The 281,537-nt window shown below is 38.2% G+C and overlaps 10 protein-coding genes across 11 annotated transcripts; 5 read left to right on the forward strand and 5 right to left on the reverse strand.

Annotated features, from left to right (window-relative positions):
- Nucleotides 1–7,421: 7,421 nt before the first annotated feature.
- On the reverse strand, nt 7,422–18,752 carry ckap2l (cytoskeleton associated protein 2-like). Its single transcript, XM_062417923.1, has 9 exons — nt 18,689–18,752; nt 16,785–16,851; nt 16,354–16,411; nt 14,097–15,367; nt 12,764–12,959; nt 11,141–11,299; nt 9,701–9,761; nt 8,775–8,928; nt 7,422–7,954 (listed from the first exon to the last, which is right to left on the reverse strand). The coding sequence occupies exons 1-9, from the start codon at nt 18,726–18,728 to the stop codon at nt 7,609–7,611; spliced, it is 2,352 nt and encodes a 783-aa protein (XP_062273907.1). The 5' UTR covers nt 18,729–18,752; the 3' UTR covers nt 7,422–7,608.
- A 1,393-nt stretch (nt 18,753–20,145) lies between these two features.
- Nucleotides 20,146–21,563, reverse strand: LOC133978896 (interleukin-1 beta-like). Its single transcript, XM_062417247.1, has 4 exons — nt 21,344–21,563; nt 21,008–21,172; nt 20,514–20,647; nt 20,146–20,367 (listed from the first exon to the last, which is right to left on the reverse strand). The coding sequence occupies exons 1-4, from the start codon at nt 21,561–21,563 to the stop codon at nt 20,146–20,148; spliced, it is 741 nt and encodes a 246-aa protein (XP_062273231.1).
- A 3,717-nt stretch (nt 21,564–25,280) lies between these two features.
- On the forward strand, nt 25,281–26,704 carry LOC133978958 (interleukin-1 beta-like). Its single transcript, XM_062417323.1, has 4 exons — nt 25,281–25,500; nt 25,679–25,843; nt 26,204–26,337; nt 26,483–26,704. The coding sequence occupies exons 1-4, from the start codon at nt 25,281–25,283 to the stop codon at nt 26,702–26,704; spliced, it is 741 nt and encodes a 246-aa protein (XP_062273307.1).
- Nucleotides 26,705–31,012: 4,308 nt separating this feature from the next.
- LOC133978968 (interleukin-1 beta-like) lies at nt 31,013–32,439 on the reverse strand. The gene is made up of 4 exons (XM_062417343.1): nt 32,220–32,439; nt 31,878–32,042; nt 31,381–31,514; nt 31,013–31,234 (listed from the first exon to the last, which is right to left on the reverse strand). Exons 1-4 carry the CDS (start codon nt 32,437–32,439, stop codon nt 31,013–31,015), a joined length of 741 nt encoding a protein of 246 aa, XP_062273327.1.
- Nucleotides 32,440–46,839: 14,400 nt separating this feature from the next.
- On the reverse strand, nt 46,840–99,167 carry LOC133978563 (metal transporter CNNM4). Its single transcript, XM_062416824.1, has 7 exons — nt 97,751–99,167; nt 78,148–78,291; nt 77,751–77,885; nt 74,615–74,784; nt 58,563–58,659; nt 48,517–48,695; nt 46,840–47,130 (listed from the first exon to the last, which is right to left on the reverse strand). Exons 1-7 carry the CDS (start codon nt 99,162–99,164, stop codon nt 46,873–46,875), a joined length of 2,397 nt encoding a protein of 798 aa, XP_062272808.1. The 5' UTR covers nt 99,165–99,167; the 3' UTR covers nt 46,840–46,872.
- Nucleotides 99,168–100,810: 1,643 nt separating this feature from the next.
- LOC133978564 (UDP-glucuronosyltransferase 2B17-like) lies at nt 100,811–103,850 on the reverse strand. Its single transcript, XM_062416825.1, has 2 exons — nt 103,772–103,850; nt 100,811–102,858 (listed from the first exon to the last, which is right to left on the reverse strand). Exon 2 carries the CDS (start codon nt 102,843–102,845, stop codon nt 101,262–101,264), a length of 1,584 nt encoding a protein of 527 aa, XP_062272809.1. The 5' UTR covers nt 102,846–102,858; nt 103,772–103,850; the 3' UTR covers nt 100,811–101,261.
- Nucleotides 103,851–109,149: 5,299 nt separating this feature from the next.
- On the forward strand, nt 109,150–110,595 carry LOC133979414 (nuclear factor 7, ovary-like). Its single transcript, XM_062417924.1, has one exon. The coding sequence runs from the start codon at nt 109,150–109,152 to the stop codon at nt 110,593–110,595; it is 1,446 nt and encodes a 481-aa protein (XP_062273908.1).
- Nucleotides 110,596–117,020: 6,425 nt separating this feature from the next.
- On the forward strand, nt 117,021–166,952 carry LOC133979089 (phospholipid-transporting ATPase ID-like). Of its 2 annotated transcripts, none has more exons than XM_062417525.1 (28): nt 117,021–117,155; nt 134,277–134,364; nt 135,638–135,696; nt 141,289–141,402; nt 144,543–144,641; nt 149,150–149,211; nt 151,381–151,453; nt 152,536–152,606; nt 152,911–152,993; nt 153,091–153,249; nt 153,441–153,529; nt 154,395–154,588; nt 154,726–154,934; nt 155,538–155,581; nt 156,325–156,490; nt 156,658–156,846; nt 157,406–157,521; nt 159,060–159,224; nt 159,345–159,456; nt 159,877–159,982; nt 160,088–160,229; nt 160,624–160,807; nt 161,583–161,806; nt 162,485–162,568; nt 162,730–162,975; nt 163,095–163,233; nt 164,260–164,390; nt 164,599–166,952. In XM_062417525.1, exons 2-28 carry the CDS (start codon nt 134,322–134,324, stop codon nt 164,920–164,922), a joined length of 3,627 nt encoding a protein of 1,208 aa, XP_062273509.1. In that variant the 5' UTR covers nt 117,021–117,155; nt 134,277–134,321; the 3' UTR covers nt 164,923–166,952. The 2 variants fall into 2 exon arrangements, with proteins under 2 accessions (XP_062273509.1, XP_062273511.1); XM_062417527.1 differs by lacking the exon at nt 117,021–117,155 and adding an exon at nt 124,807–124,900.
- Nucleotides 166,953–173,998: 7,046 nt separating this feature from the next.
- On the forward strand, nt 173,999–263,785 carry dapk1 (death-associated protein kinase 1). The gene is made up of 25 exons (XM_062417529.1): nt 173,999–174,114; nt 207,358–207,579; nt 214,940–215,078; nt 219,305–219,434; nt 220,570–220,618; nt 220,794–220,820; nt 225,173–225,325; nt 228,366–228,411; nt 229,202–229,291; nt 230,623–230,715; nt 234,206–234,325; nt 236,010–236,108; nt 237,111–237,209; nt 239,540–239,638; nt 239,760–239,957; nt 240,792–240,989; nt 244,256–244,354; nt 250,682–250,759; nt 254,486–254,702; nt 259,063–259,248; nt 259,425–259,622; nt 260,252–260,390; nt 260,705–260,825; nt 261,538–261,726; nt 262,481–263,785. The coding sequence occupies exons 1-25, from the start codon at nt 174,053–174,055 to the stop codon at nt 263,774–263,776; spliced, it is 4,347 nt and encodes a 1,448-aa protein (XP_062273513.1). The 5' UTR covers nt 173,999–174,052; the 3' UTR covers nt 263,777–263,785.
- An 11,296-nt stretch (nt 263,786–275,081) lies between these two features.
- Nucleotides 275,082–280,458, forward strand: ctsla (cathepsin La). The gene is made up of 8 exons (XM_062417530.1): nt 275,082–275,169; nt 276,158–276,292; nt 276,408–276,530; nt 277,110–277,262; nt 278,533–278,757; nt 279,091–279,259; nt 279,385–279,502; nt 279,981–280,458. The coding sequence occupies exons 2-8, from the start codon at nt 276,170–276,172 to the stop codon at nt 280,078–280,080; spliced, it is 1,011 nt and encodes a 336-aa protein (XP_062273514.1). The 5' UTR covers nt 275,082–275,169; nt 276,158–276,169; the 3' UTR covers nt 280,081–280,458.
- Nucleotides 280,459–281,537: the final 1,079 nt, after the last annotated feature.

Genomic DNA, 281,537 nt, shown 5'->3' on the forward strand with positions numbered 1-281,537 from the left:
TGGCTAAGTGGGTGTGCCAGAGGTTGACATTGGGGGGAGTGATGATGCCTTCCATTCTGAAATAATAAGTTTGCGCCCCAGCATCAATGCTACCTGGACCCACTCTGCAACGTGCGATGGGAGGTCATCAAGCAGAGATGGGTCCCCCAGAATATACAGCCTCTTGGAAAAGGGCATATCACATCCTATAATCTTTGTAACATTACTGTGAATCTCAAACCAGAAGTCTCGTATTTTTTGGCAACTCCACAGCATGTGAGTCAAGGTGCCTTCCCCGTTCTGGCATCTCCAGCAGTCTGGGTTTTGAGTTAACTTACTACATTCCCTGTCTGTGAATGCAACCTCGAGGTCTCCTTCCCAAATCATTCTAAGGCAAGATGCACCCTTGCCTGAGCATTTTAAAACCATTGAGTAATACACTGAAGCTTCATGACCTCTACCAAAAAAGTTCATTATTTGTGTGAAGAAGCTTGCACTAGTGTTTTTAAAGACATCTGTTATAGTTAATGCATTTTTTATATTTTTTATAAGTTTCCAGAGAAGACAGTTTGTTAGACATCAGGGGAAACAGCTGTACTGAGGTACTGCTGATGATACGAGTGTTTGATGAATCCGACGTGGCACACTCGTAAATTCCACCTCACGAAAAAAGTACGACAGATTTAAGAAGAAAAATACGAACATATTCTTGCATCTGGCCCAATGTGCTGAGTCTCAGTACAGTTATTTAAAACTGTATAATAACTAAATTTAGAATTAGTATTACTCATATATACACAACCTGGTCTAATTCTGGCTGTATCTCCGGTTGTTTTATCTCTGTACTTTCCGTTTCCGTTTTTCGTCTATATCTCACTCTCACTTCTGCTTCAACTCCACACGTCTGCACGTTGCTCAAGTATTCACAGCTCGACAGAATTTGTCTGGTGGTTTACTTTAGCTTAGTTGTATGTTAAAAAAAAGGAAAAAGGTTTAATTTCCCTGGAAGTGTGCGTGCACAGCTTAGGAAATAAATGCCAATCTCACACACTCAGAACATGACTACTGCAGATTTTCAGGAAACAAAAAGTAGTGACGAACTATTGAATAACTCCATGTCCATGAGTGTCTCCATGTGTAAAAGTGATGATTGCGGGTGCAGATGTGCAATTCACGATGCTGTAACATTCTCATGAAATCCTCTGATGAAACTACCTGAATGATGATACTTGAAAAACGTCAACAAGGAGGTTAACATGGAAGTAGCTGAGATGGTTGACGCTTTCTACTACTGTTCTTCTTCTGCTGGGTTTTAAAAATGCTGCTTATTTTGGAGCTGTCTGTTGACGCCACATCCTGCTTTGAGTATACCCAATCAGCAAAGAGTAAACTTCAAGCCTCACCCAGGAGTTTTCTGGCTGCTCGGAGTACATACCCCAAGGCAGGGTATTAAAAAAAATGACCCTGAAGTTCCTGCAGTGGAAACGGGGCTTATGTCTAATCCTGAGCGATTTAGACAAAACAAAAAATAATCTCCACAAACAGAAAGGGGGCAAAGACAAATTGCAAACAAGTTTGTTCAGCGGTAATGACCTCAGTGTCACCATACGATCAGACAACGCCTTTAACACACCAATAGTGCATGACTAACTGTGATAGTGATCTCTGCGACACATCAGGTGTAAATGCATACCTTACTCATGCTTCCTGTTAAAATAAAAAAAAACATGAAAGTGCATTATTTGGTGTAGCCACCCACACTTCTCAAGATCATTAACAAGAAAAATGTGATCAAACGCTTACAGAGAACAATTGACATGTGGGTGGGAACTGTGACTACTTTGTATTTTTCTGGGAACCGTTGTTACTTTTTGTACATGATGTATTAGTTAACCCTTACATACTGTTCAGGGTCAAATTTGAATCATTTTAACACTTGAGAACAGTAAAATCACAATAAATACTATTTCTCCTAATGTGACCCTAATGTGAAATTGACATATTTCAACTTCTTATGAACATGTATATGCAGCCGATATACATTTTTGTTGAGAGTTTGACCCATATTTAATTAAAACATCCATAAATTACTGTTGCAATGTTCACATTGAACATAAATCATTGAACTCGTGATGTTCCCCTGTGCTATGTAACATAGGTATGATTGTTTGCTTATCCATAAACAAAATGCATAAAAACTGAAGAATAAATTATCTCTGCTCTCTGAAAGCTTCATTAAGGATTAATCACACATCTACCTGTGACTGATGAGGTGTTCATTACTCATTTAAGAGACTAATTATTAAGGGATAATGTGGATACATCTGAATCAGTCAAATGAACACTGACTTGTGTTTTACTTGCTGTAACTTTCTTGCTGCCCATTAGAGGATTCCTTCACAAGTTTATCTGAAGCTTCAATCGTCCAAATTAGTCAAATCAAGTAGATATCGTTCAACGTTATAGTATTTTTATTGCTGAAGTTGCTTGTTTTGTTTGTTTACTTCCACCACAGCTCTGAGAAAACACACTCCTGCATCACTGTGTGGTACGGCAGCACTGCAACTGGTGGTTAACCCTTAAAAAGGCAACGTGCACCAGGAGATACACGCTCTTTAATACCCTGTTAGGAACATGATTGAAGGTTTTCACCCATTCAAGTTATCATTTATCTAGTATGGTACTATTATCTAGGTCACATGCCTCAGGTCAGCTGTCATTGTTTAATCAGCCTGATCAGAAATGATTATGGCCGCTTGTGGTGCAGGGCATGACTACCACGTGGCAAGTAATTATAAATTAATCATAGTTCTTTTCAATAAAACGTCATTATAAATGTAACACTGATAATGATTAATGTCTTAACATACTGTTGAAGAAAAAGTGGTCTAAAGGTGAATCATGGTCAGAGGTGGGAAGTAACTAAATATTTGTCCTTCATTATTGTACTTAAGTAGATTTTCCAGGTATCTGTACTTTACTTGAGTATTTATTTTTCTGACGATTTCTTACTTTTACTCCCTACATTAGAACACAAATATCTGTACTTTCTACTCCTTACATTGTCAAAACAGGCTCGTTAACCCCTTAAACTCATCGTGATTAACGCGTTAACGCTGACAGCCATGATTATTTATATTATATATTATATGTTCTGTCTGAAATTCGGTTTGTAGCAAAAATAGAAAACTATCCCATTTTGTGTGCCGAAAACTTTTTTCATTTTGCCGAGTTATCAGGAAAGGTATAGTGTATCATTGACGGTAAAATTTAATTTTTACTTTTGTACTTCACTACATTTCAGAGCCTGTACTTTCTTACTTTTACTTGAGTAAAGGAGTTGAATCAGTCTTTTTTTTACACAAGTGTCTGTACTTCTACTTAAAGCGATGGTTCGGCGTAGTTTTGACCTAGCCTCATATGCACCATGACGTCTATCTAACCACCCGCTCCGCTTTTTTTCCTTCATTTTGTCGCAAACTGGTGGAGTTAGAGCCATCAGCCGAATGGCTTAGTACAGGCGCTAATGGACCCACCAGTGTATCTCGTAAATTACTCCACTAATAATGCCTGGGTTGTTACCAAACTTCTACAGTAGTACAAATAGGGTATTTACTCGTAAATCGATGCATTGGAAAGTTTATAAGTACACCAGGAGTTTATTAAAATAAACACTTACCTGATGGCTTTTAATCTGTTGCTACTGCTAAAGCTGTAAACATCGTCGAAATCTCGCTCGACCACTGAAATCCCGCGTGGTCGCGCACAAATCTCTAGATGTGCTGTGCGGGGATCTCTCGTGTGTTATTAGTGGGGTAATTTACGAGATACACTGGTGGGTCCGTTAGCACCTGTACTAAGCCATTCGGCTGATGACTCCACCAGTTTGTGACAAAATGGAAAAAAAAAAGTGGAGCGGGTGGTTAGATAGACGTCATGGTGCATATGACGCTAGGTCGAAATTACGCCGAACCATCGCTTTAACTACAGAATATGAGTACTTTTGCCAACTCTGATCATAGTGTTATTCAGCAACTTTCGAAATGTATGTATCCCACGAGTTACGTTGCCAGATTAAGGGTACAAGATTAGTCCATGTGTAGTCTTCAAAATGTAGGTTCAAACTAGATGATATGTTAATGTTCCTTGCTAAAACAGATATTATCATACACAGATATGAACATTACAGTAAGCTAATTGTTTATCATTTTGACCATTTTTTATTAATAGGGCAACATATCCTTGGAGATACAACTCATACCATCCTAAATATCCCAAATATTAATATCCCAAATGTTTTACTTGTGAAAATGAGATAAGTAGTAATAGCATAAAATTATTTTCCACTCCTGCTTGTTTAAGGGTTAAGTTGGCACAGGGAACCATCGGCTGTAGCCTTCCCACCATCGCAGACTTCTACGTGGACAGATGCAGATGCAAAATGTTTTCATTTTTTATTGAACACAGTGCAGGGTGGAAAAGTATGTGAACCCCTAGGCTAATGACTTCTCCAAGACCTAATTGGAACCAGGAGTCCAATCAATGTGATGATTGCAGGTGTTGGTTAAAGCTGCCCTGCCCTATAAAAACACACACCAGTTTTGAGTTAGGTGTTCTCAAGAAGCATGGCCTGATGTGAACCATGCCTCGCACAAAAGAGCGCTCAGAAGACCTACGAACAAGAATTGTTGACTTACATGAAGCTGGAAAGGATCACAAAAGTATCTCTAAAAGCCTTCATGTTCATGTGTCTACGGTAAGATAGATTGTCTACAAATGGAGAAAGTTCAGCACTGTTGCTACTCTCCCTAGGCGTGGTTGGCTGTAAAGATGACCGCAAGAGCACAGCGCAGAATGCCCAATGAGGTGAAAAAGAATCCTAGAGTGTCAGCTAAAGACTTACAAAAATCTCTGGCACATGCTGATATTTTTGTTGAAAAATCTACAATAAGTAAAACATTAAACAAGAATGGAGTTCATGGGAGGACACCACGGAAGAAGCCACTGCTGTCAAAGAAAAACATTGCTGCACGTTTGAAGTTTGCAAAAGAGCACTTGGATGTTTCACAGCACTACTGGCAAAAAAACAAAATTGAGTTGTTTGGAAGGAACACACAACGCTATGTGTGGAGAAAAAAAGGCACGGCACACCAACATCAAAACCTCATCCCAACTGTGAAATATGGTGGAGGGGGCATCATGGTTTGGGGCTGCTTTGCTGCCTCAGGGTCTGGACGGATTGCTGTTTTACCATTTTGCAGGAAAACTTAAGACCATGTGTCCGCCAACTGAAGTTCAACAGAGGATGGGTGATGCAACAGGACAACAACCCAAAGCATAAAAGTTTAATCAGCAACAGAATAAACGGAAGAAAATACGCCTTCTGGAGTGGCCCAGTCAGAGTCCTGACCTCAACCCGATTGAGATTCTGTGGCATGACCCCAAGAGAGCAATTTACACCAGACATCCCAAGAATATTGCTGAACTAAAACAGTTTTGTAGAGAGGAATGATCATAAATTCTTCCTGACCGTCTGATTTGCAGCTACAGGAAACGTTTGGTTGTGGTTACTGCTGCCAAAGGAGCATCAGCCAGTTATTAAATCCAAAGGTTCACATACTTTTTCCATTTTTTCAAAATGAAAACATATAATTTTTTGTGCAGTATTAGTTTAAGCAGACTGTGTTTGTCTATTGTTGTGACTTAGATGAAGATCAGAACACATTTTATGCCCAATTTATGCAGAAATCCAAGTAATCACAAAGGGTTCACATACTTTTTCTTGCAACTGTGTGTGTATATATAAAGTTCTGTGCATAAGTCTTAGGCCACTATTAGATTTGTTGCTTTAGCAATGTTATAATGATCATATGTCTCTTTATTAGAATACAACCAGAAAATACAGGAAATGTGCATGCGGTATTAAAAAACATGGGGGAAAAAGAGCTCAAGATGAGGTCACACTAAATACTCACTCTTGCCTGTAGAAACCATTTTGCTCTGAAAATAGTTTTTTTGTTTAATTTTATTAAGGGACTGAAAATGAAATATGGCTGGTCATTAAATCTTTGCTAAAACAACAAAGCTAGTAGTGGCCTAAGATGTTTGCACAGTACTGTATATAATTGATATATAAGGATATTAACGTGTATGTGTGTATATATTGATGTACATCTAATTCACCAGGACCTGACTACTGCATTTCGTTCTTTCATGTACCTACATGTCTGAATGATGAGGAAAATCCCTTAAATTATTCTTGTTAAAAATGTTTATCTGCGGTGATTTTTCATGCAGGTTTGTTTTCAAACCCGCACTCTACCTGCATTTGATTGACCTCAATTGTCGTCACCGCCCTAATTTGTCATTCACTGGTGCACAGCCGTGTCCCAAAACCTCACCCGAATTTCATGTCATGCTATGAGCACAGCTTCAGTTTCATGCGATATTTCAGTTCTTTATTTTTAATAAATTTGCTAAAATTTCTAAAAAACCTTTTTCGCTTTGCCATTATGGGGTATTGTGTGTAGTTTGATGAGAAAAAAAGGGATTTAATCCATTTTGGAATAAGGCAGTAACATAACAAAATGTGGGGAAAGTGAAGGGGTGTGAATACTTTCTGGATGCACTGTACATAAAGCTTGGCACTTTATGTAGCATGTTAGTGAAATGTCATTACAGAAAGAGAAGTAAAATGTTTATATCAATTTGAGTGAATTTAGAATTGGTTTGCGCAGCTAAATGTAACAGCTGATAAATTACCACCAACTCAGAGAGCTACAGGTGGTCAGGGTTGGGAAGGTTCATTTAGAAATGTAATAGGTTACAGATTACTAGTTACTCTATTTAAAATGTAAATAGTAATGTAACTATTTCAATACTTAATCAAAGTAATGTAACTTATTACATTTGATTACTTTTTCCCACTGATACTGACATGATTTATAAGGGAGATCATTTCTTATAAAGAACGATGTATCTCTCATTTGAAAATGTATTCATTAGTTCATGTAGATTTGGGAATAAAAAATAAAGATTTTATGAAAAAAGTCAATTGTCTAACATGGGCTTAATTAGTACTGTCACACCATTTTAGCTCACGTCATGATTTATTTGCAAAATATACAAAAACATTGATTTCATGTATTCAGTAACATGTTAAATATTGAAAAATGAGGAAAAAACCCTCCTGAGCAAAATCTTAAAGGTCTGACTTCAGATGTAACCACCAACATTTTCATCAGTAACTTATTTAATGACACATTTTTTTCTCAGTGACTGTAACAGATTTCAGTTACATTTATTTTGTAATTAAAAGATATAACGCTGTTACATGTATCTAGTTCCTCCCCAACACTGCAGGCAATTGACGGTTGTTGTTGTTGCGTAGAGCACTAAAGAGTCCAGACCCCGAGTAAGGTTTTCTTAAAAAAAGCGTTTTATTTTACATTTCTATATACAGGACATTATCCAAATTCATTTTTACAAAACAATCGAAAAACTTCTTTACAAGGAATAAACTTAAAACTCAACTTCCTTCCAGGGGGGTAAAATAACCAACGACACCAAAATATAAACAAATGTCTTCTCCCTGACATGTAAACAGTGAAAAATGTGTAACTTTTTTCCTCAATTACAAACTGGTGAAGATGAGTTAAGCACCTCTTCATCATCTTCCTCGTAGAAAAGCTTGACCAACACTTTGTCTTTAAGTGCTTCGTTCTGCCTGTAGACGTACATCGGTGTTTGGTTAGCAGACGGGCTGATCTCCCCGTCCTCCTGCTCTTCGCTTCCCTCTTTGGTCTCCTCGTCGATCAGGTCGTTGTAGGAGGCCACACAGACATCGTGGTCCTGGAGGGCCGCAGGGAGTCGGAGTGAGGCTCTCTCTATTCGCACCGAGCGTCTCACTGGGGTAAAGAAGCGCAACTCCTGGCCATTTATCCGTGCTGGTTCACTCTGCTTGTCTGCAGGGCCACTGCAGGAAGGAAAAAAATACAAAACAATTCATAACTCCAGTCGTGGAAGAAGTATTCAGATCTCTTAATGAAGTAAAAGTACCAATACAGCAATGCATGAAAAATGCCAATGAAGTGAAAATATTTAAGTATTAGCAGCTAAATGCATTTAAAGTATTAGCAGCAAAAGTACTGCAGTATTATGAGTGATGTAGTATGCAGTATTACAGTAAAAGTAGTGGTTTGGTCCCTCTGACTGATATATTATTATATATGACATCATTAGATTATTAATAGTGAAGCATCGGTGTTAGAGCAGCATGTTACTGTTGTAGCTGCTGGAGGTGGAGCTAGTTTACACTACTTTATATATAGTTAGGTATGTTTAGTCCAGTGGTTCCCAACATAGGGGTGGGGCCCCTCCAAAGGGTCAGCAGAAGAATGTGAGGGGTGGTGAGATGACTAATGGGAGAGGAAGAAGAAAGAACAAAGTTCTGATACACAAATCTGTTTTCAGTTTTTGTATTTTTTTTTCTAATCTTTGTTGAAATATTGGATCATTTGAAAACATTTTCTTAAATGAAGCCATGTGAGAAGTTTATTGTTGGGGCTGTTAACAACTCATAAAGTAACTAACGCTTTGTCAAATCAATATAGTGGAGTAGAAAGCACAATATGTCCCTCTGAAATGTGGTGGAGTGGAAGAATAGAGTAGCATCAGAGGGAAATACTCAAGCAAAAGTACAAATACCTCAAAATTCTACATAAAGTATATACTTAAATATGTACTTAGTCTTTTAAGTACTCCACTCAACAAAACACACACACACATACACACACCCAGGGGTCGCTGTGATCTTGAACTTGACGACAGAAGAATCTCCTTTCTCCCTACAGATCAGGGCTCTGACAGGTTTAGAGGGGGTCATCATATCAGGGGTGATTTCCACTGTTTCCAGGATTTCGTCCTCCTCTCTCTCCTTCTCTTCAGATGCTGGGAATTGGTGAGTAATTTAACATTTAAAAAAAAAAACCCACACATCATCACTGTAAGAATTTGGCAAATGATCTGTAAGATATCACAGTTGAATCGGGTGACTTATTTCCACATATGGCAGATATGGAGCAACATTAGTGTTTGTTTGGAGTCAAGTTCAAGAAAAACATCTAGTTTATAAGCTTCTAACACTTGACTACGTTCCCCAAACTAGTCGCCTAACTTTGTCTGTCTGCTGTTTGGCGCTGGGCAGGTAGTGAACGATGCAGATAAGAACAGCAATTTGAATAAGGACAGCTAATTTGAAAGCCAAATGAAGCCAAATATAATAAATATACTAATGCAGTCTAATACAAAAAACTTTTTTAGGGTTGATTTAAATATTATCAGTTTTGAAGAATTTGGTCTGAGGTGCTGAAGTGTTTTATGTCATATACAAGTGTTTCTAGTATCTAGTTCATTCAAATGCATAAAAACACTGGTTTACTGACCATGGGAAACCATCAGTGGCCATGCATATTAAAAAAAACATTTAATTCAAGACAACTGGTACGTAGAGGATGACGAAAAATAAGCTGCTTGCAACATACTCGCAAGAAGTATTGCATGAAAACCTCCAGTGACCCTCAAGCAGTAAGGAGGTAATGAGTTGAATGATTTCAAGATGTGAGTTTACGGTGTAATGTGACAGCTGTTTTACAATAAGTTCACGTAGAGTTTAATCTCAACAAGCATGTCTAAGGAAGCATCTGTTATACGGATCAAATACCTTGAATCTCGTCCTTTTTCTTCAGGATCTCAAACACCACGGTCCGCAGCTCGTCCACGGGCTTAAATGATGAAGATGTAGATAAACTTTAAAGCCATTTCAACAAAACAAAACAAAAAACGTGAAACAACGAGTGCGGTGGAGACTTTTGTGTAATATAATATGAAACCTGAATATTATCGTTTTTAGACCTTTTACTCTTTGTTGTACTAAAACAGGCACATGATGAGTCTTTATTAGTTAATCTGCTTGGTTACTTCCTTATTTGTCCACTAAATACCTGTTATGATACCTCTGGCTGGGATTGCATCACGAGGCATTATTGCACCATACTACTTCATCATCAGAGTTGGATCAGATGAGAAAATTCAGCGGACGTGAGTTTTACTTCTTCACCGCAAATTGTTCACAGACAATAAATACTGAAGTTTTGGACAGTGTGAGAAGCAAAATGTTGAAAATGAAATACAAAAGTGTGAATTTGCAGTTTATTATATTAATTATTTCATGTATACTACTAATTTCAATTCAACTGTGAAATATATATATATATATATATATATATATTCTTTCACTTTAATCTGTGCAATAACACTATCATCTCTGGTATATTACTACTCAATACCAATATTACTCTAATAATAATAATGTCTCAATTATTATTATTTTTTATTATATATTTCTACTATTATTGTTCTTATTGTTGTTGTACTTATCTACTGTTCCTTATTCTTTTCTTATTGATACTCTTCTATTTTACTGTCCACTTGCTGCTGTTATAATGCAAATTTCCCCATTTTGGGACTAATAAAGGAATATCTTACCTTATTTTAAAAAGTGCTGATATGATTTAATAATGGCCAAAAAACAACATTGTGAGAAAGAAGAAATATGATTACAGCGGCAACTATTAAATTAATTTTAATAATCACAATTTCCTATAACACAATAGATTTCCTGTTTTTTGAATAATCCAGTTAATTGAGTTTATGTTGATATGAAATGGAAAACCCCCTGAGCCAAATTAAGAATGGTTAAAAAAACAACCTTTACCTAAAATTATAATTGGGTTGTAATGGCACCTGTTTCTAAATGACCTCAAGCTTATAGTAGCTGGAATGTTATTTTAATACACCGCCTCAGTTTATTTTTAACAGTTCCTCAAACTGAGAAAGATATGAAATGGAAAAACCCCTGAGCCAAATTAAGAATGGTTAAAAAAAACAAACAACCTTTACCTAAAATTATAATTGGGTTTTATTGTTTTTTTATGCTTCCAATTCTTACTGTCAAATCATCTGATGTTTTATTTTTTATGTAAAGCACACTGAAACCCTGTGTATTAAATGCACTATATAAATAAAGCTGCCTTGCCTTACCTTGCCTAAAATATCTCTGATGTCTGAATATCTCTGATGTCTAATATCACTGGTGTCTCACCTCCAACACTACACGAACAGCTTCTTCAAACATGGGCAGGACCTCCAGGTCACCCTCTAGCTCCATCAGGCGGACCTGACATATCCAGTATTTGGCAAACTTATGGGACAGCGGTGGCAGGCGTGAGAGAACCCCCTTCACCTGGTCTGGGGGGCAGCCCTGTATATGCAAAAAAAGGCTCATATTAACTCATACAGTACGTTACAAGTAAGTGCGTCACTATACTCCAGATCACGGTGCTCAAACAGTCTTTGATGTTTGGAACATCTCTGAAGATGGGTTCAACCTAAGCCCTGTTTCAAAAAACACAGACCTCTCCATCATTTTGAATGTTGGAGACACAACAATGCAGTGTCTTTAACCAGGTTAACATTTTGTAGCAACAAAACGTCATCCGGCAAGGTGCTGCATTGGACAATCACAAAACATACATGTGAACTAGAGCTGACTATCTGTACTCGATACCTTTTAAGGTATTGACCGGAAAAAAATCGATAACAAATAGTATCGAACATCTCCCGTCAAACGATACCTGCAATCGATCCTTTTTGCACTCAGAGCTAGAAAATATGACTATTTGTACGGACTTGCTCACAGCCAATCAATGCAGGCGTTCTTTGATTGAATGCAACATGTGATTGGCCCACTGCCACAGCAGCTACAACCCGCCTGTGGTGTTGAAGTTGAGGTGGATTTGAGTTAGCGCGCTTAGCAGTTCAGCAGCCGAGATGCCACCTAAGAGGCACGCTGCAAAAATTTCATTTTTTGGTATCGACCTGTGTCTCCAAGTGAAAACCCTCCATCATATTTCATCATCTCATCGGTAGTGAAACAACACGCCCCCAAACAGCCTAAAACCTTGTGTAGAAGTTAACCGGGTACGCAAATTTAACCAGAGTTTTAACGTGCAAAAAGTGCAACGCTACGAAGGGCCTTCCAGGAGAGAGTCGAGACTGTCTAAAGTTGTCCCCAGAATTAAACCACAGCATACATGAAACTAGTAATCTGAAAAAAAAAAAAAAAAAAAAAAAAAAAGTTAATTTAGCCCCACCTACTGCTCCTACTGCAAATTGCCAGAATCCACCACAACCGGACAAAAAGAACCAATCAGAGCCAGGATGGTGTCTGATGGAGTGTCTGACAGCTGTCAATCACTGCTCACGCACACAGCCCCCTCCCCATTACTCCTCAGTTGGGTCAAGCTCATATCTCCGAGAGCGGCTTCAGGAGCGTAGAGTAAGTAATGGCGCAGCAACAACCATCAGCGAGGACAAAACTACCGATACCTCCGTTACCAACAACAGCATACACGGTCGCGTGCTGTCGCGCGCACGTCAGCCTCCTCTGGGGGAGGGACTTTGGAGGCAGGACAGGAGTGCAGCGGAGAGGGAGGGGGAGGGATCTGAAAGTTGTACTTCTTCAAATTTGATGCTAAGTCCTCTCTCTCCTCAAAGTTACCAACTGCAGCTTTAAAGGCTTTTTTGCACCACTGCTCAGTCTGGCCGCTAAAAAAAACATGAAATGTTGCCAATGCTTAGTCATGCTCTACAAAATATGTCCACCCAATATCTTCGAGTCATGTATTGCCTTGTGGGAGATTACATAGAATACAAAAACACTTACCTCTTCCAGCAATTTTAAGCAGTCGGCCAGAGATCTGTCCACAGTGTAAACAAGAGAGTGGGCCTCGTCCTCCTCTGTCATGGTGGCCCAGAAGGGCTGCGGCAAGGAGACAGTGCTATTGACCTGAGGTTTGACCGTCATCGGAGGACGCTTGTAAGAAATGCCCTTGGATTCCCGCCACACCTGTAGTTTACTCCTGGAATAATAGAGCAGAGGGTACCATTCAAAATGCAATGCTTTATATTTTAATTTACCACTTTTTATATCGATACTGAAACACAGGTATCATATTGGCACCTATATAGTAAAAATAAAACAAAATCCAGCTGTACATATAACAGATGTTTGGGTATTGATCCAGCAGCTTGGCCACGGTCCTTACCAAGAATCCGCTGACTGTGTTTTACTATTATGTGTCACATCAGACCAAAATCTTTATAACAGAAAGTTGTAGAACATAATATTATTTCCATGTGATTAAGCTAAACACTTATAAATAAAAAAATGTGTTGTCCAGCCCTAAAAGCGAACTTTCCTTATTATTTAAGTATTTCAGCTCTTCTACAGCAGATTAGTGCAAAACTCACAAACCAAACCTTAAACCACCATCAGTGGAAACTAAATGAATTAACGGTGCCATAAACAGGGTTGGGAAGGTTACTTTGGAAATGTAATAGGTTACAGATTACTAGTTACTCTATTTAAAATGTAATATAACTATTTCAATTATTTAATCAAGGTAATGTAACTTATTACGTTTCTAATTTTTTAACAAATGTTTTCAGCTGTTAGGGTAAGTGTACCCATTAAGCACCAAAATCAGGTTCAGGTGTTTTTCATGGATACTGACTTGATTTATAAGGGAGATCATTTCTTATAAAGAAAGATTTATCTCTCATTTGAAAAAGTATTCATTAATTCATGTAGATTTTGAAATATAAAATAAAGATAGTTTATGAAAAAAGTAAAAAGTCTGGCATGGAGCTTAATTGGTACTGTGACACCATTTAAGCCCATGTCATGATTTATTTACAAAATATAAAAAGAATATTGATTTCAAAGAATTAAAAACAGCAATATATCTATTCATAAACATGTTAAATATTAAATGAGGAAAACACCCTCCTGAGCAAAATCTTAAAGTTCAGTTTTAAATCAAGTACCTGCAATTTAATGACACATTTTTCTCAGTAACTGTAACGGATTACAGTAACATTTATTTTGTAATTAAAAGACATAATGCCATCACATGTAACTAGTTACTCTCCAACACTGGTCATGGTTTCATGCAACACATTTACCAGTAGCTTTACCTTCCTTCACTAGTACTTACATTCTCTCCTTCTGGGCGGCAGTCCGTTTCTTTACCTCCGTCTGAGGAACGACTGTGACTGGGACCTTTGGCCTCTTCAAGTCTGTGTCCTTTCCGCAGTAGCTGATGGTCCTGGCAGGCCGCGGCACCGTCTGTGACAGCACCGGAGCACTAATTCTTTTTGTACCCTTCGGTGGCGGAGGGGCTTTTATTGAACTGGATCCCTTCTTGCTTTCTGTCGTTTTACTTATCTTGGGTTTCCCTGCCGGCACGGCCGCAGCAGCCCGTGTAGCTTCACCAGTCACCCTGACACTGTGCCTGCTCGCTGGCACCGTGGGTATTCGGGGAGCAGCTTTGCATGTTTGGACATTTTTCTCCCCTCCTGCTGCCTGAGATCTTTGGTTTGTGGATCTAGCTGTGGGCTGACAAGCTGATTCTTTCATTTTTGCCACTCCTACCTTTACCTCTGGCTTAACAGATGCTGCTCTGCCCTTGGTGGAAGTGGACATTGATTTCACTCCACTTAATATTTGAGTCTTAGAAGATGGCTGAAACTGTTTACCCAAAACTGGCTTAGAATTTGACTTTTTCTGATCTTGAGTTTTAATTGCAGCTCTTGCTCTCTGAGAAATGGTGGTTTTCTCGTGAACGGGTTTGTTTAGAGCAGTACTAGAAAACGTTTTCCTCGGAGCCACAGAGGAACTCCTGGGAACAGAAAGCGAAGATAAGGTGTTGGATCGCACCTTTTTGGCAGTATTAGAAGTATTGGTGCTGACGGCGGTATTAGCTGCTGTGGTAGAAGTTAGGCGTGTTAGGTTTGGGTTAGTGTTTCTCGGCTGGATCACAGCAGGAACGAGTCCCGTTTTTGTTTTGACAATGGGACCGAGATTCATCCTAAAATTGACTGCGTTCACTGGACCTGACCTGGTGGCGTTTGAGCTCCCGCTGAATCTACTGTTGGGTTTTGTAAAAGCGGTACGTGCGGCATTAGAAGAGGTTTTAACTGAAGACTGTAATCCTGTTTTTGGCTGCTTCTTGAGATGGCTGACTGCATACAGATTAGATTTTGAAGTCACGTTATATGTATTTGTTAGCACTCGGTTTTGATTAAGTTTTAACTGAGCTGGGACACTGTTGGCCTTCTGCTGTGCGGTCAGGGTGTTTACATTAACTTTGTTTGTAACATTGAATGTTTTTCGGGCAGGTTGTTGTGTGGATCGAGGAGGCAAAATTTTTGTGGCTTCATATCTCAGACTGTCAACAGGAGCACTGTTCTCTTTCCCCGTGATGACCTGTGAAAACAGAAAATGACTATAATTCAGGGTGAAGGAATTTCAGTGAAACAAAATTGATTTTCAGTGTCAAAACAAGATAACTGGAAATATAAATGAAATGAAGAATCAAATCATCACAAATTATAACCTACTGCTGATTTAAAACAACAACACAAAAGTAAATTGCTCAAATCCTATATCACACAAATAGAACAACACACTTAAATAAAATGTGGTTCATTTGGTAGTGTAAAAGCTGTTAGTTCACAAACTAGAACGAGGGCGCCCACCGCAATGAGGTTAACTGATCCACATGGTGACATTGTAAAAAGAAGACGTGACATGCAAATGAGATGATATGAAACTAAATGACAGAAAACCTGCTAGGGCTGGATATCAGTACTCAACACATTTTAAGGTATCGACCAATTTAAATCAATACCAAGTAATATGGAAACGTCTCTCATCAAACGATACCTCCAATCGATCCTTTTTTGCACCCAGAGCTAGAAAATATGACTTTTTATGAACTTGCTCACAGTCAATCATCACAAGCCTTCTTTGATTTAATGCAACATGTGATTGGCCCACTGCCACAGCAGCTACAACCCGTCTGTGGTGGTGAAGTCGTGGTGAATTTGAATTAGCACGCTTAGCAGTTCAGCAGCCAAGATGCCACTTTAACGCTCTAATGTGTGTCTACACTACACGCCTGTTACACCAGATAAAAGACAAGAGCACTAAATGTAGAATGGGTATTGAATGAAGTACTCAGTTGGTATCAGTATCCCATTCACTACTATGTTGAAGCTGATAGCGTTGTAAATATATTATCCTACAGAACTGAACATATTGATGCCTTATAGAAACCCTCTGGAGTTCTTGACCACTTTTGGCATTAGAGAAGAAGAAACAATACCCAGTCCTAGCGGCTGCCCATGTCTCCCACATCTAAATCCATCACTGCATACACACTTTATATCCTTTATATCCTGCACACCCACCTTCAGTGCAGATGTCACAGGTTTCTTCACCTGGCTGTTGTCACCGTTGGTTACATTCCTTGAATAAAAGGAGTAAAATATAAGGATTTAGTGTAACATTGATTAACACATTTTTACATTTGAGAGCTGTAAAAACACCTTATAGACATTTCTTTTAAGATGGACTTTTCCTAATGTGATGGAAAGTGTGCAAAAATTAAAATAAAAAGCATCATTTTTATTTTTTTGTGCAGCTGATGGTCGTCCCATGACAATTGAACATTTGTAAAAACTTAAAGCATTTAAACATGTTTTTGTATTCATCATATTCTTTCAAATGTTCTCCTAGATCATAAAATAGTGACTGTGAGTGTCTCAGAATATGAACAGTATGTAAGTGTTAAATTAACAACATTCGGTCAAACATATTGTGAGCAGAGTTTATTTCTTACGTGGAGTTGGACAGTTTCAGCTTTCCCTTCGCTGTCAAGTACTCCATCAACTTCTGGCGACGCACATCTGTGAAAGGAAGTTACACAAGAGTTCAGCACCTGGATTCATACTTAATGTCTGAAGATCATCTGAGATTAATATTGTGATCCCTTCATCGTATTTATAATTTTATCTGAAGCTAATATGAAGCTTCAGTCGTCCAAATCAGTCAAATCAAGTAGATATGTTTCAACGTTAGTCTTTTTAGTGCCAAAGTCCCTCTTTTTGTTACTATACTTCCACCACAGCTCAACAGGGAAACACAAAGAGGGAATTTGATGCTAAAAAGACTGTAAATGTGTCAGATATCCACTTGATATGACTAACTCAGACTGCTGAAGCCTCATATAAACGTCACATCAACTTTTAAATGCATTTATTTGGATTGGACACATGGATTTTGGCCCACATATTAGCCATGTATGATCAGGAGGAATGACTACAACGAGGAAAAAACCTGCAGCTCATTTCCACTAATTAAAATCATAATAGAATAAATAAAACCCATTTCACAAGAGCAGTCTCAAGATTTAGTAACATTTTGGGGAAAATGCTGATGAAATAAAAGTTGTTCTGCTGAAAAACGATCAACTCATTACGCAGGAGTGACTGGCACAGCAATACTTAAATCACCTGAACTAACAATGGAGGCCACCAGTCAGTAAGTGTGTGAGGAACTGTGAAGTCGATTTAATAGAAATTTAGCGCCACCTGCCTGCAAGTTGATGATGTACACCTGTAAATAAATCTAAATTTGAAAAAAAAAGAGTGCATAGAGGAACTAAAACAATTAGTTAACTTATTTATTTAATGACTTTTTTATAAAAAAGTTAAGTTACGTAACATTGTAATATGTAACTGGTTACTCCCCAACACTGTTTATAATGTTTAATAATAAAGTGTAAGTAACGTTATCATTAACCCTTACATACTGTTTATATTCTAACTTATAATTACAGTAATTCACATGAATAGGTTCCCCCATCAGTCATCTGTAAATGGTTGACTAATCCTTCTGTAAATAGAAAAAAAAAATACATTTATGATCACTATTTTATGGGCCAGTAGAACATTTTGTAGAATCTGATGAATACAACATGTTTGAATGCTGATTCTTGAATCTTCTGTAATAAACACAGGTAACATTTTTACGTTTGCATTTATAAAAATGTGAATCAGCTGCATTTAAAAAGGATGCATTTTGTTTCCACGTTTTGTATATTTGGGGTCACATGAGGTAAAGTCACAGCTCTACTACGTAAAAACTGTATGTACGGGTTGAGTTTGATGAAAGCCCTGAAGACCAGCTCAAGTATGGCATTATTTATCCCTTTCTTAGTTATTTTGTCTTTGTAATATCAAGTTATATCAGCAGCATTAGAGGGTCCATTAATGGCAATGTTTATTTAGCTTCAACAACATGTGGGCGCAGGCTAAGGCATCTTAACGTGTGTCAGGTCTGGCACAAAGTACGCTACCAAATTAGTATTATGAAGTTAATTCTGACGGTTTCTTGTCTATAAAATTAAAACATTTTTAGTTAAATCGGATGTACAGATTTGTAGCCGTGTTTCGGTGTATCTGGTGACCGTGTTATCTGGTGACTTTCGCATTCATTACAAGATACGTAATGAGAGGTGAATGGCTACTGAACACAATTTTACTTACATGAATAGTTAGTGTAACTTATGGATATTAAAAACAGATGAGATAGTTTTTTGTAATGATTAAACAACAATTATAGGCTTTTAAGAGAAAACCTACATGAAAGTCACCAGTTACCACGGTCAACATTTAACCCGTAACACTGGTTGCTACGGAGCGTTAACTAAACGCTCGTTTTTAAGCAATTTAATACGCTAACCTTTTCTGGAAAGTATCGGTACGGTCTCTTCTTCTTCCATATCTATTAGTATTCCCTTTTTCCGTCTTTTTGTCTGGATATCTTATTATAAAGTATAACAATGTCTAGGTAATTTTTGAGCGGCTACGGCGGTTAAACAGTAAACGTTAAATTACAACATAACAACAGACAGAGCTGCTCGCGCATCCGGTTTGAATTTGCCGGGAGTTAACGCCTCCTTTTCGCTGATTGGACAATTTTAAATTTCGAAACGCAATACGCCAGTTCTGGATCTCTGCGCTGATTGGAGCAGAGTTTGTAAACAGAACGTAAGTACAGGCTACAGTGTTGCCAATTTGACGACTTTCTCGCTAAATCTGGCGACTTTCCAAAACCCTCTTAGCGACTTTCTTCCTCAAAAGCGACTAGCGACAAATCTAGCGACTTTTTCTGGTGTTATTGGAGACTTTTCTGGTGTTTTGGAGACTCTGGAGTGAAAGGACGTATCGCTCTGCAGTTACTGTCCTCAAGGACTAGCGGGTGTTGCCATGAGCCCACCCCCCGTCCCTAAGCACTCACAGGCAGTCAGGTTCACAGTAGCCAGCTGCATAATCTATAATGATAATACTAATAAAATGAGCTCTGTCACAACTCTGTTACCCCTTTATTTAGTTTTTTTATTTTTGCCTCCTCCCATGTGTTATTTAGTTTTTATGAAATGCAAAACATTGTGCAATCCTTTGTTGCAGTTATGTCATAATCAGAATCACTGTACTTTACTCTTTCTGTTCTTCAAACTTAGTTTTATGTTAATGCTTTTTTTTCTATCTCTCTTTTTTTTAAAAGTTGACTGTTTCCAATAAAGTTGAGGAGGTGTAGGTACTTTGAGGCAGGCTTGTTGCTCTGGATACGTGTCCTAAAGTATATCAGATATAATCTTATAATTTTTTTATCTCATTTTTCCACTTAACATTGCTCTGTTAAACATTTTGTAACTAAGCATAAAACACCTGGACACAAACATTAATGGAGGTTAATAGACTTTATTAAATATTCTTGGCACATCTTTTGAATAATTGTGAATAAGAAGACTTCTGAATAAATATGTTAAAATAGTTTGTAAACAGATACATAAATAGATATATGAATACGAAAACACTCAAAGTGTAATGTCATTCAGCCGAATAAATACACACATACACAGCAAAGAGTGCCACCTTGTGGACAAACCTGACTGTCAATACAAAACAACTTTCACTTATGGTACTTGGTACATACAGTAAATAGACAATCTGCAGAACATGCAGAAGTTTTTCCAGCAAATAACAAAACTGCTTTTTATAATCACTTATTTTTTTGATTATTGAATCAAAACAGTTGAATTATAGAACCTGTTCAATACCCAAATCCTCTTTTAAAGAGGGACTTGAAGGACCACATACAGATCCATACTTCACTTAGGGTATATTTGGCAGATTTTAACTTTGACGTTGGATGTTGAAGGTGCGGTAGCGGTTAGCGGTCTGCAAGCACATTTCCAAGGGCTTGTTGTCTTGCCCAGCTGTGCTGATGTACCAGTTGGGGAAACTGGCCGACATTAGAGTGCTGACATTCACCCCAGTGTCCTGTTTGTAGAAGAGAAACCGCTCCATGTCACTTCCCGAGCTGATGCTCTTCAGGCTTTTTTTGTCCTCCACCGTCTGAAGTAAGAAAAGATACATGTCAGAAAAGTTTGAATATCATACTGGATAAAAGTAGTGTCTCATACCAAATGTAAATTCATCTATAAATGTGTGAAATGCCCTTTTCTGATGAAGATTCAGATTAGATTTAATAAGACTTTTACCTCCAGATGCAGGGTTGGCTGGTCACCAACTTGACAACACGACAGGTAGAACTTTGTGTCCTTGATTCCCAGAGCCACAGGTCGGGCCTCAGCGCTCGGTGCAGGGTGCACGTAAGTTGACATGTTCAAGTGAACTGAGGATCGAACAGAGGATACAAGTTCAATAATAGCAGCAACAGATATCTTCCAAATCGGGACACTCGTCTCTTATGGCTGTGATGGAGTTTGCAGTCTGCAGACACAGTGATGAATTTCATCTGTCCAGGCTATGATTGAGATGTTATGTTTCATGGCGTTATAGCAATAGAAACACTGAATTTTCACTATTTTTGGAAAATTTTAGGTGAAATAAATGTTACACAAAATGTCATCTTTCAAAAGCTTCAGGTAAATAGATCAAGCTGACAGAAATCTGTCATCAACTTGTTCAAATGTCTACCATTAACCAGAAAATGAATTTCTATCCATCATATCTAACTGTAACATGCAATTACCTGTGCGGTTGTCACTTCCTCCTTGCAGCATCACAGCGTGGAGCTCCATGTTATCCTGAACCAGTACTAAGCTCCTCTTCTGGCTGTCAGTCACACTGCACCCGTGCTCGCCCGTCCTGCTGAACTTATCTGGTGCAGCTGACTCACACTCGAACACAATTTGCTCTGAGGGGAAAGAGGCACAGATGATGAGTTATGCTGTTGTTCTTTCACCAGTAAGAAACAAGAATAGCCTAGTATTCAGACAGTTCAGGTATGGTGTGGTAACAACCTAAACAGTTCAGTACATGATTTCAATGCAGTAGTGTTGAAATAAGGTGTCATCTGTGTGATTACCTTCTACAATGCTTTCAAACATGATGTCAAGCAGGTGTTCATCTCTGAACTCGGTGCTCAGCACTGACTCTGACACGTTGTCCTTAAGCCTGTCCATGGCGATAATGAGGTTGGCCACACGTTTCATTGTCAGTGGATGATGGGAGATCTCCAAGTCCAGTCCCTTGGGCATCTTGGTGCTCCACATCTCGCTCACGTTGCATCTCATTGCGGATTCCATTTTTTATGAATTTGGTAAGATCTGCATGAAGACAAAGAGATTTCTGGTGATTCACAAAATACTTAGCAAGACACAGCAGAATTTGTAGTTTTATATTGTTCTTTAACTTTTAAAATGCAGCATGGTATAGAACAGTGTTTTTCAATCCTGTGGCACCACCTGCCCTGCAGGTCAGATGGACCCCAGGACCTGTATTGAAAAACACTGGTGTAGAATATCTGATACAGAATAGATTTTTATCTGACAGCAACAGTGTTAACTCCCTATTAGCTTATAATGCCACTACAGTCATCAGAGTGTGTTAAAGAAACTGCGATTAAACTGCTCCATCTTAAAACTGTCAAATACAAAAATAGCTATTAAGAAAAAGTCAATTTACCTGTTAATGTCAGTAGAGAAGAAGTCCTGTTATTGTGCTTGGTTTAGATCCCAGCAGTTATTCTATCCGTGTTGCTCTGTGTCGCTCTTTCTCTGTAGCATCTTTATACTCACAGTCGAGGGACTTTTCCTTCTCGGATACAGGAAGTCGGTTTGTCCTTGCTGCTGTGACATGCAAGATGATGAAATACTGTATTTACACAGAGTCGTCAAAAAAGCTCAGATATAGTAATATGATATGAAACGCAGGTTTATATCAATGTTGTATATACTGTTTAGGAATGAGAGATCAGATTTGATATGAACTGTGTACGGGTCAATGGTGTGGCACTACTTTTTTCTGATTCCATGTGGTTTAGTTAAATTTAAAGGGGTTAAAGTTTGAAAATAAACACATTAATACCTTGCACACATTCTTTACTTGTGGACCGAGTATAACATTTCTGCTTTTAATCCATTTTGATACAATATATTAGAGGATTATGGCAAAAATGTCTCAGTGGTGTAACCATCAAAACTTGAACCAAAAGAAAACCACTTTAAATGCTCAAATTCTCAATAAAATAGCAGATCAACTAGTTTTGCATGATCTAACATTATCACTCTTTCATATTAAATAAAGGTTAATGGAATACAATTGTTCTAAATATATATAATTTGGGGAATCATGTCAAGTCAAGTGAACCATGTGAAGCGTCTCAAAGTGTAATCACCATTTAAAAGGCCATTTAGTTAAATTTGTGAGGAAGGCCATATAACAGGAAGTGTTTTTTACAGAGAAGGACCTCTGATGATCACAACTGCTGCATGACAAGAAGCTCTTAACAATTACTCATAAACTGACGTGTTTTAGACTGAGTCACGTTTACTCAGTTTATATGTTCTATGGTGTAACCCTAGAAAAAATGTATTCATAAGAATTCACTAAAATGAATATTTACCTTAAGAATTACATTTCAAATAGGGAGACCAAAGCCATGTACTTACACAGGTGTCAAATTTGATTTTAAAATGAAATGTCAACATTTTATAACTGCTGACATCATTTCAATCTTATTAAAAGCCTTTCTGTTAGAGGACAATTTTGTCAAATATCAGTAGTTTATGATGTTAATTTTGTTAGATGTCAGTAGTATATGACATTTGTCTAACTACGCATGGTTTTAAAGGTCCATTACGTCCAAATATTGATTTTGTCTAACTACGTATAGTTTTAAAGGTTCATTCCACCCAAATATTACTTTCATTCGTACAATTCAACTTGGCTGCTAAGATGTGCATGTTTGTGTAATTAGCATAATTAACTTATTATCAGGTAAAATAAAGGTGGTTAAATGGAAGATGAACGCTTTGCTCTTTGCAGTTACTAGATCTCAACCAGATATTTGAATGGAGAGAGGGAAGACACAAGATATATGTTTCTTTTGTATATTTTATTAATACAACATTTTCGCACCACAGTTTTTTTTTCACACACACACACACACACACACACACACACACACACACACACACACACACACACACACACACACACACACACACACACACACACACACACACACACGACCCAAACTCATTGTTGCCACAGGTCAAATCCAATTCTTTAGGAAAACTTAGGGTCCTAGCAATACAATCCTGAAGCTGCGGCGATCTTGTATGGAATCCAAGTTTAGTCATAATTCAATTATGAAATAAGATATTATGAAATAAATAATCATTTGAAATAATGAAACAGATTTCAGAGCAAAAGGCAGAAGTATCAACCAATCACCATGCAGGTCCAACCCGCTGTCTCTGATTGGCAGACAGTCATCCTGCTGAAAAAACACCATTATGAAATAAAAAGGCCCTTTTGGAAAAAAAACGCCATTGTGAAATAAGGCCATTTTGGAATAAACTATTATGAAGTAAACTCTGTTATTGTAAAAAAAAAAAAATGAGTAAGGTGAAATCATGATAAAATTCGATTTCATAACAATGGAAAGTATTTCATAGTAATGGAGAATATTTCAAAATAATTTTAAAAATATAAATATTCATTTTAATGAATTCTTATGAATTATCAATGTTTTCTAGGGTTACACCATAGAACATATAAACTGAATGAACCTGACTCAGTCCAAAACACGTCAGTTTATGAGTAATTGTTAAGAGCTTCTTGTCATGCAGCAGTTGTGGTCATCAGAGGTCCTTCTCAGTAAAAACCACTTCCTGTTATTTGGCCTTCCTCACAAATTTAACTAAATGGCCTTTTAAATGGTGATTACACTTTGAGACGCTTCACATGGTTCACTTGACTTGACATGATTCCCCAAATTATATATATTTAGAACAATTATATTCCATTAACCTTTATTCAATATGAAAGAGTGATAATGTTAGATCATGCAAAACTAGTTGATCTGCTATTTTATTGAGAATTTGAGCATTTAAAGTGGTTTTTTTTTGGTTCAAGTTTTGATGGTTACACCACTGAGACATTTTTGCCATAATCCTCTAATATATTGTCTCAAAATGGATTAAAAGCAGAAATGTTATACTCGGTCCACAAGTAAAGAATGTGTGTACAGTATTCATGTGTTTATTTTCAAATTTTAACCCCTTTAAATTTAACTAAACCACATGGAATCAACAAAAAAAGTAGTGCCACACCATTGACCCGTACACAGTTCATATCAAATCTGTTCTCTCATTCCTAAACAGTATATACAACATTGGTATTAACCTGCGTTTCATATCATATTACTATATCTGAGCTTTTTTATGACAACAGTGTGTAAGTACAGTATTTCATCATCTTGCATGTCACAGCAGCGAGGAAAAACCGACTTCCTGTATCCGAGAAGGAAAATTCCTTCGACTGAGTATAAAGATGCTACAGAGAAAGAGCGACACAGAGCAACACGGATAGAATAACTCCTGGGATCTAAACCAAGCACAATAACAGGACTTCTTCTCTACTGACATTAACAGGTAAATTGACTTTTTCTTCAGTTATCTTTTAATATGGAGCAGTTTTATCACAGTTTCTTTACCACACTCTGATGCCTGTAGTGGCATTATAAGCTGATAGGGAGTTCACACTGTTGCTGTCATATAAAAATCTATTCTGTATCAGATATTCTACACCAGTGTTTTTCAATACAGGTCCTGGGGTCCATCTGACCTGCAGTGCAGGTGGTGCCACAGGATTGAAAAACACTGCTCTATACCATGCTGCATTTTAAAAGTTATATTACAATATAAAACTAAACATTCTGCTGTGTCTTGCTAAGTATTTTGTGAATCACCAGAAATCTCTTTGTCTAAATGCAGATCTTACCAAATTCATAAAAAATGGAATCCGCAATGAGATGCAACGTGAGCGAGATGTGGAGCACCAAGATGCCCAAGGGACTGGACTTGGAGATCTCCCATCATCCACTGACAATGAAACGTGTGGCCAACCTCATCATCGCCATGGACAGGCTTAAGGACAACGTGTCAGAGTCAGTGCTGAGCACCGAGTTCAGAGATGAACACCTGCTTGACATCATGTTTGAAAGCATTGTAGAAGGTAATCACAAAGATGACACCTTATTTCAAAACTACTGCATTGAAATCACTTACTGAACTGTTTAGGTGGTAAACACAACATACCTGAACTGTCTGAATACTACTCTAAATGACTTCTTGTTGCTTACTGGTGAAAGAACAACAGCATAACTCATCATCTGTGCCTCTTTTCCCCTCAGAGCAAATTGTGTTCGAGTGTGAGTCAGCTGCACCAGATAAGTTTAGCAGGACGGGCGAGCACGAGTGCAGTGTGACCGACAGCCAGAAGAGGAGCTTAGTACTGGTTCAGGACAGCATGGAGCTCCACGCTGTGATGCTGCAAGGAGGAAGTGACAACCGCAAAGGTAATTGTATGTTACAGTTAGATCTGATGGATAGAAATTCATTTTCTGGTTAATGGTAGACATTTGAACAAGTAGATGACAGATTTCTGTCAGCTTGATCTATTTACCTGAAGCTTTTGAAAGATGATCTTTTGTGTGAAATTTATTTCACCTAAAATTTCCCAAAAATAGAGAAAATTCAGTGTTTCTATTGCTATAACGCCATGAAACATAACATCTCAATCATAGCCTGGACAGATGAAATTCATCACTGTGTCTGCAGACTGCAAATTTCATCACAGCCATAAGAGACGAGTGTCCCGATTTGGATGATATCTGTTGCTGCTATTATTGAACTTGTATCCTCTGTTCGATCCTCAGTTCACTTGAACATGTCAACTTACGTGCACCCTGCACCGAGCGCTGAGGCCCGACCTGTGGCTCTGGGAATCAAGGACACAAAGTTCTACCTGTCGTGTTGTCAAGTTGGTGACCAGCCAACCCTGCATCTGGAGGTAAAAGTCTTATTAAATCTAATCTGAATCTTCATCAGAAAATGGCATTTCACTCATTTATAGATGGATTTACATTTGGTATGAGACACTACTTTTATCCAGTATGATATTCAAACTTTCTGACATTTATCTTTTCTAACTTCAGCCGGTGGAGGACAAAAAAAGCCTGAAGAGCATCAGCTCGGGAAGCGACATGGAGCGGTTTCTCTTCTACAAACAGGACACTGGGTTGAATGTCAGCACTCTAATGTCGGCCAGTTTCCCCAACTGGTACATCAGCACAGCTGGGCAAGACAACAAGCCCTTGGAAATGTGCTTGCAGACCGCCAACCGCTACCGCACCTTCAACATCCAACGTCAAAGTTAAAATCTGCCAAATATACCCTAAGTGAAGTATGGATCTGTATGTGGTCCTTCAAGTCCCTCTTTAAAAGAGGATTTGGGTATTGAACAGATTCTATAATTCAACTGTTTTGAGTCAATCATTTTAAAAAGCAGTTTTGTTATTTGCTGGAAAAACTTCTGCATGTTCTGCAGATTGTCTATTTACTGTATGTACCAAGTACCATAAGTTAAAGTCGTTTGTATTGACACAGTCAGGTTTGACCACAAGGTGGCATTCTTTGCTGTATATGTTTTTATTTATTCGGCTGAACGACATTACACTTTTGAGTGTTTTCGTATTTATATATTTATTTATCTATTTATTTTAAATAACTAACATATTTATTCAGAAGTCTGCTTACTAACAATTATTCAAATGATGTGGCAAGAATATTTAATAAAGTCTATTAATCTCTATGAATTTTTGTGTGCATGTGTTTTAATATGCTCTAAGGATTTGATCACAACTCAAACAGAGATATCTGACTTCACAAGGCAAGGCAGTTTTATTTATGTAGCGCATTTCATACACAGTGGCAACTCAATGTGCTGTACATAAAACAAACATTTAACAGAAAGAATTGAAAAAAAACAACAACAAAAACATGGAATTTGAGAGATAAAAATAAAACCCAATTATAGTAAACACATACATACCCCCCCCCCCCCCCACACACACACACACACACAAACACACACACACACACACACACACACACACACACACACACACACACACACACACACACACACACACACACACACACACACACACACACTAATAATTTTTAAAAAAGTACAGAAACATAAAAAGAGAGAGTAATAAAATAAAATACTATAATAGAGCATTAAATATAAGGTTGCAGCATAAAATAATGATTTGCTTTAAAATCATTAAAAGGACATAGAGTGCAAATGAAAGATTAAAATTTAAAGTGCTTTGAAAGAGCTCAATCATAAGCACAGGAGAAGAGAAGTGTTTTTAACCTGGATTTAAAAATATTCACATTTGGGGCTGATTTCAGTTCTGTTGGTAGTTTGTTCCAGTTGTGTGCAGCATAACACCTAAAAGCTGCTTCACCATGTTTAGTCTGAACTCTGGGCTCCACTATCTGACCTGAGTCAGTAGATCTCAGAGCTCTACTGGGTTTATATTCTACTAACATGTCATTCATGTATTCTGGACCTAAACCATTCAGTGATTTGTAGACCAGTAGCAGAACTTTAAAATCTATTCTATAGCTGACTGGGAGCCAGTGTAAAGACTTTAGAACTGGAGTAATGTGCTCTGATCTCTTTGTTCTGGTCAAAACTCGAGCTGCAGCGTTCTGAATGAGCTGCAGTTGTTTAATGCTTTTTTGTGGGAGTCCAGTCAGAAGACCATTACAGTAGTCGAGTCTACTGGAGATGAAAGCATGAATCAACTTCTCCTGGTCTGTTTGAGGCATAAAACCCTTCACTCTGGATATGTTCTTAAGCTGATAGAAGGCTGTTTTGGTGATTGATTTGATATGACTGCTGAAGGTCAGATCTGAGTCTATCAGCACGCCAAGGTTTCGGACTTGGTTGCTAGTTTTTAGAGAGAGTGACTCGAGATGTTTACTGACAGCAATCCTCTTCTCTTTATTGCCAAAAACAATTACCTCAGTTTTGTCCTGATTTAATTGAAGGAAAATTTGGTTCATCCAATGTGTTACTTGCTCTAAACAGTGACACAATGACTGTATTGGACTGTAGTCATCCGGGGACAGTGCTAGGTATATCTGCGTGTCATCTGCATAACTGTGATAGTCTACATTAGAGTTCTGCAGAATTTGACCCAAAGGCAGCATATATAGACTGAACAGAAGGGGTCCAAGAACTGACCCCTGAGGAACTCCACATGTCATAGCCACTCGATCGGATTCATAACTTCCAATGGTCACAAAATAACTCCGCTCCTCCAAGTAGGACATGAACCATTCTAGGACTGTTCCGCTGAGTCCTGCCCAAGTTTCCAACCTGTTGAACAGTATACTGTGATCCACAGAGCTGTTTCTGTACTGTGGTGAGGTCGGAAGCCTGATTGAAATTTGTCAAAAAGGCCACTGGAGTTCAAGAAATTGCTGAGTTGATTAAAAACCACTTTCTCAATGATCTTGCCTATAAAAGGAAGATTTGAGATAGGTCTGTAGTTGGTTAACATGGAAGCATCCAGCGTTCTCTTTTTTAAGAGTGGCTTAACGGCAGCTACAGACATTAACTCTCGCCCAGTTCTTAAGACAGCATTCCTAAGATTATTTTTGAGTCTGCAGTAATCTTCTCCAACTCTTACTATTTCCAGTGGACAGATTGTAAATGGCAGCTTAGTTATGGTCTGACCAGTATTCCTAAATGTGAAACAAAAGCTTAAACAAGTCAAAAAGATTTACTTTTAATGCTCAATACTAAACCCCACATATCTTAACTACAGTTCATTCACACACAAGGCAAGCATCACACAAATCATCATAAGGGAGCCAAATTACTTTTACGACAGGATTTTGGAATAATTAAACCTCCTATTTACACAGTTCCCTGTGCACCTGCTTGATTACTACCTTACTTTACCTATTTATCTTCAGAGATGCACACGGTCATGCCATGGGCCACCCCAGAGACATCACTCCAGCACCAGCTGGCTTATTCAACTGGGCAAGTTCAACAAACCACCTCATGGGGCTACACACACATGACCCCACTAACTAACCTGGAACTAAATAACTAGGTCCCAGATGAACCCCACTATTATGATATGGTTCGCTTGAACATCAAACATATTACTGAACATAATACCAGGATAGAAGTTTACTGCAGTGTGCATTCATTGAATAAATGAATGAATAACTAAAAAACAGATACTTAGCCCCACATAGGTTCTGATGCAGCTGGGTGGAGAGAGAGGTTAACAAATAGGCCTGGCCATAAAGATTCAGCACATTAGACAGCACAGGTGCCTGCCAATCATATGATCAACCTCGAGGTAAAGCAAGATGTAAGGATATATCAAGTGACGGTGTGATTTGATCAGCACAGTATTTGGGAATATGTTCAATGACAGCACAATACAAACCAAAATAATAAAGGTCTTAATACTTTATTTTGGACCAGAGCCCGGCTGAAACACAGGAAATATTGTCCTTATTACTCCACTACTATTACTCAACATGTGTAGTTACTTAAAAATTCAATCAGCTACAACACTAAAATGTTGCATAAATGTTGATGCATTTAGTATAATAATATGTGGTATGTAATTGACAATAAATCAGCACTCTGAAAGTGGCCATGCATACTTTTTACTCATGATAATTGTTGTATGGAGGCAAGTATGGATGTTCACATACAATGAACAATCATTGTTTCTGAAATTTGAAACAGAATTTCCCCTGATTAAAAGCTGGTAGTCACAGTTAGAGATTTAGTCATTTACCAAAGCATCAGTGACTATACAATAACAATGTGTCACAGCAATAGTTACAAAATGCTAAACAGCAATGTTATGCGGAAAGATGAGATAATAAGATTATAAGATTATATCTAATATACTTTAGGACACGTATGCAGAGCAACAAGCCTACATCAAACTACCTACACCAACCACCTCCTCAACTTTATTGGAACTATAACTTAGTTATGGGTCAGACCATAACTAAGCTGCCATTTACAATGTGTCCACTGGAAATAATAAGAGTTGGAGAAGATTACTGCAGACTCAAAAATCATCTTAGGAATGCTGTCTTAAGAACTGGGCGAGAGATAATGTCTGTTGTGAAGTCAGATATCCCTGTTTGAGTTGTGATCAAATCCTTAGAGTATATTAAAACACATGCACACAAATATTCATAGAGATTAATAGACTTTATTAAATATTATTGCCACATCATTTGAATAATCGTTAGTAAGCAGACTTCTGAATAAATATGTTAGTTATTTAAAATAAATAGATAAATAAATATATAAATACGAAAAGTGTAATGTCATTCAGCAGAATAAATTAAAAACATACACATCAAAGAGTGCCACCTTGTGGTCAAACCTGACTGTGTCAATACAAAACGACTTTCACTTATGGTACTTGGTACATACAGTAAATAGACAATCTGCAGAACATGCAGAAGTTTTTCCAGCAAGTAACAAAACTGCTTTTTAAAATGATTGACTCAAAACAGTTGAATTATAGAATCTGTTCAATACCCAAATCCTCTTTTAAAGAGGGACTTGAAGGACCACATACAGATCCATACTTCACTTAGGGTATATTTGGCAGATTTTAACTTTGACGTTGGATGTTGAAGGTGCGGTAGCGGTTGGCGGTCTGCAAGCACATTTCCAAGGGCTTGTTGTCTTGCCCAGCTGTGCTGATGTACCAGTTGGGGAAACTGGCCGACATTAGAGTGCTGACATTCACCCCAGTGTCCTGTTTGTAGAAGAGAAACCGCTCCATGTCGCTTCCCGAGCTGATGCTCTTCAGGCTTTTTTTGTCCTCCACCGTCTGAAGTAAGAAAAGATACATGTCAGAAAAGTTTGAATATCATACTGGATAAAAGTAGTGTCTCATACCAAATGTAAATTCATCTATAAATATGTGAAATGCCATTTTCTGATGAAGATTCAGATTAGATTTAATAAGACTTTTACCTCCAGATGCAGGGTTGGCTGGTCACCAACTTGACAACACGACAGGTAGAACTTTGTGTCCTTGATTCCCAGAGCCACAGGTCGGGCCTCAGCGCTCGGTGCAGGGTGCACGTAAGTTGACATGTTCAAGTGAACTGAGGATCGAACAGAGGATACAAGTTCAATAATAGCAGCAACAGATATCATCCAATCACGAATGACAGTCTATTATGGCTGTGATGAAGTTTGCTAAAGTCTGCAGACACAGTGATTAATTTCATCTGTCCAGGCTATGATTGAGATGTTATGTTTCATGGCGTTATAGCAATAGAAACACTGAATTTTCACTATTTTTGGGACATTTTTGGTGAAATAAATGTTACACAAAATATCATCTTTCAAAAGCTTCAGGTAAATAGATCAAGCTGACAGAAATCTGTCATCAACTTGTTCAAATGTCTACCATTAACCAGAAAATGAATTTCTATCCATCAGATCTAACTGTTACATGCAATTACCTTTGCGGTTGTCACTTCCTCCTTGCAGCATCACAGCGTGGAGCTCCATGCTGTCCTGAACAAGTACTAAGCTCCTCTTCTGGCTGTCAGTCACACTGCACTCGTGCTCGCCCGTCCTGCTGAACTTATCTGGTGCAGCTGACTCACACTCGAACACAATTTGCTCTGAGGGGAAAGAGGCACAGATGATGAGTTATGCTGTTGTTCTTTCACCAGTAAGCAACAAGAAGTAATTTAGAGTAGTATTCAGACAGTTCAGGTATGGTGTGTTAACCACCTAAACAGTTCAGTAAATGATTTCAATGCAGTAGTGTTGAAATAAGGTGTCAACTGTGTGATTACCTTCTACAATGCTTTCAAACATGATGTCAAGCAGGTGTTCATCTCTGAACTCGGTGCTCAGCAGTGACTCTGACACGTTGTCCTTAAGCCTGTCCATGGCGATGATGAGGTTGGCCACACGTTTCATTGTCAGTGGATGATGGGAGATCTCCAAGTCCAGTCCCTTGGGCATCTTGGTGCTCCACATCTCGCTCACGTTGCATCTCATTGCGGATTCCATCTTTTTATGAATTTGGTAAGATCTGCATGAAGACAAAGAGATTTCTGGTGATTCACAAAATACTTAGCAAGACACAGCAGAATGTTTAGTTTTATATTGTAATATAACTTTTAAAATGCAGCATGGTTTAGAACAGTGTTTTTCAATCCTGTGGCACCACCTGTCCTGCAGGTCAGATGGACCCCAGGACCTGTATTGAAAAACACTGGTGTAGAATATCTGATACAGAATAGATTTTTATCTGACAGCAACAGTGTGAACTCTCTATCAGCTTATAATGCCACTACAGGCATCAGAGTGTGTTAAAGAAACTGTGATAAAGCTGCTCCTTATTAAAAAATAGCTATAAAGAAAAAGTCAATTTACCTGTTAATGTCAGTAGAGAAGAAGTCCTGTTATTATGCTTGGTTTAGATCCCAGTAGTTGTTCTGTCAGTGTTGTTCAGTGTTGCTCTGTCTGCCTGCCCTGACCTGTAGCGTTTTTATACACACACAGTCAAGGGAATTTTACAGGAAGTGGGTTTGTCCCGACGTGATGATGAAATCCTGTACTTACTCACTGCTGTCATAAAAAAGCTCAGAAATAGTATTATGATATGAAAAGCAGGTTAATATCAATGTTGTATATACTGTTTAGGAATGAGAGATCAGATTTGATATGAACTGTGTACGTCATTTCATTTCATGCATTGATGTTACATGTATTGTTATTGTATAATAATAATAATAATAATAATAATAATGATAATGGCACCACTACTACTACTACTAATAATAATAATAATAATAATAACAATGATAATAATAATAACAATAATAATAATAATAACAGCATTCCAAAGGACACACTTGTCAAAATGTCAGTCCTTTTATTGTAGTTGACCAAACTGTTTAGGCTAGTTTACTAATCAGGTTTCCATTTGACACCATGATGCACAAAGATGTGTGGCATGGAAACCTCCGCCTGATTAGTAAAATGGTAAAAATATAACTGTTATCAGTCATCATGGAGCCACAAATGTTTTTAAAAACTAATAAGGATAATAAATAATCAAGTATCAATAAAGAAAGTCATTTGATTTCTTATAAACAACTTAAAATATATATTCCAAGCACAGTTTTCTGTCTCTAAATGTTTTGAGGTATTTGAAAATGCCTAATAGTGTGATTTCAGAAACTTGCACATAATAAACAACATAATCCTGTTGCTGCTCCTGTTTGAGGCAGATAACCGCTGCACACCATCAGCAAATTTTACAATGTGCTGATTTTCATACATATTCTGGTATTCAGTCATTTGGGAGACCGGCTTATTCGCTTTGTAATGGAGAGCTGAGATTACTTTAATATGTTTTCTGCAGCCAGCAGCTGCTTAGTTTAGCTTTGCACAAAGACTCGAACCAAAGGCAACAAAATGCAGATACCAGCTCGTCTGAAACTCACTGTTTAAGATGTTATTTTGTGTAATCCACATAAAATTTTAAGCATAAAAATTAGATTTTGCTGGACTTGATTTCTTTGCCCAGTAAACAGTGGAGACTTTGGGCACCTTCTGGTCGTAGCTAAGAAAATAGTCTAGCACATAACCTCCTATTTTTTTTACACAGGTGTTTTGGTTCAGATTAAACAAACTTAATGTAACTGGAGTCCCCCTGTTTCCAGTCTTTGTGCTAAGCTAAGCTAACCAGCTGCTGTCTATAGCCTTATGATTAACCCTCCTGTTGTTTTTCCGTCTACCGACCAAATTTTGTCCTCCCAGGTCAAAAGTTTGGCTTGACTGTTTATAAAGCATGCAGTATAAATTATCATCCAATACTGTGTTAGACCTTTATGGAAATGTTTTGGAAATTATGGTCAATAGGCCTCATTTAAATGAAAGTATACCTCTTTTTTTTTGTGGTCTGTGGTCCTCTGGGGTGAAAATTGACCCGAGGACAACAGGAAGGTTAACAGTCGAGACACGATGAAAGTGGTGTCAATCTCTTTTCTAGCTAATATCTGCTAGAAAGTGAATAGGCACATTTTCAAAAATGTCAAACTTTTAATTTAGAGAAGAGGTGACTAACCGAAGCCTTACTGAGAACAAACCACATCCTGCATGTTAAAAAGTCCACTATCCACCCAGTCAGATTTCACTCAAAGATTATAAAAAATATTACAATGTTTTTCAGAAAAAGGACGTGGCTTGAAAGTTATACGCTAGTGGAAAATGTTGGCATTTTCAACTAATATTTAAAGATGTTTCTAAAGATGTTTAAACAGTATATTGGATTCATCCTACACCCCTCCACCAACCTTGTATTTTAACTGCAAAGGCTTTACTACTACTACTACTACTACTACTACTACTACTAATAATAATAATAATAATTATAATGATGACTATTGCATCTTGAAGAACTATTGAGGACACATGTCACAGATGATCAAAAACATTCCTGAAAAAAGAAAAAAATCCCCCATATGAAATGCCAAATATTCTTCTCTGTGATTTCGTAAGCCTCTCACGTCTTTTAAAACTCTTCAGGACTTGGCGGTGGCCCTTGATGTGGGAAGAAATTCCACCCACTGTAGTAGCATTGCTTGTTGTGTACAGTTGCACAACGGGGGCTATATCTGGTGTTTCATCACTTCCCTAGGGAGCTGTGATATAGGGCTGTCAACTGCGTCATCCGTACTTCTCAGACTGAGCATTCAGAATTTAAGGAGGGGGAGGGGCTGCAGGGGTACATGCTGTACTGTGATGAGAGATGACATCATTTAAGGTGTAAAACTTACTTTCATTCTTGTTCTTGATTTTTTTTTAAAAAGCAAAGATGCCAGGTCATATTAACAATAAAACAGTACAACACATGCCAACACTGTCATTTATGCACCATTTATGCACCAATACTGTGGAGCACCTCACCCCCATATATACCAAACAGCCAACATCTGTGGACGTTTAAAAAAAAAAAAAAAACTTTAAACATACCTTTACCGCAAGAATGTTGGTTAATCTGTGTTTTATACTTATTTTTATTTAGTTTTGTTTTAATGTTTTTATTTAACTTGCTGCAGTTGTTTGCTCTTGCTTTAATGCTTCAAAAGTTAAAGCTGTATTGAGCTGTATTTTATGTACGAAAGGTGCTATATAGATAAAGTTATTAAGTTGACTTTTAGTTTAAAACTAAATAAATAAATAAATATAAGCTTGTTACTCTGCTAATAAACTTTGCACTTCTGAGTCACCCATAAGATATAATTTAAGATAATTTTAATGATTTGTGGACCTAAAAAACTAAACTAAACTAAACTAAACTAAACCTGGTGTAAATTAGAGTTAACCATGTCCTGATGTCGTATTGCGTACATTAAAAGGGGTAAACATGAGCAGACACCCAAGTGCTTTAATGGTTTGGTACAAATTAAACCTCCATAATTCAATCTAAATTGCAAAAACAGGAACTACTCATATAAAGGGAGAGAGAAAGAGTTGAAACTAGTGAAACAGGAACAAACTGAATGAATTAAACGAGGCTGTTTGTTTGACAATCTGTCACAAAATTAGAAGATTAAGGAAACCTGTCAATGAATTTGGGGCTCTTTACTTGTATCTGTCACTGCACTGTAACCATAATGCACTTTTGAGTGAATTTCAGCTCATTTGTATTACTTTATAACTTATTTATATGTATTTTAGCAGTCTTTGTGTTTCTTTTTTGACTTGTTTTAATGGCTTTTTGTTTGCCTTGCATTTAGAGATTCGATAATGCATGTAGTCCAAATCTTCTTCTCATGGTGGAAAAGCCATAATATCAAAGCAATATATTTATATTCATTATCAAATTTGTCAAAAAGACGACGGAAATGAGGATCCAGTGCAGCACGATCAGTCGACCGAACAGTAGTGGAAAGATTTAATTTGTCTGGAGCTGAGGGTGGTGACTCCTTCAATTACAATGACATGTTATTACTCTTCCAACTGTGTGAATCACTCTGCTTTAATTGTTGCTGACTAAGCATAACTCTCCCGCCGGCATCAGGAATCAGTTTCAGTCACTCAGTCAGTGTTGGAGCAGCACTTTCACATCAATTTTTCACATCCTGTTTGACACAAGAAGAAATGACATTCTGAATTTACTGAAATGTTGTTGTTCCCAGTTTGCTGTGGCAAAATCTACCTCAACAAATATATATGATAAAAGAATCTTTAAAAGCAAAAAAAAAGTCAGCATTTGCATTCATTGGACAGAGACAATAGTGATGTGTGTATGATCATTTTACACAGTCCCTTTAATCTGGGCAGACTGGTGAACTCATGCTTGATAAAACTGTGAATTACACACCAAAAATTAGCCAAAATAAAACTATATAGAATATTTTTTTAAACACCAGATTGACAGAAAAAGACAACACTAAATATACTCCATTTATTGTCTTCATGTTCAGATGCTCATGGTTCTTTGTTGCTACTATTGAAGAAAATGCCAGGAAGATATGACAGAAAATTAGCTTCAACATTGAGGAAAAACCAGCACAAGTAAGAAATATGATCTAAAAATCAGAATGAATATGACATGAATTAAGAAAAGATCATCAAAAACAAAACAAATGTTCAACTAATGACACTCTCGTTGGTTGGACGTTCATCAGTCATGGATCCATTTACCTATAACCCTCACATACTGTTCAGAGTCAAATTTGACTCAATTGTTTTACATTTGAGAGTTGTAAAAACACCATATACACATTTCTTTTAGCACCATTTACACATTTCCTAATGCGATTCACAGTTTACAAAAATGGAAATAAAATGCATCATTTAAACAAATGTTTCTGTAGTTGATATGATTTTTATATATATGCAAATGTACAAATTTGACCTGTGTTTATTTAAAGAAATCAGCATCAAACATGTTGTATTCATCATATTCTATAAAATGTTCACCTGGGTCATAAAGTAGTGATTGTGAATGTCTTTTTTTCCATAAGATTAATCAAACATTTATTAATGACTGATGGGGAATTTATGAATTGATGTACAGACTTATGGTGAGTCAGTATATGAGCAGTATGTGACAGTTAAGCTGTTCTATTTCAAAGTTAGTTTGTGACCACGATACAACGAGATATTACATATTGATATTACTCATTGAAAAAATATGTTTCATTAAAAAACAAAAAAAAAAAAAGTTGAATGTCTCGTAGTTCCCTGATGAGTCCACTCTCAGTAAATGTGCAGATTTCCACATCTCATTTTTGTCAGTTCCTTAATGGACCTCGATTGGCTCCGTGTTGTTATGTAACAAATCGTACATGCCTTAAACTCAGAGAAGCTTTCCAACTTCAGCAGATGAATATGAAAAGAAACCCTGCACATGCATCATTCTACACAGTGAAGCTCAAACATTCAAGATAACACATTTTTGACAAGGAGAGGGACTTTATGTTCAGTTCATTGATATTTTTAACCCTTACGAGCTGTTTGTTAATGTTAATTTTAACATTTAACAAAAGCTGTAAAAACACCTTTTACACATTTCTTCTAAGTGGACTTTTCCTAATGAGACCCCAAATATACAAAAATGGAAGTAAAAAGCATCATTTTATTAAAAATCTTACACATTTCTGTACATGCAAATGTCCAAATTTGACCTGTATTCATAACAAAAATGTTTAAAAATAGCATTAAAACATGTTGTATTCTTCATATTCTATCAAATGTTAACCTGTATCATAAACAAGTGATTGTAAACGCCTTTTTTCTTCTTTAAATAAGAGAATTTATGAATGTGAATTAGTGTAGAGACTAATTATCAGTCAGAATATGAACAGTATGTAAAGGTTAAGGCACCTGGGGAACTTGCAGCAGCTCAAAATATATTACAGTACATAAATGAAAGCATATGGATCAGCTTTACAGGAGAGGTGGAAAACATATGAATGATATGAGAATCTCCCTGATGATAAAAACACAGCTGCAGCAAAACTGATGCAACAGACTTAATGGTTACCCTGGCAGCTGTGACCACATGAATGACTGAATCACAGTAAAACCTCGGGGATTCCGTAACCAGGTGAGTCCTCAGTCTGGTCGCTAAGCAGGTATTGGAGGATGGTGACGTGTTGAATGTAATGTAACCTTTACATACTGTGTTCAGGGTCTAATTTGACCTATTTTTACATTTGAGAGGAAAGAAATAACACCTTAAAAACTTTTCTTTTAGCCAGAAACGTGAATCCTCACGTGACTCAGAATATACAAAAAAAAGAAGGAAATATTTAAACTTTTTAAAAAAATGTTAGATACACATTTGTGTTGTCTGTGTGACTCATATTTATCCCAAAATTCAGAAACCACCATTCAACAAAAAAGCAAAAAGTAAAAATATGACGCTCTCTGCCCTCTGAAAGCTTCATTAAGGTTTAATCACCAATTTATGAATGACTGCTGCTGCTTCTGAAATTATACATAGAGACGAATTATGGGGGGATACTGTGAAATGCCCAAATATGAACAGTATGTGAGGGTTAATACAATAAAGCACAATGTGATGAGAGATGAACACTTCCAAAAAAAAAAACAACCTTTTGATTAAACTTCTCTCAGCCAGAGTCTTCCGGTGGCAGGTTTATGTGAGCACTTGATCCAGTTTAACAGAAGTAAATTTAATTTAATCCTTTGTAATCTGCTATTGTATCAAAGGTAAATCCATCCCGCAGAACCAGTCTGACAACCAAAATTCCCGGTGATGTAAAGACTTGAATATTTCCTTATAGTCATTTGTCAGCACTCATAAACACTGAAACCAAAATGTTCCACTTCATTTGACCCATCATATACATTAGGAGCAGTGGGCATCACCTTGGGGGGCGACTTCCAGTTCTTTTGCCAGTGCTTTGGTTACTGACACCAGTATTAACACGCATGTCTTTAACGGTTTAAGGGAACTGGGGCATCTGGCAGAAACCCAAACAAACCAGGAGAGCATAAAAAACTCAAAGAAAGGACTTGGGACAGCTGAGGTTTGAACCACAAAGACACATGTGGGATGGGTGTGTTGGCGGATGAGGAATTTCACTCCCTTGTCCGTCCACACCTACGCAAAACTGTCTGCAATAAACAATAAGTAGATGTTCCGTCATCATGTGTCATTCATCGGTACATGACATAAAATCAGATAATGATATCCGGTTCGCCCTCAGGTGAATAAATACTACTAAAGAATACTTGTAACAACAAGGAACAAGGAAGTGAAATGAGATACTTACCATATATAGCAAGGAAAGGTTTTTTTTTAAACAATGGTCATATCAAAATCAATTGTTTAATTATTACGGATGATTAATAACAACACAGAGCATTATGGAAGTCCAAAACTGATCATTTTGACCAAATCATTTTGACATAAACTCATCGGCCACTTTATTAGGTACACCTGCAACAATTCTGCCACGAATTAAACTTTTATGAAGTTAATTAATGATCAGTTTCTCTTGACATTGTCAGAAAAGTGATAATTCCACTTTATGTGTATTCTTGAGGTCAAAGTGGCTGGTTGTGTTGTACTTGACTGCATTATATATCATATCATATCATATCATATTATATTATATTATATTATATTATATTATATTATATTATATTATATTATATTATATTATATTATATTATATTATATATTTATACTCCATTAACAAACATGAGGGGGGGAACATACTAGAAACCTTGCATTAGATTGTACATGTCCACCCAATAAAGTGGCCACTGAGTGCATATACACATTGTCTTTGGTCAAATGTGTTTTAATTTTAGTTTCACTTCTATTTTCCAGCTCCTCAGTTTTCCCCTCTTTTGGTCTCAGCATTTAATTGAGAACTGAGAGCATCAATGACTCAATTTACCAGGAAATTAATCACCAGCTATATTTATTATTGACTGTTTTCAGTCATTTCTTAATTAAAACTAAGACATGTATTTTTAATTACAGCTTTTTAAATGTGACAGTCCTTTGGTCTTCTATGATTCACCTTTACAAAGTGTTCAAAACAAAAACACCATTAAAACTTTTCTTTTTAGAAATTCAATAACTTGTCCCAATGTGACCCAGTATATACATAAATTGACATATTTCAACATTTTAAAAATGTTTTTGTGCAGCTGATACACATTTTTGTTGTGTTTGGCTCATATTTATTAAGTAATTCAAAAAATGCCCTTCAAATATGCTGTTTATGCACATTTAACATCATTCATTGAAGCATTATATTCTCCAGTGTGATTGTGAATATTTTTTCTCCTTTAACAAAAAGCATAAAAACTAAGAAATACACTCACTCGGATCTCTGAAAGACTAAGAAGGACTAATCACCAATTAATGAATGACTGATGAGGTATTGATAAGAGAATAAATGAATATCTCTTCCTTGTGGACTGTTGGTTGAGATAAAACAAGATATCTGAGATGAAGCAGTGACCATTCTAGAGTCCAAACATCTACTTAATTAATCAAGAAAATAATGAAAAGATTGATTAATAATGAAAATAATTGTAATTATTATAATCAATTCCCCATTTTCCCTCATACTTCTTCACGAAAAAAATGTACACATTCACGAAGATTCATAGAGAAATATATCTCAGGTTTATTAATAACTTTCTTCATCTTCAAAACTCATTAAGACAGAAATTATAAAACAGTATTTACACCTTTGTTTCTCTGTTTTGTTTTGTTTTTGTTGTGTTTTTTTAAATTAAAGCATGCCGGAGAGAATGAAGGACAATCAGTTTTATTCCCCCCCTCCCCCCAAACACCAGTCGTTCTGTTCCCAAATTAAAGTCCATGACAATAAAAAAAGATTATTGTTTACCACGATTATTGACAGTGTTTTGAGGTACAAAAACATAACCAGACTTGATTCACACACACACACACACATACACACTGAACCCAAACCCAGAACAATTTAAAGCAGGTGGGAGGGATACTTTTAACTCATCACATACATACACACCCAACAAAAAAACATCAAAACAACAATTTCAGCCTCATCTGATTAAAAAAAAAAAAAAAAAAAATCTACAAAATGAACAAATAGTCCGTTGAAATGGGAGTGTGTGTCAGGAATGAACACAAAAACTAAATCCAGTATATAGTCACCGAAAAGAGAGTAAAGGCAACAGTCAGTGAGTTCATTAAGCCTTTTGTGTCTGTACAAAGACAGCAAAAAGAAAAGAAATGCAGCGTCATGTTAAGGAGGCTGTGATGCAGTTGTTATGAAATCTGGGTCAGTAACAGCTTTGCGACAGAGCTACTGAGCTAGCAACTTTGGCAAATGTATGATTTTTTTTTGGGAAAATACTGTTTTCCTCGCTAAAGTGCTTCCATTTAAAAAACAAAACAAAATTACATTAGAGTCTGGGCTGGATTGATAGAGAAAGTGGGGAACTTCTTGTTAAGAAGTCATTAACAGAAACAGAACTGCTGCTGCAGAAGTTACCACATTTAGGTGAAAAGAAATCATTTAGTCACTGAGGTTTTCTTTCATTTTCTTTTGGTTTTTCCTCAAAAGCTCAGGCAATGTTGCTGGTGGGTTTTTTTGTGTTTTTTCTACTACTGTACTAGATAGTAAAAACTGAACAGTCATTTCAACAAAGATAAAACATGTGAATTTGTGTATTTTTGTGATCTCAAAGATGAATACCATCCGCCCCGAAATAATTCACCAACCTTTAAATTCACTATTTCCAAAGACTGAGTGCCAGCCTTCTATGAGCTGAGCAGAGTTATTATATTCAGTGAAGAAGAAGATAAACAGTCTGTGGAAGATATTGGGTTTAAATGTTGCTTTCACCCTAAAAAACACACAACATATTATTGCAAAGTGCATTTGTGAGGTTACACAAGTGTTTAAATGCTAACAACAGTCATGTTTTATCCTAAAATGATATTGTTTTACCATCTAGTACAGTAGATATACTTTATGTTAAGCCTTTATTGGGACTTCCACAGTTGTAGGGCTCCCTGTGTAAAGTAGTTAGTTAAGGTGACGCTCCAAATTTAATCAGCTTTGGTAATAAATATTTATGTAGTTAAGCTAGGCCCTAACGTTCAAATATCACGGATCAGTATAGGTCTAAAATTCAGGCCGGCAAAAGCAAACTATAGTTAAGTATCTCTGGCTTTATTAAAACGTTACAAGTCACTGTTCAAAAATAACTCTTTATGGTTTGATAATGCTGTTATTAAAGGTATCCTATGCAGGATTTGTGTGTTTGTAAAAACAGCATTCAAAGTTGCCTGGATACGCAGGATTCATGTAAGGATTCCTATGAAGGTCTGATTAGGTTTAGTCAGAATACCGCATGGTTGGAGTTAGGGAAAGACCATGTTGGGGGTTAAAAGGATCGCGTGGTTTATACTTCCTTAAAGTTACGCAACCTTAAACACCATAATGCCACAGTTTTCAAAACAATTCTCCCGACTTGCAGTGTGAGAAGTAACACCCGCCCAAAAATGGGAAGTGAGAAGTGGTCCTTTGCAGAAGTCCACTACCCATCACTGACCTGCACCCTGCTAACGAGGAACACTCACCTCACCAAGTCCCCTTATACTGACGTCATTTGAACTGTGTCACTTCTCTCATTCATAATTATTATGAATGATAGATAGATAGATGGCCTGAATGTAACTTAGTCATTTTTGCCGGCTGATTTTTAGACCAATACTGCCATTTTTCTTGTGAAGAGAACTGGCTTAAAACCACCAGTACTTGACCATTTGTGGAGAATTGGATTTTTTTTTTATTTTTAACATTGGTTTTTGGTTTGGACCCATCATAAAACAACCAAGTGAATAAACCTGAAAATCATTATTAGGTCACAACAACTCAACTATCATCTGTACTACAAGCAGCAGTTCCTTAAAATAGTTTTTCTTAGTTTTTATTTATATTTAGACCAGATTTTCCTCACTTTTCACCAACTGATGTTCAACTCAACCAGTGAGATTACTAAAATTCCAGTCTTTTGTGATTTTAGTGTCGTGAATCACATTGAAACATGTTCAGTGTAGCTGGGAACATTTTCCAGTTTAAAAAAAAGAAAAGACAGTACCAAACAAAGGACTCAAAAGTAAGTGTTTTTAAGGCAGTGTGAGGCACACTGTGTTACACCATGAAACAAGCTCAGAAGCTCCCGCACATCCTCCAAAAGGTTTTGATTAGATAACCTGACCAATGACAAGCTGGCGTTAATATTCAAATCTGTATGTTAAATGACAAAAAAAACAAAAAACACCACGATCATTTCAAATGAACTAGTGGATAAATTATTGGCATAAAAAAACAAAACACCAGTACAGCTCAGACCCATGATGCATCAGCCCCATGAATCAAATTGAACAATTATCATTGTGATTATCACAACTTGTGTCTTTGGCAAAAAAAAAAAAAAAAATCTTCTCTTACTTAAACCCATGGCATAAAGGTACAATTAAATATTTCTACCTGTATTTGCAAAAATGAGTCAACTATCCATGACTACTTTGGGTCATTTGCTGCCTGCTTCAGAAGTTAATTATATGTTAATTTAATTGGTAAAATCTTCAGATCAAATTTATGAATTAAATGGATTTAGAAAGCAAAATATTGTCATGCACTTCAAGTTCATTTAAAACACTTGAGCTTCCCTAGGTGTAAAAACCACAAAATGTTTCATTACATGTGATTCTTCCAACCTAAAAATAACTAATTCACTTGAAAACAGTCCTGCTTTGTTTCTGTATCAACACTGAAGTCAGAAGAAGATAAATAATTCCTCTTTTAGGACAGGAAGCGTGCCGTTTCAGTTGAATTCTGAATAATAATTACTGCAGAAGAGGAAAAAAAAAGTAATGACCGGCTGACCAGATAAAACAGTAGTAGTTTCGTTTTAACTACTACTGTACTTTTCCAAAAAATGTTAAAGTCATCCTTGAGTGACTAATTGAGTGGTTTGAATACTCAGAAAAATGTCAGTTTGTGTGCCGTGACTTTCAGATTAAGTGTTATAATTAAAATTCCTGCAGCTCCCAAAATACCTTTTGACAACATTCACCTGCGAGAGTTAGACTGTATGTGTTAAACAAACGGAAAGCAAAAGGCAAGAGGGTGATGTGGCAGTCATGCAGCCTACTAAAATCACAACTTTTAGGATGGTTGTAGCACATTTTGATATATTGAAGCTGCTGTTAGTGTAGAAATCAATCTCTGCCATGGATATCCTGTTGAGTCAACACTAAACATTTGCACCTTAACCTGTTGTGCGTTTTATTGTCCATATTGTATATTACTAAAAAATTAAAATAAAAACTAACTATGAAACGCTGCTGTAGTTCTGCAAGAAATCAGACAAAGAAAAAACAACCGTCATAAGAAACAAAATTTGGCCCAGAACAAAAACAAAGCACCTCTGCTAGTAGCTGTGTTCATATCTGAGTTTCAGGGTGACGTTTTCTGTTAAAATCTCATCATAAGGTACAGTAAAATATAGCTGGAGTGTGTGTATGAATGTTTGAAGATCTTTGAAAAACATGAAATAAAATATACAACATTGTTTCCAAAAAAAAAAAAAGAGAAAAGAGTTGGCTGATGCCAGGGCTGAGCGGTGTGTGTTTGGCTACAGAAATGCAAAAAAACCCATCAACAATAAAATGTTTAAGTTTGCTGTTCAGTAAGAGTAACCTCGCCGCCCCCCTCCATCCAGAGATCTGATTAAAACAGAAAAACCTCAAATATAACCACTGAATGCAAAGGAACATTTTACATGTAAAAATCTTACAATGAGGCAAAATAAAAATCACATTTCTCACCCCTCCCCCCTGTCGACAAAAATGTACACACACACACACACACATCAAAACTGTAAGCAAAATAAATAAAAGTTTCAGATTTCTTGAAGTATTTTCTACTCAGGAGGTCATTAAGTTTCCCTCTTTTGGTTTATGTTCCCACCAAGTCTGGTGATGGCCATTTTGGTCACATACACACACTCAACACATACCCACAGACACACACACACAGACAACCTCTCTTACAAAGTAGGAAAGGACTCGCCATGTTTCTATGAGGATCCGTCTCGGCGCTCTCAAACACCTCCGCGGCTTTTTTGAAAACGGATTTCGTCGTGACTCGATAAAATAAAATAAAATAAAATCAAGTCGCGAAGAAAGAAAGAAAACAAAAAAGGCGTTTCTGAGCGAGGATGATGTCTGAGAGCAGGATGGCCACAGTTAACGTACCCTACACATTTTTCGTTTTTAATCGAACACATTCAGAATCATATTGATTGTCTTAATCACGATACAGACTGGCTGCCTATCGGTGCTGAATCTCTTTAACAACTCTGGGATAAAGGCCCTGGGCTACTTACTGCTTCTATCTAGGAAACAAGAAGAAGAAGGAAAAAAATAATATATATATATAGAAATCCACCCCAAAAATGTCCCCCCTCCCCACCTCCCACCACCACCATCATCAAAAAAAAAAAGAGTCTTTTTGGAGTCTCGTGTGTCCCTCTCACACACAGAATTCAATAAATATCAGTTTTTCTCTCTCTATAAATTTCTATGGAACATATATTACTTTGTTTTGAACTCTGCTGACATGCTCTTTGTCTTCTAGCTGTATGGATGAGGCGGGTGTAGGAAGGGGATGCAGGTTTGCTACACATGCGGCGGCGTCGGCGGAGGAAACGGTGACGGTGGGTTGGTGAGCAAAGTGCGGCTTTCCACCATGCTTAACGTTTATATATATGTATGTACGCTGAGAGAGAGAGAGAGAGAGAGAGAGGGGAGGGGAGGAGGGCGGATTCTCCCTGAGTCTTGTTTGGGTGGTTAGGGACAGTGAATTGGAAAGCAACACACACACACACACACATTTAAAAACACACACACACAGAGGAAGGACGTTGCACATCGGTGAGGCCTCTGGACGCTGATGACACATTGATGAGCGAGAAGAGAGGAGCACTCTGGTCCAGATGAGCAGGTTCTTCAGGTCTATGTAGTCAGTTAATACATTAGGCAGCAAGTAGACACACACACACACACATACACACACACATACATACAGACACTCCTTGATGTCAATGAACTACCAAAGATGTGTGTCTTGATTGTGGTGAGTCTCTTTAGAATGTTGAGTAGATGACACGAGTCCCCACAAATACACTTTGGCATGTCTGTGTGTGTGTGTGTTTAATTCTTGCATATGTACACAACATGGCCGTACAAGGCTCGTCTCTTTGGGCCTTGTCCGCTGTCTCTTTCACTCTCTCACACACACACATACACACACACGCGCACGCACACGCAGACTCCTCCCCTCCTCAGCGTAGTAGTGCATGCGTGCAAACGTAGGAGGAGGATAGGGAGGAGGGGGGTGGAGGAGGAGGTTTGTGTGTGTGTGGGGGTCAAATGCTGTTTTCCAGTTGGCTGTGGTGGTTGGGTGTGTGTGGCGAGTTCTGCTCGTTGAGGAGGAGAAGCGTCGTCTCGTCGGGCCCGTTCTCCGTCGGGGTGGAGTCCGCGGCCAGGTCTGTGATGGTGGTGTTGGCGGTGGGGGGGGGCGTGGTCTGATCCATGCGGATCGTGTTGTGGCCGCTCTCCGGTGATTGGGGCGTGCTGTCAAGACGAGACGCCATCAAGCCGTTCTGGTACTGGGACCGTGTGATCTGGAGGAGAGAGAGAGCGGGGGTGATGAAGGTGAGACGTTTGCGGAGTTTAGTTCATACACCCTGGGAACAGATGAGGTGAGGATGTGCACCTCTTCTACAACTTTTTAAACCAAACTTAAGTAAAGAGTATTGTCAATATTTCTTCTCATTATTATTTAAGTCTTATTTATTGTATTTATGTCCTTAGTTATTTATTTTCCTCTTTTTCCTCTGTTTGATGGGCTGTATGGCTGTCTGGGGTGGGGTCACTGTATGTTGTTCTGTTTGTTTGAACTCAATAAAAAAGTATAAAAACAAACAAACTTAAAGGATATGATTAATAATTAACATATATCCAAAGTCTGATATTTCTTTTTCCTCTGTGCCTCCGTTGTTGTTCAAAAAATGCAAATGTGACATGTTCCTTCCGAACTATTTCTATTAAAAAAGGGATGAAAAATGTTTGTCAGTACAATCTAAAAACAGACAGTAATCATTTATTTGGTGACTTTTAGGTCAATAAATGTTTAAATGTGTATGATTTGTATAACTGTTGTTTCACTAGTATTTAAATCCCTACATTTAAGTGTGAAGTCAATCCTATCTTCGTGTTGACATCAAAGCTACTGCACATATTTGCAAGTGACTTTTTTTCATTAATTTGGGTGCAGTCCTCTTTGATATAAGATGATAAAAGATGAAGAAGTTTCAGACAAATCTCAGCTTAACAGAGGCCTCGTTCCATCATTTTCTTAACATCTGTAGCCTTTCTTCAGGTTATTTCCATCAGTGGCAGTTCACTGGTAAAATGACTGTATTCAGCAGAAGTGACGTTGTTATGGCAACATAATAACTGTTTTTAAAAATAATTTCCCCTTATCATTATCATTACATACCGGACACACACACACACACACACACACACACACACACACACACACACACACACACACACACACACACACACACACACACACACACACACACACACACACACACACACACACACACACACACACACACACACACACACACACACACACACACACACACACACACACACACACAGTTTGGTCAAATTTAAAGGGGTTAAAATGTGAAAATAAACATATGAATAACTTGCACACATTCTTTTCTTGTGGATGCAGAATAAAATGTCTGCTTTTAATCCATTTTGAGAGAATATATTAAAGAATATGTAAAAAATGTCTTAGTGGTGTAACCATAAAATAAAACGCTTAAAAACACAAAATTCTCAATAAAACACCATATCAACTAGTTTGGCATGATCTTACATTATAACTTTTTATATTAAATGAAGTTAATGGAATACAGGAAAATGTTTGGTTCCCCCTCCGTGGCTGCTTCACACACTCACTGACTGTAAGAACACCGAGGACTCACCTTGACGAACTGCAGGTCGGTGAGGGCTCGGACGTAGAAGTCGGGCGTGTACTGCTGCGCCGGGATGCTGTTGTTGAGCTGGCTGTTGCTGCCACTGACAGACAGAGATTCGGTCCGGTCGGCTCCGCTCAGAGAGGCTGTGCGGTTCAAGCCACTGAGGTGCGACGGCGAACGAAACTCTGGAAATATGCAAAGACACACACACACAAACACACACACAAGGAAAAAGATTATTAACATCTCTTAGCCATCATGGGACAGAACTGTGTGTTGAAGATCTAACAGGCCGTCCTGAATACATAAATGAATAGGAGATGTTGATTATCACTACAGAAAGCTGCGGCGTAGCTTTTAAGCTTCTGCTTCAAAGCCATTCATGAATTTATGTCTTTATGATGCAAACAGAGATCAATGGAAGACGCTGTGAGCACAAGATGCAGTGTGAGTTCAAATGCAGGTGAATAGATAGGACTAATAAATGAAACACATAATAATAATACAGTCCAAATAATTGTTGAATAAAATCTGTGAGAGGAGAGAGACAGAGGGTGGCTTAAAAAAAGGCGGTTAATGTTGAGTTATTTCATCCGCTCAAACACGCAAACTCATGACCAACTCTTTGTTTCAGTATCACGGCAGCAAGTCGTGTCCCTCACACACTCAAAAAGCAATGACACACACATAAACATTTCCAGTAGCAATAACAAGCAGTGACTCAAGTTTGCTGTTATAAAGAAATTACACAAACCAGACTCGTAGTTTCACACGCACAGATTTAAAGTAAACAGGTGTTTTCGCAGAATGGCATGAAGTGCAGGATGCAAGATAACACACGGCTCATTATAACAGAGGTGGAAACAATTAAAACATGGTGATAACATAAGGCTGGGCGATATGGACTAAATAGGATATCAAAAATACTGCAATATTGATAGTAGGGCAATTTTGTAGGGATGAGTATTGGTGTTTTAACAAAATATTAACGTAATTACATTTTTGATAAATAATCATCAGTAATGTGGATTATAATGACTAAGTGGGTTAAGACAAATAACAGACCTAAAATAGTCTAATAAATTCAGAAAATTACATCACTTAACTGTAATGCAGCCTTTCAAACCAGGAAAAAACAACACTTATGCCAAATAATGATATATTACTCAAGATATCAGGTATAAGTATCAGGTCTCATAGCATCATATTGATATAATATCAATATGAGGCCCAGCCCAGATACTTTAATCCCTCAAAAGTTTCAAGATAATCCTTCAAGAGTTTATTTTGTTTGTGTATACGTGACGACATGCACAAAGAGGAGCATAAACTGCCTGACTTTAACCTTTTACACCCACTGTTTCAAACCAGGATTTCTAGTACTATGAAAACTTTAATATAAACATATAAAATGTGTATTTATAAATAACACTTTTGTCATTTGGTTGTTTTTTGTAGAAATAAAGCTCTGTTGTATTAGTAAAAATTGTACATGGCTCATCAGATTATACTAAGGATGTTCACCATACTAGAGTCCCAGAGCCCAAAGGAGTCTGCAAAAAGAAATGTTCAGCATTTTGTTTTAAAATTGTCTCAAATGATTCAACAGTAATTGTAATAATAATAATAATAATAGTTCCGGATTCGTTTTCTGTCCATAGATGGATGGATTACTAAAAGCACCTAATTTGAAAATAAAGCAACTGTCTTTTCATTTGTCCATTTACACCAGGCTTACTTTTTGAGGGTTTCAAAGTAGGACAACAAAATATAAATATAGAAAATAAAAATATGAAATGCTATATAGTCCAGGTTTAAAAATGAGATCAGATACACAAAACTAGGACTGATTCCAGCAAGTTTTGTCCTTTCCTGTTTTACTCTTAGTCATCGTTATAAACAGTTTCTTAAAAGGTAGACTATGCAGGATTTTCCTCAACATACAATGTACAGTCTCCTACAAAAATATTCCCCGTTAATCATCACTTATGACTCACTAAAAGTGCATGATTGTGCATTTATCTGCACAGACTTCAACCTCTGCACTTATTTTGCTATATGCTTCTGGCATCGAGCTTTCGGCCCCCAGATAATAAGGTGTGAGGTCAGGACTCGTAGTGTAGTGACCAGGTTACATAGCAGTTTCCGTCTCTCTTTTCTGCTCACAATTAGTGTTGAAGATGAATATCTCTGTATCTCTCTTTGTCTCTCGCTAGGGTGTCTTTAAGTCATGAAAGAGAAGCCAAATTTGAATGATTGAACCGACCAATCCTGCATAGTACGGCTTTAATGACACCTAATAATCGTACCTAAAAGACTTCCGTTTGCTATTTAATTTCCACCTCTGCTCAACCAAACCACTGAAACCACGATGAGTAACATTCCGGTGAATCATCCAGCCGACAGTTTAGTTTAACATTGTTACGTGCTGATTTCATCCAAACAAAACTGTAATGATGAATGTGTCACATACACACACACACACGCAAACGCACACGCTCCACACGCAAGCTCATAACCACAGGTGTATTATTACCAGTAGGTGTGAGTCTTCCAGCAGGGGGCCTCAGTGAGTCATAGGAAACTGTTTTACCTGGACACGTCAACTGCGTTAGCTTTTCATGGAATTAATCTAGCTAGTGAAATCCTGGATATCTACGACTACGTTCTAGTTAGTGGTTAGACTTAGTCATGAAAGAGTTTCTTCATTATGTCGATATTAAAGACAGGAACTCTTAAGATCCAGTAGGGAACCTTTCTTTATTTAGATCATTTTATCTTTCGCTTAAAGGATATGGCTAGCGATTTTCTTTATTTTTGTTATCAACAAATCTCAGGTGCAGAGCCAAACCAATGATGAACTAATCTACTTAAAAGTGGTGTGTGCATCCAAAGTCTAGTATATCATATTTATCTGTGCCATAGACCTCCTAATTGTCCAAAAACCACACCGATAGGCAGGGTATGGTAACTTTATTGATTAATAAAATTCACTGATGACAGTGGTTTTATGGGTCTTTGAAGTCGTTTCAAACCAAACTTGTGTGGCTGTAACCTTTTGTGGCCAATGAACTTGTCACCCACTGCAGCGGTGTGGATCTTTGATATTTTTTAATAGTTTTTGGACAACAGTAGAGATCTACTGAATGGAACAATTAGATATATCAGGTTTTTGATACACACACAATACTTGTAAATAGAATCAGTTCATTATTGGTTTGGCTCTGAACATGAGATTTTTTTGACAATGAGAAAAATATAGAAAATTGACAGCCACATCCTTTAAGAGCTATGCCTCTCCAAATCACTCAGGACTCCTTTAGCTTTTTCAACGATGATAGTCTCTTAAAGGCTTTGTGACAGAGTAACAGAGTCCTGTTTATGTCATGTAAACTTTTAATGACATAATGAGATGAGAACCATTGTCAAAACTTCTAAATACTTTTATTATGTATTCGCAGGGGAATTTCACTTCTCTGTTTTCTTTACCCTAAAAGCAGAAACTACATACTTGTTTGCAAAAAACTAACCTTGTGTTTCTCAATTTGACTTTTTCTCAGCTTCAGTCTCATTACACATCACAAACTTACAGTTAGCCAAAGCATTAACTAGACTGACTGATAGTCTGATACATGTTTCTGCAGCTTTACATCAAGGATTTTTCTTTAAAAACTTTTCTGCCTCGGCTGCAGTTCAATTACTGTACATAGAGAAAAGGTTGTCTACTGGATCTTCAAGAATAAATAATCAGTGTGGTTTTAAAAACAACCGACTTCTGGCTGTGATCTGGTGCGCGCAGAGTGATTAATGTTTTTAAAATTAAGATGAATGAGTGATGGACCCAATTCCAAAGAATAACCCTCACTCCTACCCGCATCCCACATCTAATGAAAAGACCCAGAGGCAAAAAGGAAAAATAATGCTCATCTTCTACGAGACAGTTTAACAAACAATCTTGAGTCATATTCTCAAGAAGCAGGGCTGAGTAGATACTGGGATTAAATTTAGAACTGGGCTTTTATGTTTAAGTTGAGGAGAAATTATTTTGTACTCTACCAAACTACAAACTATTTCAGCTGTTACTGTGATTTGATCATGAAAACTAGGATTGATACTACATCATGAAGATGAAGGAGAGGAAGAAAAAAAACATCTGAAATAAAAATCCCAGGCTGCATCTCAATAGTTCTGTATTCTCCTTCATTATTTCTTTTTATTTAAAATCAGAAACTTATAATGAATTTAAATTTAAACAGTGAAGTAAAACAAACAGGAAGAAACCATCTTAAGCTATTGGGATGCATCCAAAGTTGATGCTGCAGAGAGCGGACAGCTTAACCCCCCAGAGGGGCATCAAGTCCCATCTGGGTGTCTCATGATGTTATCCTATCCTTCTCCGTCTTAGAGGCGTCTTGAAGGCGATCATTTTCTATCCCCAAGCGCACTCGCAGTTCAAGATTTGTGCTGACATTTTGGCAGATATGCTCTTTGATCAACCTTCTCACTGTGCCTGTTTCACATCTGCATCTCCGCTGTGTTCCAGGTCTCCATCGCATTATGCTAATACTGTCATGAGCTGTAAGATTACTGTTGGCGTCCTCTCTAAATAGAGACAACCTGCACGACTCATCATCCTCTTCGTCCTGTATTTTCAAATCCAATTTCTCGGTTAATTCAGAACATAAGGGTGAAATCTTAACTTGTTTCACAGACTAAAATCTTCTCCACTAATTTCTCTTGTCATTGAATTACTCTGAAGTGCTCTCACACAAAAAATATAATTTCTATTTCTGTAATTTACCGTCTCCCCTGCATATCTCAGCCCTACCCCCCTTGCATGTAGTTTGCAGCTTTCTAAGACCTTTAAACTGTCCTGCATATATAACATTTTCTCACATCTAAATACTGTAAAATATGATAAATAAAATGATTTGTTTGGAGTATAGACTATAGGCTGGTAATACAATATGATCAGGTATCTAAATATATTATCTGGGTAAGGAAAAACACTGTGCACCTTGTGAGTAACAAACAGATCACAGAGGTTTCCAGATGTCTGGTGATTCATACAGTGTGTATATATTGTAAAAATCTGTCACTGTGGATAAAAACATCATAGTTGTTGGCAGGATCTTAATCACTGTGGATACAAATGATTTTACAGCAGATGATGCAGAAATGCTACCAAAAGTACGTCTTAATCACTGCACTGTCTCAGAGAGGGTTACTGACACCACTGCTGTAAATATCCATGTTGTAAAGTAACATACTGTACTCTGACCCGCACCTGAATATATTTGTTCAAAGCTTTAAACCTTCTCACTGCCTCCTACTCGTCAGCTCAGCAAAAATGAATGCAAATAGAACGATGACTCAATAAGGTGAGGTTAAGTGGGGTGAAAAAAGATCTTATTTGCCAAAACTGTCATTTGTAACTCTTTGCTTTCCTGATGGTGAATTACACTGCTTTCTTTGGAAATGTTGCACCTTTGGCCACAACACAATCAATGATGTCATAGCAGGTGATTCGACCATCATTGATGGGAGTGTGCTCACAAGTGCAACTCCTTTCTTTCAGCCCATAGAAAGCAGTGCTGGAGACATATTCTGCCCTCTGTGACTGGGTGTTAATAACCCTTTTCTAATTTCTAAGGCAACATGTGCAAAAGTTACTAAACCACACCTGGCGAATCAAGAGCCAGGCCTGTTAACTCAACTCTAACCCACCCACCCCTAAAACCTCCCCCATCCTTGGTGTTAAAAGGACCCAGACATGCCGAAGGTTACCTGGCAACCGAGTGAACAGAGAAAACCTCTTAAAGGAGAGGTGGCGTGGACGAGGTGCAGCCACTGAGAGGAGAGAAGGAGGAGGTTTTCGATGGGACAGAGGGAGGAGGGGGGGATGAAGGGGAGGGACGGAGAGTCAGTGAGACAATGGGAGACAGGGAGACAGGTCTGCTTCCAGACTGGGTGAGGACATGCAAAACCATGAAGAAACTCTGCTCTAGGAACATCTCGTAAGGTATTTTCCATGAGATGTTTCGCACAGTTTCTGAGAAGGACATTTCTCAGAAGCAAAGTGGAACACCTGAAAGTTTAATCTATTAATAGTTGAGTAAACTGGGTGAAGGAGCCTTGGAAATAAAAAAAATGTAAGTTTCATATACAACACAATCTGTATTTTAAGGTCCTGAAAGAGTGAAGAAAAGAGAAGGAAGAGCAAATAGGAGTGGAAGAGAGTAATGCTGGCATCAGATGACTCAACATTTATGCCTTTTATAAGGTGCACATCAGGGCAGAAGTTGAAGGCAGCCTTTAAGGGTCTGAACTCCAAGTTAAATCACCTGCTGAGATCAGCTGAAATGAAAATACGTAGACTGTTTGGCCTAAATGAAATACAACTGGTAATCGTTGCCCTAAACAACACTTTAAATGGCTTCCAATACTTATTTCCTTGTATTTGGCCACGCTGGTTTATCACTTAATATGTTGTGGGTAGGATGAGGAAAGGGTTAGGGTTAAAATATTATCCATGGAGGCCAGTTTGAGTAAAACATCCATGAATGTGTCTACACATTAAACACAGAAAGATTGCACAGCAGTAAATGAGGAAGGATTTCAGTTCTTACAATACTTGAAACTCTCTCAAAATGACGGCCAGGTAAGTAAAAATATAATTTTGTTGAAAAATAATTTACCAGGAATGTATGCATGCACATATTCGATTGGCTAGTGTAGTGTGCTGCTGGAGGACGCCGCAAATATTTAGCAAAGATCAACTTTTTTGCCAGGTGTCAGTCTGAGCACAGCCTTCGAGTAGAAGATGTAGGTTTAGAAGAAAAGAGAGAGAAAAGATAGACTGAAATCTAAATAGACATAAAAGGAGAGGTCAAACTGACACAAGCGGACAGCAGAGAGACAAGCTGACGGCTGAATGTCACCAACAGGAAGAAGACATCACAAAACTGGCAAATAGAAGAAAGACGGGAGTGATGTTTTGTATTTAAGGGAGTGAAACTGAGTGTGTGAGAGAGAGAGAGGGACAGCGAGAGAGAGAGAGAGAGAGAGAGAGAGAGAGAGAGAGAGAGAGAGAGAGAGAGAGAGAGAGAGAGAGAGAGAGAGAGAGAGAGAGGGAGGTAAGGAGGGGAGGAGTTCAAAGGTCATCAGCAGCAGAGATTTCAGTAACCAGTTAGGCATTTCACCCTGCTGCCCCAACCCCCATCCAACACATGAACGCTCCCCTTGCCCTCAGTGAACTCTCTCTCACACATCAGAGAAACCCTTCACTCCTCTAACATCAAAATGAGGCTTTTATTCTAACACAGTAAAACATTTCACTTTTTTTCTCTGCTGGGCCTTTTTAACTAATATGATTTGATTTATTAAACGCTCTCTCTGTGTATCATCTGTATCACTGCTGTTCACAAGCAAGTCATCGAGGTCACAGAAGAGGAGGTGAATGAGGGCACGTTGCACCTGAGGAGTCTGTATTCATTTAACTGGAATCTCTTGCATTTGTTAACGTACGGAGACCCGGCCTCACCTTTACCACTTAATTAAATTATATCACGTGCTGTAACATGTATCTAAAAAAGAAAAAGAAAACCAACACTAAGGCTTGTCTCACATTTTAATCTCTTGGCTTAAAATACGACGAGGTAAACGCCATCAAAGCATGTTTGAACAAATGTTGTAAATCTGAACCGCAGTGAGTGTGAACACTTAATTAAACGAGTACATTCAACAAAAATGTAAAATTGTGTAATGTGGAAGTTTAAACAAATTCTCAATAAGGTTTAATAACTATAATATAAGTGAAATCTGACATATTGTGACCAGCATTCACACCAGAAAAGGTTAATCATAAAAAATTATATGTTTTATTTTGGGTCCTTTCACTACTTTAAAAAAAAAATGATGTGTGTAATTATTAAATTTTCCACCAGATGGTGCTGTTTATCCTCATGAGATTAACCCTTACATACTGTTCAAGGTCAAATTTGACCCATTTTTACATTTGAGAGTTGTAAAAACAACATATACACATTTCTTATGGCTGCACTTTTCCTAATGTGACCCACAGTATACAAAAATGGAAATAAAATGCATTATTTTTTCGATTTTTGTGCAGTTGATACACATTTTTGTACACATAAATGTACAAATTTGACCTGTGTTTATTACAAAAATCATCATATTCAATCAAATGTTCTCCTGGACTGTAAAATAGTGATTGTAAATGTCTTTTTTTCTCCATAAGATTAATGAAACATTTATTAATGACTGATGAGGAATCTATAAATGTGGTGTAGAGAATAATTATGAGTCAGTTTATGAACAGTATGTGAGGGTTAATTGTAACTGGATGTAAATATTACACTGCAGTTGTTTACTGTCCCAGTATTGTTGCTAACTGCTGCACTTAATGAGAGCGTCACAGGTCAACTTTGGGTTCAATAAAGTGTTTTAAGTGCAGTAAAATGCATGAATCATAACATCTTAGCTACATTCTGTATAAACTATCTTAAACAATCTTAAGTTGCTGCCCAGAAAGAAGTGATGTCAGATTTTTAATGCCATGTAAATGATGCTGCCTCTCTCTCTTTTTTCTTGCACATCTCATCATCACTCAGCACAATTTACACATCTCTCTCCTCTAAGGGAAGCTCCCTCAAGGACTGAAGGTCACTTCTATGTAATAGTTTGTTTTTAGTCCTTATAATTATATTATTATTATGTGATTGCTGTAAGGCATACATGTTCAACTTAATTTGTATTCTCCTGATACAGTTTAAGTGCCCTATCTTTTTTCATTCTTCAGTCCTTTTCTTCATGTGAACATGCTGGTAATCGATGTATTTTCTTTTAAAAGCAAGAAGAAAGTCAGCACACTGCAGCTCGATATGCAATCAGATTTAATAGAATACTACAAGTGACATTTGAAGCTCAGTGCTCTTCTTCAGACCTGCTCTTCTGCTCCTTTCTTGCTTTTAGACATTTGTTATTTAGTCCAGCACCTGCTTTCTTACTCTGGATGTGTGCGTCTACCACAAACTTTTTTAATCAATGTATTTCATCAAATTTTTTTCTCTGTTTGGTAATGTTGTTTAACTCTTTGCTTTTCAGGCAAACATTTCAGTTCTCAGATCTTCAGGTGGATGCGCTGTAGGTTTCAATGTGTGTGCAGCAACGCAGCTCATCTGCCTGCTTTCCATGCAAAGCGTTTATAGTCTCAGCATTTCTACGCAGTTCATTTCAGCTTCAAGCTTCGACAGTGTTGCAGTTCAGCTCTCTACTTTAGATCAGCAAATCATTTCATTCTTAGCTTCTTCAGGCGGCGCACTTCAGCTTCCGACTCTATGGCTGCTCGCTGCTATGAGATGTTAAAGCTTACAGCGCAATAAATTTCACACTTTTTTTAAACAGAAAACTTATTTTGTAGTTTTAAAGAATCTTTTAAAATCTACTTTTTTCTATTTGACTACATGTGTTTTACCTTATTCTGTTTTATTTTTACTATTGACCAGCCCTCTGAAAATCATTGGTATCGTGCTGTGCTGACATTTGAAGCATCTGCTGTTTTATGATGATATTTACAAATAATCTTTTATTTTTATTTTTACATGAGATCCACTTAGTAAAATCAGTTTTGGCACTGATACCTATTGAGAGGTTCAAAATGATGTATCTCAATATATACTTGTACAGAATATTGGAATAATATCACTTATATTTATCTATTTAAATGAATGGATTACATAAGTTCCTTAATTATGTTTATTAAACTATGTTTTTCTCTCTATTAAACCTAATATTTTACTGGCTGCAGAGATGGCTGTTGTCCTCTAAAATTATACCACTAGATGGCAGTAGAGCCCTTTACACCTGACCCATTACACTGTAAATACTAAAGTAATCATAGTAGATCAATTAATTGTGCAGTAATATTGAACAAATACTACAAGCCTATCCGAGGATAAGAGAAGAGAAGAGAAGAGAGGGAGGAGAGGAGAGGAGGATGGTGGCAGGGAGAGATGGGGTTGTCGACTCACCCAGTGTGGGGGCATTGAGCGCCATGACGCCGTAGTAAGAGAAAGGTCCGGTCTCAAACTTCATGTTTTCATTGCCGGCTTCCACCTCGACTCGTCCCTGACAGAAACAACACAAACAAAAATGGACAATGTGAGAGAGAGTACAGCTTTCTGACAGATGAGACTCATTATTCCTGTATTAGCACAAACAGTCACATGATATTAGGCCAACAGCTGTAGTTCTCCTTATTAATTAGTTCTGTTAAATATCTGAACTAATGAGAAATATTAGAATTTATTTTACAACATGACTATATTGTCATGACTATACATGAATATATTTTTTATTATTTATCTATTTTAATAATTTGGGCATTAGTTCTACTACGGAGTACATTAAGAACATCTTTATATTCCTTTATACCAACTTGAAATCATGTGATGGATGACAAGCTTCAGTGTATCATCACAAACTTTAAGACATCTGTTCCCCCTTTGGATTATAGCTGAAGTACAATCTGAAGAAAATGTTCATGTGAACTGATTTATTCTATGTGAAAACAAAGAAAGGTGCAAAAGTTCAGTGTTTCTCCTTGAATGTTGCTTTCTACAAAGATGAATGGCCGGTGAAACATCATGTCACACTCTTTTTAAATTCATGTGAATTACATTTTTAGGCAGTTTGGACCATTAGGGTCCATAATGTGTCCCAAAAACAAATCACGTAACAATGACTTGACGATATCAAGTTTTTTTTTTTAAAGAAAGAGATAATACTGCCTTGTAACTCTGACATTGGGTTTTTTGGGGGGTTGCACTGTTTGGCCACCAGAGGGCAGTACAATCACATCTCAAACCATGGTGGCCAATTGGTATTTATTAGTGATTGACTTCTGGAAAGACTCTTAATCATTTGGGGAGGGAAACATGTAAACTATGCCCTAGTTTAAACACCAGTGAAGCACTCTATAAATCAGGATTCCTAAATCTGCTGAGTGGCATGAGCACAGATGGGTGATTTTGAAGCAAATGCAAAGAGAGAGAGAGAGGGAAAAAGGAGGGGGGGGGGGGTGGGGGGGGGGGGTTTGACTAGACTTAATAGAGGCTCTTTGTAAAACTTAATTCAAGGCTGCAGAACACATGAATGGATAAATTAGAGACAGGGATGGAGATAGAGCGATGCCAGGACAGAGGAGAGGACAGAAGGAGGCCTCTGTGTTGGTACAGAGAGTTGGCCCGAATCGGCCTGCTGGAATGTGTGAACTGCAGCAACAACACAGCACAGTTAATCCACACTGTCGTCCCTCCTTCCCTCCATCCCTCCATCCCTCCATCCCTCCATCCTCCCCACCCCCCTTCACATGGTCTGAGCTGATGAAAGCAGAGCAGGTGGTAAAATAGAAGAGAAACCAAAACAGGGAGGGCAAATAAGACATTGCATTGGCGAGGTCGCTATGTGTCTAATGGGTGTGCTGATGGTTAAAATTGGGACAATCACATTTTATAAAAGTTTTTAATTAGAGTTCCTGATAAGTCTCTTTTCATTTTACTCTGCAGAAGTTAGATTTAAAGAGATTAGGCTCTGCTGGACCTTTTGTACAGAGTAATTTTGTGCTGCAAAGTCATTCTTATATCTGTGCAACATTAATTTAAATTCTAGTCAGGATTGTAAAGCTTCCAAGCCTATCAAATATCTTACAATACGCAGATATGGGAAGGTTACTTTGGAGATATAATAGGTTACAGTCAGGGTACAGATCAGTTATGGCGAAACCATTTAATGAAGCGTCAACAGTGTGTTGGAACAAGCAGGAACAGAATATGTGTTATGCGTCCTAAAATACAAGCTTTTCTTCTGTAAATGTAAAAATGTGCGTGAAAATTTGTGTTAAAGTTTAGGGGGAAATGATTACGAGGTTAAACGCTGCAACCCTGAAATTTTACAGACATTACCTAAAGGAGCTGCATATGTGAATGCAAATGTCCAAATCAGTTGGATCAGACATTAAGCAGACTTTACCCTGGCTGGCAGCTCAATAGCACAAAGCCAGAGTAATGTCCGATGGAGTCTGTGTGTGAATACGGCCGTGGATTCTCCGGAAAATGTCTGAGCCTGATTTTCCAGACATTGCTCATAGTTCATATGTAAAAACGGTATATGACTCAACTGTATGTGACACCTGCTGATGGAAGTTTATAATTCCACATGCACAGATCATTAAGCTTATTTCACATTAACGAGTCAATCTAATCAGACGTTCATAATTTAGTTTAATGAAAGCTTATCTTTAAGACCTCCTGGTATGAGCTGTTATGACAGAGCAACCGTTTACAAACATAAACTCCTGCTATTTTAGGGTACGTGCCAGATTAGAAACCTGGCTTGGATATAACAGGAGAGGCAGGTGGGGAAATAAGGGGAGGGGTGTGTGTGTGTGTGTGTTAGCGTCTCTGTCACTAAACAACTCACAACATCTCCCCGCGGCTCCACAGCGAGAGCTTCGCAACTGATGTCAAAACTGATCAGAGCTTAACTCATTTATCCTGTTGCCACGGCTACTTCTCTGCCACAGCGTCTACATTTAAAGCACTAATCTGACTATTTAGCTGGTTTATTTTTCTCACAGCGATCCTTTTTTGACTATATTCAGTCTTGTTTTTATTTGATATCATCCCTCCAAATCCTGACGAGATAGTAAATTCTCAAAAAATAAACTGAAGCATCTTTTTTAGCACGCTCACGGATTGTTTTATGATCTTAAATGACACTTATCATAACATTTTAGTGCTTACTGGTCATAGTTCTTCCTTATTTATCATCTCTCGGGCTACAAAATTGATATTGCTGACTAATCTGTCAGTTGCATTTTTTAGTTAATCAATCAACTGTTTGGTTTATAAAATGTCCTAAAAAAGGAAAGGGGGGGGGGGGGGGCAATTAAAAGTTCTCAGACGTCTTCAAATTGCTTGCTTTTTCAGATGAACAGTCCAAGAAAAAGATAATTTATTTTCTATGATATAAGACAGAGAAACACAGCAATTTCTCACATTTTAAAGCTGGAACCAGCCAACTTTTGGGAATTTTTGCTTGATAAATGGCTCATATGATTAATCGATTATCAAAACACTTTGTGGATTACTTTTATTCTTTGATCAATCTTTTCTTTCTAACAGCAGAAACCTGTGGAGCAAAAATAATACGGGAATTTTATTATGACAACCCTAAAAAGGAAATACACTCATGTGTGTGACATGTTTTGAATACTTTAGATGTTTGGAGATTGGTGTGTGTGTGTGTGTGTGTGTGTGTGTGTGTGTGGTGTCCGAGTCAAAAATGTGCCATGTCATGTCTTTATGCTCGTGCTTAGTCCACATACTCACAGCCAAGAAGCTCATTAGCTTCCCTGCTAACATTAGCACGTAAGATAAACACAACTGTCATCATGGATTATTCTCTTTTAGTCTTCTGCTTTCCGTCTTTCCTCATCATGATTCAGCTTCAGTTTTTGTTTTTTAATGAGGACAATCTTCCCATCTGTCAACACTCAGCTCTCTAGGTGAGGTGATTCTCATGTTCCGTCTTCATTTAATAATTAAAAAAAAGGTTAAAAAAACACTCTGCACGTATGACTTAGCAGTGAAGCTCTGGTCCAAACTTATCCCGTCACAAATATTCACACCTGCTCAGGCGTCTACCTTCAGCCACTGAGTAATCACAGGTCAAATAATCTGCTCAAGGACGACTCGCCGCTAAAAGAGGGGTGAACATTCCCTCCGAAACTTCTCTGGCTTTACCGCTTTGAACCGAGAGGATTTCACAAGAAGCTTCTCATACCAGGGATTCAATCATCTGATATTTCATTCATAATCCGACATTTCTTCAATTTAAAGTTAGTATGCAAGGTTTAGGGCGGCGTGACTTCTTCACCTGACCTATATTATTACCAAGGTTAAACCTGCAGCTTTCTGCCTCTTAACGTATATCAGCAGATTTGGAAAGATGCTAATCTCTCGACATATGGCCAACACTGTTTGCATGTGTGCATCGGCCGGGGGTCGAATACTTAGCCTGTAACAAGTGTGCATGCAATAAACTCATACATGGCTCTCCCATGTCTCACGAGCATGCAGAGGGCTGACTCCACTGTGGTTGCTGTTGCTGGTGTTTTAATTTAAAAAGGGAGGCTCGGGGGAGGGAGAAGAGAAAGAATAGAAACAAGAGGGAGGTGGAGGATAGGAGAGAAAGAGAGGTGTAAAGCCTGCCGGTACTCTGGTTAGACCTGTTTTCCTAGATCTGTGCTGACAGTACAGCCTGCCAACAGTTTGCTTCAACCTGTATACTGCACCAATATCAGGCCTTCAGAGACCAGCGTGGGCCCCCACTGACACTTTATCTTTATCATTTCTTATGTGTGATATGAGATATAATCTGCAAGTGTGGAGGCGAATTTTATTCCTCAGCCTCTGCAGGGTCATACTATAAAATCTGCAACATAAACTGCTTAAAAGTTGAAAATTTAACCTTGATGTGGCAAAAAAACTTCAGTCTGTCGCCAATTTTGATGATTTTAGACAATCAGCAGGAGTTTGACGCCACGTGGTTGCAGAAAACAACTGTAACAACATTTATATTGTTCTGAAAACTGTAAACTACAAAAAACTTTCATGAGAAAAAACTGAATTTAGCATTGGCATACTCTTAAGCTAAATGACTCCTTATATCCTGCAGGAGTAAACTATAACACAAGTAAAACCTTTGATTAAACATGTATTATTTAAAACTTTAGTGATATCACAATGAAAATGTAGACATGAAACCATTTAATTCATCAGGTTACGATCATAGGTAGAGAAGGTAACAATCGATTTTGGGGCAGTGTGTTTAAAATGAAGGAAAACATCTAAAATATTTCCAGTTGATGGATTGGCTAACCCTAACCACACTTACAGAGCACTTGATAAGAAATACCTGTGCAATCTTATGTAATCCAATACAACAGCTGTGCCACTAAGTTTATATACATTGAGGTTTTGTTGAATTTGTTGAATTTACAGACATCTGTGGCTGAAAAATCTACTTTGTATTGACATAAACCCAACATAACTAGCTTTTGCTTGTAATGGAGACACAGGCAGGTGAGTTTTATATTAAAAAAAAGAAAAAGTATTGCAGTAAAGCTCTGAAGACAGGGTACTTTGACATCATTACAGCAGCACTTACATTTTTACTCTGTGCTGTGTTTCAGCTTAAAGTTCAACAGGAGTGTGTGTGTGTGTGTGTGTGTGTGTGTGTGTGTGTGTGTGTGTGTGTGTGTGTGTGTGTGTGTGTGTGTGTGTGTTTGCTAAGACATGTGCGGAGACCTGCACTGTAGGTGGGTCTTGGCCAAAGTTCAAGTCTGTGTTTTATGACTCATCGACAACGTGAGCGAGAACTGTGTGTCCCTGCCGAAGTCTCTATTCATGAAACTGACATATATCAAGGTGCTGATGTATGCGGGTGTCAACAGCTTTCTAACACAACAACCCCTCCCCCCCAACGTTTGTGACCTTGTAATCATTTATACTCGACTGTGACTGCTACAGATGAGTTTTTCTATTTCAGTGATCAAACAAATCAAGGTGGGTCAGGGCAGTAAAGGTAAACTCAAGAATGAGGTGGAGTCAGTGAAGTATACTCTATAGTGGAGCCTTCAGTGGAGTAAGAGATGACTGTTACAGTGATGGTGTGAGACCTCGAGGTCACACAAGTAGAAGTTTAAACTGGGCTTCATTGACAGCAGAGGTCCTGAGAATAAAAGATCATAGAAAAGTGTTGGGAAAGTTGCTTGAAAAATTAGTTTCATTACTTTACTTTTGTTACTCAGCTCAGCTCAGTCAAAGGTTCCTTTAAACAACTTTAACACCTCCACATGTTACATATTCTGTGTTAAACAAAGAAAGGGACATGTTATAGTTTAATAAGGAGACAGCTTACAGTTTGGAGTTATTGACTATCATCAGCAGTGTTGGGGAGTAACTAGTTACATGTAACGGCAGAATTACAAAATAAGTGAAATGTGTCATTAAATTACAGTTACTTATGAAAATGTTGATGATTACAAAAGGAGGTTACATCTGAAGTCAGACCTTTAAGATTTTGCTCAGGAGGGCTTTTTCCTCATTTTTAAATATTTAACATGTTTTTTTAGTTCTATGAAATCTTTTTATATTTTGTAAATAAATCATGACGTGGGCTTAAATTGTGTCAAAGTACCAATTAAGCTCCATGCCAGATTTTTGACTTTTTTCATAAAATATCTTTATTTTATGAACTACTGAATACATTTTCAATTGAGAGATGAATCTTTCTTTATAAGAAATAATCTCCCTCATAAATAATGCCAGTATCCATGAAAAAAAACTGATCAAAAAGTAATCAAATGTAATAAGTTACATTACTGTGATTGAGTAATTGAAATAGTTACATTACATATTACATATTAAATAGGGTAACTAGTAATCTGTAACTTATTACATTTCCACAGTAACCTTCCCAACCCTGGTCATCAGTGAGCTTAACGTTAGCCACAGTGACATGAAGTCACGTCCTCTCAGTGACTCTGAACTAAAACCAGCTGATTCTTGAACGTTAGCATGTCAGATAAGAACATGTAAATAAGACAAATTTGGAGTAATCAGGAGCCACATTTCCTCCCTTTTTGGTGGACCACACCAAGCTACCCGACCAGTCTTTTCCAATGAAGGCACAGATAGCAACCTGATATCAACCCTCCATCAAACTACCAGTAAGAGAAGTCATACCCAACGCTGATTAAGGATCATTCCAGTTCATCACAACTAGGGTCTTATTTCTGTAGCTCTGCTCACTTTATATTTTTGCTTTTATAGTCAAGCATACATTCGTAATATCTCGTTGACATCGTAGGTGTGCGTAACTTAATTATGTGTTATGTGCTTCTTACTGTTTGTTATTGTGCATAATGTTTTAATTGTGACCTGCTAAGGGGCTGCAGATGGAAATTAGTATAACTTTACATGCTTCCTTAACAATAAAGCAAGTAAATAAATACATTTTTCTTCATGTAATTTCAACCTTGTATTTGTTTTTTTATATATATTCCCATAAATTCTCACCTTGTTTTTAATAAACAGCTGCAGTTGAACTCTGAGAATAGTATTGAAGCTGCTTCACTTCGGTAGAGTTTGTAAAAAGCATTGAAACTGAATCTTCTGGTCTCTAAACAAAGAAGCATCGATCAGGAAAATGGGAAGATGCAGCCTTCCTGTGAGTGCCAGTAAAGGTCAATTAGTGTGTGTGTGTGTGTGTGTGTGTAGCTCTGATAATCCCCTGCAGAGGTCTGAGGAATCGCTGTCACAGGTTTGTTAATAACTTATAACAAAACCAGTAGGAGGCTCCACCTGAAACCCCACACACACACACACACACACACACACACACACACACACACACACACACACACACACACACACACACACACACACACACACACACACACACACACACACACACACACACACACACACACACTAACTTTTCCTCATATTGTGCATGTGATGTGCATGTGACGTGTGTGTTTGTGGGTTTGTGGTGTGAGTGAGTGTTCTAGTGTATATTACCAGCCTCAGTGTTTAGTGGTCTGTGACCATGTGTTGGTCATAAAATGAATTTCTGACTTCAGTTAATGGTTGATGTCAAACTGAACGTTTTCCTCTAACAGTTTTTGCAAAGTCACTGAGTCATGTACGCTGCGTCACACACAGACACACACGCACACACACACGCACGCGCCTTCTTTTAAGTCTAGGAACACTTCCTATCCTCACAGGGCTCCTTTTTTTCCAGTGCTCGTCCACAACAGGAAGAGTTGCTCACAAATATGTTCTTGCGTTATCATCCTGGAATGTAACTACAACAATAGCGTTTAAATATGACAAATTATTTCCATCAGCCAGTTACAGAGAATTAACGGTGACTATGTTTACAATTTATCAAGTGTTTGTCTGTAGCGTCTCAAATACAAGTGTTTGTTTGTGTCTCTCAGTTTCATTTTTATCATAAATATAGAAACTTTTTGGTGTTTTGTCTCTCTGAAGACATTTTAGCACTGCAACAAACAGTTATTTTCATTATAGAGTAATAAGACGATTACTTTCTTGATGAATCAGTCATTTAGTCAGTGAAATAATAGTATCGTCATAGAAGTAATAGTGACTCACAGTGTGACATTCATATTTTCTCAGAGGACACAGTAATGTCTTCATTTTTTGTGTTTTGTGTGAATAACAGAACAAAACCAAAAGATATTCAACTTAATGTCATCTATGATCAAGAAAAGCAGCAAATCTCCACAGATCAGAGGATTTGTGGCATATTTGCTTTAAAAATGACTGAATTGATTAACACGCTGAAGTTCAGCAGATATATGTTTACCATGTTCATCGTCTTAGTTCAGTGTGTTATCACGTAAATATTTATGAGTTAGGAGCGTTCAGTCATTAAAGTATTAAGAAAGTGGAATATTGGCCTGATAGTGGCGCTAGATGAAACGTTTAGGGATCATTAAAGGTGTTATAATAAGCACTACTCTGAAATAATCACGATAAACAATAATATTGTCATTTGAAAAACATTTTATATCACAGATATAATGATAATATAATAGCATAATAATGCAAAGGGGGAGGTGTGGCTAAAAACAACATTGATTAATCTGTGACTCAAACAGACTACTGATAGTTTAACTTATAATAAAAATGATCATTAGCTGCTGTCGTACACGTCATCAAAAATTACAGCAGCTGCACAGTGAAATGAAACTGACTATTACTGGAGCCGGCAAACAGAGTATTAGTCACTGGGTTACTGTATTTGGTGCTCGGTATTAACTGGGTAACACAGTATGACTGTCAACCAGGAAACCTTCAGCATCATATAAATAAAGATACCAAAAATAGTAAAACAAAGCAACGATGAAGACTTATAAGCCTCAGTAGTAAATACAAGACTCCGAGTATCCAGAAGTTTAAAATAACTATCGTTGAGCTAATTCACTAAATATGCTGAACATCATCCCCTCCTTTCATCAAGACGCTGATGCAATCACAACATTACATTTTTCCAGAGGATGAAGGAACCTCACGAACAGTACAGTGTTCTAACTCCGTCCTGTGAGAATCACCACAGAGCATCTTTATAGACACATGAATCATACTGGTCATAAACAAACAGCCTGTCTGCTGACAGCGAGGATCACTACCAGGAAAACACACACACAGACACACACACACACACACTCACACACACACTCACACACACAAATGCAAACATGCACACACACACACACACTATAAAAGGAGTGGAACAAGGATGTTGAATTATCTGTATCTGAGGTTTTGGGTTCTCATGAGTCAACCAGCCTCCCACAAATCGGACATACTTACACAAATTATGCCAAAAATACAGCCAAGTATGCAAATGTACACACACATAAACACAAACACACACACACACACACACACACACACACACACACACACACACACAGAGTCCAGAGCTACATTCATCATTCATTCACCTCTCTCGGTCTGCCAGGTCTGATTTTTCAGTACCACACAAGCAATCCTCTGAGTATTTACTTATTCTGTCTATAGTCATTCTGTTACTCGTACAGCACCTCCACAGCAGGAGCACTGTTACCGTTAATTTTCAAATTACCGTTAATACTAACTCAGCGCATCAGATGAAGCCAGCGGGTGGTTATTTACTCGGAAACCATCTTGAGAAGTGTTGACAGTGCCAGAAAGGTTATTAAAATCAACTAAAAGTTGACTAAGTACAGTTTTTTTGAAATAAGATTCATATATTTTTCAGGACTTTTGGTTGAGAACGCAAGAGAGAAATACAATTGATTAAATAATTGACAAGTAGGGTAAAGTTGGGAGGTTCAAGTAAGGATGAAACTAAAAGCAGCTGCTGTTTATATGATTTTTTTTTGGCCTTTGTGCCCTTTAACATTGTGACATGAATGGACTACCAATGAGTAGTTTTGGTTTATGAGTAATAAAGAAAGAATGGAGTCACGCAAAGGTTAAATAGTGCAGAAGACTATACTCGATATCCTTCTGGTTTCCATGTTTTTAGGTTCATAGAGCATGTAGTCTTTCTCTGACTGAGCCATTTAACAGCATGAACATTACTGATGTAACAGTGGGGCAGGCTGACTTCCTCTTGGCTCCCTGCACACATGAATAAGATTAAATAATGCGCCGACATGACTCACTACAAAAGAGTCATCTCAGGGTGTTTACAAAAGTCTTTTTGAGCCTGTAACATGATCCTGCAACAGTCAATGTGGCCAAACCCAAATCTGTAGCTAAAATCACCTCACAGGCCGGCAGCATCAGGACTGCTCAGCATTGTTTGTGAGGTTTACATCTGTACGTGACACCAGTCATTTTACAAGAGGAACTGCACATTAGATGTAACAGACAAGTCAGATGTGAGATTTGTTTTGGTCTGGCTGGATTTGTGTGGGGACCTTTATTATGAGTCATATCCAGTGTTGGGAAGTATCTAGTTATAATGTAACATAGCAGGTGTTTACAGGAGGTTCAGTTTATGTGCAGCAAGTCTCTTTTTATAATTTATCCAACATGCAATGCAGAGAGGATTTGACTACCTTCTCCACTCCTATGGTTACAAGGATATATAAAAATCATTAAGCTGTTATCACACGTCTAAAATAAACTAATTAAAATGTTTTCTGAGCATTTTTCCGTCCCTCTTCAGTATCCTCCCTCTCTCCCTCTCTCTCTCTCTTCTCTGTTTCCAAACAAGCAAACCTGGAATGTGAAAGTCTAATTTTATTTACAGTACAAACATAACTTGCACACAAACTTGCAATTTTCCACAAGTTGTCGACATGCAGGCTCAGTCCAAGAAAACTTGAGGGAGGAAATTCATAATTCATGGAGTAGTCAGCAGTGTGTGTGTGTGTTTGTGTGAGTGTGTGTGTGTGTGTGTAATTACTGAAATTAAATATTGATTGAGTACAGAATCTTATGTAAACATTTCCTGTGAGGTGAACATCTTTACACAAATCCAGGGTCCTTAAAAAAAAGAATAAAAAGAAAAACAAACAATGGAAAGTGGCTTAAACGCTCATTGTCAGAAAGGGAAGCAAAAAAAGAAAAGCCTTTAATGTCAAAAGTAGTTCATAGTGAGAGCGGCTGCTTCATCTGCTTCCTGCGACTCTCCTTTTAAAATATGACTAAAACTCTGAGGATTTTCCACACACACACACACACACACACACACACACACACACACACACACACACACACACACACACACACACACACACACACACACACACACACACACACACACACACACACACACACACACACACACACACACACACACACACACACACACACTTCTCAGCACTATTCACAACTCCTAGCTACATCAGTAACATTCAGCGGTGGAAAATTCCCTTCCTGGCATGCTGACACTAAAATGCCACCCCCCCCTCCTACTCAAAAAGGTCTCAGCGGATTATTCCACATGTGGGGTCTACACCACAACATCCTCGATATCCGGCCTCCCACCAGGAAGATCTCAGCGAGACCGAGAGCGACGGGGAGAAAGCTAAAATGATTCCCCCGGATCATTGGACCTGCGGCTAATAACTGTTTGGGGACAGTGACATAACCGGCGTGTGGGAAATAAATGTGTGTGAAAGAATGAGATTAAGACAATGAAATGTAGTTTTCCCACCCCGTGGGATTTGAGCACACGTGTACATGTACACAGAGCGGATACAGCGAAGGCGGTGTAGTGATTGTGTGTGTTTACAGTGTGCTAACATAAAGAGGGAGGTGGAGACTCTCAGGTTGTAGTAGAGGGTGTGTGTGTGTGTTGACATTAGTGTATTGACAGCTGACTGACAGCTGCCCCCCTCCCCTCTGCTACTACTTTATATAACGGGGATCAATTAGTGAAGAACGTGTCCTTCAGGACCAGCAACAGCCGCCCTCACCAACCTCTCCATCTCTCTGTCGGAGGTCACAGCTGTGTGAAACCTCATACACCCTTTCTCCTCTCTCCCTCTCCAGCTTCCTCTCACTTTTACTTATCTACCTTAGGACTGGAGATACAGGTGAAAGACTGAAGCTGTATTTATTTTCTTGTATACTGACATTAAAAGATAATTAAGATGGTCATATGAGAATTTGCAGCTTTTTTTTTTGAATAATGAATCTTCAGAGAGAAAATAAATGGTTGAAACTACCAGATCTGCAGTCTTCAATGGTGCAAAGAGACATTACTGTGTCTTCAAACTTTAATATTTCAATTAAAAGGCACAGATTTCTGTTTTTTCCAGTTTACTTTCTTCTTTCGGTAGGAAACCGACGCAAAATGATTATGATTAGTAAGTGTCTGAAATCTTGATTGACTGAGTGAACTATTTAATGTTTATTATATAGAGAGTAGTGAATGAGTGAATGAGTGAATAAGGGAGTGATTTCAGACACAACCATTAACAGCCATTTATGAATAAATGCCTTTGAGAAATAATAAATAAATTGATCTCTAATGTCCCGTCTGTTGTTTTAAATAAGTGCAGCTCTACACTAGTCAATGCGGCTGACTTTAACTTTTGTCAATAATGCATATGACATGATTGGACTGGACATGTGCAGGGTGTTGTGGTATGTGGGCTGTTTTAATTGAATGTGACCTGGATGTAAGATAGATCACTGAGGCTGTGAACTTATAGATGTAGATGTTATTAAACACGAACGGACATCTGCTGCCTGCTCTTCTTCTTCTCCTGATGCTGATAATGACACTGCTATGGTACAAATGCGTGAAACAAAAGGCTTCACTTCAGTGGGAAGTGGCGTCATTAATATTTCTGCTTTTACATTAAATGATTTGAATAAAATACCAGATCCTTCAGTTATTGCTTTGACTTCCCTTTTTTTAGTTTTAGCACCAATGAACTGATTTCAGGGTTTTTCCAAGTTTTCTGATGTCAACCACAAACTGAGCTACATCCCACACCCACCTTATGACCACGCCGTCTTGAGTGTGAGAAATGTTGCTATGTTTTCTTTAGAAATGTTATAAACTGATGATGTAGTGAAACAGACATCATGATCATTATCCCTGTAGTAGTGTAGAAACGTGGTGCATTGATCTTGATTTGCGTAACCCATTTGTTAAGGAATGCTGCAGCCAGAATCAGTTTATTATCTTCTATCATTTTAGTGACAGTCGCTCCATTATGAACAGAAGTACAAATCAGCACTGAAGTCTGGAGATGACGAGCATTTGGAAAGATTTTGGGTTTGACATAAGAGCCTGGCACTCTACCAAATCTCTCCCTTTATAAACACATAAAGTAGGCAGTTAATCTCCTTGTAGAGTTGATTGACTTTGGATCAGTTTTCACTTCGAGACTGTTGTTGTTGTTTGTTGATATAAAAACACAGACTCACACACACTTATTTACCTTTTCTTTCTCACCAGGTCTTAATTTCTGTCTATAGATTACATTTTAAAGAAGATTGCATCCCTGCAGTGTGCTTTCTTTTGTTATTGGTGTGATCAGTGTGTCATCATTTGACAAACTTTGTTGAATTGACAAAAGCTCACAAGATTCAGCAGCGATTCAACCATAAATGTACCATAAATCTACTGTATATTACACTATCTTATTTAACAGTAACAGTGGATTCAAGGATTCAAGGATTCTACTTACCATTCAGCCATGTAGCTACATGAAAGAAGGAAATACAGTACTCAGGTCACAGTGAATTAAACACAGCTCAGAGGAAAGTATAAGAAGAAGAATCTTGCCGTGTTTCCAAAACTTTGAACCTAAAATACTTTCTTAAACTTTTGTTGCAAGTTTTGATAAATCTCAAACAGAAAGCATTGTGTTGACTGAAAGACTTTTAAACAGCCATTATGGTCTTGAGAGACTGTCATGCCTTTAATTTATCATATCAACAATTTACAGCGTAACAAATTCCATTTAAAAAGGACCAATGTGTAAGATTTAAGGAGGGGGTTGTCAGCAGAAACATTGGCAGTGTTTTCATTAGTGTATAATCACCTGAAAATAAGAATTGTTGTGTATTTGTATATTTATATCTACATAAGGAGCGAGTTCTCTTCTACAGAGCCCACCATGTTGCATCACCATGTTTCTACAGTAGCAGGAAGTATGAAAACAATCAGAGTTTATTGTGACAGAAGAAGAAGCGTTCACCTGTCCACCTGAGTGACGAGGCGTTCAGGGACACCATGTGCCTCAGAGGAGCGATGTGAATCAGTCAGTTCAGTACAACTGGACATGAAAAACCTGCAGAGACCTGATGGATGTCTGTGTGGAGTCCTGGTCCTGGGTCTAAGAACTGGAGGTCGCAGATTGCTTCCAACAGAATACCCCTAACCCTTCCAAGAGTGTAGCAGAAGTTATGGTGGACAAGAAACCAAAGAATAACACAAAAGGCCCTCTTTAGAGCCAGTTTTTGGTTTGTCCATTCTGGGCTACTGTAGAAACATGGCAGTGCAACATGGTGGGCTCTGTTGAAGAGGACCCGCTCCACATGTAGCTATGAAGGGCTAAATGTAAGGTAACTAAAACATGATTCTTATTTTCAGGTTATTACATACTCTATAATTCATAATTCTACACACCAGTCCTTTAAAAATACATTTCAAGATAATTCAGTTTAATTTGCAACTTACTGCTCAGTGACTCAACTTATTTTTAAATGCCAGACTCAGATATAAACCGAGGCGAACACCAACACACACTTTTGCTTCATCGACAGTTTCTGGACCCCTGTCGTGTCGGCGCTGTGTGGAAACGCCTTCTACCATCTGCCACAGGCTGCAGCTTAGAGCCTCGTGTGAACCAAGCAGTTCACACATTGCTATGCTATGCTCCAGATACACTTGGTGAGGGCGGTGACTTGACAGGTGGAGAGGAGAGAGGAGGAGGTGAATATAAGGGTCACAGAAGAGAAAAAGAAGGAGGAGTGTGTGCAGAGGTCAGTCTTATAATCCACGCTGCACAGCTTTTTATCCAGGCTGAAGCAACCTTATGTGAATATGACATTTAGATGGACTGTAAGGGGGGGACAGCATTCATCCTGATGAGTCAGAAAGCTGTTTCAGTTTGTGTTTAAACAGTGTTCAAGAGTCAGGGACGCAAAACCACTAAAGAGTTTTATCTAAACATGATTTTAAAGATGATAGTTAACAAGATCACATCACTGTATGTCCACAACTGTCCTGAAAAACAGCTGTTGTGCATCTCTCATAACTGTAATGAACATACTGTGAGCATGCAATCACTTTTTCCTCTTTTCTTTACATGTTTTTAATAATCACCTTTATTATTTTTGAAGCTGGACGACGAGAGACTAAACCTATTGAACTAAAACTGTGAAGCCAATATGGACGAGAAGTGCTCAGCGATGACGTCCAGTATATTTGAATATCTACATTTAGATTATGACTGCGCAAAGATGATGTGATAGGATTGAAAGCTCCACAACCGGCACTAATGGATCAGATTGTTTTCTCAGCTTGTATTTCTAAAGTCAAGAATGAAACTCAAATGATGTGCATTCAGCCTCCGTGAAGGTTAATATTTGCCCAGTGGAGACAAAATAACAAGACAAACAAAACAGTAAAGAGACTGTGAGGGTTATGTGAGAGTTAAGTTGAGATAAAAACAAGATTTTCTCTTTGCACATGACTGTGTTGGAGGATACGTGCACTTGTGTTTGGATGTCAGTGCAGAGAAAAGATTATATAAGGATTCTCACCCCAATAAATGTCAGATCTCCTCCCTTTCCGTCTCCTTTTGACAGTAGCATGAGCAACTCCTGACTTTTGACCTGCCGTTTAACTCACCCACGCCCAACTGGATAACAAATTGTGCACCGAAAGCAACAAAAAGCCACAAACCAAAGTCATACTTCACACCACCCCCCACCCTATCCTCCCTGAATCACTGTTGTACCTGTAAGATGAGAACGAAGAAGTCGACAGGTTTGCCCCTCTGGTAGACGTAGTGATGTGTGGAGCGTTTGTCGCTGTCGTTGAACTTGATCTCATGGATGACATCGGGGTGGCGCAGGATTCGTAGCAGCACCTTGTCCGAGATCTGAGCCTGGCTGAACAAGCTCACCTCTGCAGGAAGAGCGATAGAGAGAGAGAAGAGGCTTTAATTTTTATTTTTCGAAAAGGGATTTAATTCAGATATTTTTACAGTCCTGAAATAAAAAATGGTTTATAAGATTGATAAAGTACGATTTAGATATCCAGATGCTCCAATGTCATCTTCAGGAAAGGCAAACACTTAATTACGGTGAGTCGATTAGCTGGTATCAATACTAATCTCAGCACTTAAAAAAACATTTAAATGAGTCACTTAGGTTGATGTCAGTAGTTCAACATGAAATTCAACAGTTACGTAAGCGGGTGTGCCAGTTACTACTTAACAATGTAGTACAACACACTCAAAGCCACAAGTACCAACACAGTCAAATAGATGATTAAAGAAGATTTAAAAATGACATTGAGAATTGTGATGGGTTCAATATCGACTCTTTGAATCTGAATCCTTTTCAATCCCTGATTGAATTTTATTAGGCTTACCTCACAATATTTGCAAGTAACTAAAGGCTAAAATAACTACAACTTAAAGATGTCTAATCACCTCTTGTTGGCTGAGAAAGCAGAAAAACAACTTGTTTTTATTAGCAGCGTAGTTATTGTTCACATCATTTACCTTCAACATGAAAATACAATGAGTAGGATCATATATTAAATCTTAATTAAATGTATCTGAGACATTTAATGAACAGCTGTAGCCTTAAGTACTACTTAATCTAAATTCAGAAGGCCCTGATTATTTATAATGTGATGTCATTTATTTATGGATTACACACACAACAAACAACAAGATCCAACATGTAGGAGTGAAAACACTTATTTCCAAAAAGGTGCTGATTGAGAACTATTAACTTGATGAGATTAATCAAAGTTTAACTGTGCCAATCTGAAATTGAAAAGATGTGATCAGCAGGGAGATGAGTCGCCCATATGTTGGTTATTGTTGAGTTTAACAAAGTTTTAATGGCCAGGGATCTCTAATCAATCATCTTAAACCAAGCTCCTCCTTTCTTAAATTAAATAAAAGGATAGAACATGAATATCTAAAAGTTGAAGATTGTGGGTGCAGCCTAATTAGGTAGTACTTACAGATACATTGTGACAATTGGTTATATAGTATATTTAGCCTATTTAACAATCACAATCAGCAGTTGTATATTAGTGGTTTAAACTGTCAAATTTCTATCATCTTCTTCAAAGAATTTTAACATCTTTCATACAGAGAGAAAGATCCTTATTTCACCAAAGTTCAGGAGTTTTACTGGAAAGGACACCAATGCTATGACTGCTGAAACACATAATTACCCTTATTCATCTCTAATACACACATGTGACTCAGCTATTTTCCTTTTTTCCTTTTTTATTCCTTGTGTGCATTGATCTCAAAGTGTTTTACAGTTCTCATTCGTACTTTCTCATCATGATGTATTATTTATTGTATTATTATTATTATTATATTACGGTATGTCTTGTCACCAGTAAAGCATTATGAAAGCACTAACCTGCATGAAAGTTGCTCTAAAAATAACATTTGATTGATTGATTTCTATAATACAAGCCATAATAGTTGAAGGGAAATGGAACAACCAAACAAAATGACTTATATGATATAATTAATTATTTATATGTTGTTGAACCTTTTGTATTTTCTTTGCCTTTTGTGGCCTTTGTTGTAATGTTATTTATTCCTTTTTTTGTCCCATTAAAAACAGTTACCAGTCATCATTTAAACAGTAAAACTGACAGGATCTCTGTTTTATCTTCATTCTTTTCTTCTGTAAAATAAAGGTTGAATGACACATTGACTAAAATGCGTTTCTCAACTGTCGTGGGCCAGACTGTTGCAATCAGAGCACAGCCGTAAGTGCCTTCGCCGTCCCCGCCCATACTGGGAACAAAGAAACAGTCCACCCTGCAAACAAAACCCTGTGCAGGAACACAGTGAGGGGTGAGGCATATATGACCGCTGTTGGAATCCATCATCTAAAAGTCAAACAAACGTCTTTCATTCTGGTTTACATATTAAGTGAATGAGTTCATCTAGTGTACTGAAAAGAAAACTGTGGGTATTAGATTAGATTTTAAATGAGTTTTAAATGTATTTTCAGTAAGTAATCACACTTCACTGGCTTTTAAATTTCACATATTTTTTCAGCTCACAAAAAAAGTCTACAGACTTGTTCCCACACAGTCGAACTTGCTGTTGCGAAACAGTATAGCTGACATCCTGGTTTGTGCAGTGACACATAACTGTACATGTAAGTGTGGTAAGACATTAATAAGACTCAAGGAGATTCCCTAACTTTCCCTAGCTGGAGTACATCTGTCATATTCCAGATACGTCATGACAGATGAGACAAAAATCTGGCAGCAGCTGGGATATAATCATCGATATCAACAGGAAAAAAAAAAGAAGGAAGAAAAGAAACAAAGCAACCTCCTGCACTGTAATGCATGACAAATTAAAAGAGAGCCTCTCGAGAAACGTTCAGTTCCTGTGTCATGAATCATGACTGAAAACTAACAACCTGAGAAATAAAACAGAAACTACGTCCGCAGACAGACGTTATGCCTGCAGAGGCAGACTCTGGCATGCTCTTACACCACAGTGTCTGTGAGGCAGGGAAGTGCTACGTCATGCTAGCAGCAGCTAATGCTAACTGCTTCTGGCAGAGCATATCGGCTAACGCTCGCTAACCAAGCTGATTGCAACACGTTCAAGTGATTTGGAGCAGTGGTGAGGCATCTCTTCCAGCTGGCCTAAGTCCAGTCTTCTCGTGATGGTAGACAGACTCAAGCATGCTGCTCAGATCTTAAATGCATTTTTATATGAACAAATTTAAACCTCTTTTACTGAATGTATGCATCTGTTTTGCTTGTCAGACGGCAGAATGGAGACATGTGTTCAAATGTGCAGTCGGCTCATGAGTTATAAATGAGATGCGAGTAATAGTGTATGCTTGTATTAGTCAATTTCCCACCTGTAGCCAGGAAGCGATGAGCGGCCAGCAGCAGCTGAGGGGAGATCTTAACTTTTGATTCATTCTCATGTTTGAAAGCAGAAAAGTCTCTCTTATTCTTATTAGGCGCCACCCTTTTCCTGGTGCGGTTATCAGCTGAAGAGATACACACAGAGCAGATAAAGTTATTCATTATAAATCGAACACTCAACACAAACCTGAACCTATGTTTATGTATATTTATGAATGTTGTGTTTACATGCACCAATGTAAAGTCAATCAAAGATAAAACAGCCATTTAGATATGAGTAATAAAGTAAATAACTAGACTAAGATTAAGAAGTAAACAGCCTTATCTGCACTTACAGCAAAAACAACCTTAAGGATAAGTGATAAGACAAATAAAAGCTGAACTCACTGTAACAATCGGATTCATCCAGAATCTCTGATTTAATGATCTCCTCGATCACGTCTTCAAGGGTGACCAACCCCACCACCTCGTAGAAAGGATCTCCCTCCCCCTCGTTGTTCACCTTCTGTACAATGGCAAGGTGAGACTTTCCTGTGTGGGACAAAAAGAAGGGTTAGAAACATTATCTGGATTAGGAAAATGTATTAATGATCAGAGAAGCAAAAAAAAAAAAGCCTTAACTTTAGGAATTTATATCAGCATTTGAACTATTTTGATTGCACATTGATGCAGATGTGATTAGAAACAGGAAGCATTCATATACAGCTGGACAACTGCTGCAAATGTTGGTGATGAAAAATAACAGAAAGCAGTAAGTAATGAAAGAGGAAACTAGATTACTGTTCTACTGTCTGCAGTCTGTCAAGATTTCGCCATAACATTTATACCATACTAGCAATCATCTTTATCTTTATAAGCCTCCAACAGACAATTATTTTCATAATCGATCAATGTGTCGACTATTTTCTCAATATGTTTGTCTATAAAATGTCAAAAAACAATGAAAAGAGCTCATAGTAATGTCTTGATGTCTTGTTTTATCCAATCAACAGTCCACAATCCAAACATATTCAGTTCACTATCATGTATGACATAATCAGCTCTCAAATTCCTGTATTTGAGATTACGCAACCAGCAAACGTTTGTCATTTTTGCTTAATAAAATGATTGTTGATTGACTTTTGCTCTGGTAAAATGAATTCATTTATCAGTGTGCAGCTTTTCTAGGTTTTTTTGTATGTCTACCTGCAATCCAGCACCTCTCTAGAACATGGAATGTGTTTTCTCCCTCTTTTTTTTTTTTTATTCTCTAAAAATACTTCAACACCCTGATCATGATCCAGTCACATAGTCTCATTTTCATTTTACATCTTCCCTGAAAGAATAGCAGCAATAAACAGGATGTTGCTCATGCTTTAAAAAGGCAGACGATGTGAGGCATAACTGTAGCTGTTAGAAAGCGAGAATATAACTTATCATCTTCAATTTACTATTAATTTCATGTTATGGTGCTAAATTTATACAATTTACTTTTAATACAGTTGAATTCTCATCATGTAACCCAACTCCTGCTCACAGCAACATGCCACGATGCTTATAAACGATGTGACACTGCAACACACGATCCTGGCCGAGCCCCATGACCGACATTTATATTGTTATGGATTACAATCTGATAACAGCTCTGTTCTAACATTAACCCATCTGCTCACTCCCTCTGCCCGCAACACAAATAGCCTGTTAATGTGTACGGGTCGTTACAGTCGGGGCTGGGTCTGGACTTTGGCCACGAGTGTTACTGTACAGCGTAAGAAACACACACACGAACACAAGGAACACACACACACAGACGCAGACGCCCTGCTGATCTCTTCATGACAGACTCCTGGATGGACGCTGGCCGGCTGCAGTGCCAAACAAGTGCCCAGTCGGCCCCAGTGATGCTCTGAATTATTAATGATGCTGCCACAGTGAAGCACTCAGGAGGATATCTGGGGGTGGTGGGGGGGTTAGTCAGTCCCCCGGTGGATAATTTCTTCCGCTCCTGACAAACACACAGGGCACATATGGGGATACACATGCCAGCAACTGGTCTAAACTCTATTTGTATCCACACTCTCTGTGTATTTGCTGCACATTCACGCACACAAACACAACCATTAACACTTACATACTGTTCATATTCTACACTTTTACAGTATGTTCTGGGTTAAATTTGACCCAGTCCAAAAACCCCTCATAAAAATTTTGAATCACAGATCAGTTAAGAAAGCATCAATAGCCGATCTGACTGATCAATAAATGGGTGTTTAAACCTTGATTGATGTTTCAGAGAACAGAGAGAGTGTATTTGTTAAGGTTTTACACCACTCATTTCACCTACTATCACACAATATCATATCCTATTTTACCTAAGACATGAAACTGAAACTGGGATGATTCAAACTAAGCTCGGACTTCAAACTTCAGAGGAAAATGAAACGTAGCATTGTATCACCGTTAGGTCATTAAGGCCCTCTGACAAGGGCTTACTGCTCTTCCTATAGACGTATGATCCGCAGTCTCTGTTGACTCATTTATTCAAACTGGCCTTTGTCTCGCATCGTGCCATCTACTGTTTATAATTTCATGTGTTATTAACATCTTTCTGTTGCTTATATTTTGCTTGCCTTCTTTCTTTACAGCTTTTAATGGTGTTATTTTTTAGTAATTTTACTCTTTTGAAGCACTCTGAGAAAGGTGCTACACACTGAATAAACTTTACCTACTCACTTTATAGGGAGCGAGAAATCACAGAGGCTCATCGAAAGTTCGACAGGCAGCCTTTGTTTCCAAAAAAGAGAGAAGCGGATCAATGGGATTTACAAAGAGCTCGTATGACCGCCAATTAAATGAAGACCAAAGGCTATAAGCGTTTCTTCTCTGTGTGTGTGTGTGTGTGTGTGTGTGTGTGTGTGTGTGTGTGTGTGTGTGTGTGTGTGTGTGTGTGTGTGTGTGTGTGTGTGTGTGTGTGTGTGTCCTTGATGTCTGCCTGCATGTCCTGGCAAAGTGGGCGCCGCCGCTGGCACCATGACACAAACACTCCGCACATTCTAGGCTTTGACCTTGCTTGGTTTTTACTACACGAATAGAGCGAGAAGAGAGAGAGCGAGAAGAAAGAGAGAGAGAGAGAGAGAGAGAGAGAGAGAGAGAGAGAGAGAGAGAGAGAGAGAGAGAGAGAGAGAGAGAGAGAGAGAGAGAGACTTTGAAGAATCCATTTCCCATCAGGCCGGCTTTACCGTGGGAGGCTGTGACGTCACAACATGAGAAGTGGACGATGAGCTGTATATTTAGTCTGGGACACTCGGGTCTCAGGAGGAACAACTGGCCGTGAAACAAGTTACCAACAACCCAAACAGTTCCTGTTGTGACATTAGAGTTCATTTAAAGACTGTGACTATCATTGATCATTTTGACTATTACTCAGTTTATCTTTTGGTTTACTAGATGTCATAAAATATTGAAAACATGGCTACAAATGTCCCAAAGTATTCACATTGCTTGTTTTATCCGACCAACAGTCCAAAACCCAATAACACTTTTTCACAATTTTTTTCTTTTATCTTTTGTTCTGTTTTTGTTCTTGTTCCGTCATCATTTGTATTTCTTCTCTTTACGCCGTCCTCGTTCTAAACTTGTTCTGTCTTATAATCAGCCTGTCAATCAACTGTGAAGCACTTTGAACTACATTAACCTGTGTGAAAGGTGCTGTATTAATACAGTCTGATTGATTGATTAATGTATGACAAAGAAAAGCAGCAAATATTAGTAATAAATTAGCTGGAAACAATAAATGTTTGACATTTTTGCCAGAAAAAATTAAATGATTTATTCATTATGTAAATAGTCGCTGTTTCATTTCATTTTGCTGAATGACACCTCACATGTGGAGAGGAGTTGTCTGGGATTAAATCACAAACTCTACATTTAATGGTCGACCAGCTCCTTGCTACAGCTGCCTCACACTGCTTTAAACTGGACTCGAGCAGCTTGAATTTGAATTTTTAAATTTTCCCGAGCTCACCCTCCTGTCACTGTGCATCCCACGGAGTAAAGTGGGGACTTTTAAATTGAGTCATTTCACGTTCTGAGTTGCAAACCACAAACATCAGAGCTGCAACAATGAATTCTATCATCAATTTATCTTCAGATTAATCTATAAAATGTCAGAAAACTGTGAAAAATGTCCATCTCATTCATCCAGAGTCCAAGTTAACACCTTTGAATGTGTAGCTTCGTCCTTTAAATGATACAAAACCCCCAAATATATTCAGTTTATCCTCACATAAAACAGAGGAAACCAGCAAATGTTCACATTTAAGAGGGTTGTTTGGCATTATTTATCTAAAATAACTAAAATGACTAATCAAAACTGTTGCTGAATAATCTTGTGTTGACTGCCAACTTGACTAATCGTAGCAACTGCAGCCAACATTGTTTTCACACAGCTGATGTCCAGCAACATTAAGAGCTCATTTTTAGACTTCAGCAACACATTCTCAAAGATATTTTGGCATCATATGACTAAAAAGGTAAAGGACTGTGACTGACTTTCTCTTTCTAGCAAAGAAAATCAACTTGTATGCTTAAAAATAGACGCTGCTCTATTTCCATTGAGCGAAGAGTCTCATATGCAGGTTCCTTAAAAACTGCATGAAATAAGTACCTAAACTTCCTGGAAAGCAGTTCATCCTTGGTAGTGACCTTAAATGCAACATCCAAAGGTCACATGCAGCATCTGTTACGTGACGTGTGTCAGGTGATGCATGAAGCACACGTCAGATGTGTGAACAGGAAGAATAGCCGAGGTATAGAAGAAAGGATGTGCCAATCCAGAGCTGACACATTCTGAAAAGCTGTATTTCGAAACTGAGAAAAGAAAAAACACTTGGCAGGTGATTGGATGAACCATCTGTCACACTTCTCGCTGTCGTCACACCTAAACCACACAAGTTGTTCTCGGATGCCATAAGCACATAACTACAAGATGACAAGATGGATCCTCACATGATCTAACTGCCTTGCAAAGTTAATCCATGACACTAATGTGGTAAAACTGCAGTTTTTCTCGAGCACTGATGTAGGTCAGGGCAATAAATCAATCGATATTGTGATATTTATAGATATTGTAATATTGGTATTGATCGTGATATGGGATAAGTGTTTCTCTTTTCCTGCTTTTAAAGGCTGCATTACAGTAAAAATGTGATTTTCTGAGCTTAACAGACTGTTCTATTATCTGCCTTTTATCCACTTTGTCATTATATCCATATTACTGATGATTATTAATCAAAAATGTTATTGCGTAAATATTTTGTGAAAACACCGACAACATTGTCAAAATATCGATATCGAGGTATTTGTTCAAAAACATTGTGATATTTGATTCTGCCCATATCGCCTAGCGCTCCACCTAATATATGTATATCGACACCAGGAAATCAGCACTTCCTGATGCAAACAATAGGTGCACCATTTCAACCAGTATCATATACAACTATTTATGTGTGTTGGCTTTTATGCAACACTGGTGGGTGTAACTAAACTTCCAACCACTTAAGTCCCTACAAATCTTCTTATTCTATCAAATCAAACTCCCTGAATAATCTCTCAATTTGTTGTCCCCAAAAAACGTTTTTCATCAGAAATGACATCACATTCGTGTAGCAATTTTATCCTTTGGTGGGACCTTGCAAGTGTTATTTTCACAGGATGGAGAACATCAGTCAACCGAGTCCCACAGTTAGAAATCCTCAGAGAACATTCATTAGCTGATCGTTGTTCATTCCACACTAGATCACTGTAGCAACCAAAATAGAGACATCATGTAATGGAAAAGGCTGTGTGTGTGTGTGTGTGTGTGTGTGTGTGTGTGTGTGTGTGTGTGTGTGTGTGTGTGCGTGCGTGCGTGCGTGCGTGTGTGTGTGTGTGTGTGTGTTTGTGTGACCTCTCCCTGTGGTGCTGAGTCAATATTTCAGAGGAAGTAGGGACCCCAGGGGACATGCTTACCCTGAGTTACTGGAGAGTCACTTGAGAGTCTATTGACTTCTTCAGAGCACGCACACACACTAACACACACACACAGAGTTCACAATGTGGTTCAGCCAAGTCCAGACTGCTTCATGCTTTCAGTGTCTGACCTGCATCAGCTGAGTTTACAATAGCTCCTGTGCGTCCGTAGCTGCTGATTTTCATGTGAGATGTGTGTTTGTCACAAAACATGAGATAAGGCGACCAAATCAGCTCAGCTCGCTCACCTAAGGCTCACACCGAAATGCAAGCAGCTGAGAATCTGACATAATTGTGGGGGGGGGGGTTAAATCATCCTTTTTAAAAGGCTGTGAGCTGAGTTGACAATGATTGCCTTCAGTGCTCCTTGACCTTAACCTTCCCTTTATTGTTATTAAACTCCTCTTGCGCATGTTTCGGGTGTTTATAGGTGACACAGATTGAAGTTGAGATGAAACTGAAAGCTAAAAACTATCAGGTAATTTCAGCTACTGAAACTACAGAATAAACAGAATAATGTAGTTAATGTGCAGTCAATTTTATTCTAATCTATGCAAAGCCAGTTCAGCACCTACTTTTGCAGACAGTACAGTGCATACTCAGCATATAGAGAATAGTCCTAGTCTTATAAAAAATGGGGGGGGGGGGGGGGTCCTTTCGCTGTGTTAAGCATATTTTTTGGACTTCAAGCACATAAATGTCTGGTTTTATGTGTGGATTTTATGGTCCTTAGTTAAATAAAAAGAAAATCATTCAACCTTTATTATACTCCCAGTCATTTGAAGATGGCCAATTTGGTCAAGTAAAGTGAACATTGTGCTCTATATAAGATTATTGTTATGTTTGTGATCACTGCAGGTATTTTATGCTTAACAAAAAAAAAAAAAGGAAACAACCATAGATTTCCTCCACAAAGAAGAGACAGAAAACTATGTAACAGCAAAGAAGAACAACCCAACAAAACAGGAACTGAGAAACATGTTGACATTTTTTTCCACAAACTGCAGGCTGCAGCTTCTCTTTCTGACAGAAACCACACAAGAGAACATTTACAACTGATTGACCAACAACCCACCATCGACACACAAAAACATGCCATATTTTGTGGTTTAGTTGTTTAGTGTTGTTCTAGGTTATCATAATCTCATTTAAGGATGAGTTCTGTGTCAAGTCTGTTTCATTCATCAATTACCTGCTCATCCTTTCATTTAAGACATCGTGTTCCCTTTTTTGCAGTTTCACATCATCATAAATCAACCTGAATCTATCTATTGGTGATTATTGCAAACATGCAGATATTGCCAGCGTGTCAGGGACCTCAAGCCTGTTTCTCTGCCCTCTGGCTCTTCTGTCACTAGCTTGCGAGCGGGACTGTTTGTTGACATGAAACATCAGCGACAAAAGGACAAGAGGGAGGGTGTGTGTGTGTGTGGGGGGGGAGCGATGAGGATGAGTCTGTATGGGAAAGGAATGCCACACGCATACCGCCCACGCACAAACACGACCGGCCGGCCGCATATCAGCAGCACTGAACGACTCCAAAACATGGCATGCTGTGAGGGGACGAAACAGAAAAAAATGCACGCCTGCAAATATGCTTGTGTGCACGCTTGTACACACACATACACACTTGCATGCATACACTTACACAAAAGCTTGTTGTGCAGGACAGGTCAAGCTCTTATAACCTGTTTTTCCAGCTAAAACTGAAGCCCGAAGCAGAAGGACATACTCCTGATCTTTAGGGACAGTAGTTAGGCTATAACTACTTCACTGCATCCCATGTCAACATGCAGCAGAGGGAGTGAAATACTTAGGAAGTGCTATGTGTTGCTCAAGAATATCAGCCTGACAAGACGAAATACAAATCAGTCCGGTTTGAAGGCTCTGAATGCCAAGACGGCTTATTCGCCACCGAGGAAGGATTTTACAACTCGGGTGTGACATTACAGCCGCAGTCATTCTCACTCTCCTGTCTTGACACTTGCAAAGCACAAAGCAGAATTAGCACAATGCTACGTGACAGAAGCAACAAGATGTTCTTCCCGGTATGTGCGCTCGCGTAGTTCACGGACAGATGACGCTGGACCGTGCTGGGTCCAAACAGGAGCCTGGTCCAACGTCTACTTAGCTTCTCTGAATCAGGAACCTGTTATACCAACACTGTGATCTTCTGGGACAAATTAAGAGACAACTAGACCTGAAACCTGTAAAATATGCAACCATTCTGACAGTCGAACAATCATTTAAGTCAATCTATTAAACAAAAGTGCCACCATTGTCTTGATATTTTCTCAAACAAACCATTACCAGTAAATATACTTATCTGATTAATGAGTAATTCAAGTAATCCTGCAGTAATCCCTGCAGGCTACATTTTTTCATCTAGCTAGTGTGCTACCCACTACAGCTGACAATCAAACCTCAACCCTAAATTAAATTGAACTGTGTCTATAGCAGGTGTATAAAGAAACATATTCCCTGACAGATTCTTACTTTTGTCACTCTCTCTGATCAGATATAGCTTAATTTTATTCATTTTGTTAATTCTGGATAAATTCTATTTAGTTGAAGCTGTTGTGTAGTTTGTTTGTTTTCAGGGCGTTTTCACACCTGCATTGTTTAATTTGATTGAATCGTACTTGGGTGCGGACCAAAGCAACCGGACCGAGACCTTGTTGAAGAGGTGGTCTCAGTTAGAAATTAACTCTGGCATGGTTCATTTGTAGGGCTGTGTATCTGTACATGATATCTTTAAGGTATCGACTAATTTAAATCGATACCAAGTAATATGGAAACGTCTCTCATCAAACGATACCTGCAATCGATCCTTTTCGCACCCAGTGCTAGAAAATGTGACTATTTGTATGGACTTGCTCACAGCCAATAAACGCATGGGTTCTTCGTTTTCATGCGACATGTGATTGGCCCACTGCCACAGCAGCTACAACCCGTCTGTGGTGGTGAAGTCGTGGTGAATTTGAATTAGCACGCTTAGCAGTTCAGCAGCCAAGATGCCACCTTAACGCTCTAAAGTGTGTCTACGCTACACGCCTGTTACACATGTTACTATGTGTGATGGGTATCGAATGAAGTACTCAGTTGGTGTCAGCATCACTTTAAGGGTACTTGGATTGGTACTGGTAACGTTTTTAAAACGATACCCAGCCCTATTCATTTAATATGAATGTGATCCGACCTCAATCTGACCAAACAGCAGGAAACATTGCACATTTTAGACTAAACCAGCTCCCGTAGCCAGCTGTGCTGTTTCTGCTGGTCCATTTTGGTAGAAAAACAAAAACTCTCCACTCACCAGATTTCTAACCAATGAACAATAAGTGTCAGCTCCCGCGCAGCTTTAGTTGATACATTTTGGTTTGCTTGATATTTTGTCTGTTTGTGAAACCAAACCGACCCAGAGGAGAAATGAAACAAAGCAGTGACTCATGCACTGATTCAGACCAAAATAAACAAACTAAAGGTGTGAAAATACCCTAAAACTAAAATTAAACACAGTTAAATTTAGCAGAAAGGTGAGGTATATTTTTTGTGGCGCTGGCACTGAAACCCTGACACTGCATTTGGAGAGTTGTCAAATTACTGTAGACAATAGTCCGCCCTGTCGCCAATAAACCAACATAATCTAAACTTAAATGCCTCCAGCCCAGCATTATGTAATATGATGTGTAGTAAACTCGCAGTTAAAGCAAACAGACGACGCAGCTGTGTGTGTGCGTTGGGACACCGAGTCATTTCTGCTGAGCTGCCTTTTTTTTTCATGCTGACTGATATCATTACGGCACACAGTCTGTGTGTCGATGTGACACACGCGCACACAGTTGGACTTGAGAGGGCTGCAGCCGCGCCATCAGCACTTCAAGCTGCAACGACAGGACAGGAAGAGAGAGAGAAAAAAGAAAGGAGCGAGCGGCTGATAAGAATGCACAGTTACAGAGTTGATGCTCCTGATTTCTAGCTGCTGATTGTAGCAGCCTTCACATGGAAGAGTAGACGCTTGTGTCGTAATCAAAGGGCACACGAGTATCTAGAGCTGCAAGTAAAGATTATTTTTTACTATCAACTGATTGAAGAAGACTCTCATGTGAAGTCAGTGAGGGAAAAAAGGCTTTATAGCCTAAAAATAGCATCAGAAAATGTGAGAGAATATTTTTATAGCTGCCACTGAAGCAGTTTTAGAGATAAAAGAAATATCTCTCTGTCCGACTTTCTTTAACATTAAATAACCAATAAAAGGGAAGTGTGTGGGTTTTTTTTTCTAAGCTGTTGTAAAAGTGGGAAAGAAAATGTTGATTGCACACCTAAATCAATCACATAGGTTTTAAAAAAAATCTTGCATAAATGAAATCAGACCGCAGCAGACAAGACGGGGAAGTCAGCTGACCAAAGTGTGAGTGAGTGAGTGAGTGAGTTAGTGAGTTAGTGAGTGAGTGAGCCTACTTTCGGTGACACATTTCAGTAAGGGTTTGGGTAAGTCTCCAGGAAATGAGTGAAAGTCTACGTAATGACTTAAGTCAAACGTGTGCCCTTTTCTGCCTGGTTGGTATTTAGGTGAGTAATGCATTCTGGGGGAAAAAATGACCAAGTGTCACCTTCAAAGGCAGCAGCTATTTCTATGAACACTTTTAACCTCATTGTTGCTAACATGTTGAACAGACTAACAGGAATCATCCATGACCCCGGCTTACAGGAAGACACTAAACCTATTTATATTTCATCTTTTTTGGCTTTCATGCTAATGATTGTTCATTTCTTTTCAAGGAAGTAACACCCATCTTATGCCCATGTGAGTTAAATGTGATGACTCTGTATCTAACAAACTGTAAAATGTTCAAACAGGCTCAGACAATACAACCAGATAATTCATTATGTCCATGTTAGTCGTTTCTTTTGTTAAGAGGGGAGCTATTTTGTCCTGTTTTAGCCTCACCAATCAGTAATGGGTGATATATTCATCCCGCCAACATTTACAGTCAAGCTTTGGTGGCGATTTCTTTTTTGACATCCCCTAAAAGAAATATATTGAATAATTTATCTGTTTGTTCGTCAATGCTTGTCCCCATTTTTCTGTCTCAGTGTTTATGAGTGTAGCTGGGTAGATACTGTAGTTTAGCTATGTGGGAATCCCTTCTACCTTCAGCTGTGGCTCAGGAGGTAGAGCAGGTCGTCCAATAATCGGAAGATTGGTCAATCGATTCCCAGCTCTTCCAGTCAGCATGTCAATGTGTCCGTGGGCAAGATACTTAACCCCGAATTGCTCCCGATGGCTGCGTCAACGGTGTGTGAAAGTGTGTGTGAATGGGTGAATGTAACTTGTATTGTAAAAGTGCTGTGAGTGGTTTAGAGTGGCTGTGAGACTAGAAGAGTGCTATGTAAGTGCAGTCCATTTACCATTTACCATTACTAATCCCTGACTGGTTGAGTCTTTATCTAAACTGGGAAATGGTCGTCACTTTACACAACACCAGACCATCACCTTGATCTTTGGGGAACAGTGAGGGACTTTTTTTCAAAATGTATTACATTTCACAAATCATATAACTAATCAGTTAATCAGGAAACCAACAGATCAATAAATGAACTACCTGAGGTTTGAGTGAATAAATGATTTCCTAATTTATTGGTAGACCCTCGTTTTGCCTGTCCTAACCAATGTTTTCACTTCACTGGCACACTTCCAGCTACAATGTGAACACAGGCGCTGTTACATAACGCGCCTTCTCCTAAATCCTGTTAGGTTTCTGTTACATCTATAAAGACTATTAGTATTTTATCACGTTCAGCTGCTGCCAAGATTAGATTAAACCGTTTTTTTTCTTCCCTTACGACAGTCAAAACAAAAGCTAAAAAAAAAACAAGGACAGATGGGCAGCGAGAGAAACAACAGAGAGAGAGAGATAATTAGGAGGGAGAGACAGAGAGAAACAGACACGCCCGTTATACAAAATAAGAGGTGGAGATTCAGGTCTGCCTTGTGACAACCTTATCAGCCTGGGATTGGGTAATCTTTTACTCAAAGTCATAAAACTAGGTGTTCTCTTTCTACTTTAAAAGAAAAACACATAGTAAATATTGCTGTCAGGTTCATGTTTAGGATTAAGGTTAAAGGTTGAGATTAGCTTTAGTTCAGATGAGGGGCTGAAAGACGACTGCAATCAATCAATGCTGTCCGATGTGTGTGTATAATGTGTGTTTGTGTGTGCAGGGAGTGTCAGTCTCGTTAAGAGCGGGAACAGAGGTGTGTTAAAGGTGCAGTTTGTAGTTTTAATAATTAGTGTAAAATCACCTGAAAATAAGAATTGATGTGTTTTCGTTAGCTTAGAATGAACCCTTTATATCGACATAGGGAGCAGGTCCTCCTTCATAGAGTCCGCCATGTTTCTACAGTAGCCCAGAAGGGACAAACCAAACACTGGCTCTAAAGAGGGCCTATCGCAATTTTTCTGTGAATTTCGCAACCACTGCAGGCTCTCCTATACGCTAGTCTGCTGGTTCCATCAACCTGTAAATCTTAGTTTGCATGGGATACAAAGGTCAGGGATGCTACAAATTGAGCAATTAAGATTAGATTCAACCATAAAAGTGGGGGAGGGCAGAGCAGAAAGAAAAGCAGGAAAGCACCGTCAGCTGCACAATCCTCTAAATTTGGTATATTAACAATATGAAAATTATAAGAAGCATGTTTATTTTCCAAGCAACAGCAGAAGTTGAGAAGTGTCTTTAGGGCTGGAATTAATGATTATGTTTATAATCTTCAACCTCATTGTGGTTTGGGTCAATTTGTTTATATTAATTTTCAATCTATGAAAATGCCATAAAAACTGTTTCCAGACCAGCAGTTTCCAGGACAACACAGTCAAAAACCTTATAGGTATTACATTACAATGGTATTAGAAAAGCAGGAACTAGGGCTGCAATTCTGTGGGTTTCTTTTTAAATTAATTAATAGTCAAAAATGTCAGAAAACGGTAAAAAAAAAGTCAAACACCATGAAAACTATGACTTTTTATTTTGTCCCAACCAGTAGGCCACAACCCAGAGATGTCGAAGACTAAAGAAAACAAAAAAGTACTCAGATTTATAAAGCTGCAACCAAAGAATTTAAGCAAACACAAGTCCTAAAAACAACTCAAAACAATTCACTGACAATCAAAATATCGATTAAAGATTAAAACTAAAGATTTGAGAAGCTGAACGTTTGAAATAACTCACAGAAAACAATGAGTGAATTATCACAAGTTGGTTGTAGTTAGTTGTAACTGCTGCTTTTTCTGTGATTAAGTTAATAAATGATTATTATCTTATACCGCTGTACTAAAATCTGAACCTGATCTCCTTTTAATAATCTACACTAAAAATCTAACCAACCACTTGTTGGGCTGTGAAATTTCCTGAAAATCTGTTTTTGAGATACACCGCTCGCTAACCGAACCAAACCGCCATTAAACCTTCAGACTGGGTGGAGTGGACAGATAAGTGGCCAGACGCTGATAAAGAGCAGACAATGTAGACGGTCCTGACAGCCACAAGCAAAACACAAGCTGCTCCGTCTCCTGAGAGGCACAAAGTGGTGAACGTTAAACTGAGAAGTCTTTAAGTCCTTAACCTGCCCACCTACTCACATTAAATCTAAGTAGTATTTAGATATTTTGATTTTCAAACACACTGCTACACATGATAACAAACACACTACAGCTGTTACTTTTTTTATCACCAAGACTGCCTAAGTTACACTTTATATTTTGTTTAAAAGGAAGAAAAACCTAAAATGTATTTAAAATATCTTTGTGAAATGCTAAAAATCAAACATGCTATATGTGCATAAATGATTCATCACTGACTTTCAAGGGAGAGCTTGTAGATATCCACTAGCTTTTACTTAAATTTAATGTTATTTTACAAATTTTCATTAAAAATAGTTTAAAATTGTTACATTAAACGACCAGTGTGTATAATTTAGTGGCATCTAGCAGGACAGACTTGGCGGTAATGGAATATAATATAAAGTATGTTTTAATTCGAGTAAAATCACCTAAAAAATGTTGGTTCAGTTTGTATATGTTGATATGGTGTGTGTGTATGTGATGTAAGCTCACTTATTTTGAAAAACCTTCAATAAATATAATGTTGGGGGGAAAAAATCACCTAAAAATGAGAATCACTGTGTTTTTCTTACCTTAGATTGAGCCCTTTATATCTAAATAGGAAGCGGGTCCTCTTCCAGTGAGGCTGCTATGTTGCATCGCCATGTTTCTACAGATAAACCAAACACTCATTCTAGAGAGGCACTTTGACGTTTTTTTGTGAGTTTTTGCAGCCACTATAGGTTCTCCTACATGCTTGAAAGAGGAGAGGGGAGTGGCATATAGTTGGTTGTAATCTCCAATCTCGCTTCTACATGCCACTAAATCCTACACACTGGTCATTTAAAGTATAAAATCATCAAGGAATAAAATCATAAAAGGATAAAGTCATGAAAAAAATGATGACTGCTGTCTTTTTAACTACTGTAGCAGTGTGTTTAGGTTTAGCCTTCCTTGTTTTCACTATCAACAATTTAAAAAAAGGGGTCAATACTGGTATAAAAAGATAGGATATAACTTTAAACTACTTAAAAGGATCACACATTTTCTCACATGAAAGAAAGTATCATGTAAGGGAGGCTGACCCCACCCTGCTGACCCCCCACTGCCTAGGGATAAGTGTAGGCTAATATAACCCACACACTACCCGAGGGTGCAACATGTGACTGTCTGTTGACAGAGTGCCATGTGCTTCCAGTGACTTCATGGTTCACTTGCTTTTGTGTGTTTTCAAAATTACGCCTGATGTGTGCGGTGTGCATGAATTTGAGCGTTGCTGCCTTCAATAACGCCACATAAAAGAGGTACAAAACTGCTGCTATCTTCACTCCATTTGTATTTAATTCAACTTAAAGAGGGTTTTTATTCATTTCTGAATGTTCTACAACTTAAACCGCCGTTATCCACGATCCAAATCCTCTTTGATTAATAAAAATAAAGTGCGCTTTCTTTCTTACATATTTTTCCCTTTTCTTTGATGACTCTTGTTACTATTTCCTGCAATGATGGTGCATCATTAAAAATTAATCACATCTTAATAAGGTCACTTTATGGTCCATCTAAAAAGGTCACACATCATGTTGAATGAGAAGGCTGATGAGTACACACACACAGACACACACACAAAGACACAAAGACACAGACACACATTGAAGACTAAATGTCAGCATATAAAGTATTGATGGCTGTCTTTATTACTCGCCACTCAGAACTTCTGCCCCTAACTTAACAGTTCAAGTCCTGGACTGAGTGAGAGGATCTGATAGTATAGACGTGTAAACACACACGTACACGCACACACACACACACACACAAACACACACACACACAGACACACAGACGACGCTGTAAGATGCCATCACCGTGGTAACTGAAGCCAAGCTGCAAGTGAGTGGAACTTGAGATGAAAGCAGGGAGTCGGGTCAGAAGAGAGGCAGGGAGCCAACGGGAAATCAAGCCTACTCGTTACCATGTCAACGCGGTCCACCGCTACGGGGCCACAGGCTGCTCAGTCACAGCGGGGAGGATGACGTGGTACAAAAAAAAATTTCTTAAGTAAACAAGTGATGTGTGTTTTTTTGTTTTTTTTGCACTACTTGCTAGAATCAGTGAAATGGTGTGAGTGACTTCATGTGGATGAAGATGACGTTTCTGTGGTCGACGCTCTCTTAAAAAGAGCTGAAAGGCACCACTCCCAATGTGTCAGAAGATTTCTCAAGTTAAAATCTCAGAAAAAGAGGAAGGGAGTCGTGAACTGCAAGAAGAAGTGAGAGAATTTACAATAGCGGCCTGACAATAAGACAATAATGTATTCAGGAAATTTAAAAAAGTCGTCTTATATTCCAGGACTAGACATTGGCGTCTTCACAAGCTTGGATGTCCTTTTTGAATGGAGAGAGTGTAAAACCGACTTCTACACAGATTGTTTCATTGTGAGTTGTTCGTAGCCTTAAAGTTGCTAGACTAGCGAGTGTCTTAACCCTTTACATACTTTACATTTGATAGATGTAAAAACACCATAAACCTCTCCTTATGTGACCCCAAATAGATATAATGCATCATTTTCATATATGCAAATGTACAAATTTGACCTGCATTTATTCAAAAAATCTTTATATTCTATAAAATGTTCTCCTGGACCATATAAGTGATTGTGAATGTATTTTTCCTCCCACAGATGACTAAAATACACTCTATTTGCTCTCTGCCAGCTTCATTAAGGATTAATGAAACATGTATTAATGACTGACGGTGAATTTATGAATGTGAATTGGTGTAGAGACTAATTAAGAGTCAGAATATGAACAGTATGTAAGGGTCAGGGTCTGTTTATAGTGAGTCTGATGGAGTTTGTCAGAATTAAAAATGTTTTGTCAGCCTGGTTTTAAAAAGTTTATGAAGTCTACTGTAATGTGTTTTTCTGCCACGAGTCCAAAACATCTTCTGACGTCTTTACGGCACAAACAGACCATGGATACCATGAAATACAGACTCTAAATAGCAGGAAGAACACAGACAAAGGCTTGGATCTGCAGCTGGTGAGGATTGCAACTTGTTTCAAGTTTGCTGGTCTTCGTCACGCCACATCTTATCAAGTTAAAAAACAAGTTTAACTCTGACACTCAATTAAAGTATAGGAGATGAATGGCAGGAAATAGATAAGATCTGCTCTCACACGCAACCAACTGAGGAAGACTTACAAACAACAAGACTCACCAACTCACCACCGCTGTGAATCATCACTGCAACATCTAAACACACCATGCCACCTTTACTCTATTTACGTCAAACCTAGAAATATGTATACCTGTTATTTTGACATCAGAAAAAGATCCTCTTCCTTATCTCACCTTATCATATTAGCTCTATTTCATACATTTTGTAAAATTGGATCAAAAATATCCAACCAAATATTTAGTTTAGAAATAAAACCTGCTGTTTTAAAAGTAAAATCGCAGGTTGTCTACAACAGGCACAACAGATTAAACCATACATAACATTTGCTCTTGAGCTACCAGACACCCTGTTTCCTGATTTGACCACAAGTTGAACCAGTGACTACATTCAGATTGTTAACCTGCAATGAGCAGAAACTGTCAGATGACTAAAGACGCCCTCCCAACACAAAATGTCACAACATGAGAACTTTCCCACAGAATTCAACCTCTAACTCCAATTGTATGTCATGCCTTTTGGCTTTTGTTATGGCTCTGTAGATGCAATATTAGCCAAAATGTTCAGTTTCTTGAACAGTTGTACATAAAACTGGACTCTTAAGACAGAAAATATTGGCACAATATGTCATCAAGGATTTGTTGTAAAAAGTCTTTCAGTCTTACTCCCATTAAAGTGTTGATTTGTCTAAAATGCATCAAGCCGGTAGCTCCCAGTCTTAAAAGTGAAGCTAAGTTTATTGTCTCAATCAGTAGTTTCAAGTCTATTTTAAGCATGATGTTTAGCATGATGTTCATTTTGTAAACTACAGTCCCATTTACAGTAAAATAGACGACAGAAGCAGGGTATGCTTTGGGTGTAGCTACCTCGTGATTGACAGGTCATAACCACAACAACAATGTTTATTATGCAACGTAACCATGGTGTAACCTCAGATTCACTGAGTATAGGCTTAGCTGCCACTATTTAACAGTGTGTTTTCAAGTTTATGAAAGCTAATTGTAATATTTTCATGGCATAAAAAGTCTTGTTCAACATTTGGTTGTACTAGCAGACCCTCTAAGGACTTGTTAGCATTATCACAGTTAACCATAAACTGTAAAAGTACTATCCTAACCAATCTAGCAGCTAGCATGGTCACCTCCACCCTCTTGTAAAAATATGGTCACTTCTGGCTCCAAATTTCAAAGATGGTGACGGTAAAATCGCTAAACTCAAGGCTTCAAAACAGCAAATGAAGCCACAGTGACTATATCCATATTTTTCACTGTCTATGACTTCCATAATGTCACTAAAAGGGGCGCACTAAAGCCAAGACAGCCCTACATTTAAAGGTTTACACACAGCAATTGAGTGTTTTCTCATAGCTACTTGAACTTTTTTACCAAGCCTTGAGCCAGTGTCCATTTTTTAAGCTATCTTTGTAGTCAGAGTGTGTGTGTGTGTGTGTGTGTGTGTGTGTGTGTGTGTGTGTGTGTGTAGGTACTGCAGCCTGCTTGCCAAAACCCTCCAACCTCACCAGCCAAGCCTTCAAAGATGAGCCGCAGAGCTGTCTCTTGGCCAAATGTCACACTGCGCCGTACACCACCACTAAAGCAACTAAAATGTCAATCTACACCAGCAGCTGATGGCAGATATGAAGCAAAGTAACCAGAGGAAGTTGTGAAATAAAGAGAGCGTTATTGTATTGGGTCACATTTAGTGAGATTAAATCACACTTTGGTATAAACATGGGAAATTTCACCTTCATTACGACGTAATGCAGTCAGATACGGATGCTACTAGACACAGAAACATAACAACTCATTCCTCACAGTGCTGGGATACAGACACAGCAAGTATGTGTGTGTGTGTCTACTGTCTGTGACCTTGAGACGAGATGCCTGAGAAAGGGAAAATATATCCCTGCGGGGGATGGCGTCAGTTTATGTACGTCCTCCTGAGAGAGGGAGTGTGCACATGTGTGAGTATTTGTGTAAGTGTGTGTGTGTGTGTGTGTGTGTGTGTGTGTGTTTGTCAAAAGAGGAAAAGCAGCAAGGCAAAAAAGAGAGAGAAGTGAAACAGGGAAGTGTTTTGATATCACCAGGCATCGCTCTGACTGACGTTAGATTTGATAATCACCAACACTGTGTTTTATAGAGCTGTCATGAATAAAACTACTTTCTCTTCCCCGTGTAATAGTTGTCCTATTAATTTAATCTTACTGTTTTCTTACTCTAATCCTGTAATTAAGGTAAGCACAAAGAGAAATGTGTTGGCTTCATGTTTTAATAAGGGCTACACACATAGAGCCATTACTTTTATTACTATTATAATAATTCAGTGTTCTTACCAAGACTCTCTTTGGGCTGAGTACAGTAAATGATTGACCAAAGAAAGTTTGACTCCAAAAGTAAAACTAATACGTGTTTAATTATTAATGCTGAAGACATGAGTGCATCTGGCAGGACGGACTCTCCTGATCTAAGCTTTGTTGCACGTAGTAGCTGCCATGTCAGGTTAGGTTCACCGAGCGAGACATCGAACGACAAACCAGGATGAGAACATCGCCAAAAAGTCAGAAACAGAGATTACATTCAAGTGTTCTTCCTCTACACTTATCTTAAAATTATGGCAAGTATCACTTCTCTGCTTAGTTACAGGCAGGATAAATCCTTACATCACTGATTCACCAATGCTTTACCAACTCCACAGAGAGGTCAAAGGTCAACCTCAGCTATAATCTTGTTTACACACAGCTTGACTGCTCATTAAACCAGACTGAGCACACGGTGACACTGACTATCTGCATAAGGTGCTTTTGTTGCATTTAATCAAGTCACACACACACCCCCCCCCCCCCAATCTCAGCATCTGTGCATCAGTCACAATCAGTGCAAAATAAGGGGGGAAAGTCTAAATGAAAAGTGTATGAAGAAAGAGGAAGAGAGGTTGCATCACAAACACCTACCACTACAAATTAAAGGCTTAAAAATGAGAATACGGTTTAGTCAGAAGCTTTGAGAGTCTAATTAAACACCACGAGCTTCATCCAAATTTACTAAACATCTGCTGTGTGGAGTTGTCGAGATGTAAAGTGTATTTTAAAAGAGGTTTGCACTCTCATTAAAGCTTCATACATGTTTTTTGGGCGTTTTTTGGGGGGGTGGAGGAGTTATGAAACCTGACTTCGGGGAGGCAAAAGTCTTCCTTGCAGACTTGCTCAAATAAAAACCACCACAAACCTTTTTTGAACTCCTCCAGCATGGAGTCCAGCTTGGTGTCGTGGAAGACAAAGTGGACCGGGTGGTTGTAGAACTTGGTGATGGTCTTCAGTGTGGTGCTGTCGTCTGGGTCCACGAAGGCCAGGTCCTTGACGAACAGGATGTCCACGATATTGGACCTCTCGTCCTCATACACAGGTATCCTAGTGTATCCGCTCTCCATGATCTCGGACATTGTGTTGAAGTCCAACAAGGCGTCGCTGTGGATCATGTAGCAGTTGTTGATCGGGGTCATAACATCCTCGACTGTTTTGGTCCTGAGCTCCAATGCACCTTGGATCATGTTGAGCTCCTCTTTCACCAGGTCGTTGTAGGGCTCGGTGACTTTCAGCATCTCCACCAGCTTCTCCCGGTTGTACACAGTGCCGATCTCCTGACCCAAGACGCAGTCTAAGAGCTTACTGATGGGCCACGACAGAGGGAAAGTCAACAGCATGAACAACTTGGTGACCATGATGGTGTTGGCTCCCACTGCCAGGCCGTGTCGAGAGCAGAGCGCCTGGGGGACGATCTCTCCAAAAATAACGATGCCAATGGTGGATGCGACCACAGCACCGAACCCAGAGTTGGTGAGGTCGTCCAGGAGGATGGTCAGGGTGGTGTTGACCAGGACGTTGCCCAGGAGCAAGGAACAAAGCAGGTAGTTACCCTTCCTACGGATTGGCTCTATCTTCCCTGCGTACTTCTTCTCCTTCTCGGTGCCACAGCTTTGCACGATGCGCAGCTCCATGGGGTCCAGCGCCATCAGACCCAAGTTGAGCCCGCTGAACATGCCGGACAGCACCAACAGGAAGGAGATGATGATCACCTGCAGCCAGATGGGCATCAGCGACTTCTTCTCCTCCACCACCCGCAGTCTGCCGTCCTTGTCGTCCAGCAGGGACCACTTCTCCTCCTCGTCCTGGGTGTCGCGGATGCACACGCCGAACACCTTCACCGCCTCGCTCTTGCGGAGCTGCTTGATCATGAGTCTCACCACCCCGGAGGTGTTTTGATTGCTGACATCCATGAGCCCCTTCACGACTATATCCTTAGTGTGTTCGGGACAAGTCCTGTTGGAGGAGAATATTATGGCTTCGGCGGCATCATCCTCTTCCTTACTGGAGTAAAGTTCCGTGAACCTGATGAGCGCTGAGCTGTTAGGGAACAAGTGGAGCCCGTAGAACCTGAAGAGGATGTCGCTGCCCTCGGTCACCTGGATAACTCCTCTCTCGGTGGTCCCTGCCGGCGTGTCGCTCCTCTCCAGCCTCATCCCGAGTATCCGAGTGGCGCCTCTCGTCTCCGGAGCCGCCGCCTCGGCCCACCTACCCGCAAAAACGCAAGAAAAGACGATTAAAGTTAGCGTAAACCTCCGTCCACTCGAGTCTGTCGCCATGTTTGTTTCGCTCTCTGCGAACGGGGGAACTGACGTCACCTACTCGTTGCCAGAACCCCCCCTCACCCCCTCATTAACATATCTGGGCGATTCAGCCAATCAGCTGCCGAGACGTAACTCGAAAACCTTGACCGAGCCCCCTCAGCTGTAGTTTTTAAGGTCGACTGATATTGTTTGCTTTTAAGGTCGACTATGAGAGTTTTTCAATCATCATTCATTTATACTTTTGTAAAAAAAAAATAATAATAATAATAATAATGCTGATGATGATAATAATAATAATAATAATAATAATAATAATAATAATAATAATAATAATAATAGTAACAATAATAATAATAATGATAATAACAGTAAACAAATAATAGTAAAAAATTATTGGAATAAAAAAAATAATAATAATGATAATAATAATTTTGAGGCTTTAACACCAGGATTTTGGCCATAATTTTATACAGATGAGGACAAAGTAGAAGTAGTGCTTGAGTTATATGTAATGCAAACTCACACAGGCAAGTAGGGAGAAGCAGTCTCCTATTATTGGTCGAGGTGTCCTCCCTCCTGTGTAACATGTGCACCTCTCACTCCCACTAAAAAAAGACTGATACTGTCCTTACTATGTAAATCCCAGGAACATTGCACACATGTATATACAATAACGTCAGGGACATCCTGTACAATTATATATTGAAGATTTCTGATATATTGCAGACATTGTTTAATTTATTGCACCTTTGCGCTGCTACTGTTGTGTCAATTTTGAATTTCTCCCTCGGGGGATCAAATTTTCATTAACCCAGACTGAACACTGAAAGCTAGAGGATGATACTTTGGACAACAGGTCAACTTAACAATATGAGTTCAAGCCTTATATTATCATCCATTCACTCTACAAAACGTTTACTGGACCCTGAATACCCACCCATTATGTTGCTAAATCTGACCTTTAGATGAAAGGTTATTAAAGGAAGGATGGTGTTGAGAGATTGCACTTTACTGAGAAGCACAGAATTCCTGTATTATTTTGAGAATAATAATTGAGTAGTTTCTATTTAAAAGATTTAAGGATGATGAATCACAGGGTCGATACTGCAGTGATTGTATTCTGAATTCACTGGTTTCCTCTTTCAGCTGTGTATGTAAACGTCTTTATTTAGGACATAGCTCCATCTAGTGGTCAAATCATAGACAGTGCAGACTGATGGGTTACAACTACATACAGCTACTGTATGAACGCAGCATTTTGATATTGTAGCTGGTCAATGTGGAGCTCATGTTATGCCTACCTACTTTATACACTGTTGGGTAGTTTGAGCTACACTGCCAAAATATGGACTTATATTATTTTACGTCTACATTACCAGTATTTAAAGTGAACATGTAAATTGTACCGAATAATTGTTAAATCCTAATCTTTTATTCACTGGAAAGCCTGAAAGTTCATTTAACTTGTATTTTCAACTGAATGTTTACTATATCTATTGCTAATCTTTTGCAAAGTAAAATACGTTTTTTTCCACACACTCATTGATACAACCTACTCATAGTGCATTGTGGCCTGTTACTTCTCCAGCAGTCCATTTAACAGAAAAAAACTGTCAATCATGAAACTTTTGAGATTTTTTGGAGAGAACTTTTATTAATTAGGATTTGATAACACTGCTGTTGGTTGCATATTTCATTTTCAACATGCTAGGCTTCCAACAGTGACCGTATTTTATGAATACATTTTAGTTACTTTAAATGAGAGTAAAGTAAAAGGAGTGATTATTTCAAATATGATGTTACTCTAAGATGGAGTAAGGAAAATATTGCGTATAAAACATGAATGTATGAGAAAGATACTCTTTTTTAACGTTTCCTGAGTTGCCATGTGTGTTCAGACACTAAAAACAAAAACTGTTCCATTTGTAAAAGAAAATCCTCATAGGAATGATATCTCTGCCAAAAGCCTTTTCAGCTCTGAAGAGGCTCACATTATGTGCTGCTGTACCATCACCATTAAAACTTGGTTGTCCAAGTTACAGATTAGTACTGAGTTTATTATATCTTCATCATCTTTCTCTCTGTGTTCTCTGTGAGAAGATATTATCTAGATTATTTTGGGTTGTATTTCTTCCCACCAAATACTTCATGCCACAAACATTTCACAATTAAAATACAAATCAGTGACATCAGCATGACTAATGCTAGCAACAGTGTGATTACATCTATGCAGTGGTACTGAATCCAGGACATTTTGTAGGAGTTGGTCTTTAAGTGAGCAGCACCCTTGTGTCTCATGACAAACTCGATCCAGAACATGGCTCGGTCCAGAGGCTTCATGGGCTGGTCTCTGTGCAGCCTGGAGAGCTCCTGAATGTTCTTCCTGTAGGACGGCTCGTAAAGCACCACCTTCAACACCTCCAGGAAGTTGTCTTTGTTCAATGTGCCGATGTCCAGCACTCTGGCAACACCCTTCGCTCTCATTCTGAACAGGTTATCGTGCTGATCAAACACCAGAGGAAGGCCGATGATGGGAACTCCATGGTAGATGGCCTCTTGAAGTCCGTTGGTGCCTCCGTGGGCCACAAACAATCTTGTCTTTGGGTGTCCTAAGAGGTCATTTTGTGGCAGCCAGTCCACCAGCAAGGTGTTGTTTCCCAGGGTGGATGGTCTCTTTCCAGTATGCCTCCAGATGACTTTCTGAGGTAACTGTGCAAAAGCAGCAGCCACATCTTCTGCTATATCCTCAGGGAGATTCCCCACCAAGGTCCCCAAACTCATAATAATGACACCGTGCTCCGCAGAGCTCTGGACAAAGTCCTCCAGATCTTGAGGAAGCGCTTTGGAGGGTTTACACTGAAACCCACCCATGTACACAATGTTAGGCATGGTTGGACGAGGGAACTCAAAGGTGAAGTCAGTTCTCATCAGCCAAATATCTGCTGCCTGAACGAGCTCATCATAGTGGACATCAGGACCAAAGTGACGGTGGACAAATGGTGTGTAGTGAGTCTCTTTTATCATATTGCGGTTATTAAGTATTATTAATGAGAAAAAAACATTTTTCATCCTTTGCCAAAAACTCATCTTATCAGTCAGTTCACTGCCTGCTATGGGAACATATGAGAGAGGTGAGGGGGCAACTGTGTAATGTCCATCTTCCATGATTGTCCATCGTACATTGAAGACCAGAGGCAGACCCAACCGATGAGCCAGAAGAACCCCTCCACCGAAGCAAGGGTCAGTCAGAAGAACATCATATTCGGCCTCTTGGAAGAACTGCATCAGTTTAGCATCCTCAAAAATCTTTTGCATGTTATCAACCACAGCTTTGTGAATATTATCTACCATCTTAAAAAACTCTGCTGCAGTTTTGATGTAAGCTGAAGGTGAAATTTGGAGCTCACGCCGGAGCTGCAGCGTTTTTGTTGTGAAATTATTCATTTCGTTCACATCAAATCCAGGAACAACATCGAGGGTGATTGACTGGTACTGATGGGACTCTGCTTTGATGTACCCACTGGTTTTGGGTTTGATCACTGTGATGTTGTGACCTCTGGAATGGAGCTCTTGGATGAGAACCTTCATGTTGACCCAGTGGCTTCCATCCGCAGGGAAAACAAGGACTTTCCCTCCATCAGCACTGAGAAGAGAGCAGAGCAGTGCAGCCATTGTCATCAGTCTGAATTGGATCATCTTTGAGGTGAAGCTGGAGTCATAAAAACAAAGAAGAGGTTCAACTTTAACAGGTTGACTTCACATGTAAAACTGTGATCAGGAAGGTATCAGTGTTCACTGTAGTAGTGTTGTAGTCAAGACCACCTAACCCGTTCAACAGCATTAACAAACTTCGCCACACACCTCCACCCAACCTTGCAGCTCCGCCTCAATCATCTGAATCTGAAAACGACGGTGTTATCTCGAAGTCTGTTCAAAAATTGAAAGAAAAAAAATGAAAGGTGTCTTTACTGGTCTTGAGAAAAAAATCCTGAGTCTAACTAGTTTAAGACCGAGTAAAAATGCGGTCGATTCCGAGACAAGACCAAGACCTTAAGACCCATCTCGAGTACTACAAGAACACTGCAGACTGTCTAATATTTGCTTTCTGATCCAACAGAATTTGGAGTTCATTGATATTTAAAAGACGTGGAACAGATCATTTGAGAAAACAGAGTTGTAGACAGTTGAAATTTTTGTCTCTTTAACATTTTGAAATCTTCCAGCAGCTTAACTGTTGTTGTTGTAATAATCAACATAATATATTCAGTCACGTCAGATGTAGTGGGCTAGCAGCAGGGTTCACAATTTCTTGTAACTTTTTACTTAGAATATGACATTTTATGGGACTGAACATCTGTCGTATCTGACATGCTTGCGCCACTACTCTGATATGAAATGAATCCACTCCTATGCACATGTTCTCCACAACTCTTCTATTTATTCTGCAGAGAGATAAACAAGTAAAACATCAGCATGTGTCTGTGTCTGTACATGTTGGGATATCTGCAGTCTGAAGGGCTGGTTTAAAACTCATCAACATGTTCAGTTTACACTTTGTTGTGAATATGTGATGCAGAGTGACAACATCTTCATTCAATGACAATAATTCATGTTTTACTCACAGTGGAGAGGTGTTGTACAGCACATTAACAGTCTGTTTGTCTCCGAGTCGGCAGCGGATCGATATTTTTCATAGTCATGTGACTGAAAAGCCTTGAATTCAATGTTGTGCAATATGATCGAAGTTCATTGTTCAGAGGTGATTTTCTCTTTGGACAGACTCATAAAAGAGATCACTGTAATATTTATATTTCGGAGCATTTAGCCTATTGAAACAAATGACCAAACAGAAACATGTTAGTGAGAGTTTGAAGAACAGTTCCTGCAGTTTGTAAGATACATGCTGCCATGTTGGAGGAGTTACAACAAAACCAGACAGCTCAAAGACTGTCATATTGACAAGTCTTGTTTCTATGTTATAGATATATCATAATCCTGAAGTGTGTGATTAGAAACTTTACAGATATTTTACTATTTAACAAATTCAGTCTGAACTACATTTTACTTACTCGTATGATGTATTTTTGTATTTATAGCCTACATGTTTCTGATGTTATTTTAAAATGTAAACTAAACATTCCTGACTCATTTTCATTCAAACTCCTCCTTGTTCTTTGAATAAAAAGTTGAATATTATAAGTTGCTGAATAGTAAACAACTATATAAAAACAACAACTGGTGGACAGAAATATGAAACGTTATTTAGATAATTTGTACAAGATTATAAATGTCAAATGGGGGTTTAATTAATATTTTGGAGCAGAAATCAAATGAAACTGAATGAAATAAACACACTTCCATGTAACCAGAACAATTACAGTTGGGTAAAATTAAAATGTTAAAAAAACTGGTTTAGTGTCAGTCTCTTGCCTGTACAAGCACGTTTTGCTTTAATGAATGAAGAAAAAATATTCACCTCTGAAAGATGTCCTGACAACACCACCTGGTGGTGGCAAAGCTACATAGCAGTGTTTCCTGCCTGTCAGTTGAACATAAAGGTGAGAAGTAAATTTAGACATAGTAGATCAGAGCTGAGACGCCATTACAGGGTGTGAGATCTCTGCTGGAAATAACACATTTGAAGAATTTGAAGTGATCAAGTGAAGTGACAGTAACTTGGTTAGTCTGACTCTTGAAAGATCATTTAGACAACAAAGCAAATGGCTGAGAAAGCTGCTCTTTTAGAAGGTTTCCTGAACTGCAATATGTGTACAGAGACTTTCAGAGATCTTGTGTTTCTGAGCTGCAGCCACAGCTTTTGTTCAAGATGTCTGCAGAAATTCTGGGAAAAAGCTAAAAACAAAAACTGTCCCATTTGTAAAATAAAACCTTCAAAAGAAGATCCTGGGGTGAAGTTCACACTGAAGGAACTAGCTGACTCATTTGCTGGGAGACAGAAAGCTGGATCATCTGAGACGGAAAAAGAAGAAAAGATGGTGGAGGTGGTGTGTATCAAACATCAGGTAGAGCCTATATTGTTCTGTGAGGATGAACAGAGAGCTGTGTGTCCTGTCTGTGAGGTTTCTCTCCACCACGGTCACAATGTTGTTCCTGTAGAACAAGCAGTCAGTGACCTGAAGGACCAGCTGAAATCTGACTTAAAGCCTCTACAGGAAAAGAGGGACAAATATGAACAAGTGGAGGATACATACATTGAAATGATTCAACACTCCAAGAAGCAGCTGTTGTCCACAGAGAAGCAGATCAGAGCAGAGTTCAACAAGCTCCACCAGTTCCTCCAAGAGGAAGAGGAGTCCAGACTGACAGCTCTGAGGGAGGAAGAGGAGCAGAAAAGGAAAACTATGAGCAGAGAGGTGAAGAAGATTCAGGAGCAGATCTCCTCTCTGTCAGACAGTATCTCTGCTGTTGAAGAAGACCTGCAGAAACACAACGTGTCATTCCTCAGCAGTTATAAACCCACTCAGACCAGAGCCAGAGCCCAGAGCTCACTGTCAGATCCACAGCTGGTCTCAGGAGCGCTGATAGATGAGGCCAAACACCTGGGCAACCTGTCCTTCAGAGTCTGGGAGAAGATGAAGGAGAAGGTCCACTTCAGTCCTGTCATTCTGGACCCAAACACTGCCAGCCGATGGCTCTTTATGTCTGATGGTCTGACCAGTGTGAGAGATGGAGAAATTAAGCAGCAGTTCCCTGCTAATCCAGAGAGACACATGAATTATTCCAATGTTCTGGGCTCTGAGGGCTTCAGCTCAGGGAAACACAGCTTCGAGGTGGAGGTGGGAGACCATCCTAGCTGGAATGTGGGTTTGGCTAAAGGGTCCGTTTCCAGGAGGGGAAAGAGATTGGCTACGCCTGCCTATGGAGTTTGGTGTTTCACATATCGCAGAGGAGAATACACTGATGTTGTTGGTGAGACTGTCAGAGTGAAGAAGAGTCTCCAGAGGATCAGAGTCCAGCTGGACTATGACAGGGGGGAGGTGTCCTTCTACGACCCTGAAGACGAGACTCGTGTCTACATTCACAGAGACACTTTCACTGAGAAACTCTTCCCTTATTTTAACGTTGGACCATCTGGTGATGCTAAAACCACTGATATTAAAATCTGTCAAACTGCGATTTCTCTGTGATGTTCAGGAAGGTTTGTGTTATCAACATTTTTGATTTTACTTTTTTATAATTATTTTTCTTTAGTTTAAAGCAGATTTCATTTGATTTTGAGGGTCACTAAATTTTTTCACATTATCAAGGTAAACAAAGATGACCAAGGAAAAAAAAGCATCACTGTATTAATTAGACTCTATTGCAGCATTTGAGGTGAACTTTTATAGGGGTACAAATCAAAGCATTCTTTTTTATTATGTCCCCCTCACCCCCCCTCCTATTTCTCTCTTCCTGTTTCTTCCTCTCTTTCATAGGGCCCTGAGAGGGTCTTCACTGCCAGAGTTCTACGGTGGACTTCCTATATGCGTGCCCACAACGGAGTAAGCAACCAGAGGAACCATGCTCATCCATTGTTTTTCTTAATAAATCCTTTAAGCGCATCTTATTGTTGGTGTGGTCCTTGCTAGTGAAAGAAAATTTCAACCTTTCATATTTGCTTTTCAGCTGTTAATCTAATGATGATGTTGTTGTAACCATTGTGTACTGGGACAGACTCAAGTCCTTCTGTGACCCTGAACAGGAAAATCTATGAAAGTATAACTGAATGAGAACATTTGGGGAAAAGAAAAAAACAGCAATAAATTCTCCAACATCAAAAAAATAATTAATATAATTACATAAACCGAGTCAGGCTGACACGCAGGTATGTTCCTGCTGAAATGCTGGGTGAATGTTATGACCATCGCTTTTAATTATTTCACTTTCGATTCTGAGAAATACGTTTTGTTTTTGCTGTTTCGGACAATACATTAGCCTACCCATGACCGTCAGTGACCGTTACTTGTTGTGAGGAATAAAAAGAGAAAACATTTTTTTTGTCTCAAATCTTCTGCTCGTAGTTGTCTACAGTCTCTGCGGCTGAGATACTGGGTTGCCCATAGAAAGAAATAGGGCAGAAGATATATACCTACCCATCACACAATGTTTGAGCCCAAATTGTGAGATGGCTACGTTTTGCACTGTGGACCAATGGAGCTGTGATACATTTTGATGTGAGACTGGTTTGAAGTTTTGGAAACACTGAGTGCAGCTAAACTCATTAATACATTTGAATGAGAAATTTAAAAAGTGAGATTAAGTGTATTTAGGGGAACGTTTATGTATTTAAAAATGGTACAAAATGTTTTGAACTGTCAGGACAAACATTCATTTGTGATAAATAATTACTGATTGATATTGAGGTCAACACTTCAGTGAATTTATATCTGTGTATTGTCTCTTTGTTTCTTGTTTGGCAGAAAACTGTGAAAACTGTACTTTTGTATTCAATTGAAAACATTTTTCACATTCATACTGTGTACTGTGCATGAAGTACTGAGAGGTAAATCAGTAAATACTATATTGTTTTCCTATTGAAATATAATTTATGCTTGATCATCTCTGAACAGAAATACTTGCATTGGCACACCTTGAGTGAGGACAGAAACAGTATTTAGTATTTTAGGGTTTTTGAAATGACAATGATTTGATTTCTATTAATTCTGTCAAACTATGCATTATTTTTTAGTTTTTTAAATGCTAGAAAAGCACATATCATAAAGAAGTACATGAGAACTACTCTGTGTATCACAATGCACTGATGCATCTTAGAGTCCAAGAGACAGGACCAGGCAAATAAAAAATGTCACAAAAGACGAGTCCAAAGATGAGTGAATGAGATATAATAACCAGAGAAAACACTGATAACGCTGACATTGTCTGCTCCACCCTAAAAATTAAATATGGTTTGTGAACAGAGACACTTACAAACATACCTCATTAATGTTTCCTCACATCATACAGTAAATAAATGTCACGTTTTTTGTAATTTGCAGCAGTTCCTCTGTCTTCACTGTGACCTAAAGTGTATTTAACTTTGTGATGCAGTACTCTGCTACATTAGTGGGATAAACATCTTAACCTTCCTGTCTGTGTTTTCTGACACTGTCCCGAATAAACTTTAATGTCTTAAGGACAAGGTGCACAGGTTTTAGGACACATCATCTTCTATCTGTTGGTAATAAAAGCAGAAATCAGCTTTTATTACTGTTAATGACTCACCAATAAAAGAGGTGGATGAAAATAATAAAACAACAACAAAAAACCCACAAACCATAAGGAAGTACATGATAATTGTGTATCACAATGCACCGATGCATCTTAGAGTCATAAGGGTAGGAGCAGGCTAATAAAACATATCACACAGAATCCAAAGACGAGTAAATGAGTGTAACCAGCTAAAAATCAATTTTAATCTATTTGAATATAGAAAAATAATATATCAACTAAGAAAATTATAACTGAACACAAATACAGAAAAAGTCACAAACACATCTCATTAATGTTTCCTCACATCATTTAGTAAATAAATATCATCTTGAGAGTCTATTATCAGTGTGTTTAAATCATTTGTTTTCTTCCAACAGTTTCTCTGTCTTCACTGTGACCTGAAGTGTATTTAACTTTGCAGTACACATCTGCTACATTAGTGGGATAAAAATCTTAACATTCCTGTCTCTATGTTTAGATTTTTGTCACTGCCCATAATAAACCATACACTTTTATGTCTTAAGGACAAGGTGCACAGGTTTTAGGACACACCTTCTTCTATCTCTTGGTAATAAAAGCAGAAAGTAGCTTTTATTACCATTAATGATTAACCAATAAAAGAGGTGGGGTGAAGCTGAATGCTGATTCTGACATTTTGAACAGAGCCACAACGCCATTACAGGGTTGGGATCTCTGACTGAACAAAGCTCATTTGGAGGACTGTAACAAACAACCTGGAAATTAAAAATCGGTGAGTCTTTCTTTGAAAATAATTTGGAAAACAGAGAAAATGGCTCAGAAAGATGCTCTTTTCGAAAGTAACCTGTGCTGCCATGTGTGTTCAGAGACTTTCAGAGATCCTGTGTCTCTGAGCTGCAGCCACAGCTTCTGTTCAAGCTGTCTGCAGAAATTTTGGAAACAAGCTAAAAACAAAAACTGTCCCATTTGTAAAAGAAAATCTTCAAAAGAAGATCCAGATGTGAGCTTTCCACTGAAGGAACTAGCTGACTCATTTGCTCAGACACAGAAAGCTGGATCATCTGAGACAGAAAAAAGAGAAAAGAAGATGGAGGTGGTGTGTAGCAAACATCAAGAAGAGCCTAAATTGTTCTGTAAAGATGAACAGAGAGTTATGTGTCCTGTCTGTGAGGTTTCTCTCCACCACGGTCACAGGGTGGTTCCTGTAGAACAAGCAGTCAGTGACCTGAAGGACCAGCTGAAATCTGACTTAAAGCCTCTACAGAACAAGAGGAACAAATACAAACAAGTGGAGGAAACATACAATGAAATGATCGAACACTCCAAGAAGCAGCTGTTGTCCACAGAGAAGCAGATCAAAGAAGAGTTCAACAAGCTCCACCAGTTCCTGAAAGAGGAAGAGGAGTCCAGACTGGCAGCTCTGAGGGAGGAAGAGGAGCAGAAGGGGAAGACTATGAGCAGAGAGATGAAGAGGATTCAGGAGCAGATCTCCTCTCTGTCAGACAGTATCTCTGCTGTTGAAGAAGACCTGCAGAAACACAACATGTCATTCCTCAGCAGTTATAAACCCACTCAGACCAGAGCCAGAGCCCAGAGCTCACTGTCAGATCCACAGCTGGTCTCAGGAGCGCTGATAGATGAGGCCAAACACCTGGGCAACCTGTCCTTCAGAGTCTGGGAGAAGATGAAGGAGAAGGTCCACTTCAGTCCTGTCATTCTGGACCCAAACACTGCCAGTGGATGGCTCTGTCTGTCTGATGATCTGTCCAGTGTGAGAAAAGGAGACACAAAACAGCAACTCCCTGATAATCCAGAGAGAAACACTAACTCTCCCATTGTTCTGGGCTCTGAGGGATTCAGCTCAGGGAAACACAGCTGGGAGGTGGAGGTGGGAGACCATCCTATCTGGCTTGTGGGTTTGGTTAAAGAGTCAGTTGACAGAAAGGGAAAGATATTTGTTTCACCAAAATATGGAATCTGGTGTTTATGGCACCACAATGGAAGATACTCTAATAGTCTAGGAGAGACTGTTATAGTGAAGAAGAGTCTCCAGAGAATCAGAGTCCAGCTGGACTATGACAGGGGGGAGGTGTCATTCTACGACCCCGAAGAAGAGACTCACATCTACACTCACAGACACACTTTCACTGAGAAACTCTTCCCTTTTTTCTGTATTGTATCAGCTGGTGATGCTAAAACTACTGATATCAAAATCTGTCAAACTGAGATTTCTCTGTTATTTAATATTTATCATTAAAAATCTCATTTAACAGCAGTATGTAATTTTTGCTGTGGTCTTGGTCTGAGAGAGGAGTCTCTGCCAGAAACGTCCCCACAGAGGAAGTCTGCAGCCAGACTCCCCTCCTCCCCAACATGACGCGCTACAGGAGCGTCTGTTATGGCAGACCTACTGCAGCTGCATTTCATCCACATCTTTAATCTTTTTTAGTCATGTTTTAGTAGGATGGAACAAATAAATACATAAATAATAAATACATTGTCCCATTGCACAGATTTATCTTAATGAATGTAAAGTGTATTAACAATTTAACATTTAAGTTTAATCACATGCTGCATATGGATAATTCTTATATGGTAATGCTGTATATAACATTCAATTAGTATTATTACAGATGAGTTAACAATTGTGAAATTGTGTCAGAAAATCCAGTCTGTTCTCTTGCAAAAATGAATCCTTAAATTTCAATCTTAATATTTATTGCAAAAGCAGAAGATTTATTTATTCATTTATCTGTTAAATTGTGTTGTTCAGTTTGGTGTTTATCTTTTGCACTACAAACTCTCATAATAATTTACTTTGTTTTATTTAATTCTTTTGTTATTAGTTAATCTGTAAGTGAGATAAACACAAATTGAGTAAATTTAACTTTGACAAATAACAGATATAAGAGCCTGTCCTGTCTTGTCATTCTGAACCCAAACACCGCAACCCTCTGTCTCTATCTGACCACTGATATCAAAATATGTCAAATTAAGATTTAACTGTGATTTTCAGGAAGGTTTGTGTTATCAACATTTTGATTTTTTTGTTTTTATTTGTATTATTTTATCTTTTGTCTGAAGCAGATTTGATTTCATATTGAGGGTCACTGAAATGTTGTTGCTCAATGAAACAAATGATCCAAACTGTTTTTTAAGTAAAAAACAGACAGATGTGAACCTCAATAATTGTTTTTAATAGTAGAGTCACTTTTAAAGCCTAACAAAACTATTCTGACTTCAATATCTATTTATATCACATTATCAAGATAAATAAAGGTTGATACAGAAAAAAACAGCATCACTGTATTACTGAGACTGTATTACATCATCTGTGGTTGAACATTTATAAAGATACAAATCAAAACTGTTTTTATTATAACTGTTAAACCTGGTTAGTAGCATTTTGTTTTTATTCAGACAACACATTTATGTAGATAAAATATACACTGTAATGACTGTACAAATTATACAGTTTGGACGGATTTTTAAAACTTTCATTGTAATTAAACTTCAATTATTTCAGATTTGATCATGTTTAAATTTAATTTCTTACACTTTAAACAGAGTCTCAGTTGTTCAGTGTCTAAAAATAATTCTGACTCTGATTGATTATTATTTGTTCTTTTGTTCTTCGACAGATCTGATTTGTTGTCACAGTTGCAAGCAGAGTTAAAATGTTCACAAAAGATCTAATGAGCAGGTTTATTCAGTCAGCTCTGAGCCATGTGTACAGAATATAGCATGGACATGTTGTTGTTCCTGTTACAGCCACAAGATGGAGACATTTTGTACATTGTATATTTTATTTCCACTCTGTCTCTTTTTTCCATACATATTATTATTTGATCAACAGTACAACACTGTATTCGAATTTTGAAGAAAAAAAAGCCAATTCTGTGGCACTTGATAATTTGTTTAATAAAGCATGAATATCTAAATCGTTGTAGAAAGAAAATCAATATACACATTAGATTATATCTTTGACAAAAGCCTTTTTGGCTCTGAAGAGGCTCACATCGTCTGTGCTGCTGTACCATCATCATTAAAACTCTGTTTTCCAAGTTACAGATTAGTTCTGAGTTTAATCTTCATCATTTTTCTCCCTGCGTTACAATACATCTCAGCTGACAGGATAGTATCTAGATAATTTTGAGTCGTATTTCTTCCCACAAACATTTCACTATTCAACTACAAATCAGTGACGTCAGTGTGACTGACACTAGCAACAGTGTGGGAGGATGATTTTAACAAGGGTCCTAAAAAATTAGTAGAAAATGTGGTATTGTTTTTATTGACCTATCATCATTCATCATTAATAGACATTAATAGAATATTTTATTTCCTGTATACTCATTAAACTGAGAGTTTATTTTTCTTGTTATTGGCAAAAAAATACGCATCCAAAGCCTCTGTATTTAAAAGAAATGGTTCAGTCCTGCCTTTGAAGCAGGTGAGGCCGTGAAATATGAGTGATCTAATGTCTCACAGAGTCATAAAATACAGTGAATGTATTGAACCCCAGCCAGACGATGGTTAAGCATACTGATGTTTCATGAAGCTTTTTATTTATGTTCAACCATAAACTTTAAGGACAAATATTACAAGACATAATACATAATTTATAATACAACATTGCATATAATACATTAATAAAATACAATAAAACTCACAATATCCTGTTCCCATGCCAGATAGGCGCTTGATTATCAAAGAAGTAACATATTCATACAAATAAACACCTGCACTCACACCAGCTTCAAAATAAAGGATCCAAAACTTTTTTTTAAAAAGCACTGTCAAAATATAAGCTTACAGAAAGTGGATGTCAAAGGGAAATAAAGTTTTGTCGGAAATTAGCATTAACAGACCGTTATAAGAATAATTTACAGTCACTGTAAACACCGTAAATGCGTTTTAACAACTCAGGGAAACACAGCTGGGAGGTGGAGGTGGGAGACAATCCTGACTGGACTGTAGGTTTTACTAAAGAGCCAGTTGACAGGAAGGGAAAGATAAATGCTTCACCAAAATCTAGATTCTGTTGTTTAAGGCATCGCAGCGGAAAATACATTAATGGTCTTGGTAAGACTGTCACAGAGAAGAAGAGTCTCCAGAGGATCAGAGTCCAGCTGGACTATGACAGGGGGAAGGTGTCCTTCTATGACCCTGAAGACGAGACTCACATCTACACTCACAAAGACACTTTCACTGAGAAACTCTTCCCTTTTTTCAGTGTTGGACAATCTGGTGATGCTAAAACCACTGATATCAAAATGTGTCTCAAAATAAAGATGAATCCACAAGAAAACATGACTACAAAATGCTGAAACTGTATCACATCATCAGGCCACAAACTTTACAAATCAAAGCTGTTAATTATCCTGGTTATCAGCATCTTGTTTTTAGTCAAACAACATTGTATAGTAGTATATATCCACTGTACTGAATGTTTTGATTGTTTCAGTTTTGTGACAGTTTCAGTCATCAGATTTAGATTTTTATATTCTTGAGTCTTTTGACGAGTTATTTCTGTTGTGAATGTGTTGTTTTATTCTTTGGAAACAAGTGTTTTAATGTAGTTTTATTTTAATTCAGTGTTTAATTCTGACAGAGCTTCTGCAGACTGTGTGTGTCATTTTGGTGGTGTATACATGGATTGATAAACTACAATGTTGAGATGATGATCAGCATAAAAGAAACACACACCAGAACAATTATGTTTAAAAACTGTTTTGTGAATCAACTCTATTTAATGAAATGTACATTTCGTGGTCTTTTGATGAGTTAATTATATTGTGAATATGTTGTTTAATTAAAATAAAAGAAACAAACACCAGTACAATGGAGTTTAATTTGTTTTCTTTAGTTTACAGTAAAGTATTTGACTCTGAGAGACATGTTGGCGCCATCTGCTGGTGACAAAGTTACAGAGCAGCATTCACTGTCATTACTGAATATTATCTAGTCAGGTTATCTATTAAACCAACAGTGGCTAATGTTAGTTCATTAATACAATTTCACATTCACAAAGCACATTTCTCTATATATATCAATAGGCATAAAGGTTTGAGTCTGTAAAGGTTGTAAATACAATCAAAAACAGTGTGATCAATAATCAATGATCAGCTTTTCATATGTAATACACCTGATCACTGTCTGTCTGTCTGCAAAGAGAAATTATGACTCAGACATGATGAATTAAAGGAGAACAGTGCATGTGATTGTTTCTGTGAGAGATGAAGAGAGGCTTCAAGCAATAGGGTTTATTAAATCAATGATCTATAAACTATATTTGTTAATGAATCAATCAATAAATCACTATGTTGACAGAGTTAATCAATATGTGCTAAGTTGTCAGAATGAATTTAATACATTCAATACTTAAATAATACTTCTATATTGATAGCCTATAATTACTGAATAAATAGGAATTGTTACATTAGCAGAGTCAATCACTTCAAATTATTAATATAAATACATTAAAATAATTCACAGGACACTAATGTCACTATGTTGGCAGAGTTATTTAATATTTATCGATAGAATCACATTTAACAGCAGCATGTATTTTTTGCTGTGGTCTTGTGGCAGAAACGTCCCCACAGAGGAGGTCTGCAGCCAGACTCCCCTCCTCTCCACCAGGAGGCGCTACAGGAGCGTCTGTTTTAGCAGACCTGCTGCAGCTGCATTTCATCTACATCTTAATCTTTTCAGGTCATGTTTTATTAGGATCAAATAAATAAAAACTGATACAGATTTAGATTAATGAATGTAAACTGTATCAACAATTTAACATTTAAGTTTAATCACAAGCTGCATATGAATAATTATCATATGGTCAATTAGTATTATTACAGATGAATTAACAATGTTTTATACATGTTGGTCTTAATATACACTGTAAAAATGTATGTTCATTTACATAAACAATAATTACAGGTTATTAGACATCTGTATTATGACCCGAAATGTGTCAGAAAATCCAGTTTGGTCTCTTGCATCAACAAAAGTGAATCCTTAACTTTAAATCTTAATATTTATTGCAAAAGCAGAAGATTTATTTATTTATTCATTTATTTGTTGAATTGTATCCTTCAGTTGGGTGTTTATCTTTTGTACTAAAAACTCTCATAAGAATTTACATTAAAGAAAACTTCTTTTGTTATTAATTAATCTGTGAGTGAGACAAACACACATTTGAGTCACTTTAACTTATATATTTATATATACAAATAATAGCTATGAATGAGGTGGACTCAACATTAAAAGCACAGACTACACGAAAACACAAACTACATTTTTTTCAAGTATTTATTCAACATTTCTCGAGCTGGGAAGTCTCTTCAGATGCAATATTTGTTTTATGAGAATTATCATTGTCAACACCGTCACTGACATAAAAACACAAAAATAAAGTACAACAATGACATGTGACAGTGATGCAGGACCTGTGAGGCATTAAGGGGGGCTGGCTTAATATGAAGACACTTTTTATTATTCATTTATAAGATTATCCAGACAGCAAAGTGACCATGAATGCCTTTAACGATCCAACCACTTAACACATATAAATTACAGTGACCATAATCAACACATTTTAAACCAGTTTCAACTAAATCTAAACATAAAGACCTTTGTAAAGGTAGGATTATTTGCAGGGTTGTCGTATTAGATGAGCTTTAACTGTGAGTGGAACTACAGGTGTGCCAATAACTGAGATTTCCTACTTTGGGTCTCCAGGAAATTGATTCCTCTTTTAGGGAGCAGAGAGAGATTCTGCAAAATCCTACAAGAAAATGAAAAAAAAAAAAAAAAGAAAAAAAGAAAGCTATAAGAGCATAATAGGAGCATAAAAAGGAACTTGAAAATACAAATTTGAGAAAGATGAATCAATTACGGTTAATGAAATTTGTTAAAGAATTTATATTTCAGAATAGGGATGTCAAACATGCGGCCTGATAATACTTCTGATAATACTACTCTTACTGAATAAAATAAGTAGAAAATAGATAAAATGATTAGATAAATAAGGAAAATAATAGAGAATACAAGAAAAGGTTTATTAAAAGTTAGAGTTTAAACTAGGTTAAAATCCATTTTAAACAGACAAAAGAAAAGTTAAATGAAAATAAAAGAGATTAAGTTGATAAAAGATGGACTAAAACTAGGTTAAAAGAGATTCAAACAGAAATCAAGACAAATAGTCTACATAGCCAGTAATAGTAGTAGAGTAATATATAACCCTGTGTTATTACTACTGTAACTTATCTGAATGGTACTTCTTCCATTGCTTCCTTTTATTTAGGCACTCAGTTTAACTTTGTGTGGTTGCTTCTTTCTTCCATAAGTTCATTAACTTTTGGGTCATAATCGACCCAAACTTCTTAATTACCACTGAACATCACGTGGTCTGTCTGCTATCAGAGCTGAAACCCTCTCTCCTACATCTGTTTCCGTGTTTTTGTTTTGTTTTTGTTCTTGCTAAGAGTTGAACATTTAACTGAACCGAGGTTTGTGGGGGGAAAAAACACAACGGAGCAAACACCGCGCCCCTGGAGGTTCAATGGAGAGAGAGAGAGAGAGAGAGAGAGAGAGAGAGAGAGAGAGAGAGAGAGAGAGAGAGAGAGAGAGAAAGAGAGAGAGAGAGCGAAGGAGGGAGGAGTGGAGGAAATAGAGGAGGGGAGATCATGAAGAAGGGGAGGGGAAGCGAGTAGTGGGAAGCCAGGAGGAAAACATTAGCTTTCGTTTGTTCCAATAGTTTGGAGATTTGGTCTGATTATTCCCAGGACGCAGCGCACCTCTCCAGGACGCACGGTAAGACGCTCATTGACTGCACACTGACCTCCTGGGGGGAGAGTGGAGGATGAAGGTGAAGGTGGGGGGAAATTAGGGTTGACAGGGTGAGGGGCGAGATCAAAACTTAGGCTATTTTTTGGGGGGAGAAAAGGGAAGAGATGGAAAAGAAAGAGAAGAGCAGACGAACAGGAAGTTGTAGTGATCAGTCGAGCTATACTTCTCTCTACACTTCTTGTCTTTTTCTCGTCTCCGCTGCTCTCCGGGGAGTCATTAACTAAGAAAGTAACGGAAAGAGTGAAAGAGTGAGTGAAAGGAGGAGAAAAGAGGAGAGTTGGAAAGGGAAATACTCAGCTGTACTTTCTTCTGTTCTCCTCTAAACGGAATTACATCGTATATTTGGCTTTTTTTGTGCTGGTTTAACTGAGTTGATGAGCGCGGAAACTCAAGTCCAAAACTTCCTCCAGGCATTGTGTTTCTAACCTGAACTCAAGGATAGTGGCTCTCTACATTTGGACCCCTAAACTTACACAAATTAGACCACAGACCCCCATTTGATAAGACAGGAGTTGCTTTTAGATGTTTTATTATAGAAAGTGTATGAAACCCATCACCAAAACAGTCACACAGCCTGTCATTGTTTCACTTATAGACGAAATTATAGTGAAAATGAATTATTCATCATTTTCTGCTAGGGGAACCCCTGAAGGGTGAAAGGAGAAAGTTGTATTATTATTATTCTGAATATTGCTTTTGTTGTTGTTCATTGCAGTTCAGTTCAGTTGTCAAAACGTGTTGTAACTTATTGTAGGGTGCATCATGGTAATGTGGGACACTTTTTGCAATTCTGACTTGTTATACCAACACCTAATATCTTTATGTAATCCCTGAGATGTTTTTCCTTGTTAAATCAGAAGACAATTTTTAGATATTGTACTCAAAAGGAAAATGGCACATATATTATTATGTTCCTCGTGTCAAATCATGTTTAATGTTAAACAATTTAATTTACACAGTTTGCATATGATTTCTATACTTTAAAATCATTTAATGAATAGAAAAATGCACTGGAGCCTAGTTGTCCCACATTACCCTAATCCACCCTATTCATACATACGTGCTTAAACCTGTATTGTCTTCAGTGTGTTTATATATAAAGATGATGGTAGATTTGGTGGGGGAAATGATAATGAGGATGATGTTTATGAAAACTATGATCGTGTAAATGTCAGTAAACCCTGTGGTTTAGTAGTGATGAGAAATTACGTCATCGCTGTACAGGAAAGTACTGAGGTACTCATTCATATCCTGCAGTAGTGGAGCTGATAAGTCCCTGTTCAGTAGGGGAGGACGGGGCTGGTTGTCACATTCACTAGATCTCCGTCCCTGAAGGGCTGCTGTACTTGGTACTGAACTTATCTGAATATGGGTGAAATGTTACTTCCAACGTCATTTCTTGAGTAAACCACTTGACATTGAGATGAGATGTTTAGTGTTTTTCATGTGAAAATGTAAATATTTTGCTCTTTAGTGTTTATCTTCTAGGCTTTTATCATTGCCTTTAAAAAGTATGGAGACTGATAGTTTAGATTGTTTTTCTCTTATCTATGTTACAACATGTGGTTGTTAGCTTTGCTGGTTGCAAAAAAAAAATTGCACTTGAGGATTTTTGTCATATTATCTTCAGGGTTGGTTGTCACATGTTGGGATATACACTCACTGGTCGCTTGATTAGATAAACCTGTGCAATCTTATTCTATCCACTACAACAGCTCTGCCATAAATTATATCTTAAAGAAGCTTATACATGTTCAGTTTTTGTTGACATTGTCAGGAAGGTGATAATTCTGCTTGATGTTTATTATTGAGGTCATAGTGGGTGGTGGTGGTGTACTGGAGTGCATTATATTGAATGGTGTTCCTAATATTTTGTCCACTCCATTAAAATACATGAGAGGGACAAAATATTAGGAACACCAGTCAATATAATACACCCCAGTACTCCACCACCACTTAATACGATCGCAGTAATAAACATAAAGTAGAATCATCACTTTTATTTAAAACAATGTTAACCCTTTATTTGCAAATCAAAGTCATTGAAGTTACCATATATGGTTCCTCGTCAGTTTAGGCTGAATCATTTTCCAAAAAGTCTCTATATAAAAAATCTACATGTTTGTGCACCCTCACAAAGAGACATGGGGAGGCTATTTTGGATGTTTAAGGAAAGTTACCAAATATAGTCATTCGCCCGATAAAGGATTAAAAACTGAAAATGTATAAACTGACTGTACATATATGGTGAGATCCTTTCTTTCTTTTTAGAGAGCAAAATGACCAGGGATTTTGTCAGGAAGACAAACAATGGTCAGACAGAGAGGTGAAACTGCACAAAATTGTTATATAAAGGATAAAAAATGCACTTATAGGAATGTTTATGTCCTGTTTATGTTCTCTTGATGAAGGAGATGGGTTAGGTTGTTGTATTTCAATGAAATTCATTTCTACGATTGCCTACAGTTTTGATTTTCCCCTGTTAAGATAACACAGGATCAACCAAACCCATAGTGTGTGACTACCAACATCACGATGGGGACGGTTGTCACACATGCACAAGACTTATTTGACGGTACATCTGAACAGAATCAGCTGAAGGAGAGTAAGACCACTCCATTTCTACCTGAAACTTTAGGCTTCCTCTACCCATAAAAGAAAATCTATTCAGGATACGGTTCATGAGGAATTCAAAGGAAAGTAAAAGAAGTAAAAAGTGTGACTACCAACCCTGTTCTCCCCTAAGTATGATGATACTCTAGATGATGCTGAAGGAGACGTTTACTCTAAATCACAGGGGAGTGGCAAAGAAGTGTGGAGCTCCTTTAAGAAAAGAAAAAAAATTAATGAAGTGTCTTTAGTTCTTAAAATCATCTCTATTTTTGTCTGCTAGTGGCTGCTTGAACATGATGGTGCAACTTTTGCGCTGATTCATTTTGTTGTTTGGTGTTTTATTCCTGAAGACAACTGGACAGATTTGTAGAACGTTGTCATTAGGGCTGCAACAATCTTTTTCCTTATTTTTTAGATCAGTCGATTAGCTGTTTGGAAAGAAAATGTATTAAAAATATCAAACACTGTTTCCCAGAGCTCAAGGTAGGCATCCTGAAATGTTTTGCCTTGTCCCAACCAACAGTCCGAATCCCAAAGAAATGTAACTCTCATAGAAGACTAAAGAAACCAGAACATATTTGAGAGGCTGGAACCAGAGAATTAACTCAAAATAACTCAAAACAATGAACTGATTATGAAAAGAGTTGGCTATTCATTTAATTGTTGGCAACTAATTGATTGAAAAGTTCACGGACTTGACAGAAATGTAATATAATGTTCATAAGTATGTTTTAATTAGTGTATAATCACCTGAAAATAAGAATCAATGTGTTTTTGTTACCTTAGAACGAGCTCTTTATATCCACGTAGGGAGCAGGTCCTCTTCCACAGAGACCGCCATGTTTCTACAGTAGCCCAGAACGGACAAACCAAACACTGGCTCTAGAGAGGCCGTTTTGCGTTTTCCAAGGCTGCATTAGTACCCCAAGGGGCCCCTGGGCACTGAAGCTCATGTCACCCAAACAACTTTTATTTTATTATGATCAGATTTTGGACATACTTGGACCATAATTATCAACGTCAAGAGAATGAGTCAAGCTTTGTGGATCCAAAAAAAGCTCAAAGCCCCCCTGGGCACTATTGGCCGATATTACCCATGTAGTAGATCCGAAGACATTGGCGTTTTGGCAGTGAGGTGAGGGGCATTTAGTTGGTTGCAATCTGCACCCTCACTACTAGATGCCACTTAATCTTACACACTTCTCCTTTAACTGACAGTACAGCTCTACATGTCATCATGCTGAGATGTTTCTTTAGTATCTGTGTTTGCTGTGTTAAAGACAATAATGCATAAAAAGATCTTCCAAAAAACCAACATAAAAACATTTAGGGGAACTTTGCTTGAAAAATTAAATTAAAGCTACACTAATTCAAAAATGTTCATGCTAACAAAAGAGAAAGTGGTCAAGTTCTACAAGCTTTTTAGTATCTTAACAGCTCATTATTTTGGTTTTACTGTAATGTTTCCACAGGCAGAAGGAAGCTATTCTCAGCGAGAAAAAACAGCAAACAGACAAAGGTAGAGATTAGCGGTTGAATGTAACAGAGCATTTAGCAGTTGTCGTGCCAGACTTTGCAAATGTGTTAAGTGAAACTTGCACTGAATTTAAAGAAGTGTGTCACTGATCTCGAAACTGTGATGACAGCTTCTTGTCTTGCTCAAAATGAAAATGCTTAAAAGCATGAATTAGACACTTTGTATGTGACTAAACCTCAGCCTCACCGACAGTGACAAGAGCTCTGAAAAGGTCACATCAGGTTATTCCATCTCACTCAATAACTTTGGCGAAATTAATTTGAAAGGTGGGTCCCAATTTTCAAAAGTGAATAGTTCCTGTCACAGCTTGAAGGTTGTTGTTGGATATCGATAACCGTTGGGTCTGCCAGACTCATTATGGTGCATGGAGGAGATTATTAAGCTTAGAAGGTCAATCAAAATGTCAGAGTTTTATCGGGTAAGATGAGAGGAGGAGTGGCTTTGTGGCCTGAGAGGTCAGGTGAATAATTCAGAGCTTGATTGTCCGGGCCTTTTCATGCAGCACTTGGGGTTCTTGCCCAAAGCATTGCTACTGTTTTGTGTCCTTGTGTCAAAACTGATCTCACATTCCCATTCTTGCTTTGATGATGTTGATGTCTGTCATCGGGAAGAGGTTTTAACAGGTCAACGCTAAATGTATCAGTGCGATAGGCCTGCATCTGCATCACTATTCAAACAGGCATCAGAGTCACAAATCAGTTCAGTTTCTAACTCTCTTCACTTTCATTTCTCTCAAAATGCAAAGTTTTTTCCACCAGTGGTGAGTTTGCAGTGGAGTTATGCAATGTTCATTAAATCAGGGGGGGTCAAACTCGTTTTAGTTCAAGGGCCACATACAGCCCAATTTGATTTCAAGTGCCCACGCCAGTAAAACCACTGCATAATAACCTACAAATAATATACAATATATATATTATAACTTTACTATAATAAATAATCTGTTTACTATGAAAATGAGTACAATTTAAACAATATTATGTCTGTTTTTTCAGATTATTTTGCACAGAAACTGCTGATTGACCACATTTTGCATAATGTTCATTATATGAATGGTTTAAATATGACCACAATATGTATTCATTGTTTTCTAGATGCTTGTTCTGGTTAGGGTGGGAAAAAACCATTTGAAGCAGCACAAAAATTGGAACTACTTTCCGCCATTTTCATACTTCATATTACAAGAGTTTGTGAGAAACAAGATGCCCTGTGAGAAAAAAGATGCCAAGTTCACCCATTAAACTTCCTCATTCACAGTATTATTTGCAAGTTAAATGGAAGTTGATTATACAGTCATATTGTCAGGAAATCTGATGCTGAGGGAAGTGAAGAAGCAGTAATCAAATGCACTACAGCTGCATGACTGATTTTGCTTCCTTTTAATGAAAAATGAAATTTGGCTTTTCAGGGGTTGAAATTTAGAGTTAATTTCTTGATTTTGCTACATATATTCCCATCCGAATCTGAATACAGACGAATTGCAGGAATGTGGCAGCCATGTACAATATAAAGTTTGGTGTAATTTATGTGTATCTCCTGTGGTCAAGGTTCTTAGCTGAGGCTGAGAAAAGCAGAAAAGCCACCATGCTGAACCAGATATAATGTCTGTGGTTCAGTGACACAGAAAAAAAAGTAGAACAGTAAGAGAACAGAAATACAGAAGCGTATTGCTGCCACACCAGAAAAAGAAAAAAGCATCAGTAACTCGTTATTACGTGAAACTTGTCACGTCATAATGTGAAATTTACCTCGTTATAATGTGAAACTCATATCTGAATGAGGAAACTGTGTTGCTCATTTCGATGATTTGATTAAGTTTGATTAAGTACTTGAGACATGATGAGAGTCTGCTGTTATTGACCACAGTGGACGATACTGTGATAAATATGCTTACACTGAGAAAGATGGGGCTGTATACAGAGGGTCTGACTCATTCATCCAGCTGTATACAGAAGGATGAATGACTCTGACCCTCTTTTGGTAGGGTCAATCATTCATTGATCTGACGTAGGAGGAGTCACCACAGTCCACAAGCACTAACACACACGTTCAGGAGTGCACAGTTTGTGGTCTTCTGACTCCTTTTAGGGTGCACACAGACAAATCTCCCTCCGTAGCTTTCATAGTGGGATGAAATGGCTGCAGCATGTTTTAACCACATATAGAGCCTCACTTCTAACAGCTGAAAGAAACTAATCACATCAAATAGAGGGCATGATGTGTGCCCCTCTCGGGGACCGTTTCGTGACGCTGTGGTGTACAGAGAAAGTGTAGGAGTTGTAAAACTATAAGTTTCATGTAATAGTAACGAGATAAGTTTCACGTTATAACGTGATACTGAAGTTTTTTTCTTTTTCTCACCCTCACCCCTCACCTCCCACCCCAGGAAACCAAAACCTAATGCTGCTTCGCCTCATAAACCCAAACGTACTTCAACTGCTTGCATAAAACAAATGATCATTAGTTGAAGTTAGTGAACTCTCAGTTGTTTCTAACACTTATTATTTAATTATCTAAGTCATTCATGGTTTGGAAAAATATAAACTTTGATTTAATTTGTTTGAGTTTCTTATTTATTCTCATCTATCCTGCATTAGCTTTGCAAATGACGACGTCCTATTTGTGATCAAATATGGTTAAATTAGAAGATGTGAGCTAACTATCTGAGTACAAACTGCTGTTTTTCTATGCTATCATTATGCATTATGGTCGTGTGTGTTTGTCCACAGCCAATCTCACATATCAAAGGGCCCATCAGTCTAATATTTTTTAATGCATATTTATGACTGTCATGACTGTCTGCTCAATGACCTCTTGTTGTTGCGGTGATTCACAATTTTTGAAAAACATATTTCTTCATAACACCAATGACCATCTGACTCCTCACTCCTAGTCTTTTGCAGGCCACATTTTCGGCCTTTTTTGTGGCTCAAAAATGTGTCATGCAAACTTTGATCTTACCTTGAACGAGAGCTTAAATCCAGCTTAAATCCATACCCAATATGTCATGATTCACTAAAATTAGGCACGATACAAGATTTAAAAAGTTTGTATCCTTCGCTGTAATCTTGCCTGTAAGAGAGACACACCTGGCAGAGATTTCTTATTGTCAATACGCTTCCTGTGTTTTCATATCAATACCAAGGTGAAACCTTTTTTCCAATACCTTACTTTTTAAAAACAAACATTTTCTCTCAAATTATTTCCATTAACAAAAGAAGCCAAACATCTCAAATATTACATGTGGCCTAAAGACAAGCAGCTGAACAACAAAACTGTCTAAAACTGATGATTTATTGACATTTGCTGGCACATTTCGGTACTCTACAGTTTTTAATACTGATTCGTTTATACACACAGTGTTGACACTCGTCCATTCAGTGACTCAAAGCACAACTTGACAGTTCTAGGTGCAACCTTGTGTCTCTTCACTGTGTGTTTTTTGTACTAGGAATACCAACTGTATGTAAGCATCATACACTGGTTCAACATTGAGTTTCTGAGCTGCAACTGTACAGACCTCCACCACAAACCCAAGACCCAGAGCTCAGACAATAAGAGTGTGAGTTTCAGCTGAGCTGCGGTTCAACTGTGGGCAGGTGAAACCCAGAGCCCTTGTTAAAGTGAATGTTTGACTCATTACTGTACTTAGTACTTACTGACCTAGATACAACTTTCTTTTATTAGTGTAATAATGAAAGCTGGTTTTTATGAATGTTTACCTTTCCAAAGGATTGTTTCTGGTCTGTTAATTCTCAGTTCATTGTGCACCGACGGTATGCAAATGAGTTTTAAAAGACAAAAAAACTTTGTTATTGAGTAACTAGTATTTATTAAGTGATTCCAGCAGATATGTTGGGAGTGTGTTTATGTTCCCACAGCCTTATGTTCCCTCAGTTTAATAATAAAATAAAGAATTTCACCTGTCTTTCAAGCATTTTCATAAATGAAAAAAGAATAGCTTAGAATAATTACATAGGGCTGTGGGAACATAGGGATGACCCCAATATATTGACCTATTAGCTGGTTAAAAGTATCATTTATTGGCCTTTAAAATTCATAAAAGCTGTAATTATTACAAAAATGATGATGATCATGGTTTTAGGTATTGTACACAAATGAAAAACTGCAGTGCATAAACACATAGCGACTGGTTTTGCTGCATAAGTGCACGTCATTTATGTGAAACCAATTTTTTATTTAGCATCAACCGCAAGATAATAATATTTGCAATGACTGTGTGACTATGTCTATGGCCATGTTCACACCTTTGTCTTGGGCACTAATACGTCATTTGAATGCATCTCCATTGACCACATGTGATCAGATCTCACATCTCTACATGCAGATTAACACATACATCATTTTGTGTTTGCAAAGATCAAATGTGATGCAGAGGAGAGCAAAACTGAGACTCAGCAGCCAGACATTTCTCTTGTTAGGAGCGACTGAGATTCACAGTATAGCTGGTCCACCTTCAATGTCAGTCCACATAACCTGGTCAGGTTAGATCAGGGATGTCTAAACTAATCCATGAAGGGCCGTTTGCCTGCTGGTTTTTGTTCCAACCAATCAAGAGCACACATGATTTCACCAATCAGCTGTCTGAAGACTGAGATCAGCTGATTAAATGAGTCTTGCCTAGTGTACTTCTGCTTTTTAGAATGAAAACCTGCAGCCACATTATAGACCTTTATGGACTAGTTTGGATACCTCTAGGTTAGGCTCACCCATTATCTACACACATACTGCACAGCCACGTTCACTGATATACTGCTAACTTCATACTCCCCCATGTTATTTTGCACTTTAATGTTGATGCATTTGGTGCATGATTGAGTACGTTCTTAGTATCATTTGGTTTATCTATTTGAACATGTTAGAATAACAAAATAAAACTTATAGGCAGCGAAACATAACAAACTTAAGCAAAGTTTAGATAAAAAACAAAATAATGTTCTTCCTTTTATGCAAAGAACATCGGTTGAGTAGGTGGTCCGTCAGCGTGGCTCAGGACACATTCATGTACACACTGCTAAAAAGTATGTCGGATCTCAATTCGTCCTCTGCGTCTTGGATGAATTCACATCTTTACTCATAGCTGTGCACTTCTGATTGGATCACCCAAGGCGCATTGTAATACCAGTTGTGAACATGGCCTGTGAAGTCTAGCTCTGGTTGTGGTTTATCTAAAGACCTCCTTCCTTTGACCGCATGTTTCCGGGAGGTTTGAGCACTGAAACCGAAACTAAACTCTTTTCTATACCCCACATTAAGGACAATAAACATGTTTTCCTACAAAACCCTTTTCATGATTGACTAAAAAGCCACATTTTTTTCTTAAATGCATCACTGTTAAATACTTTTTCATAACATAAAGCAGTTTTAAAAGAGATTTATTTAATGTAATGTAACTAATGATGTTTTAAATACTCTAAGTTTTGAATATCTGAGTAGAAACACTTACAGCTCACATGGACAGGACTTCACATCAGTTCTTTCTGCCTTTCCTTTGTGACTTTGTATCGGATTGCAACCATTGAATTTTGAATCTAAAAACATTAGTTAACTCACAGCCTTTCTTTTTAAAATGAGGCGTAAGTCCGGTTTTCCACAGAAGTTGTTGTTAAGAGCAATTAGTGAGAACTTGTTATCAATGGTCCTTTCCTGCCTTTGTTGAGTACAGATACCGTGAAAACATTACTGGATTGAAATCTGGAGGCGGATTTGTTCAAAAAACATAAACACACAATTAAGTATCCAACAATCAAGTATACCACTAAATTATCAACTTTACATAGTGAAAGCTTTGATCCAGCTTGATTATCAGGCATACTGTACAATGTTTTTTTTCCCTCTGCTTTCTATTATACAGTGGTATTAGCCGTGTTGACCAATGATCTGAAGTATTCGTTGACAATACAGGATGTGCTGTGTGATTCACATCCTCAGGGATTTTTCGAAGGAATTCACAAAAACACCAAAAAAAATAAACATGTCACACTTTGTGGGAAATGTTTTGAACATGGTGTGCCTCATTTTGTCTAAAATCTCAAGATGGTCAACTTAATATAAACTAAGACAAGGAAAAGTGGCCAATTCTGTCATTTGAGAAGCTGAAGTCATCACATGTTTTTTTGCCATTTTTTGCTTGAAAATAGTTTTAGATTTATTTAATTTTTCAATCAAGTCATCAGTTAATTATTATTACAAAGCTTTACTCTCTTATTCCTGTATTATCTTTTCTTGCTCAGAGTCTCTGAAGACTACAGTGCCTACATGGGAGCTATAATTAGCTTACACCCTGATAAGACAAGTACCTGTTGATAGAGATACAACAGAAAACTTTGGCTGGTGAGTTTTGAAATGCTGAGCAAAAGTTTTCATTTTAAGATCCAAAGAAACACTTAAAAGCTCCTCGTGGATTAACTGTAAAGGTTTCTGATTGTTAAAACTTCATAGAGTATGTGTCCACCATAATATTACATTTATTAATCCTGTATTTTGTAATAACCACCTCAAGATGTAGTAAGTTATAGAGGGAAATGTGTTCATATAGCAGGAGTACATTATGAAGTGAAAGTGCATTATTTTGAGTTATTAAATAATGTGGTGTTCTTACTAATAATAATGTTTCCTGTCATGGTCGTAGCCTGAGAAGCTCTTCAAATGTACGTAAAGCTCTTTCTGCTGTAACAACATATAGCAAATTATCCCCCTTCAATCCCTTTTTTTCCCTCATCTTGGAAACAGTAAATATCTCTTTCACCTCTGCTCACCTTTCTTTTCTGCTTGTTGAAAATAGGTTTCATTTATCTGTTTGCTGTTAGACAAAACACACACAGAGAGAGGGAGAGGAAAAAGCTGAGGGAAAACGAACAGCTGTCCTCTAATCTTTTACTATAGTGCGTCGGCTGATTGAAGGAAACTATTATGCAACTAGTTTTTTTTATCTTTTACTCCGTTGTTTCAAGTAGTTGTGGCTCTATTCATCTTATATATACAACACCCACACTGTGTACATTGTACACTGTGAGTATAGCGGAGCTCTCTTTTCCTCTCTGGTGGTGGGAGGTGTTACACGTCATTGCACTGGTGTATTTTTTTGATAAGAGGGGTAGTTTGGATGTGGATCAAGTTTCTCAGGGCTGTTGAACTTAAACTTGGGTATTTGGGCTTAAGGTGGGGCTGAACTGCTGCATGTTTCAAAGCAGATAGAGCAGAGCTGTTGATGGTGATTAAAAATGACAAATGTTGCCCCTTTTACACATACATAGTTTTAAAAGTATGACACTGTAGACCCCATTTTTTTATCGTTTTTTAGCCTACATTTTTTTTATTTTTGTGGATTGGCACCATAAAAATATGTCGAATTAGCTATTAGTGGTTCCTGTATTTATGTGTATTGTCAGCGATCACTGGATGACTGTGATACTGAGCAAATCTTTGTAAATGTGACGATCCTCAGGCAAGAGTTATAAGAAATGACTTTTTTAAAACTATGAATAGGAAGCAGATTTATAGACGTTCATTCATAATGGACATCAGAGATAGTAACATTCCTGGAAAGTCTGAGTCACACTAAATTTTCACTCTGAGAAAGAGGAATTACGGTAGGTTACGGTTTTAGTGTAAATTGCGGCAATCGGGCACTGATTTCAGAATTATCAAAATAGTTTCTCTTTCATTTTCTATTTACAGGCAAACTGATGAACTGATTAATAGTTGCACCTTTAACTCTCAGTATTTAACATGCTGTATCTTGTTTGTTTAACCTGAGCACAAACAGAGATGTAAGGATTATATTTGGTGGTTTCAGAGGGCGTCAAGTACTGCTTCTTCTTCTAAATGAACAAACACTCCAGTCTTTATAGCCAGGCACCTTATTAATGCTTAACATGAGATTAATCATCTCTCACAAAGAATTTTCCCAAAATGTTGAACTAGTCCTTTAAAGGTTCACAAGAAAATGATTTTTGATAATAGCAGTATTGAGTTTCACAGGCTGTATCATTAATGTGATGAATTACCTTAATGTGTCAGGTATTCATTGTATAAGACCAAAAACATGATGGTAGAATTATATCACAATATACTGAATTAGTTATATTGTAATGAAAGATTTCACCCACAGCTAGTCATTAAATTATAGTATCAGCTGTTGTTGCAATAGGAAAATCAGCCTTTTTGTTATCATACACACACTAAAGGGCTGTTCAGCTACTTTGATACAGAGGGATACAGTATGTCTACACACACACACACACACACACACACACACACACACACACACACGCACAAACACACACACGCACACACACACAGGCACTCAGACGAAAAGGTGCTTTCTTTCAACTGCAAACAAGTGCTCAGTTGTGATAATAGAGCAGTGTTCAGTTGAGAAACCAGAGATCACTAATCGGACAAGACACCCATTCATCAGTGTGACCTCTGACCTCTGGAGCCAGTCACAGGTGACTGTGACACTGGGATAGTGTTACCCACTTTTGTTTGCCTGGAAAAACATTAATTCCAGTGTTTGTTGCCTCCACTTTAAAAAGGTAAAATGACTCAGAGGAAACCTTTGTGAGCGCGTGTGCAGAGCTGCAGAAGTAGGACATCATCAAAGCATCTTTGGTAGTGGTGAAGGTGGTTTAATTTAAACCACACCATGTTTTGATTAAACTTTCCCCACATATCTTTTTCCACTGTGGGTTTAAACGGTCGTTGTTTTTTACTTTATAACCTATTTTACAACCAATTCTAACACCTCAAGTAGCACATGGATGGCGTTTTGTCCATTACAAATTTTAAGCAGTTTTTAGGTGTGCTTACATGGCAAAATAGCAAATTTAAAGGTTTTAATCTTTAAAGGAATTAATATTAGTCAGGTAACAAACTGAATACTGACACGTTTTTCTTGCTGTAATCATTCCTCCTGTTCATACCGACCATAATGTACTTACTGTGTAAAGTGATGGGGAAGAATCCACAGTTGTTTATACTAATATAAGGCTGTAGTCGTCCAAATGAGTCAAATGAAGTCAGTATCTTCCAAAGTTGCTGTCTTTTTAGTGCCAAATTCAATCTTTTTGTAATGGAAAACGCTTTCTGTCAAGACAAAGAACTCACAAAGAACACATTTATTTTAACCAGCTCAGGCGTCTAAAAGCCTCATATTATCTTCAGATAAACAAGGACTGTGGATTTTTTTGTCCCCCCGTCTTTAAGCGCATTTAAAAGGGGAACTTCTAACAGCAAGTATGAACAGGAGGAATGATTACAGAGAGCAAAACCTGATTCAATGTTTATATGGGACCTGAAAAACTGTGAACCTGTCATTTAACTACATACCACATTTCATCACAGCTAAACTATACTGCTGAATTTTAGATATTTTAATGTACTTTTTGTAGTTTTAGGCAGCTATTTTGTACAGCATGAATCCCCATTAACACCGAATAAATACATATTGTACAGAAAATAAGTTAATAGCTGCATGAAACTGTAGAAAAACTACATCCAAACATCTCAAACTCTGCAACCTGCATTCACAAATCTTCTGTTAAGTGTCCGAAATTAGTTGTAATTGGTAGTTTAATGAGCTGAAAGGAACAAACCACACATGTTACAGTTTTCATCATTTTGTTGTGGGCTCCATGATTTGTCTTTTAATTTAGTTTTTGGCATCAGTGTAGCTCTAAAGCATGATGTTATGCAGTATCAAGCTCTGTAAACAGACAACGCCTCATAAAAGGTTCAATTGTTGGGTTTTTTGTGTCTTAAAAGGATACAATCTTAATCAAAGTTTCCTGCGAAATGTCAAAAAGAGAATAGTTTGCTAATTCAGAAGATACAGAAAGAAAAGAAATGAAGACTACAACTACTTGAGAGCTGTTTTAGTCTCCCCGGCATTTCCATCACTCATTTTTCTGATCCAGGTTTGGTCTGTGTGGTGTGTCAGTATGTTGTTAAAGTCTGGAAAGTCAGAGTATCTTCTAAAAACCAACAGTGAACATCTCTAAAACACTTCCCTGACATTTCATCAGTGCACATTGCTTGACATTCAACAATGTTAAAGCCTCGCTAAATCCTCACGATGAGTTTAAATGTCACTTTTTTCCCTTTAACCAGCCTGGAGACGCCCCTCGGTAACGCGTCACATGACACGGTGTTTGGCTGTGGAATAAACTTGGTGGTTAATTTAGTGGAGCTGAGGAGTGAATGAATAGGTGGACTGTTTGCGTTAGGTGGATTCATAGTGGGACTTTACGAGTGTCTCTCTCTCTCTGTGTGTGTGTGTGTGTGTGTGTGTGTGTGTGTGTGTGTGTGTGTTTGTGTGTGTGTGTGTGTGTGTGTGTGTGTGTGTGCGTGCATCTGCTGTCTTTTTATAGTTGGGTTAATATTGTTTGCACATGTAAACCAACATGAGAATTCACTCCCACACACACATACACACACACACACACACACACACACATACACACACACACCGAAGGACACACAAAAACAATGAAGCAGACAAAACATTCACTCTGTCTACCCCACGTGTCATGGTATGTCGTGTGTGTGTGTTTTTCCACAGCTTTGGCATTCCTGTTAAAACACACACATTCTTCAACAAACGCATGTGGCTGATATTTATAGCTCAAGCGCCTACGTCACCTTGGCAACCAACGTCGAGGGTTGGGAGCTTATAAAAAACACACAGTTTCCTATATCCTTGACATGGGCTGGAGGACTGAGCTCAACACAGACCTTTTTTTGCTTCACTCATGACTACATTTGCACTTAATTAACTTCTATTCCCCTCTTAGTTTATAAACATTTAGTGGGGTTTTTGTTTTTTTGGGGGCGGCAGGGTGGCTTGCATTTTTTCCCCATTGTTGAGTTTTGGCATGACATGGTCTTGAGTCATTTTCTCAAACAAATCCCCAATTCTACTCAACAAAAAACACTCACAGAAGGACTTAACCATCTCTAGAAAGGAAATGAGGAGTGTCATCCAGGAGCAAGAGGGTTTATGGGAAATGTGGTTTTAATAATGAGAAACAGACAAACTAACATCGCCACTGCAAATATGATAATCATCAGGAGTCACTTTAATATTAATGCATCCATTAAACATACAAGACACTCTGGAGGACTTAGGTGGCAGCTTTTATATGACTATGACTAGCAGCAAAGTGCCAAGGTGCTCCCAGTCGGCATGTACCTGCAACAGAAAGGCCGTCACAAACTCTACCAGCTCCCTTACCCATAGTTATCTGAACAAGCTATTTGCAGCGTCTCACCCATAATTAGTCTCTACACCAATACACATTGATAAATTCCCCCATCAGTTTGATTAATCCTTCTTTTTGATTAATCATGTAGAAAAAAAGACATTCACAATCACTATTTTATGGTCCAGGATATCATTTTATAGAATATGATGAACATGTTTGAATGTTGATCTTTTGATAAACACAGGTCAAACTTCTACATTTGCACATATAAAAATGTGAATCAGCTGCACAAAAACAAAACAAAAATGCATTTTATTTCCATTTTCATTCACATTAGGTAAAGTCCAGCTGAACGAAATGTTTTTATGGTGTTTTTACAGCTCTGAAATGGGGTCAGATTTGACCCTGAGCAGAATGTAAGGGTTAAATGAGGCCTTTTGACCATAATGTCCAAAATATATGTGTAAAACCTGTGGTAATTAGTTGGAGTGAGGTTGGCTAAAAAGGTCAAACAAAGAATTGGGTGATAATTTATACCTCATGCAAACCAAACTGGGTCAGTTTTGACCTGGGAGGATAAAAGTAGCACAGTCGACAGAAAGACAACAGGAAGGTTAACTTCACTCTATCACTTCTTGTTGTTTTTGTTAACCCTCCCAGATCTCTGCAGCTTTTATCTAAACAAATCTGTTCTCTAAGCTCGACCTTATTTATAACTAAAACTTATTTAATTAGACTAAAAGCTCATCAGTGTTTGACAGCTGACTGAGATGATTTAGAGAAGCCACTAAAACAGCAGCGACGCACCACAAGCCAATTTTCGGTCTCGCCGTCACTCGGCTGAAACAGACCACAGAGGCCCAGACGTGGTTCATCATGGGTCTGAGCTCTTACTCTCTCTTGAGTTCCTTGGTGACCGCATGTGTAGATAACTTAACGAGTGGATGCCTGGCCTGAGTGCGGAGCCTCCCTCTGAGTCACTCTGCCCTACATGGGAAAAACATTAAGAGGCTGAAGGCTGATGCAAACCTGGAGTAAGAAGGAACGTTTAAAAAACCAAAGTGGACTCTCTCGCTCTCTCATTTTGAAGAGCAATCGTAAAGTAAATACAAACAGAGTAAAAACCATGACTGTGAAACAAGATAGAGGCTTTCCATTCCTCCTCTTTTCTTCATGTTTTTGTTTTTTAAGAAATGCTTGCCTTTATTACACAGTGAGGAGGACAGGAAACAGGGCGGAAACAAGGATTCGTGGCTGGAATTGAATCAGGGACACGCAATGACCATTCGGATACTGGGCACTCCTCCTTTTATTCCTCCTCCAACACCACACATGCATATATTGTTCCTTTTAAAATGAAATGTCCCGATCATACTGAGGTTGTTCTGCATTTGGTCTAAAACCTTTTTTCCCATCAGCTTTATTTTAAAAGCAACTATACCGGGAACTGAGAGACTGCTTTTTAAACCTTAGTTATAGGACTGGGGAATGATTACCTCATAGGGTACATTACGGAAAATGGTTTAATGGCAGCTGGCTGGCATGCAGTCTTCCTCCACTCAAACAGCGAAACTCTCAGTTTCCTGGAGAAAGGTGATGAACAGTCAGAGCTGTTGGCATTTAGTTCCTGGTATAGGAGATGTGGGGTGACTCAGATTGAACATTTATCCAGTTAGGAGGTAAAAGCTTTCTCTCTTTCTATCCTCACAGATTAGGATGATGGATAGATAGCAGAGGGAAGACGAGGAAGAGAAGATGTCGTTCTTTGGCCTGGACTGTGCCAGGAAGAAAGAGAGAGGTAAGCTTTGACCAGCAAGAAGATCAGTTTTCAAATACTGAAACTACTGCTGCAATTTTATGAAATGTGCAAAATGTGTGAAGGTTAAGAGCCTTTTTTAATGTCAGTCCTGCCAGTCAAAGCTATTTGGACTGGCAGGACTCAAAAGTTGTATTTCCTGCTGCAAGACAATAATGATCACTTAACCTGTCTCTTACTAATTCATTATATTATATTATATTATATATTATATTATATTCAATTGCAACAGAAAATACAGTTTGGAAGAAATGCTGCCACAATTACATTTTCTATTAAATATTATGAGTAAATGTTGATACTGAACACGAGTAAAATGTTCATTGACAGCTGGGGTATTTTTGTGGTAATGTTTTTCAATATCTGATCTTTCCGTTTAATATCCACTTATATTAAACATTATTTCACTTTTTTATACACGTCGCCCATGAAGTTGGAATAAAATATTTTTCACCTCTTTCCAAGAAATGATTGTGAAAATGTGATTTATTCTTGAAGTGTATATATTCTCAAAATTGTATTGATCAATCTCATTATACCTGGTCAAAGGTGATTACTGGTGTGTATAAATAGAAAATAAAAAGAGGAATGTGTCTGACAACAAAATTATTCCAACTTTATGGGTGACCGTGTAGTTATGTTAAGGCAGTGGCAGAGCTTGTTTAAGGTTAGGAAGAGTTTAAAAATGTAGCGCTTCATTCATTTGTGGACATAATCAAGGGATTTAATCACACAAAGTAAAAAACAATTAGAAGTATTTAAAGTACAAAAAAGGGTGATTTCACTGTTTAATTACTTGGTCTTGACAGCATTGAAGCTTTTTCTACAATATATAGCAAGTATATGCAAATAGTGAGAATTGGCCATTTATGATGTTGAATTAAGTTTCTTTTAACTTTCTTTTTGGAACTCCGAACTGGGGGCCAACTCAGTGTCATGATTTTTGATATTAAAAGTATACACTGATACGTTTAAGATAACTGATTTTAGTATGGAAACTATAAATAATGAGCCCAATAAAAACAGCATGTCAAAGAAATAAATGTTTATGTTTAGTGCTTAAAATGAGAGCTAAACATAAAGTAAATCTTTGTGTTCCTCTCATTGGGTAGCGCTACTGAGGTTAAGTGTTGTTCTTACTGTACATTGGTAATATGAAATGTGTTGGATACAACTTTTAATTAGAAGAAAGCTTAACATAAACAGACATTTCATGTAAATCAATAATAATCATGTCCTTGTCTTTTCTCATCAGAGTTGGAGAGGAGACTCCGTGCTAACGACCGAGAGTACAACCTTTCTTTTCGATACGCTGTAAGTATAAACATGCGCATGTTTTTGTCATTGCCTACTAAAATAGAGTCGGGGATGTGCAGCGGATGTAGAAGCAGCTGTATCTTAGACACAACAGTTTACTACCCAGACATCGAGTCAGTATAATGACATTAATGGAGAAAACACTCTGGATGGGCGTGTCTTGCTACATGAGTGTCTGGCTCTTATCAGCAGACTGGACATCAGCCAAAGTCAACTGAGTTTACACTGAGTCTCTCCAGTTTCTGCTCTTGTGTTCCTGCTGTCGAGGGTTAAACTCACAACAATTACATTTCAGAGAGAAGAATAGACAGAATCATGGCTAACTTATTTTAGTGCTGTAACGTTGCATTGTCGAGAGCAGCAGACATGAAATAGCAGTGTCCATGTCTGCTAAATCTGTATGGAGGATATTTTAAACCGAAAATGGAAAATTAAAGAAGATAACATGTTTAAAATGACAAGAAATTGAAAGGTGGCCATTATGGAAAAATGACAAATTAAAAACAATAATAATAAACCTTATTTGTATTTCACTTTAAAAAAAACTAAAAACCCAAAAAACGAATAAAAGACCAAATACAAGCCAAATTAATAAATATAGTGATAAAATAGTCAAAGCAAAGACAAAGAATATATGAAAAAGTATACACACATCCATAAATTCATAACTAGATACATAATACACATAAGCATAAATATACATAAAGGCAAATGTAGGAAGAAACATATGACTTAAATTATATAATTTCATAAGAATTTGAACATGAAAAATAAAACTGAAAGCTGAAATTGGAGATAGGAAATCTTATAATTGTGCTACAAAATAGAAAACATTCTTTTTTTCCCCTTTTGATTTGAATTTTTTAGATAAAATAATCTTCCTAATGGCTGCAAGGAGATACAACTATAGTGGAAAAATACTTACAAAGGGTATAAACACTCATTTCCCCTCCCCCGCCCCCGATTGTGTATTTAAATATTTACAGCCAGGACAAAATCTTAAATCTGTGGGCGGTGTTGTTAGTGAAGAGATCCAGTGATAAAGTGACATGGAAGGCACAGTCCAGCTGACCAGAGCTTTCAGCCTCCTGATAAGACCCACCTGGCACACAGCGAAAGCCTCCCACGAGCAGCAGCGGCGCCAGAGGAAAGTCACTGGCCGGGCTTTTGTTTTTTATAGCTGGGCCAACCTCTCGCCTCCTTCCCCGAACACCAACTCATCTATTGTCCCATCTATTCTGCACAAACACACTTCATTTGCATACAATAATGCATCAACATTCACTCATGACGGTGTTACAGTAACCAGCAGGCATAGTGCTGCTCGGTGAATGAACTTCACCTCCCGATACTTCAAAGTTGTCCTGATGACAGACATTAACAATCATGACTTTTAGCTTTATTGGTAGCACGCCTGTCTCCCGAGTCCGAGGTCATGAGTTTGAGTCCAGGACAGGACTATGTTTATGTTTGTCTAAACAACGCAGGTCACTAGTAGAGCACGACTGATACTGCATTTTTGAGGGCCGATGCCGATATTGATATTAGGGAGGAAAAGAATTCTGATATCGATTTATCAGCTGATAGTTTTAAATATACAGAATATATAAATACACACACTTTTTTCATGTGGTCACCAAACACACAAAAACATGTACTGGAGTCCTTGATATTTTACAATTTAAAATAAATAACATTTTCACCATCACACTGAAACCGTAACCTTCACTGGAAGTTTAATATGTATTATACTTAAATTAGGAAAAAGGGTTCAATATTCGTAAAATGTATCCTACTAACCTATCTTTTTTTTAAAAATTGTATTAGCACATATCGGACAGCATGAACACTGATACTGATATATCTGTGATGAGGTCAATATCGACCGATATATCCTGCTGTCTACTCACAAGCATAAGAAGAATATGCGTGAATCAGTCGATAACTGCAGGTATTAAAGTCCGTTCCTACCTTTAACCCTCCTGTTATCCTTGAGTCAATGAAGGAAGGGAGGAAGACGGAAGGGAGGGAGGAAGGAAGGAAGGAAAGGAAGGAAGGAAGGAAGGGAGGAAGAAGGAAGGAAAGGAAGGAAGGAAGGGAGGAAGAAGGAAGGAAGGAAAGGAGGGAGGAAGGGAGGAAAGGAAGGAGGGAGGGAGAAAGGACAGACGGAAGGAAGTAAGGGAGGAAAGAAGGAACAGTCAAGACACAAAGATTAAAACATCTTCCTCCTGGTTTTACATGTGTCCTTAATTAGAGCAGTAGAATCCAGGGCTCTAACATCATCACTTTCCAATGGCGTGTTAGGTCAAACATAATTCTGTTTTAATTGAACTTGTTTGGATAGTTAGGCATGCCCCAGCGTCATACACCGACAAACAGCCGCTGGATGGTTTCCACTTCAGAGTAAAGATACTAAACACAAGTTCAGATGTCCCACTTTGCTCTAAATTCAGACACCACAAAGTTTTTTTTCCCTTATAAGCCTCGTGGACCTTTTCGCATCATTAAGTCCCGTGCATTAAAACTGTATTGATGCTGATTTATCCTGGGAGGGCCAACTTCTGGATCTACTCACCAGATTAAACAGCTGCAGAGGACTTTGAAGGATTCTTCACATTGCGGCCACAAGGAAACCACTGAGAGACCAACTTAAAAAAGAGTTCCCATGAGGATTCACAAAGCCAGAACCCACATGATTAACTCTTTTTAAGGATATTTTTGCTCTGTGGTTCTGTTTGGGTCTTTAAAGAACCTCTCTTTAACCTCAACATTTTAGACTACGTAGATACATCCAGGGAGAGTTTTTGACCTCCTTTTTACCTCAAAGCGTTCTCAGGCAAACAATCCACTCTTTTTAGAATAACAATGTCATCCATACAAAAAATTACATTATTAGAAACCACAGAGTACAGCCTCCAAAAATGACCGTAAAGTTGAATCAACATTTCTTTAAAGTTAACATAAACTGAACATTATAACCTCCATGAAAGTAAGAATTACTGCAAGACAACTTATTTACAACATTAACAACATACAGAAAGTAATACATTTTTAGCAAGTATTAGTGTTGGTTGATCATGAATATTTTCAGGATGTGTTGTAATGTCTGTGTGTGTGTGTGTGTGTGTGTGTGTGTGTGTGTGTGTGTGTGTGTGTGTGTGTGTGTGTGTGTGTGTGTGTGTGTGTGTGTGTGTGTGTGTGTGTAAGAATGTATCAACTGAAAAACCGATATGCAATGTGTTTCGGGTTTCACACACTTACGTAACAGTTGTGGTTGGTAATACTCAGTAAAATGCATCAGAGGAGGAAGAGAAAATGGAAGAGAAAATAATGTTTCTCAAAAATAACTTTTTGTGTCTAGACAACAATGTTCAACAACAATGACAGCACATTACAGCCCAATACATCCCTTCCAAGACCTTCGAAATAAAAGTATTTTCCAATTCTCCTTAATACATGACAGTATGAATACTTTCACTAATTCTTTTTACAACCTGTGCAAAAATATTAATACTTAACAGATAATCCTGACTGTCCTGAGCAAAAAAAATTGTGAAAAGATTGAAAGTAAACTATATTTTCCCATTTTTATATGATTAGTTAAACTGCATATGAAAACAATTATATTTAATTGAAAGCACATGGTCATATCAATGTTTATGGGTCAATTACGTTTTTTGTGTCCATGGGTTTATCATTCTTTTGTGGTTACACCATTTGACATTTTCAGGAGCATTCAGTCTTACCTTTGGTAAAACATGTTGCAAATATCATTTGAAATGACATAAAACCAACAAAAATACAATATGTACATTTTAACAAACTTGATGCTGCTTTTAACACAATTTTTAAAGATATTTTGAATTGCTCATCTTGCCAACCCTTATTTGACACTGACCCATATGTATATATTACCATATGTGACATGTGGTTTTATAGTCATGGACTAACCTATAATGTAAACTGAAAAAAGAACAAACTACACAAACAGTAACTTCACATTTTTAAACAGAATAAAACAAAATGATTTGAAGGGATTTATGATTTCATCTTCTAGTGTATTTTAACCCTGTATGTTACAAACTAATGTGTTCACCGCCTTTTACCTTCCCATATATCTACCGTCTGATTGTCTGCAACCAAACACATAGAGTCAAATGAACATCATGACACGACATTTTGACCTTTGAATAACCAACAAAGCATAAACAAAGGTGTATATTTATTCAAGCCATGAATGTGATTACCCATTATGCATTTTTCTTATCATCACAGATACATAGCAACACATTTCCATAATACAGGCATGTAAAGGTTTTATGGATTAATTACGTAAATGCAGTTCAGATAGAGATGCAGGGTGCTTTAAACAAACTCTGATCTAACGTGCAGGAAGCCTAGTTTATTTTTCCACTGGTCTGTTTGCTTTAGTTTACTTCCAGCAGTCCAGTTGTTCTTTTATTTGTTGGTTTGCTTGTTGTGCCATCAGATAGCGTTTGGAGTATAAAACTTAACACAGCTGGAAAACAACCTTACTTGTTGTTTGATAGCAATTGCATTCAATACTTTTAAAGATAAACCTGAAGGTTAAAAAAAAATATGTGCACATCCAAGAGCCTCTCCAACAGCTGCTGGACCAAACATAATAAAGACATGTTATGTTTTACAGACGTCTATAGACCTCATTCAGACCTCATTTGTTCAAAACGTTTTAAAAAACATGTTAGAGACTCATTCTGTTCGTGTACAAGATGAGAAAATGAAGCTAAACTTCAAAAATGTCTCCAGCAGGATCTCTTATGTCTCTTATGTCAGCAGTGATTTGTGTTATCCTTCATTTATACAATAGCACAACCTGTATCTATAGCAACCATAAAACAATCTGATGGTGTTTTTGTGCATTACACACCTCATACAAGTGGTAAAGATAGCCCAAAAAGTTAAATGGGTTAAATAGATTTTGTTTTTGAACAGATATGATGACACAAAGTGAGTGAGGTTAAAGGTCATCACGATGACAAATGCTAATAAATGGCCTCTATGCTGTAAGAGTGACAACAAAAGTAAGGAAAGTAAAGTGAATTACTATGTTCTACTTTTGCTTCAGAACAATCAAATTTTATCACAAACTGATCTCTGAACGTTGAGTGTTTCCATTGTCACTGAAACGGAAACGATAATCACGCCTACATGTTCTTTAGTTTCCTGAACTTACGGTCCTCTGTTCCTCTGCTGCCTTCAATATGTATTAACTCGTCATTCATTAACTCATTCATCACTGAAACATTTAATATATTACAAGTGAACTTTTGTAATAATTTAAAAGCAGACACACGAGTATGAATCTCATCATTGAGAATAGTTGTTTCCTCATTTTGATGATTACATGACCTCAGTTCTTATGAAGATAAAACTGATTCAGCATGTTTTTAAAACCACATTATTACATATATTTAAACTCTGACATTAAATGAGATGATATCTTAAAAAGCTATTGCCCCGTCTGTGTATTTCATCGTCACTCCTGAATCAATTTTACCCTCTATCTTAGATTCATTTCACTTCTCCATCTCTTTACTCCTCCTCTAGACGAACGCCATCAAGACCTCCAAGTACAACGTCTTCACATTTCTACCCCTCAACTTGTTTGAACAGTTTCAGAGGATCGCAAATGCCTACTTCCTGTTCCTGCTGGTGCTACAGGTGAGGGAAACTTCTATCCAACTGTGAAGCAAATTTTTCATGCAACGATTTTGGAAACGTCTCATTAGATTCGTTCTTCTCATGCGAGTTGAAGACATCCTGGATGGTCGACACAGCTACAAGAAAAGATTCTGAAATTGTTATGCTGGATGATGACTTTGATTTTCATAGGATTTTAAGTCATAGTTCCTATAAAACCAGGAAACATTTGTGAGTTGTTTGGAGGGTTGTGACGAAGCTTGTAATGGTTACCTTCACAAGAATTTGACTGCGGTATTGGAAAATTTGATGGTGTTTCCAGTTAAAATGACCACATTAATTAACTGTTTATCCTGTAAGCAGCTCAGTTGTGTGCAGCTTAGGCCTGCTACTTTTAGTTAATTATTATCCTCATTAACTGATGTTGTATTCTGGTTGCAGTTAATGTTATGTGAGTTTCATGGTTAGTTAACAGCTGGTAGCATATGTAGCGCTGTTTGTAAGGTTGGCTTCGATCCTGTAATGTTGTGTAATGCCACCTGCCCAGTTGATAATGACAAACTTAAGCAAAGAACAGGAAGAAGTTACACAGGAAAGACATTGTTCAAAATGTTGAGAAATTTCAAAGTGTTTCCTTTTTGGCTGAGGTAGAGAAGATTTTTACCGCTGTCATATTTGTCTGTTAACTTAGGCTACACACAGTTAGCTTAGCTTAGCTTAGCTTAGCATAAAGACTGGAAACAGGCAGTCTGGCTCTGTCCAAATGTAAACACATCTACAAGCACTTCTGAAAGTCACTAATTAAATCATTATATCTAATTAGTTTAAGCCAAAAAAATATATATAAAAAGGTTGTGTAGTTTACGATGCACCTGATCGTACATACAAATAATATATACAATAATAATCAAGCTTTAGAAATGCTGCTTGCTGTAGCCTATTTTTGATCTTTGGACAGAGACAGGCTAGCATAAAACATTTTATAGAAATACTTGAGGTACCATATTTGAGTAAATGTATAGTTTTAAGGTCTTTAATATATTATTTTTGAGCTTATATGTTACATTTTCTTATATTAATGTGTTTAATCAAACTACATCAATAATACATCCTACTTTACTTCTATTATGCCATATTTCAGAGGGAATTACTGTACTGTACTTTTTCCTCCAGCATGTTGATCTAGCTCTTTTGCAGATTGAGATTGTATATAAATACAACTTATAAAATAATACCACATTATAATAATATAAAATACAACTAGCTGTTTCTCTTTGCTACTCCTTTAAACCTCTGCAGTTCCTACAGTATGATAATTTGATATACCTTGGACCCCAACTATAAAGTATGGACATGATATTTAGTTTGTTTTTCGCACACTTAACGTGCAAAATAAAATGTTCTTATATTAATGTGTTTAATCAAACTACATCAATAATACATGCTACTTTATGTTTCTATTAGGCCATATTTCAGAGGGAATTACTGTACTGTACTTTTTCCTCCAGCATGTTGATCTAGCTCTTTTGCAGAGATTTTACTTAAATACAACTTATAAAATAATACCACATTGTAATAATATAAAATACAACTAGATGTTTCTCTTAGCTACTCTGTCTTTATGCTATGCTAACTTCATATTTAACAAACAAAGTATATTGATTTAACTCTCAGCAAGAAAGCCAATATTAGTGAACTACTCCTTTAAACATCTGCAGTTCCCACAGTATGATGCTTTGATATATCTTGGCCCCCAACAATAAAGTATGGACATGATATTTAGTTTGTTGTTTGGACACTAAACGTGTACAAAATAACATTTTCTTTACAATGAAAACAACACACACTGCCTTTAGCCCAAAGTGAAATTCAGTTGTTCCTCATTTTTCGAGGAACCAAGCTGTGAAAACGCTGTGAAACTTCAACAGACACACAGCAATTTGAGAATCACTGTCTCAAAAGCTTGAAAGTGTGTAGTCCAATGTGATACGTCAACGTCATATAAATGTTCAGGCGCAGTGAAGCTGTCTGAACCAAACAGGATATGGACGAATCAAGTGCAATAAGATTAAGGAAGTGTAATATCCAGCACAGGAAATTGCCTCATTGGGTGCAACAACAGTCATGTTGCAGCACAGAGATCACCTGCAGTGGCTGCTCTGCTGACAGTCGAGGAACGTTAAAAGGTTCCTGGATCTACACCAAAACATCCTTGACCAATGGCTTGATGTTTAACCAAATTGTTCTGCTAATAAACAAAGACAGACAAATGGTCTTAAAACCAATCAGGTGACCAAATGAATATTGAAGCATGTTTTTCTTGCTGAAATCATTCCTCCTGTTCATACTGACCATTAGAAGATACTTTCATAATAAACTTACAATGTAAGTGATGTAGGACACAATCCACAGTTCTCCTTCTGTGCAAAAATGTATTTAAAAGTTTATCTGAAGCTAATATGAAGTTTCAGTCGTCCAAATGAGTCAAATCAAGTAGATATCTTTCAACGTTACAGTCTTTTTAGTGCCAAAGTCTTTTTGTTACTATACTTTCATCGCAGCTCAATAAGGAAACACAAAGAGGGAATTTGTTGCTAAAGACTGTAAATGTGGCAGATTTCCACTCAATATGACTAACTCAGACTGCTGAAGCCTCATTCAAGCTTCAAACAAACTTTTAAATGGATTTCGGCATAAATTGTTTGTGTAAACACACTTTGGACCCATCACTCACATTAAAAGCACATTTAAAGTTGATCTTTTAATAGTCAGTACAAACAGAAGGAATGATTACAGCGAGGAAAACCTCTTTCATTGCTCACAATGACTGACTGCTGCTTTAAGACAGACTTGAAAAATTGTGAACCTGCCCTTTAATTAACATAACACACACACATTGTTCTTTCCTTAACATACATGCACTCTTTTCTTTATGTTTTACTCCCTATATGTTTTGAAGATGAGCCCACATGTCATCTCTCCATCTACCACATGCAGTCTTTACCATAGTTGTGTGCACTCATTATCTCTTTTGGGTGAAGTCTCGCCTACACAGTTTGGGTTTCCTCTCTTGTTTCAGTTTCCTCATGCTGCTGTATGCACATTTAACTTAATCTAAAATGAACTTAAGACAGTTTTCTTTATGTGTTTTTGTTCTCTAGGCCATTCCTCAGATCTCATCTCTGTCCTGGTTCACCACTGTCGTGCCTCTTCTCCTCGTGCTGACGGTCACTGCTGCCAAAGATGCCACAGACGACATTGTAAGCACATTTATTAAAGTGTTTTTTTTAAGTGTTTTGTATTTTACATTCAGCAAATCATCACTATAACAATATTTGAGGTATTATTATATTGACAGTAAGAAAACTACAAATCACAGAGGATGTATTTAAATACTTAAGTAAAAGTATCAGTAGGCTACAACAATATAAACAATAGCTCATTAGTAAAAGTACTGCATGAAAAATCCCACTCAAGTAAAAGTGCATAAATATTAGCGGCAAAATAGTGGAATGACTTAATGACTGATATATTATTATAAATGACATCATTAGATTATTAATAATGAAGCATCAGTGTTAGAGCAGCATGTTACTGTTGTAGCTGCTGGAGGTGGAGCTAGTTTACACTACTTTATATACAGTTAGCTATTTTAGTCCAGTGGTTCCCAACCTAGGGGTGGGGCCCCTCCAAAGGGTCAGCAGATAAATGTGAGGGGTCATGAGATGATTAATGGGAGAGGAAGACAAAAGAACAAAGCTCTCTGATACACAAATCTGTTTTTGGACTTTGGACTTTTTGTTTTGCTTTGCAGTTCCCATCCAAGAGATCCTCAACCTGACCCAGTGGGCTTAGTTTACCTCAAATGAAGTTAATATTAACCACAAAAATGGCAGAAATGTACTTTTTTGTTCTGTTCACAGCATTTTGGAAGGCAATGGCAAACAACCCTTTGCTATTGAGGTGTGACAACTTATTCATTGGTCTGTTAGTGGAATATAAATAAAGTTAAAGGGGACATATTGTGCACTGGACTGGAATATCTCTTTATGATTAACAGTTTAAAAAGTTATCTTATATTGGCTCTTTATGCAGCCCCTCAGTTCAGCCTCTGTCTGAAACAGGCTGCTTTAGCTCCAGTCTCTTTTAGGCCTCTCGCCTGATGAGCACACTCTGTTCTGATTGGCCAGCTTCCAGATGTTGCTCCTCTACTTCGGCTGCTCCAGAGTTAGTCAGATTATACTTCTTTTTTCAAATTTTTTGCTCAAAATGAGAACTTCATTCCGAGTGGTTAAAGAGCGTGCCACTGATTCGAATCTGGCAGAGGACCTATTGCTGCAGGTCATTCCCTTCTCTCTCCCTGTTTCCTGTTGGCCTCTATGCAACTACTGTCCTTACAAAATAAAGTTAAATATTGGCCCAAAATAAATCTAATGAAAACTTCTCAAATATGTAGTACATGTTTGAGCCCGATCCAAAATATGAGAGTGAGGCCTGAGAACAATCTGATATCAGTAAGATTGTGAAATGGAGGTTATTTTGCAAATGAAGCATTCAAAGCAGACTGAAACTCTGGCTTCTGACTTTCAGGGAGCATTTTCAAAAGTATTCACTTCAGTTTTTGAACTTTTACTGACATTATAACTTTATATAAATGACAGAAAATCTTTTTTAAAAGCATGTTATGTCCCCTTTAACATATTTACCAGCTGGTCAAGGACAATCAGAAGTGATAATATGGTATGATATGATATATATCGGCCCTGCTGCTTGTCATCAAAACAGCAGACAACAGCAAACATTTGGCTCTATATCAGCTGTATATCAGCGGTATATACTGTGTATCCTGTGTATATCAGTCCATCTCTTGTACAAACAGACACAGTGTGCTATCTCCTGTTGCTCACAGTCACCATTTACTTTGTGACTGTGGGAAAAAAAACAGCTTTACTAACATGTACAAAACGCCTCCGACTCCCACTTCACCCATGCAATCTAATATTCAGTCACATTGTTTTGCGTAACAGTCACGCATGACGCCAATATTTGTCAGCAGGATCGCGTATCGGTCCGCTTAATTTCAAATGGGGGTTGCCACGGCGACGGTGTTTGATTAAGTTTTGATTCAAGCACATTTTCAGACCTCAGGCTGCAGCTTTGATTCCATTATTTGTTTTCAGACATTTGACAATAAGCAAGCACCCATGCATACACCATTCTTCCTTTTTGAGTTTAGGGATAGTTTGGTTAAATTGTTACTCAACATGAATGTTTCATCATAACTTGAGAAAAGGTTTTGAGGTACTTCTCCTTTACTGACAAAAGAGTATGTCATATAGGAGTGGATGCTGATTAAGAAATAACAAAAATTCCCTCCCTGATACTAAGACATGTCTCACAGTTGGATCTACGCAATAAGGCTGTCAGGAAATAGATTTTTTGGTTATTAATACACAAAATGTTTATTTTTCGATTCTCTGATTCATGAGACCTGGGCACAGAACGAAATGCACTTCATAAACAATGAAAGGAAAATGACTTTTTTCGTTTCAGCTGTCAAGGTCAACCAAACAAAAGTGTGTGTGTGTGTGTGTGTGTGTGTGTGTGTGTGTGTGTGTGTGTGTGTGTGTGTTTGTGTGTGTGTGTGTGTGTGTGTGTGTGTGTGTGTGTGTGTGTGTGTGTGTGAAAAAACCTAATGCCAAACCACCGAGAGGAAATTAGTTGATGTCATGAGTTAAACATTAGCTCGAGGAGGAGAACAAGAGTCTTTTTGTTTTTCAAACGGCGGTGATCTTGAACAATCCTCACCGCCGGTACACATCTGTTCTTATAGTAAGGACACCGGGTTTAAGGCTTGAGTCGCTCTTTGCATTGACTCCAAACTGACCGTGTGTGACGAGGTAGATGACCTTGCCACCTCCTTTCTTTGAAATTTTTTTACAAGCGGCCGCCTGCTGAACTGCAGCAATGTAGGAATGTAGCAGAGATGTCGTTTCAATGACTCAACCTATTCAGAAAGTATTGTGTAAAAGCTGTGTAATGTCAGATAATAGAAAATTATGAAAAAGGGCAAAGAATACTGATAATGACTCTTATTTTTTTAATTTTGTTGATGACATCATTTGATTTTATGTCCAAAGATAAAGGTTCAGCAGTTTAAATATTGAGATAAGATGATTTTTCGGGTGGATTTTTGAGCAATCCTATCATTTCACAGTTAAAACAATGATCATATAATTCAGTGGTATTCAAATTTGGGTTATTGACCCCCAAAAAAGAGTCCTTAAATACATTTCAAGGCTTGACACAAAATTATGCTTAGTTTTTTATGACTCTGCTCTAATCTTTGCACATGGAAACAAAAGTCTGAAATAGGTTGAAATAGATCATAACTGGTAAGACATACTGTTTGCAACTGATGACAAGGAGTTCATATAGATATTATTTTGGTTTTAAGCCAAAGAAGTTCAGAACCAATTATCTAACTGTTGTCATTCATTAGGACGGTAACCAAAATCAAATACATTGTTCTTTCACATGAGTCGGCCTTTCAGTCGACCAGACTTCATAGAAATCAGTTCATAGTTCAGTTTAGGTGCCCTGTCAAGTTAAATAAAGTAACAGCCTGAAAGTACAACATAAAACCCAAACAAACAAAACCCTGGTTTGACAGTATTGAAATTTCTTTTAATTTTTAACTTTCTTTTATTTGTAACATGACCCATGTCTGCTGCAGTTTCACTCTGCCAGTTCAGACCAGATTTACACCCTGTGGCTTCTGCATTTAGGGGGAAAAAAACAAGGAACAAGGAAGTCTGCTACGGACAAAGCAGGGCTTCCCCCAAAATGTGAGAAATAAATAAATAGATAAATCATAACAGAGGAAAATAGAAGGATGAAGTAGGAAACTCAACACACACACATACACAAGTGCCTCAAGGAAGAAACTACTGGGTAAGGGGAAAAAAGTAATAAAGCTATAAAAAGATGATTAACACCAGATTGTAACATGATGTCAGATAATTACAGCAGTAAAACCACCTGTCAGCACTGTTTGTCTCAGTGGCTGACGCTCCGTCTCACACACAGAAAAAGGTCAGAAACTTTAAGCTACAGTTTTGTAAGTTTTTTCCTATATTCGTTGTTATTATGGAGAAGGGATTTCAAAGACTTCTGTGTCCCAGGCAGAAGGTTTTTTAAGTGAGCCTCGCCCCTGGAACCAATCACAGAAGGTCAGAATCAGGGATGGGAGCTCATGGCTGTTGATTAATATGTTAAAACACTTGTGCAAGCTCCAGGGGCGTCGGCTGGACTGATTCTTCCCCATTAAAACACTTCTGAAAACTGTGTCTAAATCAACATTTCCATGCATTTTTTTCTTGCATGTGAGTGTGACACATTGCACTGAAATCAATACACTGGGTGCAGCTGGGCGGAGGAGGAGGAGCAGAGACTCATGCAGGCGTTAGCTTAAACTTGAACTTGCATATTGTAACTTTAGCCGCAGACAGAAGAGAGGGTAATAGGTTCATTTTTAGCAAACTATAGTTGATGGGAGTTCCCCTTTTAATTCGGTAACTCCAGCATCATGTGGTATCTGTTCCTACTAGCTTGCAGTAACTCAAGTTGTTTATCTGTGTGTGTGTGTGTGTGTGTGTGTGTGTGTGTGTGTGTGTGTGTGTGTGTGTGTGTGTGTGTGTGTGTGTGTGTGTGTGTGTGTGTGTGTGTTATCTGTGTGTGTGTGTGTGTGTGTGTGTGTGAATTGCAGAATCGCCACAGGAGTGACAATCAAGTCAACAACCGGAAAGTCAAAGTCCTCATTGATAGAAAGTAAGTATGTGTGCAAACCTACAGTAATAATCTTCTACCTCTGCTTGGGATTCCCCAGGAGCTCCGAAGTTGCAGCATTTGTACGTTTCATCTCTAAAAGAAAGTACAAATCGAACATTCCTAACATATTCGACATAGTAGATGTCTCAGGTCAACAGGATACAAAACAAGCAGCTCCCCATCATCCTGCAGCTGCTTCCTGCGACGCAAGTTTAGATTATTTAGCACAGAAGGAATACACGGATGGGTCAAAATACAGGAATATACAACAGATGTCAAAAATAGACAGGTCATAAAAAGGTGAAAGTGGGTTTGTAATTTTAGACATTAGAAGACAAAGCGGAGGAATGAAATTGTTGGCAGTATATTTTACTATATATTCCAAGACTCCTTTTTAGTCTGTTAACATTACAAAAAAAAAATCTACAATCAGAGCCAAAATATGGATATTTTAAGCACTGATGTCATAAATCCAAATCTAGCACAACCCCACCCAACCATTTTTCTTCCACTTTTCTTTTGTGTAAATGTTACATCTAAATGATCGTCTAAAGACTGTTTCAAAGCCCACTCAGACTTGACATAGATATATTTCTGGTGTATAAATACTAAACCCTTTAAAGTTTTCTAAGTTTGTTTTGTTTTTGTCTAAGACCAACGTTTGAAATATTAAATAGAGATATAAAAAGTTTTATGAAAGCCCAAAATATGCATTTTGTGCCTATGAAAGGGGCTCATATTCCCATGACCTCAGCATGCTTTAGGCTTGTTTATACTGATATTAGATGAAAGTGAAGTATTAATATTTGTTTGTATTGGTATTTTTAGGTATTTTTAGATGATACATGTCCAAATATTTGCTTCAGCACCACCCTACCAATATAACGCACCAAAGAAAATACCATTGTTTGTGTGGGTGCAGAAACACACCAACATACAGCAACAAAGTGAGCGGTTTGATTACCACTCAAAGCACCAACTGTATTTTGGGTTGTTTGGTGCCCCAGATTTAATGACCCTCCTCCCGGGTCGGCTCCTGTTGGCTGCTGGGCAGTAGCTCTCTGCCGTCTGTTTATGGCGCCACGGGAAGCAGCTGCGGGGCTCTAAGAGGACTTTTCTTCCTGTTGATCTGACTGCTTAAGTTGTGCCAGGAGCACTCGATTCGGCATCAACAAAAGTCAAGTTTTTACAATGAAAGGAATCATGTGAGAATTATTTTCAAAACGAGTGGCCTGAAATCAATCAAGCTTTATTCATATAGCGCCTTTCATACCGGTTATTGTAGTTCATAGTGATTCACAGCTGATGATAAGACAGGACAAGTGTGAACCAAGGATAACGTCAAGAGAGCGAACAAAAAAGAGGAAGGAACAAATACAAAAAAACAATTAGAGACCAAAGAGGGTGAAGTTTAATTTGAGATTTAAAAATATAGGGTGGTACTATTAGTGAGTTGATTATTTTTTCAATAACTCAATTAATCATCTATTCTCTAAGAGTTGAGAGAACAAAGGCACAACTAACAGAGAGCTGAGTGGTGACTATATATTTTATTTGGCTCAGTAACGGTGTAAAGCCTCAACAGGTTGTCAATATAACTGAGATGAAAACAGCACAAAAATATTTTAATCCTTCAAAGAAAAAAAAGTGTAGAATTGAAATTATGTGACCAAAACTCAACTGACACTAAAAAAGATGCCAAGTTAAAATTATTTATTGTAAAAAAAACGGTCAAATAATTTACTTAATAAAGTGCGCTAACAAAGTCTGACCTGTTGAGTCGAAGCAGTTTGATGATTTTTTTTAAAAAGTAGCAAACTAGAAACAGCCTGAAACAAACGATGGCTGCTGCTCAGAGTTGATCCACAGTGTTTAACTTTGAAATATTGCTCCTACTGCAAAACTCCTGGAAAACGTCAAATGTGTGTCTCAGCCAAGTATGAAAAACTCACTTTCATCGGCAGAACAGAGACAGAGACAGATAATACAGGAAACCGACAGGAGCATGCAGCCAAGGAAAGTGACTAATACCGGGATGACCCTGGTGTCCAGCGTTTTTTCATGGCCCCTCTGATAGTTTATTTCCTGACAAACCTCAAAAAAGTGCACAACACACACACACACAGTTCAAACATTCACTTCACTTACCAACCTGTATCCTCTTCTCAGGCTACGGAGTGAAAAATGGATGGAAGTCCAAGTGGGAGACATCATCAAGCTGGAAAACAACCAGTTTGTCACAGTGAGTGAACTGGAGAAAATGTGTCTTATTCCATTTCCTTGCTGCTTTGTTTACTTTTTGTAATATTTACATATATATTTGCTTTTTCTTTTGGCTTTTGTATTCATTTGTCACTTTAATTGATTTTATTTACTCATGCAAAGAAAGTCATTTCCAGTTAAATATAGATAGATAAAGGTTTTTAGCTGGTTTTGAGCTTCTGTTTCATGGCCAAAACAGCAGAAATTAATCTGCAGGGATTCTTTTTTTATAGAAAACTTAAGTAGATTACAGATCTTTTGTTATTGCCATTAAAAAACCACATCAATCAATTGGCGCTTTTCCACTACACAGTTCCAGCTCTACTCGGCTCGCCTCGATTCGACTCGGCACGGTTCCAGGACAGACCTTTTCCATTACAAAAAAGTACCTACTCAACGTGGGCGGGGTCGTCATAGCACGGCTCCGCGAAACTGCTGTGACTTCGTTTTATACGCGACACAAAACACATAAACAATGGAGGACATTGAGGCAGTGGTGTACTTGCTGCTGTATGTGGCTTTTTGTCACACATTAAGCAAGAAAAATTGAGCCGTATGGCTGTAACTATGGTTGCAACGCTGCTGCCGGTATTTAAAAATGCCAGGTTTGATTCTTGTGTGGGACGGCTCATGACTCGTCCAGCGACAACTCTTCTGACCAATCAGTGGCCGGCAGTCTGTTGACGTCACATTTAGTATCGGCTTGGCTCGCTTGGAACCTCACCAGAGCAGGTACTAAAAAAGTACCAGGTACCAGGTACTTTTCCCTAGTGGAAACGCAGTCGAGGCGAGTCGTGCTTGAACTGTGTAGTGGAAAAGCGCCAAATGTTACTGATCACAGTGATATGATTTCCATGCACACACGCAGCTCTTGCCTAAATATGTTTGACATTGTTCAGTATTTCCAGTATGCTGGATTTCAAGGCTGTTTTTCTTTCATTATCTGATGATGATGTGCGATACGAACCCATGTCAGGGTTGTTACTCTCTTATTTGATTTGCTTATTAAATTATGTGAATCTATCAGCAATAAATCGGTCTTCTGCTGCTGTGTCATTTCAGGCCGACCTCCTCTTGCTCTCCAGCAGTGAATCGATGAACCTGGTGTACATCGAGACAGCAGAGCTGGATGGGTGAGTCTAAGTTTGTGTGTGAGTGAATTCATGACGTGAGCTTATTTAAACATATTCAATCACATATGCACACTGTGATTTATATTGTCTCATTTAGCTAGTGTCTCATATCTGCTGACTACATACTGTTCCTATTCTTTCTGCTTCTTGTCATCGTCTGTTTCTTTTTATCTTTGGGCCAACATCTTCTCTTCCTGTTCGCCTTTCACCTCTCTCTCCTCCTCTTTCTTTCATAAACATCTGCTAATGCTCCCTTGCTAATCCTCCTTCTCTTCCTCCTCTTCTACTTTTTCTCATTCATCAGAGAGACTAACCTGAAGGTGAAACAGGCCCTGCCGGTGACAGGAGACCTGGGGGATAATATTGAAAAACTGGCAGGCTTTGACGGTAAGACTCACGCTGCTGGAGAACTTGAAATGGTGGATTTAGTTTTTTTCTGAGCTGCATCTGAAACCTAATGTGTCATCTTTCTCTCTCTTTTAAGGCGAGGTACACTGTGAAGCCCCCAACAACCGCCTCGACCGCTTCACAGGAACGCTAACTTTCGCCGGTCAGAAATATTCACTGGACAATGAGAAGATCCTGCTGCGAGGCTGCACCCTGAGGAACACAGAGTGGTGCTTTGGACTGGTGCTGTTTGGAGGTGAGGAGGATGTTTCACAGACATTGACGTTCAATTTTAAGAAACCAGTTATCTTAAAACCATGTGACTTTCGTAAGAGAGAAATATGAAAGCACAACGTCAGATATGAATCTTATCTCACGTCATGCTACACTAAGCATTCAGATGTGAGAGCAATTGAGGCCTTACTCGTTTCTGTTCCCTTTTTGCAGGTCCGGAGACCAAGCTGATGCAAAACTGTGGCAAGACAACATTCAAGAGGACCAGTGTAGACCGTCTGATGAATGTCCTCGTCCTCTGTGTGAGCCTTCTGCGTCTTTCAGTTTTATCTGATTCCAAAATCACCAATATTATTTTGTAATCGGTGTGTGTGAATAAGAGCTATAAGTAGTATGAGAATATTAAGTAGCTATTGAAGCTTTGAAATCAATGCTTAAAGCTGAATCAGGTCATTACATTAGAGGAACTTGCAAGAAGCCCGCTTTAAAATTTCAGTTCTCACTGCTCTGTCTGACGTGTTAAATGTCTCCAGCGGCAACAAAAGAAACAAAAGAAAGTACGCCACCTACAGAAACTACACTTTCATCCAGCAGAATATAAAAAGGAAAGCTCACAGTCCTACCTACACTGTTTGATAAACAGGTGGCAGGTGGAACATGTAAATTATGCAGTTCATAAACTTTCTGCAACCTTTGTAACCTCCTGCACAGTTAGATGTTATCAGTATTTATGTTTTATGTCCAAACTTCCCTTTTTGTTAACCACATTAAAGTTCAGTACAGTCAAATACATAACTGAAGAGTTCTGCTTTTTGGTTTTTTCTGCTGATCATAATTCATAATACACTCGTTGGAAACATGTTCATAAAGATTTCTGAATTAACAAACACCATTGGTAAACGTTAATTATTTAGATTAAATTGTGTTTTTGAGTAAATAAATGTCTTAAAAGAACTGTCAATGAATTTGAGAGTAATAAGAGACTGTTTGGGTGTGTTTTGTGGTGGGGCAAATCTTTTACGTAAATTTGGATTTAATCCTTTAATTTGGGCAAGAAATGTAAAGAAACACCTCTGAGCTCCAGATCTGCCTTTGACATTTAAATTCTTCCAATTCAAATTGACATTTATTTTTCTTAAATCTCACCTCTTTGTCTTCTCTGTGCAGATTTTTGGTTTCCTGGCCTTCATGTGCGCCATCCTGGCCGTAGGAAACTGCTTCTGGGAGCTTAACGAGGGCTCGGAGTTCACAGTCTTCCTGCCGAGGCAAGACAACAACGATGCTGGCTTCTCTGCCTTCCTCACTTTCTGGTCCTACGTCATTATCCTCAACACTGTGGTGCCCATCTCTCTCTATGTCAGGTTTGTGAAGTTGAAATTTATTTAATTAGATACAAAACTTGGCGTTAAATTACATCCAAAATAGTACAAAAATGTACAAAATGTATAAATAACAAGATCAACTCTTTCTCACTCCCTGTATCCACATCTCTCGGCAGTGTGGAGATCATTCGGCTGGGGAACAGTTACTACATCAACTGGGACAGGAAGATGTATTACCCTCGCAGCGACACTCCTGCCGAAGCTCGCACCACCACGCTGAACGAAGAGCTCGGCCAAATCAAATACGTCTTCAGTGACAAAACGGGGACACTCACCCAGAATATCATGATCTTCAACAGGTGCTCCATCAACGGCAAATCGTTCGGTGAGATTCAAAAGGTTTTTGTACACCTTTCCAACTGACTCGAATGTCTTCTGCAATTAAGTTCAGGTTTTAAGGCTCAGTATATCTTAGACCAGTAACTGTAGAGACTTGAGGGTTCTTTAAGATCTAAAAAAAAAAGAACATTTTAGCGTTTCTCACTCAAATAAATAGCAACAGAGACATTAATAGCTGTTAAAAGCTGTTTCTTAAGGACTCACTTCTTCAGGTTCTTTCATGTTGGCTGGTGTTTGTTATTCTTAAAGTTTTAAACTTGGCGTTCAACTGATGATTATTTTCATTGTTGATTATTTCCTCTATTAAAAAGTGCTTGTTCCAGAAAATTGTGGTAAAAAATGTTGATCACTGTTTCCCAAGGATAAGCTGATGACATCCTCATATATCTTGTCTTGTCCACAACACAAAGTTATTCAGTTTATTGTCATAAAGGACTAAAAAAAACCTGAAAATATTAGATTTTGAGAATCTGTAAAAGATGACTCAAATCGATTATCAAAACAGGTGATTCATTTAATAGTTGGTAACTAATCAGCTAATTTAGACTGTACATACAGCATTTCTGATTTATTTTCTTCTTCTTTTCAGGTGAGGTGTACGACTTCACAGGCCAAAGACTAGAAATTAATGAGGTAAGTTGGACTCAGGTGATGCAAATTCAAGTTTTCATACCTAACCCACAAATTAGGTTGTCTGTCGCACCCTGTGTAGACGACTATATGCTCGATTCGCTGATAATGCCCCATCAGTAAGACAAAATCACAGCATCAAATACTTTTTCTGAATATATACAACTGAAGCTATTTAGATAAGGTTTTGGAAAGATCACAGTGGAAAAAAACTCATGTTGACTCTTCTCTGGCAGTGAAGTCAGGATCCTTCTCATCCGCCCAGCTCGGCGTCTTACTCACTTACTGCTTAACATACACTCAGGTCATTTTTAAGATGTTTGAATAAACAGTCTCTGGGATTTTAAGTATGTTATTTATTTTGTTCCCTGGCTTTCCCATCAGATTACAACAGTGGTCCTTTATTTTCTTTGACTCAATGATTTACAAACACCACAGATATTTAAACTGAAAACAGGCGTCATGAAATCATCGAGGAGCCGTTACAGATTGTTCTAATGTATTCAGGGCTAGCTAACTCATGTGGTTTAGACTAGACTTTTATCTTTTAAAGCATATTTTGAACATATTGGTCTTCCTGTCTTCCAACATCGAGGTGATCATGGTGGGGTTTCGTCGTGTTTGGCGTGCGAGGCTTCGGATCAAACTAGTCAACTGAAAAATTCCTTAATCTCTCTTCCTCTGTCTTTTTTTTTTTTTTTGGCCTCTCCCTTGGTTTTTTCTCCTCTCCTCCTCCTTCTCACCAGTATACAGAGAAAGTGGATTTCTCCTTCAACCCACTGGCGGACCCTCGCTTCGCATTCCACGATCACGCCCTTGTGGAGGCGGTGAAGCTGGAGAACCCAGAGGTCCACTCCTTCTTTAGACTGCTGGCCCTCTGCCACACTGTCATGGCCGAGGAGAAGAAAGAAGGTGAGGGGAGGTGATGTGTGAAACACTGATCATGCATATGCAGAGATTTTATTATATTATCAATGAAGGTGATTTTATTTCTATAACAGAGAATCTACAAATGTGGATCACAAGTCAGTGTTTCAGAAAGTAGGAAGTGACAAAAAACTATCTAATTGTGTCTCCAGGTGAGCTTTTCTACCAGGCCCAATCTCCAGATGAGGGAGCGTTGGTAACAGCGGCCAGAAACTTTGGATTTGTCTTCCGCTCACGTACGCCGGACAGCGTTTCCATCGTGGAAATGGGAAAGCCATGCACCTACGAACTCCTGGCCATCCTGGATTTCAACAATGTTCGCAAGAGGATGTCGGTCATAGGTAAATATGTGATTGATGAAATGTGATTTCTCATAGAGGCTCTTGTGACCTGATTTCATACTACTACCCATATTTGTCCTTTGTGTGTGTGTGTGCATGGGTTTTCTGCTTTTAATCCACTTTGAGATAAAATATTAGAGGATTATGGCAAAAATGTCTAAGTGGTGTAACCATAAAAACTTTGTACCAAATAATTAAACTTGCTTAAAAACACAAAATTCTCAATAAAACACCATATCAACTAGTTTGGCATGAATTTAGATTATAACTTTTTATATTAAATAAAGGTAATGGAATACAATTGTTCTAAATATTAAATCTGCTTAAATACACTGTAGATAGATAACATATTTGATATTTATCATTCTTTTGTGGTTACACCATTTGACATTTTCAGGAGTCTTACTTTTGGTAAAAAATGGTGCAAATGTCATTTCAAATGACCTAAAACCAACAAAAACACGAAATGTACATTTTAGCAATCCTGATGCTACTTTTAGGACAATTTGTATATATATATTTGAATTCCTCATCTTGCCAACCCTTATTTGTCGTACAGTTCGGAGTCCAGAGGGAAAGCTTTTTCTCTACTGTAAAGGAGCAGACACGATCATCTATGAGAGGCTGCATCAGTCCTGCAAAAAGCTGATGGACGTCACCACTGAGCACCTTAACGTCAGTAATATTTCTGTGTACATGTGTGTTTTTTAATGACAGAAACAAAAAGAGAGAGAGCTATATTTGAGATGCTTCATTTGCTTTTTTTCCTTCTGCCTTCATGGTAGACGTTTGTGTCTCCGTGCCTGTCTTCTTCTGCTTTCTTTATGCGTCGAGTGTGTTTATGTTCTTTGACAGATGCATCCTAATGTGCATATATCCCATCCAGCTGTGGACGTAACATTGTATGGGGTCCACAGAGGAGTCATCCAAAAACCACCTACTGCCCTAGAGGCATAAATAATTGATACAAACTGCTTCCAGGAGGGCAGATAAGAACAAGAAAAAGAGGTTTGATCTTAAAAGAAGATCATAATTAACCAAGAGTTTAATAAAGACAGATGACAGAAAGATAATTTGCTTAAATACAACTTTTTAAAAAATGTGTTTTTACTGGAAGCAGAGATTTAAAGGAAGTCACTGAGATAGCAAGACATATTTCAACAGGGAGGCTCTTCCAAATTGCTCAGTTAGTTTAACCTCGTGTTGACTTCCATGCAACTTTTGTCCTCTTGGGTGAAATTGACCCAGTTTGGTTTGACTGTTCGTAAAGCTTAAGGTATAAATTATCACCAAATTCTGTATTAGTTGGACTTCATTCCAACTTATTACCACAGGTTTTACACATATATTTTGGAAATTATGAGCCTCATTTAAATGATATACCTCATTAATACCTTAATGTCTGATGTCCTTCTGAGTCAAAATCGATCTGAGGACAAAAGGAGGGCTGAAAAGTTAAGACTGTGAAACTTCTAAGAGTGTTCAATTTTCTGTACTGTTTATCCTCTTGAAGGTCACTTGGGGGCTGCGGCCCATCTCGGCTGACAGTGGGTGGGAGGCGGGGTACACCCTGGGCAGGTCTCCAGCCAATCACAGGGCTATTATAAAAAATCTTAAATTCAGCTCTTAAATCAATTGAAAGACCAAACCAAGAGGCTAAAATGGGGCTTATATTTGTGATCTCTCATCCCATAAATGGACCAAAACCAACAATGTGTTTATGGTCTCCTTTTCCATGTCTATAACACTCATCACCAAGACTATTGGTTCCTAATATAATGGTATTAAAATAGGTTACAAATGCATAGTTGTGCCATTAAAAAATGCTGCATTTGGTGGGGACTATTTTCAACTGTGGATTAATACACATTTGGTGCTCTAAAGAGTTTTTCGCCTCTACTTTCTGCAGTTCTCTCTTCTTCTCTTGTTTCCACTGGCTGTCTGTAACTATCTGTTTCTTTTCTCTCTTGTTCAGTTCTTTTTGCACAAAAGATAAACACTCCATTTATCATCTGTTCTTCGCCTCCACTGTGAGACGATTTATTAGATGAGTCAAATTTACACAGCTGAGCACATTAGTTTGAGTTCTGTTATATGTACAAATACCAAAAGCTTGTGAGTGAGTCCCTCCAGGAAGCTTTTGTTATATTTACACAATACTATGTGTGCAACGTTCGTCCATACTCATCATGTATGTGCTTGCTGCTCTGCAGGAGTTTGCAGGGGAAGGCCTGCGGACACTGGCCCTGGCCTATAAGGATCTGGATGAGGAGTATTTTCGCCAGTGGAAAAAGAGACACCATGAGGTCAGCACTGCACTGGACGACCGGGAGGAGAAACTGGAACAGCTGTATGAAGAGATTGAGAAAGATCTACTGGTAGGTAAAAATAAAAAAGGATAAAAAATAATCATGTTTCAATAAAATACAAACTACCCAAACTTTGACAGTCCCCTGCGACACAGCATGTTGATGATATATGTGAACATGTGTGTCCAGTTGCTGGGGGCAACAGCCATAGAGGACAAGTTACAAGACGGAGTACCTCAGACTATTGAGCTGCTGGCCAAAGCCGACATCAAAATCTGGGTTTTGACTGGTGACAAGCAAGGTACGTTATCTCAATTAAAACCAGACTCAGGAGGTATCATTACTCTGACAATCACTGACTGTAATGGAATACAATTGTTCTAAATATTACATTTAATCTGGGGAACCATGTACATCAAGAACCATTTACTTTTTTTTTAAATTAAGTAATTATTTGTAAGATATTTTTGAATTGCTGATTCACTGACCCAGAGACATTCTAGTAATTCAAGTTAATTAGTTAATTAGACTACAATTATGTGGTTATGGCCATCATTTCTATCTTATGACTACAATGTGGGAAGACAGTGACACCAATAAGTCAGAAAGCGAAAAAAACGTGAAACCTTCAAAATTGTATTTACTTATTGTTTTATTTAACCCTAACCCTAACCCTTATTCAGTCATGTAGTCTAACTGGTGTTGATCATTTTTGACACAGAAACTGCAGAAAACATTGCTTACTCATGCAACTTACTGCGGGAGGAGATGGATGAGATCTTCATCGTCGCCGCCAACTCACCTGATGACGTCAGACAGGAATTGAGGTCAGAGGACGTTTTCGGTTCAGTAATTGTCTTTTTTTCACAAGTTTATAATTAAACATTTAAAAAAACACATCTGCTGATTATTTATATTTCTTGTTGGAGCAGAAATGCACTAACCTCCATGAAACCAGGTGCACCAGATGATTCGGTGTTTGTGCGAGGGAGGACTCTGGGTAAAGGTGTGAAAGCAGTCAGAGACGAGGAGGTAAACGGAGAGTATGGCCTGGTTATCAACGGACACAGCCTGGTACGTAATGAGACGTTTTTTAATGACTGTTTAAGCTGTCACTTAAAATATCATTCATATCTGGAGGTTAATCAGAGTATCTAATTAACACATTATTAGCTTCTTTTTTATGACAGATGTAATGAATTTGGGTGAATTTTCTTTTGGGTGTGTTTGTTATATAATCAGTCATTCAAGTGTCCAAGGGTGCAAGAGTAACCACACTTTCATTAAATCATGAGGGAATGATTAATACCACCTTAAAATAAATGTCATCACCACCTGTTGCTTCCAAGCTCATATTGTGCCTGCTTATTACCCCCTAGTGATATTTAAAGAAAATGGAAATCTAAGCCTTTGCATAATTCCATCCTTGCCTAAATTTTTCATCAATCCCCCCCTTGTGGTCCCTCAGGCGTACGCCCTGGAGAGTAGCATGGAGCTGGAGTTCCTGAGGACGGCGTGTATGTGCAAGACAGTGATCTGCTGCAGAGTTACGCCCCTGCAGAAGGCGCAGGTGGTACAGCTGGTCAAGAAGTACAAGCAGGCAGTCACACTGGCCATAGGAGATGGAGCCAATGATGTCAGCATGATTAAAGGTACCAGCAGAGAGACAAACTCTTGGAGAACAAAAAAAGCAGGAAAAGATCCAGATATTTTTCTCAGGAGTTGTCAAGAGGCCAGAAACACAACTCCAAAAAAATGCTAATGTTGCTCTGTTCTGTGTCTGCTGGATTTGTGTAAGTAGGGCTGCCAATGCATCAGTTCAGAGGCATTAACTTAATCTGTCTTGTGGTTTTGTTTCATCCATCTTCTTATCTACACATAGTTTGGTCTTGCAATCAATATTTCGATAATCTAAACAGATTTCAAAATGTATGTGTGTGTAAAAATCATTTTCATTGGTTGCATTTTATACAGCTGAGTATAAGAGAGGATACTATTGGTATCGGTGTCACTTTAAGGATACTGGTATCGGTATTGTTGTTATTGTAATTCTTTAAATGAGACCCAGGCCTAGTATACAGTGACAAAGTTAACAAAAAGAGTGATTCAACAGGCTAAAATGAGAGTGGAGTTTGCAGTTTCTTGACCGATGATTCAAATCATTTAGGTGAAGAGGGCATCTCAACTTACAACTTCACAACACCTGCTTTTGTGGTTTATTTCTGCCCCCTAGTGGAATTATGCACCTTTAAATAGAATTAGTCCTATTCTAAAACCTGTAGAGATTTCAACATGGCAGTAACTTCTATGAACCATATTACGCTCAGGAACTCAGGAATACATGTTTACATCATTATATCAAATGTGTGTTTGGATGAAGAGAAATGCAAACTTCCTTCTCTTCTTCATCACTTTCTGTCCACCCAGTGGCCCACATAGGCGTGGGTATCTCAGGTCAGGAGGGCATGCAAGCCGTGCTGTCCAGCGACTACTCCTTCGCCCAGTTCCGCTTTCTGCAGCGCCTTCTTCTGGTGCACGGCCGCTGGTCTTACTTGCGTATGTGCAAGTTCCTGCGCTACTTCTTCTACAAGAACTTCACCTTCACCTTGGTCCACTTCTGGTATGCCTTCTTCTGCGGCTTCTCAGCCCAGGTGAGAGAGTAAAGGGATGGGGAGAGGGAGACGGGAGATGAGGGTAGATGAGGACAAGGAGAGTGGAAACAGAGGAGTTCATAAATATGGCATCATATAAGACTATAACAAATACAGTCCATTCTTTAACTTACTGTACAGTTAGTCTGTAGTCAGTCTACTGATAATTTCACTCTCCTTCCTCCTCAGCATACTTTGACTGCTGTAATGGTTTTGTTTTTAAGTACATACCTCCTCATTTACTGTTCACATGGCTATCTCACTTTGCAAAAATAAACCTATGTAAATGTAAAAAAGAAAGGGGTGGTGAGAGGAAGAGGGGAAATATGAAGAAATAAAGCAATACAAGAACTCAGGTAAAAATGCAGGAAAGATAATATACTATAATATAATATGATACAATAATGTTTCTTTTATTAATGTTTATGCAAATAGCATCGAAACAAAAATAGCACCTGCAACCAAATACAACAAAATGGATACAATTGCAGAAAATTAATTAATACAAGAAAATAATGATCATATATGAAAAAGAAAAGAAAAAAACACAGCAGAATGTTATAACCAGATAACAAGGATTAATAATTAGACATCAGTGACTGTGTATAGTTAGTTAAAACTGTATTGAATTTGAGAAGTTTAAAGAAGTTTTTCAAATGTTCTCTTTTGCTTTTTCAGACGGTGTACGATGAGTGGTTCATAACTCTCTACAATCTGGTGTACACAGCATTGCCGGTATTGGGAATGAGTCTGTTTGATCAGGTAACAGTTTCATCTGTGTTTGAATAGTATAGTATACAATTGTGGGGTTTTTTGGGGGGGGGTTTTATTGCTAGAGAGAGACAAATAATAAGAGTTGCAAGACAGAGTGAAATAAACAAAAACTCACATGTTGTCACTCTTTGTCTCCCCCTGCTGGTCAGGATGTGAGCGACGTGTGGAGTTTCCAGCACCCAAAGCTTTACAACCCGGGTCAAGTCAATGATTACTTCAGCAAGAAAACCTTCTTCAAGTGTGCCATTCACAGCTGCTACAGCTCCTTTATGCTCTTCTTCGTCCCTTATTTTGCCATGCACGACACAGTGAGGGACGACGGGAAGGATGCTGCCGACTACCAGTCCTTCGCCCTCATCACCCAGACCTGCCTGCTCTTCGCCGTCAGCATCCAGGTATTGAGAACTAATCTAACCTTTAGCACTGTCTTTTACATTTCCTGATATTTTTTCATCATGTTTAGAATAACTCGAATTATCAGTTTTCTAAACATGTTTCCTCTCTCTGTCTTTAGTTGGGGTTGGAGATGTCCTACTGGACGGCGGTTAACACCTTCTTTGTTTTGGGCAGCCTGGTCATGTACTTTGCTGTCACCTTCGCCATGTACAGTAACGGCATGTTTCTCATGGTGCCGTCAGCTTTCCCTTTCATAGGTGAGTAGTGAGATCTCGCCAGCTTTGGGCTGGTGGCTGCAGTTCACTGAATTTACTTTAAAGGACAAGTTGAGAGTTTTTCACATCTGTCTTAAAACAGCAGTCAGATGTCCTTATGAACACTGAGAGAGGTTTTCCCCACTGTAATCATCCTTCCTGTTCATACTGACTTTTAAAAGATTCTTGTTAAATGTGCTTTGAATATAAAAGATTTGGGCTGAGGTAGCATCAAATTCCCTCTTTGTGTTTCCCTGTTGAGTTGTGGTGGAAGTATAGTAACAAAAAGAGGGACTTAGAAGATAGAAGATATCTACTTGATTTGACTCATTTGGACGGCTGAAACTTCATATTAGCTTCAGATCAACTTTTAAATACATGTTTTGCACATAAATTGGACTGTGGATTTTGTCCTCCATCACTTATATTGTAAGTGTATTATAAAGGGGTCTTCTAATGGTCAGTATGAACAGGAGAAATGATTACAGCAAGAAAACATGTTTCAGTCTTTATTTGGGCTTCTGAAAGTTGTTTTAAGAAAGACTCGTGGATGTGAATTGTTTATGAGGCTATAAGGTAAAGGTCATGCTTATTTGCCTCCATAAACCTCTTCCATCTGCATCTCCAACTTTGCCTCCATCTGATATGGAGTGATACCACTGAATTTGAATTTAATGTTGTATTCAACAGCTGTTGCAAACACAGCAAATTCAAATTCATCTGAGTTGTAGGAACTGAAACATCCTAGAACGTCTCTCATGCTCTTCATCAGTCTGTCACAGTAGCAAGGATTAAGTAAGCTAGAGGAGGACATTATATTTACATTACTTATATTAAACTTTCTTATTGCATTTCATTTGTATTTTAATGTCTTATTTGCCACCTTTAAAGCATATTGAGTTGCTTGAATGTATGCATTAAGGGTTCAGGTTTGATAGTTAAGAGATTATACATGTTTGAAGTTAATAGATGATCATCACAAGTGTACAAATATACATTTTTTTTTACCGTATGCGTCTTTTTATGCAGGCACAGCGCGGAACTCTCTGAACCAGCCGAATGTTTGGCTCACAGTCCTCCTCACCTCCTTCCTGTGTGTCCTTCCTGTGATCACCTATCGCTTCTTAGCGATTCAGCTCTGCCCCACCATCAACGATATGGTACAGACACATCAGATCTATTCTGCTCTTATATATAAGAAGTTGTAAAAAAAGGCAGTATATTTAGAGTAAACACACCAAATGCAGCCTCTGTTGTTGCTTCTTGGAAACAGCCAGCAGCAAAATCAAATATTTCCTCAAAGTTTTTTGGACACATGTGCCTCTTTCCAACATTTTGACTTTGCCACTATTTTCCAACTTTTTCTAGGTGATGTTTAAGGTGAGACAGGCCAAAGCGAAACTTCCGCCTCCATCTCGGCGCACCCGCATCCGCCGCACCAGCACCCGCCGATCAGGCTACGCGTTCTCGCACGCGCAGGGCTACGGGGACCTGATAACGTCAGGCCGACTTCTACGGCGTCCTGCTGTGTCACGCTCTTCGGGTTTCACGGGTCGAACCACCACAGGCTTCAGCCCCATGGGACGATCAGCTGGATACAGCCCGACAGCTCGCCCCCAGAATGTCAAGACGCAGGATGTGGAGGCGACCTCGCTGCAGATGTACAGAACTATCGAAGAGCCTGCCCTATGAGGGATCGGACAAACAGAGCACAGGGTTAAAAACCATGTCAGAAAGACTAGCGGAGCAGATCTGGGAACAGGAATGACATGCCACTTGAAGAGCTGATTGCTTAAAGCTCTTTGCTCAGACTTTCCAGAGAGTTTCCTATCGATGGTCATTTTCTTCTTCACTTTTCCTTTAAACCTTTTTTTTATCAAAGGGAACTACTACAAAACGTGTAGCCACTTTCACGTATGAATCACTTCCATCCATTATCATATAAATAGATGGTAAATGAAAATGAACTCTTCCCGACTCCAGAAACAGTAACAGGGACAATCGTTTTTGGATGTAAAGGGAAACATGTTCATGTCAAGAGAAAGGATGAAGTGTCATCATGTTTACAGACTCCCCAGACTTTCTTCACCTTGGGAGTCCAGATTCAAAGCAGGGCTTTCTACAGAGGATATAACCAGCAAAGCCATGCTCGAAAAAAACATTTTAGTTTTGTACCTTTAGTGTCTTTTTAAAGCGTCGTATTTTACTATCTTGAAAGCTGTACAAGCAGTTAGCACTTTGACATTGTTGGCCCATCCAGCTTTTGTTGGACATTTGTTTGTACAGTATGTTTTGCTTTTGTGACGTTATCACTTTCTGTGTGCTAAAAAAAAAATCATGCCAGTTGAATGAATGAATTTGGGGAAATAAAACTAGTCGAAGAGGATGCCCTTCTGTGGGGCACATCCTATTTTTCCATAACACTTAAAAAAGACGGGCTATTTAAATCACAATCTTCAGTACCACTGTGTAAATGGACATGATTTATACTTCAATGGTTAATAAATGGTAGTAATTGCAGTGGGCTTTTTATGTATTAGATAAATAAAATCATCCTTTTTTTGGCTTTACAAACAAGAAATAAAATATATAGAATAATAAAATATAAGTAAGAAAACATTTCGGACTGCCAGGGTTTGAAAGCTTACTTTTTTAGATCTAATATATCCTCCTCTAGCTCTTCAGTGCATATTGACAAATTGGAACATGAGAAAAACTATAATCCTTTAATCATAACAGCGGATTTGTTTGCTTCTTAGAAAGACAGTCAGGGAAGTCATTTTTTATGTTTTTCACAACAAGTAATTAATAACTGGTGTCCTGCATTACAGTAATCCATCAAGTATGCAGTTTAATAATCTGCATTTCTACTAATAATATTCGAAGCTATTTATTATAGTACCTGCAAATGACCTGCATGCACAATGGGTTAGTTTTCCTGTATGATAAATTAAAGCACTAGGAGCAAATTATGCTGGAGGAGGATATTCATCGTCTATCCATACTCATTTAATAGATCCTAACCCATAAAGGTGCATTGGGTGGAAGTTAGGGTGCATCCTGAACAGGTTATTAGTCAATCACAGGGCTAACATCTATCTTATATACAGACAACTACTCATACCTATAGACAATTTATATAGTCACCAGTTAACCTGAGCTACATGTCTTTGAACTTGAATTTTTCACAACCTGGCAACCCAAAAGTTTAATCTTTTTATTGGTTTATTTCTGATCTGTCTTTTAATTAAGGATTAATGAATTAAAAACTACCAAATATTTTATAAAAGTAGTACCAAATCTTCTGTAGTGCAGCTTTAATACACCCAAGTAATGTTCAAAATGTGCTTCAGTGTTTCGGTCTATAGGGTTTACATTTTGAGTTATAATTATCACAACTGAGAGACCCTTTTTTTTTGCTCTACTGTATTAAAATGGGCGTGCATGTAATCACATTGTGTCCAGATCCAGTTCAGAGTTATTGTATATATTGACAACAGAATGTGTCTCAAACTCTTCTTGCCCACTTCAGACCAGATTTATAGCATTTGGCAGTTAGATTTTTTCTATGATTGCTTGATTTTTCAACTTGTCAAAGAGTGTAAAAGAGGTAAACTGCGCTGTGTAGTGACTAATCTTGAATCCAGGTTGTTGGGTATAGGAAAACCAACCATATCTACTTGTGTCTGGGAGGTTTATCGTACTTGTACACGTGCTACAGAACTGACAGTTTTTATTGTGTCTTGAACAATCTGATGACAGTTCATCCTCTTTAGTGCAGCTTTTGGTGCGTTCACACTTGGATTCAGAGCTGACCACATGTGCTATGTGTGTGAACAGGGCCCAAAAACACTGCTTAGACAATTCTTATTGATTCTTAATTGCCCCGAATAAATCCTAATGATTCATAACTCATTTTTTATGTCAGTTAATCAGATATTGCATAACTACAAGCTTAGCAATTATAAGAAAACCATGTATTTGCTTTCTCAACAGGCTTGTAAAATGTTATATATCTTAGCTGTCACCTGACTGTTGCCCTGTTTTCTTTTACATATCAGATGGTATGGATGAATATGCAATTACTAGTTTTATTCAATGGTCAGTTTTTAATCTTCAGCTGACTTTAAATCAGTAAGAAAGGATATGGATGTCTTGACGTTATTAAGTTTGGATCATCTGTTACTATAATGTGATTCAGAACTGTTGCCCAGAATTGAATGTATTGATTGTCGGTGTTGAACTAAAGATTTCTGATGACTTACTGTGTCGTAGTTTACTTTAAAGTAAAACTGTTGCTCTTGAAACAGAATCTAATGCTGGAGATATTTTTGTGGTGAAGCTGCTTTACAGCACCGACAACACAGGGACACATTTACAGTAATGTGTTCTTTATGGAGATGAAACACTCAAATATGCAGAAGGAACATTTATGGCATGTTTCTCTAATTGGCCCCATTTTAAAAACCAAGCAATCGAGAGGTTGCGGTTAAATTTTATCAATTTAATTAAACTGTCATCATATCACATTCTCCTTTGTCTGCATTAAATAAAGTCATTAAACGGGGCCACTGGATCATCCATCACTGTATTTAAAGTTTAATATTTCTGGGGAACTTTCCTGAATAATTTGCAGCTATAATGATAACTTTTAATATGTATCAATGTATTGTTATCATTTTATCTCCAGCCCTGAAGACAGTAAGGATCTGGCAAACTCCTGGAAGACTAATTCTTAAACAGGACTCAAACATCTAGGGATTTTTAGCACTGCTCATCCTGATAACCATTTTTATATAATTTTATATGTTAAAAAGTTTTTACTACAATAAAAATATCTTCAACATGACATGTTTTTTTAATACTGTTGTATTTCTTTCCATGAAGAACTAGCTGTGCAATTTCTAAAATAAAAATGTGATTATAGTTCATATGTCATGATTGGCTCCTCCAAGGTTTGACAAATCTGAGGGTTTTGTCATATAAGGAGGTCGTGGTGCATGTTTTATGTTTTTATATTGTTTCAAAGACACATCAGGTCTAACATTTACACTTTATTCCCCTGCAAAATCCTCAGCTGTTAAGATATCTGCTCATTCCCAGATCCTGCGTTTATATCTAACAGTTAAGCAACAAACTAGTATATATAGTTAGGATTAAATCTGACTTAAGGACAATTATTGATATAAAAAATATGCTGGTAGAATTAGAAGTTGATCATTTATTATGTACTTAGATTACAAAAATATTGAGCCATTAATGACTTCATAGCAGACTGTTTTAGATATGATATCTGTACAAATGACAGATGATTTAATAAGTAATGTTGCATGTGTTTTTACATATAATATAGTATATATATTCTCATGCATACAGTATGTGTAATAATGCTCATAAGCACAATCTTTGCCTAATAAAAGCAGGAAATCAGGTAGAAGGAAATTGACTCTGGCTGTTTTATGTGTGTGCAGCTGTTCACCAGCAGATGGAGGTGTAATCCTTTCACCACAGCTGGAGCATCGCTGCCAAACCACACTAACACCATCCTCATGTTTCCAATTAAGACGTAACACTGAAAGAATCTTATTGTACTGCAACACAACAACTGCAGAGGACAAAGATTTATTATGGCGACACACCCAAACAATAGAAACAGTACATGGCTTCATTTATTATTAACATTCATAAGCAGTAATATGTGAAGCTTGCAATATAAAATGATTTATGAGACTGCGCTGCACTGATCATTACGTTGACAGTCAGGTGCAAAGTGGGTATTTATGAGGTCGCAGCTGAGCATGAGCATCATATGTTACTAGAAAGCTCTGAGTAGAAAGAACATGTTTATCATCATGAAGAAAATGGAAATGAAAGGAAATTCAGTGCATAAAAAGTGTAGTTTCATGTTCTTGGTGTTTGACTGTGCTTTCTAGGATAAGGATAAAATATTATAACTCTGACAAATGAAAACAATAAGGCAGTTAAAAGCTACTTGAGTCCAACATTTAAAGGATAAAATACATGAGAAGGAAGCTACTCAGAGCACAATGGCGAAGTGTTTGATCTGTGTGTGAATTTAATTAAGGGTTGGTATTTATGCAGAGCTTTCATATGAATCATCTGTTCTTCTAATGTTTTGATTTTGAGTCCCTGCAGAGCTTCTTAGTCTGGCAAAAGCTCCCGAGCAACAGATTTTTTAATAACCTCATGTTGACCGATGTTTTGAGGCTGCTTCTTTCACAACAAAGTTATCCTGTTAATCATATAGTCGTTTTATGATTTTAGTGAGGTTAAGGTGGAGGGGCCAAACGAGTCCACTCAATAAACGCGTGATTGTGCATCTGGGCAGTTTTTTGGGGAAAAATGAAGATTCAATCTTTTTTATGTTTTAAAAAGTGTAAATTTACCCTTTATTCGATTTTTGGATCACACTGAATAGACTTTTATTAAAGTATGTGCATTTATATACAAGTTGTATATGACTAGACATTATCACCCAGTGTTGAAAAGTAACTACAGTAAATACATTTAGTCAAGTATAATTGTAATGTTTTACCTAAGTAATTCCATGTTATGCTAATTTATATTATCACTCTGTTATGTTTCAGAGGGAATTTCTATTTTATTTTTCTACATTAATTGAACAGCTTTAGTTGCAGTCAGCTTCTATCAGCTATCATCTCATGAAATACGATGAATTATTACAGATGAAAATGGCCAACAGTGTATAAAGGTTTCTGCATGTTGTTATTGTTGTTATTAGCCTTCAGTATTAAGATATACAGTATCTCTGTTTGGCATCTCTCTCTGACTATTGAAGGTGTTTATATCACCACAACACAAAGAATTATACACATTAATATCCCAAAAAATAGGGGACAAAGAACATCCAACAAATAAGTGATGGAGGCAGAAATAGGCAGTTAAAGAAAAGGTTCATATGTGCATTGAAAGCACTGGTCTCCATCTTCAGTATTTCCATACTTAGATATTCAGTCTTTGCACAATGACACGGACACATACCTTTAAAAGCACAAACAAGATGTACAAAGCTCAGCCTCTTTGTATGTTTCTCATTTACAGTACAATAAAAACCATCTGTCCCTCTGTTTGTAAGCAAAGTGTATAATGGCAGAAATCGTTTAAATTGCCTCCTCTTCAGCTGGCACATGTCAGTTTTTGTTGCTTTCTTCACTAAGTGCATAATTACGTGGCTCAGCTGCTCCAATAAAGAGGACTGACAAATTATTCCAACTTTAAAAGCACTGTGAATCTCAACATCAACAGCCCCTTCAGAGCCGAGTGCGTTCAGTCCCCCACACTGACAGTATAGCATCAGAGTTAAAACATGCAGTTATGTCATTTTCTCTGGTAATAATCTCACACTTTTTTCCCATTTGGGTTGTGTTGCAATAGTTCTTCTAACTTATTAAATGTCTTAAAAGAAGCAACAATGCTAAATTGTGTTTTCCAACTGTAAATATGAGAACTTGCAGCTTTCAGCTTTACATCATTGTGAATTGAGTATTTTGGCTTTTTTTGGACTGTTGTTTTTCATTAGTGGTGGAATTAATCACACTTACTCAAGTACCAAACCAAAATACAAAGTTGAAGCACTTGCACTTTTCTTTTTGTCAATTTTTCTGCAACTTTATACCTCCAATCCACTTCATTTGATAGGGAAATATTATACTTTATACTGGACTACATGACAGCTTCAAATACTTTACAGATAAAGATTTTACATTCAAAACATATTATGAGCTTGTACAATATGCCTCATTGTTATGAATTTAATTATCCAACAGTATATAAAATACTTCAAATTAGCTCCACCTTGATTACTTGAACAACATACATCATTTATTGTAGGAATCTGGCCTCTTGCCCTCTTTTGAGAGCTACAGGTTTCCAAAATACACATACAACAGGTTCAAGTTTTCATTTATCCAATGAGCAGTGAGTGCTTTTAATTCTAATACAGTATAAACTACCACACACAGCTTTGTACTTAATTTTCTTTGTCTTTATTTATGTACTTATTGTCTAAAGTGTGTATAGTACCAGCACATATATATTGCAACATTGACAGTGACCATTTTTCTGAAATTTTTCTGAAACATTTTCAGTACAGGACTTTCGCTTGTGATGAAATATTTTGATTGCTCCCTCACATCTGAATACTTCCCACACCACTGGATGTCACATTGGGCTCTGGGAACTTGTGATATGTCATTTTCATTATTTTCTGACATTTGTATATAATACAGAATCTCAAAAATAATTGACAGATGAAACAGAATCAAAATACTCTAACATATAATTGGGATTTAAAGATTTTTTTCTTCTTAATTGGTCTCATATTTTTAAAGTGTAAAGAGGACCAGATCAGACCGACACTTCATCTTGACTGAACATGTACAATACAAATCATAATGAGCACCAGAGAGTGAAAGGTCAACATGGGCCTCTCCTGCTCCAATTTGTAAAGTTGTTTTTTTCCCCAGTAACTCATCCAGGGTGTAACCTGCCTCTTTCCCAGTGCATGCTGGGAAAGGCCTCCGCCCCCCGCGGCTCTGAACTGGACAGGCAGTCAAGAAAATGTCCTGATGGAGGGATGGATGGATGATTTCTCAGAGCAATATCATGGGATCTTTGGGGATGATTAGGAGTTTTTTGAGTAGTAGAAAAATGAACTGGAATATTGGCAGTATTACTTTAATAATATTGGGTTTCTTAAACATTATATTTATTTATAACATTATAAATCTTTGGTGAGATCTCATTCTGGATTTGCAAATGTGGACTGGTGTCCCTATGAATTAAAATAAACAGAAACAACTGAGTTCAGAGAAGAGCTACTAAACTAATTTCAGATCTGAAAGAGATGTCATATGACGAGAGGTTAAAATAATTACAATTACCAACATGGAGTAGACAGGATTGAGGTCTATAAACTTGTTCACTTGTGGAATAATAGGTATGATTTAAGGGGGAACTCTTATAAATTATACCCAAAAAGTAGTTTATCTATAAAGAGAAAAAAAAAACCTTCCTTAATGCATCTTATTGTTATTGTAAATGAGCTTTTAGAAGATGTAGTTTAGGTTCCCTGAGTAAATTCTTTAGTCATGTCAAGTCAGTTTTATTAATATATTGCCAAATTAAAACAGAAGTTATTGTTAGGACAGTTTTTACATAGAGAAAGTCTAGACTGCACTTTTTTTTAAAGTAAAAATGGATAAATTCTGCTTACCAAAAGGATATTTTATATAATTATAAAGTTGATTTATGATTATTTGTGGAATTACTGCTATTTATAATAAGTATATTATATTGTTTTGCTGTATGGTTTGTTTGTTTTGAGAGTCTGGTTTAAAGGATTTGTACCTTTTACCAGCATATTTTCAATATATTCAAAATGGAAAACACACTTTTTTATTTATGTTTACATTTTAATGATTTAAATAGCCTGTCAAAAAATGTTATACCATCTGTTAAACTGTGATTAAAATAAAAAAGTGAAAGCTTTGCTGCCCTCCTCCGACCGAAGCTGCTCCTCCAATTGACACACACTGGCGCTACCTTCAAATCACGTAAAAACTCGGAAATTACAGTCTCCTCTTTAAAAGATACAGAATGATAGTGTAAACATTACTACTTGGCGATACATCGGAGTCTAGTTACGTTTCATAATGGCAGAAAACTAATCGTATGGTTTTTAAATGTATGGTTGCTAGATATCAGCGTTTTTTTGTCTTCGTTAACCTGACTCACTCTAACGTAAACCACAATTTCCCCACAGAGCCTGAACGCAGCGCCGGGACCAGACTGCCTTACATTGTTAAGGTTGATTTCTCTCTTTCAAGCCAGCATTTTGTCTTCCGTGAGCCAAACCTGGGTCACAGGCTCCCACAAAAAGCGCATGAAATCTCCTCTACGTGTATCTACGGGACACACACCGGTATACTGTAAGATACTTCACAGTGCATTTCGTACCATTTCACTCAATATTAGCGATTGGCAAAAAAAAACGCTACAATGTTACTATGTTAATGGGAATATTTCAGCCTGCAGAGGAATAAACCAAGAAGGGCGAGTCGTAGGTTATAATTGAAGGAAAAGCTTGAATGGTTTTTTGGCTTTTATGTAGCTTGTCTGTGGTTTGTGTGGTTTAAACTGGGTTAAAACACCTGTCCGCCTATCTCTCGGGTTATTATTTAAAAGAAGATATCGCTAGCGTTATGACTTTACTCAGCAGTCATTTTTCCTTGTAGGACTAAAAGGAGGAGGAGGAGTAGCTGCTGCTTCTGCTGCCAAAACCGTGTTTCCCATGGCTACACCAAGCTTTTATTTTTTTGGGGGGGGTTTATTTGCATTCCTAACCAGCTATTGGTGACATAGTTATACCCATATTGTCTTGAATCAGCTGTTATAAAGCCCCAAATAATTGAGAAGGGGATAACAAGAGAGAGAGAGGAGAGATCAGCCTCAGGAGTCGCGGCGTCGCCCCCTTTGGAGGTGCAGGTTCACCACTCAGTCAGTCAGTCAGTCAGTTTGGTCCTTTTGTTGACTCTGAACGCCCACCTTCTAGCAGTAAACTCACTCCAGGATCTTTAACCGATGTCTAATGCTTGTTTTTGTTGTGTCTCTTGAAGCCCTAACATGAGGAGGATCGCTGGCTGTAACCCTGCCCAGACTGGAGGCTGCTTGGAAGGGATGGTGCCACTGTGAAGAGCCTGGTGGTGCTGGTGGTGTGTGTGTGTGAGTGTGTGTGCCGTTTCGGAGGACAAGCCTGTGGAAGTGCCTGGATACACACAACATGACTATTTTCAACCAGGAAAATGTTGAGGAATTTTATGAAATCGGAAACGAGCTGGGAAGGTAAGTTGAGCAACTTGGAGTGTTTTTCATTCTTATTTCTAATGCGTATGAACTTCCCCTTTTTTTCATGGATGAGCTTTGAAAAGGGAGGGGTGGAAGAGACATATTATTTTACACCTTTAAATACACATAACAATTTAATTTACATGTGTTTCTGCTCATACAGATGGGTTTAATCCATTGCACACAATCACTCATGCAAGCATGCTTTCACACATGCATACAATGCGTGTAAATAGTCTCCAGGACATGCAATGCAACCCCCTCCCCTCTCCCCCTCTGCCCCTCTCTACTGTGTGCCTGATAGACTCTGATTAATGCAGTCCATAATGCATCGTTGTCAGTGATGAAGAGGTGAGCCTATGTTACTGAAACTGCCTGTTCCTGGAGATTTATTGCAGGATGATATCACAGTGCATCTTTTTACTGGGAGAGGATTTACATCTCAGCTTGGCATGTGTCCACTTTATCACATCTGGCTGACAATAGGGAGCGTAGAGAAGTTGTAGCCCATATACAGTAGATTAAATCATTTCTATGTATGGACTGCAGGTGTTTGTTTTTTTCTCCACTTCTTTTGCTTCTGCAGGATCTTTTTTGGTTAGAAAAGCTTCTGAAATGACAAAGCTGAGTGGTTATATAAAGGTTGAAGAGTGAGATTGGTGTCCTGTCCTGCTGAATATGAAACCATGGAGTTAAAACTGGTTTGTTTTCAGTTTTGTGTTTGTTGCAATGATCAAAATCTACATCATATTTAGAGCTGCAATGTATCAGCAAATGTTTTGTTAATCAAGTATGTGTTTTTAGTAATATCTTCAGAAAATTATCTGGTTCTAGCTTCTTAAATTTAGTATTTTCTGTCTTTTTTTTTAGTCCTCTATGACAGTATTTTTGAGTTGTGGACTGTTGGTCAAGCTTTGGGACACAATGTTTGACATTTTTCTGCATTTTCTCGCATTTTATTGACTAAAAAACGAATCGATTAATCAAGAAAATACTCATGTAAAAGTAGAAATAACACAAGCAAAGATGCATGCATCCTCATAGTAGGTTGCAGACGTCTGCTCAGGTCAGAAACAAGGAAATGGATCTCTGTGAGTTTCTGGTTATCAAAGAAGTGACACATGTACTTTGTGTTGCTAATAATCAACCAATTGTTTTCTGCTCTCTAAGGCCTATCTGGCAGGGCTTGCTTCACCTTTTTGTTTTTTTAAAGAGCTCACCTTCCTGCACAGTGGGGGGAGAAGCTGAAGTTGCCGTGGCTGCTTTACTATGCTACTTTGGTAATGGAGACGATTGGGGAGCTTTGTCTAATGGGATTGAATTTCTGGCTCAGAGGTAAAGACACGGCTGTGGAGAGTGTGATAGTCTCATTTGGTTGTCAGTCCAGCACCAGGATCCATTATTCAGTGTGGTTTTGATTAAGATAGTAGAGATTTTAAATGGGGGGGGGGTGTCTTCTGCTTTTGTAAGTGTGATAGTCATAAAGAATCGTCACTTTTCCTCATCTTGAAGTGTTGACAATATGGTGAACTTTTGCTTTTCTTATAAAAATCTATCTCAATCCTCTAATAAAGGCATCCAAACATGTTTTAGGGTATTTAGTTTCTTTATGACGCATTAAATATGGCTTGGAGGGAGCTCAAGGCTACATACATAACAGGGACAAATATCATTTCAGATATCACTAATTATGCTGGCTATTTTTTCAAGCAAAACCCTTCGAAATATATTCTCTGGTTGCAACTCGTCAAGTGAGGATTTGCAGTTTCATGTCATCAGAAATTGAATATTTTTATCTTTTTGACTAGTTGAATGACACAGACATCATCTTTGACTCTGGGAATTTCTCTTTACTGTTTTTTTAATAGACAAAAACAATTCATCTGCAGTATAATTGATACTTAAAATCATGGTTTCCCCCCAGTGTTTATTCAAGTGCATCACCTCGGATGAACTTTGGATAAACCGAGGTTAGTTTGTGTTGAAAGCTGATGACTTTCTCTATTCATTGGCTAAATTACAGCAGCATGACCTGCACTATAATGCCATGCGCTCTTAAAGACAGAGAGGCTTTTGATCCGACTGTACGCCAGGCCTGACTCTGGCCGGAACTAGATGGAGACTGGTTCGGTTTGGCAAAATGTGGAAAATGGGAAATCACCCAAGCACAGTGTCTTTATCCTTTCACTGACACTGATGCTGCCTGGTTTTTGGCATCTATGGTCAGAATGAGCACATGTAAGCAGTATAATGAGGAGGAGGGTGAAGAAGAAGATGTGAAGGGTGCAGGCTGATCCTCTAAAATCTTGTCTCGAGAGTGTGGAGTCACTTTTGAGACATGACTGCCCCACTTAAAGGCTCTCAAAAAGTTCTCCATTATCCAAAATGATTGATTCACCCGACCGTGATGTTACCGCCTTATGACTTGGATCTGGCTTTGTCAGGCTTGACAGCACAGTGTGTTTAAAATTGGGGGGAGGGGAGGGGTTTGCAGAAGAATTGCAGAAGTCAACTCGGAGAACTGGAAGTATTAGAGGTGTAAAACGAACTGCCATTCAAGAGAAATAAATGTGGTTGTAAAAGCAGGTTAGCCGTCAAGCCTCCAGGCAGGCAGGAGGCATCAAGTTGTTACTTTTGGAGCTGAATTGTAAAAAGAAAAAAGTGTGATAATCCCGAGCAAATGCATCAGTGGTCAAATGCTCCCTTTTGACCTGTGTCCAAAAAATGGTCAGTTAGTCAGTATCTCGGCTGTGTTTCAAAGCGCCCACTGCCGCCGCCGCCGCCGCCTTTCAAACCTCTTTCTCTAACAAGTCATGCACTGACCGCATCTGTACTCGGCTGATCGCTCTAATTGCCTCAAAGATCACCTGAAAAATTGTCACTTTCTGCCTGTGGTCAGCAGGGAATTACTGACGGTATTATAGCCACTGGTATCTAAAAGGATCTCCTGTTTGATGTCTCCTGTGGTGACGTGGTGTGTGACTATCATGACTGCAGTGATAAAAACACTATTAAAGCACACAGGGTTTCGGTAGCATTTTGGGAATAATAGCACACTGAAAGGTAGGCCTTTTTTACTCCAGGGGGGTTCCCAAACTTGTTATTTTTGTGTTGTTCAATAGCTGCAACTATTTCAAAAATCGTTACAGGTATTTTTTAAAGCAAAAATGACAAACATTAAGACTTTTGGATTTGAGGCTTGTCAGGCAAAAAATAGGCATTTGAAGATGTCACTTTGGACTTTTTTTTACAAACCAAATGATTAATATATGAATCAAAAAAATGCTAATCACTACTGAAAATATCGGATATCTGGGACACTGTCTTTACAATCAAGAGTTAAGTTCTTAAGAAGCAGTATACAATGGATACATTACACAAATTCAAACTAATAAGTCATTTTTAAAAAATGACTTTGAACACAACCAGTATACCGTAATGTGACGGAGAAACTCTGCTCTGATGGTCAGTAACGTCTTACTGACAATTTTCCCGTGTAGTGTGATACGGCTGCATTATGTGTATTGAGATCGCTGGTTTGATGTCTCTGCTGCGTCACTCGTTTGGTGAGCTAGCTGGTGAGTCGAGCTAGAGTTCAGTGTTCAGCTGCTTTTTACTAAGCTGGAAAACAGCCTTTCCAACTCAAAATACTTGCCCACACAGTGCTTCTGCTTATGAGTTTAAGTTTACTGAAAGGTCAAAGAGCGATAGGTCAAAATAATGAAGAATTTTAAGAATGACCTCAGATGGTAAACTACTTTAAAACAGGCTGTTGTGTTTATAGATGGTACGTTTTGAATTCAAATAGGTCAATTTGATTACATATATATATATATGTTAGGACTGTCGGCGTTAACACCTTAATCGTGATGTGATTAAGGGCCGAGCATAACGTGTTTGTTGTTTTTCTATCACTTTAACCTTGCTGCTCACTGACTCACTCAAAACCACTGTCACGCAATCGACCTCTGTAAACTTTGCGCAATGCACAGCATGTGTTCATGTGGTATCTTGCTGCTGCTGTCACTGTCTGCGCTGATTGTCTTGCAATGTCCCATCGCTCTGCAACTTCGGAAAAGTGCTGGCAACATGTTTCTACACACTGTCGAGCACTTGTGCACGTTACAATGTGTCAAGTTCCTCAGTTTTCAACTGAACTCAAAGATAATGGAGCTGTGGAGTAATTTTTGTTTGTTATGCACTTTATTATAACGTGCTGTTTGTTTCGTGCACTTCTGCATATTTCTCAATGTGAAACAGTTAAATACTTCCAAAAAAATATCATAGAATAAGCACTTAGAAGTCGTCTTCTACCTCAAAACCAAACTGTTGTTGTAACATTTTTGTGAAAGAAAATAAAAGGCTATTTCTCCACGGCTGCCAGCAGAAGAGGAATCCCCATCACGTTAGCAGTAGACGACACTGACTGGCTGATATCTGATCTTTCATAAGAGGTCAGTATCAGTCGAGGATATCAGCGCATCTTTACGTCAGCCGAACAGTTGCACGCAATCATTCAGGACGCCTCGGCTGCATTTTTATTTTGCAAAGCGTAGCTGGATCAGATTGTGCAAGAAAACTGGTGGAGCAGAATTTAATGTTGGCTCATGTGAGCTGATTCCAGGGTGTTGTTTTGTTTTTCTTCAGTTTCATTTCTTCAGAGACACACACTGACTCAGCCACTTTCCGGCTGACTTGGAAAAAGAGAGAGAGAGGAAGAGAGAGAGAAAGAAGAAGACATTCGGTGTGTACCTTTCATCTGGTCCACAGGGCAGTTTCAGACTTTGCATATTTCTGCAGTGCTCTCTGTCTATCATTAGTCTGCATTAATCTGACCGCTTTGTCGCTCTCCACCAACTGGCACTTCTTTTGTGTCTATGGTGTGTGTGCGTGTGTGTGTGTGTGTGTGTCTGGGTGTGTGATTGCCATTTGGGGATAAGGAGGAGGAGGAGGAGGGGAAAAAGGGATTCTGAAATGCAAATGAACACAAAATGCGTAAAACTGGGACTTTGCATTTGGGTTATTCCTCTGCAAAAAAAAAAAAAATCACCTCAAAGACAAAAAGTTCTATGAATACAAAATGGGATTATAAGACATCCACGTTGCTTCCTGTATTAAATGCTGAAATAATTTAGAATATCCCCCCCTTAGGAAACAGCTAATCTTTATATGCAGATTATTAAAGATACATCTACAGAATATTCACTACAGCAAACTGTGACATCCTTTTTCTTTCTTTCTTTCTTTTTTTAAACATACCGACACCAGCTAATGCCACACACACACACTTACACTCCAATGCAGACTGTACCCCGGCTACTGACCTAGATTTATCCCCCATACCCTCCGTTGCATTATTGGGTGGAGGGGCAGTCTGGGTAGCAGGAGTGGGCTTGATGAGGGCTGCCACTCAACCACACCAACCTCCCCAACCTCCACCCCTCCCTCCACACCCTTCCTCGACCCCTAGAAGCTGCAGCGCTCGTGGATAAATGCAACTACACCAGTTTTTTAACCTATCAGCAACACTGATTTCAAAGATTTTCTGGTGTAGTGTTCACGTTACATATTGATAGACAAGCAAAGACAAAAATGCAGATGTAAGGACTGAATTATTGAGCCCAAGCTGTCATTTATAAGCTTCTCACATTCTCCTAAGTCTCTGCTTGTTGTGGTAAAAGCTAATGCAGTTTGATAATACACAACAGTGATTCATAGTGACCCCTTTTTTCTACTTCATCATGTGTATTAGGTCACTCTCAGTTAAAATCCCATGGCTCACAGAAGGTGATAAGCTTTAAAGGTCACATATTTTTCTCCCTTTCAACAAGTTAATACAGGTCTGTGAGGTCCCCATAACATGACTTTTAAGGGTTTATTTTATTGCTGAAATACCACTGAGATTATTCTTTTTTTCCCTCATTTTAAGATTTTATTGAGTAGAGTTGAGAAAAGATATAAACAGAAGAGCAGATGAACATCAACACAATAAATAATACAATGAGATGCACAAAGAAGTTAAAAGTAGAGTAGTTTTCTGGAAATATTTTAATATTCATACAAATATATGTTAATTAGGCAATCATTTAGTCTGGGTCATGTCTCATATACATGTTAAATATTCTCTTTGAATCTCAGAGGGATCATCTAGTTTTTTATAATAGAAATTATGATTTCGAGCCGCTGTTCCTGTTTTTGAAGATTAACATTGAGCAAACATCTGCTAACGTCTTTCTTTATTGCTGCTAGTAAAACTTTAGTCAAGTAGAGATCTTCTCTTATCACAATGTCTTCAACGTTCCCAAGATACATCACATCACATCAGGGCAGGTAATTTGGGATTTCATACACCAAAATATTTATATAACACCTGCATTAACATTCCCAGAAAATATTTTTTTATTTTGAGTGTTACCAAAAAAGCGAGAACACATTTCCCTCCATACTAGTGATTTTGTAGATGTGCATTACGTCTAACAGATTTGATACCATTCTCCTTCTGTTATCTGTTAATCTTTAACTCTGCTTCCCATTTTGGTTTTATGGAGGCTAGAGCGTGGATTCCCCCCAAAGTTTGGTTGAAAGCAGAGATGACCTTAGGCCACTTCTGTTTGTATGCATCCAAGTTTCATGTGGTTCCAACCGTAGGCCTGTCTCATTTGTAAAATAATCTTTTTAATGCAAGTATCTAAAATATCTTTGGTTTCAATATCACAATTTGCCTTTAAATCTTGGAAGCACTAAAATTCTCAATTTTTTGAAACTGTGCACATTGCCGTTATACCTTTTATTGCCCATTCTTTGTTTATTGGGTCATACACACCTTGCTTAAACTCTGAGTCATATGCAAACCGTCTCTCTCGTTAATTAGTATTTCTCTACTATAACACTCCTACCATAAATGCTGCTGTTGAAGCCATAACATCCAACAAGCCTCTATCAAATATTGAGATTTTGCATTCTAGCATGTCTCTTTGTCCCTCAGTTTCAGTCCTGTGCTTGATGGGCTGTTTGTGTGTCTATGCAAATGAGCTGCTGCTCCCCACGCCCCTCTCTGAGACTTGTGGTGTCTTTCCAGCTGTGATACAAAGCGAGATTGTATGACCGCAACAGGAGAGACCCGACGGCTGTTGACAGTATTCATATTCATACGGGAACTGCAACGGAGCTGCTGCAGCATCATTAATACTGGTGTCACAGTAACGTTAAGTGTATCTGTGGATCAGAACGATCACATTAGCTTCAGCTTGACTTTACTCACACTGAGCCCAGTGGGAAACTACAGCTTTATAGTTTTAGCAAGTTAGCTGCCAGGTGCTAATCCAAGTTACACAACGTTGACAAGCAAAGGAATTCCCACATTTGACCATTTCTTTTTCACGCTTGTTTTGAGTCTATCAAGTACATTTAGTCAATATTACAGCAGCAACACACATATATACCAGCTTTCATGTAATAATAAAGCTATCTGAGTGAGTGCTGCAGTGTAAGCAACATTAAAATACAACACTTACGACCATCCAACCTACTAAAGTCGTTATTTAGTTGACTTCAAATGACAAAGCTTTATAGTTTCTCGTGACTGAACCTCAATATTACAACAGTAGTCCAACATCGTTAGCCATCTTAGCTCTGCAACATGTTAACACTAGGTTCAACAGACTAACCTGCTACATAAACATTAAAACAGCACAAAACGTGATAAAACTTAAAGCTTCCAAGCTTGAGATCGGGTCTCGGACAGTCGGTATCCGTTTTCAAGTCACGGATACAAGTGAGGTATTTCTATCAAAAATTAAGTGAATCAAACAGGTCTTTAGAACCCTTGTGTTTATTTAGTAGGTGAAGGGCTATGGTCAAAAATTCCCTTCATGACATCATGAAGGGAGACACATTTAAACACTGTTTTTACACACACAGAATAACTGGAAGATGGAAAAGGACAAAAAGAAAGAGCATGGTCTTCCCATAATTTGGAAGTCTCCAGATACACCTGGGACACATTTTAGGGTTGAAAAGATTCAAAAAAGAGATTTTTGTGTAATATATGACCTTTTGAATTTTTGCCTTAATGCATTTGAAATTATAAGCCATGATTGGTAATAGCCACTGTGGGTGGATGTACAGAGAAAGACCGGAGCTCAAACTTTACTTCATCATAGAGCCCAGGGAACAAAGACGTCTTTGAACACCCATAAAGTTTGATTGACACATGATCTCTGGAAGGTTCTGTGCAAAAACACCACGCATTGAGCATTAACCAGCAGAGATGTCAGCATTTTCCTGCCCATTTTCCTCTTTGCTTTGTAGAACCAAAAGCCTTATCTGAGCTGTCTGTGGTCTGTGCTGCAAGAGGACTTCATTTACTGTAAACTGCAGTGATCAGTCTTCCTCTGTCAATTGTATGAGGACATAAAAGTATTTAAAAAACAGTGAAAAAATGCTTCAACCTTCTGTAACTTTCCAAAAATCTGAATATTTTTCACAGAAAACTGTTTCAAAGTGAAATGACAGCTGGGGTCAAGAGGTTAAACTAAGAATTTTTCCACGTGGAACGGCGCCATTGATAGAGCCTCTGATGGATAACATCCCTCTCACTGTTTTTCCACTGTCCTGTGTGTATTTACATTTCAGTCATTTATCTGACACTCTTATCTATAGCAACTGACTGCAAATGCACACCGAGCTTCAGTCTGTTTGTTGCCAACACAATCCAGCAGTAGTAAGGAGTGAATGAGTCAGAGAGGCGTGATAATATTCCTGTGACCTCAGGATCGTCACGTACAGTAAGAGAGAAGTGCTTGAAAAATATGAATAAGTAAAGTAAGAGCTAAAGACTGTCAGGGGTTATTCTGCTTGACGGTCGTTGGAGAAGTAAATTATCCAGAATGGTGCAAGTTGCAAGTGTAATTCAGTCAGATTTTTGTCTTTCTTGTCTTGTTCTTCGTCTTTTTCCCGAAGGCCAGTCTCTCCAATCTTTGCCTGAGTGACTTGAAGCCTCGAGATCGTTCCACAGTCGGAATCCTCAAATTGCGGTCAGCTTTATCAGTCCAATTGAAATCTGAGCTCATTTGAAACGTCCTCGAGGAGCGTGATGATTTATTTTCAATTAATCTCTCTCCAGTCAATGGAGGGTAATTGGATCCCTGCCAACTGTGTTAGCGGGTAAATGGCAGGCGTGTCATGCTCTGTGTGTATACAGTATGTGTGTGTGTGTGTGTGTGTGTGTGTGTGTGTGTGTGCGCTGAGGGTGGAGGGGGAGCTACAACCCTTTGTGGTCAATTAGGAGACGACTGCAGCAAGTCGAGCGTGGAAACTGAAGGGCTGTAATCGTCAGGGGGGAAAGACAACTTTCCACTTTTCTGTCTTTCATCCGTCTCGTATTACTTTTGCACCGTGACTCTTATCCCCCACTGCTAACAATAACATTTTAACTAAACTGTGCCTACTGCATGTTTACAGAGCTTTTTTAGTATTATAGACCAGAATAGTAGAATCAGAAAAATTGTGTAGTCAGCATAAGCCTTTTACTATATATTTATTTGAAATATTTGTTGACATTTGCACATTGTATATTTATTTTAAATCATCTGTCAATGTTAGTAATCTTCTGTACTGCTTTGACAATGTAGATTTCTGATCCAGTAAAGCCAATAAAGCTTATTTAAATTTGAATAGGATAGTCACAGTAGCTGAGCAGACAAAGAGAAGAGAAATACAACATCTTGTTAAACTAATAGTGGCAACAGCTGTCTGCAGGATGTCACACGTTAACAGTACGGGTGCTGGCCTGTATACATGCTTCAGAAAACCTGTGTGGGTTTGTTGGGTTTTTTAATAGGATGTTGAAGGCAAAATATCAGCGCTGTGGTCGGTTGTCAGCAGTTTTAGACCCGACACTGAGAACACGCAGGCATTCGTGTAACAGGACACACACGCAGCTTCCACATTAAAAACCAATCTATGACACATGACATGTTCTGAGTGTTTTTAGTGTTTAAAATGATCAAAAATGATTGTGAACAATCTTTAAATGACTAAAAGTATGATTATTGTAAGTGAAGGTGTTACAGCCACCAAAACTTACAAATGGCTCAACTGATGACCGACATATAAGACACTGACCCGAACTCATGATTGCCAAATTGATTTATTTGAAAACAATACAAAAATTAACCAAAACTATGAGAGTCAAGAGGCCTGGCCAAAAAAAGCCCAGCAGCCGGGCATAGGACTTCCCCTCTAAACTAAAGGAATAATTCAGAAAAACCTAAAACTACAGAAACAAAGACACGAAAACTGAACTACCAGGCCCCCATCCTCAAAAAAGAACAAAAAGCAACAAAAGAAAACCACAAAAGAAAGATGATCAGGCAGCGTGGCAGGAGGCAGAGAGAGTGAGAGCTCCTGTTCTCCTGTAAAGGAACCGCAGGTCCACCCAGTAATCAGGTAATGGGGATCACCCCCAGGTAAGAAGGGAGAAGGAAGGAGGGAGGGGGAGCTCGTAACAGAAGGTATATTAGCTAAAACTTGAATATTTGCTAGTATCAAGAGCTGTTTCTTATCAGACTGAAGGAGTTACAGTTACAGGTATTTCTGAGATAAAAGACATAAAAAAGCAGTAAAAATTCAAGGATTCAAGGATTTTCACTGTCATTCCAGCCATGTAGGTACACGAAAGAGACGAAATACCACACTCAGATCCCTGTGATATAAATATGATAAAATGAAGAACACATATAATAAAATAAGAACCGTACTGTAATTTGTAGCTTTCATTTTACAGCCTAAACTAGTGAGGGGACTTTTTAAGCGACTACTAGTGCAAATCTCCTCCTGGACAACATCAAAAGCACTGCTCAAACTGAATCAGTCAGTCTTGCAGTAGCCTTTGGTGTAGAAGCTGACGATGAGCGGCGTCTTCAAGTATCTGATCTAAGCGAGGATTTGCTCGAAGAAGAGAGACAGTGAGAGAGAGGGAGACCACCCGTACCGATGTAAAGGCAGTTGGCCAGAGGTTAACTGAGGGAGCTCACCACCTGCTGAGTGAAGTTTATCAATTTAATTCAATTCAGTTCAATTCAATTTAATTCAGTTCAATTTAATTCAATGGGCTTTATTAGCAAGGACAGTGTAGCCAAAGAGTTAAAATACAATTTGTCCAAATATTTGGACAGTTACAAAATAACAATAATATGAACAAAATATCTTTAAGATTGTTTTAAAAGCAGCATCAGGTTTGTTAAAATGTACATTATGTATTGTTGTTGGTTTTATTTCATTTGAAATGACATTTGCACCATTTTTTTACCAAAAGTAAGACTGAATGCTCCTGAAAATGTCAAATGGTGTAACCACAAAAGAATGATAAGCCCAAACTTTTTGCATCGCTTGTTTCCAGGTGGATCGTTTGTTGTCACTCTGAGTTGCCTTGACTGTATTCATGCTCCCTGAGTCTGTTATGTTTGGTTTCCTAGAAGATCCTTTCCTTAAAGATCTCAACCTTTTGTGTGTTCTCTCGGGTGTTTTGCCGCTTTGAGATAATGAAAAGAAGCGGCAACAGCTTTGAAAACTCTGCTCGGTTTTAATTAATGTCAGCAAGGTCAGAACGGAGGTGAGGAAACGCAGTTCTGTTAATCTCTCGCTGTCATTACAACACATCGTAAAGTGCAGTTATTTAGCTGTTGGATGTCGTCTCCTGCCTGCTTTTCATTTTAGGAATTGGTTCCTGATAACAACAGGGTCACCTCAGCACAAACCTACAAAACCAGTCTGTGTGCTTCCTCACTTTCCCTGAGTCATGACAGACTTACCCACTTCGAAACCTGCTGAATGTCAGTTTCACCAGACATATAGGGGCCCCCGTTTTTTTTAAAGAGCAAGCACCAAAAAAATAACTAAAGCAGGAGATGATAGACGGACCAGCTGAAGCACCAGCAGTCCTCCCCTTTTTTCACCTCCTTTTCTGCCACCTCCCCCTCTGTTGTCAGAACAACAGTCTTGCGCTCCTCTCATTTTGTATGCAGAGCCTGACATCAAGTTGGCTTCTGTTGTTTGTGTCTGACTTTCTCCGTCCTGCTGTTAAACTAATGAGCACATTAGTACAGCTGACAGGTGCAGCAAAGCCTCTCCTTGTTCAGAAGTGTCACCGTGACATAATAACATCGATCATGTCCACGACCCCTCGCTCACAATCAGATGTACATTTAAACATTTGGCACTGACTCTGAGCTCTATGTCCTCACTGCTCTTTCATCTGATACGTGTTCATATTTATCAATGTAATGAATCTCAGGGGGACGTGTTTGGGAGCTGAGGGACCGTCTGTGTTAAACGTGCTCAGATTTGTTTTAAGGGCATCAACTTAGCAGAGTGACACTGCTAAACCAAAAGCATATTGTTGCTAAGGACAATAATTATTGATTTATCGTACAATAACGTCATAATCAACATCATATTGTCTATTGTTCGGACTCAAAATTGTCTAGGGGGGAGGGAAGTAACAATTGGTATTACCAATAACAGAAACAAGAGGACAACTGAAGTAGGAAAGATTTAGATTTTTCTTTTTTTCAAAGTGTCCTTTTACAGGTGCCTACCTTTTAGACGAACGTATTTTAAAAAAAATGTATTGATTTATTTATTCATATTACAATGTAGGACTATGATACCTAAATTCAGGGTGTCTGCTGATACTTCACAGACTGGTAAATAAGTCCAATACCTGATCTGGTGGTTTGGCTCGGTATATCTCTAATTTTGGGATTGGTCTCAAATATTAACACCAGTATTATACCCAGAAATGTTGGGATATTTTCCTGGACTTTGACACTTTGGACTTAAGTGTTGTCCACATATGAGTAAAGGTAACTATGATTTTACTCAGTGGCATCATTGTCTGTGAAATGTGCTGTAATGTGTGTCTCAATAATATAAATCGGAGACAATTACCAAATCCTGGTCATTAATGGAGGGGCTGTTTTTAAGTGGTATTGGTCAGATTCACTGGATATTTGCACATGTAACTATTGTCAGTCTCAAAATCACAACCACAGATAAGCACTGAGAGCTTCATACTTCAACAACTAATCCCATTGTTTCACATTGAATGTTTTCAGCAGGCTTTCCCAATTATCTCTGCATGATTAATTCATTATCTCAGTGAACTGTCAGAGGAGGCGGGACAGTTGTCCAGATCAGTCTTTCTACAACCAGCACAGAGATTCCTCGAGCGTACCAGGACAATTTATACACATATATCGGTCCAGAATTTCTTTTAATGACTATAATTACAGTTTGTTTTTGGTTGTAGGAGTCGAGACAGGTCCTCTTGACAATGAAAATGTTTGGGAACCATGGTGACTGTAGATCATAACAAGTCTGAAGATGGTAAAGGAAACCTTTCACCTCTCTTTACCTCCAAGCACAATGTACTCATTGTTGGCGCTGCCTTAAAACCCCAAAGCTGGGGGAGGTGAATGACATTCTTCTGACACGTTGAATGGCTTTTCACTGTGGCTACTAGACAAGGGCAAACATTGCATGCCTCTCATTTTGGTTTCTGTCAGTAATCTGTCTGTCAGTGCTGTTGCTTATAGATTTTAAACCTGCTACTGTGTCTATATATGTGACTCCTCCCTACAGCTGGACTGTAAATCAGCTCTGTGTGGGGAAAAAAAGTCCATGCACCTGCAGACAAGTGAAAGAAAGTTGCAGGCATGTTAAAGGGTCTTGTCAACAGGGCAAATTACATTATTTATGACTGAGATATTTGAATATTTGGTGTAAATATTATAAAAACCTGTTTCTGATTTAGCTTCAAACTATTAGATTATTTCATTTCTGTTAATCTGATCAGTTCTGTAGGTTTTTTGGCTACCTGTTTTCAGTGTCTGGTGAGAGAGTCTTCCCACCTTTGTGGGTCGTCATCCCCCTTTCTTTTGTCATCATTTCTTTAGCAAAAATGTCCCCAAAATATTATGTAAATGTAAATGTCCCCATTGTAGGACTAATGAAGGAATATCTTATCTTAAAATACATTGAGCTAAGGTGAAGCATTGTGGGAAAACAGTTTTCACAGTATTTTTTTCAATTTTCAGTTAAAATTTATAATAATGATTATACATTTAAAATCTTAAAGAAATGCATGAGAAAACAAATTAATTAAACTCTTTTGGGACTTCGTGCATCATGTGATCTTGCAATACTGAATGTGACCACTATGCCCAAATCACCCCAGCGCTGCTCCTGAAGGCTCCGTTTAGCCAAATTACCCAAATTACCTTTGTAATAACAATATAAAGTACCCTAAAAATGTTGATTTCATATATATGTTAAGCTTACTGCTATCCCAAATATTATTTGGGGTGTCATTACATAATAGTAGGATATTTTTAAACATCAAAGATTTTAGACTTTTTAAATTAGTTTTTTCATTGGGGGACAGAAGCTTGCACCAATTTGGTAGAATGGCTCCTACAACAGACCTCAGGCACTGATTTTGAGTTTTTCTTCTATACACAGTTCATAGTTTTCATCATAGTTTTCTCACGCTAGTCAGAAAGTAACACCTGTGGCCATGGCATTATTCATGTGTAGTAGCTTAGCCTGGGGAACTAAAAATGACTCAGTTGGGGACATCTTGACAAAATATCATCTGTACACACACTCACACTCACACTCACACTCACACCCACACACACACACACACACACTCTTTTTACACCAACATAGGATTATCTACCACACTCTTCCTTCCTCCGACCAGCTCTGGTTCCTCTGCTCAGTCTCTGAATCCTGTTGCCATGGTTACTCTTCCGCTGTACACAATGGCACGGCGGTTGCATAATGTTTTTTTTTTTTTCTGTTTTTTTCTGCCGGTGCAGTTTGTGGCCCACACTAGAGCTGGGTGGGCAGGGAGCACTCTTAGCCGAACCTCCCACACTTGGCTCCATGCTAATGAAAAGCTCGGCCTCACCGGGGAGTTTTCACGCTGTGAATCATATCGGATGGCAGAGAGGCAGCATCCTTTTGGCTTTGCTGGTCAGTGGTTGATCTGCCCCAAGGTAGCAGCGTTTAGGGTTTCGGTAATCCGGACCGAATGTGGTCGGAAACAACTGTAAAGAAAAGAGTAGAATAAACCTGATGTGAAAGGTGAGTGAAACAGGTGGACATCAGTCTTTTTTTCCATCAGCTGCATTGAGGTTGAAGTTTTCATTTAGAAAGATACTTCAGTAGGCGACTTTTTACAATGTATTTAAAACAACCTTAAAATCATCAAGTCATAATTTGTAATTATATATTATATCCATTACGTACTATTTAAACTAAACCAGACATGATGCAATAATAGTATCAGTGCAGGTTGAAATTGCTTTGAAAAGTAGCCCAAAACCTTTTGCAGTAATATTTAGTATCAGCAGAAGAATGACGGCTTAATGGTTTACCTGGATTTGAACATCATGTAGAGTGGAATACATCAGTCTGAACTTGGCCTGCAACGAAGAGTTATCTTCATTATTGTTTAATCTGGCAATTGTTTTCTGGATTATTCGTTTGCTGTATAAAACCAGTACAAAATATGCAGCATTTCCCCATTGATTATATATAGGTTTGGCGGCCTGCTATAGTCTAATTTGTACTGTTAATTGGTAGTTTAGTTATTTGAAGAAACACAACATGAGCTTGAATGTCAAAATCTAACAGTATTTTATATGTTCCTAAATAATAAACTAGTTGAACTTGGATAATCACTTCTGCTTTCTTAGTTTCAGAGCTGAAATATGGGCATTAGTCCTTTTTTGATGGTTTGTTTGGAACATTTATGAACTGGTAAAATGTCTTTCCCATGCTTTGTGGGTGTGTCATCATCATTCATACCTAAACAACCAGTAGTTCAGTTACTAAAGCAAAAAATTGTTTAGAGCACAACACATTTTAGTCTTAACCTGGTGTCATAAGTTCTCAAAGGCCTACTTTTCAGAGCACAGGATAGAGACGTCACAGGATCTCAGGAAAGTAATACTGTTCATGATTTGTCAGCAGTATGTAGCTTCTCTTCTGGTTTTTATCTTCTCTGTCATCTATACTTCTCATTTCCTCCGCTACATAAACACCCGACAAGTGTCAAATACAGAGGAAGCGCTCAGGGGTGTATCATCCCCAGTTTTTACTGCCAGAGAAACAGACTGATGTGGTGAATCTGGACACTGACAAAAGGAGGGTTCGCAGTGCGCCGAGACTTTATTCAGCCCACATGAGCCAAAGACAATTCAATTAACTAGAGAAGCAGGGCTGTAATTGCAGTGACCAGGCACGGTTAAAGTGGTACTTCACACAAAAAACAGATTCTTCCTTTCATGTGGGAGACGTGCGCGGAAAATAAGCATGACCCAGATTCTCACTGTTGGGGGAAAAATTGTCCTGTGGTTGTTAAATTAGGGTGGAAGGAATTCAGATTAAAAAACAAAGGAGGAACCAGATATCGGAACTAAAAGCCATAGCCAACATTTTTATGAGGAACCAGTAAGTCAAACAGGGGCAACTGGTAAAATATGACGCACGTATAAGCATATGAGCCATTTCCCACTTTCACTCACTGCTCTTTTTCTCTCACTCTCACTTTGTTTCTCTCTAGTTTTTTTGGCTCTCTTAAGTGCAAAGCAATTTTGAAGCAAAGCAGCAAGGATAATTTTTATCCCCATAAAATATTAATGTCTGATTTGAAAAGCAGGAGCTGTCATTGCACAACCAACGTTTATCAGAAAGCACTTAAAGTTTAGCGGTGTAACAGTACAGGAAATGTATGGTTTGGTATGTAACTCAGTTTTGGGGGTCATGGTTCGGTACGATTATAGGTGGTGACATTTTGGTGTTATATTTTGAAAACATTTATAAACATCCAACAGTGAATTATTGGCCGTTTTACTATTACTGAAACTGTTCAACCGTGCTGCTGCAGATGAAAAGGAAAACCTCTCTGTTGCTTGCAAGGAGTCAGGATATCTGCTGATGGTTGTTTTATGCTAATTTATGGTCTAACTGCATATAAAGTAGTGTAAACTAGCTCCACCTCCAGCAGCTATAACTCTGCTCTAACGCTGATGCTTCAGTATTAATAATCTAATGATGTCATACATTATAATATATCAGTCAGAGGGACCAAACCACTTATTTCACTGCAATATTTAGGTACTTTCACTTTAGTAGTATTTTTCATACAGGACGCTAAGTGCAGTGGAGAATTTTTATATTGCTGAATTGATGCTTTCAGCTTGTTATGGAAGTGCAAAGCTAAATTGCCAGTGTACTTTTTTAATTCTAGAGCGATGGGGTTGTGCCCACATCTTCATGGGGCGTATCTTCTTATTGCAAAGTCTCGGGCAAATGACAACACATCAGATTAGAAATTAAACTAAAAGTGGACACATCCAAAAGAGGTGTAACAGTTGAAGTTGGTAATTTATCGTGAATAAAAGCCTTTTTAAAAGTTATGTAGCGTCGGTCCGCTTTACTTACAGTGGCTCAACATGACTTTTGAAGAGCGAAACTTCATTCTTGTCTTAGGAAACAGTACTGTAGATTGACTTTAGAAACAGCAGTCTTTACTTAAAGTCCTTTTTGTAGCTTAATCCAAAGTTTTCAGTTTCAGTTTTCATCCAGGTGTATCTGGTTAATCACAACAACCGCAAAGGGTCCTTGAGCTTACAGTCATACAGTATACGCTGACATACACACTAATACAACATATGTGTAATGAGCTAATATTAGCCAATATATTGATTATATATATTGGCCTAAGCCAAGTTACAATACAGGACTTTTAAAATCTTTTCAAAATGTTGTCCAAGGAGAGCAGCTCACATCTCACGACTGTCTAATGACCGTCTTTTAAAACTCCTGTTGATAAGGTGCATACTAGTCGATTTATGATGGATGGATAATCATATAGGGTTTGCACATCACAGGATTTTTACAGGACTTCTTTACGTCCTCAAGCTGTAACGCCAAGTTGCCAAAACAACACAACAAGGCTCCACCAACTTTTCACCTGCTGGCTGCTCCATCGTAATTAACCAGACTTTGATGTTTATTATTGTAAACTCATTGATTGGCTGCTGCGTCACTGAAATGTCACACAGGCTCCTGACATAATCAAAACTGTTAGAAGTAATCCCGTTGTCGAGCGTCTGACACTACAGGACTGTTCAAGCTAACTGACTCTGGATTTTCTCAAGATCATAAAGTGACTGGAAGAAGAGTCTGGGTTTTTGTCTGTGACTTAAAATCAGGCCTAAAATCATATTTTGTACACTTTGCTTTAATCCCATAAGATCCTTTTTAGATGTTATGAAACAGCACCGCGGGATGTTGTAATGGATTTGGATCAGATTGTCTCTTCCAGTCACTTAACCAGAGGTGACTGTGTGATAGTTCGGTTTGTGTCGAGACATCAAGACCTGCCACTCTTTACCAGCAGGCTGACATGGTGATGACTGATCCCATCAGCCAATCATCAGGCTGCATAAAGCTGCTTTGTCACAAAGCTGCCGGGGATAGAGTCTCATGTCAGAGCACAGCACCTCGCTTTTATCAGACGGCTGTGATAGCCAACCTGAAATGTAGACCTGTATTTAATGACATCAAATCCCTTTCAGTGCACTATCTCCAGAAAGTATGTCAGTCCGTAGAGTAGATATAACAGGCAGATGTGAGGCAGCAGTGTAGATTAGGTATTTGCTGAGATTATAACAGGAATAACCACTCAGGATTCAAGAGATGACATTGGTAGGAGAAGACAATGAGCAGATGTTGAATATATATATACAAACATACATATAAATACATAATAATCTAATAGTAGCTTATTACTATTGGTGGTTGAACGAAGTGAGAAACATAATATAATCAGAATATCAGGTGATTTAACCCTTACATACTGTTCTGGTCAAATTTGACCCGTCTGGACATGTGACTGCTGTAAAAACACCTCAAATGTCTTTTACCGTGAAATTTGATAACTTTTCCTAAATTGGCCGAAAATGCACAAAAATGAGAATATTTTAAAATGTCATACTTATGTAAAGGTGCTACAAAATTTTGGCTTTTTATTAAATTACTACTTTATAGTTTGAATAAGATAGTAGTTATGAGTTCAGTTTCAATAAAATACATTTCAATCATTATTGCTATGTTATATTTTCATGTCTTAGGTAAAATAGGACATGATATTGTCTGATAGTAGCTGTTTTTTCTCTGAAAATGAGTGGCGTAAAACCTAAAAAATACACTCTCCCTGCTTAATTAAGGTTTAATCACCCATTTATTGATCAGTCAGATCGGCTATTGACGCTTTGTAAACAGATCTGTGGTTCAAAATTTGGTGTAGACACATGAGGGGAACATACTGCGAGGGTGTAGATATGAGCAGTAAGTAAGGGTTAAGGGGTTTACTTTACTAATGAACAAAATACCAATAAAAAAGGCAACAAAGCACGCTTCCTCTGCAGTTCACGCCAAAGGAAAAACCGAACTCGCACTCAATGTGTTGCTGCTGGTGCGTCATCCTCTGTTAGTCCATATGCATCAGTATTGGATCTGACAGAGAGAGACAGTGTGTGTGCGTGTGCGTGTGTGTGTGTGTGCCGTCTCAAAGCTCTGCTAGCTCTGCCTGCTATTGTACTTTACACGTTTGCGGCTTTTCAGCAGCCTCTCTTATTTCACAGGAGTAGTACTCAGAGCCAATCAATAGCTGGCTCACAGTGGTGGAAGGAGATGATACGCCGAGTAGTTCTGGCCAGTGCAGCACAGAGACAGTGTTTCAAATGAAGACCTTCAATATGCTGCTCAGTTTAGGACTCTCCTTCTGTCCTGCTGGTATTTTGATGATAGTTGAAGTCATTAAGGAAAAAGTGTTCTGCTGGTTTTGTTTAACATCTTTGTATCTTTAAGTGGACAAAATGAGCAAATTGGAGATGTCACATTGGGCTCGTGATGGGCATTTTTACCACAAATATATACCTCAGTCTGCATAGTTGTTGATTACAGGCTAATGATTAACCCTCCTGGTGTCCTCTGATCAATTTTGACCCAGGAGGACAACAGGTCAGGTGTGATTATCTGTTGCCATTTAAAAAAAACAAGTGAAATGGCTTCAAAACCATATCATGACTAAACTTATACTAATATACGAGTCTGTGATAATCCATCAACATATGTTTTTCTGATCTTAAATAAAGTTAAAATAATTCATAACTTCTGCTTTTTTAAACTAAAAAATGAAGTGTAATTTCATTTAAAAGAGGCCTATTGACCATGATTCCAAAAAATATGTGTAAAACCTGTGGTAATAAGATGAAATGTAGTAGGGTCTAACACAAACTCTCTCAAACTTTTGTTACTCCGAAATCAAACTTTAATCACTCCTTTGAACAAAAGAGTGTGTCTGAGTCTTTTCTGCACTTAAGCTGACTGCTTAGTTAATTGTTTATGCAAAACAAAGGAGATACAAAATCAGGAGATGAAATGATGAAGGTTTGGGAAGCTGGTGGACGGCTCATCAGCAGCCAGTTATACAATATTGTTCCTATAGCGTCCATCATTGGAGGCAGCAGTGAGTCAGCTGTAATTGATGAAATGACAGCTGCATGTTGATGTCGCCGCTAGCAGAGTTCCTTTATTGCTTTGACAAATCATTGATGTGATGGTTCTGGGTTGGCAGCCACTAACTAAAGGCAGACAGTTACTCAAAGCTCACATTGTGGGTCAGATACTGCTTTGGAAATCATTTGAAATATGTGTTTTAAACCCTTATCATAAACAATCAGTGTGTAGCACAGTCTTTATATCATGTTGCACTGTGAGGTCAGACTGTTTTTTGTTCTCTTATCCTTTTGCATTGTGAGTCATGTGTGTTTAAGGGGTGTAAGGATGTCATGATATACATGGCATTATACTCCCGTGAGTGTAGGCTCAGTTCAAAAGACTGTAATGTATAGATGGATTATGGCGGGATTGAGGCCAAAGATTAGAGGGGAGAATATTTCACTTTCCTTTTCAAGTCTGGTGTCCCTGCAGTAAATGATTTAAATCTTAATACCACCCAGACAAGCAAGAGCCGGTTCTTAAGCTGGGTGTTACTGTGCGGTTTTTGGCTTTTCCCAGACGAAAGACGACTAATGTGAATGAAACGTGACGATATGTTTGGTCGTGGCTCCCAAATAGTGGCCCTATGTCACAGTTAGGGCTCGGTATCATTTAAAAAGTATGATACCATACCAAGTACCCTTAAAATGATACCGATACCAATTGAGTACTTCATTCAATATCCTCATATGAATAGAAGCATTACATTGTAAAAAAAATGTCACCACTCCTCCACATCTAAATAATTTGATTTTTACACAAATATATTTTGTAAGTCTTCAAATTATTAATATTTAATGCTTGAGTTGATTGGCTGTGAGCCAGTCCATATAAATAGTCATATTTTCTAACTCTGGGTGCAAAAAGGATCGACGGGAGGCGTTCCGATACTACTTGGTAACGATTTATTTCGGTCGATACCTTAAAGGCCTAGTCATACTGTGAGAGAGGTTCAAAGAGGGCAGTTTTTCACATTACTTAGTATTTCACAATACCTCAAGCTCTCTTTGCAAATTTGGCATCCCTTAGCCAGGATCGGTCCACATTCTCCACCTCCTCCTCTTCTTCTTCTTTGGATTATTTTCTATGCACATAAATGCCACTATTTCAAGGGTTCGATTCTTGCTTAGTTTCATTGTTTACCACTATAGGGGTGAAGATAGATGACGCACGCTGGCTCCCAAATAGTGGTCCTACTTTCCTAGAGAGATTCAAAGAGGGCAGTTTTGCACATTACCTCACAATACCTCAAGTTCTCTTTGTAAAATTGGTATGCCAAGTTGGCGTCTTTTCCTGAGCCAGGACCAAGTCTACATCCTCTGCCTCCTCCTCTTCTTCTTTGGATTATTTTCCACACACATAAATGCTATTATTGCAACGGTTTGATTCTTGCTTAGTTTGCGGTTGGATGATGCACGCTGATGATGATTTCTTGCATATTCACGAGTTGTAGCCTACGATTCAGCAGGTGTGATCATCGTACAGTCCACACACATCAAACCCAAGTTTAATAGATTCATGTTGCTTAGCGTGGCTTGCAATAAACATAAAAGATTGCCAAAATCTGAGTCTGTAGGCGCCATTAGAGAGAAGGCTCGGTCATGCACTGTCTGCTTGGAAGGAAAAAATGCTTCTGTTGGTAAAACACCAGGATTATGATGAATAAAGATATCAAGGTGATTTCTCCCTGCCGTCGAGATCTTACAGCCACCAGGAGCATGTGCTGGAAATGTCTCTCCAGCAGGGAAAATACAGATTCTCCCGGCAGGTAGTGGTGTGTGTGTGTCTGTGTGTGTGTGTGTGTGTGAGTGTTTCTTAGGAAAGTAGCTGTACGTGTGTCATCTTCAGCTGCTGTCAGCCCAAGCTGTGCCAGACACCCTGCGTGGATGACTTCAGCTTCAGACTGAGCTTGTTATCACCTCATTCTCACTAGAGGAAGCTGCCTTTTCAGCACAGCCCCGTGTCTGCTTAAAAAACACAAAAACCAACATTTCTTTTCACCGACTCATGAATTACATCATCGTGCACCTGTAGAAAAATATGACACAGTTCATTTAAGCAACTTTTTAGTCTTGGTTTACATATTCTCTCATGGTTTACATATAGTTGTTATGGCTGAATTAACAAGCCATAACAACTAAACCCATGTATGACAGTTGTACCGACAGAGAGTCTGTCAGATTTTATGGGTCAGTCACTTCCCACTATCTAGTTTAAGTGTCATAATCAGCAGTGGCAGTTCTAGCTTGTACGGCGCCATGGGCGACTCCCCCACCCCCACCCCCACCATATACAGTACTGTGCAAAAGTCTCAGGCCACCATTAGATGTGTTGTTTTAGCAATGCGATAATGACCATATATAATTATTTATCAGTCTCTTTTATATACATTATACAACTATAAAATACAGGAAATGTTTATGCAGTATTAAAAACAGAAAAAAACGCTTCTATAGGCAAGTATTTAGTGTGACCTCCACTTACACTTAAGCAATAGCAGTAACCTGGATCTCTTAAACTTAGATGGAGTGGAACCTTAATTAAAAATAATGACCTAAGACTTTCGCACAACACTTTATATATACAGTATGTAGGGCAAGAGAGAGAGAGCAAGAGAGAGACCAAGAGAGATGGATATAAATAACAACCATAAATACCAAAAGTATATGAAAAAAAGAAACAAAAATAATATATAAATATAAATTAAATATAGAATCAAATTATCATGAATGATAACATATTGCTAATAAAAAAACACACTAATAAAGATAAATTGCACAAATCCTATATCACACAAATACACAAATAGAACAACACATATATACATTTTGGTTTATTTATTTCTAGTGTGACTGATTTTACTTTCTACATCAGTAGGCTACTGTACAAAAGTAGGTGCACTATATTCTCCTGCTCCTCCTACTTCGGGCTTTCAGTGTAGAGACCTGAGGTAAAGATGTGACGGTGAGTGCGCCCCGTGCCGCCCCTGTAAAGATACCGCTCATATCTAAATCCACTAATGATAATCAGTGTAGTGTACCCGGTGTAGTCAGCAAATACTTCCTCAATACTTGATAGTTAACGGAAATGATAAGCCACTGTAAAAGAAAAAGTGTGGTTATAAATAGTTTCTTTATGAACTCAAAGATAAAGTTCCTCTCTGCAACTTATTAACTTAACGATGCCGTATAATGTGCATGATTCACTGGTTTAGGTGTGAATCTTGGCTCTCGTGTTAGTTTAGTGAATGCTGTCCGATGCATCCTTTTCCTATTCTTTATCTTTAATCATGAAGTTGTACATCAGCGGTTATTACATACCATAAAAAAGCTTCTGCTTCTAGGTGCGTAAGGGTTTAAACTATAAAACAGTTTATGAGGTGACACAGGAAGATAAGTATAATGTAAGGAAATGTAGAAACCATCTACAGCTCCTCGCTCTGTTCAGACTGATTTATTCACTGTATATCATAAACCGGCCTCTACTTTGAGCTGTGTGCTTGTTTCCGTCGATTGTATCCCTAACCCCGATCGCTCCCACTTCACTGATTTCTGTTTACAAGTCCTGTCTGTTGCTCGTTACCGCTGAACATTGATCATTCCAGCGCCGCCTCATCTCCACGAGACCAGACTCCCGGTCAGAGCAGAGAGCTCTAACGAGGATCAACCAGTCATCCGGGCGAGACTGCACTGATTTGACAGCTTACTAACGTCCGCCGGTCAGTCTTCTTACAGAACGGAGAAGACTCACAGTGCAGCGCATCTCTTTGAGTTTAAAGCTGTCTTGTTTATAGCTTTCCATGAAAGTGCACCCTATATATAACACTTTACTACACCATGAAATACTCTCTTTATTCTTTAGTTATCTTAAATTCCTACTACATGAACAGGGCAAGTGATGGGGACAGTAGATCTTCTGATGGAAGCTCTTAAAAGACATCAAATATGAGTCAGAAAATGTGTTTTATAAGGAATTAAATATTACTCTTGCTGCTGAAAGAAGAGTTATATTCTTATTATTAGGGCTGCAATTTGCAGTTATTTTCATTACCAATGTCAATTATAATCTCGATGAATCAGTGAAACGTTTCATCAAAAAAATATCAGAAGATAGTGAAAAATGTGCGTCGCATTCTTAAACCCAAGTCACGAGAGTCCAAAATGTGATTATTCGTTTATTATATTTTATTTAAATCTTTTATTATCTTTTGTTTTATTTGGGTATTTTTAGATTTGATCCTACCTCTGATGTTTCCTCATTACAGATTAATGAGAGTTATGATACCTCAGTTCCTGGTTTTATGAGTCATTATTTATTTTTTGTTTGTTTTTTCCATTTAAAGCACTTTGAGAAACTGGAGCTAGGAAATCTTGACATTTGTGTTTTTGAAAAATGATTTAAACTATTATATTTTATTATCAGATGTCAATACCAATTCATTTTCTGTTGATTGACTAATTGATTTATTGACTTCCATTGGGGACACTAAGACAGAGTTTCCCCCATGGGGACATTAAAGTACCTTCTGAGTTCAGCTCTATATCACATTACATTCATTTAACAGATGCTTTGGTCTAAAACATGTTGCAGTAAGTATTTACAGTCGTATATAATTCAATATCTGCAGCGTGAGCAAGTCTCTGAAGGTGCTTTTAACACAGAGGTCTGTCTTCAGCTGCAGCTTTAAACCAACACTTTAGCGGATATAAAATCAAATTTGCTGTGTTTGCACAGGCTGAACAGATGCTCCGAGCCTGGCCTCTGCGTGGCTGTTTGCATGTAAATTGACTGAAAGTAGGTCTGTTGTTTTTTTTAAAGAAGCAGCTGGAGGAGCTTCAGTTACTTTGTACTTTGTATACTCAAACGTGTCTCCGTGTGTGTACGTTCAACAAGGCAGGTCAGCGTATCGCAAACAGGAGGTAATATTTTGATTAATGTGTAATACTTGAACTACTCCTCTCACCCAGGCACTACCAGGGGAAAGGAAGAAGAGAAGCACGCGGCAATAAATCTGTTAACTGCCGCAGTATCTTTGCAGAGATAAACACTGGAGGAGCCGGCGGTGTTAAGTAATGCGAGGCAGCCCTGATAGACACAAACAAGCCCCTCCTCTGCTTTCCCTACCTGCTCCTTTCCTGTCCTGTCTTCCTCTCCCCTCGAGTTGCTTTATGGAAACAAGTAGGCCAGAAAGTGGGAAGCCTTGTCTATGCTTTAAGCACAACAAAGGGAGCAGAGCAATTTGATCCAGCAGACTATCTGGGGTGTTTTTTTTGTTTCACTGCACAGAGTTGTGAGTGGAGCTGCTCTTGAAAAACAGCTTGTGTTTGTCAGTGATTCCCAAGAAGGTTTTTTTTTTTTTTTAACTTCACGGCCCGCTCATTATTTCTGCTCCGTCTTTACGCTTATTCAGCAGCGTTCGTGCAAGTCACTGCTCTCCCTGAACATCCCCCAGAGGGATGAGAGGGATTTCCCAGCTAGCCTCTGCCTAGTAAGTAAACATAAGGAGGAGGTCTATCCTACAAGGAGAATCCACCACATTAACGGTGACCCCGGTTAACTTAGCTCTTAGCCAGTTTTTTGAGGGGTGAGTCTGATCCTCCCAGAAAGAGAAACTCATCCAGGGGAAAGGGTTGTTTGTTTCTCTCCACCACCTCACTAAGGAAAGAGAAAGCTCATTTTGAACCGCTGCCATTTTCCCCTTGTTTGTATGTGTGTGCAGCTGGTGTTGTTAACTAAGGGTGGGCTCACTTTCCTCTCTATTTATGTGCGTACAGTGGGAAAGCTTTGGAAATAAAAGCAGAGGATGTGGAAAGCGGTGGTTTCCACATATTTCAAAACATGCAGTTATTGTTTTTTTTAATGCAACTTTTAGCTCTTATAATTATGTTTGCATAACATCCATTTTTAAATAGATTGGGTGACATGTTCCTCAGCCACAAAACATACTGACACTAGTTTCTCCCAGAGGCCAAACTCTTGGAGGTGAAAGAACATGTGACACAGTGATATGGTGTTGCTTATTGACATGTTTTTATTAGCCTTTGGACAACTCTCGTGGTCTGCGGCACAGAGGACACATTTTTTCAACCATGACATATGTTAACAAAAGCTTATTCACTACTATGTTGAAGCTGATAGCGTTGTAAATATCATCTTGCAGAATTGAACATACTGATGCCTTAAAGATACTGTGGAGTTCTTGACCACTTGTAGTACTATAGAGCATTTATTTAAAAGAGTATGTCATCTTTTTTTAGTCTCCTGCACTCTCAAACACACACACACACACACACACACACACACACACACACACACACACACACACACACACACACACACACACACACACACACACACACACAGACAGACAGACAGACAGACAGACAGACAGACAGACAGACAGACAGACAGACAGACAGACAGACAGACAGACAGACAGACAGACAGACAGACAGACAGACAGACAGACAGACAGACAGACAGACAGACAGACAGACAGACAGACAGACACACACACACAATACACAGTCCAGTCAATGGTCTCACACTCTTCAGGTTGTAGTAATCCACTAAGATACTCAGCAATGCACCAACAGAGGCATTAAAGAAGAAGATTACTTGCTCATAAACATGGATGTATACAATGCAAGTGTCAAACTTTGAAGACTAAATAAGATAAGAGAAGATCTTCCTTTATTAGTCCCACAGTGGGGAAATTATTGCAGCAGCAAGTGGATAGCAAAACACAATAAGAGCATCAATAGAAAGAAATAAAGAACACAATACATTATAAGTGCATAAGTGATAAAAAGACAATAGTAGATACAAAATAGTAACATAATGTACAAGAGTAATATTGGTGGTGAATGATAATATATCTGAGTTGGATGTTATATAAAATGGCTTTGCTAATGTTTTATAAGGAAGGAAATTCATTAATTGAATTTGTTAGACCTCAAGGACGTGCATAATGTGCTTTGGGTGACTAACGCTGAATGTAAAGAAAGCTTGTTTACAAGGGAAAAAAAGAAAGAGGGCATCTTTAATTTACAGTCCTCCATTATTCACTTTTCAAGGTTACTAATTATCCCTCATTTCCTTTTATAATGACTCAAGTTCCTCTTATCTGTATAACTCAGTAAATAAAAGACGGTGCATCATAAACATCACTGCGCTGTAAAAACCTAATCACACATTAATCATTTTATAATCAGTCACACCAATTTAAAAAATGCTCTATGTATCAAATATGGCTGACATGACCTTTGGAAACTCTTCAGTGATATGGAGAGTATGTTTGTATTGAACAGTGAACTTTTCAGTGTATTGTAGGAGTGCATTTTTAAGGGGTAGCGTGAATTGGGTTTGAATCTGCTCATTTAACTGTCAGGCAGCACAAGAGCTCTCACAAAATATCACACATAATATGTTCAAGTGTCTGAATCAGGTCTATTTATTTAATTTTTTTTAAAGATAAGGACTTTTTTGTGTGATCAACATTTGAGCTCAGCAGCTGCACATTTATAGTTTCACTCATGATTGCTTTTTGCTGATGCTTTCCCTCACTGGAGATGATGCAGAATGACTTTAGACGAAGTTAAATCCAAAGGAAACGCTGGTAAATGTGTTTTTATGTTTCAAGAACTGGACAACGTAAAGTTAAACAAACAGTAACATCAAGAGTGTCACAGGGCCTCCTCTAAAGTGCACAGATGGTGTTTAATCTGGAACAGGAAATCAGTCATGTTTTCATTTCTCATCCTCAACCAGTATTTTCACACAGTCAAGTTTTTTTTTTTTTTTTAACAGATTAAACTTTTCCTCTGTGTGAGCTCTCTGCAGTGGAAAGTTTGACAGCACATGAATAACTTGAAAAATGTTTTCATGGTTTGTTGTTGCTGCCGTTGGCGTTTCATTTTTTATCACAAGCCAAAATATTTAGTCGTTCCTTACTTTTCCAGATTCGGTGTGGTTGGAAATGTGATGTTACATAACTTTGGTTTGGTAGCAGCTGAACTTGCAATATATTTTCTTTTATCTAAAGGGCAAAAATATGAGCTATTGCACTTTTCTTCAGCCTTCATCTTCATCTTCATCTCTGGTATCAACTTTTACAGCTGCATATTTGTAGCTATAAGTGATTATGAAACCATCCAGTGTTCAGTCATCAGCTTATTGTGACTTCATCCAGCCAGGCATGTGTGTAACAGGTGTTCACTCATTTGAATACAGATTGTGTAGCTCTACGTGTGTGTGTGTGCGTGTTTGTCTGTGTGTGTGTCCATGTATTAAATTACACATGCACATTGAGAACAACAGGCCTAGCCATCAATTTCTCTGAGAAGAAAACAGATGAGCTCCTGATGTCTGTCCCTTCTATCTACACAGAGGTGGGATCCACAATAGGCTGAGACCAGACTGAATGGGGAGGGGTGGAAGTGTCATTAGCATGAGAAAGCCTTCATCCTCTGCTCTCTTCTCTTCCTCTTCACCATTGTCTGCTTCGTGTCCTCCGGCTCGGTCGCAGGACAAGTCACTTCCTTAAAGAGCTGTCGATCCATTTAACGAGTCTGTACAGTTGTTCCGTTTCTCAGAAAACACTTTTATAACCTTCACATTTTGATTTTGATCATTAAAAAAAAAATCATTATGTGGTTTATTAATATCTGTCTGGTATTACAGTGCATTGATGGCTGGCTTGATTGTCCATTGTTAACACTGATGCCAGTAAATGAAGAAGATCCATTTTTGGGAGGTTTATGAATATTTGATGAAGTTTTCTACACATTTGAGCAGCATTACCGATAACACTCTGTAGCCTCTTTGTGTCTTACGAGTCAGTGTCACAGTTTAATTGTCAGACAACTTCATAAATGTGTCGGATCAATACTCTCAAGTTCAGCTGTTTGCCTTCTTAGTACTTACTATCATCATCGATTTCAGTTTTACAGTTTAACAGAGTCTAGTACGACGGCGTATTGAGGCCATATATGTAAGAAAATAAATAACTACTGACCTGAAGGAGGAGGGTGATGTTATATTTCGAGAAAAACATTCTGAGATTACAGTCATAAATTTACGAGGTGTTTTATTCTGCCAAGCAGTCACATAGCCTCACTTTGTAACACTGGAGAGATGTTGCTTGTCATACATTATGCCTGCTGTGGAAGAACTGATCAAATTTCACTTTTCACTTTTCAGTCAGTATTTTATTTTATTTTTTTACATCTTCGGATTGCCTTTTATGTCCAAAGCCAGAGGGTGTTTAAATTTAAAAGCAGCAAGGCCTCACATGGGTCACAATGAATGTTTGATATTTCACTTAAATCAACTAATTAAATTTAGACTAATAGTTTCAGCTTTGATAGAAACATAAAAATAACTGATCATATACACTCAGAGCCACCTGATCAAGCTTTGCTCTGATAAGTCTGACTACTTAATTGTGAAAAAGGATCAAAGAATCAAAAGAAAACATTTAATATCCAGATTGTTCTATTATTATAGTGTCGATTTAATCGTGTTAATGTAGCCGTGGCCTCAGACTCCTCAGATCAGCCCAAGGGATGCACTACAGTTCCAGGTCAGGACGAGGTGACATTTTTGTTCCTGATACTTCCTGGAGGAGTTTGCTGTTGGCCTTATTTCTTTTCCTTTTTTTTTTTTTTTTTAAGCCTCTTTGCAGCTGCCAGTGTTGCAGTTTGGATCCTGCATTTACTCATCAAATACTGGAAGACACACTGACAGAGAGAGAGGATAAAAGTGGGAGACGTATAGCTAAATTACTAAAAACTGCTTCCTGACGACTGTGCACTCCAGACTTGGCAGGACTGTGGGAGTCAGATGACAACACACGGCCTTCTCTTAATTGCGGCCACCTTTTTTTTTTTAATGCCAAGACAGAGGGAGTCTTTTTTTTTTTTTTGCCAGATAGCTTCCTCTGTTCTGTAAATGCGCGTGAAAATCTGGCAATGGAAATCTAAAAAAAATCTCTTTCATTCTCTCACTCTTCTTTCTCTCACCCCCCTCTCCCTCCTCTCTTACTCCCTTGTTCTCGTCCTCCCTCTGTGGGTGTTTGGTACACTAAGTGCTTCGTGATTGCCAGGGCCGTGAGGAGGCACAATCGGCGGAGGCGTCAACGGCCCTCAGCCAAGTGTCCTTGCTTCCCCGAGTGGTTTTTCTGGCGGTGCTTCGGTCGAGTGACAGTGCAGTCAGCGTTATCCAGTTAGATCGCAGCGTGCGACAACAACGCTGCATGGCAACATGACGGTGGAATTTCCAAAACAGCTCCCGTGTTGTTCATACATAGACTTATTTGTCACACTAAAATGTCACGCAGGCTCACCCCCGTTTTGGATTGACTAAACAGTAAAAGTGCTTGTGTGTGCACTTCAGCAATCAGGGTTTTATTTGTTATTATTCCACTTAACGAGGTCACCTCTGCTGCAGCCTGTAAATACTGTAAAATATATCACATAACATCTGGACAGGTGTGAGAGCTGTCTTGAGTTTCTGGCTCTCTCAAAAAGTATAATATAATGTTTTTGTTTTTCTTGTGGGATCCAGTTCATAAAGCATCAAACCTCGGTGAAGTCCTTTTCTTTTAAGATCAAACTTTGGCCACAGCAAAGGATTCTTTCCATTATCAAGTAATCTGCCATTTAATTTTTGATTCTGTGTCTTTAAAAGTCTTTAAAAGAAAAAGTTAAAAATGTTGGCCAAAGTCTAAGCATATTCAGCTTTCTATATACTATTTCTACTATCTACTATCTACAGCAAGAAAACCAGGAAATATATACATCACGCATTTGAAAAGCTAGAAGCAGTGAAATGAAGGCATTTTTTCTCAAAAGATGAGTTAAAATGATTAATTAAATAGTTAATAATTGTAGCAGATTCATTGTCTATCAATTGACTAAATACTTAATTGACTAATTGATTCGGTTGTAGATTCAACCCGGAGTTCATAGGATTTGTGTCCAGAAAAGTATGAATAAAGTCTGCTGGAGTTTGATCCATTACAAATTATAGAATGTAATGGACATGTTTCATAGGAAACTTGCTAAAATGCTTTTAAATCGTATTTGTGGCTCTAGATTAACCTTTAGTTATAACTGCAGGTACTCTTCCAGCCAGTACACAGTTATATAATCCATTATATTGAAAAGCAACTATGATCCCTAAATTCTGCCAAAGATTTAAGCTTTTCCAGATGTGTGAGAGTTTGAACTGTGTAGACAAGCTCTGATGTCTTTCCTGAATGACAAAGGTTCAAAAACCTTCACTGTAATAAATGATTGATTCAATTTAACCCAGATTCGCTTTCTACTTAAAAAAAAAAATCTTCTAACATGAATTCATATAACTCGTATAGCGTGGTGAACGATGCAAACAGTAAAGCTGACCTTCAAAATGACTGTGTTTGTGTGTGTGTGTGTTTGTGTGTGTGTGTGTGTGTGTGTGTGTGTGTGTGTGTGTGTGTGTGTGTGTGTGTGTGTGTGTGTGTGTGTGTGTGTGTGTGTGTGTGTGTGTGTGTGTGTGTGTGTGTGTGTGTGTGTGTGTGTGTGTGTGTGTGTGTGTGTTTGTGTGTGTGTGTAGCATCAAACTGCTGCTTGGATGTTTTGTCAGCTGTGTTGATGTTGTGCTGATCTGCGAATCTTATCAGTGTGTTGCTGACAGCGAGCGCTGCACCGCCTGCTTATAATTTACACTCTGTTTCCAAACTGATTATGAGAGGTTTGCTGAGAGCGAAGACAGGTGTGTCTGTATTTCATCGGGATCCACACATGCTCTTTTTTTTTTTTTTTTTTTCCCCACTGCAGATTTTAGAGTTATGATTCGGCACAGTCATCCAGCTGTAATATCAGTGTCTGTGTTGCATTCGTAGCTATTTCTGCTTTCAGGAAGCGTCACCTATGATTTATCAGCGATATCAGCTGAGTTTTTGATCAACGGTTTTAAGTATTTTCATATTTTAAACGTTGGTGAATCCTTTGGGAAAGTGTCAGCAGCTTAGTGATTAAATAAGTCTATCTTCTATTTCTGTTACACATCTGTATTGTGCGCAGTAGAGCCGTGATTATCGGCTGATACTGACTTATCACAGATATATCCATATTGGTGTTTATGCTGTCCGATATTTTATTGTTTAAAGTTATGTAGGAAGCATTTTATATTTGATTCTTTTCCTTAATTCAAGTTTAATATATACATATATTTATTTAGTTTTTTACTGACGACATTATACAGTCACGTTTATTGTGTTTGATAACCACATTTGACGGATCCCTGCAAAAAAATGTGTGTTTATGTTTACATTCTGTACATATAAGATTATCGGCCATTATATCGATATCGGAATTTTTTCTCTCCCTAATATTAGTATCAGCATCGGCCCCTAAAATCCAGTACAATTCGGGCCCTAGAGTGTCTTTATAGTACTGAGACTATGGTGGATGCTGTTGGTGGTGATCTGATGTTCATGGTCGTGATTACAGTGAACACACAGTAGAGTTTTAACCTGAAAGTGTCACTCAGATTAATATCTAGATGCACCTTTGACACCGTTCTTTCCTTTCCTCCCCTCTTTCTCTGCAGCGGTCAGTTCGCGGTGGTCAGACGATGCCGGCACAGGAAAACAGGCGTGGAGTACGCCGCCAAGTTCATCAAGAAGCGGCGCAGCAAGTCGAGTCGACGGGGGGTGACGAGGGAAGACATCGAGCGTGAGGTGAGCATCCTGAAGGAGATCCAGCACCCCAACATCATCACGCTCAACGAAGTCTTCGAGAACAAGGCCGAGGTCATCCTGATCCTGGAGCTGTGAGTGTCTTCGTCTTCTTTCTCTTTGTGTTCTCACCACAACATTTTTATTAATAGTTCATCGTTTTAAGACTTATTCAGTGAGGTTATGAGCTAACAAAAAGTGATTCATTTCCATTTTTGTATACTGTGGGTCACATTAGGAAAAGTCCAGCTAAAAGAAATGTTTAAGAGGTGTTTTTACTAGAGAATTTACAGTTCATCATTGTAAGACTGACTCAGTGAGTTCATGAGCTAAACTAAACTAAAACAGTAGTTTAGTTTTCAGGTTAGGGTTAGGTTAGGGCAGACTTTATACAAAACATTTTGTAGGAATATTAACATTTTTTAGGTGGAGGCTTTAAAATAAGCTCATTCGGATTGTCTGCCTCTCCCTGCATTGTATATTATCTGTCATTTTTCAGATAATATACAACATACATACATTTTAACTTGTGCAAACTAAACTAAACTTCTACCTATATGTGGTGGAGACATAAACATTGAAATAGTGGAGAATAATCCAGCAATTGGTTATTACAGTCTTGGAAGTATGACATTTCAAAATAAACACAGTCATACAGTCTACAGGCATCTGTCATGAATACAGTGTTTTTAAAGTTCAGATCAACATTAAATTAATTACAATCATTTTAAAATTCTAGTGAAAATCTCGTGACCAGTATTCTGGGTTGATTAGATGATAAACTTAGCTGTAACTGTAGCTGTAACTCCTTAGAAGTGACATGTGGCACAGGTCCACTTCTCTCACCAGTTAAACCAGTCCGACCAGCTTACTAACTGGAACTAACACAAAAAGATTATTTATGTTTACACAAGTATGCAGCTGACACGCTTAGTCAGAAGCTTAAACAGGAAACTACACCTCAATTACTGGGTCACCTTAAAGCCGGCAGAAATGAGCGATCTGCAGCTGTCAGACAACATTCCTGACCGGTGATGTCATACCGTCGAGTCGTAAGGAAGAAATAAGGATCACAGAAAACAGCCGAGGCGCACAATGCACAGCGCGTGTGTGAATAATAAGTCTGTGGCTCATTTCCAGCTCCACTGGTAGAGCAGCTCACTACACTACACCACTGTATGATACATTTAAATGGTTTTAAAAAAGAGAGAATAATGAACACCTTTATCTTTGCATAGACAAGTGCAAAATGTGTTTTATTTAACTTTATTAAGACGTTTTTATGATGTTTTAGACTACAAGGATTTGAAATGTAGTGTGAAAATAATCCAGTTCAGGCTACATGGCTGAAGTAAGCACATCTACAGTATGAACTTTTATTATTATCATTTTATTTTCTTCCTCTCACACATTTGTAGATTTTATCTCGAGTGTTTCCTCATTCCCAAAACACAAGACAAGTGATCTTGTTCTAATAAACATCAACATGAACTCTTCCTACTCCTGACTTGGTTAATGCACCACTTAATGGACTCTTAAATTCATTTTCCTAAGGGAAGCTGTCCCATTACTCACCTTTTTCCCCTGAAATCTGTCTTCTGAATGAATATGTTGATAGAAAGAGGCTATTCAGGCAAATCTTTGTGGTCTGCTGGTTAAGACTCGTCTCCTGTTCGATTCCAGCAGCACACCTTTGTTACGTGTCATTCCCTGTCTCTATCTCCCCTTGTGTCCTGTCATATCTCAACTCTCCTTATCAATCAATCAATCAATCAATCTTTATTTGTATAGCGCCAAATCACAACAAAGTTATCTCAAGGCACTTTACACATAGAGCAGGTTCTAAACCGTACTCTTCAAGTTTTAATTTATAAAGAGACCCAACATTCCCACATGAGCAAGCATTTAGCGACAATGGCAAGAAAAAACTCCCTTTTAACAGGAAGAAACCTCAGGCAGAACCAGGCTCAAAGTGGGCGGCCATCTGCCTCGACCGGTTGGGGTAGAGGGGAGAGAGAGGAAGAATAGGAGAGAGAGAGAGTAGCACATTGAAAATAAACATTGAAACTAGAAGGTCCGGGACTGGAATCTGTCATCCGGACGTCTACAGGCCCAGATTGCCTGTGAGATGAGAAAGCACAGACAACTCCGGGGAAGAAGTGTAGGTTACTGAATGCATTAATAGTACATGAATGTTATTGGATATAGATGGATGGATAGAGAGAGAGAGGAGGAGAGAGGAGCTCAGTGCATCATGGAGGTAGGAGTCCCCCGGCAGTCTAAGCCTATAGCAGCATAAACTAGGAGCTTGCTAACTATAAGCTCTATCAAAAAGGAAAGTTTTAAGCCTACTCTTAAAAGTAGAGAGGGTGTCTGCCCTCCGGACCGAATCTGGGAGATGGTTCCACAGGAGAGGAGCCTGATAACTGAAGGCTCTGCCTCCCATTCTACTTTTAGAGATACTAGGTACCACAAGTAGGCCTGCGTTCTGGGAGCGCAGTGTTCTGGTAGGTACATAAGGTACTATGAGCTCTTTAAGGTATGATGGAGCCTGACCAGTAAGAGCTTTAAAAGTGAGGAGAAGGATTTTAAATTCTATCTATATCCAATAAAGGCATAAAAACACACCCCAAAAAAAGGAAAAGAAATGATTTAGTTGCACAGTCATGCTCAAGTATCTTCAGTGCCCAGTTTAAATAGTTTTACACTCCCACAGTTCACAGGTTGGTCAGTTTCCAGCTGAAGGCTCAAAATCTGTTGGACACTGAGCTCACAAGATTTGTCTGGATTCTGTTAAAATATTTAAAAAATGACCCAGTGTCTCAACAGCCTCCCTACTCTAAATGTAGTTTACAGTGCATTAGCTTTTCAATGATGCATACTTGATGCATACTTCAGTACGGTCGATAAATCTCCAAGGCAGCGATATCAAGAATAAGTCAAGTTTTAGTGGAGTCGTATGGCAAACCAAATATCTCAAGATTATTCATAAGAGCAGGTGAAACGGGTTGAACATTAACCTGCAGTATCCTTTACAAAATCCATGAATTTCCAGTTCATCAAGATATAATAACAGACACAGCTGATGTAAATGTTCTCGTAGCCTCGGGGATGTATGTAAATGAATGTGGTTCAACGCGGTTGCTGAAGAGCAAGAAATTGTCATTGTGGAGCCGTGGAGCCGCTGCTGAAACTCATTTGAATTATTTGGGAAGATCTGTTGATATTCTTGATATATTTGAGATAATCAAATCCATTTGTCTTCGTGCAGGCAGCGTTAGCCCAGAGCATGGAGAGGTGAGCTTGAGACTAGACGGTTATTCAATGTGTGAGAATATTACTGCTTCGAGCAAGTCATCAGCTGAGAAAAGTTTATATTATATTATAACCACTAGCTGCTGGAAAGAGAGTATGCTGAGCCACTTTCACAGAATAAAGGTGAACTGAGACATTACCTTCGTGTCATAAAGCCATGAAATTTTACATATTATTCTGCAAGTTATTTAATAATTTATGAACTTCTGTCTCTGTTTTTTCAAGTCAGGTTTGCGTGAAAAAAAAGTACAAGCTGATCTACTAACGCAGCGCATTGAGGCTTGCGTTTTTTCAAATGTGCAAGATAATACACGCTGTCCATTTAGTACGTTCGCCATAATGAATATGCAATATGGGGCGTTTTAACCCCAGAACCTGTAATTCCATGGGATCAAATTTTAATTTGTGCTTGCTGGCTTTCTGCTCGTCCAAACTCTCCATTAAGACACAAAACCCTCATTTAAATACTGCTGTCTGCACCTTGTTTTCATTTACGCAGTTATTCTTAGTAGATCACCAGCAAAACGCACTATAACCAAATGTGCAATCATTTAGACTGCACATGCAATTTAGTACCCTTTATTTATGATCTTAGTAAATCAGTCCCATAGTGCATACTGCATTTTTTCATACTTCTCAGTGTGAACGAACTTATGCAGTCAAAATATGAAAGTGTAAGAACAGAGTTAGGAGATTTGAGACGCAGCACAATATTGTAGAAGTGATTGGATGATCAGTGATGACAACAACAGCTGTTGTTTGGAGGTTTGCTTTGGTGGACTTAGGTTTGTAATGTTGTATTTCCAGAGAGGACGATGTTAGAGATGAAGTTAGGCTCACACAGCTCACCTGAGCTGCCTGAACCACTAAAGTTTATATACTCATCCATTATATCTCTCTCTCTCTCTCTCTCTCTCTCTCTCTCTCTCTCTCTCTCTCTCTCTCTCTCTCTCTCTCTCTCTCTCTCTCTCTCTCTCTCTCTCTGTCTGTCTCTCTCTCACTTCAGCTGGCATCCATCCTGCATGTTGTTCGACTCATTTAACAGCTTCACAGCACACACTGTATCTCACACTTGCACTGACGATATTGCTCACTTCCACACTGCATTGTTTAACCGTGTCGAGTTAAATTTAAATAACCGATTTTGTTTAATTAAACTCTCGCAAGTCAGACTCCCTCAGCTGGTTCTGTGACAGGAGGCGACAGGCGGAGAATGAGAATACATTAAAGTTCAGTGTCTGTATAACTTGTGTCTGGAGAAAGTCACGACTCAGTGCTGTGACATATACCTCAGAGGTGATGGTTCAAAGGAAGCTTCAGAATTTAAAAAGCTTTTAAATTAACTGTAATCTATTGATGTGGCTCCTGTTTCGCAGTTTAGTTTGTTTTCTTGACCAGTCTTGTGGTCATGGTTGTTTATTCCGAAAACTTTTTCATGTCAGATATTTTCAGAAAGATGCACTCAACCAACAAATTCCTCCCAAAATGAGTCATATGATGAGATGTTTGTCATTGTTACATTAGGTAGACTTTGTAGGCATGTTTCTTTGTGGTAGAGCATAAAAAACAAACCCAGGAAGTGTAGTTTAAAGATGTATTAAGTGCATAAAGACATGATGCAGCAGTTTATTCTTCTTAGATTGGATTGTTTTGATTATGCACATCTGTAAGTGTCTCCCCTGCCTCGGTGCTTGTGAGGTAAACAGGAAATGATGACTATGATACATGTGATACAAGTTATTTGATCTGGTACAGATGGTATCCGATGGTGCCCACATGTTTTTGATTGATGGAGCATTACACTGGAGCAAAATAACAGAGTCAGGACAGCTTTATACTCCTCACAGTGACAACCACACTGCAATAAAACACTGAAGTGAATATGGTAACTTGCATTTTTGCCATTGTGATTATAGTTGATCTGAAAAGGCCCTTGATTTCCACAGGTCCGGTCATAATAACTCAAAATATGAACTGATTCTAGATTAACAGAGTTAAGGAAGTACAGTAGATGCTGTTTGTTTAAGAAGTGGTCGTGTTTCTGTTCAGCCTGCAGGCAGACAATGACTCAGAGTTAACGCCAAGCTTGTATCATCAGTGCTGTGTGGCTGCTGACAGTCCACACAAAGGGAGACAATGAGGAGACACAGTCGTTAATTGTACTTATGATTCCTTTAATGGGAGAGACAGGGAGATGTGAGATGGTCTGACACTTTACAAAGCACCAAATACAGGAAGAACTTTATTTTCTCTTTGAAATCCACTTGCACTTTATGTTATGAGATAAAATATCAGAGCGCTGTACCTGGTTAGTATTCAAAGCAGCAGGCACGCTGTCATGATGCTGTTTGAATGTTTCCAGCCTGAGGCAGAGAAAACAAAACAAATAAAATTTGGATCTAAAAATATGACTGTTTGGCTTCAGGTTGTGCCCTTTGTCCTCCACATCCTCCTCCTGTGCTCTGTGTAAATACGCCAGTCACAGGTTCTGACCTTTGACCTGAAGCACTGAGTGACCCGTCAGAAAGGAGACAGAGGTTACATGAGCAGGCAGAAATCTCCTTTACTGTCTGTGAGTACGAGTTAAGACGCTGATAACCACTCAAGCAGACGATGAAATAAACATCCTACATATAGAGTGGGTGTTTGCTGGAAGGGAGGAGAGGGGGTGTGGAGGTCCCAGCTGTGCAGCTGGTGTTTCCTCCCTGAAGGGAGGAGTAGTGTTTGTTTTAAAGTGTGTGTGTGTGTGTGTGTGTGTGTGTGTATATTTGTGTGCTTCTGTTTCTGCTGAAAATATGCCACGCATTGATTGTTGGTAATTCATGTATAAGAATGTGAAAATAAACATATTTTAAGAAGTAAATATCAGAAGAAATAAAATGTTTTTTTTTGTCAATTGTGCCAAGTGTGCCTTAAATTGTTCCAGTTGTTTACATATGGCCTACTGTTACATCAAGCATTGCTGCTGTTTGCTATGTTCGCACCTTTTTATATTGCATATTGCACTTTATTGCTCTTATAGATTATCAATGTTTTATTTCTGTCTTCAATTGTATTTAATCATCTTAAATGTTTTTATGGCTCAGGGAGTGCTATCTACATTTCGTTATATTGTTATCTGACCCTCAATATAATAACAATAAAGCTACTACTGCAACATTTTAATCAGAGGACTTGGTGACTAAATTAGTTTATTTTCAAATAATCGTGACTACGGAGAAATTTTATCTCCTCACTTACATATATTACAAGACAACACATGTTAGTATGTGTGGATGGCTGATTGAATGCTCAAAGACTGGATGAGCACGGCTTTAATTACAGTTATCTGCACTCTTCCTCTCTCTTCTTCTTTCTCTGTCACACTTCCCCTCACTTTATCTCACTGTAACTGTGATAAATCCTCTACTCTCTCTCTCTCTCATTCCTCTGTCGCTCCCTTTCTTATCTCCCTCTTTTCTTTCATGTGCTACACGCCACACTACAGTTTTATTAAATGATTCAGTTCTGATGTGAAATGGACCCAAACAGACCTTTTTTGAAAGTTTGGATTGATTAAAAATGAAGGCTCATGTCTTTGCAGTGATTAGCGAGTGCTGATGCTGATATTAACCGGCTTAAATAGGAGATTTAATAAGTATAAACAGTATATTTAAATTCTAATATGACAAGATAGACGTGATCTGAGTTGATTTTCAACATTTTATATGGTTAAATATTGGATGTCATTTGCTACAAAACTACCTCAAACTGGATCAGAATGTTTTTTAGCCGACATTTTTGTCTCTTTATTCAATTCAAGATTAAATAAAGGTGTAATAACTCAAATATTCAAACACCAGGCATGTTTCCTTTCCCACATCTTCTCCTTTGTTGTTTTTTAATGGATGGTTTCCATTATTTAAACTCAACCTAAATCACTTTATTGAAACCAGGGCTGGTTAAAATGTTCTCGGGATGTGTAAATTGGTCAGACTCTAATGCACCAGGATGATTAGATTACATCAGCTCAGCTCCGTTAAGCAGGGATTTGTAGCTGGCTCTGATCTCAGAGATCTCGCATTTTAATTCTCTCTCTCTCTCTCTCCTTTTCTCCTCCTCTCTCTCTCTCTCTCTCTCTCTCTCTCTTTCCACGTCTAGTGTGGCCGGCGGTGAGCTCTTCGACTTTCTGGCAGAGAAGGAGTCGCTGAGCGAGGAGGAAGCCACTCAGTTCCTAAAGCAGATCTTGGAAGGAGTCTTCTACCTGCACTGCAAACAAATTGCTCACTTTGACCTAAAGGTACTGCCACAATAAAAGACTGTAGAGGTCCTTCCTGTCCGATGTCGGGGGGAGGGGGGGTTTCTCTCACTCATATATGCTAAACAGGAGTACAGCAAGGTTTTGGGCTTTCTTCCAGTTTGTCAGCTTGAATTTTATGCAGTGATTACATACTGTAAACATAAGCTGTGTCCTAAATCCATACTGCTGTGCACACTAATACTCAGCAAGTGTGGAGTATGTAGTGCATTTACGATGGAAACTCGATAAAACGTCAACGTCAAAGTCAACTAAGGGAAAATGAACTGGCAAATATTTGTATAATCAATGACTTGTTTCAATATTCTCTACATCCAGCTTCTTAAATGTGAAGATAAGCTACTATTTCCTTGTCTTATTATAGTGTGACAGTGTGTATATGACCGTGAATTGAACATCTTTTGGGGGTTTGAAATTATGCCAAAACAAGGAATTTGAAGATACCACTTTGGGCTCTGGAAAATCATGAAAGGACTGCAAAAAGCCACTTGCAGTTGCAGAGCATTAAATCTAATTGTTAAAGCAAAAGATCTTTGGAAACCTTTTCCCTCAAAGTCAATAAAAGTCATAAAACATTCAGTCAACTAAGAGAAAGAGAAAATGAACTGGCTACTATGTTGATAATCGATGACTTGTTTCAATATTTCTCATGCAATAGCTCCAAATATTCTCTACTTCCAGCTGTTTAAATGTGATTATATGCTGCTTTTCCTCGTCTTATGATGGTGTGATAGTGTGTATCCTTCCTTTTATCCTCAGGTCAAATTTAACCCAGGAGGCTTTAACTCAAAAATTATGTATAGTTTTATTTAAATGAGGCTTATTTACCATAATTGACCTGAGGAATGAAACTGGCTTAAAAGATCTAACACAGAATTGGGTAATATTTATATCTTATGCTTTATAAACAGTCAAATCAAACCGGAAGATGCCACTTTGGCTCCGGAAAATTATAACAGGACCTTTTTTCAGTATTTTCTGCTAGTTTGTTGCAGCCCTTTTAAGTATTCTCAGTCTGCTTGATTTCCAAGTCCACTTGATTTTTGAGTGTGCAGTTGGGGGGACTTCAATAAACAATAGAAATAAAAGAAAAGCCATTCGCAGCTGCAGGACATTAAATCTAATTGTTAAAGCAAGAGTTTAATGAGCAGTGGCACTTTGATTGACATCTGCTGACTTCATTTCAAGTACTAAAAAACTGGAAAAGTACGCTAACTGCAGTACATTGTGAAAATTGGCATATAGTATGTTCTGTGTACTATTAGTATGCAGCATGACATTGGGACACTATTAGTCATTAAGCATGCATGTGTCCTTTGTATATCCTTGGTTTCAGGATTTTTAACAGATGCAGGAAAAAGTACAATTTTAAGCCTTTTTTTTAGTGTTCAGTCTTAACAATGAAAACCAAAAACAGAAGTGAACAATTTCAGAAATCGAAAGATCCGCTTTTGTTGTGATTGTGAGGTTTTCTAAACAACACTTTGGACACAGAAGACGATGACAGCGACTTGCTGAAGGTCATGTTTCATAGACTTTAAACACAGTTGGATATTTTCTGCTGCTCGTACACAGAACAGCTGCGTCGCCTTTTGTTCGGCACCGTCGGAGTAGTTTGGAGTTCACGTCCATCTTCCTAAATGCCAGCTCATTGAAGAACTGGATTTATAGCGTGATGTGAATCAACTCGCCTCTTTTTTTGTACCTCTCCTTTTATATCAGTGTCTCTTTGTATCCATGTTTTTGGGGCTAATACATCTGAGGCTAATTACCATGATTAATCTGCTTTTGGCTTATTTGAATTCTCTTCTTTTTATCGTGGTGTGTGGGTAGTTTTGACTCCTCAGGCAGAAAGAGTAAAAGTCATCAGAAGAGCACGAAAAACACCAAACTTCATGATTCTGAACATTATGCACCACTTTTATGTTTGGTGTATTTTTTTTTTCTTTACTTGAATCTCAATCAATATCATCGGTCGGTTTTCCACTTACGGCTGCAGAGATGGCGTCTTTAGAATAAACAGTCTCCTCCACTTACAGAACACAAATCACAAATCATAAGCAGTTTATGACATTCTGCGTCCAGGCCTGCAGAAAATAATGAGCACTGAGCTCAGCCAGCCTCTTCAAATCAATGCCAGAGCTTTTACCAACCACTGCTGCCTCCGCTTTGGATATGCTACTGTTATTCACTGTCTCGCGGTGGCTCCGATTAAGATTTAATTAGTTGAGTACAAATGTGCTGTTGGATCCAAGAGTGGCTCCATCTGATATTTTCTCCCATATTTCAATAACATCTTGTGTGTCATACCGTTTTTTTTGGTTTTTTTTAAATGTCAATTTTAATTCAAGCCTAGTTGTATGGATTTTCTGTGCATATTGTGCAGCAGTAACTATACCATGATGAGAGAAATTCAATAACAGCAGCTCAAATGTTCTTTAAGAGACATTTGTAAATACTAATACATATTTTAAAGTGACTGAACTCACTGAACAAAGCTGCTTTGAGCAAATTATTATTATTATTATTGTTGTTATTTTGAGACTCAAATCAATTTTAAAGAGACAGTAGTATTGTTAATCAATGCACTCATTATGCTCAGCCTCCAGGCAGCACAGACTAATGATGTGACATCATTATCGGTTGCCTCATGTGCAATTTGTATCTGAACAAGAGGCAAAATGATTTAAAGGCAATTGTTTTTGAGACCTAAAAAGTGTTCTTGCACTTTAATTTCACTTTACTTTATCAATTATCTTTTCATTGTGTCTGGGAGGGATGTACGTTAGGGCTGGGCAATAAATCCATATTGTGATATTTTATAGATATCGTCTTAGATTTTGAATATCGTGACATCGTGATATAGAGTAACAGACTGTTCTATTATCTGCCTTTATCCACTTAGTCATTATATCCACATTACTGATGATTATTTATCAAAAATCTCATTTTGTGAAAGCACCGATAGTCATCCCTACAATATTATCAAAATATCGATATCAAGGTATTTGGTCAAAAATATCGTGTTATTTGATTCTGTTTTTTTATTCAAGCCCAACCGATATATATGGGTCAGCCGATTTTTCTTTTTCTTTTTTTGGCTCCCTAATATCAGTATCGTCATCGGCCCCTAAAATCCAGTATTGGTCAGGCCCTATTCTTTATTCTTTATTAGGAATGTATCCCCATTACCTGCCACAAAGTGGTCGCTAGTCTTCCTGGGGTCCACTCAAAAGAAACAACAACAACAAACTATAAAAAAAAAAATCACAGTGTCAGTAAAATAAAAAAGGTCAAACAAGCCAAAATATAAAGATAAAAAAATAAGTGAAAATAATTCTGAATATTTTTTAAAATTATAAATACCACAATCACATCTATTTGAGATTCAACATGTTTTTGATTATTAAGCCTGCAGTAAAAGATGTAAAGAAACATATGACTGCATTGAAATTCCCACTTCCCTCATGATTTAAGGTGTATAAATTATACAGTGTCGACATTTACCACGCTCCTTTCCTCCAACATAAACCTTTTTGTATTTTCTTAGTGTCTCCTGTTTCACTGCAGCCCACAGCCAATCTCCTCTTATCCTTCTTTTCTTGACTAAATCCTCAACTTAGTCTCATAGTCAGACTGAAAGGACGAGGGTTTGGAGGGAAGATGGCTTGGTCTAAAGGAAGCATTGTGTCCTCAGGAATGCCCGGCTTCTGTTCTTCTTCAAGCTTTGCTCAAAGCGCATCTTTGCCGTCCTTTCCTTTCTCCCACTTCCTCGAGAGGTTTTTACTCATGTTTTGCATGGGATTTCCATGGCTGATGAGTCTCCTTCCTGCCAGCCTGTTCCTGGTTTTGTGTGCACGACTCTGCTGCATGCTCTCTTGTTTACGCTTAGTTTGTGTCCCATGAAGCTAATTTGAAGTTTCTAGCAACACTAAGGGTGAAATTTCTCAACATGTTTCTTTAAATCTCTCTGTGAGCATTGCTACTGTTCTTCTTTAAAAGAAAGGTTCATTAAAAATGTCAGAAGTCTGTCTGTGTGTCATCCCTGTATTCCTACTTTTATCTCATCCTTTTAACTCTCTCTCTCTCTCTCTCTCTCTCTCTCTCTCTCTCTCTCTCTCTCTCTCTCTCTCTCTCTCTCTCTCTCTCTCTCTCTCTCTCTCTCTCTCTCTCTCTCTCTCTCTCTCTCTCTCTCTCTTTCTCTGTAGCCGGAGAACATCATGCTGCTGAACCGCTCAGTGCCTCACCCACGAATCAAGATCATTGACTTCGGCCTGGCCCACAAGATTGATTTTGGCAACGATTTTAAAAACATTTTTGGAACTCCAGAATTTGTAGGTCAGTATCCAGCATGAGTGTTCATGTGTTTGTTGGTTGAAGGAAAAAACAACAACTCTTTATCCTCCCTTATTGTCTTTATCGGGATCTTGTTTGATGTTTCATTGAGTAGATTCTGCTCTGATGAGTCTGCACAAATATACACTCTATCCTTACTGTACTATACACACACACATGCACACACGCACACACACACACACACACACACACACACACACACACACACACACACACACACACTTCAACACCCGATTTCCCTGGCTTTAACCCAGGGGTTACGTATTGGGAGATCAGGTGCCAACTGTGCCACAGGGACTGTGAGAGAGCCCTGCCCTGGTAATAGACTGGAGATTATCAGACCTGCTCCTTCTTGCCAACACAAACACACACACACACACACACATTCACACACATCAGTGGCTCCGTCCATCTCCCCTTACCTACCCCTCTGTCCGGAGCCAACCGCCAAACCCTCTTAGTCTCCCCGCTGTCCGATGCCAGTGCAGCACCGTCCAGGCCAAAAACAAGAGCCTGTTCCCAGTTCAGTAGGATGGCAGCTGTCAAATACTCTAAATAAAGATCAAGTGGCAGAAATCCCAAATAATGAGTTGGACAGTTGATGCTCGAGGGCATGACTAGCTGCTCTAAACTCATTAGGTACAAATAATTAAAATGATTAGAAAAATTACGTTGAAAAAAACAAATTATTTTGTAGATCTAGAGAGTTATCCACAATTGCCTGCAGTTTAATTTCCAAAGCAGCACCAAAAACAGTTTGCATTTGATTAGAAATGATTTCGCTTAACCCCTAATAATCAAATGATTCACACATTTGAAATCATGTAAGAAGTGAAAAGAAGAAACTATCACATTTTTAGCAAGCGTGACTAAATAAATAAAAAACAAAAGCTTAAAAACAGCGAAAGAACCAAAAATCTGTGAAAGCAACAGAATGTGAGAACAGGCTTAAACTAAATTAATTATTAAATGCACCAACAAAGAAAATCTGTGAATTAGTAAAGGAAAAAGAAATAATCTTGGAAAATGAACTCAAAGGTAAAAGTTAAGCGTGAGAATTGCGTGTTGACCTGAACAATAATAATCATCTGTATATGTGTGTGTGTTTGCCTTACAGCCCCTGAAGTAGTCAACTATGAACCTTTGGGCTTGGAGGCAGACATGTGGTGAGTAAATAAACACTCCATCTGCTCCGTGCAATGAGCGTACAGCACATACGCTCATACGCTTTCTGAAATGTTTCTTATTTCTCTGAAACATCAAGTAAATGTATGTTTTGCACGATGCTTTCATAATGCATTGATGCTAAACTCTCTTTTTTTCCTCTTTTCTTCTCTCCAGGAGTGTTGGTGTGATAACATACATCCTGTAAGTATCTGAAATGACACCGCAACAAAACAAATGACGGATAATTACATGGAATTTGAAACATGTACGAATCAGAAACAGCAGCAGCCGCGTTCACCTCTCTTTGTGTTCACATTTCTTTCTTCACCAACCCCGCGGCGTCGTCACTCGCTAAACGTGACGGTTCAGTCTGAGTGTTTGTCGAGACGTAAAGAGGTTAATAGCCTCTCTTTGACCTTTCTGTCGTCGAACTCGTTGAGCCACTCGAGACTCACAGCGCTGCCGTGTTCGCTGTTTATCGTGAATAATGTAACAACCTGCAGCAAGGACTGTGGAGTGTATTGAAGTGTGATATTCTCCCGGTAGTTGTTTAAACGTTGTACAATTAAGTTTTAATTACTTTTGATATATTTTTGTGTTCATTAACTTGTTTTCGTTTTTTTTGTAACTTATTAATTTAAAAGCAGTATTAGTCTGCCATTAAAGCCATAAAGAACTTTTATCACTCACTTCTCTATCAAGCTTTTCAGTCCTTCATTTAATAATTAATTTGAGTTATTCTCAAAATCACACAAAAACAACACTGTCAAACCTCGAGGACACACTGAAAACTGGCACTATTATGGGTCTTGGCTTCATCTGATTTGCCAGTTCCAGTACGATATAGTGGCTCACAAGCACAAGGCTCCATTTATATTAATTTCTACCAAAAAATGCCTGAATTTTTAGCAAAAAAATGGTTTGAACTGATACTCCCATATATCAAAATGTGTTGCATTTCTAACTGCAAAAAGATACTAAACATGCTTTTCTGTCCTTTTTGGATAGCAATAGCTCAAAAAATAAATAAAAAAGCCGACTAATTAAAAGCAAAGTGAAAAATTAGGAGAAAATGTCACACTTAATTAGAAAATCATGAAATGGCTAAATCACTGAGCGTTTAAGTTGCATTCCTGATCATGTCATTAATCAGGAGTGCAAGAGATTTGTGTAATATTTTAACCTGTTTTTAATATTAATAATAAACACAAACACATACTCAGATTTTTTTTGTTATTTTGTTATTAAAAGCTGAAATAATAAGCTTTAAAATTCAGAGTTGAGAGCGCTAAAGAGAGTTGCTTTATCTGACTCTGGATTTTGTCCAAGATCTGATGAGTCTCTGATTTTGTCAGCATATTTCTAGTTTTACTCTAAATCACAATAACTAATATTATAATGAATAATGTAATAGTAATGTAATGGTGAGTGGTGTTAAAAAGCTAAATGTGGCACCTGTGAGGATACTTAACTTATAATTCAGTTAACCCATTGATCTTCATAACAACAATCAACTTCATGGTCTACAGCTCGCAGCTTTTATTGAACTGGTGTTCTTGAAGCAGTTCTCTGCAGGCGTATCGGCGCTTTCTAATTCAACAGCTTGAGGAAAGTTCACGCCCTCGGCCGCCCAGAGATCAACTGCTGTTGGCTCGTGATGATGTTGTCCTCTCTTCAGACTCAGCTAAAAGGCTACCTCAGCTCCCACACACCTTTTTTTTCTTTCAGAGAGACACCTACACAAAGCCAAACAAAACAGGTGTACACAAAACTGCACACTAAGTGCATGTGCCCACACAAGCACATGGAGTGCTCTCACCAAAATACAGCTGGTAAAATAAAGAGAAATAAAAGGTAAAATGCCACAATGTTTGTTTTAGGAAGGTAATGTCATCCTAATACAGATTTTATCTCATTATAACATAATAACTGGCTTCAAACCAGCTTAATTTTCTGAAAAGAGTAATTTGTAGGTGCTATTAAGATGAGGCGTCGTTTCGTCTCTACATTACATGAACACATTTTTCTTCGAACATACTGTACATACACACACACACGATATTTGCTCATGCCGTCCACCCACACAACTGTCACAGCTCACGGCTCTGGCAGAGAGAAAATAGATTGTTCGCTGCCTATTATCACAGCTGAGAAACAGTAAGGTGCACTGACTGTTCATCTCCTATTGTGAAAGGAAAAAAAAAAACTGTGTGATGGGAAAAACATTGCTGCGAATGATTTAAAGCAGTTTTGGGGTGATTTTGTGGCACGTCTTTATATTCTTAAAGGAAGTGTTCTTCATGAGTGAGCAGGGTTGGGAAGGTAACTTTAGAAATGTAATAGGTTACAGATTACTAGTTACCTTGTTTAAAATTTAATAAGTAATGTAAATATTTCAATTACTTAATCAAAGTAATGTAACTTATTACATTTGATTACTTTTTCTAGTTTTCTAACGAATGTTTTCAGCTGTTAGAGTAAGTGTTCCCTTTAAGCACCAAAACCTAAGTTCAGGTGTTTTTCATGGATACTGACATCATTTATAAGGGAGATCATTTCTTATTTATCAAGATAAATGTCTCATTTGAAAATGTATTCATTAGTTCATGTAGATTTTGGAATATAAAATAAAGATATTTGATGAAAAAGGTCAGTGACACTATTTAAGCCCACATCATGATTTATTTACAATATATAGAAAAATATTGATTTCAAAGACTTAAAAACAGCAACATATGTATTCAGTAACATGTTAAATATTAAAAAATGAGGAAAAAACCCTCCTGAGCAAAACCTTAAAGGTCTGACTTCAGATGTAACCTCCTTTGTAATCATCAACATTTTCATAAGTAACATTTTTTCAGTAACTGTAACAGATTACAGTTGCATTTATTTTGTAATTAAATTATGTAATGCCGTTATATGTAACTAGTTACTCCCCAACACCGCCGAGCTGCATTAGGCTGTAACTTCAGGTAGTAGTGAGAGGCAACTGATTTCATGTTTTGACTGCTAAACCATTTGAGTAAATGTGGTGAATCAGCGAGTTAGGGTGAGATTTTCTGCTCTGCTGGGAGTCCTCATTTATTTTCTAGGCTATTAAGGGCGCATGAAATAATTGCACATTTTGCATCTTTAAGTCTCATTTGAGAAGCAATTTAGAAAAAAATACAACAGATAAAATATTGCCAAGGAAGCCTGACTTAACACCTTCCTGCTTATTTTTACCTCCCGGCCTTATGAAGAATCGCCTTAATTACTCGTTTGTTGTGAGCAGCTGCATCTTATACGTACAGTCCATAGATTCATACATTTCCACTCAACTTGAGCTTGACCCTGAACACCTCCATGTCTGTCCCAGCTGACATGTTAATTAGCGGCTGGTGCTGACGAGCTGGAGCGGGCTTCAGTAGAGAAGAGGAAGGCCGCAGTTTGTCACGGACCGGTGTTTGGCTTAACTGCCTGAGCTCCAGGAGACTGAGACCTCATCAACATGCATGACTGCTCAACCCTGTGTGTGTGTGTGTGTGTGTGTGTGCTGTACTGTGTGAATGTCGTAGTTTATATGAACAGGATTTTGTCTCAATGCTCTTGGGTGCATTATCTCTTCTGTACATCTGCTTATTATAATGTTTGTGCTCAGTTGAGAGGTGTGAAAGCGTGTTAAAATTCCTGTGTGTCAAGTCAATTTTCATTTTTATAGCCCATTATCACAAATCACAAATTTTCCTCTGGGGGGGGGGGGGGGGGGGGGGGGCTTTATTGCCTGTACAGCAATATAACATCATCTATCCCTCTAGACCCTCGATTCAAATCCGAAAATATCCCTCCAAAAAAACACCTTTTAACGGGAATAAAACCTCAGGAAGAGCAACAGAGGAGGGGGTCCTTCATCTGGAGCGGACGGACATGAAATAGATGCTTTGTTATTATATTTTACATATAATAAGATTACAGGTGCCACTCCATTTGTGCGTTATAGACATATTTTTTAAAAAGTACAAATGGAGTGTTACCTGTAATCTTATTATATGTAAAATATAATGACAATAAAGCTTTTTATTCTATTCCTTTGGTCAATTCTACACACATAACATGAATACAGCATGGACAACATTAAACATTGGATATGAGAGCAGTCCAGCTGGCTCTCCTGTGATAATATTTGACTAACACAGCAAATACTTAAGTTTGATAGCGAGGCTTGACTAATGAGTCACTACGCAGCTCTGTAATCACATTCCCACGTCGGCGAGTAGTAAGATCTTTGTTTTGGTTTTTGAGGGCTGAAGCTAATCAGCGGCGTCTGAATTAGTCTTTGGATTGAAATCCAATTTATTCCCTTTCTCGCTGATTACAAATCCTCAGGGACGAGTTTGATAACGAGAGTGCATCGCTGTTCTGAAGGCTCTACATTTACACTTTAAGTGGATTAAAGCGTGAATATAGAGCTGGACTTTCAATGCAAAAAGAAATGATGTGCTGTGTTGGTTAATTTTGCAAGAGCTGTATTTGTCTGAATGCTAAAGATCCTCTTATATCCTCTATGGCAGTCTGAGCGGTGCGTCTCCCTTCCTGGGCGACAACAAGCAGGAGACGCTGGCCAACGTGTCTGCCGTCGACTACACGTTTGACGAGGACTTCTTCAACAACACCAGCATCCTGGCCAAAGACTTCATAGCAAGGCTGCTTGTCAAAGACCCAAAGTATGTATGATCCCCATAACTGATACACTGATTGATTTAATTTCCATTTGACTGATTTCCAGTGACTTTGAAGCTACCAATGTCATGCTCCCTAACATCACAACAGTTTTAAAAAGAGTCACTTAGTTACATCTAATGTATTTGTATTTTATAATAATCTGCTTTATTAGCTGAAGTATGTTTACGCATACAAGGAATTTAACTGCAGTTTCTTGTGGCTCTCACAACAAAGTTCAGGAGCTACATTAAGACTTACAGCCACAATCAAGACAATAAAGCTGAACAGAGACATAGATATATATGACTATTATGTACAAACAAGGGGTGGAAACAGGCAACATTCACCCATTCACACACATCAGGAGGATGTAATGCTTTCACACACCAATGGTGCAGCCTTTGCAAGCAATTTTGGATTCAGTATCTTGCACAGTGCACATATAGAAACAACAAATGGACAACAACATACAACGGAATACAATCTCTATGTTAAATCCATCTCAGTTGCAGATTGTTTAGTTTATGAAATGTGTCAAAAAGCAAAAAAAAAAATGTTCATAAGAGACTAAATAATGAACAAAAACCCCAAAATATTAGATTTACAGCTCTATAAAACAGAAAAAAACATATATTTGCATATACGTATGTCTTATGATATGACAAAAGCAAAACTTAATCCTACATTTCTAACATGCTCCCAATAAGTAAGTAAAAGGACAATACAATCACACTACAATTCAGTCATGCAGAGCAGTAATCACTCAAACTGAAAAATATTATTAAAAATATCAGTAAGTAGAACATTAAACTTGGTCAGAGAAGTGAGCGTCTCTTCAGTTTGTTTAGACCTAAAATCACCATCAAAAGTCCTTTCTTAGTAAAGATTTAAGGCAGCATTACAAATGTGACAATTCTTTCTGTAACATTGTGCCTCTAAATATTTGCTCTTTTATTGCTTTCATTTAAAAGAAGAAAAAAAATCTCAAAAGCTGACAACAAAATGGAATATAGTGTCTTTGCAGCTGCTCCAAATAAAACTCCCTTGTCATCAGAGACAATATGCCTGTTTGGCGCTGGCTCTTAAATATGAGGGGCGTCTCTTTCTCTCATTACTGAGTTGCTGTAGCAACAACTGAATGGCTGCAGCTACACTTTAAGACGCTAACTACCATCAAAACTCTTTTTTTTCTCCCTCGCACGTAATTGCTCCTTCTTTTCTTTAGAACGAGCAAACGAGAGCGAGAGGGGGCTAACAGAGGTGAATAATTGTAGGTGTGGAGATTATTTCAATTAGATGTGAGCTAAAGTAAGACGTGAGGCGCAGCTTGTTTTAAAGAGGCAGTGGGTGAGACGAGAGGAGAGTAGAAATCACCGACTTTTTAATTGATCTACATGGAGAGCGGACGTGGATCCGCTCAGCTGGAAGGAAGATTAACGAAGATCCTCCCTTTGTTATATATTCACTATAAAACTACACCACTTATAGTTCCTTCTCCACTGTGTTATATTAATACATGTGCTACATTTCCTCATCTAAAATAGAGAATCATTGCACAACCTTTAAAGTTTACTGTTACCTCAGTCGGTGCAGTGAAGGTTTGTGGTTTTAACTGTGAATCAGGTTATATGTGAAACAAACTGACCCACTGTAGACAGGAGGAAATGGTGTGTGTACTCAACCACACCAGTTTCCCGCAGTGGTTATACTGGCTTACAGTACGTTGAACGTACCGTAACTATTTCAGAACAATGTGTTGTTGTTCTCATTGTTAGTTACAGCGTTGGTGATCTGGGATGTGGCATTTAGGGACTGAGGGAAGTGTTTGTACTTTCAACCACATCAGTTTCCTCTTTTATCATCTGTTAATTAATTATAGACTGTCATCGGTGCTTTCTTAGTAAAGATTTAACACAGCATTACAAATGTTCCTTTTTACACTATTTCTATAACAGGGTGCTTCTAAATATTTCCTCTTTTATTGCTTTCTTTTTTAATAATGTTAACTTTATATAATAATCTTTTTGTGAATGTCTTCTTCTCCAAATTGAGTCTCATATCCACTTGAATACAAAAAAAACATTAGTCACGTAGATTGTTCTCTTTTTACTTGGTGTTCCCAAGAGTTTGTATCGAAACCTTATTTGAGTTTTTGTTGAAGGGGAAGTATAAAAAGTTTTACAGAGGAAATAAGATATTTGACATCGACAAAGGTTAAATAGAAAGAAACATTAGGTCATTGCTTGTATCTTCAGCTGGGATGAATTACAGGACTGTTAATGCAAATAGGGTTTTCATTTGTAGGAATCTATTTCATTCATATGATCAGGCAGCGATATTATGACAGTTATACTATTTAGGCATATCATTTATTAAGTTTTCTGGTAATGCATTAATAATGTGAAATTTTAAACCCAAGTAGCTGCGTCGGTAGCTGTTTCAGATACCAGTGAGACAGTTAAATGTAACTGAGACAGTTCAGTTTGATGGATAAATCCATGAGTTTAACTTTTTTTGTGTTTTGGTTTTGTTATTTTTTGCTAGTGTTGTATCAAGGCAGTGGCATCATTATAAGGAAACTGTCAACTCAGTCTTGAGATTCACCACAGTTTGTTAAAATGAGGTTTGAGTCACAGTACTAGAAGAACAAATATGCAAGTGGTAGTGTGTCTCTTGCTTCTCTTAACATTCAGGAAGCGTTGTGATGTTTGTATATCAAGATTAAATAAATATTAGTGTGTCATGTGCGATTAGTGACACTTTCTTACATCCGTCTGCACACAAGCTCTGTTTGCTGTCAGTATAAAGTAACACCTGGTTCAACGTGTCCACGGCTGTCACGGGCTATTAACAACAACCAGCATCTCTGACTATAAACAGGATCCATCAATCACTTCTCATCTTATACTTTTTTGCAGATATAATTGACTTGAATTTTTCTAGTTTGGTTAAAGGTGAATTCTGTGTCTCTGTGGTCATCGACAGTCATTGTTTTGAGTATTAAAATGCATTTATCAAATGTTTCTCTGCTTCTGTTCACAGAAAGAGAATGACGATTCAGGACAGTCTTCAGCACCCCTGGATCAAGGTTAGACTCTGATGCCTCTATTTCATTTAACTGTGCACATTTAATTGAATATGGGTCAGTGAAAAATAAGGGTTGGCAAGATGAGCAATTCAAAAATATATTTAAAAAATAGTTTTAAAAGCAGCATCAGGTTTGTTAAAATGTACATTTTGTATTTTTGTTGGTTTTATGTCATTTGAAATGACATCTTCACCATTTTTTAACCAAAAGTAAGACTGAATGCTCCTGAAAATGTCAAATGGTGTAACCACAAAAGAATGATAAATATTAAATATGTTATCACCTACAGTGTATTTAAGTGTACTTATACAAATAATTACTGCATTTTGGTTCCTGATTGACATTAAATATTTAATTTAATATTTAGAACAATTGTGTTCCATTACATTTATTTAATATAAAAAGTTATAATGTAAGATCATGCCAAACTAGTTAATATGGTGTTTTATTGAGAATTTAGCATTTTTAAGTAAGTTTAATTATTTGGTTAGTTTTTATGGTTACACCACTTAGACATTTTTACCATAATCATCTAATATATTCTCTCAAAATGGATTAAAAGCAGAAATTTTATGCTGAGTCCACAAAAAAGAATATATGCAAAGTATTCATACATTTATTTTCATATTTTAACCCCTTTAAATTTGACTAAACCACATGAACATAAAAAATATATCACTGACCCATATACAATACACATTTTTGTAATACAGTGAAGCTTGTTTTTTGCTTTCCATAAATATTCTCATAAGCTTTTTCTGTCGATTTTGTTTGTGTGTTTTGAAACCAGCCAAAAGACACTCAACAAGCACTGAGCAGGAAGGAGTCCGCTGTCAACATGGAAAAGTTCAAGAAGTTTGCAGCTCGAAGAAAATGGAAAGTAAGTTGTTTGTCTTTAACACCATCAAAAAAGACTTTACACACTCAGGCCTCAGGATAGAAATATTACTGCACGAGACTTAAACTCATCATGTCTCTACAACAATACACTGTGGCAGCTTCTTGCCAAAACGTCCCCACCAGTTGCTGCAGGCTCACCACAGTCATCATGGTCGTCATCTTGTCTGTTTCTGTTCATCACGACTCACTGACTGACAGACTGACCCGGCATCGCTCGTAGCCTTCAAGAAATGCTGGATTGTTTACTGGTGCTGGTTTGGCAGAGCTATCGTGCCATGTCTCTTGTCTTCTGCTCGGATTGTCACTGTGAGCTTCGCCACAGTGGCAGCTTCTGGCTCCCTGCAGTAACCTCCATTTGACACTTGATTGTTGTTGATTTATTTCCACACATAAAACTAGCACCGAAACATGATACAGGAAAGAAATGAATACAGATTGTTAAGGTGATGTTGAATTGATGAAACGTGCCATCTTAAATAAAGACAGACGGCAAATAAAATACAGCTGTAGTCAAGCCAAAATTCTTTCAAGTTCAAATAGAGTCCAGTTCAATACCAATAAACCTGTGTGCCTGAGTCTTTTACAGGTGTGAAAATCATTATATAGAGGTTTCTTAACCCTGTAAAGTCTGAACCCTCAAATAATTTGCAGAAACTTCTAGTTCTTTGAAACAGGAGTTTACTGGACCCTCTGACAAATCATTTTAAAATGAATTAAATAACACTTTACGTATATGAGTTTTGTTTTGTATCATATTTGATAGATTTTTGCACTGTATTTTTCATAGCATGGTTTTTTGAAACATAAAAACATATTGAATACAACATTTTTACGGTCTTGCATAAAGCTCATATCACCACCTTCAAACTTTTTTATGCATGATAATAATACGTAATGCATGATTGACAGATTTACAGATAAATTACCTTCCACAGGAATTTACCATAAAATAAGATACAAAATATTTAGTCATTCAACATTGCATTGGTTTATCTGTGCACTACATGTATCTGATTGTAAACATCAGGTTTGATGATCACACTGATGATTTAGAGCTCTCTAAAACTCATGTATCAAATATTATTCACCTGACATTACAGGGTTACGGGTCAACAGAGATGTAGATGGCTCTGCAGAAGCTCTGTGAACATTTACAACATTTTACCAATGCATAGCAGGAAAAAGTCAAGTCAGTGAGTTTAAATAGAGCAGAAAATGACTTTATGCCTGCCTGTTGGTCGCCTCAATGTAACCTGACCTGAACTTCTTCTACATACTCATCCTTGAACTGCTATTCTTCTCTTTTTCCAGCAATCCGTCCGACTTATCTCCTTATGCAACCGCCTGTCCCGCTCCTTCCTGTCCAGAAGCAACATAAGTGTGGCGCGGAGTGACGACACATTGGTAAGAACTCTAGAGGTACAGCTTCGGCACAACATCTCATATGAAGAGCCCCAAAAAGGGCCTTAAAACACAGCAGAGGCAGGAGAGACTTTGTTACATTATTACAGCCAAAGATCTTGATCCAAATTCATTAAGTTGATTGGGTTCACAGCGTTTAACACCATCATAGATGTAAAATGCACTTGAGTAAAACATCTATGTAATTAACAGGTCTGGCAGCTTAATGAAATTCAGATTGCTTTTATTGAAGTGCATTTCCTCACTGAGACCCCGAGCTCTCAGTTACAGCTCTGGTATTCTTAGCTCCACAGGCTCTCTGAGAATCTTGAGCTATTACAACGTTGATCTGTACCCCCCCCCCCCCTCACACTTGAGTACAGGTCAGGTGTTTTTAGCATAGTAGGAATTTGAGTGTGTACAACCATAACACCAGGTTGAGCTTGTAGGAATTTCCCTCCAGTGAAGTAAACACTTGTATTTCTCGTAAATGTACGTGTCAGTTTGTATGATTGTGGACACAAAAGAAAGCTTTTATGTGACTTATGTGTGTAACGTCTCAGTCTGTGAGTTCATGCCGACGAGCCTGAGAGATGTAAACACAGCAGTGCTGCTGAGAGGCTTAATTATTTACAAAGCACTACCTGCAGGCCAAGGCCAGGCCTGTTTCCTCATCAAAGGATTACATACCAACTTTTTGTGTCGCAGGTGAGATGACAGGTAGATCGAAGCATGCTGAAACCGCTGCGCCCCCTGTAGTCCAAAAACCGAACAGCGGCAGGAGTCAATGTTTACAAGTACAAGCTCTCTAATACAGTGGGTCTGCGTCTTTATCGGCTGAACAGTTTCAGGGTTAAGTGCCTTACTTCAAGGGCTTAGACGGACGTGGGTTTTAGTTTATTGCAGCTGCCTCGCTCTGTAAATTTTCAACCAAGAAGTTGTTTGAGTTCTGCCTTCAAGGCTGTGTGTCAGAAGGCGGAAGTAAAGTGTACACATCTGTGACGGAGGGATTGATCAGACTGAGAAATAATTAATAGCAGGGCAGCAACTGAGGAGTATTTAAATTATTTTCATCTTTCATTGTTTAGTCTGTACAGCTGGGATTGGCTCCAGTGGCCCTGCAACCCTCTAGAGGATAAACAGTATAGAAAATGAATGAATGAATGTTTAGTCTATAAATGTGCCAAAATAAAGCTGTGAAGTGGAGGAAGCAGCTATTTACAGAAGTAGTTTTTAACCCTGTGCATTTTTATATCATTTCCTCCATTTCCTGTAATTTAGAAGCACAGATCTCCTGGATAAACCAGAATCGCAAAATAATGGGATTCAAACTTCTAAATGTTTTATCTTTAGTGTCTGCTTATATTCAAAAGTGCATCCAACTGAGGTTTAAGCTTCCTAATTAGATGTTTCTTATCAAATCCACCTTGGGAGTCGCAGTTGACTTTTTTTCATTATTTTTTATTCAGTTTTTATTTAATGTATGAAATAAACAGCTATGTTGTGAGACAGCAGCTTATGTGCTGACAATACAACCTGTAGAGCTTCATACCTACCGAGCCTTAGAGGTGCTCCAACTGGCAATCACTGCCTGCGGACTATTCAGGAGATTATGGGGATATTAACTTTTACAACCTTTACTACACACAATAACTTCTCCCTTGCAAGTCCATAATGAAATATGCCAATCACCGTTTCCCAGATCCCAAGGTGACCAAAACACTTTTAATTTACAGTGATATAAAACATAGTAAAGCAGCAAATTCTCACATTCGAGAAGCTGTTACTGATGAATTTTTGGCATTTTATACTCACTGGCCAAGCTTAGATGTTTTTGTCAATAGACTAATCATTTCATCACTAATAAATAATAAGTGAAACACACAGAACAGATGACATTGTTGGCAAGCATGTACGGTTTAGCCACCTATGCGAAACACCTCCAAAAATAACCTTTTGAATGAAGGAGAGCATTACTCATCCGCTCTGCATGTCCAAGTTTTCCCAGTCTGCTGATCTCTCTGTCATAAGGGCACATCTTAGTTTTCCAGATACCAAACTCTTTACTTGTGTTTATGAGTATTTTTGATATGTGATTCAGAGCCAGAGGTGTCACATAAATTAAGAGGAACAATCATTCATTCAGGGATATTTCATGCTTATGGATGTTTTTTCCTTTTGTTGGAGGCTTTCACTAGAAACCTACTCTGAAAATAGTAAATGGGTCAGTGACAAATAAGGGTTGGCAAGAGGTGCCATTCAAAAATATCTTAAAAAATAGTTTTAAAAAGCATCAGGTTTGTTAAAATGTACATTTAGTATTTGTGTTGGCTTTATGTCATTTGAAATGACATTTGCACAATTTTCTTTTAACCAAAGGTAAGACTGAATGCTCCTGAAAATGTCAAATGGTGTAACCACAAAAGAATGATTATTATTAAATGTTTTATCCACCTACAGTGTATTTAAGTGGATTTATACAAATAATTACTTTACTACTTAAATAGTTCCTGATTGACATGATTCCCCAGATTAAATGTAATATTTAGAACAATTGTATTCCATTACCTTTATTTAATATAAAAAAAGTTATAATGTAAGATCATGCCAAACTAGTTGATATGGTGTTTTATTGAGAATTTAGCGTTTTTAAGCCGTTTTTATGGTTACACCACTTAGACATGTTTGCCATAATCCTCTAATATATTCTCTCAAAATGGATAAAAAGCAGAAATTTGATGCTGGGTCCACAAAAAAAGAATGTGTGCAAGTTATTCATATGTTTACTTTCACATTTTAACCCCTTTAAATTTGACTAAAACACATGGACACAAAAAAATGTCATTGACCCATATAGGGCATAACAGTACCTCTCCATCCTGTGCCATGAATTACAATTTTTTAGAAAGCAGAAATCTCTAAAAATCCCAAACAGCTGCATTCTCAGCAGATCCCCAGCAGGCAGTTTGCTGCTCGTACATATTTGTGTTGTGTTTTGCAGCTCTGCGAGGTGGTTTTAGTCACGGCTCCCCCCCAGCAGGGAGGTTATGTCGAGGAATGTAGCGGGAGAGTCATGCATGGCCGAACAAATGCCACATCAGCCCCGCCTTCTTTCCCTCCTCTCCCTCTCTCCTTCCTCACCTCGCTGCCTTCCTCCTCCTCGTCTCTTTGTGCAGCAGAGCGTCGCAGCCGATTTCTGTGCCGTCAGACTGACTCTGGTTGAAGGTTATTGGGTCACATGTCGCAGAGAGAGAGAGAGAGAGAGAAAAAAGTCTTTATGTGATGAATCTGAACTGTGGTTGCAAAAGGAATCCCTGCTGATTCTTCCACTGATGTTCCTCTTGTTTGTTTCTGTGTGTATTCATGCTTGAGAAAAAAGATGAAAGAGAGACTTACGGGAGCATGTGATAGAAAGAATTCACAGGATTAATGTTCATAGGATTAGACTATCTTGTTAACAGTAGAAGAGTGACTGTCTTTCCCACCCATCCAGGATGAGGAAGACTCCTTTGTGATGAAGGCCATCATCCACGCCATAAACGATGACAACGTTCCCGGCCTGCAGCATCTGCTCGGCTCCCTGAACAGTTACGACGTAAACCAGCCCAACAAGGTGACCGACGAGATTCCTACTATCCTGTCTTCTAACATCCAACCTCAAAAAGAGTCACACGCACACACACACACACACACACATACACACAATTCAAACACAGTACATTTAACATAATTTACATCCTCGTGGTTTGAAGAAAAAAAAGCCTTTAATGTAATTTCTTTAAAATTCCATTCAGCTTCAGCTACACTCCGCTTCCCTCTAGCTCACTGCTGTACAGTATATGCAAATTTAGTAAATGACTATAAAACAGCTGATTGGTCAAGGATCTCACATCCATTTGTCAGGGGTGTCAACTTGTTTCAACCCTTCAGCAAGCATGGCTGCCTCTTTCAGGGGGCTGAATGGAAACGTTCTTGATCACGAGATCACACACAGAGTGAATTTTGAGTAGTCTGTGAAGTCAGCGCTTCATTTTAGATGAGTGTAGGAAAGATTGAACAGAGGGGAAACAGAAGGTTGGTCCTAATAGAGATTGGTTACTGTCTCTCTAGTGTGTGTGTGTGTGTGTGTGTGTGTGTGTGTGTGTGTGTGTGTGTGTGTGTGTGTGTGTGTGTGTGTGTGTGTGTGTGTGTGTGTGTGTGTGTGTGTGTGTGTGTGTGTGTGTGTGTGTGTGTGTGAGTGTGAGAGAGAGATGAAAGAGCATTGAAGAGGTGGGGATATGGTAGATTTGTGTGTGTTTTTGTCATTATTTTCTGTTTTATTTAGAGCTACAACTAGTGCCAGACATCTCCCACCCACCAGCCCAAACAAGACCAAAAAAAAGAAAAGAGAAGAATCCAGTCAGACATTTTAGATATTTAAATACATGCCTATGACTTGCAGGATGTACAAATGTGCATGTGAGGAAAGTATCATTCGCCTGAAAGCAGTTGAAAAGACAGTTTTTCAAGATCTTCAAGCTTTCTGTTCATTAAAAGGCAACAACAGAGAAAATCACCACAGCCCAAAAGAACCAGTTTAACATCCATGTGTATTTCTCTGTGTCATAAATAAAAGAAAAAACCAGCGGTGGAAATGAAAAACACAGATGGATGTTTGAAGTGGAGGTCAGAGCTGAAACAAGGCCTCTTTATGAAAAACAAATAGCCAAGTTCAAGTAAAAGTTATCCGTTCAAGTATGGAAGTTGTCAGATTTTCAAGTATGTGTTTATATGTGCTGTATAATAAAAGGTAGAAAGAAAGAAATAGAAAGAAATGACAATAATAACAATGTTCCCAAAATCCAGAATTAATAACTCCCACGTCTTGATCCTGCGCGCTGTTTTGATGGAGACGCTGTTTGTTGACGGCTGATGAGCAATGTGGGGGACGTGATGTTATTAAGCTCAGTGAGGTGTAGAAGAAAAGAGAAGTGGGAAGAGAAAGAGGAGAGGGAGAATTAGCTATATGGAGAGGAGGATGACTGCAACACTACAGATAGTGACAGAAAGCCTGAGAGAGGTTTCTGAAGAGTCAGTGCTGTTAATCGTCTTCTTCTTTTCTTTTTAAGTTGGCCAATATTTCCATTAGCAACCATAATACACGACACTCCAGGACACCTAAGAAATTGCTGCTGTATAAAACCTGAGATGCAACTCATCTGTTTAATTATATGTTGTCAGATTGAGGCGTACAGCTGCTGCCTTAAACACATCGCAGCCACTTAAAACTGAAATCAGTATGTTTGTGTACATTGTAGCACGGGACTCCCCCTCTCCTGATTGCCGCAGGCTGTGGAAACATTCAGATCATCGAGGTGCTGATGAGAAAAGGTGCAGAGATCCAGGCTCATGACAAGGTAAAGACTCGTCTGTTTGTTTTAATCAGCGTGGCTCTGACAGCCAGCTGTGGAGTTTAATAGACTGGCATTAAAGCCGTCAGAGCTGCAGTAATGAAGGCTGAAGACTAAAGAATGTGACACTGTCATTAGGATTATGATGGAGGGCTAGCTATACTATAAATAAATGCACCCATGAACTCATTGCTCTCTGTGTACTTTGTGCTGCAGAGAATAGCTATACTGATATGTTTTAAACAGTCTGAGATAAATATTTTACTTATCAATCCATATGTGCATGGAATAAGAGTTTCATAATCTGTAATAAAATGAACGTTTGAAGATCTTTTGAACACACTGGAAGTTTTATCTAACGTAATGTATAACATGTACACTTTTTTAAAGTAAAGTCTGAGCTTATTTTCTCATTTTTATCTTAAGATTGATTAATTCTTTCGTTGCATAGCTGGAATCAACCTTGACTTGAAGTTTTTGTGTAGACTACTGGCCGACATCACAAAGTGGAGCTTCTGTTGAGATGAGCATGCCTTTCTAAATAACTGAGATACTGTAGATTAAACAGAAAAAACAAAAAGTGAAATACAAACTTTTTACTAAAATGCAACAAGGCAGTGCATTGTCTAGAAAAAGCTTGACTCACCAGTCTTATATTGTTCTGGTATGAATCATCACAGTGTAGTCAGGATTAAAAAAAAAAAAAAAGTTATGTACAAATTACTGACAGCGTGTCACTACATTTCTAGCAGGTACAGTTTTAAATACTTTTAGCGGACATTCAGCATAAACAACATCTAAATTGGCTAATTCAGCTGCTCTAAACTGTTAATACAGGATGCCTGCACATCCTTAAATTAGTCTGAAGTTCTTTGACAGAAGTGTGTTGTTCCATATTTTAGAAAGTGTGTTCATATTATCTGGCTGCAGACACAATTGCAGAGTGCTTGGTTATATAGCAGGGATGATAGATAAATCCTGACATGTTCTTTTCTGTGAAACCTTCAGAGTGGAGCCAACGCTATCTACTACTCAGCAAGACATGGCCACGTCGAGACCCTGAAATTCCTCCATGAAAAGAAATGTCCTCTGGATGTCCAAGATAAGGTGAATCAAGTGCTTCTTTTCCACACAGACGCTCACACACACACACACTCACTCACTACTTCTCACCACACTTAGTTATCTATCAGCGATTACCACTCCTCCTACCCATCACAACCATGGACAAGCATTACTTTGATTTTCCAAAATGCTCAAAAAAACACACACAAACACACACAGATTCACATGTTCACTCTCACCATAGTACACACCTGGGGAGAAAACCAGTCACTCTGGCATTTTATCAGCTTATTTGCTGTTGCTATAGAAACAGGTCTTGCTGAGAAAGATGGGTTGTGCTTGTGCCTGTGTGTGTGTGTGTGTGTGCCCGCTTTTGATGCTGGTAAAGCCTCGATCACTGTGTGTGCCTGGGCAGACAAAATCCCAAAAGCATTTTCCAATATGTTCAATCACTGTACCTGCTGGTGGTATTCCTCTTCTGTCTGTGAACACTGAGGCACAGCAGAGTCCTCCTCCACCAGACCAGAGCTAATCTGCACCACAGGCACTTTCCTGATCATTATCCTGTTCCTCTGCAGGGATAATTAAAGTTGGTATATGTATGGATTTTAGTTTAACACATTGCCACTATATCAAAGACTAGGATGTATTATGTTAGCATGCTAACCAGCTAGCCCCGGCCCATCCTGTCTCCTAGTGCCACTTTGTACCTTCAGAGGCGATAGTGAGTCACTGCAGCATCCAGTCTGTTCTCCATCTAACAAATTGACTGTATAAAAGATGGATGTCATTATAGCTCCCCAAAAGTGAAGCCAAAACATCTGGATTTCCCCCTGGTGGCTGGCTGCAGTACATGTCATAAATCCTGCCCCCTCCATGTTAGCTAAACTAAAAAATCTGATAGAATCTGATTCTATCATTTAAGGCAGTTCTAATCACGCTGATGTCTGTCCAAGTGCTCACGTTTGTTTTCAATTAGTTATTTGACAATATAAAATGGGATCATGACGGTGGGACTCTGGCTCCAAATGACATCACACAAGCAAGATGGCAGCTCCCATAAAGGAGATATTTTGGCTTCACTTTTGCATAGCGGTATGAAGTGGAGACATGTCATCAATATTTAAAAAAAACAGTCAGTGGTCTAACATGAGAGGATGAAGAAGTAGTCATTCGGAGTGCCCTTGTAGCTGAGTGGTTACAGCACATGTCATGTACGCTCAATGTCCCTGATTCAAATCCGGCATGGGCCCTTTGTTGCCTGTCATACCCATGTCTCTTTTCCCTTGTTTCCTGTCAGCCTCTCTGCCACTAACTGTGCAATAAAGGCAAAAAAAGCTGATCTATGACGCTTTATTAATTTTTAATGTTATTTCAGGCAAGAAAGGAGGGGGTGAGGAGGGTTTCTTAAGATAGGGATGGACATCTCAACCTTTTGGTGATATGCTGCCCCCAGTTTTTTTGGAGTGTGGAGTATGAACTCGACAGGTGGCTAGTTCCTACATATAATATATTTAAAGTTAATTCATTACGCTATAACCCTGAATCATGCGTGTAACTAAATCTTATGGAAAAAGAAAAGTCACTAAACCTTCAAAACCTTTTAATACAGAGGCTCTTTCCTGTGTGTTGCTAATTAATTAGATCTGTAAAACTTTAAAAAAATGTTTTTAATCGGTTTATTCTCCCACCTACAAGCAAACAGGGCGTCTAGGGTGTCGTTTCAGATGAGCAGCTTCTCCTCTGACTAGCCGATGTAATGTTAGAGCCGATGGATCGATTTCCAACGAGTCTGATGTCTGAGTACACGGGACAGTGAAATGTGACTTCTTTAAGTGGAAGTTTGCTAACTGGGAAAATAGTATGACATACCTCTAAGCACTAACAGTAAATATCAGTGCTTCTTTGTTTGTTTGTTTACACATATAGAAACATTTAAAATGAAGAATAATAATAAGTACAGAGGAATACGAGGGAGAATTGCCGAAAAACCCTTGAGAGACTTGCAGAGTGGTATTCTCCAGGCAGCACAATTACAAACACATAGTTACATCTTTCAAAGAATTAATGCAATGATACACTGCACCATCATTTGCCAGACTGAGAACATAGTTTTTTAATAAAATAAAGTTAAACACAAACAAATTGCGGTCGTTTAGCTATTATATGAACATAAAAACATATTTATTGGAGTCAGATTAAGTAGGTAGTGCTGGTTAGTTAAAAGAAGTGATTGCAAAGCTTTTATAAGCTGCTGTGGGAACAAGTACAGAAAACACAAACTGCTTTAAAACATTTTCTGCATTAAAGCTATTATTTAGAACAAACTATTAATTGTTGATATTTTGTTAATTCTCTGTTGTCTCCTGCAGTCTGGGGAGACTGCTCTTCATGTGGCGGCTCGCTATGGCAACGTGGATGTGGTGAGCTACCTCTGCAGCATCCGGGCCAACCCAGACCTTTCTGACAGAGTAAGTTAATACACGCATGAACATACAGAGGCAACATAACGACATTGATGTTATTAGATACATTTTCCTTGGTCCAAAAGACTCCAAAAGGTTTTTCATCTCTTTCTGTTTCTTTCTCCAGGAGCAGGAGACCCCGCTCCACTGTGCTGCCTGGCACGGATACTCCACTGTGGCCCGAGCGCTCTGCCAGGCCGGCTGCAACGCGGACGCAAAGAACCGTGAGGGGGAGAGTCCGCTGCTTACTGCGTCTGCTCGGGGCTTCGTAGACATCGTGGAGTGTCTGGTGGAGCACGGGGCCAAACTGGAAGCCACTGACAAGGTGATCACCTCTGAAGTCTTCAGCACAGATGATTTAATGTGGCTGAGCAAACTTTTCAGTGCAACATGGAGTTAGTTTTGGGTTTTTTTTTGCATATTACACACATTTTCCTCAAGCTTGTTTCCCACATTCTTTTACCTTCTGTCTTTTCCATCTTCCCCTTACTGCACTGACAATCTGCACTCATCCATCATGTCTTTATCCAGTCTGTCTGCATTATGGCTTATTCTAAGAACCATACATGTTTTCTTGGTGAGACAGCATAATGGCTTGATCAAAGCTAAATGCACATTCAAGAGTCCATCAAACCCTTTCAGATCAGAAGTCTTTACTCTACTTCTGCTAGTTTTTCCATATCCTCAGCCTTGGTGTCTGCCTCAGTGTCTTGTCTCATTTGATTATTTCCAGTGCATCTTTAAGATAGATACATATATTCATATTTTAATAAATCCCCCACAGGGTAAACTAGTTTTGTCACAATAACACTGCGACACTAAAACACATCCTAACACATATTCCAAGAGGACACTATGACCTCAACATTATCCAAAAGCTAAAAGACAAAATTGATCCTGTCTGATAAAAGCCCAGTTACCAATGATGCAGCAAAAATGGCACCAATAAAAAAGAACAATAGATATGAAACAAAACCTGAGGGCATCGTTCACCTACAAAGGTCACAAAAAATAACCCTTCATTTCGGCAGCGTCTGCACTCAGCAAGCTTTAAACACAAATCAAAAGCCATGATGTTCAATTTAGTGGGACTGATGATTTATATTGTGGTGTGTGTGTGTGTCCGTGTATCCGTGTGTGTGTGTGTGTGTGTGTCCAGGACGGCCACACAGCCCTCCACCTGGCCGTACGAAGGTGTCAGGTTGATGTGGTTCGCTGCCTTCTCAGACACCACTGCCACCTGGACCAACAGGATCGCCATGGCAACACGCCGCTGCACATCGCCTGTAAGGACGGCAACCTGCCCATCGTCATGGCAATCTGCAGCGCTAAAGCAAACCTCGACCTCCCCAACAAGGTGAGGACAACAACTCACCACCACACCCATTCTGCTATTTCAGAATAACAGCAGCAACGTGGCTTCCAGATAGTTTCGCTTTATCGGATCATCATGTGTCACCCTAAAAATAATTTACTGTACCTTTAGTGATAATGAGCCAGATTTTGAGATCTTCACCTCTCATATTTCTGCCTCCACCCCAGTGCAATATCTGTGGATATTAACCTTTTCTCCCAGAAGGAAGCTCTGATGAAAGCATTGAATTATAAATGAAGAAAGTAAGATGCAGAGCTAGTACGTTTACTTTTGAGATGTTTTTGTTAGATGAATGGAGTATTTAAAGGCATAACATATCAGGAAATTGACAGAATAGTTCATTTAAAGTGTGTTTTTTTGGGGGCTTATCATCTACATGTTTATTTTTAAGAATTATACCATCAGTATCAAATCTGATTCCTTACATTTTAATGCTGTTAATATAAAAACACACCTGTTGTCCCTCTGCTACGAGCCAATTGACGGATCAGACTACATTATGTACATCACTGCTCATCGCTGTTTGGACTGGATGTTAATGTTAATGCTGCATCATGCAATATTTTAGGCAACAGTTTTGGGAAGATTCTTTCCTGTTCTGACATGACAGTGACCCTGGAAACAAAGCCAGGTCCATAAAGACATGTTTTTCCCAGTTCAGTGGTTCATGAAGCCAAAAATTGTTCTTCCTCTTCCGCATAGAGTATTGGGCCCATAGAGCAAACGCAGTAGGGACTACAGCTACCCGGGCCGGCTACTTCTGGCTAACTTGATGGATAAAACAATCTTATCGTGCGGCTCTTCAGGACTTTCAAAATGTGATCAAACCAAACGGATTAAATTCTGACGGTAAAACGAGTCACTTCTGCAGGGATTGTGCTTGTTAAATTTATCCACTGATTAACAGACGTCTCTTTCACAATGTGAGTCTATGGGAGAAGTCTTTTTGGGCCCAATAGCATCAAATGATGTTATAACACACAGTTTGGCCGCTATGTCAAATTGGCTTCAAAGGCCGAGCACCGTTCCAGGGGACTTGGAGGAGGAACTTGACTGGTCTGCACGGAGCCCTGACCCTCAACTGCGTCCAACATCTTTGGCACGAACTGGAATACAAACTGCGAGCCAAACCTCATCACCCAACATCAGTGTCTGACTTGTATAAAGCTCCTGTGGCTGAATGGGAGCTAATCACTGCAGCCAGGTCCTAAACTATGGTGGAAAGCCTGAAACCAGGAGAGAGGAGGCAGCAGTTACTGCAGCAGGTTAATGGATGCTTGGAGAGGAGATGGTCAGCAATCCCATATGGGCGTAAAGTTTGTGTGTTCACATGCAATCCAATCAGGCTAAACTGGGCCTAATCACAGGCCAAACAGGGATAAATAAACATAGAAAGCAAACATATTCTAGGGATTAAAGGGATTTCTGTAAGTCAGAATACGTGCAGTTTAGAGGTCCTTGGAGTATGAGCCAATCTAATCTATACTGGGCTCCTTTGAATGCAGCATATTGTTTGTAATAATGTTGATGCTGTTGAGTTGACCACTAAGAACAGTTTTGGTGTGTTTTCAACTGTTGTTAACATGGAAAAAGTAGGTTGTCTTTATTTGAGCTACTCCTTTTAACGGAGCGCTCCCATACCTGGTTTATATTTGACTTGAAGATCCCATCTCTCTCTTTGCCTCTCTGCCAGGCACGACTTCCCACACATGTTTCTGCCTTTGGTGATTTCACATTTCTATATTTTGACACCATCTATTTTAATGTATTCTGAGATGGGATTGCTCTTCTCAGACGCTGGTAGCCCTCTCAGCTTTTTTAGCAAACAGAAAAATTTCTTCTTTTTTTTTTCTCCTCAGTGTAGTTCTTCGAGGATGTGATGTGAATCAGGAGCAGACGGCACTGCCCGATATGTTTTGATTTATTCATTATTTTCAGTTTGTGCTTGTTTTTTAAAAATATATATATTTATATAAATACAGATATATAGCTTATCGAAAAAAGGAGCATATTTAACATTGCTGACTGTGTCTGGAGACGCTCAGCTGTAGACGCTGTAGAGGAAGATAAGAGGGATGGAATTGAAAATGTCTTCTACTTTGTTTCCAGCAGAGTAGAAAAGGATGAATGCCTCCACGTTTCCTCAAGTAGCGACAATAGGGAAATGATTGAAATGCTGCTTTGAACTTGTTTATTTTGTATTGGGTATTGACATTTTTTCTTTTATCTTATAGCAGAGAAACGATGTATTATGTGTGAATATATATAAGCACAAGTAGAAGAGGATATACTTGTAACAGGGGTGTCCTGGATTTACTGCAGGATGACAACACAAACTTATTTTTATTACCATTATTACTGTAACACAGAACTCAGCTCTGTCTTTTACATTGATATCACTTGAAGTGGTTCACTTTTTGCAGCCAATATTAATCAATCAATCAATCAATCATTATTTATATAGCACCTTTCATACAGACTAGTGTAGTTTTACAGTTATTTGATTGATATATAATAAGACAAGAGAAATAATAAAACATTTTAAAAAGATAATAAAAACAGGAGAACAATGCACGCAAGAGAAAATAAAAATGCTTAAAATTTTAAATAAAATAACTGAAAATAAATAATTGAATAGATAAAAAATGAATTAAATAAATAAGTTAAATAAGAGAGAATAACAGAGAAAAGGTTTATTAAAAGTTAGAGTAAAACATTTGGTTAAAATAGATTAAAAAGACAAAAGAAAAGTAAAATAGAAGAGGATGTTTAATAAAAGCTGGACTCAAGCTAAAGACTAAAAGACAAAAAAATAAATACAAATTTAAAACATCAAAAACAAGCACAACAGAATAAAATTAAAAGACTATGAACTATTAAATGTCAGGCTGAACAGGTGGGTTTTGAGTTTCCTTTTAAAAATATCCACACTTCCAGCTGTTTTCAATATGGAGAGAAGGAGTAATTACAGCAACCAATAACTCTTTCAGTGTACATATAAGCCTGTCAGTATGTGTTATAAATGAGAACCAGTCCTTTTAGGTAGATGAGCCTTATCCTGCAGATCTTCCTGGTTGATCCTTACATCTTTATTCTGTTATTTTCCCCTTGATAGAAAACGTATTACGGCCAAAAACATTTTCAATCTTGCATTTTTGAGTCCAAAGTTCAACTTTGTCCAAAAACTCTGTGGGTGTATTTATCACATTTGACTGAATAAATAACTCATATTTTTCATGTTTATCCAGTACGGCCGGACTCCGCTCCACCTGGCGGCTAACAACGGCAGCCTGGAGGTCGTCCGTCATCTCTGCCTGTCCAGTGCAAACATTGACGCCGTCACCAACGTAAGTCACCGCACGGCTTTCTTCTTTTCATTGTTTCAGATTACACGAACAGAAGCCCAACGCGTCACATGTTACATAATCCATCATGTCAATAGACCTCAGAGGCCGCAGGTGATTGTGACAGCAAGAATACTTTATTCTCAATGTGATTTATTTTTACAGCTCTTGAATGAAGTCTGGTGAAGTGTTGACATTTTGATTAATCATACTGTTTAAACTGGATTATATATGAACAATGCTGCTCTCCCGTAGAGCTGAATACATTAACGTGTAGAGAGCATCTTCCACCATGACAGATTGCACAGTGTGTATCTTCTGAGGGACGTCGCCAGGTTTCAATAAGATGGATGAACAACATACATAACATGCTATAGCTCATATTCAATGGTATACAAAGTAAAAATATCTGTCTTTTTGCTCAAATAATGTCTTATTTAATGTGTGGTGAGTTGTTCATTTTCTGCTCGAGCTGCAGCCTGCAGAGCGAGTTTCTGTCCAGTAAAGTAGAGGAGCTGATGGCGGCTTTTTGAATCAAACTGGCTTTAACTTGCCAAAACTCATTATAAGCACCGGCCTCCTGATACCAGACACTGCACTGCTTTTTTCCCCCAATCCCTGCCTTTATTAGTTTAAAGCTTAAACATTCTAATCTGTTTCCTCTTTATTATTGAAATTGGTTTAACCTTTTGAACTCTGATACTCACCTTAAATTTCCCTTTTAAGTAGCATTAAATTATAATCATTAAATTTCCTTCATGGTCCAACATTGTTCCATTTACACTCCATCAGCTTCTTTATCAAATAATGTATAATTTATATAATGGCTAAAATATTCAAACCTAATGTGCCCGTTTTTATGACTTCACTGCTACATTGAACAGAAGGTCTTTGATGGGTTGTGCATCATTTTAAAGACATAGGTTTGGATTTCACCCTGATTTTTGGCACTACAATTTGGAATAGCTGAGATGCAGCAGCTGAAAAATGTTTGTACAACAGTGAGAGCTTTCACCTAGATTTACAGAGTAATGGGGGGGCGGGGGGGGGGAGACATTAGTAGTGACAACAATAACAATAAATGTAAAATACAACAATAAGAAAATCTAAATGTTTAATTAGAAATGAATTACACATAGAATAAATATAGATAGAAAGCTTGAGTCATATTTTGAAAATAACAGTAAGGCTTTATTTTGCAAGTAACATGTCCCTTTTTATTTCCTAGAAAAATACATGAATACAATAATTTTGTAATAATTCTAGTTTAAGTTGAGGTCGTTAATTTTTTAAGCACTTGGTGATTTTCTAGAGATTTTACCTTTTAAAGAACAGCTCCATTTAAATCTGAGTAAACATTACTGACATTACATAAAAGACTGAATCAGAAGTGAACCAACTGAACACTGACTCTGTTTTCCATTTATTTAGTACAAAATTACATATATAGAATAACAGGAAATTATGGAGCTGTAAAGTAAAGTATGAGCAAATAAAGTGTAATAGTAAATGCTTCGTCAGTCATGAGAAACAAGTTACTAACTGCACAGAGAAAAATGTCAGATGTCCGAAAAGAAACTCTTTCATTTCATCCTTTCACTGAGATTTCACAGCAGGTGAGGTGGAGAGGGCTCCGACTGCCGCAGGCTAAGTGCTTTTATCAAACCGTTCAGGAGCTGATGTATCTGCGTCTTATCCCCCTCGGTGAGCAAAGGATCAAATAGAGAGCGGGCTCAATACGAGGAGTCAGAGACCAGGTTTAGTCATTTTATCTGGATGTGAGGGTGTTTGACCTCAGATGGGAAAGGAGTTCACGTCCAAAGAGTTTTGAGAGAGTGCACACAAAACAGTTTTTCCACTTCATCGTGCTCCCACCCCTGCAGAAAGAGAGACGTCAGCTCATCATTCTTCAGACTTTTCTTCATTTTAACTAAGATGGTCAAATTAAAACACAGAAATCGTGGTTTGTTTTTTAATATAACTGCGCTGAGCTCCACCCAAACACCAGATTAACTCCAATCAAAGGCCATAAAATGCCTGCCATCATAGCCTCTTCTTTGTAGTCTCAACACCATAAATCATACAAATGAGGGATAACAGTGCACACCTTTAGATAGACTCTCCCTGAAAGCATTCATGGTGTTGCAAAAGTGACAGAAGAAGGTGTGTGAAGGATTGGATAAAAATAGCGAATCAAAGAGAAGTGTAATTGTTGCAGGAAGTGGGCAAGGCTGTCGAGAAGTTGCTGTAATTGTGGTGCACGACACACCTAAACAAGCTGTAAGAGAGTGATTCAGGCAGCGTTAGACGATGTAACGAGCACTTTGAAGCCTGACGAGACTTCATACCAAGGGTTTGTCCTCTGAAGCTTGACATCAGAAATGTATGATTTAACAAACTTGTACATTTGCATATATATCAATATGTATCAGCTGCACAAATATAAGAAAAATATCTATTTTGTTTCCATTTTTGTATATTGTGGGTCGCATTAGGAAAAGTCAGACTAAAAGAAATGTGTTTAGGGTGTTTTTACAGTAAATACGTTATCACTCAGTCCAGGTCTCAAATTTGTTGGACAGAGTTCAAACCATCTTCCTGCCATCTTTCACAACTTTGACCTTTATCTATAACTGAGATTCATCTGAATAAAACAAGTTGTAAAAAGCAATCTTAATCCAGGCCAGTGATGCTGTCATTGTTTCTGTGTTAATTACTTCTTAACTAAACGGCTTTGTCGTGGAAATTGTCTGAAAACACTAAAGACAAATATGAAATAATACACAAAACACTGCTGAGTTGGGGTTTTTGTGTACAATAAGGAGACAGCATACATACATAATAACATCAGCTCATCTTAACGGGCAAAAAGGAAGCCTAAACTATTATAGTTTCTATAAGAGAACAAAGAAATCATCTGTGATTGGTCAAACTTATCATCTTATATCATTTTACCCAATAAAAAATGACCACGGAGCAGAACGTATATATGAATATGCACATCTTACACTGGTCATACAAACCCAAAACAAGACTTGACATCTTACTAGGGTCCCCCAAACCTAAGACTCTGACCCTCTGCCTTATTTAAATAAAAGCCAAGACAGAAGAAGAGCAATGGTCCTCCTTAAGATAACAAAACTGATCCTACATCTACAATCATAGATTAAAATGATCAAACCAATCGTTGATCCTTTTTCACTTTACAGCTTGATTATGGTCAAAGCATTTATTTTTTTTACACTGACATCTGGTGAGTAAATATGTATTCCATCTGCTTTAATCACATACTAGAAAGTAGCAAGATTAAAAAATGAAAACCCATTTCTAAGAGTCTCCACTGCCGAATGTCCCACACTGAGGTTTCTCTTTCTCTTGATGCATTATCTAGCCGTTAATATTGTATGACAACTGATGTGCTATGCATGTTTAATCTAAAAAGCTCATATTGATATGTATAATTCATTGGCCAGAGCCCTGCGGTCAGTGGTTAGTTGTGGAGCAGGTGATGGGGGGAGGTGAACCCTATCCTCCATAAATGACTGAATTTCTACGATTTGCGTTTTAATTTTTCAAGTAATGGGACAGTGAAAGAATAAATGTGTGGCTTAGTACAAGACATTCGCAGCATAGTGAGTTTGAATTTAATTCTCAGCCTCTGTTGTACGCTGTGTCATCTTTGCTTTTAATGTTTCCTCCGTTGCTCTGCCTTGTAGACCATGAAATAGAGCACAAGTCCAATGACTAATCTTAAACACAAGGCTTGAATTCAGAGCTTAAATCTGTGATAGAAATGGTAATGGCTGTGAGTTTTTTGGATACTCAGTCCCAGAGCATTTTAGCAAATATTTTATCTAAAAAGCAGCTATTTGTAGATGATCTGATATTCATTTCCAGCCGTTCACATCATCTGTTGGTTGCCAAGAGGCAGTAGTAATAACTGCTACACCCCGCCATCTGTAAGAGCAGAGAGGCCCATGAATTTACACATATATTAACCCTTACATACTGTTCATATTCTAATCTACACCCTCCCCTCATAAAAAGTGTCCATACCAAATTTTGAACCACAGATCTGTTTATAAAGCATTAATAGTCCATCTGACTGATCAATAAATGGCTGATTAAACCTTGATTAATGTTTCAGAGAGCAGAGAGAGTGTATTTTTAGGTCATTTTTGGTCAGATATAATATAGCAATAATTATTTAAATGTTATTTTATTGAAACTGAAAATTGCAAGAACTTTATGGAGCTGTGGGGTTTATTGTATAACCATTACAGCCATCAGTCTTCACTGCTACATCATACAAAGAAATCCTCATAACTACTATCTTATTAAAACTATTAAATATTCATTTAACTTAGAAGCCATGTGAATATAGAAGGGTCAAATCTGACCCAGAACAGCTTCGAATTTGTAGCACCTTGTAACATTTTAAAATATTTTCATTTTCATGCATGTTGGGCCACTTTAAGAAAAGTCATCAAATTTCATGGTAAAGGACATTTGGGATGTATTTATAGCTGTCAAAATGGGTCGAATTTGACCCGAACAGTATTTAAGGGTTAAATCACACAAAGTGGTCAATCTTTGGTTCAAGCTTCACTTCATTTGCATTCACATTTTCTAGATTTAGCTGATCAAAACAACTTAAGTTTGGTGTTTTGGTACTCATATAATATTATATTCGCTTGAGAGGCATTTATAGGAAAGCAATATAAACAAGGTTTTAAATTAAAAGCAATAATTCTTTTTTAGTGATTTTCTTGAAACAAATCAGTGACCAGGATCATTTCGGAGCAAACCCAGCTGGATCATCGTCCCCTGTAGTGGTCTGTAGGAAGCTCTCTGTGGGCGTTTCAGGCTGTCGAGGCATCGCAGCAGCCAGCGCCGGACAGTGACAGATGGCTGAGTTAGTGAAAGAGACACAAAACTTGTCGCAACTGTAGTGTTTCTGTGTCAGTGTGTTGAAAGAGGTGGAGGGAGGGTGGAGGGGGGGTGGAGGGGGGGGGGGGGGGGGACAAATTAGGGTAGCTGTAGAGACGGAAGAAGGCAAAGAAGGAGAGTGTGTGTGTGTATGTGTGGATGTAATCTACTGGAATCAGCTGTGAGAGTGCAGAGCTTATCTGTGTAATATATAAATAGAGGTCACTTCAATAATGATACATTTAAAGCCTCTCTGAGACTCATACATATATCAGTATATGAGACAAAAAAGTGTAGTTTTTTTTTTTAACACAAAACAATTTTGGATAAATTGCATATGGTTATTCAAGAATGGTGACCAATGTATGTACTGAGCTGGGACTGAATCAGTTTTACAGTAAAAGACTAAAAAAACAGCACAAATGTAAAAGATATATCAAATTGAGCTCAAATATGTACAAATGCAGTACTGAGAAACTTCAAAAGTATGATAAATATACTGAAATACATTAAATTAATTTCTAAATGACCTTAAAACATCAATATCTGCGTATAATATTGTTTAATTATAAGTACTGGAGTTTTAGAAAGTAATACAGGGACAGTTTAGTATCAGAGGGGTTAAATTTAAACTCTGGTTGCTCCTGTGGAAATGTAAATAAGGTTATTTGATTCCTGAGATGGTTCCTGGACTTGCGGAGAACCTCCTGCTGTGGAAAATAGTTTATAGCTCTTGGATTTCACTAGCAAGCCAATGAAAACAAGCCTGAGCTCTGTCTCTTTTACACAGAGTGTCACATCTTATTATTCTACATCTGCTCCAAAGATTTGGCCTTTGATCATATCTTGTGCTTCCAAATTTATTTAAATTGGTTACTGTTGTATTCAAAATGGGGTTTTCTGTTTCAGTACAAATACAGCTCACAGTGAGAAGCTTTATATTGTCAGATGTGTATGAAAGCATCTGTGGTTTTAAATATGTAGAAACTTCACATATTGTGTGTTTAGATAATTCATTTATGATCTCTGCTGCTTCTTGATGTAGCAGCGTGGATCTCCTGAGTCTGAAATGATGGTTCACATGACAGGTTATAGAAAAAAGAAAGATGCTATCAGATGTATGTGGTTCACAAATACAGAGATGTGAGATTGATAGCTTGATGTGCATGAGTAATTTAATCACTTCTACCTGTTTCCTTCTGTTCTGGAGCAGCGGATTAAAATACGATGACATGTTTGGCTTCCTAAATGAAATGTCAACAAAATGTGTATCAGAAACACTGCAGTGCGTATTTGATTTAAACAGCCGAAGGAAATGTAAAGGGGATTTTATGTTTGCTCTCTATTTCTCATGAATATATTTATACATCTCTCTTCTCTTCTCTCTTCTCTTTCTCTCAGGATGGAAAGACAGCAGAGGATTTGGCTTCTACTGATCAACACGAACATATAGTTGCATTGTTGTGCAAACTCAAAAAGGTAAAAAAAAAAAAAAAAAAGGGCCACACATCATGCACACCTTCATCTTATGAGATTCATTACTTACATTTATAACCGAGACAATAAGGAGGAAAGAAAATACCGACTCTGTTTGATAGAAAAGCAGGTTTCACAAACACTCCTCACACTCGGTCTATTTCAGTGCAGAGGTGTGGAGAGACGCGTTTCCAACTGTTCGATTTTTAGCATCCTGCCAATTTAAGACTTTATGGCAGCATGTAACTCCACACACACACAGGTATAGATTGTAATACACCGTCGTACAATACTGTAAGAACATTTAAAGGTCTTTTATCTAACTGTTTTTACAATAAGCAGATATTAATCATCTATATTTTAGTTTTGAGTCAGTAATTGAAAATAATGTGTAGTTTATAGAACATTGCTTTGTGGTTTTATTCATGTCACATTTGAGTCTTTTAGCAGCCAGTTTTATCCAGAGCAACATTTTTAGATGTTTTAGATTTGTATTAGTTTACACATTATACAAGTAATACAGATTAAATACATATAAGCAATGTAAAGTGTGATGGAGAATTGCAAAAAAAACCTCAGGAGGGCTTAATCTATGCACTCTTCAGTACAATCAAAGAATAAAAGAGAAAATTAAAATGGGAGCGTGTCTATGTTCCCTCAGCTCTATGTTCCCCCAGTTTAATAATAAAATAAAGCATTTTCATAGATGAAAACAACAACACATTATGTGCATTAGGGAATGGCCATACCTGCACTGTGGGAATGCAGACCTGAGGAAACATAGGGCCTAATTTTGATGGGAGGAAAATGTCTTAGAAATGGGGGGAACATAGGGGAGTGGGAACATAGGGATGACCCCACTAAAATTATTTAAATGAAGGTCTAAAGAGAGACGTAGCTTGTTTTAAAGAGTCCAGTATCACATTACATTAAAAGCTTTCAAATCGAAATAAGTTATAAAAAAGTTAAAAGTGACTGAAGAGTCAGGAGCTCAGGTGAATTCTGCTGCCAAACAGGAAACAGGAAGCAGAGACTTCCCAAAACATGCATTATATTGAATTAACTGGTTTGGTGTCAACGCACTTCAACCCAACAGTCATCAAAGCTGAAATTAAAAGACATCCAGTTTCCTTAACAGATACATGAGTTGAGTCCAGTGTTCCCAGTCTGAATCCAGTCCCATCCACCAGAACACACACAGACTTTTTTTAACCTGAAGCTAAATGTTAGCGACTCCTCTCCTGATCCATTTTTCCAGAAAACCTGCTGAGATTTCAGCGCAGAGCGTGAAAACATGACAGCAGCAACTGTGAAAACAGTCATCCTCTGCATATGCTGAGCTAATTTAAGACACATTAACACATTGACGCCAGTTTTAGAGAAAAGACTGACTTTCCAAGAACCCAAAAAAGACCAAAAACTCTCTGAAAACTTGGAAGTTCAACATAATTTCTATTAAAACGAGAGATGTTGTTTTTCTGCTTAGATGTGATTCACACTTATTGGAATGAGAAACTTTATTTATTAAATCCGTTAGCACGGCTCATGTGGGAGTATGGAGTGCTTTCACAACCCACACAACCACTCGCAGTATCTGAGGCCACTTCTGATGTATGAATCATCTGAGTGTCTTACATGTTCACACGCTTTATGTGTTGAATTGGCAGATTTACTGCAGGGTAAAGAGGAGGCAGCCGTCTTTGGAAATGGCTTTCATTGTTTACATGCCTGAGTGTACAGCATGCCCTATTTTATTTTATTTAGTGTGATTAGTTCGATGTGTTGTTACTATAAAGATCATTGGTACCTAAAGCTGAGGATAGTTTGAATAAGCAAATAAATAAATAATACATTATCCTGGAGAGGATTTTAGTGAGTTGGTTTTTTTTGTTGCATTGAACATTATTCCCATTATGTTTGGACTTTTATTATATTTTTAGGGGTTAAGTTAGTTCAAATCATTACAAGGGCTAGTGAGTCGCTTGTGTTGTTTGTGCTCTGTGCCTACCATGGAGGGGTGAAGGGAGGGGAGCTGCCATTATTATAGGGACAGTGGAGAGATGACAGGAACTGAAGGGAAAGAGATGAGTCAATAAAGGGCCTGCAGCCAGATTTGAACTGTGGATGTCATGGTCACACTCAGATGTCAAATTATATATGTATTAAATCTAAATTATACTCTTAATGTCAAATTATTTCAGTCTGAAGTGTAAAGATACTGAATTAAAATGCTCAACTCTTAATAAAAACCTAATCATCCTTATAGCCTGATATATTTAAAAAAACACTCACTGTGAGACCATCTAACACAGCGGTGCCCAACCTGTGGACTGTGGACCAGTACAGAGACACATAACATATGCTACCAGGTTGTGAGGAAGTATATGATTCAGATAAACGACTATTTAAGAATTATACACTTTTTCTGCCTCCTTTAAACAGGAATTGAAGGGAGAGTGATGAGTCAATAAGGGTCTGCAGCCAGATTTTAACAGTATGGCATGTGTCTTAACCAGCTGGCTACCAGGGCACGCCAACAAAACTGCATTTTTAATACACTTTTAATGTCAAATAATTTCAGTCTGAATTTAGATAGATAAATAGATACTTTATGGATCCTTCATAGGAAATTATTTGGTTACAGCAGCTACATCCACAGTTAAAACTCATCTCTAACTATGCACAGGAAACTTACAAGTACTAAAATACCCCAAAATCTTACTTATAAAACACATATCTATATATATACTTAAGACATACTGAATTTAATGCTCAACTTTACTCCAATTAAAACCCTAATCATCCTTGTAGTTTGACACATGACACAAAAAAAAAGCACCCACATGTATTAATATACCATCTAACACAGCGGTGCCCAACCTGTGGACTGTGGACCGCTACAGAGACGTGGAACATTTGCAACCAGGCTGTGAGGAGGCATATGATTCAGAAAAACGTCTATTTAAGAATTATACACTTCTTCTGCCTTCTTTAAACAGGGACAGAAGTGGAAACTGGAAACCAGGCAGAGAGATACAACAGAGTGCATGTTTTAATCCCTAAACTAAGAGGTTCCATATTAGTTTAGATGCTGTTTTACGTGATAATGACCTTAATGATCTTACTTTAAACAGTTTGTCTGTGCTGCATCTTTTCCTTATTTTGTCCTTTCATGACCCCAACAACCAGAGACTGCTTTTAAACTAGTTTATTACCAGCACATGACTCTCATTACCTACAACCACACGATCACACTGGACATTGCCTCCAAATCCCATGATCGAGTAAACTTGAGGTTCTTCAGATCAGTTAGGGGAGATAAAAGATGTAATATTTGTGTGTTTATAATCTCCAAACCTCTACCTATCGTCTGCGTCTCCTCAGTCGATCCAGAACGAACTTTGTAAATGTAAAAACTTGTATGATGAGTTTTTTTAACACTGCACTAATAATCAGTATAATTAATAGTTATTTTAATTATAGGTTCCTTTCCCTTCACTATTTCCCCTCCTACAAGCCTGTAAAGTGTTATATGTTGTTAAATATGAGAACAAGAGATGCAGTTTGTGGGACAAAATCTGATAAATTCAAGTAATTTCATTTTTGGGGCTCCTCGAAATGAAACAAGCCATACAGTAAGACACACAGGTATCTCAATGTGACCTGACAGTCAGTGCTTTTTAATAAATCCTCATCTTCCTCTGTGTTGTGGTTTCTTTTTGGGGTCAGGACAACCACAAGCTGAACTACATCCAGCAGCTGCGCCCCACCCAGACCGTCCAGCCCAGGATCAAGCTTAAGCTGTTCGGAAACTCGGCCGCAGGGAAGAGCTCCCTGCTGGAGTCTCTGAAATGCGGCATCCTGCGCAGCTTCTTCAGGAGGAGGAGGACACGCATGACGAACACGGCCCGCCACCCCAACTCCCCCATCAACTCCAAACCTGCCGGTAAGTGACAGACGGCTCTGAGGAAGCTGCGCTAATCCTGCACAAGATTAAGCTTTCAGCTCACCTGCCAAAGACAACCACAGTTAATTATTCTGCCAAAAAATCGGCTAGAATAATAAATCTGCCACTCTGTTCAGTGTAGATCGACTGTTTATTTTGTACTTTTTTCTATTTTTGAGACATTCGTTAAGACATGCATCAGTTTTGTTTGAAGAGATTTTGATTTGAGATAATTGTGGTTAAATTATTTGTTGAAACACTGCCAAACACATGTGAGATGGAGCAAGTTGGTGAATCCAGTATTTCAGTATGAAAAACATAGAAAAAAAGGCTGAAGCTTAAAAATTAAGACCACTGTTTGAATTACCTCAAAAATATCCTCAAGGAAAACATGAAGATTTAAAATCAGCAGGATCAGGATGTAAATATTTAGCTGCTGCTGATTTTTGTGTCAAGCCCAAATTAAAAATCAGAAGCTTGTTTAGCATGATTTCTCAGCAGCATCAGCCTTGAATAACTCCTGAAGGTGCATGTTCAAATCTTCCCCCTGCAGCTTCTGTCAAAATGCCCCCGAGCACGACACACTGCATCAAGTTTTTATAACAGTTGTTCAGCGGCCGCCGCATCTGAGATGTTTTTTTTCTTGATGTGTGAAGAAGGGCGTCGCTGGGAAATCAGCGAGCCTCACAGCTAGTTTGGTCTGGATAAGGGTGGTGGTAAAACTCCTCTATCATGGTATATGTTGTTTTATGCAATATATGATATAGTTCATTTCAACTCATGCAGTTAATCTAGAGATTCATATTTCCAGTTGTTTGCTTTTCCCAGTTGTATTGTCTACATTCAATAGACATTGTTATGGTTTATTTTCAGCTGTGGATTCGATGCTCCAGTGAGTATTTATGACAGCAGGACCATGTATGTGGGATTGATTGAAAATAAACCGCAGTGCTTCTGTTCATGGTTATGGAGGAAATGTGTTAGTCAATGCAACACTGCAGCTCTTTTCTGTGTTTTCATAGTTTCGGGATATCAGGATTTTGGCTTGTAGGATTAGTTCAGTGATGGGTTTTTTTTTTGTCTTTTTAAGGGATTTTTTTGTAAATTATAAGAATATAGAATATCTTAAGACTTATATATTAAAGATCCTATATGTAAGATTTTAAAAAATTGTGACTTTGGTGACCCCTACAGGGAGTTTCTAAAAAGATACTGTCGCAGGCAGCAATGTGCACTAATACACAACAAATCCCACCATAGATCTGAGCAAGGAAAAAATTAATTATTAATAATAATAATAATAATAATATATAATTATAGAGCACGTTTCAAAATCCAAGTTAGTTAAGTGCTTCACAAAGCAGCAAATTATACAAATCTTAAAATAAATGAGTGGACAGCAACACAAAGATGGTGCTAATTTTGACCAGTTTGTGTCATTTTTCTAAAAAATTAAAACATAAGCCATGATACTAATTTAAAGATCACATTAAAAGTAAATTTAAACCACAGTGCACCACATAAATCCACTCAATGAAAAGCACCCCAACACAACCACTGGCCCTGCCTCTCATCCCAGTAACCCCTCAACAGAATTCCAGTAACCCCGTTATTTAACCCCATTACTCTAATAAACTCTTAACTGCTCTGTTACAATGAATAGCGGTCAGTATGTTTCTTTGCTCTCAACCTTCAGAATAGCTGTTTTTAAAGAGGTCAGCCCCTGCACACAGCTGCAGGTCTGCGGTAAGACTCCCTGACGTGTTCAGTGTAGTGTAAAAAGCACAGCCGAGCACACACACACACACACACACACACACAAACACACACATACACACTTGGAGTCTCTCTCTCTCAGTGTTTGCACTCTATCTGCCCTCACTCACTCACACACATACGTACCATTGTTGTGCCTTTAAACACTCTATTTCGTGGCGCTCAGAGCCATTACCTCCCCAGACAGACGTGATGCTCGCTCTGATAATGGTCAGTTACGTGATCCGTATAGAGTTACCGATCCAATCCTCTATACTATCTGGAAATCTGTGGCCTGTGTCAGAGCTGAAGGAGGGGAGGGGTGGTGGCTTTTTCTTTCTTTCTTTCTTGTTCTTTCCATTCTAGCTGAATTCAGTGATAGTGTATCGACTCTGTGTTATATCTGCAGCGATACGTGACAAGAGTCCGCAGCGAAACACAAAAGAAGCAGAGCCGGGGAGGGAACGAGTGCTGTCGCGATGGTCGTTTTTCTACCTTTTTATAGATTTCTATTCATGTAAACTTGACACATCATCAATTCTTTGCTTTTGTACGCGCGTCAAAAGCTAAAGTACATCTTTTTTAAAGGCATATTTACTTTAGCTTAGTCTCAATATTTGTAACGTTAAGGTAAAAATAACTCAACTTGACACTTGAGTACTCTTTTCATTTTGTTCATTCATGATTTATTAGTAGAATACACAGAAGAGAACAATGTTGAAGCTTGAGTTTTCTTTTTTTTTGACACTGATAAATCACACTTTCCTGTCAGATGTTTAGACCCGACACAAGGTGGAACCAGCGTTGACACAGACGTATAAGCAGCTTTGCATCCCTGAAGTCCAAACCTACATCAGCTGTTATTAGTTTAAAAAAATACCTAAAACCAGGCAATAGATCATTTCTCATGCACTGTAAGATAGTTTCACATCCCTTTTTCAGATCAGCAGGAACAAGGCGTTGATTGACCGCTCCTCACGTTGTCTTTACAGTAAACAGTTAGTCATTGTACTGTTGTCAGTGTGCATTTACTCACAAAACGATGTTCCTGAAATAAAAAGACTTTGCTCAACACATTTTCACCAGAGTTGGAGATATTTAAACTAAAGCATAATCTTAGTTTATCTCAGCCAAACAGTTCTGCAGTATAATATTGGTCAAATGGGTCAAATTGGACCCATTTTTCTACATTCGAGAGGTGTAAAAACACCCTATACACATATATTTTCCCACATTATACAAAACATAGAAATAAAATGCTGCTGATGCACATTTTTATGTATGCAAATGTCAAAATTTGACCTGTTGTATTCATCATATTCTATAAAATGTGCTATTGGACCATACAATAGTGATTGTGAGTGTCTTTCTTACATAAGATTAATTAAACAGAAGGATTAATAAAACATGTATTAATGACTGATGGGGGAATTTATGAATGTGATTGGTATAGAGACTAATTATGAGTCAGAATATGAACAGTATGTAAGGGTTAAACACATTATTGATTATTCACAAGGCGTATGCATGCTGAGAGCTGTTTATTCAAACTCGTGCATGATCATTTTTTAAATCGTGGCCTGTTTATTCTCAGAGAGCTGCACGGCTATTGGTTCATACTGAGAACATCAGGTTTTGCAGATGGATTTCGACATTGCATAACCAACGATTCCTCGTGCTTAAACAGCTTTTCACTGCCAAAATGACAAAACTTTGTATGATGAAAGGTTACCAGGAACTGACCTGTAAACAAACTATTCATGGATCTTTGTGACCTTTACCTCGAAGCTATGATGATGTCACATTTGAACAACTCAAACACAAATACGCAGCCAAAAAAGACATTTAATTTAACTTTTTCAAACAGAACAAAACAAAATGTAGGTGTGGTTCCTCAGAGTGTCAAAGAAGCCCAAATGTTATGTCTGCACTGTGGATTTATGTCCTATCAAACAGCGCCCTCGTGTGTTAGTAAGTGTGTAATTATTGGGTAAACCAGCTTGTAGATGTGGATCCAAAATAGACGGATCTGCCATAAAATATTCTGAAATATATCTACATTCAAGTATTTATTGAAAGCAATTTAGATTTGTTAAACTTTGTTCTTGTGTCATATTTAATCAGTTTAGAATTGATCATGTTTTCTAAGCAGCATGCTTCCTGTTATTGATTGATGCTATTTAGTTCGCTGTGTTGTTATCTGTGTGAAATTTCTCCTCATACAGAGTAGAAAACAACATGCTCCTGGCTTGTTTTTAATGACTGGCTTATAGAAAACCTTTTTTAATGAATACCCAAAGGCTATTTTAGTTTTGACTGTTTGACTTTATATTTCTAAACACAGTGGAAAAGCCTTAAAAATCAATCCACTGTAATCAGATATGCTGAAAATAACAACATTAATAATATTAAGTAATGTTTATTTATGCTGTTGTTGAGTTTTGTCTTCAAATGATGCATTCAATCAATTTCAGGTTAAATTTGAATTTTAAAAAACACATCTAATTGTCAGTTTTTGATGCCATTTTTTTCAAACAAGGCTAATATCATGCAAATATACAGTCAAGTTCACTAAATCTCATCCCTCTCTTCCTCTTTTGTTTAGTGTCTGTGAGCATTTCCAACCTATATCCCGGCTGTGAGAACGTGAGCGTGCGGAGTCGCAGCATGATGTTTGAGCCCAGTCTGACCAAAGGCGTCCTGGAGGTCTTCTCTCCCGTCCACAGCGCTCTGTCCACAGCTGACGAACAGGCCACGAAGGCGGTCGACATCCAGCATACCAGCATCCACGGTGAGAGAAGAAGATATGCGTAGATGCTTCTGAATTCAGTGGATTGTTGATTAATTAAATATTGCTCTGTAAGATAGAGATAAAACTTTAAGGACATTTTCTCCCCTGCTGGAGAACATCTTAATTAACAAACTGGACATCAATGCTAACACATTGCTGCGTTTCCGTCCCTGTAGGTGTTGGAGATTTCAGCGTGTGGGAGTTTTCGGGGAATCCAGTTTATTACTGCTCTTATGATTATTTCGCTGCCAACGACGTGACGGCGATCCACGTGGTTCTGTTCAGCCTGGAGGAGCCGTACGAGACCCAGCTGGGCCACATCACCTACTGGCTCAACCTGCTGAAGGCCCTCACGCTGCCCCAGGACAACATCGGTGAGGGCAGACAGGAGAGGAGAGGAAGGATCAGACCACCTTAGTCATGAATAGATGAATCTGTAATTACATTTTTAGATGGGATGTATCATAATAAATACTTAACTCAGATAATTGAGGTAATTTATACCAATAAAAAGGTGAATATAATGTAATCATGGTCAAACAAACTGAGCAAAACACTGATTATTATCTTAATTATATTACAGTGAATCCAACAGGAGCTCAGTTATAGATGGCTGATAAAATTATGAAAAATGATCATTTCTAAGTTTGTTTATTCATGTTTTAGATCAGTTAAAGCAGTGTTTCTCAAACTTGTTCACAACGAGGACCCCTAAATTGACACAAATTACCTCACAGACCCCCAACTGATAAGATTTTTGCTTTCAAATGTTTTATTACACAAAGTGTATGAAACCCACGAACAAACTAGTCATATATACCTGCCATAATGTTACTTAAAGATGGAATTATAGTGAAAATATATTATTTCTCCTGAATCTGCCGGCAGTCGTCACATTGCTGCATATTTAAAGATAGCTGTAAGGTTCAATAAGTTCAGTGTTCGTTTCCAGCTCTGAGGCGAAGGATTCCTGTTCTGACTGTGTGTGTCTTTGTCTCTGCAGCTTTCGGGGGTCGAATCCAGCAGCCTCTTGTCGTCGTCCTGGTGGCGACACACGCTGATCTCGCCGACGTGCCCCGAGCTTTCTCCGGAGAATTCAGCTACGACAAGGAGAGAGCGCTGCTTAAGGAAGTCAGGAACAGGTTGGGACTTTTGTTTATAGCAAGAGTAAATGTTTGGTTATGCAGATGCAGGTGTAACAAATATTAAGAGTGGTTTGGGTCTGCAGGTGTGGAAGTAAACCAGTACATTTAAACGTTTGCTTTTCATGATAACTGCAAAACTACTCAACAAACGTTAACTCTCACTTCATAGTGAAGGAAGCAGAGAAAAGTTCCTCCTAAGGGTTTAATTACATCATATACTTTCTAATACAGTCAATGGTTCTTCATGGCTCAGAACTTGTGAAGTCTTGTCGCCTTTTATTGTGAAAAACAATAGTTTGTCTTGTCTTCAGGTTCGGAAACGACCTGCAGGTCAGCGACAAACTGTTTGTTATGGACGCAGGAGCTTCTAACTCCAGAGACATGAAGCTGCTGAGGATTCATCTTCAGGAACTTCGCACCAACATCATCTCTGTGAGCCTCGCACGCACGCACGCACGCACGCACGCACGCACGCACGCATGCACGCACGCACACACATATTGACTTTGTCTTTCCTGTTCTGACTTCCTGTGTGTTTGAAATCATTAACCTTTAATGGATATTCCTCAAGTGCCCAGGAGCCCGATCAAAAAGGGATGGGAGAAAATGTGTGCTCTTTTTTTTGGGGGGGGGGGTGCTCCACAGAAATTTGACTCAAGGCGTTACTCGTTCGCTTGATGTTGATAATTATAGTCGCTGTCTGAAACCTGGAATGTCCAAAACAAAATATGGAGTTACAAGGTTTGCATCTGACAGCAGAGATATACAATCCAAGGTTTCCAAAAAAGTTAAGTCTCGTGATTGATTGTTTCATTTGTCAATTTGACGGCTGAGCAAGTGATGATTGATTAGCAGGCCACAATGCACTGTGGGTAAGTTGTATCAAAGAGTGTGTGGTGAAAAATTAGCAGAAAATGGAGGTACATGAGCTTCAGTGCCCAGGGGCCTCTGAGGATCCTAATCCAACCATGTGTACACAGTGTTACAATTTATTTTTTCATCTACATATAAACATTATCAACAAATGTAGAAAGTTTTCCTAACTAAATCTAGACTCAGTTTAGCAGTTAAAACAGTCAGTTAATGTTAAAGAAATGATAATATTCACTGATGTACGGCCTCTCCTCCTTCTCCTTCGGTGCAGAGTTGTAGTCCGATGACGCTGCTGTCGGAGCGTTTGCTGACCACCCTGCCGTCCTGGAGGAAGTTGAGTGGACCCAACCAGCTGACGTCATGGCAACAGTTTGTCAGCGACGTTCAGGAGCACATCAACCCGCTGGTCAGCCAGGATCACCTCCGCACGCTGGCCCAGCAGCTTCACAGCATGGGGGAGGTGAGAGTTTATTTTTCTCTACATTCAGACTGTGAGTGTAGCAGACTGCCACCAGGGTTCGCTGTTTCTTCATGAATAAACAACACACAAAGTTTGGTTCTCATTGGGAAGCAATTACTCAGAATTACTCTGCAGCTTATTTACCAGAAGGAATTCAAACCCGAGTTTTGAAAGTAGTTTTATGCATTTGCTGTTGTCTCGTCATAAAACATCCTGTGTCCTATTTTACACTGCTGCCAGGGTCCCCACAGATCCTTAAAAAGTCTTAAAATGTCTGGAACTGTAGGAGTTAAACCATTACATTTGATTTGAGCTGTGGCAGAGTAAATGAACGTAATATATTTGTTCTGTTTCTGTCTTCAAGAAGTTATTTATACACTGTAGTTCATTCATTTATATTTGTATAGCACAACTGCTGCTGTGTTATTCAAAAAGTCTTAATAGTAACACTTCAAAATTAGCTCCATTTCAATCAACTACAACAATTGTTAGTGATTGCTGCACTTCATCCTTTCTTTCTTTTTTCAGCATCTTAGTTTATTTACTCTCTCAATAAGTTTTTCCACAATTTTGTTTCTATGTCAATATATTTCAACATATTTACTCATTTTTTCACTTTTCCCTGTTATCATTTTCCTCCTGGTCCTTTCTGATTACTCTCTCGCTGTTTCTCCACTCTTTCTGAAACCTTCTCCTCTCTCACCACCTTTCCTCTTCTCCTCCCTCTGTGTCTCCTCCCCCCGTCCCTCGGCAGATCAACATCATGCAGAGCGAGACCGTGCAGGATGTGGTTCTGCTGGAGCCTCGCTGGCTCTGCAGCAACGTCTTAGGCAAGCTGCTGTCCGTTGAGACCCCCAAGGCCATCCACCACTACAGGGGGCGCTACAGGCTGGAGGAGGTGCAAGCACTGGCGCCCGAAAGTGATGTGGACGAGCTGCTGCAGATTCTGGACGCTATGGACGTCTGCGCCCGTGACGCCACCAACCCCTCCATGGTGGACGTCCCCGCCCTCATCAAGACCAACGGCCTCCACCGCTCCTGGACCGAAGAGGAAGAGGAGGAGTCGCTGATCTACGGAGGGGTCCGACTCGTCCCCGCAGAGCACCTTACCCCCTTCCCCTGTGGCCTGTTCCACAAGCTGCAGGTGAACCTGTGTCGCTGGAGTCACCAGCAGAAGCCCGAGGAGGAGGGCGGAGAGGACATCGATGGAGATATCCACCTGTGGACCAACGGAGCCAAGGTGAGCCAGGGGGCGGTCGAGGCCATGATCCTGCTGGTGAACCACGGTCAAGGAGTGGAGATTCAGGTGCGTGGTCACGAGTCAGAGCGGGCAAAGTGCTACACCCTGTTGGACACCATCTGTAGTATAACGGAGAACCTGCTGGCCTCCACGCTCCCCGGACTGCTCACAGCCAAATACTACCTGAGTCCTCAGCAGCTGCGGGAACATCACGCCCCCATCATGATCTACCAACCCAAAGATTTCTTACGGGCCCAAGTCCAGCGGGAAACCTCGCTCACCAACACCATGGGCGGCTACCGGGAGAGCTTCAGCAGCATCCTGGTGTTCGGGTGCGCTGAGGTTTACCAGCAGGGGAGTCTGGGGACGGACATCCACATATCAGACGTCCCCCTGCTGGCTCGTAGGAAGCTCTGCCGCATGCTGGACCCTCCGGACGCTCTGGGGAAAGACTGGTGCCTGCTGGCCATGAATCTCGGACTCACGGACTTAGTGGCCAAATACAGCAACGGGACTCCCAACGGCACCCCTGAGCTGGACTCAGGCCCGGACTCCCAACAGGCCACGCAGCAGCCTAGCCCGACGGCGGCGCTGCTGCAGGAGTGGAGCGGGAGACCCGACAGCACGGTGGGCGTCCTGATGGCCAAGCTGAGGGAGCTCGGCCGCCGAGACGCCGCGGACTTCCTGCTCAAAGCTTCTCCTGTTTTCAGAGTCAACATGGAGGCGGTGGTGGGGGCCGCCAACAGCTACCCCCCCACCTGCAACGGAGGCACGTCGTACAACTCCATCAGCTCCGTCATTTCCCGCTGAACTAAACAGGGTCGGCTTTCTGTCCTCGCCAAAAAACTGTCGGAACAGTTTAGTCTGATGTGGCGTTTACTCCGACACAGGAACAGCCACAGACTTGAAGTGCAATCCTACCAGAGAGTCCAGCTGCTCGTCTCTTAATCGCTCCATGAAGTCGGTGTTTTTTTCGAACCAGCAGATGTTGTGTTTGTGCTCTCCACATCTGTACAGCTGATCTTTCCTTCCACTATGAATGTTGTGAAAGAGCTGATTGTCCCGAGCTCCAAAGAAAGAGTTTTGTTCTGAATCTTGTTGTGCTGCTTTTTAAAAATCCCCCTCTCCCCCCCCCCCTCTCATCCTCCCCTCTAACTCTTCTTACAGCGAGCAGTCAGAAAGTTTGGAAAAGAGTAATTTCTTGCAGGAGTGAACGTGGTTTCAAAAAGACGGCGGCCTCACGTTTGGACCTTCATCCATATCCGTCCTCCGGTACGGAACTGAGGACTTTATTATTTTATTATGGGTACATGTCTGAGGCTGTCCGTCCATCACAGTTACATTTAACGATACCGTCATCCTTGCTTCTGTTTTACTGATGTGACATGTGGGCGTTCAAAATAACAGCATTTCTTTTTTTTCAGAGTGCCTTTGCGGCCTTCTACCTCCCTCAAGAGCACAAATAGTCTTGTTAATATAAAATCGTCGTTTTTTTTCCAAGCATTTGAAGAACTGTGCCTTTTTGACACAAATGGGTAAAAAATGAATTTCAATCAAGCCTAATGAGCAGGCGGGCTGTCTGTTTCTCAAAGGCCATCTTACATTTTTAGACAAGAAACAATTAATGAGGAAAGCAAAAAGAAAATCTCTGAATTTTGCAAGAAAAAAAAACAAAAACTACGAACAAGTTGAAATCAGTAGATTAGATTTCTGCTGTGTTCTGTTTTGTGTTTCGACGTCAGAGCACGAGAGTCAGCGTAAAGCCGATTATTACAGCTCGTCCCCTTCAAGTATCAGCCCTTCATTTATCCAACAGCAGAAATATTTAATACGCATTTTTTTGGGTGATGTTTTATTTTACAGGTCGCAGAATTTCCTGGTGAGAACTTTGTAATTTGGTACAAAGACAGTTCAGTCAGCTGAGTTTATAAGCAGTTATTGATATCCACAGACATTTTCTGTGGATATCACAGAAAACCGCTAAATAAATCATAATGACTAAAGAAACCCACAGAGATCAATCTTTCAGTAGTTATTAGAAACTTTATTCACCAGATTTGTTTAGTTGTATGCTTGCCTGAAGACAAATTTAATATTTTCAGGGTGCAGTTTCACCTTATCGACCCCTTTTACAGCTAAAAAGCTCTGATTAGGTAGTTTGCACTATGTTAAAGACCAAGCTGGTGAACATTTAGCAGCTGAAAAGCCAGATGTTTCCCTTGATAGAGAGCAAAAAGGAGACTAAATATGAATGCTGATGTTCCTCAGTATCTAACGGATGTGTAGATAGTCAGTGTTTTGCTAAAAGGTTTTACTTCAACAACTTTATAAGGCGATAATATATCAAATGTTGTGTTAACAGCTTCCTCCGCTGCCCCTAAGTGACCAATAAGATCTATTATTGCAGCTTTTTTAGTATCACATTACATTGTTTCCCTCCCAGAAACCTTCTTAGAAATACGGTTACAGAGGTACAAGTTGCATATCAGCTGCTTTCAGGAGATTTTAGAGACCTGTAAAATGAGGCGTCATTATTAATGTTTTCTCTTAAGAAGCCTGTCGGCCATTTTCCATTTAAAAAAAGGGAACTCGAGCCATTTTCACAGAGAAAAGGAGAGTTTTTATCCTGAAGTACGTGTCTTATTGAAGGATTTTGATCCTCTCAGCTACAAAAAGCATTTGCAGTAGACGGTCTGTGCACTCGCACTGCTCATTTTGAATAGAAAGTGCCACCAAGATGATAAAAATAAGGATAAATTTTGTAAATTGGTTGGTTTCTAACATTTTCTAATAACCTAAAGGGTCATTTATGATACGCACAGCTGTCAGTCACAGTGAACAACGCTGACACTGCAGCTTTTTAACGCCTCCTCGACAGGTTTTCTGCATTACTGACCGGCAGAAGGACGCAAACAATCACGTTTCTGTCAACAGTGTCAGATTTTTTTGCACAGTGGCGTCGACGCCGCTTCTGTAGAGTTGAATTTGAGCTTCTCCCGGTATCGCTGTCGGCCGTGACTGGCTTCACATCTTCTTTCAGTTTGTCTTCTTTTCTTTTTATGTTATAACATGAAGCTCAGCCCGGCTCGGTCAGCAAAAGCAGGGAAACGATGGCGTGAAGTCGACATTGTTAGTTTGAAAAAAGGCCAAAGGCTGCTGGTGACAGAAATGTCCTGAGAAAAAACATATTTAGACATTTTTGGACATTTTCACTTTGTGTAAGCTGATATTTTATAATGTTTATGTCCGAACTTTGAACCAGAAAAATGCTTTCTTTTCAATATGTGGGTTGTTGGTGTTGGGAAAAGAGTCTTTCATTCCTTAAAAAAAAACAGAAAAAAAGTTGGGTGTAAAGAGTCTTTTTCAGGGCACGGTGTCAAAAAAATGAGCTCAGTGCCAGAGCGCAGTATTTCCTGTCTGCTTTACTTCCCCCAGTGTTACCATCTGTTCACAGAGATAAAAACAAGACTTTAAAACTCTTTTAAATAATATACTTCTCTTCAATACTTTTGGCTCAAGCCTGAACTTGCCAATCAAACAGCGAACTTCGAGCTGTGATGTAAATACTCGAGGCCCGTTTCCTCGACTTTAAGGTCACTTTTCTGTTATTTCCAGCTCACTTTAAGCTTTTTCTTTTTTTTTTCTTTCTTTTTTTTTGGGGTCCAAATATGTTGGTTGCAACAAGGCAAAATGAATGTACTACACAAACGTTCCTAAGAATATGTTGACAAGGAAAATCTAAATCAAAGGTATGGTGATAAAATTCCAACATGTGTGAAAAGACGTGATGAAATGAAACGTCCCAAACTACTCCAAAAATATGAGTTTCAGTCCTTTTGTTTTTTTCTTGTTTTATTTTATTGAGGCTGTTGTTGCAGATGTGTATAATCATTGCCAATTTTGTGTGTGCCTAAACACACACACACATACACACACATTCATTCATGCATTCCTCTCTTATTGCCTTGTACAGTATACAAGCTGAAAAGTGACGTTTCAGAAAGGGAAGTGAACTTTTATGTTTCTCTTGGATCAAGAAGAGGCACTTTTTTTTTTTTTTTTTGGAAAAGCTGGGAATCACTCTATAATATTATCCAGTTTGTCTCCATTTTGGTGTCTTTTTTCCTCCGGATGGTTTCAACTGTTACTCGGACTGAAACGAGTGGATTTTAAAGGTGATCTCAGACCCTTTTTTTTTTTTTTTTTTCACTGTATGTCTCGATTCGACGAGGAAATACGAGCTCAACATTATTTTTGAGTCAAACTTTCCTCTCTCTGAGAGACTCCGGTCCAATCGCCGCATTGCACAAGTCTTTTTGTCGCTATTTATGTTATGTTCTTTCAGCATGTCTTGGAATGCCATGTTCTTAGTACTTCTGACACTTTATAGTGTAATACATTTTATAATAAATTCTTTACCTAACGTCTTTGTCTCTGTTTGAATTAATACACAAAAAACGGAACATTTTAAAGGTTCCTGAAGTAGCATTGAAGGAGTAAATTTATTAACCTTTATTAGGATCATTGAGGAACATTTACAACAGTGTCGAGAAACAACAAAACACGCAAAACAATCTTAGGTAAAAGAGAATAAAAAATAAAGAAATAAAAGAAAAGAAAATTATGACTAAATACAAGTAAACATATAAGATTATGGTAAAGTTAGAGGAAGTAAAAAATTACAATCAATTAAAACAAGGTTTGAGATAAAGCTTTTGAACTGCTGTATTGATGATAAAAAAAATCTCATTTTAAGACCTTTTGCAGATTGTTCCAAGTGTACGGTGCATTATTATAAGAGAAATACATTTATCCTTTTTCAGTTCTGACTAATGGAGTATAGAGCAACAACCAGTTCTGTGACTTCAGGGTTAAAAGAGATGAAATATAGGGAGGCAGTAACAGTCACAAAGCTTTAAATATGAATAAAAAAACAATGCTGATCTCTCCTCACTGCCAGGGATGACCAGCCAGAGTGCAGTGGTGGATACAGTAGGGATCGTTGGTTATAAACTTAAGGCTGAGTGGTACGCAGCATCCAGTGAATTCAGTGTAGTAGTAGCTGCTCTTCCATAAATTACATCCACATAACCCAAAACAGATCAAAACAGTGACTCAACAATTATTTTTCCATGTAGAATAATGAAGCAGTTTATAATTCTATACAGAAGAAAATTATACTTTAACCCTTACAAACTCATATTCTGATGCTTCACAATATCCCTTCATAATGAGCCTCTAAACTGAACTTATGAACCACAAATCTATTTTTCACTCATAAATATTTCTCCAGTCATAAATGCAATAAGTGTCTTAGAATATTTTTATTGTGAAATGCCTCATTCATGAGTTTATCTTCTTTGTTGTATCTAAATGAGGACAGCAGGGACAGACGTGGGTGTCTTTCTTGTCCTTCCTCTGTCAGATTCCAGGCTGTGTTATTCACACTTCTCTGGCTTCATTGTGGAGCTTCAGCTGCGGGAACGTCAACACCCATACACACACACAAACACACCCCCACCCACACACTCACACACTCACACACTCACATGATCTAAAGCACGCTGGGTTTGTCTTAACTTGCCCGCAACTGCTGATTGTGTTGAGTGTCGTTCGAAAATAATTGTACAGAGAGAGATTATTGGAGCAGAAGTCATGAAGGTTGAACAGTGGGAATCTGAATCTGTAAACAACGGTGCAAACAACAGAATTTAAATAATAGATCTGGTGAAATGTTTAAATATTAGTAGTTTTTATGAAAGCTTTAATTACAGACCAATTTCACATGTAGCACTTTGTAAAGTCAGCTTCAGGTGCAAAGTCTAAGGTATGTTTTAAACTAGATTAAATTAACAATTAACGATTAACAATTGGTTTAATAACCTCAATGAAAGTCTGAAAACTGAACTTTTTTATATTTAATCACACTTTCGAGATTGATTCATCTTCAAAATGCAAAATAAACCATCTTCCTCCATTATTTCTGCCCAGATGTACAGTGAATATTTTATACAGTACAATATGATACGTCACTAATGGATACATGGAAACACCTTTAATACAGTCTGGTGCATGTAAGCAAATAAAATTAAACCTTAAATCCAGTTTTGGAAAATGTATTTAGATCCTTTACTTGAGTAAAAGTACAAATACAGCAAAGTAAAAGTACTCTGTTACTCGTGAAAGCCCTGCATGTAAAATCCTACATTAGTAAAAGTGCTAAAAGTTTTAGTAATTCAATTTAAACCACTTTATTTTTCCCCGAGGGGCAGTTTGCAGAGTAGAGCAGCAGAGTCTCCTAGTAACATGATACAGGAACATTTATAATACATTAAATACATTGTAGCTCTGTGTAATAATATCCATATATAGATTAATAAAATGTCAATATTAGTGCAATAAGTGTAAAGTAGTATGATGCAGCACAATGCAAAATTTCATGGTTTCATCCAACGTGTCAAACTTCCTCATCATAAATATTCAACTTGTGTCACATCACGCGGAGACGGGGAAAAACTCAATCTATAGACAAACCGGTTGAGTTTCATTCTTGTCAGCCCAAGAACTGTAAAGAAGTCTGTCGACAACACAGCTGAGCTTTTACAGGAAATATAACATATCCTACTTACTGTAAAAACTGTCACGTTATTAAACATTTTAACATTTCCTTAATATTTGCGGAGGTATGACGAGGTTTATTATCATTGTGTAAAGGACTCCATCACAGGGTTACGTGACCAGATCAATACTGTTAAGAAACTTCTCAATGGCGGCTGTTATGTGAGAAAACAACATGTCGGAGGGATGGTGACCTCGGTCTGTTAACCTTTGTGTCTGAGATGGAAAGACCAGACAAGTGGCTGATAACCTTCCTCAACTACTGTCTTTGTCTGAGAGGTGACCTAATCTGACAAACCTTTTTAAAAAATATGTTAATGATTCACAGAGTACACCGTCTGGCCTTCAATACAGCTAGACAGACTGAATATTCATCGAAAAACAGATCGCTGTGGACAGGAAATGAGTCTGATTGGCCATCACTTCTTAATTAACCCCCGAAAACACCAAACGCCCCTTAATCTGAGACTAGGGTAAAACCGATATCAATAAATGTGTTCTTTCATTTACAAACCCAAAGCCCTTATAACAACTTAATTTGAAAAGCCTTAAAATGTTCAAGTTAAGTAGAATTTAAGGGGCATATAATCTCCTATTTATCAATTTAAGGAGTAATTAAGGGGTTCATATCAAATTAAGTAGAGTGCATGGCTTTCCATTCATTTATACATTAATTTGCTTCCAACTTAAGGCCTTTAAATGTATGACTTAAGGGGTCCATTAAAAATCCCTTAATTATCAATTTAAGGAGTGATTCGTAGTAGTAGTACTTAGTAGTATCAAATTAAGTAGATTGCATGATTTTTCTCTTAATATATACATTAATTTGCTGCAAACTTAAATTTCCCCTTAATTAGCAAATTAAGGCTTTTAAGTGTATGATTTACCCCTTAAAAACATGCAAATAATTAATTAAAAACCCAATATTTGTCCATTTAAGGAGTAATTAAGCCTTTAAAAACCCGAGTTTGAAACCCCTGTAATTATCAAATTAAGTAATTGTACATTTACAGTTTATATACAGTTACTTTATATGCATTTGTTTTTCTCCACATAGTTGTCACACTGTAGATGATTTTTCTTACAAAACACATGATCAGTTAATAAAATACGATGCTTTATTATGAATTAAAGAACCCAACAGTTCACAAAGTAGTTAAACATGCCTCCGACTTAATTAGCTTCAACATAAAATTTCTCCTTACATATTGATGATTCAGCAAAAAAATACTTTGAAAATGGAATATTCTGCATAACTTTTACCAATAAGATTTAACGACTTTACACTTCTGCTTATATTTATGTATGTTTTCTGCATCAGAACTTTGATTTAAGCAAATAACGTGAGAACTTCCTCCACTAATGCTGACTACATCCACTGCAGTCATCCTGGTTTTTCAGATGACTCTGACGGTTTGGTAATTGTGCAGACTTGCTCATACAGAAAATGCTCAGTCAATCATTGTCATGTGTCGCTGTGTTTGAGCAACAGGATCCAGTCACACGTCAGCTGCTCAGGACGCTTTCTGCTTTCTGCAAATGCAAGAAAATGATGTACTTTTAGCTTACTGTATTTAGGTTTGATGCCATGTTAACTTGACCACAACATCACGTGACAATAGATGAACAGGCGCAGATGAATCATGTCCTGTACATCATAGTCGGTTTTAAATCAGGTCTGTCCCAAAGCAGCAGTCAGGTGCTCACATGAACACTGAAGCAGGTTTTTCTTGCCATAATCATTCCCGTTCATTGATCCCTTCATAATGCATCCTCCTTCTGTGCAAAAAACTTATTTAAAAGTTCATCTGACGCTAATATGAAGTTTCAGCTTTGTCCAATTGAGTCAAATCAAGTAGATATCTTTCAATGTTAGTGTTTTTAATGCCAAAGTCCTTCTTTTTGTTACTATACTTCCTCCACAGCTCAATAGGGAAAATATTTAAAAAATAAGTTTACAAGTCAGACTTATATGAGACTGAGGAGGCTTTAAAGGGACTCGTTCATGTATTTTTTAGTAGTTAAAACAATTCTGGTTGCTCCATTTTGCAAGATAATGGTGCCATAATAACCATTACTGTACATACATTACGTTACATTTGCCCACATAGCAACAGATCTGTCCATTTATAGGAGTGTAGACTGAGTTTCAGCATTACGTCATGCAAAAACTAACATGTTGGTTTTGAGAGGCAATGATACTGATGCAAATGATGCAAAATACTGAGGTGAAGATCTGGACTACAACATGTTTTACTTATGTACATAAATATTATCAGCAAATTAAATCAAAAGCCAACTCATAATGCAGAACAGCTCTTTTCAGAGTGTTTTTCATATTAGTTAATCATTATTACATATGCATTAACAGCTAATGAATGTCATAGCTTGTTGAAGTGGAGCTACTTTTACCTTCTTTTTAATCTTTAATATCATGAGTCATATCATATGTTTGTTTATTATATAGAATCTGAACCTGCAAAGTAACTTAAGGCATCAAATGAATGTAGGTGAGTAAAAGAAAACACCAATGTTTCACTCTGAAATGCAGAAGAGTAGAAGAAGAAAAAAAAATTGAAATATTAAAGTGTATTAATTTAATATTAAGTTGACTTTACACTCCTACATCACTGTCAAGAACAAGAAGCAATACAAGTACAAGAACAAGAGGTTTGCTTATGAAACTGTGATGAGTCTGCCTGTTCAGTGTTTCACAATGTTATCAGTCACATGAGCGTCGACCCTGATTAACTCAGACTTTGTGCCGGCAGTTCGTGGAAGTCCTGCCATGATGCATATTCATATCCTCCCACTGCTGTGATATACTGTAAAAACATTGACCGTCGGTGATAGCATTATGCATCTTATCTATCCTTTATAGATCACACTGTATGTTAAATACATGTTCAGACAATAACTGTCAATCTTATTCACCAGATGATCAATGTTCCTCTTTTTTTGTTTCTTTTTAATCTGTGTGACTGTGCAATTGTCACATAATTAAATAAAGTTACATGCATCTACTTTTATACAAGAAAATGGTCAGAAAGTATTGCAGCAATTCCTTGTTTAGAGTCCAGCAGTCATAATCCAAACAGAGTAGAGTGAACTTGAGGACAAATACTTCAGTTTCTCTGACAGTGGATACAAATCTCAACTAGTCTTGCACTCATGTAGTCATTTTGAGTCTTTTTAGCAACAAATAAATACTTAATATTACAGTAAAGACTGGGTTGAGGAGCAAACACTGTACATTTCATGCAGAAGTGGTAGTGTAAGGAACCATGTAATGATGGCTCTTCTCTAGCAAGGACCACACCATCCAAAAAAAGATTAAATTATTTATTCGGAGGAAGATGACTAAAGATGATTAGGTGATATAAATAGGAGTGCTGGAAGCAGAACAGTATCGCTGCAGTCCTGCACTTGAAACTTCATCAGATAAGATTCAAATATTGGAGCCCATAAACTGTAAAGGTTTAAATATGTCGTGCTGAAAAAATATTGACCTACAGTATCTTAGATGTTCGTTTGCTGTTCGTTTGCTGTGTAAACACACTGCAGCTGCCATTAAAAGCCTTGACATGATGCACACAAGAAAACTGGGTTACGCTTTTAGTAACATGGCTTCTGTGCCATGTGTGAAAATCTACAAATAGATAAAAATGTAAAATGCTGGAAACTAACTTATCCAGACCTATGGAGTCTACCATAGTATGTGTAACTTTCAGCTGCAGTTGTTCTTCCTCCTTTCTTCATACCTTCGCTCTGCTGTCACAGCGATATTTACACAGTCTTAAAGTCTTTGTCATGAACATGTGCGAATGGAAAAAGCTGATTACAAACCTTGGTTACTCTCATGCATGGCCCAAAAATACTCTTTTATCAGGTGAAGCTGGAAAAAATCACCTACCCCAGTATGGAAACTACATTTCTTGTATATGCAACCTTAAATAAATTAAATTACTGCAGAGGAAAGACTGTAATGTGTCAACAGGTTCACAACCTTCAGTCAGGTGTCCATATGAACACTGTGTTCCTCCTGTTCATACTGGCCTTCAAATGTGTTTCAGTGGAAGTGATGGAGGCCAAAATTCACAAATATTTCATACATAAATGCATTAAAACGTTTATCTGAAGCTTATGTGACGCTTCAGCAGTATGAGTTAGTCATATTAAGTGGATATCTGCCATATTTACAATCTTTTTAGCATCAAATTCCCTCTTAGTGTTTCCCTATTGAGCTGTAGTGGAAGTATAGTAACAAAAAGAGGGACTTTTGCACTAAAAAGACTGTATTGTTGAAAGATATCTACTTGATTTGACTCATTTGGATGACTGAAGCTTCATATTAGCTTCAGATAAACTTTTAAATACATATTTATAAAGAAAGAGGACTGTGGATTTTGTCCACAATCACTTTACATTATAAGTGCATTGTGAAGGGATAGTTGAATGAACAGGAATTATTATGGCAAGAAAAAACAGTTTCAGTGTTCATGTAAGAGCCTGACTGTAAAGGACATGATTCATCTGAGCCTGTTGTGGTTTCACACCTATATACGATAAGCTAAAAATACATAATTCCCTTGCATTTGCTTCATAGAAGCTTCAGATAAACTTTTGACCCGTACATACTGTTCATGGTCAAATTTGACCCATTTTTCCACCTGAGAGCTGTAAAAGTACTTTTTCTTTTAGCCTGCAATTTGATGTCTTCCCTCAATGTAACCAAGAATATACAAAAAAGGAAATATATATTCATCCAAAATTTCAAGAAGTTCACTATTCACATTTAACATAATTCGTTGAAATAGCTCTCATGTTTCATGTAACATTGGACCATAATAGGCCCTATGGTGTTTTTTATATAGGTTTTTTTTCTAATAAAAAAACTAATGAATAAACTCTCTCTGTTCTCTGAACGCTTCACTAAGGATAAATCATGTTTATCTGTGACTGATGAGCTCTTTATGAATGATTTGTGGTTCAGAAGTTTGAGACTAATTATGTGAGGAAATACTGTGACAGTATGTGAGGGTTAAATACATGTTTTGCATTGTAAATGCATTATGAGGAGAGCAAGAAAAACATGCTCCAGTGTTCATTTGGGCACCTGACTGTTGTGCTTTCCCCCTTTAAATAGACGTCAACACATGTCTGGTATGTGTTTATTTATGTTTACATGGGGGTGAGGGGTTGAAATTGCATCCCAAAGCCCTGAAAGAATCCAAATAATCCAAATACAAATCCAGTAACATATGTAAGATGAAAAAAACCAACCATGTGTTAATGAATTGGCCTTTTTTCCGCTCTTTTAGCAACAAACAAGTCTGTGAATCAAACACTATGTACTGCTGGAGAGAGAGGAGGGGGAGGGGGGGGGGGAATCGGGGATCACGTGTTTTCATGGTGACCTCACACCAAGGAGGCGGGGCTTCAGCGCTCATAAACAAGGAATGGACCAATCAGAGAGCTCGGTGGGCTGTCACTCATGTAGCAGACAGGCCTTATAAACTTTGTGTAGCTCGCTCGGTGCTTTATTTTCTCCTCCATCCTCCACTAGCGAACATTTATAAGATACAGTAAGTTTTTTCTGCATTTATCACTCATTTTTCTTGCTTTATAACACGAAGACACGAATTGAAACCTAAATGTCGTATTTAAAGCAGAAATGTTGATGATAGCTCTTTGTTTGTGGGGTTTTTTTTTGTCATTATAATGGTCTAGAGTCAGGTTTAAAAATATACTTAACTTAAAATCTCAGTTTTGTGGGTTTTTTTTAAAAGTGACAAATATATCAACATGTTTATTATTTATCTGCCTGTCTTTTAGCTACCTTGTGTATAGCTGCCCTTTGTCGTCGTCTTTTTTTAGCTACCTCCATTGGTTTATCTTTATCTATTAAGCTGATCACGATGGATATAAATATATATGGCTGCTATATTTTTTTGGGCACTGGCCTGGTTAAAGTTTTGGTTTTCTTTTCGTTTTCCTGGTCGGTGGTTTCGATGCTCTCCTGGCCTTGTTTTCTTGGCTCAGCTGCAGCTCCAGATCCCGTGACTGGGAACAAAACAACAGGATCAGCTTTCTTCTTCTTGTTGCATAGTTTATAGCTTCCACTCCTCACCTTTTAAAACACGACGAAAACCCACCTTAAATACTCAATACCAATCCATTTCTTGCACCTAATCCACAATATAGCATTTTATTTCAGCTCATTTGGCGTATAATCCCTGTTTTTTGTCTTTTGTAAATCGGGAATGACTGTGCAGCTTTTAATGCATGAATCATTGCAGTTGTGTACAAAGTGTACTATGCAGGATGAAGGCGGTGCATGATGAGTAACAAGATCAGGAAATCGTATGAGAAGGAATTTCGATGGAAAATTACTATTACTGAACGATTTTCCCATGAAAGAAATGTTTTGTAGGCTTGTGCATGTAATGGAGTCTGGTCTGCAGAAACACCAGCTGCAGTGTGTTTTTGTGGAGAACTTCCGGTCTCCCATAAATGATTAACTTAAAGGGTAAATGAGTCATAACTTAATGTATGTGTTGTTTTTTTCAACAGTAGGAAGCCACAATGCTGCCCCTAGCTGTTTTGGCAGTGTGCCTCAGTGCAAGCCTCTCAGCTCCAGCTTTGGACTCACAACTAGATGATCACTGGAATATGTGGAAGAGCTGGCACAGTAAAAAGTACCATGAGGTGGAGTATTGAGTTTTCTTTTTTTTCTTTCTTTCACGCTAACCTCCTTTTTATTCTGATCTGCCAGTTACCTACGAAATGTCTGACTGTCTTCTTTTGTCTTTTTTTCTTGCAGAAGGAGGAGGGGTGGAGGAGAATGGTTTGGGAGAAAAACTTGAGGAAGATCGAGCTGCACAACCTGGAGCACTCCTTGGGCACGCACACTTACCGCCTGAGCATGAACCACTTTGGCGACATGGTAAACATCCACAGCTTCAGCACGCAAACCCACGTTTACACCTTGTTTCATGTGGAAAATCAAGAGTATAGAAAGTTTTTGCAAAAATAATAGTAAAGTGCAACCTTAAATTAGGGATATATGAAGTTAATAACAGGGATTTGAGTGCAGTCTGTCACAAAACAACATGCAAATATTACAATTATGCATAAAACAAGTTTTAAAAAATGAAAGTAACACTTTGGTCTTTGATAGACAAACATTAAAAATATGAAGGCAAAGCATGTAAAATTGAGGTGTAAGACAGGAGAAAAAACCCTAAAAACTTCATAACTGTGCTTATAGTTGCTATAGATGGAAATTAAATCTACATAAGTCAACTCAAAATACAAAGAAGCAAATTTACTTATGCACTCAAATGTCAGTTTTCCCTAAATCACCTAATGATCCATGAGTCTCTGCAGCTTAGAAACCACACACTACTCACTTCTGCTTGTTACCATTTTACCTTCAAGTCTTACTGTTCTTATATCCGTGCCGTGCTAGACACCCTAACTTTTTTTTATTGATTTTATATATCTTATTTGTTTTTCCCCGCAGACACACGAGGAGTTCAGGCAGCTCATGAACGGTTACAAGCTCAAAACACAGAGAAAGTTCAAGGGATCGCTGTTCATGGAGCCCAACTTCCTGGAGGCCCCACGTGCCGTGGACTTCAGGGATAAGGGATACGTTACTCCCGTTAAGGACCAGGTAACTACTTCTTGTTTTTGTTTTCTCCGGTGCACGATTATCTCAAATTGCCTCGAGGCTCTTTCTCTCTGGCAACCACACCTGATATGAAATATCAAGTTGTGGTGACACATATTGATCTTTGTGGAGGCAGTCAGGTGATATTTAAAGTGTTGAAATGATGTGGCAATAACATCACAGGGAGATTCAGACACTAGTGAAGAGTTTTAGGGGGATTGTGGTGAGTCATGCAACCTACAAACACACATTACTAGTTCTTCTTGCAGTGTTTCTTAAGTATCAACTAAGGACTTACTGGAGGAGTTTGGTAACTTCTACAAACACACTTAACCCTCACATACTAAAAAAAAATGAGTCAAATATGAGCCTGAACAGTATGTAAGGGTTACATATTTTAAATATTACTCTTACTCAGTTTTAAGTTGTTTTTTTGGTTGGTTGTTACAAGATCTTTTCTTAATCGCTGTGTTGACATTTTGAGCTGATCTAACATTCAGACTGAAGCACTGCAGTAAACAAGCTGACGTAATGATGCAGCTGAAACAGCTGCATCATTACCACTTTTTCTGCTGTCGTAAATGTTTAACTTGAACACAAAGATAAGATGGCCACTTGTTGGTTGTTTTTGTTATCTGTGTGCTCCACATACACCACCACCACCACCTCCTCCTCTTCTGTGACAGCACAGTTTGTTCTCTCCTCCCCCTTTTTGGCATAGATTAACGCTGTAAGATGAAACCAGTCCGACCAGCCCTTATACTCACCATAAAGCTTCAAAGCAGGCCAAGGTGGATCTTATATATTAGGTCAAAGAGGCGCAGCGCAACATACAATACAACTTTTATTTATAGCGGCAATGTGCATTCCTGAGCTAGTGAAACAAGGGGCAATAAGAAGAAACAGAGTGCAATAAGAAAACAGCATAAAAATAACATGTAGACTCTATTTATAGCCCTGCAGCTATAATGACAAACAAGTCAGCTGGATACATGAACAGCTAAAGGGCTCGAACCAAAGAAATTGATCCCTAAATCTACTAAAACTGTAAAATATCTGCATTGAAGTAGATAAAACTCTACTTACTGTATTTCACTTCAGAATTACAGCAATATAATGACATCAGACAGTAACAGAAGCCCACGAAAAGCAGAAATAAACGGCACATTGACTCATATCTTAACTAATAATACTCAACTTAAAAAAAAAAAAAAGCAGAAATGCAATTCAGCAGCTTTTTAATGTAACCCCTCCATCTGTTCTTGTTCTTCAGGGTCAGTGCGGTTCTTGCTGGGCCTTCAGCACCACCGGAGCTCTGGAGGGTCAGCTTTTCAGGAAGAGCGGCAAGCTGGTGTCTCTGAGCGAGCAGAACCTGGTGGACTGCTCCAGACCCGAGGGCAACGAGGGCTGCAACGGTGGTCTGATGGACCAGGCCTTCCAGTATGTCAAGGACAACCAGGGCCTGGACTCCGAGGACTCCTACCCTTACCTGGGAACGGTACGTGACCTATGGGATCATTATCATCACATTTAAAGGCCTTTTTATATGGATTTGGATCCAGTTTAAGTATAAAAGTTTAGACTTTTATTCATTCTGGTAAATCCAAAGTTTCTTCTATCCAATTTTTTGCATCCAGTCGTGATATTTTACTTATTTTCCATCGTAAAGGGCTGAATTAAGATTAAACTGTCAAATCAGCTTGGATCGTTTGTTGAAATGAGCTTAAACTAATAACTTCCACATTCAGTTATTATTAAAATCTTGACTTCAGAAGTTTGTGTTGCAACAACTTCCCACTCATCGTCTCCTTTTTTCTTCCTCTTCTTCCAGGATGACCAGCCGTGTCACTACGACCCCAACTACAACTCTGCCAACGACACCGGGTTCGTCGACGTCCCCAGCGGTAAGGAGCGTGCCCTGATGAAGGCTGTGGCCTCCGTGGGACCCGTGTCCGTAGCCATCGACGCCGGTCATGAGTCTTTCCAGTTCTACCAATCAGGTCAGCTCTCAGTTTTGTTAAGAATCAGGTTTTCTTTTTTTTACCATTGTTATACTTCACCAGCTGTGTTTATAAGAGTTTACATGAGGCTGACTCGTTGTTTGGATGGTTTTTTATTTATTTAGGAATCTACTACGAGAAGGACTGCAGCAGTGAGGAGCTGGACCATGGCGTGCTGGTGGTGGGTTATGGCTTCGAGGGAGAAGACGTGGACGGAAAGAAATACTGGATTGTCAAGAACAGGTCAGTCAGAAATGTTAAACTTAACTCTTACATGGTGATTTGTTTTTGTTTGAGGTACAATAAGTATACATTTCACCCTGCAAAGATAAACTGAGCCTATAATTAAATTGTTAAGTATTATGAGAGGATCATTGGATCTTAGGTATAGTTTTAAAATGTGAGAAAACAAGATTTCACATCCTATATGTAAGGAGTTTTAGTGCTTTTACTCTATTTAATTTTGCCAAATTGTTTAATTTACAGGCAGATTAAATTTAAGATTCAAATATCTCTATATTCAGTCACATACAGGATTTTTTGTGTAGTTTCAGGTTTATTTATTTCAAATCAAGAGGAATTGCAGCTCCTTAAATTGAATGAACCTCTCTGAATGATGTGCAATAATGACATTTCTCTTAAGTTAAGCTCCTGTAAAACTGCAGATACACAAAAGCCAATTAAGTCCATTAAACTAATCACTTGACTGTTCTTCTTGCAGCTGGAGTGAAAAGTGGGGCAACAAAGGCTACATCTACATGGCCAAGGACAGAAAGAACCACTGCGGCATTGCAACAGCAGCCAGTTATCCTTTGGTGTAACAGCAGCACAGCTCCACTCTGCAGCAACGCTCTGCAGCACCATTGTGTTTTTTTATTGCAATAGTTTGGCTGGAGAGGATCGAGAAAGAGAAGCAGGAGAAAGCTTCAGTCACTGCGACTCATTGACAGGAGATTCTGCGATGTTTTATGGAGAAACACAGATTTTAGGGAAAATGGTGCCGTTTTTGTTCCGACTGGTTTTATGCCACTTTATTTGTTTTTCTTTTCCTTTTTTTAAAAAAAAGATTTTAGGTTGGTGTTTATTCTTTGTAAATATGTGTATGCTACTTGGTGAGTAAAGCGTTTTCAAAATGCTTCATCATTGTAAATGATTTTTTTTCTATTTTTACTGTGATCAATTAAAGTTGTGAAACACTAGATTGATGTTTTTTGGACTTTGTGAAGATTTACGTTAGTATTTTGAACACGTCGGTCCATTTTTGATCCTTTTTTGGATCATACACACTGTTGAAAACCACTTATCTCCAAATATAACTTTTTATTAGCTAGAAAAACATTTTTATTTTGGGTTTTGTGACAGAAGTGGCATAAAACACTTTAATTCATCTGAAAACTTAAGTCAAAACTCTCACTGAACAGCGACTCTATGCACATAGCACTGTTAATATGCACTTACGCCAATTTATTTCTGTTGTTTCTCCAACAAAAGTGAGAGAAAGTGACACAAATATGGATTGAAATTTAAGATTTTAACATAAACCTCCAAATGTTTCCGGTTGTGTGTTATAATCATTTTTAAAAGGAGCTTAAAGTCCGTTAAGTTATCAAACACGTGTTTTATCTTGTTGTTCCTCCTTTTTAAAAGACAATGTAAATCGAAGCAATGTTTCATTCAGATTTCTATCAGCACTAATTGAACTAATCATTGATCGAGTGTTTTTGTAAAACCAAATCATGCTCTTCAAATTCCTCCTCAGCACTTTAATGGATCAATATGACTACATAATAGATCCAGCTCTTCCTGGAAGACATTAATCAAACTTTTATCTTTAAAAATGTCTTTTATGTTTGATACTTTGAGTTTTTAAAAAGTATAATTCTGTATTCAGAGCATACCTTCTACATGAGTGTTCAGCTATACTCTGCTGTTAGTCACACACAACAAAGACCAGTCAGATGATCTGTAAAATGAAAGGAGAAAGCAGCCGTGCTCAGTAAAGTGTGGTACTCTGATCTTATAGGATTATTGATTCTTTTACAATGGTGTTGATTCATAAGGAAACTGGCTGCTGGGAAAAGATGTCGATGACCTAATAAAAACTATGTAAGACCATAAAGATGACTTGATAAGCTTGTTTACTGAAAGTGTCCTCATTCTGAAACTTAAGTGTTGGCAAGGACTGCAACTAACTGGGACTTTGACTGATTAAATTGGGTTAGTATCAACTAGATTGTTTAAAGACTAAATGATGGATCAATTATAAATAAAGTGTCAG

The sequence above is a fragment of the Scomber scombrus genome, chromosome 4 (genome assembly GCF_963691925.1).
Source record: "Scomber scombrus chromosome 4, fScoSco1.1, whole genome shotgun sequence".
Taxonomy (NCBI): domain Eukaryota; kingdom Metazoa; phylum Chordata; class Actinopteri; order Scombriformes; family Scombridae; genus Scomber; species Scomber scombrus.

Bases quoted from the DNA above. Each gene is read 5' to 3' on its own strand.
- LOC133978896 (XM_062417247.1), bottom strand. From the start codon at position 21,563: ATGGAATCCGCAATGAGATGCAACGTGAGCGAGATGTGGAGCACCAAG. The intron at 20,648-21,007 runs GTAATTGCATGT...TTCGATCCTCAG, and splicing joins AGGAAGTGACAACCGCACAG to TTCACTTGAACATGTCAACT. The intron at 20,368-20,513 runs GTAAAAGTCTTA...TTCTTACTTCAG, and splicing joins AGCCAACCCTGCATCTGGAG to ACGGTGGAGGACAAAAAAAG.
- LOC133978563 (XM_062416824.1), bottom strand. From the start codon at position 99,164: ATGGCGACAGACTCGAGTGGACGGAGGTTTACGCTAACTTTAATCGTC. The intron at 77,886-78,147 runs GTGAGTTCAGCT...GTATCTCTTCAG, and splicing joins GGATGAATCCGATTGTTACA to CTGATAACCGCACCAGGAAA. The intron at 74,785-77,750 runs GTGGGAAATTGA...CTCTTCCTGCAG, and splicing joins TCATCGCTTCCTGGCTACAG to AGGTGAGCTTGTTCAGCCAG.
- ctsla (XM_062417530.1), top strand. From the start codon at position 276,170: ATGCTGCCCCTAGCTGTTTTGGCAGTGTGCCTCAGTGCAAGCCTCTCA. The intron at 276,531-277,109 runs GTAAACATCCAC...TTTTCCCCGCAG, and splicing joins TGAACCACTTTGGCGACATG to ACACACGAGGAGTTCAGGCA. The intron at 279,503-279,980 runs GTCAGTCAGAAA...TTCTTCTTGCAG, and splicing joins TACTGGATTGTCAAGAACAG to CTGGAGTGAAAAGTGGGGCA.
- LOC133978968 (XM_062417343.1), bottom strand. From the start codon at position 32,439: ATGGAATCCGCAATGAGATGCAACGTGAGCGAGATGTGGAGCACCAAG. The intron at 32,043-32,219 runs GTAATCACACAG...CTTTCCCCTCAG, and splicing joins GTTTGAAAGCATTGTAGAAG to AGCAAATTGTGTTCGAGTGT. The intron at 31,515-31,877 runs GTAATTGCATGT...TTCGATCCTCAG, and splicing joins AGGAAGTGACAACCGCAAAG to TTCACTTGAACATGTCAACT.
- LOC133978958 (XM_062417323.1), top strand. From the start codon at position 25,281: ATGGAATCCGCAATGAGATGCAACGTGAGCGAGATGTGGAGCACCAAG. The intron at 25,844-26,203 runs GTAATTGTATGT...TTCGATCCTCAG, and splicing joins AGGAAGTGACAACCGCAAAG to TTCACTTGAACATGTCAACT. The intron at 26,338-26,482 runs GTAAAAGTCTTA...TTCTAACTTCAG, and splicing joins AGCCAACCCTGCATCTGGAG to CCGGTGGAGGACAAAAAAAG.
- dapk1 (XM_062417529.1), top strand. From the start codon at position 174,053: ATGACTATTTTCAACCAGGAAAATGTTGAGGAATTTTATGAAATCGGA. The intron at 225,326-228,365 runs GTATGTATGATC...TTCTGTTCACAG, and splicing joins CTGCTTGTCAAAGACCCAAA to AAAGAGAATGACGATTCAGG. The intron at 230,716-234,205 runs GTAAGAACTCTA...CCACCCATCCAG, and splicing joins CGCGGAGTGACGACACATTG to GATGAGGAAGACTCCTTTGT.
- LOC133979089 (XM_062417525.1), top strand. From the start codon at position 134,322: ATGTCGTTCTTTGGCCTGGACTGTGCCAGGAAGAAAGAGAGAG. The intron at 160,230-160,623 runs GTACGTAATGAG...GTGGTCCCTCAG, and splicing joins TTATCAACGGACACAGCCTG to GCGTACGCCCTGGAGAGTAG. The intron at 164,391-164,598 runs GTACAGACACAT...AACTTTTTCTAG, and splicing joins GCCCCACCATCAACGATATG to GTGATGTTTAAGGTGAGACA.
- ckap2l (XM_062417923.1), bottom strand. From the start codon at position 18,728: ATGGAAGAAGAAGAGACCGTACCGATACTTTCCAGAAAAG. The intron at 16,412-16,784 runs GTAAGAAATAAA...CTTTTATTCAAG, and splicing joins CTGAAACTGTCCAACTCCAC to GAATGTAACCAACGGTGACA. The intron at 7,955-8,774 runs GTGTGTGTATGT...TCCTTCCTGCAG, and splicing joins AAGATCACAGCGACCCCTGG to TGGCCCTGCAGACAAGCAGA.
- LOC133979414 (XM_062417924.1), top strand. From the start codon at position 109,150: ATGGCTCAGAAAGATGCTCTTTTCGAAAGTAACCTGTGCTGCCATGTG.
- LOC133978564 (XM_062416825.1), bottom strand. From the start codon at position 102,845: ATGATCCAATTCAGACTGATGACAATGGCTGCACTGCTCTGCTCTCTT.